General features: G+C 44.2%; 1 protein-coding gene across 3 annotated transcripts; it reads right to left on the reverse strand.

Annotated features, from left to right (window-relative positions):
- Positions 1 to 50,304: 50,304 nt before the first annotated feature.
- On the reverse strand, positions 50,305 to 232,653 carry LOC145356074 (uncharacterized). 3 transcript variants are annotated; one of them, XM_080208681.1, is made up of 4 exons: positions 232,431 to 232,653; positions 161,348 to 161,463; positions 157,463 to 157,562; positions 50,305 to 50,606 (listed from the first exon to the last, which is right to left on the reverse strand). In XM_080208681.1, the coding sequence occupies exons 2-4, from the start codon at positions 161,406 to 161,408 to the stop codon at positions 50,456 to 50,458; spliced, it is 312 nt and encodes a 103-aa protein (XP_080064807.1). In that variant the 5' UTR covers positions 161,409 to 161,463; positions 232,431 to 232,653; the 3' UTR covers positions 50,305 to 50,455. The 3 variants fall into 3 exon arrangements, 1 of the variants encoding a protein (XP_080064807.1); XR_013889061.1 differs by lacking the exons at positions 50,305 to 50,606; positions 161,348 to 161,463 and adding an exon at positions 67,873 to 68,027; XR_013889062.1 differs by lacking the exons at positions 50,305 to 50,606; positions 161,348 to 161,463; positions 232,431 to 232,653 and adding exons at positions 67,873 to 68,027; positions 230,675 to 230,770.
- Positions 232,654 to 288,358: the final 55,705 nt, after the last annotated feature.

The following is a 288,358-nucleotide window of genomic DNA, read 5'->3' on the forward strand; positions in this document are numbered from 1 at the left end:
ATGTAACATACTCTGTCAGCAAGTTGGTACAGACCCAATGGCCAAATGGCCTCCTTCTACAATGTTGGGATTGTTTGATTCTAAATTTGGACCTCCAATCCTAGCAATTGAAAATAACAGATCAGGGAGCAGGTAAGTGTCTGAGGTAAATGTATGAGATTTGGAGACTGGGGGATTGGACATTGGAGGGGGCATCGGACATTATGGTAGCGGATATGGATGGAAAGACAGACTTGGGGGCGGTGGAGGAACAGATGTTGGTGAAGGGGTGGGGAGTCGAACATCAGGTCATGCTTGGGGGCCTGGTCAAGTCTGAAGGGGACAGCTAGGTCAGATTTGGTTCTGGAGATTTGGGAGGAGAGGGTAGGGATGGGGGGAATGTGGTTGGTAGAGGGGGGTGGGGTTCTGTGTTGAATCCGGAGCTGGAGGGTGTGGAAGTTGAGTTGTATCTGGGGATGTGGGGGTTGTGTGGGTTCAGGTATGGTCTGCGGGGGGCAGGGATGGGGGATCGGTTGGATGTGCCCATCTGGGTTGGTTTGGGGGAGGGTCAGGTCAACAGATTGGGTTTGGAATCCCATGCAGGTGGGGGAATCGGGGGTGGGAAATACCATGAGGGGGAAGGGGTGATGGTTGTAGGGGTGTCCACTGGGGGTTTGGGAGTTTGGAGTTGCCTCATATGGGTTCGGTCTGAGTGTTTCAAGGAGTTACTCTGGAGTTAGAACTGCTTTTATTTCTTCTAACTCTTTCAGAACAACTATTAGTGCAGGACTAGGAGAACAATCCAGACTTAGTGTTTTAAATTGCTTTGTCAGATCGTGCGCAGCGCAATTGTTCAGGGGAAGTTAGTGCTTCTGGGTGATTGCTGCAGAAACCCTTACCGGGGAACTTCACAAAGTAATTCCCCAGTGCGTTATTGGGGTATCCCCCAAATGTGATGCTGGGGAGCCAGGATGTTATGGATATGTAACCAGTCGGAATGCACTCTGCTAGGGGCAGAGTCCTCTTCATCCTTCCCATCGGTCTGACCTGGGCTTGGCACCAGATTCCGGAGGCTCAAGAACAATGCGTTATCTGCACCACTCTATCCTCCTTTTGATCCCAATTGAGATGGTTTGAAGGAGGAAATATTGATACACCCACATGCTGGGAGGCACACTGCTGGGACTGCATGAGTTGTTTTGCTGCGAGTAAGCGCTCTCTGAACTGTGCACACAGCAAGATGCCAGAGAAAGATCTTTGTGCCTGAAAAAAAAAGAAGGCATTTCTCCAGCTGGCTATCAACTGCATGCACGTCGCTTCCAGCCACTCTCTCTGTTAAAGAAAATGCTACAAGGAAAATATAACATTTGTACAAATCTGATTGTCTTCTCCCAACAGATCTTTCCCTGTTAATGTTACACTCCTTGGATCATTTCATTTTCCTGTGTTCGAGAGAAATGTTTCAGTGTTTATATCTTTCTTCACTGGTAAGATTTGAAGACTCCTTTCAGGGTCTGCCTCCTTCTCCTTGAGCTGCTTAGAAGGCTTTGTTTACATTCTAATGCTCAGAGCTCATTTCCATGTTGCAGTTTCCAGTGTCGCCTTGTTTTCTTTGTTGGAAGAAATTGTAGAATATTAATGAGTCTCCTTGCTCAGCCAACAGTCGTGCAGCCAGGAGGCAATGCACACATACACGTAGAATATATATGCGAAAACTCCCTCTCCATTAGGAGATTGGAAATTTCCCGGAACGCAGTTTGATCTCCCACTCTCTCACCTCAGATAATCTTAAGGAGCGCAGGTATGTTTTACACTGTGCTGTCTAGGGTCATGCTGGGATCATTATCGCAGTCAGGATAATGTTAAGACCACAGGTGGGTTTACACAGTTTCACATGGGATAATCCCATGTGTCTGTCATTCTAGATAACATTTGGCCCATGTAATCTCCTGGACTGGTTTCAATCACCAAAGGAGTTTGGAGAGGAATTTTCCAGAGTATTATTTTCCTTTATTGGCCCTGGTTTTCTTTCCTCCATTTCTTGGGTCTCCCAGGAGGTCATGTGACGGGCATTGTTTAGTCATGATGCTCTGGCCATCGTGGCATGGGGCAAATTCGACGGAGCAGTTGGCTTTTTGCCAGTCTGTTCTATCTGTATGTTTTAGTGTTCCACCAGAACAATTTCTGGGATGCATCTCTTTAATGGTTTGTCCACAGCAACAATGATAAAAATAGTGATGAGGACAACAACAATACATAGTTGAATTTTATTTATTTATTAATTTCACAAGTAGGCTTACATTAACACTGCAATGAAGTTGCAGTTGAAATCTGCAAGTCACCACACTCCGGCACCTGTTCGGGTACACTAAGCGAGAATTTAGCATGGCCAATGCACCTAACCAGCACGTCTTTGGGATTGTGGGAGGAAACCAGAGCACCCGGAGGAAACTCACGCAGGCACGGGAAGAACTTGCAGATTCCGCACAGACAGTGACCCAAGTCAGAAATCGAACCCGGGTCATTGGCACTGTGAGGCAGCAGTTCTAACCACCGTGTTGCCAAGCCGCATTTATAAACTCTTTGAGTCAAGGTGATTTTGTGGGACATGGATTCATGCTTTCTATCTCAGGCAGACAACTATCAGATTATGAAAACAGAAAATGCAGGAAAATCTCAGCAGATTTGACAGCATCTGTTGGGATGACATGATTTGAAATGTTCTCTCTATTCTCTCTCCACAGATACTGTCAGACCTGTTGAGATTTTTCACCATTTCCTGTTCAGATGCCAGAATCCACAGTATCAGATTATTACTGTTAACTTGAGGTAGTTCATTAAAAATAATAGGAAGAATCTTCCCAGCCAGTGGAGAATAATGGGAGTGAACCTTATCACCATCTGATTAGATCATTTATTTTGTCCACTGTGGAAATGTCTCCATGACAATTGCGATCACAGTTGTGTTTAATGCAAATGTGCAGAATCACATACTTTCAGCAACATTCAGTGAAAACTTTACTATCTCCCCGAGCTCAGAAGTGCTGGCAGGGCATTTGAAGTTGCTGTGCCAAAGGTCACAATTCCAATTCATAATGCCAAAGTTTGGCCAACTTAGAGCAGGCCAATGATGGAACGGTGTCTTAAGTACTCTGTATGGTTCAGTGCCAAGTGGGGTGCTGTATTTGGCAATTGTAACATTTGGTGAGTTCTCCGTATTATTTCGCCTTATTCTGAGGGAGTGATGTTTTTTAAAAATAATTTTTATTGGTTCTCGGGAGATGGGCGAGAAAGGAAAGGCCATTGTTATTGTTTATCTATAGCTGTTGTAAGAAGCTGACCCCTGTAATATTCGACTCAGTCCTCTCTGTCAGGACATTACCCTCCCTGCTTTCAAAGTCCTTTCGTTTTTAACGGTGTCATTTCCTCTCCATTAGGTTTTTTTTTCCCTTTTCCCTATGCTTGTTACCAGCCACATCCCTTTCCCTTGTGAATGTGCATGAAAGCTTTCTGCTGCTACACCATTACATCTGGCGTTGCCCAATTATTCATTCCTGTCTCTCTTTCTTTCTCATTTGCATGCTGCTGATAGGTGACTTCACCGAAGTCAAAGTCAGCTTCCACGTAAACACTGTACGCATCCCACTCAGCCTTCTCTTCACCTCTGTCACTCTCTCCAGCGCTTTTGTGCTGCCAGACTTCTTGTCTTGTCATCCAGTCCAGGGATGAATCACAATTTATAAACATTTTTAAACATTGCCAAACCGAAACCCTCACCTTCAGCCCCTGCAACAAATTTTGCACTCCTCTCCCCTCCCAAACATCACCTCTGATTGAATCAGACTTTTCACAGCCTCAGCATCCTATTTGACCCAAGTTGAAACCCCAACCTCATTTTCTTCCCACCACAAAACCTACCTACTTCCGCCTCCTTAGCTTTGGCTATATCACCCCTGCCTCTGCTCTGTCAACTACAGAAGCAGAATGTATTCAAGAGGCGACTTGGTATAGCACTTGGGGAGAATGGGATCAAAGGTTATGGGGAGAAAGCAGGATTAGGCTATTGAGTTGGATGATCAGCCATGATCACAACGAATGGCAGAGCAGGCTCGAAGGCCAAATGGCCTCCTCCTGCTCCTATCTTCTATGTTTCTATGAAATCATAATTTACACTCCGTCACCTCCAGATTTGACTTCAATTCTTATGTGGCTGACATCTCATCTATCACTCATCCAAAATTGCTGTCGTACTCTAACGGCACTAAGCACCATTACTCATCACCCTTACTGTGTGGAGTTTGCACTTTCTCCCCAGTGTCTTTTCTCTGGATGCTCCAGTTTCCTCCCACAGTCCAAAGGTGTGCTGATTAGATGGATTGGCCATGCTAAATTGCCTCATAGAGTCCAAAGTTGTGTAGATTAGATGGTTGACCATGGTAAATGTCAAGGGTTACAGTGAAAGGGTGGGGGTTTGAGTCCGGGTAAGATACTCTTTCGGAGAGTTGGTGCAGACTCAATGGGCAGAATGGCCTCTTTCTGCACTTTTGGGATTCTATGGTTCTATGGATTCTGTGGTTCTATCTATGTTGCCTCCCAGTTATCCATTGTCTCAAATTTAACGTCCTCATACCCAGATTTATTTCACTTTATGGCCTTGCCCCTCCAATCTGTCTCACAATTACAGTTCTACCAACCTATAAGGACATGGTACTCATCCAAGTCTATCCCTGTGTAGCCTGACTCCCTTCACCTCATCATTGGTAACTTGCATGGTCTAGTCTTACCCTCTGTAATCTCACCCCTAAATCTCTCCCCTTTCCAAGACTCTCCTAAAAACCCACAGCTTTAACCAAGTTTTCACATCTAGGAGCTTTTTCTTTGGTTTGACATCAGTTTTTGCCTATGTTTCTGTCAAGCACTTGGGATATTTTTCTACATTGAAAGTATAAATGTAAGTTATTATTGTATGCTGGCATACTTGGTCTAGGAAGAGATAACAGAAGCCTCTTCTCCTGTTGCCCACTTTGCGGTAATACAATAGCATGTGCAAATGCTCATCTTCCTAGCTCAGAAATAATCCCTTACTCCCTGGCGAATTATGCTGTGTTATGATTGAATTAAACCTGTAAATTACAGATTGGATTGTTTCCCTGAGCAGCCTCCATTTTTCTCCATTCTTCCACTTTCACCCTGCTAGAAATCCCAGACAAAACCTACTGCTTTCATTGATTACATGGAGTTCAGTGTGCCAGAAAACTTTAGATTCGGGCAGGGGAGAGCAACCTATTCCACAACCTTTCCACAATGGCCTTTGTTCTATTTTGTTCAGGGGATTTGGGCAGCACTTATGGCCCATCCCTAATTACCTTTGAACTGAGTGTTAGGTCATTTCAGATGGTATTTAAGAGTCAACAACATTGCTGTGGGTCAGGAGTCACATGTAGGTCAGACCAAGTAAGGACCCCAAAAGAGAAAATGCTGGAAAATCTCAGCAGGTCTGGCAGCATCTGTGTAGAGAGAAAAGAGCTGATGTTTTGAGTCCTGATGACCTTTTGTCAAAGCTAGGAAAGAACATAAGAACATAAGAACATAAGAAATAGGAGCAGGAGTAGGCCATCTGGCCCTTCGAGCCTGCCCCGCCATTCAATAAGATCATGGCTGATCTGTCGTGGCTCAGTTCCACTTTCCCGCCCTCTCCCCATAACCCTTAATCCCCTCTCTTATCAAAAACCCATCAACCCGCTTCTTAAAAATATTTAGCGAGGCAGCCTCCACCACTTCAACGGGCAGAGAATTCCAGAGATTCACCACCCTTTGAGTGAAGAAGTTCCTCCTCAACTCCGTTCTGAACCGCCCCCCCTTTATCTTGAGGCTGTGCCCCCTAGTCCTACTGTCTTTTTTGAGCGGGAAGAGTCTTTCCACCTCTATCCTATCCATCCCATTCATCATCTTATACGTCTCAATGAGATCTCCCCTCATTCTTCTCAACTCTAACGAGTACAAGCCTAGTTTATTCAGCCTCTCCTCATAGCTCAACCCCCTCAACTCCGGTATCAGCCTAGTAAACCTCCTCTGCACTCCCTCCAAGGCCAAAATATCCTTGCGCAGGTGCGGCGCCCAAAACTGCACACAGTACTCCAGCTGCGGCCTCACCAATGCCCTATACAGCTGCAGCAAGACCTCCCTACTTTTATATTCAATCCCCCTTCCTTCCCTAAAGGGTATTAGAGAGCCAGGTGGGCTTTTCTGACAATTAACCTTGTTTGGTCATCACTAGACTTGTGTTGAAATCAAATTTCACCATCTGCCATGGTGGGATTTGAATTCGGGTCCCTGGAACATTACTCTGAATTCTGGATTATTAGTCCAGTGGCAATACCGATACACCACCAACTCTCCCTGCTGTTAGAGCATGTGGCACAATGTAGAGGAGAAGGGGACATGGGTGTATATGTCCCTCATGCCATGATGTAGTGCCAGAAATGGAGAAACAAAGTTTAGCAAAGCAAACTCCTCGACTCAGTTTGAGATGAACGCACGTTAGAAATATTATTTCTCTGAGTCTAAGTGACATTTTTAACTGACATCAGGGACAGAACTTCTTGCTGCATCTAGCATATCTATTTGATGGAGTGCTCCATGATGATATTGGTTTACAAAAGTGGAATATTTTTGCCTTTTAGTTGTGCACAATAATACAACATTAGAACAGAATCATGGAATCCCTACAGTGCAGAAAGAGGCCATTTGACCCATTAAGCCTGTATTAACAACAATCCCACTCAGGCCCTATCCCTTTAACCCCATGTATTTACCCTGCTAATCCCCTGACACTAGATCAATCAACCTAATCTGCACATTTTTGGACTGCGGGAGGAAAGTGGATCACCCGGAGGAAACCCATGCAGACACAGGGAGAATGTGCAACCTCCACAGAGACACAGACCCGAGGCTGGAACTGAATCTGGGTGCCTGGTGATGTCAGGCAGCAGTGTCAATCACTGGGCTGCTGTGCAGCCCTCAGGATATTTCTCTATTTCACTCCAAAAATGGTTCTTTTTTTTTCTGATGGCGTTTAACCAAGCCACTGGTGTAAATGAGTGAACACTACTGGTGAACAGGCACACACGCAGTGAGTGGTTTCATCCAGCACACGTTTTAAAAGTGGCAATGGCACAAAAAAGCTAACCAATCACAACTTCCCTTCAACAATGTTGAATTTTGCAATTCCAAGGAAACCAAGTTGGCTTGTAGTCAACAGAAACATGGAATGGATCTTTCATCCAGCTGCGTAGCGTGTGACATTAAGTTGAAATGGCTCAGTGAAAATTTCGCAAAGCATATCTCACAGGCTAGGACATTACGTTCCCATTGGACAGCATGATTGGAATGTGTGGTGCCCAGAATGCACTCAACATAAACAGGAATTGGCTACCACAATGGTCTGAGCTGTCAGCCAAGCCCACAGAAATAAATAAATGCACTTATAATTGAGAAGTTAACTCTAATTGAAGGCAATTCTGAACAGGTAGTAAGTGCTGGCCTTGCCAGTGATGCTCACATCCCATTAGAATCATCGAAAAATCATAGAATCCCGACAGTGCAGAAGGAGGCCGTTCAGCCCATTGAGCCTGCACTGACAACAATACTACCCAGGCTCTTTCCACTCAACCACAGGTATTTTACTCTGCTAGTCCTCCTGACACTAAGGGGCAATTTAGCATGGCCAATCAACCTAACATGCACATCTTTGGACTGTGGGAGTAAGCTGGATCACCCGTAGGGAACCCACGCCGACACAGGGAAAACATGCAGACTCCACACAGACAGTGACCCACGCCAGAAATTGAACCCTGGCGCTGTGAGGCAGCAGCGCTCACAATTGTGCTACCGTGCAGCTGTTAATAAAGTTAATTTCAGTATGGTGAGGATGGACATGCGCAAGCAATTAGGTTATGAGCTGTCATTTATTCAGTGTGAATTTGCTTTATGGCATTGTTAGCATTGAAACTAAATCCAAGCAGGACTTTTGATTTGATTTATTATTGTAAGATATGTACGTATAAAGAGAAAAATATTGTTTCTTGCGCACTATACAGACAAAGCACACAGCTCATAGAGAAGGAAAGGAGAGAGTGCAGAATGTAGTGTTACAGTCATAACTAGGGTGGAGAGAAAGATCAACTTAGTGCGAGATTGACCCATTCAGAAGTCTGATGGCAACAGGGAAGAAGCCCTTCTTGAGGACTTGGATCGGCTCAGATCAGACGTGGTCAGGCCTGCCAGTGGGAATTGGGCGTGATTACTGTAGGGTTGTCAGCATTTTCAGGGATTCTGGGGGTGGAGTCAGATCATTTGAGGATTCCCTCTGAGAGTCAGGTTAGCTTGCCAGCACAGGGCTTCCAGCAGGAGTTGTGGTAATGGAAAGGTACAACTGTAACCACTCCTAACTTCAACATAGTACCCAAACCTTGAGCTTCTCTTGCATGATTAACCCTCGTTCAAATTTGTACTTTTGAGTTTTGTTTCTAATTTTCCCCTTTCATACTGTATAATGCATCGTGGAGTGGCACAGTGGCAAAGTGGTTAGTACTGCTGCCTCACAGCGCCGAGGCCTGGGTTTGATTCCCAGCTTGGGTCACTGTCTGTATGGAGTCTGCACATTCTCCCTGCATCTGCGCGGGTTTCCTCTGGGTGCTCCAGTTTCCTCCCACAGTCCAAAGGTGTGCAGATTAGGTAAATTGGCCATATAAATTCTCCCTCAGTGCATCTGAACAGGTGTTGGAGTGTGGCGACTAGGTGATTTTCACAGTAACTTCATTGCAGTGTGAATGTAAGCATACTTGTGACTAATAAATAAACTTTTGATTGATCCTTCATTAAGGCCCTTATTTCCTATAACAAGCTTGAGCAGACGTGTAATCTGTTTTCTAAATCGGCTTTTGGCCCTTTAATCATGAAAGGCATAGAATAGCTGGAGAAAGGGATTTTGGAGTTGTTTCCATTTACATGTCTTGCTCACCTGTTTAGACACATCTATTTTCTTGTTTTACTTTACCCCGAAGGGAGAAAAAATATTTGCAGCTGTTTGCCTACATATTATTAGCTGTTAAATTGTTGAGACATCTATAGATTGGGGTCAACTCTCAACCACTTTATTCAACCTCGTGTTCGCTCCATACCCAATTTATATAGTCAGCTCTTAGGCATGCTGCTGCTTACAGAATTTGTGCGTACTGCAGATTGCACCCTGTCTGCTTGTTTGTATGGGTGTGTGGCAGTGCAGTCTGCACGGGTGTGTGGTTCCTTTGCTGGATGTTTGCTGTATATGCTATGGGTGTGTATGTTTATTGGGTGTGTGTGTGTGTATGTGAGCGTTGTGTGTGTGCCTGTTCATGCTGATACACTGCGTGGATAGCTGCCCAAAATTTGCTCTTTGAGACTGACTTTCCAAGCACTGTCACTGGTGGCTTGAAAGCGAGCAGGCATTTAGATAGAGGGTGGGAAATCAGGCAGAGATCCCTTCATGAGCTATTGTCCAAAATAGCAAAGCGGCTGAATTTTAATGGGTTTCAGTACAGCACAAATCTGTGATTTTATGGTGGAAAATACATGGTATGATTAGACTGGCTGAATAACACGGGCAATCAGGGTCAGCACACTCTGCGCAAGGAAGCTGCTGATTAAGGGTGGAGTATTTAATTTGGAGTGCATGTGGAAGCAGATCTAAGTTTATGCAAAAGTTGTATTATCACTTTTTTTTGCTGCCATTTCTTTTCAAATCAGCTAATTTGATGAATCCAGATGCCGGTCTATTTCCATCCTTATTATACACTCACAAAGGAAAACTATCGATGTACAATTCAAATAAAATAATATCAAATTTAATTCCCCAGCAGTGAATCGTGTTGATACTTGGCTCACTTTCAATCTCGTGTTTCTCTTGCGGCGGGGACAAGTGAGGCTGCTGGGATTTGGCGGGAGACATTTGCGGTGAAGATGACATTCTATCTCCGTACATGCAAATGGGGGCGGCACAGCGGTTAGCACAACTACCTCACAACGCCTGGGACACGGATTCGTTTCCAGCCTTGAGTGACTGTCTGCATAGAGTCTGCACGTTCTCCCCATGCCTGCGTGGGTTTCCTCCAGGTGCCCTGGTTTCGTCCCAAAGTCCGAAGACATGCAGGTTATGTGGATTGGCCATGCCCCTCGGTGTCCCAAACTGTGTAGGTTAGGAATATTGGCGAGGTGCATGCGTAGGGTTGAGGAGATTGGGGGGGGGGGGTGGTGGGGAATGGGTCTCTGTTGGATTGTCTTTTGGAGCAGATGGGCTGAGTGGCCTCTTTCTGCACTGTAGGGGCTCTATGGTTCTAATGACAAATGAAGGCAATAAAAGGCACAAGCATCTAACAAACTGGGCATATTTCCACCAACAAACACTGCTCACCCACCCTCCATCAATGCCTTTTATTAGGATAAGCAAAAAAATACAGAGGAGAAAGTTGTGGCCAATTCAGGAAAAACTTGGAGAAATTCCTTTCTGACTCCCCAAAGGCAGTCAAATGAGCTCCAGGAGATGGCAGTACTCCATGACTCCGCAAAAGCTAACTAGTGGCTTTCCATGTGTAACTGGAAGTGTTCTTTGCACATTTTTCAAACTCCCTTTCACAGGGCTGTACCAAGCCCCAAACAACCCAGCCTGTTTTCAAGAGTCAGTTCCAGATGTGTAAAGAAATACTCCTGGCATACTCAAATCTCATTCCCTATGGATTTTACATGGATGATCTCCATCTCACACCATCCCTGTTCCTCTCAAATAATCTAACTCACTGGACTGAGACCAGTCCCTTTAGTACTTTTCAAATATCAATGATCGCCGCTAAGTGCCTGAATTTCACTCAAGTAAATAATCAGAGCTCTAGGAGCCTGTCCTCATACCTAAGAGTACTGATTAGGTGTTGTTCTGTTTGCACCCTCCCCGCGCCCCCTCCCATACCACTTCAGAACATGGTTGTCTCTCATCATGTGTTGGGTCATGAGATGAATCTGAAACTGGTAGCATCTGTCTAATAATCACAAGATCATCGAATGATTATAGGCAAGAAAGACCATTTAGCCCATCTTAACTTATCCATCCAGACTCATTCTTACATCATTTCATTTTACCAGTCGACTGTCTCCATTACACCATAGAATCATGGAACTATAGTGCAGAAGGAGGCCATTCAGAGTCTACACCAACTATAGAATAGAAGCCCCATAATGCAGAAAGAGGCCATTCAGCCCATCAAGCCTGCATCGACAACAATCCCAATCAGGCCCTATTCTCGTAATCCTGTATTCACCCTGTTAATTTACCCTGACATTCATGGGCAATTTGGCCTGACCAATCAACAAAACTTGCACATCTTTGGACTGTGGGAAGAAACCCATACAGACATGGGGAGAATGTGTAAACTCCACACAGTCACCCAAGCACGTCTTTTAGAGGTTTACAACATAGAAACAGGCCCTTCAGCCCAATGTGTCCCTGCCGCCCTTTTTTTTAAAGCACTAAGCTAATCCCAATTGCCCACATTTGGCCCATATCCCTCTATACCCATCTTACCCATGTAACTGTCTAAATGCTTTTTAAAAGACAAAATTGTATCCGCCTCTAATACTATCTGTGCAGCTTGTTCCAGACATTCACCACCCTCTGTGTGAAAAAATTGCTCCTCTGGACACTTTTGTATCTCTCCCCTCTCACCTTAAACCTATGCCCTCTAGTTTTAGACTCCCCTACCTTTGAGAAAAAATATTGACTATCCAGCTGATCTATGCCCCTCATTATTTTATAAACCCCTGTCAGATCACACCTCAGTTTTCTATGCTCCAGAGGAAAAGAAGTCCCAGTCTATCCAGCCTCTCCTTATAACTCAAACCATCAAGTCCTGGTAGCATTTTAGTAAATCTTTTTTGCACTCTTTCTAGTTTAATAATATCCTTCCTGTAATAGGGTGATCAGAATTGTACACAGTTCGGACTGTGGGAGGAAACCGGAGCACCCGGAGGAAACCCACACAGGCATGTGGAGAACATTCAGACTCCGCACAGACAGTGATCCAAGTTGGCAATCAAGCCCAGGTCCCTGGCGCTGTGAGGCAGCAGTGCTAACCCACTGTGCCACCTTATGTGCTGTTAGGTGCATTGGCCATGCCAAATTCTCCCTCGGTGCACCCAAACTGGCACTTGAGTGTGGCGACTGGGGGACTTTCACAGTAACTCCAACGCAGTGTTAATGTAAGTCTATTTGTGACAGGAATAAAACAAACTTTTAAACATCACCAAACAGACCATCTGACCATTATCACAACCCTGTTGATGGGAGTTTACTGTGTGAGAAATAGCTGCTGCATTCCCTATATTACAACATTAACTGGACTTCAAACACAAAGCACTTTATTGGCTGTAAAGCACTTTGAGATGTCTACTGGTTGTGAAAAGCACTACATATCAAAGCATTATTTTCTTTTTGAAATGTTTCAGACCTCTTCTGCTAAATTTGTTTTTGATGGGTTCGTTCCCCTCTGGATTCTTCATCGTGACTTAAATGGTGATTGTCACCACGCGTTAAGTTTAAATAACTGACCTGCAGGAATCTCACATTATTGGCTCCACCTCAATTAGGGTGGCTGATACGTCTTCCTGTGACTGAACAGGCTGATGTTAGACCTACGGGTGTTTGGGCATATGGGGAAGGGCAACCCAGGAGGTAGAGCAATCTGGAACAAAGGGTTTGTTTCTTTTTCATTCTTCCTCTGCCAACACTCTGTTTCAACATCCAGATGTGGTGATTCGAAGTCTGATGCAGCTTAGTGGGCAAGTTGTCCCCATTCTGAACAATTGATAACAAACTTCTTCAAGCTCATGGAATCCCTACAGCGCAGAAGGAATCCAATCTGCACAGGCCTTTTAAAGAGAGCTCCACCCAGGTTCACTTCTGTGCCCTATACCCGTAACCCCACACATTTTACCACGTTTAATCCACCTAACCTGCACATTTTTGAACACTATAAGGCAAAGCGTCCAGACAAGCAAGTTTTTCACACAATGGGTGATGAGTGTCTGGAATAAGACGTCAGAGGTAGTAGTGGAGGTGGGCACAATTTTGTCTTTTAAAAAGCATTTAGACAATTACATAGGTGAGTATAGAGGGATCTGGACCAAACATGGGCAATTGGGACTAGCTTAGTGGTTATAAAAAAAGGACAGCACAGACAAGTTGGGCCAAAAGGCCTGTTTCCATGCTATAAACCTCTATGACTCTATGGCCAATCCACCTAACCTATACATCTTTGGAATATGGGAAGAAATCAAAACACCTGGAGGAAACCCACACAGACATGGGGAGAACATACAAACTCCACGCAGACAATCACACAAGGCCGGAATCGAACCCGGGTCCCAGGCACTGTGAGGCAGCTGTGTTAACCACTGTGCCAGGAAGTCATTCAGGTCAATACTGCCATGCTTCAAGGAGAGTTTTAGGATGTCCATGAAGGTTTTCTGGAGAGTATTGCCATGTGGATTCATGGTTGAAGAGCTGTTTCAGTGGCTCTTCTCTCCAGCACCAATGGATAACATCGTCATTCTTCAGAAGGAAAGAACCATCCTGGGATTGAAGGGGATATTATCCATTCGACTGAAGTCTATTGATGGCCTGGTGACTTCAAAAAAAGTTGGCACATCATTATGGCCAGTGGAATGTTAGGTCTCTCCAGTTTACTCTTCCACTACAAGTCCCTTTTCCTCCTGCAGTTGTATTTTGGATTCCCTCTGACTCAACACTGCACACAACTGAACCACTCAATCCAATGCCAACCATCGTTTCTGCTAACCTCCTCCCAGAATTTATCTCAAGGTGGCTGCAGGTGGGGTAAGTGACCTTAAACTCATCAACTTAAAGACAGGTGACCGACCTGTGGAGGTGTCTCAGGTACTGTCGGCTTAACCAAATGATGTCAGTGGTGTTCGCGGTACAATTTTAGGCTGCCTCTAGACTTTCAGGTTAGGCCCTAGTCAAACACCCATGAAACAGACTGCCTTTACTGTTCACTGTTTTGGTAACTTCAGCCTCACCCTCTGCTATTCAAGGAACCATTTATAAACTCTTGCTCAGTCTTATCTTTCGAGCTGCAATGCTTTGTCTACATGACATTTCATCTGTTATTGATCTGTCTACTTACATACCTATTCTGCGATTTCAGAACTGCTGCTTCTGGCTCCATTTTTCTTCCTCATTTGACACCATGTGCAAAGGTATACATTTTGCAGTGAGTTTCTGAATCAGGGTCACTCCTGTCAATTGGAAACAGTAGTAGTACTCACACCAGACACTCCCACACCCGGTCCTTCACTTCATTGCAATGTAACTTCGTAAGCACTCATTGTTTCATCAAATGCAATCACTTCCTCAACCAGTGCCAAGGTTTTCCCTGAACATTCAAAGTTCTGACATTAGCTGATAGCTTCTTCGTCCGAATTCCCGGCATGTTAAAATTGCAAAGGATCGTAAAAAATTTGTAAAATTGTGACAATGGTTAGCGCTACTGCATCACAGCACCAGGGGCCCGGGTTCAATTCTGGCACCGGGTGACTACCTGTGTGGACTTTGCGTGTTCTCCCCCTGTCTGCGTGGGTTTCCTCAGGATGCTCCGGTTTCCTCCCACACTCCAAAGATGTGCGGGTTAGGTGGATTGGCCATTCTAAATTAACCCTTAGTGTCAGGGGGATCAGCAAGGTAAATACGTGGGGTTACAGGAATAGGGCTTGGGAGGGATTGTTGTTGGTGCAAGCTCGATTGTCTGAATGGCCTCATTCTGCACCACAGGGATTCTATGATTCTATGATTGGAATCCAAGTGCTCAGCTGTAGCAGCCTGAACATTCACAAGCAAGACTTTCAGCTTATAACCTTGGTGCTTGGGGATCAGTTATAATTGGCGCTGGTATTGCCACAAGCTCAACGCAGTTCAGTTAGACAGTCAGACATGACTGCATAGGCTAGGCACTGGACTCATTCACAGTTGCCATCAAAGAATGGAGGCTTCATAGCCTGCCCTATATTAATTGTAAGCAATACCCAGAAAGTAATTTCAATGGAGGTTCCTTCAAGACCCAAATATCTTTGCCTAGCAGCTGGAGAAGGTTATTCAATTGTCAGATTCCTGCTCTTGTTGCCTCACCATCCTCTACTCCCTGGTGCACTGCCCACAAACTGACCACCTGATTCTCACAGGGAAGGATGTAGCTTAGTGTGTTTGCAGTGGAAAGAATGAATGACACAGGATGCTTGCGGTCTCTGACTTTCTGCAGAAGCAGAAGAAGGACAAACCTTAGAATGCTGGCTACATAACAGCCTTACAACCTCTGGGTAGTGTGGGAGAATGTGTCTGACTGATTAAGACAGTGATCCGATGAAGAATAATGGGAGAATGGTGCCAGCCTGAACTTTAGGAAAACCTCCAGCTACAGAATCCCAGCTATCATTTTAGGTTTTAAGGTGTTGAGTGTAGCCTTTGAAAACTGAAAATCAGGAGGTACTCCTCCTGTGTTTGCTTCCACCTTTTATCCACTACTTTTTCCTAGTAGCTGAAAAGTAGTGCTGAGATATTAGAAGTGTTGAGATATTAGAATTACAAGCCCTCCCATTAGACCAGATAAGTGCTGGTTCCACCCAATTCCCTTAAATCATAGAATCCTTACAGTGCAGAAGAAGGCTACTCGACCTATCGAGCCTGCACTGACAACAATCCCACCCAGGCCCTAACCCCATAACCCTACATATTTACCCTGCTAATCTTCCTGACACTAAGGGGCAATTTAGCATGGCCAATCAACCTGACCTACACATCTTTGGAGTGTGGGAGGAAGCCGGGCACCCAGAGGAAACCCACACAGAAACAGGGAGAATGTGCAACTCCATGCAGATAGTGACCCGAGGCTGGAATTGAACCTGGTTCCCTGGCGCTGTGAGGCAGCAGTGCTAACCACTGTGCCATCACCCTTGATTTGTTGGCCATTTAAATGATCGCCTCCAATAAGTTTACACAGGTAGCTGGGAAGGGATCACCAGTGAGATCTGGACCCTCCACTTTTGGTTCCAACCTCAGAGAATCTTCACAAGTGGCAAGACTCTGCCCTCGGTCCCCTTGTCATGCGCACCCTCACTGTCGATTTTTGTCTCTGCACCTACACTTTAGAGAAGATTTCTTCAAACGAAAAGTAAAATGGGAAGGTTTGGCCATTCAGTCTGCCACCATGAGTTCCAGTGAAGCAATGACTGGAACGGACAAGGCATCCTTTAATCAACCTTAGCACAGCATGGGAAAACCCACCATCAGCTAAACGGTTAAATGTAAGAGGTTGAGGGAAAACATTTCTATTTTCTTTCTATAAAGCTGAATCCGCCTTCTTTGAGTCAGAGTAGAGATAGGAGAACCCGGCAGACGGAGTCAGATTAGCACAGGGGGAAAGGGTGGAAAGCGAGTCTGGCCCTTCCTCCCCCTCCCTAGGTCAGTGGCTGCAAACTGGTGAAGGCTTTTTTTTCTCTCTCTCTCTGAGAGCAAAGGGAAAAATACAGAAACGCTTGCCAAAGAAAACAATGGGCCCTTCCAGTGCTGGCCGAGTCCAGACAGTCTGGGCCTCAATCCAACTTTCAAGCACATCTCCAGCCCCTGAAAATGCTGGAATAAGCAGAGGCACAGCCTGGGCTGAGAGCAATCCCGACAGAAGGCAGAGTAGGTGCAGTAAAGGCTAATCAAACAGCCCAACATCAATGACATTTAGTAAAAGAAAGTAGGGAACCTTCCGTCTCGTGAAAGACTTATTGGGTTCGCCTGAGGGTTGAGCTTCCTGCAGGCCCCAAAGAATGATTTTCAAATGTTAAGAGACAGAATCTGATAGGCAGCTCTTTGCACAGCGAATTCTTTTGTTTGCTTTCTTGATCTTAGATACTTTAAAAATTTTAATTATTAGTTTAATGTTAGCTTTGAGGGAGAAGTGAACATTTAGTAATATAAAAAATCATTTTTTACTGCGCAGACCATTTAATGAATAGGAATTTAATTTTCTCTGTTAGTACACAGCTTGATATATTTATATAAAGTTGTTTTTAACCCATTTAAAATAGTTATCAAACCCCACATTGCAGAAGGAGGCCATTCAGCTCATCAAACCTACACATCTTGGGATATGGGAGGAAACCAGAGCACCCGGATTGTTGTCGGTAACAATCCCACCCAGGCCCTATCCCCATAACCCCACATATTTAGCCTGCTAATCCCTCTAACCTATGCATCCTGGGAAACTAACGTGCAATTTAGCATGGCCAGTGCAGCTAACACGCATATTTTTGGACTGTGGGAGGAAACCGGAGCACCTGGAGGAAACCCATGCAGTCAAGGGGAGAACATGCAAACTCCACACAGACAGTGACCCAAGCCAGGAATCAAATGTAGATCTCTGGAGCTATGAGGCAGCAGTGCTAATCACTGTGCCATCGTGCCACCTTAGAGTTTGATTCTTCCCGTGTCAGCGTGGGTTTCCTCCGGGTGCTCTGGTTTCCTCCCACGGTCCAAAGATGTGCAGGTTAGGTGGATTGGCCATGCTACATTGCCCATTAGTGTCAGGAGGATTAGCTAAGGTAAATGTGTGAGTTATGGGGATAGGACCTGGGTGGGATTGTAGTCGGGGCAGACTTGATGGCCTGAATGGCCTCCTTCTGCACGATAGGATTCTGGAGTGCCATAGAGCAAAAGGAATGAAATGAGGGTGTATCAGCTTTCCACTTTCCCTTCACTCTCTCCTTATGAAAACGCACACTCAGATTCTGTCTGATTATATCTGGAGGGGTTGTAAAGTATTTATGATAGAGTAAGTTGTACATGATCTATGGAAGAAGTACATTCACAGAGTCAAGTGTCCTATTTGTGTTTCCTTCTTTGCGACCTTTCTGTGATTTTGTTACTTGCAACTGCAGAAATTGGACCATTTGTGCTGAGTTTTTCATATTTTCTCGGTGCGCTGGTTAACATGCATCAAATTCCCATTTTTAGTACACTGGTTAATGTATCTGTGCACCAATAAAAGTAACGGTACACAGCGAAGTTTCAACCTCAGTCAGAAGGTTGATCGTAGTCTTGAGGAGGGAGAAATACAGGGAAAATGGGAAACTTAAGGAAGTTTCTCCAGCTCCAGAAGCTAATGGACTGAAAGTTCTGGATACCGGTTTACGTTCAAATAACCCTGAAATCTGCAAAACATTTGAATATACATCAAATATTTCTCAGTAGTTGAATGAGTGTTGATGCTACTCAGTTTTGACCCTTTGCTAATACTCCACTGACTGAAGCCAGTGCTGTGTAATCTTTGACACTTGCCCTTGTAGCCTGGAGTCCTGCGCACCGCCACCTCTTTATTTGAGTTTATTCCCCTTCTTCCTGTTTCTAACTCAAGTTCAATCAGGTCAACTGCAGTCAACAAAAGCACAAAGCAGATTTGAACCTATTTTACTGATGTTTAACTCAGCTACGCACTCGAGAGACTGACTGGTCCACTGAAGCGATTTCAGCATTAGAACAACACGTCTTAATCACCTTTGTTGGAAGTCATTTTCACAAATTCACCACTCTGCCACAAAAATACGTTTCTCCCAATTCTTGTTTTCCGCAAGGATTGTTGATCTTTCCTTCCAGCTTTGTGGCTCACTGTTTGTCTGAGTTAACCCATTTCTGTCTCCATTACCTCCTCCCCTCAGCATTTACAGACTTGGACTAAGCCTCCAAACAAAGAAGAGCAAGTATATTTGCATATGTTGTGTGTTGGTTTGGTGGAATCAAAGGGATTTCCAGCAACAATGTCACCTTGTTAGCTTGACCTCACGACTTGAAGGTCCGAAGAAGCTCTGTCTCTCTCCGCTTGGAAATTTGATAGGAAGGTGGTCCCTAAACTGAAAGTCAGTCTCCACGATCCCAGATACCTGTTGGATGAATCAGCGACTGCTGCCTCTCAGATGCTGTATCTCTTCCTTTATGCTCTGTGACGTAATGGAGGTGATCTTTAAGTGTTGGGATAGGCAGGTGACCGATGGACAGGAAGTATGTTCTGCCTATCCAACTTCACAGTGGAGCTGCATTTTAAATTCAGGATGAGTTTCTGTTTGACTAAAGGCAGGCTAATTCTCTGAAAGCAGACATTGGAACTGATATTTCAGAGAAAATAACTACAAATCCCCTAAATATGATGAATTTGTCATGGATGTTCCTATAAACAGGTCAGTAGCTAGGCTCCTGAAGTGCCATTTTCTGGGCGCTCTGGCAAACAGCACAGTACCAGTGGGGGGAAATGTCAATGTCCCAAGCATTGGCCCATGGACATGGCAGAAAAAAATTCAATGACTCACCAGAGCCATTAAGGTAACAGTTCCCTTCGTATCTCTCTACTGTCCCTGTGCTGTCCTACCAATCTTTCCACCCTTCATTCTGGTGTCTGTGCTAATCACAGGATACTTCACTGCATCTTCTCATGTTCCACTTCCACACTCAGGACCTGCAGCCATCCTCATAATGACTTTGCCTTCCTCCCCACAGCGACGTTTATCACCCCCTCCCTCTCTCAGCAAGCGCAATATGTCAGGCCTTCAACAGGGCCGATGCTAACACAGGCAGGTCCACTCTTCTTGCTGGGAAAGGAAGTCTCAACAATGTGGAGATGCCTGGATCAGGGAGCAGACTGGCAGCAGTGTAAGTGCTGAGGCTAATGGAGGAGGCCACCATGAGCAGAGGCAGGACACACTGGCGAGGCTGGAAGACTTGCATAGCAGGCTGGTGGCCCATCTATTTCCTATTTTGCCTGACAATGAAATCTCTCCCTTACACATTCAGGGTGACAATTTGGATGGAGCACTGTATCGCCATTCAATAGTCCTTGTTTAGCTTTTGGCAGGGCTCACAACTTCTTAACGTCTTCCACACCCTGGATCAACACATGTGATGGACCTGAAAAGACAGATGTGCAACCCCTGTTTCTATTCTGCCTTCTCAGGTCCATCTCATGCCTTGAACTAGGATGCAGCAGATGTTCAGAAGGAGCAAGCCTTTCCCAAGTGTAAAGCATTACTTCCTCTCACCCTTATATTTAGTTTTGAGTCAACACCCCACGTATAGTAAGTAGTGAGTAAAAGGGGCACTGGGAAAATATCTGAACCCAGGACAGCAGCAGCACATGAGTGAGCAGAGATAACAGCAGGAGGAAAGGATGAATAGCAAATGTAGCTTCCCAGTAGGTAATGTCATGTCTGAGAGAGGAATATGTTCAGAATGTAATTTTTAAACAGGGGAAGTTTGATGTACATGACCACTTTCTCCCTGTAAAGGAGATTCACGTTAGGAGGTGTGGAAGAATCAACCATTATTTTGTGTGGGGTTTGTTGGGTGACATTGATATTTCGTCGTCATCAATGAAATGTGCGCTCACTTCATTGACTATTGCAGCCGCAGCCTCCACACAGGGGATTACGGCAACAGCAGTGGCATCTCTCAGGGATGTTCGTAGAGGCACCATGCAGATCCCTGACCCAGCTTTTGACAGTCAGAGAGGATACACGGATAGAGGCATTATGGGCCTCCTGCAGTCTACCATGCCACAGGTCTATTAGAATGACAGTGGCATAACGGGCATTGCTTAGCTTACCTTGATCAGGCTGTGCGCTCCCTCAAACATTGTCCACCTACAATCCAGATGAATGGTTGGGAATGAAGATTTGTGCAGTTTGAAAGCATCATGATAGCTAACAGGATCAGAAATCCATGCAGCTGTTCCTTTTTTCAAACTTTGGAGCAGCAAGTGTTTCATTTCAACTTGAAAAACATCAGAATTGCTCCAAAAAGCCACTGCATTAAGGCCGGGACTACGATTGGTTCTTGTTCAACATTTCCACACTGCTGTGGTCCCAGCTCCGACTCACCTATGGTCCTCAGACAACCTACCATCCACTAAATGTTAGCCCGTTTGTTTAGCTTCTCTTTGCAAGACCATGTCTTTGTCCCAGCGCCTTCTCCCTTACATTCTCAAACTCGGTGGATTCCTACCCCACGCCCTCAGACTCAGTGACTCCTCTGTTTCCAATTATTTGATGCTCTCATTACCTCACAAGTGTTGCGAAAAGAAAACATTCCGCAAACTCATGACTCTCATGGAAACTCATGGAAATAAATTGAAACATTTCAAAATGAATTAATGTTGCTATAGTGGCATTCGGCTTGAGGCAGTCACTCTGCTGTTGATGCCCTGTTTCTGAGAGAAATTAACTTTGTACGATAAAAATTTCACTCAATTAACGTGTATAGGCCTTTTGATGGTCAATGGGTATGATCACCCGAGGAAGGAGCATCGCTCCGAAAGCTTGTGATTCCAAATAAATCTATTGGACTTTACCCTGGTGTTAAAAGAACAAAGAATATTATAGCACAGGAACAGACCTTTTGGCCCTCCAAGCTGCTCCAACAATGCTGCCCGACTTAACTAAAACCCCCTAACCTTCTGGGGACCATATCCCTCTATTCCCATCCTATTCATGTACTTGTCAAGATGCCCCTTAAAAGTCACTACAGCATCTACTTCTACTATCTCCCCTGGCAATGAGTTCCAGGTACCCACTACTCTCTATGTAAAAAATCTGCCTCATACATCTCCTTTAAACCTTGCCCCTCGCACCTTAAACCTGTGCCCCCTAGTCATTGACTCTTCCACCCTGGGAAAAAGCTTCTGACTACCCACTCTGTCCATGCCTCTCATAATCTTGTAGACTTCTATCAGGCCTCCCTTCAACCCCTGTCACTCCAGTTAGAACAAATCAAGTTTCTCCAATCTCTCCTTATAGCTAATGCCCTCTATACTAGGCAACATCCTGGTAAATCTTTTCTGTACCCTCTCCAAAGTCTCCACATCCTTCTGGTGTGTGGTGACCAGAATTGAACATTATATTCCAAGAGCGGCCCAACTAAGGTTCTATAAAGCTGCATCATGACTTGCCAATTTTTAAACTCAATATCCCAGCCAATGAAGGCAAGCATGCCATATGCCTTCTTGACTACCTTCTCCATCTGCACTGCCACTTCCAGTGATCTGTGTACCTGTACACCCAGATCCCTTTGCCTATTGATACTCTTAAGGGTTCTGCCATTTATTGTTTATTTCCTATCTGTATTAGAACTTTCAAAATGCATTACCTCACATTTGTCCGGATTAAACTCCATCTGTCATCTCTCCATTCAAGTCTCCAACTGATCTATATCCTGCTGTATCCTCTGACGGTCCTCATCTCTATCAGCAAATCCACCAATCTTTGTGCTGTCCGCAAACTTACTAATCAATCCAATTACATTTTCCTCCAAATCTTTTATATATATTACAAACAGCAAAGGTCCCAGCACTGATCCCTGAGGAACACTACTTGTCACAGCCCTCCATTCAGAAATGTACCCTTCGACTGCTACCCTCTGTCTTCTTTGGTAATGATGTAGAGATGCCAGTGTTGGACTGGGGTAAACACAGTAAGAAGTCTCACAACACCAGGTTAAAGTCCAACAGGTTTATTTGGTAGCACAAGCCACAAGCTTTCAGAGCTTTCCTTTGAGTGCCCCTTAAGGGACAGCACTCCAAAAGCTTATGGCTTGTGCTACCAAATAAACCTGTGGGACTTTAACCTGTTCTTTGATCGAGCCAGTTTTGTATCCACCTTGCCAGCTCACCTCTGATCCCATGCAACTTCATTTTCTGCACCAGTCTGCCATGAGGGATCTTGTCAAAGAGCTTACTGAAGTCCATGTAGACAACATCCACTGCCCTACCCTCATCGATCATCTTCGTCACTTCCTCGAAAAACTTGATCAAGGTCGTGAGACACAACTTCTCCTTCACAAAACCATGTTGCCTCTCACTAATGCATCCTCTTACTTCCAAGTGGGAATAAATCCTGTCTCGAAGAATCCTCTCCAATAATTTCCCTACCACTGATGTAAGTCTCACCAGCCTGTAATTGTATTATGAGACTTCTTACTGCGCCCACCCGAGTCCAATGCCAGCATCTCCACATCATGGGTATGATCAAAGCTACACATTTTCGCCATCACAGGTTTCTCACTGCCATGATGGTAGGTGTGGTGACACAGTGGTTAGCTCTGCTGCCTCATAGCACCAGGGACCCAGGTTTGAATCCCAGCTTGGATCACTGTCTGTGTAGAGTTTGCATGCTTTTCCCATGCCTGCATGGGTTTCCTCTGGGTGCTCCAGTTTCCTCCCACACTCCTAAGATGTGCGGGTTTGGTGGATTGGCCGTGTTGAATTGCCCCTTAGCGTCAGGGAGTTAGCAGGGTAAATAAGTAGGGTTATAGGGATAGGGCCTGGGTGAGATTGTGGTTGGTGCAGAATTGGTGGGCCAAATGGCCTCCTTCTGCACCATAGGGATTCTATGATTCAAAATATAAGTCCCCAAATTTTCACTGATGGCTCAGCAAGAACTGATGAACAGGTATATTCAAAACACTTCAGTTTTTGTTGAGAGGAGCTTTTCAATTTCAATCGGTACATTTTGACCTTTGGTGCAAAATAGACAACCCTGAATTGGCAGCCAATTTCAAATTCCTCCTGAGAGTTACTTCCCTTGACTTCAATGGAGGTAAAAATCATCGAGATACAAAATGCATGGCTGATTTCCAATCACCAGCCATCACTAGCCGAGTCATCTCCCCGCTAATAAACTTGGTCCGATATTTGCTTGAATAGTCAACTGAACTTGATCATCAGTAACAATGAAAAATTGCTCAAGATGAAAAAGGAAGGCGATGGCCTTGTGCTATTATCATTAGACTATTAATCCAGAAACTCAGCTAATGTTCTGAGGACTTGGGTTTGAATCCCCCCTTGGCAGATGGTAGAATTTGAATTGAATAAAAATATCTGGAACTAAGAATCTACTGATCACAATGAAACCATTGTCGGAAAAACCAGCGGGTTCACTGATGTTCTTAGGGGAAGGAAATCTGCCATCCTTACCCGTTCCGGCCTGCATGTGACTCCAGAACTACAGCAATGTGTTTGATTCTCAACTGCCCTCTGAAATGGCCTAGCAAGCCATTCAGTTCTATCAATCGCTTGCTCACCACTACCTTCTCTAGGGTGACTAGGGATGGGCAATAAATGCAGGCCAGCCAGTGATGCCCATGTCCGATGAATTAATAAAAAACACCTTGTGGAACATTTCACATTTCCACAGAATGTACACCTCATCAGATGGCACCCGTTTCCGTGGAATCCCACCTTCCCGCAAACTATGGTATACGGAGCAGCAATCTTGCCAGCCATACAGATGCCCTTGTTCTCGAAGATCTACTTGGAATTAAAGTGTGGATGCTCTCTGGAGATTACAGCCTGCACATACCAGGGCAATGAGATCAGCTCTCAGATTGCAACGGTGCGAAATCTGCAGAACAGTAAAAATCAGCTTCTCGAGTGATGGAGTTTTAAATCGCCCAGGAGCTGTCTAGGAAACTGAGTTAACTTATGGTACTGTAATGTTCTGTAGTGTAAACATAGGGCCGAGGCTGCCTACCTCCTGGGACAGGACTGGAATGCTGAACACTGTGAGTCCTAATGGTTTGCATGTGTCTCAATTGCAGTTGTAAACTTACCCTAGCTGGCTGAAGCTTTCTTTCCTCATTGTGCTCCAGGTTTCCTTGTAGTTTTGTGGAATTAAGGCAAAGACAAATCTTGAAATTTCCTTGCGCACCACTGCCTCCCAGTGAGACACTTCACCAACATCTGAGGCTTATAAGTTAGGGAGTACAGTGTTGGGGAAGGTTGGAAGAAGGTGGTCTAGATCAGGACTAGATAGTTTTTGGTCAAAGGGTACGAGTTCTGAATAAGCGAAAGATAATAATTCCTGATGAAACCAAGATCAAGAAGACCATTTCAGATTCAACTGATGCTGCTTATGGAAGGTTGATGTGGTGAACTGATGCTTCTTCAGAGCTGGACCGATTGAACAATGTTTTAATTAAAGTGCTTTGGGGCAACTCCTTAATTTGTAGTAGAGAATTTAAACTCAGGCTTATAGATGCAATTGCAATCTATTGAACTGTAATATAGACTTGTATTGTAGCCTGACACTCCAATGCAGTGCTGAGGCAACACTCCATTGCTGGAGATATCACTTTTTGGATGAGACACCAAACAGAGGCCCAATTTGCAGATTCCAGTGTGGATCCCAGAACTTGTCCACTGATCACGATGCAGTGAAGGTTATTGAGTTTGGCTTCTTCCAACTGGTCGTTGGTTTCATTAAGTGATATGGGGAAGAGCTAAACAATTCTCACTGGGATTTCCAAGTCTTTTAACCCCATCAGCTACCTCTTTTGTGAAATGAGTAGATTGGAGTTCTTGATGAGTAACTTTCTGACTCTGGGCTTTTGATGGGAGGCCCTATCTGTCAGAAGCATAGCCTGCTATTGAAGGAGGGAAAGATGTGTTTGGGATTGTGGGCTTGAAAGTGGGCCCCATTACACGGAGGGGCTGATGGAGGTTTGCAGGGGACTTGGAGTGTGGGTGTTGATGGGTGGAGGGCCTGGCATTGCTCCCCCTCTGAAACATGCCCTGCTGGATTCTCCATATGCGTGGTGCAGGCTGTGTCTGGGGACATGCTTGTAGCGCTGCTATTTCCTTTAATAATTGTGAATAATATCACATGACTGGGGATCCAGTGCATGTAGTCTTATTCTGCTAGCCTTGCTCTGATGTATTCTTCAGCAGAAGACTGTTCCCCTGTTTGGGCAGAAAGCAGCCACATAAAATGCTGAGCCATTGTCCTCAATACATCAAGATGTTGAATTATTGTCCAAGCCCACAATGCCACGGTTGGTGTACTGGAACCAATACCTGTACATTGGCTCCAAGTCCTGTCTAATATCCTACCTCCTGATGTGTACTAGAAAACAAGAATGCTGAAAGAGTTTGTTTGCATTGAAACCAATTCAGAATTTCCAATCAATGAAGCCCTCAGAACCGACTGACTAATCGACTCAAATCAGGCAAACTTCCCTGGAGCTCTGTGAATGCTTCGAGTGATGTGGATAAATGCCACAACAAGCTGATACCAATATCGCCAACAAAGGCCTGGTTGGTGATCCAACAGTAGAGCCTCCAAGACTGAAAACAATTGTCGACACTCAACAGATCCACACTCTCCCTGCAAGGACACCATACCTCCTCTACAAATGGAATTTCAAGGCGTGCTCAACCTGTGACTGTGCTCACCCAAATCCCCACAGTATGGAGTGGTCTGTAAAAATTTGCCACTGGGTTCAATACCCACCTGTCAACACAATGTTGTGACTTGATTGTCCAACTTGAACTTAGACTTGTGAAGTATGCAAGATGTCGCATGCAAGACGAAGACCCACCTTAACCACAGAGACAGGCATCTTATACCTTGTGTTAGCATCTCAACCAAACAGCAACGTCTCCAACAATGTAGCACAGACTCAATGCTGATAATAAATGTTTACCTGCTCTGTGAGAATTTGGTGCACTCTGCACTGAGTTCATTAACCTTGGCTCAGCAGGGAATCAAATGGCATTACATAACTGCCCTCAGCAATGCAGTGGGAGTTTGGCTGAATTTGATTCCCTGCCCCCCCTCCCCCGACCAATAACAACAACTTATGGCACCATCCGAGTCAATTGCAGTTGGCCCAAAAGTGACTTGATCATACAATTCAACACCAACTAGGAAGGCTGTCACTGTTACTTTGTGAGGCAATGTATTACAGCTAATGGAGTGAGTTTTTTGAAAAGTTTGTTTATTAGTGTCACAAGTAGACTCACATTAACACTGCAATGAGGTTACTGTGAAAATTCCCGATCTGCCACACTCCTGTGCCTGATTGGGTACGCTGAGGGAGAATTTAGCATGGCCAACACACCTAACCAGCATGTCGCTCGGACTGTGGGAGAAAAACGCAGCATTTGGAGGAAACTCACGCAGACACGGGAGAACGTGCACGATCACCCAAACTGGGAATCGAATCTGGGCCCCTGGCGCTGTGAGAAAGCAGTGCTAACCACTGTGCCACCATATTCATGTCAACATTTTTGTTTCCTGACATCCATTTCTTTCACCATTGGTGTTGTTCACTCACCTCGGTTGCTGAGTGCTGTGTGATAAAGCTTCCATACTGGACAAGAATAAGTTGCCAATGTGCCTTTGTCAACATCAGGAAGATCCTATTGGCCAAGCAGCTTGGTCTATATCCTGCCTGTGCATTGGCATTGCCCTGAATGCTTGACCTTCTGAGGGAAAGGCCTGGAGTAAAGAGACTTCCTGCCAACATAACAGTTGAGAGCTGCAAGAAAAGTAAATAAAGAAGCAATTATGTTTAGGTTAAAAGCTGTAGAGGCTTCGTTTTTTTTTTGCTTTACTCTCTTAACATGTTGTTTATTCTGCATTGTTAGGAATTATGGAATCTTAGACAGGAAAAGAAAGGAAATCTAAAAATTACAGTAAAATTTCCCTCTAACTCTGTGAGCATATGCAATCCCTGATGTGGCACTGAACCACTAATACTTCGTAGATTCCAGGGTTCAAACCTCACATGTGCGGCGAGTTAGCTGATTTCAGCTGAGGGATGGCAGGAGCAATGCAATTGGGCTCATTGTCCCTGAGCTGGGGAAATGGGAAATCAGCCAGTGTTTCTCGCAGTTAATAGAAATGAAGTCTGCAACAATTATGCATTCAATTTAACGGCAATGATGGATTCTGAAGACAGGCTTTCTGCCTGCGACCAAAAAAGTGATCTAAGTGCAGGAGGAGGCAGCGATGATATAATTGTAATAGCAAACTGCTGCACGTGCTGGGAATCTGAAATAAAAACACAACTTGCTGCAAATAGCCAACCGCTCTGGCAGTATCTGTGGAGAGAGAGACAGATGCAGATTCAATGGACTGGATTTTAAAGATCCCAACATCAGGTTAATTCACAGGTACTGACCCCTCATGGCATTGTGGTGACTTGCACGCTCTGATTTTTGAATGAAAGTCCAATTAAGTGGCTGGGGGCGGTGGGGGTGGGGGGGGCGCTTCTGCTTACTTTCCACTTAATGATGACTGGCAGTTTCTGAGAGCCGGAGGCTAACAGGAGGCCCACTGGCACTGAAGGAGCTGCAACCTGAAAGCTCCTCGAAGTGCAGGTGTCCTCTGAGTGCGTTTTACAAATTAAAAGAATTGTCCCCGGGAGTTGAACCAACAGTATTGGGGTGTGAGAACCCCTCCGCAGGGCAGCCTGTGGCCAGGTAGCTATGGCAGTTGTGAGAGGAATGACATTCTCAAATTGATCATGGAGTGCTCTGGGTTGCTGTCTCCAGGTAATTGCCTCGCTCCTGATTCCACAGAGGGCTCACGGCCTCTCTGACCATTGGCCTGAAGCAGCCTTTTAATTATCCTAACAAGCTAACTGCTACTTGCAGGTGTGTAACTGTCATCCCACCTTCTTCAAAATGGCCTGGAGGCAGGAAGATGCCAGCAAACTGAAAGTTTCCAGGCCTGTGCGTCTCCACGTGGCAGCACGGTGGCACAGTGATTAGCACTGCTGTCTCACAGTGCCAGGGACCCGGGTTCAATTCCCAGCTTTTGCATCAAGATAATCTTTCTCTACACCTTAGCTATGACAGCAACACTACATATTGCACTCTCTCATTTCCTCCTCTGTGAACGGTATGCATTGTCTGTACAACGTGCAAGAAACAATACTTTTCACTGTATATTAATACAAGTAACAATAATAAATCAAATAAAATCAAATCAGCTTGGGTCACTGTCTGCACATTCTCCCTGTGTCAGTGTGGGTTTCCTTTGGGTGCTCCGGTTTCCTCCCATAGTCCAAAAGATGTGCTGGTTAGGTGCATTGGCCATGCTAAATTCTGCCTCAGTGTACCCAAACAGGCGCTGGAGTGTGGCAACTAGGGGATTTTCACAGTAACTTCATTGCAGTGTTGTGTAAGCCTACTTGTGGCACTAATGAATAAACTTAAACTTAAACGTTCCCATGGGGAGGTCTTGGCCTAGTAGTATTATCGCTAGACAATTAATCCAAAAACTCAGCTAATGTTCTGGGGATCTGAGTTCAAATCCCATCATGACAGATGGTGAAATTTAAATTCAATAAAAATACTTGGAAGTAAGAATCCACTGATGACCATGAAACCAATGTCAATTGTCAGAAAAAATAATCTGGTTCATTAATGTCCTTTAGGGAGGGAAATCTGCCATCTTTACCTGGTCTGGCCTACATGTGGCTGCAGAGTCGCAGCAACTTGGTTGACTCTCAACTGCCCTCCATGAGCAAATAGGGATGGGCAATAAATGTTGGCCAGTCAGTGACCTCCATGTCCCACGAATGAATGAAAAAATTTCATGTCTCTGACATGCTTCTAAAATCTTTGCAATCTGACAAGGTTAAGCAACAACACAGGTTAGAAAATAAGATTGTGGGGAGAAGTACTCCTTTTATTCATTCGTAGACACAGGCGATGCTGGCTGGCCAGCATTTATTGCCGACCCTGAGTTGCCCTTGTGAAGGTGGTGGTGAGCTGCCTTCTTGAATCACAGTAAGAATTCTCACAACACCAGGCTACCCCAATCCAACGCTGGCATCTCTACTTCTTGAATCGCTGCAGTCCATGTTCTGTGGGTTGACCCACAGTGCTGTTAGGGAGGGAATGGAAGGCAGGAGAGATTGTCAGACAAAAGAGATAATTGTGTAATACAAAAGGAGGTGACAAAGATGTGTTTGGAGGAGGGGTATATAGGAAAATGTAGGACTATCAACAGACACACTCCAAAACAAAATGGATACAGATTGTGTTCTGAAATTGTTGAACTCAATGCTGGATCTGGAAAGCTGAGTGTAAAGTGACAGATCAAAGGTGAGATCCTTGACCATCATCAGAGCAAGGAATTTGAGGAAAGAGTAGAGTGGGGCGCAGAATTAAAATGAAACTCATTGTCACTTCTTGGACTTTTGGTTAAGATCAGGCACCAGATCAAACTCAAGATGTGGCGTAATACCTTATCTTGTCAGCTTGGATCTAGTTTGTCTCTCTTGTGGGATCTTGAATTGGATTCAATTGGATTTTGAATTTGTTTTTTGGAGCAAGCAAGGAATAGATTTGGGTTTACCTGGTCCACTCTGAGCATTGGTTCTGTAACTTTCAGGATGGAGTAAATTTTTAAAAACAAAATGAAGGTCAGTGTTACATTTGCAAACTGAATAGTGGTGTTCTGCAAACCGATCACTCAAACTTCATTCAGCCTCTACAATGTAAAGGAGATCACACGAGGAGCAGCCAGACAGAATGCTGAGCAAATTATTGTTTCCTCTGGAAGGAGAGTTTGGGGCATTGGACTGTGTGACAGGAGGAGATAAGAAGACGGTGTTATATCTCCTGTGCTTGAATAGGAAGATGCATGGGAAGGGGACGGGATGTTCGGGGTGAATGAGGAGTAGAGAAAGATATCACAGACAGAACAGTCCCTTCCAAATACTGACAGTGGAAGGGAAGATGCATTTGGTAGCGGCATCACACTGAAGGTAGTGGAAATAATGGAGGAGGATTGTTGAATGTGAAGGCTGAGGTGGAAGGTGATGATAATTGGAACCCTATCATAGTTCTTAGAGCAGCAATTTAGGAAAAGGGCCAGGTATGATTGAGGGCTCTGTCAACCATGGTGTGGAGGGGGGGAGGGGACAAGGGGCAGGGTGTGGGGAAATTGTGGGGGGGGTGGTGAGATGAGGTAGGGGTGAATTGTGGGGGTTGAGGAATATAAAGCATTGGCATGAAAGGCAACATCATGAGAACAGAGATGGAGAAACTGGGAGAATGGAATTGAGACTTCCCAGCGAGTGGGGTGTGAGAAAGGTGGCTGCAGGAATTAATGGGCTTAGAGTGAATATTCACTGATAGCCTGTCCCCAGAGACAGAGACGGAAAATTTGAGGAAGGAATGGAAAGAGTTGGAGATGGATTACGTGAAGGTGAGGGAAAGGTGGAAATTGAAAGTTGATGCAAGTTTCCAGTTCAGGGTAAGAGCCGGGGAAAAGCACCGATGGGGGAGGGGAGCTGAGTAGAACTGGAACAAGGAATGTTCCACATATCTCACAAAAGACCGACATAGCCAGGGCCTGTTTGCAATGGAAACTCCTTTTACGGAGAGGAAATTGATGGATCACCCAGGTGATTGCTAGGGTTAGGAAACTAGGGCTGCACAGTGGCACAGTGGTTAACACTGCTGCCTCATAGTGCCAAGGACCCAGGTTTGCTTCTTAGCTTGTCCGCACTGTCTGTGTGGGGTTTGTACGTTCTCCCTGTGTCTGTGTGGGGTTCCTCCCACACAGACACGGGGAGGTGCTGCGGTTTTCTCCCACTGTCCGAAAGATGCGTTGGTGTGTTGGCCATGCTAAATTCTCCCTCAGTGCACCCGAACAGCTCCCAGAGTGTAGCAATTAGGAGATTTTCACAATAACTTCATTGCAGTGTTAATGTGAGCCTACTTGTGGCACTAATAGGCTTTAAACTTTAGAAGCTGTCAATGCGGCAGAGGGCACGCAAAGATGTAGGTGATAATAGTCTGAACACAGGGAGGGTGAAAAAGTAGAAGTGTTCTGTGGAACAGGAATGGGCTAGAACAATGGATCTAGCATGGGTAGTCCTGTCTATGGGCCTTTGGAAAGACATGGAAGTGGGCTGTTCAGGGCTGGGTATCTAAGAGGTTGAGATCATGGACGGAAGACCTCCAGAGGTCAGCCACAGTCTGGAAAATAATAGCTTGAAGTTTGATGGTGGAGTGATGGCCCAAGGGGAAGTGGGAAGTATGTCTCAGGGAGTTGGCGTTCTGCCTCTGCCAGGTAGAGTTGACTTGCGGAGCACCAACCGTGTGCACCCTTGTCAAGGGACTCAATAATAATGTTCTTATTGAACCTGAGAAAGGAGTGCCGCATGTTCAGAGGGATGTAAGTTAGAATAAGTGAGGAGAGCAGAGAAATTATGGAGGCCAATGTCACGCCAATTCTTAATGAAAATGATACCATTCTGCTTTGTTTCCTCATTATCACTTGAAGTAAATTATGCATCAAATTTGAGATCACTTTACGGGAAGAACGGATGGTCTCTGGTCTCTTTGAGTAAAGGCCACAGAATGTGCCCCTGGTCCATCAGAAGTCGATTGCGGCTGTTATTTTTAGCACAAAAAGACCACAAGTAAATAAAAAAAAATGAAAGATGGGAGTCGAGTAGTTCATTACCAGGAGAGGCTGTGTGTTCCCAGCACTGCAAAACAAGGCAGATAGTTGTTAGAGGAGAATATTGATCCCGCCCTGTGAGATTGATTGATAAGAGGCAGGTTTATGGAGTGCTGTGAGCTGATAACATTTCGCAGGGTCTAAGGTACCATTCCAGTTACTGTAATAGCACAGCGCGCTTGCAGGCTTTTATATATGACCCTTTTTATGGAGTGTTTTTTACTGCCTCTGGCAACTCAGAGCATGGGTCTCTAATATTAAGGTTTTCAGCTATTAGTGGTGCAGCTGATATAAAGCTGCAGGAGCAGCAGGTCTCCTGGCGTTTAATATAACTCCGTCAGAGTGTGTGTTAGTTATAATCAAAGGTTACGGCAGGCAGGTACACTGGAGCTCACATGAAATAGTTATGTAATTTATCCTAATAAATATTTGGCATTGAGCAGAATTGGCAACTTAGTTTGACCACCCTTCTGGTTTCGGACCAGCACATCCGCTCCCAGAGCTGGTGATCTGGGTGAATTCTCAGACTCGCAGGGGCTGGTGGGGGAGGTGCAAAAAAACACACAAGTGTCTTTAATTTCCATGCGTACACCTGTTTGCATGTTTGGAATAAATTTGTGCTGATACTCCTTTAATGCACAAACTCAGGAACAAAGGGAGCAAACGCAATTCTTGGCTTTGCAATGCGGATAAGGCATCGGTTATCAAGGTTAGTAAGGTTATTGATAAATTTTCAGTGTAGCAAAGCAAACATAAGGCCCCACTCCCTGCCCTGCCTCTATCCTGCCCTTTCTCTGGGTTTTGGACTTGGCAAAACAGTTGGTAACCTGATCTTCAGATAGCTGAATTAGAGTTTTTTCTTTTGTACAGGGTTATTTTCCTCCTGCTCTACTTCCTTGTTGAACTGATAAGTGTGTTTCCAGTGTAGCACTGATTTTGTGAGGCTCTACTGGCAACCCATCCTCCCAGTACCAGTGAACCTGGGTAGGGAAAGCCAGGCTATTTGCTTTGGGCCATATTTTATGTTGAATAAATTGGGCAGGCATAAGGGGACTGTAATGGCCTCCAGCAAGAGCCCTGAAAGAGGCCCAAAGAGGAAGTTCTTAAAAATTATCTGAAAAAATGACAACATGGTAGAGAGATAGAGAGGTGTGTTCCTGCAGAAGAAACGCTTCAAATATAGACAATAAAAATATAACAAAACTTATCCCAGCTGACAAATCAAAGAAAGGGTTTAATGAAGAAACTTCTTTACTGCAAACTTGGGGCCTGCCTTGGGCCAATCCAAGTCCCCCACAATTCCCAACTTGTTCTTATTGAGAGTGAATCAGCTGACCACCATATCATGGTTTACTGGGTCACCTGACCCTTTCTGCTTGTTACCATTGGTCACATTACATCCAATACAAAGTTGTCACTGGTTACATTTTAACAAGGCACAGAGTAAGGGAATTTCAGACTTTGTGGCATAGGCACCTAAAGGTACGACTACCAATGGTGATGAATTTAGGATTGGGAATCCTCAAGAAGTCGGAATTAGAGTAGTGCAAAAAACTCACTGGGCTGAATGAGATTACGGCGCTAGGGTGAGGAAAGGTCACAGCGGGATTTGAAAATAAGGATGACAATTTTAAAATCAAGATGTCGCTTGACCTTGAGGCATTGTAGCCACAGTGAGCACAGGGGTGATAGGGGAGCAGGACCTGCTGTGAGTTAAGATAAGAGCAACGACATGTTATCTTCTCAAGAACCCTAGATGCATTTTGCTTCCCGCAGTACTTTCTGCTGCTGTGGAAGATTTGTATTCTAAGGATTTTATTTCTCATTATTATGTGCAGTGTTCTTGCTTGCAGCTGTAATTGGATTTCAGCAAAGTACTGAGGATGGGAGGTCCTTTGGGTGTTCCTCTAATATTACACATGAAAGGTAAGTTAATCAGGGTGCAGTGAGGCCCTGGGACCTGCACTTAGGGACCCACGCAGTTGTACATGGGCATATGCTTGGCGACCTGCCTTCATAAAGCTGCCACTTGCAGGCAAATCCCTATCTGTCAGCAGCATTACCTTTCTGCCTGCTCAGTCAGTTTGCTGTCCATAGATGCACCAAGCCAGTGACAGATTTAGCAGCAATATTGCTTTCTCTGTGTGAAGAAATCATCATCGGAACAGGATACAGGAGACTTAGTCAGTTTTCACCTTTTAAAAAGTACAGGGTATTGTAGTTGGGACCCATTTTTTTCTCGCAGACAACACACTCTGATTCCTTTAGTCAACAATAGGACTTCTAGTAATTTTCAGAAGGTGTTAAGTGGAATTAATGTCATTCCATGAACTTTCAGCCATTTTGGTTGCTCACTCTGAAGATGTTTTCTTGAATCTTTCTATCTTGTTTCTTTGCAAAGTCTTCTCACAACCTATCTCTTGCTTCCTGACTCCAGTTTTGAATCCTTTTCCCTCCATTTTCATCATTCCACCCATTTCCCTTCATGTGAAGCAGAATGGAATGTTTCACATGCAAATGAAAGCTGTTGTTGTTATCCTGGGAGTGCCGATAATAGTTTAAGTATGCAACCGTCCAATGTACCTGCATGATGTGCATATCCAGACAGACTGGATTGATTACTGCTTGGAGATGAGTCAGCTGATGCCATGAGTGCTGACTCCAGTGAAAATCCCTGGTATAGTGTTGGAAAGTACAGCGTAACAAAGTACATGCCTCCACCTAAAATTATATCTGGACTTGCTCACTCTATCCACGTGTTTCCATGCATCTGTCTTTGAAGGTGCCACATGCTACATGCTAAGTTGCAGCTGCGCAAATACATTGCGTATTACAGCAGAAAGGTCAGAGGTGCAATATCTCAAAAGGTACCGTGAAGACATTTAACTACAAGTTCAACTGGCAAACTGGTAGCATAACAATCCCTGGCCCACACTGTCAAGGAACAGCCTGAGTTAGGAGCCTGGCTAACTGCTTCCCTTCTGGCCACATTTATCACTCCTCACTCATGAAAGAAAATTCACGTGATGCTCCCTCCTCCAACTCAAGGTGCTAATGTCGCAGAAAGATTGGATCTGTGCTGCTGCTTACATTGGGTGAAATGTGTAATGTGGTCTGCTGCGAGATGTTTGAATTTTGGTTGCTGCAAGCTGATGATAAAGACTTTCTCTGAGGAAGACTCCACGTAAAGTGAAAAGGAAGATACATTACTATAGTATCAGCCTGTAATGCCTCTTACAAAAGAAAATAAAGTTGCATCTGTCCAGCACCTTTTTCCTTATATAGAATCCTAGAACCCCTACAGTGCCCTTGCCCTTTGAGCCTGCACCCACAATAATTGCACCCAGGTCCTGTCTTTGCAACCCCACGTATTTACCCTGCTAATACCCCTGACATCAAGGGACAATTTAGCATGGCCAATCAACTTAATCTGCACATCTTTGGAGTGTGGGAGGAAAGCAGAGCACCTGGCAGAAACCCACGCAGGCACAGGGACGATGTGCCAACTCCGCACAGACAATCAGCCAAGGTTGGAATTGAACCCAGGTCCTAAGCATTGTGAGGCAGCAGTGCTAAGCACTGTTGATTAAAGAAAGGAAAATCAGGAAGGTTCCTTTATAGGGGTTTGCTCCAACGCACCTCCAAATGGGATGGGAATGGGAGTTGTGAGGAGGATACAGGTGGGTGTCAAGAGGATTTGGACAGGCTAAGTGAATGGGTTAGAACATGGAAGATGGAATATAATGTAAATAAGTGTGAAGTTATCCACTTTGTCAAAAAAAACAGGAAGGTGGAATATTTCTTAAGTGGTGAGCGTTTGGGGAGTTCAGGTATTCTAAAGGGACCAGGATGTCCTTATTTATGAATCATTATGAACTAACATGAAGGTGCAGAAAGCAATTAGGAAAAATGTGATATGTTGGTCTACATCATAAAGGGATTTAAGTACAGGATGAAGGATGTATTGCTGCAGTTATAGAACCTTGGTGACATCTTACTTGGCATATTGTGCACAGTTTTTGTGCCTTTATCTGATGAAGGATATATTTGCCACTGAGAGAGCAACAGAGATTTACCAGATTAATTCCTGTGATGGAAAGACTGTTGTAAGCGGACAGATTGTGGAATCTGGACCTGTATTCGCCAGAGTTAGGAAGTATGTAGGATGACCTCATTGGAACTTACAAAATTCTTACAGGGTGTGACTGGGTGGATGTAGATGAGATATTCCCCCTGGCTGGTGAGTCTAAATCCAGAAGACATCATCTCATAATGAGGGGAAGACTATTTAAGGTAGAGATGAGGAGGAATTTCTTTGCTCAGAGGGTGGTAACTCTTTGGAATTCTCCGCCCAGAGGGCTGTGGAAACTCAGTTGTTGATCATGTTAAAGACAGAAATCTATAGATCTCTGGAGGCTAACAGCAGCAAGGGATATAGAGGTAACGTGGAAATGTGGCACTGAGATTCATAATCTCACTGAATGATGAAGAAAGTTCAGTGAGCCTTTTCCTGTTCCCATGTTTCTGTGCCCAATGTTGACTATGTGTGATGATCCAGTACCAGGTTTGGGTAAGCCTCCGCTATACTGTACGTGATATAATACATATATTACAAACTATTAAAAGTCTCCAAATTTGCTTCCATGCGCTTGGATTGAAGACTGGAAGCTGCCAATTCCTTGAATAGGGACAACTCCTTCAAATGTGTGGCTTCCTGAAAATATACGCAGCTCTTTACTTGAAGCTTATCCAGATTTTTGAAATTGCCAGTTATCCTTAGACAACTTATAGAACTCCTTGCATGTGTCTGTCGAGGGACAGGTGTTTTAGGGAGGTGTCTGCTCCACCAGTGGGGGTCTCACACTCAGTCAGCACAGTTGGAAAATGCGTGAGGTCCTGTTAGTGCCATGCAGCCTTACAAAAATCAAGCCTGTGGTTTCTGGTGGCAGTGTTGGTTCTGAGCACTGCTCTTTCTCTCCACCCTAGCTACAACTACAACACAACATTCTACACTCTCCCCTTTTCTTCCCTTTGAATGATACGCTTTGCCTGTATAGCATGCAAGAAACAATACTTTTCACTATATACTAATCCATGCGATAATAATAAATCAAATCAAATCAAATCTCAACATTGACATGTCACAGTACAAGCTCTTTGTACACTCCAAGTAAAGGGCTCAACAGCTGATCTTGTCAAAAAAATAGGAGGGATATGCCTCATGTGTTTAGTTGCTTCTTTCGTGCTATGTCTAAGGTGTGTAGTCACTCTTGCAAATCCACGTTTATCATCCAACCTCTTTAACATTTGTCCCTGGATTCAACTGCATTCAGTCTTTAGGCTATTCAGTTTCTGCAATGGAAATATAGCTTTAAGTGGAGCAAAAAATTGAGGATAACCACCTGATTCTTTCGCTGGATTCCTGTGTCCCTGCCCTGGCCAATTCTGCTGTTGGCTTAGATCCCTCCACTTATTTTTCAAGTGCTGGAAGTGTATCAAAAGTAAAATTGGGGATTGAGTATTGCAATATCTGGTGAGGTCAGCCCCTGCCACCACTGGCCAAGTCAGCTTCTGCTACTGATGGGCACCATCCCCAAATTTGCTTTCATTACATAATTATAGCTCTCCTTCACAACAGGGGTGCCATTTTGAGCTGATTTACATAGAAACATAGAAAATAGAAGCAGGAGTAGGCCATTCGACCTTTTGAGCCTGCTCTGCCATTAATTTTGATCACAACTGATCATCGAAATCAATATCCTGATCCCTCCTTCCCCCCAATCTCTTGAGCCCCAAGAACTATATCTAATTTTTTCTCGAAATCAGACAACGTTTTGGCCTCAACTACTTTCTGTGGTAGTGAGTTCCACACATTCACCACTGTCTGGATGAAGAAATTTCTCCTCACTTCAGTTCTAAAAGATTTACTCCTTATCCTTAAACTATAACCCCTAGTTCTGGACTCCCCCACACTGGGAACATTCTTTCTGAATCTATCCTGTCTAACCTTGTTGGAATTTTATAAGTTTCTATGAGGTCCCCTCTCACTCTCCTAAATTCTCGTGAACATAATCCTAACGACTTAGTCTCTGCTCATGTGACATTTGCTTGTTGCTGGTTTGTTTCAGGAATCATACACTGGATTTTGATTGTCAATCCACACTGGAGCATCTTCTTCAGTGCTGCTGTTGACGGGCGCTGCAAGTCAGGAACTTTCACTCAGCCTTCACTGTTTAGGTCATCCACCGGTATTGTCTTTTTCTGTGTCAACTGGGAAGTAACAGAGTGCACCCTCGTAAAGGCAAAAATACTGCCTTTATTTTGGAATCTGAAATAAAAACAGAAAATACTGCAATATCTCAACAGGTCCGACAGCATCTGTGGAGAGAGAATAGAGTCAGTGAGGCTCAATTCTCTCTTCACAGATATTATCAAACCTGCTGAGATTTTCCAGCATTTCTATCTTTGCACCCTGGTTCAGCTGAGATTAAATTATAGATTATTTGCTAAAGATTAAACGGTATTATGTGTTAAGAACAAAGAATAACAAAAAACATGGGAATAGGAACAGGCTCATTGAACTTTCTCCAAGCCTGCACTGACCATGCTGCCCATCTGAACGGAACCCCCTACTCTTCCAGGGACTGTATCCCTCTATTCCCATCCTTTTTTGATTTGATGTGATTTGATTTATTATTATCACATGTATTAACATACAGTGAAAAGTATTGTTTCTTACATGCTATACAGTCAAAACATACCGTTCACAGAGAAGGAAATGAGAGAGTGCAGAATGTAGTGTCATTGTCATAGCTAGGGTTAGAGAAAGATTAACTTAATACAAGGTAAATCCGTTCAAAAGTCTGACAGCAGCAGGGAAGAAACTGTTCTTGAGTCGGTTGGTATGTGACCTTCGACTTTCGTATCTTTCTGCTGAAGGAAGAAGGTGGAAGAGAGAATGTCTGGAGTGTGTGGGATCCTTAATTATGCTAGTTGCTTTGCCGAGAGAGCAAGAAGTGTAGACAGAGTCAATGGATGGGAGGCTGGTTTGAGTGATGAATTAGGTTATGTTCACGACCTTTTGTAATTCCTTGTGGTCTTGGGCAGAACAGGAGCCATACCAAGTTCCAGAACTTGATACAACCAGAAAGAATGCTTTCTATGGTGCATCTGTAAAAGTTGGTGAGAGTTGTAGCTGTCATGCCAGATTTCCTATTCATGTATTTGTTTAGATATCCCTTAAAAGTCACTGTTGTATCTGCTTCCACTACTTCCGCTGGCAGTGAGTTCCAGGCACCCACCACCCTCTGTGTAAAAAACTATGATTTGTAACATTTTAATCCAAGAAAGTCTTCAGATTATCAGACAATACTCATGATTCTCAGTGAACCATCGCTTCGCCAGTCTTTGGGCGGATTGGGGTCTAGGCAACGTGATGCAGGAAAACCTGGGCAACATCTCAGTAATACCGACATAGTTTAGCTTGGAATGGTGCTTGAAAAGACTGGAGCATAAAATACTGCTGCTGCACACAACATTGCCCTCTCTGAAAGCAATGAATCACACATCGCCCCTGGAAAAACTGGAGTCGGCAGCCCCATTACTTCTCGGGCCTGTATTGTCACCAGCAGTGAGTCATGGTAATGGCTGGGTCTAACTTTGCATGACAGAATCATTTCCAGGTTTGGCAGTTTGAATCTTAGGAGATGAATGTTTATTTACTTAGGGGATTGCACTGACACAGCTGAGGCCTTGGGTCGTGATGGCTGTGGATGGGTTGTGGATGAACAAGGAGGACTAATGGACACAACAGCCTGGGATGTCCTGAACCCACATGTCAGTAACATGTCAGCCTCATTTTGCATTTATTGCTGATTGTCAACGGTTCAGTGTTTGATGGTATTAAATCACTCTCCAGATACTAGAACTGTGTTTACTTTGGTATCAACAAGGGAATTATCTCAACCCTCTATCCTTCTCGGTTTAATGAATGATTGATCCTCATCCAGTGGTACATAATGTGTGTGCGTGTGTGTTGTATGTGTGTGTGTGCGCGCCTGTGTGTGTGTATATGTCCTTCCATTTCTTTCGCGTGCAAGGGCAGCAGGTCCAGTATACACCACAAATAAGGCAATGATCCACACCAACTGATGCTCAGATGCATCTCAGTGAAAATAACTGTACATGTGCAGGACCTATAAAGCAAAAATGAACAAAAGTGAACTGTAGCATAGGCAAGGAGGTAACATTGATATAAAATTCATCAGTGAAACTAGAGGGAAAATGGAACGAACACACAGACAATCTCAAATCTAAATAGTTATACACTTTCATCAGTGCCCCGAGGCTCATTTTAAAATTGCTCCATTGCAAACACTACAATTTCTAAATTAGTAAACTACGATAGTCCTCAGAATGGTGCCTCCTAAAATATTCTCAAAACTTCTGGGCTACCACTAACCTTTGTAGCAAAGTAGGATTATGCTCACTGGCCCAGAGTAATTTACCAATTGGCTGTAGGGTTTGCCTACAACCTTTTCTTTCAATTTAATACCATCCTTCTTTAGCTACGAATGGTGTGTCCTTCTCACAGTGTCTTCCTTATTGAATGGAATCTATCTGTGTTGAGATTAATGAAAGGTCTCCTTCAATGACTGTCACTGCTTCTCTACCATCTCTACTGTTTCATCATGGAACCTACCTTCCCATATTCTGTCTTTATATCCTTGTCATTGCCTTTATTTAATTGCTGCCCTGGGCTGAGTATCAGCTCAGCTCTGTAGTTGAACCCTGAGTTAGGAAGGAAGGAAGAAGGAAAGGACTTGTATTTAAATCACCCTATTATGGAAAGGATATTATTAAACTAGGAAGAGTGCAGAAGAGACTTACCAGGGTGCTACTGGGACTTGATGGATTGAGTTATAAGGAGAGGCTGAATAGATTGGGACTTTTTTCTCTGGACCGTAGAAGGCTGAGGGGTGATTTTCTAGAGGTCTATAAAATAATGAGGGGCACAGATCAGCTAGATAGTCAATACTTTTTCCAGAGGTAGGGGAATGTAATGGTGAGAGGAGAGAGATACAAAAGTGTCCAGAGGCATTTTTTCACAGAGACTGTGATGTCTGGAACAAGTTGCCAGAGGTAGTAGTAGAGGCAGGTTCAAATCTTGTCTTTTAGAAAGCATTTAGACAGTTACATGTAAAATGGGTATAGAAGGATATGGGCCAAATGTGAGCAATTAGGACTAGCTTAGGGGTTTAAAAAATAGGGTGGTATAGACAAATTAGGCTGAAGGGCCTGTTTCCATGCTGTAAATCTCTATGACTCTATGACTCTAGATAGCATCTTCTATAGAATCAGAACATCTCAATGCAGCTAGTGAAGTACTTTTGAGGCATAACCACTGTTGTAATGCTGAGGGCCACTACAGACCTAAAATTTATAATCTGGACTCAGTGGAGTGTGCCATTGTCGGAGGTACTGTTATTTTTGATTCAGTGTTGAATCGAAGTCCTGTCGACTTTTTCAAGTGGACATAAAAAATATAGTGGGAATAAGGGCGGGTTATCCTGAATACCATTCTCAACCGCTATTAAAACAGATTAATGAACTTGCTCAACTCTGAACAAAATAGTTGCGTCAGGATTATGCTCACAACCTTCTAAAGTATTGCCACTGAGTAATTTACCTACAAAAAAGCAGTGATTAATGCTTCAAAAGAAACTAATTGTCTATGAAACACTTTGGGTGATTCTTTAGCCGACGGTCACACTTTCTATCAATCTGCTACTATCAAGAATAGTGAAACACACACATCAGGTGTGAGTGACTCGTTGCACATCTCTGTCTTGTTTCTGTGAATTTGGATTGGAAGTTTGCAAATGCTGTTTGGATAAAGGGAAGAGAGTTGCGAATGCAAGCTTTCAGCTGGTACCAATTGAAAAGAAACAGTAATTTGTGTAGGTGGGAATGGGGAGTTATAAGGGGACATGGACTGTACTGATTGACTTGATCATCTGTGTCTGCACCTCACTGTGAAATGAAGCAGCTTATTGATTTGCACGCAGCCTCGTCTGATGGAAAACTCAGCCCTACTTCAGACAGATTGAAGAAGCATAAATGCCAAAGATAGAATTACGCAGGCATCCATATGAAGGCGTACATATGTTTAAATAAAGACTCTGCCAGTTTTGGGTGGGCGTCCATGCCACCTGTTCAGTGGCGCAGGACAGAACAGCGGCGCCTCAGCTTGCTGAGACTCCAGGTTGGGCAAGATGGAGTGATTTTAACTTCCCATCTTCCTCAGGTTCCTTTAGGTAGGTGAAGTTAGAATCACCCCTGATCATCTCTGTCAGTCAAATTGACCTTGATCCCTTGTGTTAAAATATAGGGCGGAATTTTTCCATCCTGTCCGTCAGGGGAATTGTAGTGGGTGGGGGCTGTGGACAACGCAAAGATCCGCTTGACCTCAGGCGGGATTTTCTGGACCTGCTCGCCCCCAAAACTGGAAAATCCCGCCTGTAAACTTTTGAATCATTAATTTGGTTAGATGGGTGAATGGGGGTAGGAGTGAGTGGTGCTGGGGTGGGAGCGGGTCTTGTTAGAATTTGATGGAGCTAATTGAGGAGCATGCTCTCCTCAGTGGCTCCTGTTGCTAAACGCCTTGATACCTGCGCATCTGGAAACCCCTTCCAGCCCCGAAAGATGTTGCTGCCGGTTGCCAATGGGTTAATGCTGCCGAAATCTTTCATTTTTTTTAATATATGTAACTGCTGTTTAGAAATATTTGGATTTGTTGTAGCAACCAAGCTCCTTTACATAGTTGGAAACCCTTTATTTAAACAAACACGGATGCAGTGCCCAGTCTAAATGTGTCATTTATTAAAACCTTGGCAAGGCACTGCTTCTCCTCAAAGAAAAATGAAATCTCTCTCCCAGATTTGGTTAAAGAGACAAAAATCACCCTTTTTCCTTCTGCCTGTCTAGACTCCATTTCAGAGCTGTCACAAATAAAGATTTTCGCAAAAAAATCAAATTTTCTTAACACAGCTTTCCAACAACCTCACTTCAGAGCAAGTAAAAATTTCATTTATTTTTATTAAGCTGTCTCGCTGCATTTTCCCGCTGCCTCCCACCCCCTCCATTCTCCCCTAAATCATAGCCACCTACTCCTTCATTGAGCCGAGCCGTACATTTCTTCCTTGCCCTCCAATGTCTCTGAGCGTAACAATCTATTTCAGACTAGGTGAACAATGGATTATACGGTTGAAAAATGATCCTTGGCAAAGCTGGACCTGATAGCTGGTGCACCAGGTGGTTGGGCACATAATAATGCCACAGTTTCCCAATCTTAATGATCCCTTTTCCAGACAATCCCTTTGCTCGTTAATTGCTCAAAATGAAATATTCACTGGCCAATTCTGCAGTTGCGAAAGGACGCAGTGAAGGGATCTATGTGACCTGGCAATAAACGAGTTAAAAGGTTCAATGAAGGTTGGAAGCAGTGTGTTAGGTGTTAATCAGGACTGTAAACAGGTAACACGTTGTAAATAAGGTAAATTGTGCAACCCCACACAACTTGTGTCATCTAGACTATTGGAAAAGTGTGCAGAATATCATGTAGTGAGCATTGTAATACAAGTGTATGTTGAGCTATAAACTAGACTACCCATGTGTAAAGTAAATAGTAACCACTGTGAATTGTTTGTGTTTGGGACTGGAGATAGGGTCAAATAGGTATTGTACTCTGTAAACACTAAAGGGTAATCAGACCTGTAGATTTTAAACCCAGTAATTTTTTTTTATTTATTGGTGTCACAAGTAGGCTTACGTTAACATTGCAGTGAAATTTCTGTGAAAATCCTCTAGTTGCCACATTCAGGCGCTTGTTTGGGTACACTGAGGGAGAATTTCCTAACCAGCACATCTTTCAGACTGTGGGAGAAAGCTGGAGCACCTGGAGGAAAACCCACGCAGACACGGGGTGAATGTGCAAACTCCACACAGACAGTGACCCAAGCCAGGAACCGAACCCAGGTCCCTGGTGCCGTGAGACTGCTGTGCTAACCACTGTTCCACCATAATCTGGCTTCAAACAGATTTACAATTGTGTGACTTCTTATTCATCCCTAGTTATCATTGCTCCACAGCTGCCTTAGTGTTTAACTCCCTTCCTAAACCTCTCCGCCTCCCTAACTCTCTTTCCTTTAAGACACTCCTTAAAACCTACTTCTTTGACCACATTTTTGGTCACCTGTCCGAGTGTCTGCATACCAAGCTCACTGCCACATTTTGTTTGATAATATTGCGGTGAAGTACCTTGGCACATTTTATTTGGTTAAAGATGCTATAAAAATGTAAGTTGTTGCTGTAGGTCACAAGTAGTGTGTGTAATATGCACTTACAATAGAGTAATGTGTATGAAATGTAAATTTGAAATAGGACATATGTGTCCAGAAAAAACAGCTTATTTGCCAGGAGAATCAGACCCGGATTTTTGTGGGTACTGACCTTAATTCAAGTGGTTGATATTTTGAATTCTTATCACTCATGGCTCTCTGCATCGCTCAGCTACTGAGTCAGATCTGGGTGCAGTTGAGTGCGTGTTGTTGGAAGACCTAATGCTTGTTAGCTATATAAATGCCATGGAGTGTTTAGATATATCATTGTGAAAGAATAAGCACCTGGGATAAGAAGAGTTTCAAGAGCGGCTCAGGTGGGATTTGGGACAGTGTGGCACAAGGCAAATAAGGCTCAAGCTTACGCTTGTTTCTATGGCTGTCACCAGCCTGTCATTAGATTATAGCTTGAGAGTACCACGAGTAAGCATGGCTGACCAGGAGACCCACTCTTACTGTCTGCCAGAGGCATATTGGAAGGGTTTACATTACGATTTATGCTATAAATGCATACTCTGTTTTCATCAAATCCTGGAGTGGAACATGCACCCACAGCTCGTACCTCAGAGGCAGGGTTTGTTAATACTAACTAAAAGTATATGATGGAGAAATAATACACCAGTTTGCCTTTTACCTTCAGCAAGCTTATTTTGCATCCAACTCAGCAGAGATACAAACCCTGTGCGAGTATGCCACTGTTTCAGCTTTTGGAGGTACTTTTATTCCAACTAAAAAACCCAATTCTAATTAAATCCAATTCATGGTCCCCATGTGAGGGACAAACAAGATCCAAGCTGACAAGATGAGACATTACACCCAATCCTGGGCTTGATCTGATGCTTTATCTTAGCCAAAAGAAATTGCATCAGGTAAAGCCTCGGTTTAACCTCATTGGCTACTCTGGTCCTTTACTCTACCCTAGGCTGGGCAAATCACTATTACAGATATCAGCACATCCCAAATGCAATGGGCTAGCCTTGTCACCTGCTTGATCATTGACTCTCTCCTACCAATGCCTGTCTTTAATAAAAGAATGAGGTTAACAATGTAATTGTCACAGCATTCACTTGCTGATACATTGACACATTGACAGGGTTAGCCTGCTGCACCCAGAACAAGACTGTACAAGGAGCGGGACAAGGCAACCTTATTATATCTGAACTCTACCCACGCACAATTATTGGGTATTTATCTGATTTTCTGTTCATGAGAGTTTGCTGTGACTGGGAATGATGGCAGAGTGGTTATGTTTCAGGATTAGTAACTTGAAACCTCCACTAAAGGTCAGAAAACAAATGTCCAAATCCTACGATGGCAGGTGGTAAATTTCAGTTCAATTTATTAAGTAAGTGTGGAATAAAACCTAAACCAAAAAGAGTGCAAGTTTGCTGTGTGCAAATTGGCTGCTGTGTTTACCTATATAACAGTGATTACCCTTCATGCTTAATTGGCTGTTAAATTCTTTGGAACAGCCTGATAAATACTATGGCTACAAGAGCAGGTCAGAGGCTGGGAATTCTGCACTCCTCAAAGCCTGTTCACCACTGAAAAAGGCACAAGTCAAGGATCTGATGAAATACTCTCCATTTGCCTCGTCAAATGCCCCTCCAACACTCTCAACAAGCTCAACATCATCCAGCACAAATCATTCTACTTGCTTGGCATCACATTCACCAGCTTAGACACTCTATCCCTCCATTACTGAAACATTGTAGCAGCACTGTGTACCATTTACTATACGCATTGCAGCAACTCACTAAGGCTCCTTTGACAGCACCTTCCAAACCCATAACCTCTGCCATCTAGAAGGACTAGTGGAACACCACCACCTGCAAGTTCCCCTCCAAGCCACTCACCATCCTGATTTGGAAATATATTGACATTCCTTCACTGTTGCTGGATCAAAATCCTTTCAAGTAGTACTGAGGGTGTACCTACATACGGATGGCCGTCATTCAAGAAAGCAGCTTACCATCACAAGGGCAATAAGGGATAGGCAACAAATGTTGCCCTTGTCAGTGATGTCCCCATCCTGTGAAAAGATTTTAGATGTATGCTAAATGAATGTAAGTTCATTCATTCTTTTGTCATAAAAAAAAGAATGAGTTTAAGGGCAAGGAGTATTAGCCCCAGCCCCATGCCAGTTCTCAAATTCGCTTGAATTCTTTCAAGTTTTGTTAATTTCACAGTTCTTGTTGAGAATCAAGTCAGGCTCCTTTATTGCCCCACCAGGAATCTTTCCTGTTTTTATGCCTGAATCCCAACAATTTAGTGACTGGACGTGACACTTCGCAAGCAACTTTGTATGACAGAGCTATTCCCAGCAGGCGCCGGACTGAATCTAGCCAAACTTATTGTTTCTTGTGTGAGGTGAGGAGATCACCATCCCATTCACATGGACTGCATTCAGATAAAAAGACAATATACATTCAGCTGCAACACCCATTCTCTTGGAACCTCCTCCTTTTCCTCTATCACAAGCAATTGAATTCAATCTGCTTTCCACAACCATTCCCCGATTGACTCACCCATTGTCTGTTTTCTGTCAGTTTTTACAGATGCACCAGAGAAAGCATCCTTTATGGCTGTATCACAGCTCGGTATGGCTCTTGCTCTGCCCAAGACCGCAAGAAACTCCCATCCATTGGCTCTGTCTACATTTCCCACTGTCTTGGAAAAGGAGCCAGCACAATCAGGGACCCCATGAACCCCAGACTTACTCTCTTCCAGCTTCTTCCATCGGGAAAAATATATAAAAGTCTGAGAACATATACCTTCTGACTCAAGAACAGCTTCTTCCACGCTGCCATCAGACTTTTGAACAGACCTACCTTCTATTAAGCTGATCTTTCATGATACACTATCTGTACCTGCAACATTATATTCTGCGCCCTCTCCTTTCCTTCTCCCTTATGTGCTCTACGAACAGTATGTTTTGTCTGTATAACATGCAAGAAACAATACTTTTCACTGTATCCCAATATATGTGACAATAATAGATCAAATCAAATCAAATCTTCCAAAGTTCATCCAGCTGGAGAGAGCAGGAAACAATATGTTAATTAAGGTTTTAATCTTTCTTCATTTTGTCTGAATCTTAAGCTCCATGCTGAAGTGTAGTGCATCCAACATTGTGTCCATAGAATCCCTACATAGCAAAAGGAGGCCATTCGGCTCATCAAATCTACACCACCTCTCTGAAAGAGCATCCCACCCAGGCCCTTCACTATCTCCATAACCCTGAACATAATCACCATAATTGTCACAACAGGTCTACAGCAGATGCCATCTCTCTGACCCTGCATTAACCCTGGAACACCTGGATAACAAAGTCACCTATGTCAGATTCCTATTTATCGACTACAGCTCAACCTTCTACACCATTATTCTTAGAAAACTGACCTCTAAACTCCATGGCCTGGGGCTTGGCTCCTCCTCCTGTGAAAGGACTTCCTAACACACAAATCACAATTAGCAAGGATAGGCAATAACATCTCCTCTACAATCATCCTTAACACTGGTGTCCCACAAGGCTGTGTTCTCAGCCCCTACGATATCCCTTATACGCCTATGGCTGTGTGACCAAATTCGCCTCCGACTCGATTCTCAAGTTGGCTGATGACACCACCATAGTGGGTTGGATCTCAAACAATGGCGAGACAGAGCACAGGAAAGAGATAGAGAAACTGATGAACTGGTGCGACAACAGTAATCTCTCCCTCAATGTCAACAAAATGAAGGAGATAGTCATCGACTTTGGGAAGCACAGTGGAGGACACATCTACATCAATGGGGACGAAGTAGAAATAGTCAAGAGCTTCAAGTTTTCTAGGTATCCAGATCACCAACAACCTGTCCTAGTCTCTCCATGCCAACACTACAGTTGATTTTCTAAGACGATCTTTCTCTACACCCCAGCTATGACTGTAACACTACATTCTGCACCCTCTCCTTTCCTTTTCTATGTACAGTATGCTTTGGCTGTACTTTTCACTGTATACTAATATATGTGACAATAATAAATCAAATCAAGCCAAATCAAATCGAGATTTTACCATCCTAATCCACACAAACTACAAACCCTTGTATACCAAAGGACAACCGATCATGGCCAATTGACATGTATCAGTTATATACGGGCTGTGCTTTGAACAAAAAATGTCAATACTAAAGAACAACTCCTTTGAAAATGTGTTGGAGATTGTAAGGTCAGTATAGACTGAGGTGATGAAATATTCCATTGGACATCACCTTTTATATGCTGCGAAAGGCTGGAGAATTCATCAGGCTGGAATGAACTGGTGGGGGGGCTAGACTACTTGAAGATTCTGGGGCTGACAACGTGACATTCACCAACAAAGAATGTCCATTTCCCAGGAGCAAAGGTCAAGAAAGAAGGAGCAGATCCTTGTTGCACCAAATCACCCTGCTCTTTGTGTTGGCCTCGGATTTCTGGGGATCTCCAGGAGGAAAACTAATGATGCAGGAGCGGGCATTACTGATCTCCTGGCTCTTTCACTTGTTGTTCTGCTAACAGGGCACCCAGATGCTGAGATACCCAACAATGTCAGATTACGTTTCATTCCAGGAACCTTTCTGACATCAGAGAGTCTGAACACAACTGACAGCAAAGTGAAAGGGACTTAGAAGGCATGGTGAGTAATTTTGTCCATTTGCCCCTTAGGCTTGCTGGAACTTGGTGCTGTTCTGTTGGCACACGGCCATGCCCAGGGTTCTTGTAACATCAGTTGACCAACTAACAGGAAGAAGTGCTAGCACCTTCTGAGTCTCAGTGCACACCAGGCCTACTGCTCCTTTGCACTGCCAGGGCAGAGAGGTCTGAGGAAATTGGCTGTCTTGTCATTTTGCCTGGTCACTTTTGATGGTTTGGGAGTATTTATACAGAACTTTCCTTTGGGTGATTAGATGTTTGGGCTCGAAGGCAACATAGGATATGTATGTGTTTTATGGAAGAGACAGGTTCAACATGTTTTTCTCTGGTTCCTTAATTATACCTTTATCTGAACCGAAAGGGAGCGACAGTCTTTGGAAGCTGAAAATTATTGCTCCTTCAAAGGTTTAACATGTTTGATAATTTGGTGAAAACAGGCTATTTAAAAAAACACAGACTATTCTTCTTTACCCAAAGAGTGATGAGAACATGGAACTCGCTGCCACAGAGAGTGGTTGAAGTGAATGGTACAGATGCACTTTAAAGGGAAGATAGAAAAAAGTATGAAGAAGAATGAGAAAAGATGGGAAGAGGTTTCAGTGAAGCATAAACAATGGCCCAGACCGGTTGGGCCAAATGGACTGTTTCTGTGCTTTATTTCCTTTGTCTTCAACGGAATGTAAAGCTTTTTTGCAGCTAAGTTCCTGCTTCATAGAATCATAGAATTCCTACAGTGCAGAAGGAGGCCATTCAGCCCATCAAACGTGCACCTATCACAGTCCAACCCAGGCCCTATCCCTGTAACCACACGTATTTACCCTGCTAGTCCCCCTGACACTAAAGGGCAATTTAGCATGGCCAATCAATCTAACCCACACATCTTTGGAGTGACTTTTTCAGCAGGGGCAGGTCTCTTTTCTTAATCATGCAGCAACATATTGATCGGATAGTTGGATCTTCAGGTCAGATATTTTAAGACCTTTTATTACTTCAGTTGACGAACTTGAGTCTCTTTTCAGGACTCCTGTCCAATGTGTTCCTGTTGCGATTCAGTATCAGCTATTACCCAATGTTGCTGTTTTGGGATGTCCTGAGATTGACAGCCCACAGTCCTGGAGGCGAGGTCCCCATTCGACACCAATGGTTCCTCCTTCAGAATCGTGTACCTATAAGAAGAGCCAGAGGAGATATTTTTGTTTGTTTATGTCTCTCTTTCTGACAATGCAACATGCCCGATGCAAAGTGGCCATCACTGAAATGAACTAGTTTTGGTTGACACCTTACAACTCGTATGTAGCGAGAATTTCTCTTGCTTATTGGTTCTGCGTCTGGAGCTTATAGTGTGGGACACAACACCGGTGTATCAACGATGATATTGCACCCAGGGATTTAAGAATGAAATAGATTTCAACAGTGTACAGGTTACATACTATGCAGTTTTATGGAATTTCTGTTTGTTTAAAAGGATAACAGTTATTCACTGTGCAACTACAGAGGCCTTCTGTTTATTGAACAGGGCAAGGATTACTCACTGTGTAGCAACTGGATTGCTGGGACCAATTTTCCTGGGATCAACGCCTGAGAAATGCCTGGAATAGATGAAGGCCAAACATTCCCACCCCTTCCATCTCATTTTCCTATAGTTTTGCCAGAAGAAACAAGCTTTATAATCTTGGCTCCAACCCCCTTATGGTTGGAGGTAGGTTCCTTGTTTTGATTTTAGAGACAGAGAGCCAGGGTTCGGCAAGAGGCCTTTGGCAGCCGATCTCCAATAGCAGTCAGAAGATCTCTGACCATGGCAGCCAATATCCCTCTTGCAGACTTCAAAGGCCTGCAGAAAAGATCAGTGTTCCTGGCTCACATTCTGGTGCACGGGCACTGTTCAGGGAAAGGCCTACTCTGTGGGGTTTAACTGGGCCATGTTAATAACCTGGCCAACCAGATTTGGGATGGCACAGTGGGACAGTGGTTAGCAATGCTGCCTCACAGCTCCAGGGGCCTGGGTTCGATTCTCAGCTTGGATCACTGTATGTGTGGGGTTTGCATGTTCTCCCCATGTCTGTGTGGGTTTCCTCCAGGTGCCCTGGTTTCCTCCCACAATCCAAACGTGTGCAGGTTAGGGGCACTAACCATGTTAAATTGCCCCTTAGTATCCTGAGATGCGTAGGTGTACTAACTCTACAGAGGCGAAAGTCCTGACACCAAGTTACTTTATTTACACCATATATCTGTACACGGCCAGCTCTCCAGTTGCTGCCTGCTGAATGCAGGCTGGGAGTCTGACACACCTGCTTTAAATAGGGAGCATGAAACTCCCTGATTTAACCATCAACTAATACTCTTCAGGTAGTTCATACTCTAGCAAGCCAACCTCATTAGCCTGGCTGAAGTCATCTCAGTAGATTAGAGAGATTAGTGGGCTAAATATGCGGAGCTGTGGGGATAGGGCCTAGGTAGGATTGTTATCAGTGCAGACTCGATGAGCCAAATGGCCTCCTTCTGCAGTATAGGATTTCTATGATCCTTTGTGTTGGATGTTCATAGACCTGGACTACACTGCACTTTGGATGCATTGCATTCAACTAGTGTCTGAGGTCAAAGCTTCCAGTAATATCAGGTGCTCTATATATTCAGCAGGACAGGGTTAAAACTGAATTAAAATTTGGGAATTCAGCCATAGTGTGTTAGCCAATGACCTGAGGATAATGCATTTGGTGTCCAGTTTTAAAGTTGATATTCACCGACTTTTATTAGATTCCTTCTTTAGATCCTGCTCCAAATTCTGTCCATGAGCAAGAATGATTAGATTAGGGGTTAGAAAGGACAGGGATTGAGGCAAGAATAAATCACTTCTCCCCTTTCACATTTTACTCCCTTCAATTTGCCATTGGGCAGCTTCATGGAAACTTGCCATCCTCCCACACCTTATTTAAGTGATCGCTTTCTTTTTGTGTGAGTCAAGATCCATCTTGTCCAACAGGATTTTGATGGTTGTGAAATTATTCGAGATCAGGTCACCATTTTTTAACCACACAAGTCAAAACATTCGCAATATCAGCAAATCAGTTGGGCAATCTCTGAAAGTAATGTTTAAAGTTTATTTATCAGTATGCTTACATTTACACTGCAGTGAAGTTACTGTGAAAATTCCCTAGTTGCCACACCCCAGTGCCTGTTTGGGTACACTAAGGGAGAATTTAGCATGGCCAATGCACCTAACCAGCACAGTCTTTTGGACTGTAGGAGGAAATTGGAACATCTGGAGGAAACACATGCAGACATGGGGAGAACATGCAGATTCCGCACAGACAGTGACCCAAGCTGGGAATTGAATCTGGATCCCTGGCGCTGTGAAGCACCAGAGTTAACCATTGTGCCACCATGCCACCCCTTAAATAGATTTGAGGTTTTCAACCATCATCAATTAAGATCAATACATTCACTGCCAGAGCCAGGAGACCAGCTTCAAAAGGATTTACAATCCAGCTGAGCCACAAATTGAGCTTGCACTATTTACTCTCAAGTGGTGGTGACAATCTGTTAACGGAAGTGTTCTGTTTGTGACTGTGTGTTCCAGTTTATTTAAAATAAAGCACATTTCTTCAATCGGAATTAATATATTATGAAACACAGTGGAGGGAAATAACCAACAGATCTCTACATATTGATTTTTGCGCTCACTCTTGCTTTGCCTTCACTCCTTGACCTGCCATTTCTGAACAACATCGGGACATTTAACAGATCTTTGGCTCATAGTCCACATCTTGTAATCTCTCTTTTTACACCAATTATACCCCATTCCTTTTGATCATTAATTTCAACTGACCTATTAATCTGAAAGCCAAACACACTTAAATGTCGCTGCGTCATCCCAGCTTGTTAAAATTGAACATTTCACCCCTCGTTGGTAAACATGCAGCACTGTCCACTGCTCATGCAACTCAACTGTTTTGCAAAAATGAGAACAAAACTACCAATTGACCACTCACAAAACAGCCAAATTCTTTGGTCATCGTCCCCTGTATCACTCGATTTCCCAAGAAAATTTCAAGAGCAATCAAACCACTGCCCTTCTGAAGGTTCAGTAAGAAGTCTCACAACAGCAGGTTCAAATCCAACAGGTTTATTTGGAATCATGAGCTTTCAGAGCGCTATCCCCTTCACCAGGTGAGTGGAGCAGTGCTCCAAAAGTTAATGTTTCCAAATAAATCTGTTGGACCGTAATCTGATGTTGTGAGACTTCTTACTGCGCCCACCCCAGTCCAACGCCGGCATCTCCACATCATGACTTCTGAAGGTTGGCACTGCTTTCACGTTGTCTCATAGGATTGTCCCACAGATCTAAAGATCTTGTCATTGAAGGTGCTCAGGGAGAACAGGGGAGGAGGAGGTAACAAACATCAGACTATTTTCTTCTTTCATTGAGCAAGTGGCCCTTCAGCTTCCAGGTCTCTAGAAACCATCAACTAAACTATATTCTGAGTGTCTGACTGATGCCTGAATCCTGTCTAACAGCAACCTGACTGATTTCCCCTTGCTTAATTAGAGATGGATGACAAATAGTGATTTAGGAGTGACAGCCATCCTCATACCCACTCCTGCAACTTCAATGCAACTTAACATTGTGTAGCTGTAAAAAGGAACCATGTCAATTTGTCATGTATCTGTGGCTGATTTGCCACACGAAATGGTGAATGTATTGGACAGCACTATGTTGAATGTTGACCAGGTTGTATATTGTAGCCTTAGTCTGAGCTGCACTGATTTTCTTTGACACATAATTTTTCATTGATGGGACATGGGCATCGCTGGCTGGCCTGCATTTCTTGCCCATATAGGAGTGGGCCCTTGAACTGAGTGGCTTGCTAGGCCATTTCAGATGCAGTTGACAGTCAGCTACATGATTCTGGAGTCACATGTAGGCCAGACCAGGTAAGGATGGCAGATTTTCTTCCCTTAAGGATATTAATGAATGAGATGGGTTTTTCCGACAATTGAAAATGGTGTCATGATCATCAGTAGATTCTTTATTCCAGATTTTTTAAAAATTAAATTCAAATTCCACCATCTGCTGTGGCAGGACTTGAACCCAGGTACCCAGACACAAGCTGAGTTTCTGGATTGCTAAACTAGTGATAATATCACTTGACCATTACCACCTCTGTTAAACACAGTTGATTCCCAAAGTGTATTGAGATAAGTATTCAATGAGCGTTGGTTATTACATGCATCGGAATGCAAGAGCACGAGAAAAGTTGATGAAAAAATATACTAATGGCAAAGATGAGTTTGTTGAGAGAAATACTGGGAGTATCCAAGATGCAAAGAATTAGGAATTAGATAATAACTGCACTCAAGAAAGAAACTATGATGTTTGCAAGAATTAAAACACTGGAGTACCTATTGGCCCTCCATATTGAGGTACATAAAACACAAAGAGTGAGGAAGCATTGAATAAACAATGTCAACAGTAATAATCTTACAGAAAGAGATTGAAATTATTAACAATAGCTGGAGGTACTTATTCTGGGGGAGGCAAGTGGACAATTTTCACCTTGCTGGTATTGATTGAGAGGCCAATCCTTTTGCGTGTGGAGTTGAAAAGGTTGAGGGTGGTCTGGATGTCACCTGCAATGTGGTAGTGCAATTGGCATTTTAAAAGTCATGGATATGCTGGAGGGTCACTCTAGTCTTTACTGTCAGCGTACTGAGGTTGAAAAGCCCATCAAATCAAAACTCAATCATAACCTCTTGTCATGAATGAGTTCTCTGACCAGACTGGGAGAGATAATAAAGAGAGTTTTCTCAATCAAGTTGCCTTGCTTGATGCTGTCTGGATACAAAAGCGCTTGACCTCCAATCCATGGCCAAGGATGGTTGTTAAATATAAGAATAAAACATAAGAATGCGGAGCAGGAGTGGCTATTTGGATCGGCAAGCCAGCTCTGCCATTCAAAGCGACAATGGTTGACTTGACTGTGGTCTTAGCTCCACTTTACTGTCAGCCCCTCATAACCCTTGGCCCCTTTGTTCGACAACAACCTGTAGAAATCAGTTTTGAATATATTCTATTACCCAGGCACCACTGTGGAAGAAAATTCCAAAGAATAAAGATCGTCTGAGAGAAGAAATTTCTCCTCATCTCAGTCCTAAGTGGGAGACCCATTATTTTTAAACTATGTCCATAATTCCAGATTCCCCCATGAGAAGAAACATTGGCTGGAATGTTACCGTCCCACCTGCCACGGGAAGCAGAGCGGGTAAAGGGCGGACCACGGGCAGGTCCGTTGACCTCGTGGGGGATTTTACAGTCTTGGGATGAGCGAGGCTAGAAAAACTCGACCAAAAAAAAAGACTTTTTAAGGACATTTTGAAGGTGATATTGAAAAAGGGACAGATTGGCATCGATACTTGCTGCAAACTGTGCTATGTGGCTGTGCCTCGTGCAAGCCACAACAGTCAGCAACTGACTGCATGAGAAGTGACAAAAGCTGATGGAGAGATAAACCTTGGCTCGAAAAATTCCCTGCTTTCTCAGGGCAACTCTTGCCCCTCACTGTCCAAAGAACTGGGACCCCAGTTTTGGTCAGGTACATCACCTAAGGGCACACAAAATAGGATTATGGCAGATACCAACATTATTCTGAGGGAATGGTGGCAATGCTGACAGATGTTTGAAGTGATTGGCTAGTTTGAACCAATAGCAATGAAATGAATTTACATTGGCCTATCGTTACTGCTGATTTTTCAAGTGGGGATTTGGGTTAGCAGTTTGAAGCTGATCATAGCAATTCTATTTCTGTTGTCGCTGGTATCAGCTAATGCAATAGAACATTGATATTGAAGTTTCTAAAGTTTGTTTATTGAGTATCACAAGTAGGCTTACATTAATACTGCAATGAAGTTAGTGAAAACCACCTAATCATCTGGCGCCTATTCGGGTACACTGAGAGAGAATTTAACATGGTTAATGCTTCCTGACCAGCATGCCTTTCAGACTGTGGGAGGAAACCGGAGCAGCTGGAGGAAAGCCACGCAGACGCGGTGAGAACCTGCAGACTCCACACAGACAGTGAGCCAAGCCAGGAATCGAACCCATATCCCTGGTGTTGAGAGGCAGCAATGCTAACCACTATGCCACTGTGAAAGGGAGACTTTGTTTGTCTGTATTGTTCCTACAGCTGAAAGTTCTTTCACTGTTTAAATTCACATTTGGTCTTTCTAAAGGCTGCCTCATTAGTCCTGCGATTTCTAAGGTGGCAGCCTGTTGCATTCTTTGACTCGCAAAAGCTCCTAGCAAGAAGTGCTCCTGAGAGACTCTTCACTCCCCACCCACCATCCCCACTTCCCTACAAATCTGGGGAGGGGGGGGTACTATGTCATCGAGAATAGAATGATCCCAAGCTTAATTTCCTGGCCTCTGTTAATGGCCTGAATCTAGGCAGCAATAATGATGCTACCATTGGCTGCAAGACTCACAGATCAGATAGATGAAATAAATCAGACTTTCTGTATCTCCTATGGGAATGTGTGCAACATCAATTTAGGATTGAATGAAATGACGGGATAGTTGGATAGCCTACTGCTGATATACTCTGCCACACAGAATAGTAGCTGTGTAGAACACACTGCCAAGGCTGGTGGTGCAGATAGGAGTGTTTAAGGGGCTCTTAGATAAATATGCAAGGATTAGATGGATATGGGCCAACAGCAGGCAGAAGGGATTAGTTTAATTTGGTGTCATGTTCGCCACTAAATCGTGGGCCAAAGGGCCTGTTTTTGTGCTATACTGTTCTATGTTCTATATCACAAACATTTAGATTTATTTATTATTGTCACAAGTAGGCTTACATTAACACTTCAATGAAGTTACGATGAAAATCCCCTAGTCGCTACACTCCGCTGTCTGTTCAGGTACACTGTAGGAGAATTTATCATGGCTATGCACCTAACCAGCACATCTTTCAGACTGTGGGAGGAAACCGGAGCACCTGGAGGAAACCCCCGCAAACATGTGGAGAATATGCAGACTTCTATCAGACAGTGATTCAAGCTGGGATTTGAATCTGGATCCCTGGTGCTGTGAGGCAGCAGTGATAACTGCTATGCCACAGTGCCGCCTAATATATGGAGAATTAGACGCATTGGTGGGGTGTCAGGGGGCCTTCTGTATCAGTAGAACCAATTTCCAACATGAATAATGCCTTTAAAAGGGGAGGGGAAGAAAATCAGGAGTTAGAATGCCTTACAAACCGCCATGTGTTTCCGCAAACACAGGAGCACCTCAGAAAGGCAAGTGTAAGAGACAGCAGATCCACAGATTAGTTCAAAAAGACATTGGTAGTCTGATAGCTGGGAGCAAAGCAGTACTGGATAGGGTTAATGGCTCCAAGTGGTCAATAGACAAATGCGCATTTTATATAATACAAAAAAAGGCAGTGGTTGCTATGGGAACTGGAGGCAGTAGATCTCATTACTGGGGTAGGTTGCATTATCCTCTCTAAGGACTTTCTCTTTTCCATTATTTTTTACCAAAGGTCAGATGTCCTTCGAGGGGGCTGGATAAGTCTGGAAAAGGTGAAACATATTCATGAATGAATTCCCCGGGTGAAGTCGGGAATAAGTCTTCATTTATTTTTCTTTCCTTTGCACCAGTGCGTCTAGAAATAAAAAAAAATCTTCAACCAAATCAACGCTTCGGAAATGGATTCATTTAGCTCAAAGTAGCAGAGAGCTGCTAAATGCAAAAACTGCGTTCAAAAAAAAAATCCTGCTCCCCCTCCCTCTATCCCCACCTCCCCAACCCACATCTTCGCCTGACCCTGGAAATGTGTGCTGTATTTAAATGGGATGGAAATGATTGAATCCATGGAGTCTTGGTTCAGTCGTGGAGGGATCAGTATTGCTGGCTTTAAGCCTGGTTTTTTCCCCTTTTGCTCTGTTTCTTGTTTCTAGACAGAGCGTCACCACGGATACACATCAACTCTGTCAGCACTATTCATTCTCCGAGCAAGGCAGCACACTTATTTCTCACAAGAGTCACAAGTGTGAATTGTCAAGGAAGCAGTTTTCCTGTGAGCAATTGAAAAGCATAGTCAGTATAGTGTGGTATTTGTCTAGGAATATGAGTATTGATGGGCTGGAAAGGTGACATGAACAGCCAAGAATGAAGAGTTGTGTAGTACATCAGAATATTATTGTAAATAGTATGAGATACTCCAGTATTACAGACAGGGGTGCAAGGTATACAGAGAGTGTTGCTGTGAAAATGTCAGATACTCCAATGTTACAGCCATGGATGCGGGGTATATCAGAGAGTGTTACTGTGAAAATGTTCGATATTCCAGTATTACAAACAGGGATGCAGGGTACATCAGAGGGTGTTACTGTGAAAATGTTCGATATTTCAGTGTTACAGGTTTGGGTGCGGGGTATATCAGAGAGTACAACTGTGAAAATGTCAGATACTCCAGTGTTACAGATAGGGGTGTGTTGAATATCTGAGAGTATTACTGTAAAAATGTCAAATACTCCAATGTTACAGCCATGGGTGTGGGGTATATCCGAGAGTATTACTGTGAAAATGTCAGATACTCCAGTATTACAGAGAAGGGTGCGAGGTATATCAGACAGCGTAACTGAAAATGTCAGATACTCCAATGTTACAGCCATTGGTGTGGGGTATATCTGAGTGAGCCACAGTGTGGGTGAGGGGTATATCAGAGAATATTTTAGCGGGGGTTGTATGCTAGGTAGGGCAGTGTTGCCATGAGGATGTGCAGTCATTAGTATTATAGTAAGTGATTCAGGGTATGTCAGCATTACAACATGGGATATACTGAGGATGTTACGATCAGAGATGTTAGGTAGTCAGATAAATTTACAGTGACAGATATGAGTTATATCTGAGCGTGCTACAATGTGGGGCATGAGGCATATCTGAGAGTGTTATTGTGGGATTATATTGAAGTGAAGGAAGAGCAAAGTAGTGAAGATGTTGGGCAGCTGAAAAGGCTTTAAATGCAGGGCAGGTCTGGCAGCACCTATAGAGAAAGGGGCAGAGAGGCAGGGCTTCACTGCCCTGGGTGGCAGACTGGCAAATCAGCTGGTGCAGGGAATCGGAAAAATAATGTTGTTTTGGATTCTGGTGCAGTGTAGGGAAGTTTTCCAATGGCAGGACTGGACACGGAAGTGTATGGAAGCAGGCAGCAAACATAAATAATTTCACGTGAAAGGCAATTTTTGGAGCACTTTGCTGGTAGTGTTGTAGGAGCTCCCTCCCACTGCCTGGGGAGGCCACTAGCCTCCAGAGGCAACCTCCCTCTGGCTCTGGTTGGGGCAGTCATCCCCAAAGAGGGGGCTCAAGGCAGGGGACACCACCGCTCCACCCCACCCAATTGCCCCCATGGGCTGTCTGGATGGATCTGCCTGTCCGTTTGTCTGATTTTTAATTTTTAATTTACCCATTCAAGGGCACCTCAAAACTGACATGCCTCAGCAGCACCTATCTCACCCGATAGGGCTGCTGATAATTCAGAGTTGCCCACCCTCTGATTGAGTAATCAGCACAATCAGCACTTGGGTGGCATGGTGGCACAGTGGTTAGCATTGCTGCCTTGCAGCGCCAGGGACCTGGGCTCGATTCCCAGCTTGGATCACTGTCCATGTGGAATTTGCAAGTTGTCTGCGTGTGCTTCCTCCAGGTGCTCCGGTTTCTTCCCAAACTCAAAAGACATGCTGGTTAGCTGCATTGGCCATGCCAAGTTCTACCTCAGTGTACCCGAAAAGGTGCTGGAGTGTGATGACTAGAGGACTTTCACAATAACTTAATTGCAGTGTTAATATAAGCCTACTTGCGACACTAATAAATAAACTTTAATTACCTCGCCCATGGTGCTGAATAGAACAGTGAGGCTGGAGGAAACATTGATATAGAATCCCTGTAGTGCAGAAGGAGGCCATTTGGCCATCAAATCTGCACTGATCACAATCCCATTCAGGCTCTACTCCTGTAACCCACGTATTTACGCTGCTAATCCCCTGATGCTAGGGTCAACTTAGCATGTCTGATCCACTTAACCTGCACATTTTTACAATGCAGGAGGAAACTGGAGCACCTGGAGGAAACCCACGCAGACACGGGGAGAATGTGCAAACACCACTCAGACAGGTGACCCAAGGCCCGAATTGAACCTGGGTCCCTGGTGCTGTGAAGCAGCAGTGTTAATCACTGTGCCACCGTGCTGCCTCTGAGAACATTGCTGAGCTGTCCCACTGCTGGCCAGTGCAGGCTTGTCTGCCAGTGCAGATCCCTATTTAGTCCTGACACTGGGTTCCCAAAGCCCGTGGTAAAACTCAGCCCAATATTTTAGTTTGACGGCCCACCTGACAGAAGCTGCTGTCAGACATGCTGAGTATTTCCAGCCTTTGCTGTTTTTGTTTTACATTAAACAGAGGTGTGAAGTGAATCAGAGAAACGGTTACAATGTAGCATATTTCAGCAAGTTATTATAGTGAAGATCTCGGAATACATCAGAGAATGCTTTAAATTCCTGGGGGTGCTTTTTTTCAGAATGTCTTTATTCTTGGTGTTGATTAACACAGCACTTTTTGTGTGAGATCAGCTGACTTTTTACAGGGAGAAATATTTACCCACTTTACCATTGATGTTAGCACCAGCGATCTGGCTGATCCTTCCATTTTCATCTCTGATTAATTCAGTTTCACACTTCTGATGGAGCTTAACACCCTCTTAACTGTTAAAAGTAGCGACTTCAGACGTTAATTCTGCTGCGAAATAAATTACTTGAGAGCATTATGGATAAAAATATCGGGGCTAAGATGTCACATGGGTGCATCTCCATTTTGTTAGTCAGAATGAGACGCATCTATGTTGGGGCTACACCATGTTTGCATTGCGTTGAAACCTCCATCCATTTCCTACATCAGCACACACCTTCACCAATGCATACATACAATTGAGTTTTATATTTATTCAGTAGTGTCAAAAGTAGCTTTGATGGGGTGAGACGGTAGCACAGTGGTTAGCAGTGCTGCCTCACAGTGCCAGGGACCTGGGTTTGATTCCTGGCTTGGGTCACTGTCTGTGCTGAGTCTGCACATTCTCCCCATGTCTGCGTGTGTTTCCTCTGGACGCTCCAGTTTCCTCCCATAGTCCAAAGCTGTGCAGGTTAGGTGCATTAGCCATGCTAAATTCTCCCTCAATGTATCCAAACAGGTACTGGAGTGTGGCGACTAGGGGATTTTCACAGTAACTTCATTGCAGTGTTAATGTAAGCCCACTTGTGACTAATAAGTCAAATAAACTTTAAATAAAGATGAACACTGCAATGCAGTTACTGTGAAAATCTCCTAGTCACCATACTCTGCCACCTGCTCAGGTACACTGAGGGACAATTTAGCCAATTGGTCAATGCACATAACCAACACATCTTTTGGACTGTGAGAGGAAACTAGAGCACCCGGAGAAGACCCACATAGACATGTGGAGAACATGCAGACTCAGCACAGATAGTGACCCAAGCTGGGAATCGAATCCAGTCCCTGGCGCTCTGAGGCAACAGAGTAACAATTGTCCTAAATGAAACTGATAGCATAAAGTGTCACTTCAGGTTTTAGACATCGTTATTTTGGATGTCCATCATGGGGCAAATAAAAGAATTGTAACTTGTCAGAACCAGAGCCAACAGAGGGAAGAAATCCAGTTTAAGGACCATAATGCCTGGACATATCTCATGAGCCATGCTGCCTTTACTCACATCTCAACTTTGCCTGCGTACTGCAAGACTGTTATGTTGTTTTTTTTCTGTTGAATTGTGGAGTAACTGAACTGCGCTTTAAACAAAGTGAGGGAGAGAGTGGTCATGAGCGAGTCATTCTTGTGAAAATGTTCTAATGATTATATGTTTCTTCCTCCTCATTTTGATGGTTTAACCTTCCTCTTTCCTCTTGTACTTTGATCAATACCTGGAAGTAAATAAGGAAAGTACTGTACAGGTGTGTGGCACCCAGCAAAGTGGACTAGATTGAGGCAGTTCATTGGCAGCTTGTTTCTGTAATATGTGTTAGAAATGTAGGTCTGGCTTTTTACCTGCTCACCTGCAGATGACACTTGTCCACTGTAGAGTAAAGGGTTAAAAGCTGCTGAGCATGTGGAAAAAGAGCTATATCAGAATAATGTGAACAGAACTCCCACCCACCTCATGAAGGGGCAGCGCTCTGAAAGTTTGTGGCTTGCTCTACCAAATAAACATATTGGACTTTATCCTGGTGTTGTGAGATTTCTTACTGTGCTTACCCCAATCCACCCTGGCATCCTCACATCAGAATAATGTCACTCAGAAAGAGATGAGTGTGGGGAAGCTGAGAGAGGAGCAGTAACTCTATCCTGATGTTCTTCAATCTTGTATAGTTAGTTCTGCAAATAAAAGAAAGATCTCTGCCTAAGGCTGAATGTCTTACTAGACTAAAACACCCAGGGCAGAATTTTTCCATCCTGCTGGCTATGAGAATCATAGTGGGTGCAGGCAGACCATGCAAAACTCTGTTGAACTTGGGTGGGAACTTCTGGCCTTGGGGTGAGGGTGGCCAAAGAGCCCCGTCCCCAATGTCTTCTGAGCGAATCTAACAATAACAGATCAACAACCTCTCAAGAGTTCTCATCTCTATTACCATATGAACACCTCAATAATCCACAAGCTCCCTTAAGGGGCAGCATATTGGCACAGTGGTTAGCACTGCTGCCTCACAGTGTCAGGGACCCAGGTTCGGTTTCCATCTTGGGTCACTGTTTGTGTGTTCTCCCCATTTTTGCGTGCGTTTCCTCTGGGTGCTCCAGTTTCCTCCCACCGTCCAAAAGACGTAGTGGTTAGGTGCGTTGGCTTTGCTAAATACCCCCTCAGTGTACCCAAACAGGCACCGGAGTCTGGCGACTAGAGGATTTTCACAGTAACTTTATTGCAGTGTCAATGTAAGCCTACTTGTGACATTAATAAATGAACTTATATCCAGGGACCCATTAACCCCTTGGCTATTGTGTACTATCTCCTGTTGTCAGAATCAGACAAAAGGAAGGATGCTTTCCAAGTATCAGCAGGTAGCTGACAACATAGGAATGGTCATTACAATTATGGAATGGTTTGATAGAGTAAATAGATGCAGAGAAAGTTTGGAGGAGATTCCTAACATTAGGGGCCACATATGTAAGATACTCATCTGTAAATCAATGAAGAATTTAGGGTTAATTTATTTATCCAGAGAGCGATTTGAATCTGGGACTTGCTACCACATGGAATAGTGAACCTAATACATAGATGGATTTAAGGGGAAGCTGAATACAAGAGGGAGAAAGGAATAGGTGGATCTACTGATAGGGTTCAATGAAAGAGGGTGGGAGGAGTATAAAATGTATCATAGAGCAGCTGAATTGATTGACCTGTTTCTGTAATTCCTATGTAACTTTATGGAGCATGAAGGACAAATCCCCAAGTACAGTGTAACATGTGAGGTTAGAATTGTAACAGGACTGTTTGCAAGGAGGGTTTGTAATGGCATTTCCTAACTCTAGTTCCAGCTTGTATATATGGATTGAACTGATGATATGACAGATCTTGACTATGAGACAATGAGATAATCTATGTCTATCTGTGCGGAGTCTGCACGTTCTGCTCATGTCTGCATGGGTTTCCTCCAGGTGCTCTGGTTTCCTCCAAAGATGTGTGGATTAAGTGCATTGGCCTTGCTAGGACAGTATGGTGGCAGAGTGGTTAGCACTGCTGCCTCACAGCACCTGGGACCTGGGTTCAATTCTGGCCTTGGGTCACTGTCTGCGTGATGTTTGCACATTTTCCCCCCGTCTGCGTGGGTTTCTTCCTGGTGCTCTGGCTTCCTCCCACAGTCCAAAGATGTGTATGTTAGGTGGATTGGCCAGGCTAAACTGCCCCTTAGTGTCATGGGGACTAGATAGGGTAAATGCATGGGGTGATGGATATACGACCTGGGTGTGATTATGGTTGGTTTGTGATCGATGAGCTGAATGGCCTCCTTCTGCACTGTATGATTCTATGACTACAGTTAGCCTGTTATACCATGAGAATGTACAGAAAGCATGTTATATCCAATTGAATTACCACAGTTGAATTTGGTAGCTTGACTTTTTGTGGGAGCATAAGGCTTAAGAGAATTGAAGACAGGAGGGAAAAACCTGAACAATTCACTCATTATGGAGTGTGTATGGGCTGCATTCCCAAGATAGGATATAGGCAAAGTGACCAAAAGCCTGTAATTAAAAGAAGTCAGGTATGAGATCTGTCCTCATTACAAACATTACAATGATACAAGTACCTAAGGATTATCAAAACACTGGCAGGAAGAATCTAATTAAGGAGATCTTGGAACTCTCTGTTTTCATGGTTATCATTCCAGTTACAGGAGTGGGAAGTTTGAACCAGTGTGAAGCATTTACCTTGGTAATGCTTATCAAACATGAGGAACATTGGATCCTTTTGGGAACCTTGTAACAATCAAAAAAAGGAATTTTGAAACAGCTCACAGGGATTCAACATCATCTTTAACTACGCACTGTCTTTTACACAGAAGGTGGTGGGTCTGGGACTCGCTGCTGGGGGAAGTAGTAGAAGCAGAAATGATAGTGACTTTTAAGGAGCCCCTGAACAAGTACATGAATAGGATGGGAAAAGAGATAGGGTTGCTGGAAGGGAGGGGGTTTTAGTTCAGTTGGGCAGCATGGTCAATACAGACATGGAAGGCCAAAGGGCCTCTTCCTGTGCTGTACTTTTCTTTGTTCTTTGTTCAGAACTGACCAAACAGGGAGTAACCTATCTCCAATTGCCACATGTTCCGAATACATGTACAGAGTGGTATAAGAAAGGCATACCTCCCTTTGTTCCTTGATATACATAGCATATGTTGACCAATAGGGCATGGTGGCACAGCAGCTAGCACTGCTGTCTTATAGCGCCAGGGACCCGGGTTCGATTTCCGGCTTGGATCACTGTCTGTGCAGAGTCTGCACGTTCTCCCCATGTCTGCATGGGTTCCTCCTGGTGCTCCGGTTTCCTCCCATGGTCTGAAAGATGTGCTGGTTAGGTGCATCAGCCATGCTAAATTCTCTCTCAGTGTACTGGAGTCTGGCAACTAAGGGATTTTCACAGTAACATCATTGCAGTGTTAATGGAAACCAACTTGTGACTAATAAATAAACTTGAACATGTCAGAATTACATCTCTATGTATCTAACCAGTGCTCCAGGTGTAAACAGAAAGTAGAAAAGACCAGCTAGACTAGGAAAGAGGAAAGCTTGTGATTATCATTCAAGAAATATGCAACCCAACAGTCCCCTGGTTGAGTTAAGGCTGGAGGGGAAGTGTTAGTTTTCTATAATTGAGTAATGGACTGAATGCCTCGGTGAAAGAGACCAGTTTTTCCATGGGTTCAAATGAAAAGATTTAAGGACAAGACTGGGACTGTATGGAATATTCAGATCTATGGATATCATGCAGATTATTAGGTGTGTAAACCTTAAATCTCATTGTTTAACATTAAGTAAGCCAGTTGTCCTGTGGATTGGGAGGCTTCAGCTTCTGCGGGGCATTTATATCATGAGGACACAACTGTGCTGAAAGAGATCAGTTTATGAATTTTGTTTGTCATTAATGATGTCCTGCATGGTGTTTTCCACCTGTCCATCAGCTATCAGTGTGCTGCTATCCATATCGCTGTGGTTGTTGTGGTCGCATAATTCAATAAAGTTACATAGAGAATTTTGTAATCCTGTGCCTTTTGCCAGTGTCATTTTTTTATTCTACTTGAGTCTAAACCCTGGTAAAATGGTAAAGCCAACATTTGACCATAGGCTGCTCTTCTCTTTGAGGGGGAGAGCTGGCTGGTGGTGATTTAACCTGAGGATCACCACAACTCAGGCGAGGGGCAAGATGGAGAAGGCGGGGAATAATCTTAGCTGGTACAGGCATTGAACCTGCACTGTTTGTGTTGCCCTGCATCACAACTCAGCCATCGAGCCAATTTGCTCAGTGGTGTCTGGTGATGTAGAGATTGCAGGAAAGTCCTGACTGGGGAAGGTTAAACCTGAATTTTCACCGGGCTCAAATGTTAGCAGATCTGTTTTTCCAGCCAGTAACTGGTCTGTATGTCTCTTCCAGATGTCATCTGAGGTCTGGACAATATAAGAGAGAGAGTCCAGTTTGCACAAGGACCGTTAAAGGAGCCTATTTCTCCCCTGTGGAATAATTCTGAGCCAAGACTCCTCGTCACTGCTGAAAGGCCTGTGTTTTGCCTTGCTTTCACTCCATTCCACTTGTGCTTGTTTTTGTTGCCGCGCTTGATTTTTGGAGATTTTAGAAGTACAAATGCAGAATGCATCTGCCTTTCCACCATGAGTAATGAAAGAAAGGTCTTGGTCATGGCATGTGTGATGTTCCAATAGTGAAGAATTTGTTGAGTGTTGGGTGAGCAGACCTTGTTCTTTTCATTGCTTTCTAAAGCACGTTTGGGGAAAGCGTTCCGCTAATCTATTAGTGGCAGGTTGATATGACATGGATGTCATGTGTTGAATGCCATTTTCTTGCAGGAAGTTCTCGAATTCCGTGAGAAAAACTGAGGCCCATTGTCACTCATGAACTGTTCTGGAAATCTACTTCTCCCAGCTTCTCAATGGTCTTCTCAGGAGAGGTAGATCTCATCACAGCAACTTGATAGTTACAAAAAAAAGTATCCTTCAAAAGATCATGCAAAATCCACATGCACACATTGCCAAATCAGGCCGCTACCATGGACACAGGGTTGCTAAGTCTGGCAGGTTTCTTACCCGAGCAAACAAATAACATGTTGTAGCTTTTTCTTTGATATCAGCATCAAGTCCTGGCCAGCAGAAATAACTTCTTGCTGTTTCCTTCATGTGTATGACTCTGCTTTGTCCCTCATGTAGCTTCTCTAGCACCTGTTTCCTCAATGGTGCCTTCATCTATTCTGTTCATCAGCACAAAATGATCAAAATGTTCAGTATAAGAGCTTCACTGCTCCACATTCTCATCAAAAGCTCCAACGATGGTGAAAACTCCTGTTATTCAAGTTTCCCATATGTGTATATCATAAACATCTTTCCAGCAGCTTCAGTCTGTCATTCGCTACAGTCAGCTCCAGAATCTTTTTTAGAGTAAAAGATACTCTATCTTTTACCGATGTCCACACTTGCCAAATAATTTTCCCTGTAGGTATCAATACGCACCTGAAAAGTTTCCCTTCGTCTGACTTTGCTTTAACTTCTCCTTCCAAGTGGTTTAGCAAGTGCATGTCTGTTATCCTCATCGCCAGTTGTGCTATGTGTTTGGAGAATGACGCTCAAGAAGACTCAATAAATGAAAGTAACTTTATTGTGATGCGTTCTCTGTCGTATCTGCTGCTTCTCTGTTTCCCACTCTAGATCGCATTGCATCGTTTCCTATCAATCATCACCACAGTAGGGCTCTACCGCGAGCCAAAAGGGACAAATATGTAACGGTCACTGAAATTGACCATTCCGACAAAGGCTGGAAAAGAAACATAATAAGCTGCAAGTTATTAAATGCTGCAACAATCCATTGCTCCAGCCTGCAATAATTCACTCCTAAGTTAAAAACAGTTTTGCTTCTGGCCTACCACTCAATGTAGTCATGAACAGATGCTAAAAGGCGGCACAATAGCACAGTGATTGGCACTGCTGCCTCACAGCACCAGGGACCCGGGTTCGATTCCTGCTTGGGTCACTGTCTGTGTCAATTTTGCACATTCTCCTCATGTCTGTGTGGGTTTTCTTCAGGTGCTGTGGTCTCCTCCCACAGTCCAAAGATGGGTGGGTTAGGTGGATTGGCCATGCTGTGTCAGGGAGACTAGTTAGGGTAAATGCATGGGGTTCTGTTAGGACATGGATGAGTTTGTGGTTGGTGCAGGCTTCATGAGCCAAATGGCCTCCTTTTACACTGTAAGATTCTATGATTCTAACAATGGAGCTAGCAGTGCAATTTACTGATGAGCAAAATGTCCTTCCTCTCAGCATTGTTGAAATGTTCAATGAATTTGTGGAACATTAGCACTAGTCTCGTCAAAACTATTTCATAAGTTTCTTGGGAGCCAGATTGAGCCTTTCAGATCTGCAGAGGTCACCAGCACCAAAACCCAGCAGTATTCCTAACAAACTGTAGTCCTCAGCACGATATTCAAATGATTGCGAAGGTCCGGTAACGTTAATAATTAGAGGCAGAATAAAGAAAGATTCGGGATCTGGCAAGCTACTTGTAAGTGTCCTGTTATCAATTCAACATCTTCTGTTTGTTTGTAAATGATTTACTTTTAGTAAAGTCCTCTCCTCATGATAAAATGACTTGATAAATTTGAGTTCTGCAGTCTCAGACACTTAAGAAAAGACCAAGTAAAGTAGTTAAATATCTAAACCGACAGATACGGGAAACACATCTGATTTTAAACTGTTTCAAAGGTACTCTTCCAGTGAAAGCATGCAGTGGAAACAGGTTTGCCCCGTGAAATCTATACACAGGGCTTTGGGATGGTGGCAGCCTTCAGAGATAGAGTCAGGATAAAATTCTGATATATCAGCCAATCACAAAATGGATTTAGGCAAAAAAGATTGTTCAGTCCACGAATCTCACCTTTCCACCAGGTCAATGTCCCAATTACAATGTCCTGAAATAAGTCCAGTGCCAGCTGCTCTTCCTGGCCCGACTGTCTTTCCCGAGAATGTCTTCTGATTGCTGATCATTGTCTGCACCAAGAAATATTTCTTTGGGCCTGTTCAAGACTTGCCCTTTACGATCTTGGAATAGTGGTGTCTTGTCCTGTTGCAATGAATAAGCCGCAAGTTTATTTATTAGTGTCACAAGTAGGTTTACATTAACACTGCAATGAAGTAACTTGGAAAATCCCCTAGTCGCCACACTCGAGCACCTGTTCAGGTACACTGAGGGAGAATTTAGCATGGTCAATGCACCTAACCAGCGCATCTTTGAGAAAAAAATAAAAACCAGAGCAAACCCATGTAGACACAGGGAGAATGTGCATTCTCCACATAGACAGTGATCCAAGCCAGGAATTGAACCTGAGTCCCTGGTGCTGTGAGGCAGCAGCACTAACCACTATGCCATAGTGCCCCCCCTACCCAGCAAGAACTTAAAAACAAATATGTTTTTAAGTTCACTTTCTCTATCCATTTAAATATCTCACTACTTCTCTTGGTCTTTTCTTAAGTGTCTGAGACTGCAGAACTCAAATTTATTAAGTCGTTTCATAATAGAAAGTAGAAACCCTACAGTGCATTCGGTCCATCAAGTTTGTACTGACCATAATCCCACCCAGGCCCTACTCATTTTACCCGCCAATCCCTCTAACCTATGTATCCCAGGCCACTAAGGAGCAGTTGTTTTTAGCATGGCCAATCAACCTAACCCGCACATCTTTGGACTGTGGGAGAAAACCGGAGTACCCAGAGGAAACCCACGCAGACACAAGGAGAATGTGCAAACTCCACACAGACAGTGACCCAAGCTGGGAATCGAACCCAGGTCCCTGGAGCTGTGAAGCAGCAGTGCTAACCACTGTGCTACCGTGCCGCCCCAGTAATGCTCTTTTGATGCCAGGGTTCAGTTTTGTTTCTCTCTTCTGCATTGCCTCAAGGGTTTGGGTGACCTCTTTATTTTGCAATGACCAGAACGGAACATAACACTCTATGTGCAGCTCACCAGAACGCCAGCCTGAGTGAGGTTTTGTATTCCATTAATATGAAAATGTAACAAAATATCCCATTTGTTTTGTTTATTGTTTATTATCTTTGTTTATTTATCCTCTCACGCTGTTGGTCATGGTGAGTGATGAGTCAACCAACAGCCCTTGATCTCTCAACATATCCGTGGGCATGCATGCATGATTTTTACTTGGAGTGTGCTATTGCCCATATTAATTCACCTAAATAGTTAGCTTCATTGATTTTCCATGTTTGAAATATTGCATGTGAATGGCCTACTCTCTCTGTGATATGACAAAAGAGCATGATCAGTCCTACAAACTTCGCTTGCCATGCATATGACATAATGGTGGTGTGGTACCTTACTTTATTAACATTGCTTTGTGCAGCTTGCAGCTTCACTTTCTGTTTGATCTCCGACTGGCCTATGTTATTGGCACCAGGCCATTGGTACTAGACCAAGGAGAAATGGACCTGCTGAAATGTAAGTGTGAGGGAAGGGATGTGCTGGTTGAGTTGTGATGCCCATCACAACATAGAAAGACAACAGAAGCTTACGAAGTACTTAACTCCTACTTTGTATAAATTGTGCTTCAATTTTCCATTGTAATTCCATTTTCATTGTATTTCTCCATCTCCATTATCTTAGACATCATACATGAAGTCTCAATGTTACATGTGTTTTTCTCAGATGTAGCAAGCAATAGATTAAAGTTCATTTATTAATCACAAGTAGACAATGAAGTTACTGTGAAAATCCCAGATTCCGGCACCTGTTCAGGTACATTGAAGAAGAACTTAGCATGGCCAATGCACCCAACCAGCATGTCTTTTGGATTGGGGAAGGAAACCCACACAGACATGAGGAGAATGTGCAACTCCACACAGACAGTGACCCAAGCTTGGAATTGAACCCAGGTTCCTGGCACTGTGAGGTTGCAATGCTAACCACTGTGCCACCATGCCACCCAGCTTGTTCTGCTATCATGGTTTTCTCTTCAATTGTTCAGCAATATTCATTGTATCGATTAACATGTGCAAATGGAATCATTGTCTGAAAAAAAATTGATAATGCTAGGTTGGGGGAATAGCATGTGGATAAAGCATGACCAGTGGGAATTCAGATCATCTAAGCGTATATTCCCTTCCCCCTCCACCAAATGAAAAGATGTGAATGTGCCTGTTCTGGTAGCTTTTACTGGAGAGTGAATGACATGGGTTGCTGTGAGATTCTGCAGACAGGGAAAATGTTACCCCTTCATTTTCCTTCCTACATTTTCTTTCCTACATTGACTCTGTCTACACTTCTCACTGCCTTGGAAAATCAGCCAGCATAATTAAGGATCCCACGCACCTCGGATATTCTGTCTTCCATCTTCTGTTGGGAAAAAGGTACAAAAATCTGAGGTCACGTACCAATCGAATACCTTGTTCCCTGCTGCCATCAGACTTTTGAATGGACCTATCTCGCATTAACTTGATCTTTCTCTACACCTTAGCTATAACTGTAACACTACATTCTGCACTCTCTCGCTTCCTTCTTTATGAATGGTATGCTTTGTCTGTATTGCACGCAAGGAACAGTTCTTTTCACTGTATGTTAATACATGTGACAATAATAAATCAAATCAAAGCAAATCGAACAAACATCTTTAAGATCAGAATAATAGCAACTCTTCTAAAGGACATTACACAATAAACCTTTGTAAGTTATGAACCTGCAGTGCAGTGCTTGTTGGTCCTCACTTGCTAGATTTATGTGGGACATCAGAAGCATATTTCTGTGGCAAAGATAAAGTGGACTCTGCAGCAATATGGAAAAGTATGTTTATATGTATGAAGGTATGTTTATATGTATGAAGGTATGTTTATATGTATGAAAATCTGCCTTTGCATGTTGCCTCTGTGTTTATTTATGTTTGTGAAAGGCTGCCTTTGCCTGTTACCTCAATAAAGCAGTGGCAAAGTGATGCCAGACACTGAAAGTAGGGAAAATGTGGACATTCTTACCTTGGCAATTTTCCTGAGACCAGAAGACTCCTTTCTCTATTTTTCCACATACTATGGATGTGGAGAATTCCTGTGCTATTTGGAAATTTTTCCACTGAACCTACAACCCAACTTTCTTCTGTTTGGGCTTGTATTTGTTTTCTAATGATTCAATCTGTGAAAATGTAGTCAGTGTTATCACTGGGGAGCCAGTTTGTGGTAGTATCACAGTACTACCAATACAGGCGCCCAGGATCTGGAGATATGGCTTCAAATCTGGTGGGATTATTAATTAGTTAATTTTATTATTCTTATTATTTTCTGGAATTAAGATGGTGTCAATAGTGGTGGACATGAAACGATCATTGATTGTTGCAAAAACCCATTCTGGTTCACCAATGTCCTCTCGACAAGGAAATCAGCCATCCTTACCTGGTCTGACCCACATGTGACTCCAGATAAGCAGCAATGTGGTTGCTTTCCTGTCCTCTGAACCAGCCTGGCAAATAACTGAGTGCAAGGACAAATAGGGATGGGGAATAAATGCTGACCTTGCCAGTGATATTCCATGAAAGAAAAAAGAAAAAGATTGATGCTGACAGTCATATGGACTCAAAACATGAACTTTATTTTCTCTCTCCACAGATGCTGTCAGACCTGCTGAGTCTTTCTAGCATTTTCTGCTTTTGTTTCAGATTACAGCATCTGCAGTATTTTAATTCAGAACAATTATTGTGTCTGAGTATTTCCCAGGTTTAACTCAACAGATTTATTTTAAATATGTGGCCTATTCCTGACGAATATTATTGAAGAGTGATGTAGATGTGATTAAAATTTGATTGTGTTTATCACTAACACAGCAAATAAAAAAAAATTATTGCACCATCCATCTGTAGAGCGACAAGTGGAAAAGGCAAATAGTTTAGAACACAGTCACGGCAATCAGATATTGAATTATCAGATAAAAAGATGGCTGCATCTATCGTAGCAAGTTGGTGAACATCCGAAATGGAAAGAACGTTCATTGGAAGCATGAGTTCTGTGTCTGACGGACATAGAATCCCTACAGTGCAGAAGGGGGCCATTCAGCCCGTCGAGTCTACACTGACCATAATACCACCCAGCCCCTATCTCTGTAACCCCATGTATTTATCATGCTAGTCTGCCTGACACTAAGTGGCAGTTTAGCATGACCAATCAACCTAATCCGCACACCTTTGGCCTGTAGGAGGAAACCGGAGCACCCGGAGGAAACCCACGCGGGCACAAGGAGAATGTGCAAACTCCACACAGATCTAAGCCAGGAATTGAACCCCTGTCCCTGGCGCTGTGAGGCAGCAGTGCTAACTACTATGCCACGCATGCCACCCTATAAATTAGATCATTTCAGCTGGGGCTAAACTACTGGGACTACACATGAATCCAGCACCCTTAAGTAAACAATAGGGAAGAATCAACCAAGATTCCTGATAATCATCCAGTAATTCCTGATGGGAAGTGACATTGTATGTGTGACTGCTAAACAATGATGCACCCCATGAGCGAATGATTCGCTATCACCAACTGTCGAAGGGCACAGCAAAGGCTTAGTCACTTGGCAGAAGTATTGATGAGATCCCGACATTCAAGAAACTGCCCCACTAGGAGTCAGGAAATTATAGAAGAGAGTGCAAAGAGCGACAAAGTTTCTGTTAGTTAGAGTTCTTGTATAACGTGAAGGCTGTGTGAAAAGCTGTGTTCAATTTGCGCAGAGTGAGGGGGTGGGCTGTCACCCAGCTTCCTGACATTCATACAGAACATTTTGACAGACAGGTTTGTCACTGGATTATGCAGAAGGCAAACATGGCAAATGTGCTGCCTCCGTGGAACTTCTTATTCTGTGTAACCACATCAGAACTGTCTGGCTAGCACAGTACACTTCCACAGCCCCGACTTGGTGTTCTGATGGGCTGCTGACATAAATCACATCATCTGGGGCTTGGTGACTAACAGTGTCGGCTTTTTGTTTGCTCGAGCTGCCTCAGAATGACACGACTGAGGTGTGTCATCTTTGGGCGCCAAAGGCTGTCCGAGGGGCACAGATGTTTCACTTCTCTGCCACCCCCAATCTCTGTACACAGGATGGCTCACAGAAAGCTATTTGACAGCCATCAAGGCAAGGGATGCAAGTACAGAAGAATAGGGCATTTTTCTATTTTGAATTCCATGCGTCAACAGAAGTAGATCTGGTAAAGTGTGCCAACTGAACAGGAACACTCCCACCTCATGCAAACAATGAACTACAGTCAAATATCCTTCATCTGCACATCCAAATACCAAACGCTTGCTTGAACGGCCATGCACTTAATTTGTATGTTAATAAAGCAATGTAGTGTTACATTGTAGGTGTAATAGATAAGAAGTAGGGTGTGTGAGAGTTGGCAAGCGCAGAAACAATCATGTTTGTAGACAAAAGCTAACCTAGGTTTAGGCTATTATAATCTAAGTAGACCTCGGCCTACTGAATGCAGAGTAGCGATATCATATCCAAAAACCAGAATATCTAAACAGCAAAATGCAGTCAGCCCCAAAGTTTTCAGATAAAGAACCTATAGAAACAAATGAAAGTCAAGTCTTCCGTGAATCACAGAATTATTACACGCAGAAGGAGGCCAACTGACTCATTGTGTCTGCACCAGCCCTCCAAATGAGGATCCTGACTTAGTTCCCTTGTCCTTTCCTCGTATCCCTGCATATTGTTTCTATTCAAGTAATCATCTAATGCCCTCTTGAATGCCTCGAATGAACCTCTCCCTCACTTCCAGACAGTGCATTTCAGACCTGAATTATTCGCTGTTGTGAGAATGTTTTTCTTCTCACATCACATTTGCTTTTATTGCAAATCACTTTCAATTTGTGCCCTCTCGTTCTTGATCATTTTATAAGTGGGAACAGTTTTCCCTATCTACTCTGTTTATCTCCCTCATGATCGCTATCAAATCTCCTCTTCGCCTTCTTCTCTCCAAGAAGAGTCCCAACTCTCCAATCTATCCTCATACTGAAGTTTCTCATCCTTGGAGCCATTCTTGTAAACCTCTTCTGCACTCTCTCCAACGTGTTCACATCTTTCCTATAGTGTGGTGGCCAGAACTGTACACAGTATTCCCACAGAGGTCTAACTAGTGCCTTGTATAAATTCAGCATAACCTCCTTGCTCTTGCACTCTATGCCCCTATTAATAAAGCCCAGGATACCATATGTTTATTAACTGCTCTCTTCACCTGTTCCACCCCTTTCCATTTATTTATGCACATATATGCCCAGGTGCCTGCACCTCTTTAGGAATTTTACTTCTGATTTTATGTTGCCTCTCCATGTTCTTCCAACCAAAATGCATCAGGTAACATCTCAAAGTGTGAGGTGTAGCACCCCATGTTCACTTACTAAATGTGGCAGATGCAGAATAAATTCCTTTGTACCCCAAAGCATGAACTTGTACAAATTTAATGAAGAACCACCAACTCCACCAGCATGACACTTTCTCATTTTTGAACATCTATTATCCCTATGGTCTCTAAGTAAGGTAGAATTTATCACAGGTTTAAGGACAATTAATGGGAGGTTTTGTACTTTTGCTTTATGTTTAATAGAGACCGGTAGGTCATCTTCAAAAACATTCACCCAAGACTCTTACAGCTGTACAAGCTAAAATGGGACTGCTGCCCCAGAGGGGAAAGGGCAGTGCAAAGCTCATTTCATTGGCCAGTTCGCTCCGAGTATCTCATAATGGTATGGGTTGAGAAAGATGCAAAGAATTTAGCAATTCAGTATAATACCATAATTGATGAAAGAATGCACTGAGGTAATGCTTCAATACTTGATAGAGCCATCTTCTCAGTCTCATGCTTGCATTGAAAAGCTTGTTAAATTCTCAAGTTAATTGAAGGCAAACTGGGTGCTAAAATCAGCTAACTGAGCCAAAAGAGTGGATGGTTTTCGCCTCCATTACGTTATTAATGAGAGGTCTTATGGTGCTGTACATAGAAGAAAGAATAAAGAATATTACAGCACAGGAACAGACCCTCCAAGCCCGCACTGACCATGCTGCCAGTCTGAATTAAAACCCCCTACCCTTTCAGGGACCATATCCCTCTATTCCCATTCTATTCATGTATTTGTCCAGATGCCACTTAAAAGTCATGGCATCTTTTTCTCTGGATCAGAAGCACCAATCTCAAAGACTTGATGGCGAGGCAGGTTTATTAATACTGTAGCCAAACAGGGTAATTATTGTAATAATTCTTGTTCACCAGTTAAGGAAAATAACAATAACAGGTTTATTTACAGGTAAAGGCAATATAAAAGCTTGCAGACTCATGGCTGCAGCTGGCTCCCAAGAAGGTTCTAGAAGAGAAAGCCCTGCATCCCAGGGTGATCCTCCACCCTTCTCTCCAATTGGTTCCCCAGTTCATGTGATCTTTACTCTGCAGATTGATTCTTAAAGGGACAATCACCACAATTATCAATCTGCAAATCCTTCAAACACACATACACCAATGGCAGGTGGTAAGCATGGAAGAGATTCCTGGTCAGCCGTGTGATGGAAGGAATGTTGGAGCCTCTATCATCATTATCCATAGCTTCAGACCACAACATGCATGTAAAAATGGTTGTAATCTCTGAGCAATTAGTAACATTGACCATAACAACCTGGTGGTTACCAGTTGGAGACAGCTCTGTGCTTTGACCATTGACAGGCCAGGTGAGATGGGAGACTGCATGGGAATAAAGGGTTGAGTTGATCTCTGCAAACTCTGCCAACCCATCAAAGGAATATGAAATCAGTCAATCACTAATTATTTCCTAAGGCGCATTGTTCTGAAAGTGAATTGTTCGATTGGACCCCATGCAATATAAATTTGATTTAAATCAGGAGTGGGACCCACAGCCAGTTTAGAAAGTGGTTGAATATGTAGATATAACATTGGGAAGAATGCCATCCTGCTGGGTTAGATCTACGATGGACAGATTCTTCTATCTGGAAATTTCCAATGTATAACCCGGATACCAAGGTGGGAATTTTTAATCTCTCCCGGGTGGGAAAATGGCTAACCTGTCCCAGACTTACAGCTGAGTCTCACTGAAAACAATAGGACTACTGTGTCAAAATGGGAGCGAATGGAAAATGAGACAGCCCGCAGGCTGCCTGTTGGGGCTAAATCTGGGGCTGGGTGAGAAGGGGTTTCAGGATAATCAGTGGTTTGCTCAGACAAGGAGAGACTACACGTTCCTTCTGGGCTTTTTATATAATAGGACCTGCATTTACTCCCATGTGTGAGGCAGTGTGTGAAAAATCAAGCATTTTGGAAATGAAATGGATGGGGAACAGAGTTGATCCCATTTCTTTTTAACTGACCAGATTTCGCCAGGTGGGTAAGTTACAATTTCCCTCACAATTCTTACTTTTTAGATGAAAGGCTGTTTTCTACACTTACTACTCTGTCTCACAATTTAGCATGTGCTAGTTGCTGGAAGTATTTAATATTACCAACAGCAAAAAAAATCAGTACTATCCCTACCCTGTTTAGGATTGAAAAGAATATTATATATTCACTCATAGGATGTGGGCATCAGTGGCTGGTTGTCCAGCCCTGAATTTCCCTTGAACTGAGTGATTTGCTAGGCCTTTGGAGACTCAACCACATTGCTCTGGGTCTGGAGTCATATGTAGGGCAGGCAAGGCAAGAATGTCAGATTTCCTTCCCAAAAGGATGTCAGTGAGCCAGATGAGTTTTTACGACAATCTTTTCATGGTCATCATTAGATGATCCTGATTTTTTAAAAATTGAATTCAAATTTAACCATCTGCTATAGTGGGATTTGAACGTAGGTCTCCAGAGCATTACCCTTGATCTCTACATTGCTGTAGAATAAATCTTGGGGCAACGTGCCTTTAAGGGGTGGCAGAACGACATCAGTCAAAGAAAAGTTATTGGCCGGATTCTTACCACCATTCACACTGGTGGGATTTTTACATCCTGCTGCAGTAAACGGAGTTTTGGCTGGGTGCCAATTTCTCCGACCTCACTGCAGCAGGAGCGTGGTGTGAATGGTAGGTAAGATCGTGTCCGTGGTCTTAGTTTCACTTTTGCTTTTGAGCAGAGCACACTGCACACTTAGCTCTGCTGGTTTCCTCAAGCTGTCTATCACTGTATATCTGTTTTCATGTGCCTGGTTTAAATAAATGAACCCACAATGTGTTTACGAGTGACTGGTGATTTTATATGATTATAAAAACATAACATGGTGTTTGGCGGTGCATGGCAGCAAGATTAAGTACAGTGATGATATGGTAAGCAGCCTTAGATTGTGCTAGATGCCATGGAATGAGACTGACCGTTTTGGTTAGAAAATTACAAAGCCACAGCATGGGAGAGTATTGTAAACTCAGCGTGCTGACTGTATGGAAAAGCTTTGAAATGCAGTGAGCCAGCGCTTAAATAAAAAGCTTTTTTTATTCATTCATGGGACATGGGCTGGCCAGCATTTATTGCCCATCCCTAGTTGCCCGAGGGCAGTTCAGAGTCAACCACATTGCTGTGGCCCTAGAGTCACATGTAGGCCAGACAAGGTAAGGACAGCAGATTTCCTTCCCTAAAGGACATTAATGAACCACTTGTGTTTTTCTGATAACCAACAATGGTTTCTTAGACATCAGTAGGTTCTTAGTTCCAGATATTTGTTTTTTATTGAATTCAAATTCCACCATCTGCTGTGGCAGGATTTGAACCTGGATCCCCAGAATATTAGTTAAGTTCCTCGATTAATAGTCTAGCAATAATGCCATGAAGCAATTGCCTCCCCATGCTGGTGAGCAGATGGATCCCTCATGGCGAGACTACACAAGTGCGTAGACTGTTAGTTCTGTGAGTGGGACAGCGCATCGAGAGGATCAGCATTACCTTAACTCAATTGGGAAGGGCAAATGCAAGTGCAGCACTACAGCTTGGACAACAATTTTGTATTCAAGATCCCACAGGAGGTATTTAATAACCAGCCAAGGTGACAAGAATCTATTTGGAACCAAGCTCCTATGCAGCCATTATACACAACTATACAATGGTTAGGCGTAACTGAGGAAAAATCAGATCTATTCCAGCTTTTCAGCCAGCATGCAATCCTATCACATTAAGGGATATATCCCAAAAGCAATCAGGAATAACATCCAGGAATGGCAATACTGTAGATAACTGTGAGCAATTAAAGACACCTCTTGACAATATTGCCATGGCAAGATTTGGGCTTACCAGCAGATTGTCTTTACACCTCACAGATTAAACAATTCTGTACATTTATATAATGGTAACTAAACATGAATATGTACTGTAAATTGTTATCTTTCTTTAGAAGAGGGGAAATATATTTCAAAAGAATATGTGAAGTTGCAATGTGCTTAAATGGGTAACAGCAGAACGTTACAAGAAGGGAAGTATGTCATGCTATCTAGTCTGAATTTCACTTCTGGTTTTGAGCAGTGTGACACACATGTACACATGTGCACATACACACCATTCTCTGCATGTGTATCTTTCATATCCTCTCACAGTGCAGAAGAAGGTCATTCAACCCATCAGGTCTGTATTGACAACAATCCCACCCAGGCCCTATCCCCACAATGCCATGTATTTACCCAGTCAATCCTCTTGACACTAAGGAACAATTAGCATGGTTAATCCACCTAATCTGCACATCTTTGAACGGTGAGAGGGAACCAGAACACTGGGAGGAAGCCCAGAGAGACACGGGGAGAACGTGTCAAATCCACACAGACTGAGGCCGGAACTGAACCTGGGTACCTGATGCTGTGAGGCAGCAGTGCTAGCCACTGTGCCACCGTGCCGCATATCTGTTCTTATGTGACTAGTTTAAATGAATGAACCCACACGTGTTTATCCAATCCCTTATGAGTAATTGGTGCTTTATGTCATCGAATACCACATCAAAGCTCGTGAAATCCTTTGTTTTCTGTGATCCCATTTTTGAACTGGAATGAAAACGGAATGCAATCGCGTTGTTTTGAAGAGATAAACCCGTATCCTGAAACCATCTGGGATAGAATCAGTTTTACTCTGTGGCACATAATATGTTGAAGTAAAAACTGATTTATCAATCTGTGCAATCGATTGACGTGCCCAGGGATTGAGTGGGATACTTCAGTGACAGTGAGACTAACCGTTCACACTTGTGAGGAGGTGCGTACACGGGACAGTGACAGCTCAGGGAGAATAATTGAGTCAGTTGCCTGCATGGAGATGAAAATGGCTTTTAACAGGAGCATGGTCGAAGTAGAATGGGACTTTAAACAACCAAAGAAAAGTGTTCTGCTCTATTCTCACCTTGTTGCAACTATGAGCTATTGCTCCCAGTGCTGTCAGTAATCGGCAGAGCACCCTGGTGATGCGGTATTTTATGGCCTCTGTTACACAGCAGGCTTGTCATCGATGTGGCACAATAAAGAAGAGATTGAAAGGCCCCACAACTTCTGTAGATTTGTGTGGGGCGCACGTATAATGGACTGTAATATTGTAGCCCATTCTGTGATCAGTGCTCAAGTCTAGTGAGCCTCCACTCTGACAGCAGAGCCTTGCAATTCCTTGTGTTGGTGCCAGCAGCAATATTACTTGGAAAAAATGATCTCATACTGTTAGCGCTATGCACTTGTATGCAGCTGACTTCATATGTGAGTCCAGACAGAGTCTTCACGAGCTTTCAAACACAGCGGCACCACAAGTAAGCACTTTTCTTTATTGGCCCGCAAAACACAAGCACTCTCCAGTAGGAGGCATTGGCTGGTCTTCACAGTCTTCCTCAACAATGACAATCTAAGTGCAGCGAGTCACTTTGATATAACATCAACAACTTGTGCCTTTAAAAGAGTAAAACATTGCAAAATCACACAATGGGAGCATTATCAAACAAAGCTTGGCACAGCCCCAAAAGAACCAAAAAAAACTTGGTCAAAGAAGTAGGTTTTAAGGGGTACTTTAGATGAGAAGAGAACAATAGAGAGTTGGAGACGTTTAGAGAGAAAATTCCAGAGATTAGGGCCCAGGCAGCTGAAGATATGGCCACCTATCGTGGAGTGATTAAAATCAGGAATGCGCAAAAGACCAGAATTGGAGGAACCCAAGGAGTGTAAGTTTGAAAGGGAGATAGAGAGAGACAAGGTCATGGGGGCTTTCAAAAGGGATGAGAATTTTAAAACTGAGATGTTGCCAGACTGGGAGCTAAGTCAGTGAGGAACGGGACAATGTGTGAATGACACTTGGTGCAAAGCTAGGATCATGGCAACAGATTTTTGGATGAAGTCTAATATATGCAACGTAGAAGAGGGGAAGTCAGTCAAGAGAGCATTGGAATTGTCCATTAAGGGTATAACAAAGATGTTGAAATTGAGGCAAAGATGATGTGTGTGGTACACATACGTGGTCTTGGTACTGAAGCAGATGTGTGCTCGGAAGCTCACCTCAGGGTCAAATACAAAATTAAGATCACAAATAGCTGGTTCAGCCTGATGCATTACTGGGGAGAGTTGAGTTTAGTTTCAAAGTTCATTTCATTATTGTCACAAGTAGGCTTCCATCAACACTGCAGTGAGGTTACAGTGAAAATCCCCTCGGGGCCTGTTCGGACACACTGAGGGAGAATTTAGCAATTAGAACCAATGCACCTAACCAGTACATTTTTCAGACCTTGAGAGGAAACCAGAACACCCAGTGGAAATCCATGCAGATATGGAGAGAACATGCACCCTCCACGCAGAAAGTGACCCAAGCTAGGAATTGAACCCGGTCCCTGGGTCTGTGAGACACCAGTACTAACCACGGTGCCACTGATCCTTGAGAGGGATGGTGAGAGTGACAAGGGAACTGAGTTTATTTAGGGACAAATGGCAATGGTTTTGCAATCCCCAATGTTTAGTTGGAGGAGCTTTCTTCTCGTCCAGTATTGGATGTTGTACAAGAATCATAGAATCCCTACAGTGCAGAAGGAGGCCATTCGGTCCATTGAGTCTGCACTGACAACAATCCCAGCCAGGCCATATCCTTATAACCCCATATAATCTCCCAGACACCAAGGGGCAATCCCACCCAGTCCTGTTCCCTGTAGCCTCAAGTATTTACCTCGCTAACACCAACTAACCTATACATCTTGGTACACTAAGGGGCAATTTAGCATGGCCAATTCACCCAACCTCCACCTCTTTGGACTGTGGGAGGAAACTCGAGCACCCAGAGGAAACACACGCTGTCATGGGGAGAATGTGCAAACCCAACATAGACAGTTGCCTAAGGTCGGAATTGAACTCGGGTCCCTGGCACTGTGAGGCAGCAGTGCTAACCATTGTGCAACTCCAAAGTAATTGTCACAAGTAATGTGACAATTCAGAGACAGAAGGGGGTCGAAAAAGTTGACATGCGATAGAGATGGGGAGACGCTGGGGAGACACAATGAAAACTGAGGAAGTATTAGTTGAATAGGAATATTTGTGTGATTGTTCCAGAAGGTAACAAAACATATCAGAATTACAGACCCATCAGCCAAAATAATAGTTCAAAATAGCAACAATCGAGTAAATAACAGCCATGGTAGATTCAAGAGAGGAAGACTTTCCCTGGCCAACATTCTTGAAGTCTGAGGACCTCATATTACAGAATGATTGTAGAATAGCTAAAAATGAAATGTAATAACACATGCAAAAGTAATTTGATGAAGTTTTCCATCAGCTTATTAGCAATGAATATCATGATAAAACCTGGAAATGGGTAAGACATTTTCTGAAAGGGAGGAAGTATTTGTTTGAGAAGTGGTGGTAGGGTTGAATGGTGAAAGTGTTGAATGAGGTGCCGCTGGGATCAGTATAAGGATCCCAACTGTTTCTATTTTATACTTATGACTTAGGTTCAGAAGAATGATGAAAACAGTTCCAAGACAATACCCAAATTATTGTGAGGCGTTAACAAAGGAAATCCAAAAGGAATTACACAATTGACTAAAAATTTTCAGACTATTGACCTGATGTTAAGTGCTGGGATCTGCCCATCAGGAGACTTGCTGCTGACTTTGTCAGAGTATCTATCGTTGGGCACTTTATTTGATTTGATTTGATTGATTTGATTTTCTTATTGTCACATGTATTGGAATACAGTGAAAAGTATTGTTTCTTGTGGACTATATAGACAAAGCATACTGTTCACAGAGAAGTAAAGGAGAGGATGCAGAATGTAGAATCACAGAATCATACAGTGCAAAAGAGGCCCTTCGGCCCATTGAGTCTGCACTGACACATTAGAAACACCTGAACTCACACCTAATCCCATCTGCCAGCACTAGGTCCATAGCCCTGAATGTTGTGATATGCCAAGTGCTCATCCAGGTACTTTTTAAAGGATGTGAGGCAACCCGTCTCTACCATCCTCCCAGGCAGCATGTTCCAGACTATCACCGCCCTCTGGGTAAAAAAGATTTTCCTCATATCCCCCTCTAAACCTCCAGCCCCTCACCTTGAAGCTATGCCCCCTCTTGACTGACCCTTCAACTGAGCTGCTCCTTATCCATTCTGTCCATGCCTCTCATAATCTTGTACACCTCGATCAGGTACTCCTCAGTCTTCTCTGTTCCAGTGAAAACAACCTAAGCCTATGCAACCTCTTTTCATATCTTAAATGTTCCATCCCAGGCAACGTCCTCGTGACTTTCCTCTGCACTCTGTCCAGTGCAATCACATCCTTCCAAAAATGTGGCGACCAGAACTGCACACAATACTTTAGCTGTGGCCTCACCAAAGTTCTATATAACTCCCACATGACTTCCCTGTTTTACTAATCTATGCCTTGAATGATGTGTCCCATATGCCTTTTTCAACACCCCACTTACATTCCTTTCTGCTTTCAGAGATCTGTGGAGAAACACGCCAAGGTCCCTTTATTCCACAGAACTTCTCTGTGCCCTACATTCACTGAGTTCTTTCTTGTCACATTACTCCCTCTGAAGTGTATCAACTCACACTTCTCAGAGTTAAATTTCATCTGCCACTTATCTGCCCATTTGATCATTCCATCCATAATTTCTTGTAGCCCAAGACACTCTGCCTCACTGTTAACCACTTGTCCAATCTTTATGTCATCTGCAAACTTACTAATCCTATCCCCCACATCATCATCAATGTCATTTATATAAATGACAAACAATACAGGGCCTGACACAGAACCCTGTGTAACATCATTGGACACTGGCTTCCAGTCACTTCTGTCATCACCCTCTGTCTCCTGCAACTGAGTCCATTTTGAATCCACTTTATCAGATTGCCCCGTATCCCATGTGAATTTATCTTCTTTACAAATCTCCATGTGGGACCTTGTCAAAGGCTTTGCTGAAATCCATATAAACCACTTCGACTGCACTCCCCTCGTCTATGCACCTGGTCACCTCCTCAAAAAATTCAATCAAATTTGTTTGGCATAACCTCCCTCTGATGAAGCCACGCTGACTATTCCTGATCAAGCTCTGCCTTTCTGAGTGGAGATAGATGCGCTCATTCAGAAGGTTCTCGAATCGTTTCTCTGCCACTGACGTGAGACTCACTGGCCTGTAGTTCCCTGGTTTATCTCTACAATCCTTTTTAAATAGGGGAACCACATTAGCTGTTCTACAGTTGCCTGGCACCTCCCCTGTGTAAGAAATCTCACAACACCAGGTTAAAGTCCAACCAATTTATTTGGTAGTAATTTATTTGACAGTAATGGGTTTACTATCAAATAATGGTTGAACTTTAACCTGGTGTTGTGAAACTTCTTACTGTGTTTACCCCAGTCCAATGCCGGCATCTCCACATCATGACCTCCCCTGTGGCTAGAGAGGAATTGAAAATTTGGGTGAGAGCCCCTGCAATCTCCTCCCTTGCCTCCCACAGCAGCCTAGGGCACAATTCATCCAGACCTGGAGATTTATTCACTTTTAAGGCTGCCAAAACCACCAATACCTTGTCTTTCCCTATTCAATTCATTCAAGACCGTCACAGCCTCCCTCCCTGAATTTCATACCATTGTCCTTATTCTCTTGGATGAAGAGAGGTGTGAAGTATTCATTCAACACTCTACCAATCCTGTTGTTGTACTTGTCGAATATCTTGGGATCTCCCCTACTTTAACCAGCCAGAGCTTTCTCATATCCCCTCTTTGCATTCCTAATTGCTTTCCTAAGCTCCGCCCTGTACTTGCTATACCTCACTAATGCCTCCATTGATTTGCTCCCCTTGTACTTTTCAAAAAACTTTCTTTTCCTTTTCATTGCATCCTGAATATCTTTGGTGATCCATGGATCTCTGGGCTTGTTAATTCTACATATCACCCCAGAGGGAACATGCTGAGCTTGCACCCTCCCCATTTCCTTTTTGAATGCTCCCCACTGCTCTTCTGTAGATTTTCCCAATAGTAGCTATTCCCAGTTTACGATGGCCAGATCCTGTCTTATTTTACTAAAATCCACTCTCCCTGAATCCAAAACTTTTTTCTTCCAGCTTGTCTATTTTCCTGTCCATAATAGGCTTAAATTTTACTATGCCGTGATTGCTATAACCAAAATGCTCCCGCACCACCACCTCAACAATTTCCAGCTTCATTCCCCAGAATCAGGTCCAGCACTGCTCCCTCCCTTGTTTAACCCTCCATATATTGGTTTTAAAAATTCTCCTGTATACATTTCAAGTGTTAAAGCCACAGCTAGGGTATAATTAGAGCATTGTTTCAGACTTCAAGAGTTAGAATAGAATTTTAGAAGCATGGAATGAGAGTAAAGGATAGAATTAGAGGGTATGCTGGGCACAGCTTGCAATAAGTAGCCTTGCTCTGGTAACATCTTGGGAGTTAAATAATCCAGGGCAGCATTGTGCCTCTATGGATGCCCACCAAAACTGGGGGTAGATATGCTGTGAAGTGGTTCAGCTTGCCCCAGTAGCTTTGACCTCTGGGCAAATTTTCAAAGAGCTTTTCAAGTCTCTATGTGAACCTTGTCACTTATGCATGCCTAGAACTAGTATGTCTTCTTTTTCCTATTGTACAGTTGCTCAGTCGAACCCAGGCCGGGGCTGAGGAAACACCCAATTTGGGAGGTTCCTCCTGCTGGCTATGCTCCATGTGATATAGTGGAATGAGATGAATGAATGCCGTGCCCCATACAGACTAATCAAAAACCCATTAATACACACTGTGAATTGCATGCCTAGAACTAGATGGCACGGTGGCATAATGGTTAGCACCACTGCCTCTTAGGACCAGGGACTGGGGTTCCATTCCTGGTTTGAGTCATTGTCTGTGCGGAATCTGTACATTCTCCCCATGCCTGTGTGGATTTCTTCCCACAGTCAGAAAGATGTGCTGGTTAGGTGCTTTGGCCACGATAACTTCTCCCTCGGTGTACCCAAACAGGCACCAGAGTGTGTCGCCTGCAGCATTTTCACTATAACATCATTGCAGTGTAAATTTAAACTTACTTATGACACTAACAAATAAACTTTTGATCCTGACCTAACTAGCCATGCTGAACCAGAAAACCTGCAGATTTTCTTGGCTGAATTACAAGTATTCAGGCCAATGGTGGGTGAAACTTGGCACAGGGAAGTGTTACGGATAGGAGAGAGAGGGAAGAGTAAACTCTTTCATTTTCTTACTGCCTGCCAATGAGCAGAGGTGCTTGAATATTTTGAATAGACTGTGTTTCCCCAAACTCTTTGCTTGTGATAAGTTTGAAAGTGAGTCACAGCAGATTCTCTTTCTATCAGAATTACAGTTAATTCACACATTCAAAGCCAGGAAATGGTCATAACTTTATCCACACTTACACGCAATAAGATGATAGACAAGAGGAGTTTTTACAATTGTGAATAACTCAGAAGGACATAAATAAGAACATCAGCTCCCGTGATTACCAGAGTCCAGAAAGTCAGAGACTAGTGAGAGTTCCTTTATAGATGGGTTCGGCTAGCTGAACCAGGAGTTTGCAGAATTCCTTTAACGTTGGTGGTGAGAGAGTGAGATGAGTCGATATATCGAGATTTGGTCTGCTCAGTAGGCTTCAAGGTTGTAGAGCCTTAGTGCACATTGTAGGTCAGCCAGGTGTCCCTATGCTGGAGGCTAAATATCTGACTGGGGGGTAGACAGCTGAATGAGTCTAGAAATGTAAGATTGAAACTTTCTAGAGGGCAGAAGCTTAGGCCATGTGATGTTGCCCATTAATGTGTCAAGTGCAGGCTATCAAGCAGTTTCTAAGGGCAGTATGGTGGCACAGTGGCTAGCACTGCTGCCTCACAGCACAAGAGACCCAGATTCAATTCTGGCCTCAGGTATGTGGAGTTTGCAAGTTCTTTCTGGGTGGGATTTTATGACCTTGCTCATCCCAAAACCATAAAATCCCACCCGAAGTCAATTAACCCCTCTATGGTTGGCCCTGATTCCCATGGAGGGTGGGACAATAAAATTCTGGCCCTTGTGTCTGTTTGGGTTTCCTCCATGTGCTCTGGTTTCCTCCCACCGTCTGAAGATGTGGGGGTTAGGTTGGTTGGCCATGTTAAATTGACCTTTATTATCGGGGGATTTGCAGGGTAAATACTTGTGGTTATGGGGATAGGACGGGGTGTTGTCAGTGCAGGGTCAATTGGCTGAATGGTCTCCTTCTGCAATGTAGGGATTCTATGATATGCCTCTGATGAAAATACATTGTTCACCTTAGGAGATAAATGATGACCATTAGCAGCTGCACGGATATGATGAGTTTCAGTTGCTATACCTTTGTTACAGGGCCAGCAAAGGGAGATAGATCATCTGCTGGTCCCTCATTTTATTGATTCTACTTTGTCCTCATAATGAGAGGTGAGAAGGTTCAGAATCATGGCACTTTGAGATCCTGACAAGCTCTCATCATTGAGAAAACAGTAAAATCCAAAGGCATTTTGGAGAAGGCCCAGAAGATGATTGGGGCATGGATGCCAGCATAGACTAGTTGGACTGAATGGCCTGTTTCTGTGCTGTATGTTCCATGCAAGTTTGAGGTGTGAAGGGAGATCAGAAATTCTTGAGATTGTTGGTCTTGAAAAAAATTGCCTGTAAGGTGAAGCTATGGAGGTGTACAATATAACACAGAAAAGGTGACTCTACAACACTACCTGAAGCTAAGGTATAATTGTAGCACAACAAGCCACGAGTACTAAGCTGAAGGAGGATGGAAGGTGACAACTCAGCAAATGAAGACTGAATGGAGTTTCTCCTGATGGGCTGAGTGAGATTTGCTGGTTTGGACTTTCTGTTGACAATCACTTGCCTTTTGATGCAAAATTGAACTTCTGGAAATGTAAAAGATTTGTCTTATTTTTAAACAAAAACAGCTCTATCACTGTTGGAGAAATCTATAAACGGAAAGAAAAATGACGTGAGTTGGAACTCCCTGAGCAGAAGTTGTTCTCTGATGTACATGCAGAAGTGTTGCTAGGAGGCAAACTGTTCCAGGAATGTAGTACTCGCGGGGTTCAGAGAGAGCAGGAGGATGATTGGAGGAAGAGGCAGGAGTTGTTGGAAATGCAGTGAAAGGCCTTGATGACAAACCCCCTCAGGCACCCAGCTGACAACACGAAGAAGAGAGAAGTCTGGAAGATGGTCCATGAGGAGTTACAGAGCAGCACTCCAATACTGCTGTAAGGCTCCAGTGAGTGACCCTAGCAGGCTTTATGGCAGCAAGCAGAAAAAATATAACACAGATGTTTCTATTTAATGAAAACTGGTGGACTGTCAGCCTGACTAAATCCAATGATAGAGTTCAGTCACTCTACAACTTATGCAGGGCTTCAACACTTCCCATAATTACAGAACAGATTAATGATTGTTTGAAAATATATCTTTTCTCTGTGCACTAACTTTTTGGACAATATCGATTCAGGTCAACTTGGAAGCAAGTCTGACAGAAAGTCCAAGTCTAGTTAGGTGTCAATCTATATTAAGCATTCAGGGTCTATATTATGCGTGTGGGCGGCATGGTGATACAATGGTTAACACTGTTGCCTCACAGTGCCAGAGTCCTGGTTTCAATTCCAGCCCAGAACATTGTCTGTGTGGAGTTTGCATGATCTCCCTGTGTCTATACGTGTTTTCTCTGGGTGTTCCAGTTCCCTCCCACAGTCCAAAGATGTGCGGGTTGGATTGATTGGACATGCTAAATTTCCCCTTAGTGTCACGTGGATTAGCATGGTAAATATGTGGGGCTGCAGGGTGAGGGCCTGGGTGGGATTGTTTTCAGTGTAGGCTTGCTGGGCTGAATGGCCTCCAGTAGGGATTCTATGATTCTGGAGGTGGGGCCCAATCTTTCTGAATCAAAAACACAGTGGTAGTGTACAATACTCTAGGAACAGCTACTTTGGTCACTGAGGGACCTGAAATGGTTTCATTCCTCAATCCCAGCCAAGTAATGTGGATGGAATTTCCATGGGCGTCAATTTTTGTGAAATTATTATGCTGCACAAGCTTCTTGCCTGGATTTCTCTGACCCCATTCACAGAAAGCTACGAGGAGATCACGCATTGACACAGTCCCCGCAGCATGGGCCATGAAAAATATAACAAAACTCTCTTCAAGAATAACAAAACATCCCTTTATTTGCAATTTGCCTCACGTTCTCTCCCTTAACAATCTATTTAACATCAGATCAAAGTTTATCCATTTGGATAAACACCCCAGTAATCTTTTCAGTGTTCCTACTAGAATTCTTAATACATGCAGGAGCTTGTGGCTAAATTTGGGTCTTCTTTATCTGAATTCTGCCAACAATGACACACGCCACAACTGGACCTGTAAACATTGTGGAATGTTCATTTGGTGCTACATCAGTTTAGCTCCTTGGAATGTGGTGGAATCATTTGTATAGATTTACAAGCGGATCTTTATTGTTTGCTACTGATAATGGAATTCATATTTGCTCATGACAAAATTGTGCATATCTTTGATTTGATCTGACTTATTATTGTCACATGTATTAGTATACAGTGAAAAGTGTTGTTTCTTGCACACTATATGGCACAGTGGCATAGTGAGCACAGTGCTGGGCTGCATGGTGGCACAGTGGTTAGCACTGCTGCCTCACAGTGCCAGGGACCTGAGCTCAATTCTCGGCTTGGGTCACGATCTGCATGTTCTCCCCATGTCTGCATGGGTTTCCTCCGGGTACTCTGGTTTCCTCCCAAAATCCAAAGATGTGCTGGTTAGGTGCATTGGCCATGCTAAATTCTCCCCCAGTGTACCTGAATAGGTGCCAGAGTGGAGCGATGAGGGTATTTTCACAGTAACTTCATTGTAGCGTTAATGTAAGCCTACTTGCAACAAATAAATAAACTTTTAATTTTAACTATACAAAGCATACAGTTTGTGGAGAAGGAAAGGGGAGAGTGCAGAATGTAGTGTTACAGTCATAGCTAGGGTGTACAGAAAGATCAACTTAATGAAAGGATTAAATTAAAACATTGTTAGAGGGTTTAAAAGAGTTGGAATGAAGTTTTAGAAGCACAAAACAAGAGTAAAAGATAGAATTAGAAGGTATGCAAGAAGTCACTTCTTGTCTGCCTCTTGTGAAAAGGAAACATCTTGAATGTACACTGAAAATAGTCATTGTGTCTGTCCTAGAATTCAACCTTGTCAACACAGACAGTCATAGGACTTTCAGAACTGCAATTATGTGAAATTACCTGTTAATTGTAAAGAATTTATTTCTCATGCATTTCTAGTTTACGTACATTCCCTATGTTGTGAGGAGAATTTATTTCCCCCAGTTCTTTTCTTTTTTTCCTATTCCTCCTCTAAAGCTTTTGATTATAAAGCTGCTTTTTACCTTTCTTTCGAGCCCATTCTCGAGATTGACGGCAACTAGGGGGTTGTGGGGGAGAAACTGAACTGTAGTACTTGGTACTAAACCTGCCACCCTTATCCTGTCTGAGTTATGTGTGACTCCAGCCCCATGCCAATGCGCTTGTATCTGTTAATTTCATCACATTCTGAGGGTAATGGTTGACTGGCAACAAGTTCCACATTGAGGGGGAATTTGGAAGAAGTGGTTTGTCTAAGGATCCATGGTGCTCATGATGAGGTTAGCTGTAAAGACTCACATTCTAATCAGTATTCTGTAAACTGTGTGAGACTTTATTTGCCCTTCCCTGATCAGAACCTTCCACACACCTGATGAAGGAACAGTGTTTCCGAAAGCTTATGGGTTTACTATCAAATGAACTGGTTGGACTTTAACCTGGTGTTGTGAGACTTCTCACTGGATCTATGGTGCACCACTGTGTGGGGATAAATGGGGAAGGGGTGTGTCTGAGTGTCTGGTGCTCTGATAGATGGGGAGGTGAGGGAAAGGGGTGTGTCTGAATGTCTGCAGGTCTGATAGGTGGGGAAGTGAGGGGAAGGCATGAATCAGAGGGGGGGAGTTTTCCCATCCTGTCCACAATGGGAATAACAGTGGGCGGGGGGTGGTGGGGGGGGGGGGGGGGGGGGGGGCGAACTATGCAAATGTCCATTGACCTTAGGCGGGATTTTCTGACACTGAGGCGAGTGCAGCTGCAAAATCCCACCCTGAGTGTCAGACTCTCCAGTAGTGGAGATGTGAGGGAGGAAGGGGTGTGTCTATGAATCTGGTACCATGGTGATGGGTTGTGTTGGGGGGTGGTGAAGGGAATGCCTGGGTTTCGGAATGGGCTGTGTCCAGGGTCTGCCTGTATCCATTGTATTTGGAGCAAATCTCAATCACACTGACCCCAACCCCAGAGTCTACCTTCCATGGTCAGAATTTTACTACCCCACCTGCCACGGGAATAGAGCGGACGAGGGGCAGATAATAGAAGGGTCCGTTGACCTCGGGTCGGAGTTCACTGTTTCAGGATGAGCGACACTGTAAAATCCCATCTGTATCTCTGGATTTTACCCCTGTGTGCTTCAGACGATGCTATGTCCAAATCGGAGTTGTTATACACAGTAATATTACCATCTGTTAGACAGCTCTTCATTAAGTCTGCAGAAATCCCTTATCCTTCCATTTGAGAACAATTAATTGTGATATCTACAGAAATTCAGATGCCAATTCTCTTTGCTATTTTGGCAAAGAGTGGGCGGCACAGTAGCACAATGATGAGCACTGCTGCTTCACAGCTCCAGGGACCTGGGTTCGATTCCCAGCTTGGGTCACTGTCTGTGTGGAGTTTATACATTCTCCTTGTATCTGCAGGCGTCCCCTCCATGGGGTCTGGTTTCCTCCCACAGTCCAAAGATGTGTGGGTTAGGTTGATTGGCCATGCTAAAAAATTGCCCCTTAGTGTCTTGAGATGAGCAGATTAGTGGGTAGATATGGGGATAGGGGCCTGGGTGGGATTGTGATTGGTGCAGACTTGATGGGCTGAATGGCCTCTTTCTGTACTGTAGGGTTTCTTTGATTTCACTCCCTCTCCTTGCTGGGGTAAAATTTTATACATTCCAAGTAGATTATAAGACATAGGAGCAGAATTAGGTCACTCGGCACATCAGGTCTGCTCAGCCATTCAATTGTGGCTGATATTTTTCTCATCCCCATTCTCCTGCCTTTTCCCCATATCCCCTGATTCCATTATTAATCAAGAACCTATCATTCTCTGTCTTAAAGACACTCAACGACCAGGCCTTCACAGCCTTCCCCGGCAAAGAGTTCCACAGGTTCACCGCTCTCTGTCTGAAGAAATTCCTCCTCACCTCTGTTTTAAAGGATCGTCCCTTTCTTCTGAGTTTGTGCCCTCTGAGTACATTTACAGCCCTTGTTAGTATGTCAATTCTTCGTAAGTGAGCTGAAATATTGAGTGCTATGGTTCCGTTCCATTTTGATGCTCACCCAATTCCCCACTGGCATCAACTTCCCAGCTGAAGTAGAGATCTGTCTGTTGTTTCCCTTCTTGCTAAGAGTCATGATAACTGCAGTTACCCTCCTGCTGCACTGGCTCAGACTATTTAGATTGGCCATTGACTCTGAGACTGCCCTGGCTGCCCTGCTTCAAAGGAAAAGCTTCGGAGCGGTAAACATGGACGGACAAGTGGTTAAGGCAGTAACCCCATGGCTCCTGAGCCGTTGCCTCAATCCCTGCCACCGCTGCTGTTGTCGCTCACCTGAATCTGATTTGTTCCTCTCAGACTGGATTCCCAGGGAAAGCAGATTGAATGACCCGGCACTTGGCATAACGGAGAGGCCTAAATATTTATCCTACCCACCTGTCTGTTTTATCGCAAAATTAAAAAGGATGATGTCTAAACCTTTCCAAGTGGAGCTGCGGCACAGGCGCACTTTGAGAACCAGGTGGTGGTGGGGGTGGGGGTCAGAGGGGGTGGGGGTGGTCTCACTGCTCCTGGCCAGTTTGCTTTCAGTTATGTCAGGACCTGCTGGGGCTGGTTCCATGCGAGCCTGCCAGAATAATTGTTGGCGATCTCGCAAACCTTGTTGTGACAAGGGCCAGGAGCTGCTGGTACGATGTGTAAACCAGATGTTTCATGAGGGAGATGAGAGAGGGGGAGAGAGGAAGAGGTCTGTTGGTGATTATTGCTAATTTTCAGTCAGGACTTCGAGGTGGGAACGTCAACTTGAAAGAAGGATCAAGAGAAAGAAAAGGGACAAATGCAGAGCTTGCCGTATGAAAGTCAGTGACATGTTCTATGTATTAAAATAACACATGGAAGTACTTTGGGTGCATTTTGATGTTTAGCGAATCCTTTGAGCTTTTTTTTTCCAGTTGATTTACAGAAGTCTCATGAGCGGGTCTAAGTGCTGCCAATGATGCAAGGGATTGATCAGCAGACATGGGGAAAGTGTTTATTGCCATCCCAGGGTCAGTGGCACTTTTACATTTTTGCAGTTGGAATCAGCAGGTGATTGGCACAGCTCTCTACAAGGCACAGGCTGGAGGTGTTGTGTTCACGGCTCTGATAAAGATTCTTGCACATTTTCAGAGGCAGATTTCGTATAAGCTGCAGTTTTGTATCTAGTTGAACTCTGCAGCTGCCAGAGTTGCCACACCACCACACGCCTGCAGTTTGTTTAACAACGCACCTCCCCCTTCCATCCCAAGATTGCATCGAATCCAAGAAGGGCCTTAATAGGATGTGCTTCAGCCTCATTTGATTTCATTCTTCCAGAAAAGCAGGCCCATCAATCCTCCCTTCTACTGCTGCTTCTTAAAGAAATCCTGAACAACTGATACTTGTCCCAGCAACTGTTCCAGCTGCTGATCCCTCCATACAAAGAAATATGGGGTGTGACATAGCTCAGTGGCAGCGCGTGTGCTTTGGCAGCATGAGGACCCATGTTCAAATCCCAGTCCCACCCAAACATCTTTTGTTTTCTTTGTCCTTTGCCAGGGAGGCAGTAGAAGCAGATACAATAGTAACTTTTAAGAGACATCTTGACAAATACATGAATAGGATGGGAAGAGAGGGATATGGCTCCCGGAAGATTTTAATTCAGTCGGGCAGCATAGTTGGTGTAGGCTTGGAGGGCTGAAGGGCCTGTTGCTGTGCTGTAATTTTCTTTGTTCTTTGCTCTTTGACATCTGTCTTAAACCTCCTTTCGCCAGCCTGAACTGGTGCTCACTTGTCGCTCTGACACATCTCAGCTTATTGATTTGGCTTACTTTCTTCATCTGCTTGGTATCAGCAAAAGCACCTGACACCACCTCCCCCCCGCCCCATCAAATCCCCAGTCCCCCCCATCTCTACTCCCTGCAAACCCTGAATTATGGGCAAAATGGCCACACAATTCAATTGAATTGAAAACAGGCCTATTAAGGCTTACATTAACACTACAATGAAGTCACTGTGAAATTCCCCTAGTCACCACAGTCTGGTGCCTTTTTGGGTCAGCACGTCTTTCAGAATGTGGGAGGAAATTGGAACACCCAGCGGAAACCCACACAGATATGGGGAGAAAAGGCAAACTCCACAGAGACAGTGACCCAAGCTAGGAATCAAACCTAGTCCCTGGCGCTGTGAGGCAGCAGTGCGAACCACCGTGCCACCGTGTCGCCCCATGGTAGCAAAGTAATAAACCATCAGATGTATAATGACTCTGCAATTGGACTAAAACTGCCAGGACCAATCTTTCAGGAAAGTTTCAAGTGGAATCAAAGATTTAATTTGATTTCACCTTGTTTCTGTTCACTGTTTTGTTTGTGGTAGGTCTTTACCTCTCCTTTCACCTGTTTCTTCCTCTCTGTCCAAATAATTCACTTGATTACAATATCAAGAAAGAGAGAAAGAAAGAAAGTTTAGGGAGATGTGCACAAAGAAGGTGCAATATCTAGTTTCTTAATATACCTTCTCTGCACATCTCCCTAAACTTTCTTTCTTTCTCTCTTTCTGCCTGTTTGTAAACCCAACTCCCACTCACCTGATGAAGGAGCAGCACTCTGAAAGTTCACATTCTCAAATAAACCCATTGGACTTTAACCTGGTGTTGTGAGACTTCTTACTGTGCTTACCCCAGTCCAATGCTGGCATCTCAACATCATTTCCCTCTTTCTTTCTCTCTCTTAGTCTCTTTCTTTCTCTGAAACACTCTTTCTTATTTTCTCTCTCTCTCCAGCAATCTCTCTATGCACATCTCTGCCATTTGCTACATGCTTCTGTCCATTCATCTCTCCCTGCACTTCTCTCTCTCTCTTGCTGTCTGTACATATCTGTCTCTATGCACATCTCTCTCTCGCTATCCCTGGTTGCATTATTCTGCCTGTCCCTCCTGGCCAATTCCCTTTCTGGCACACATTCCTCTCTACATTTTCTATCTCCCTTTCTTGGCTGGATTTGAAACTGAGATCCTTGAAGGTGAACAAACACAATGTGATAATGTACTTTCCCCTTTTATTAAGGCATCCCGGTGGGAAACCAAAGATTAACCTTAATCCTAGTTTAATGTTGACTTGCCTCTGAAAACTCCCAGATGTGCGTTTAAAGGGTTAATCATCCCCTGCAGTTCCAATAATGTCTATTATATGAAAGGCTGTAACTGAGTCATTATATCCAATTTTTACACATGTGGTCTGTAATACAGTTGATTCCTCTTAAATCTATAACCTATTAACCACGGAATTCTAGACTGATTCAAAACATACTCTTGTGTCCATTCTGCAGACTGTGTCTGTCCTACAGCATTTTGAAATGCTGCATTAAACTCTACTGGGTATTATTGCACACAGGAGTGCAGTCAACTCTGCTACAAGTATATCTTGCTTTTAGCCAGAGTAAATCCACCGGTCTTGCAGAAGAGTGAAGTCTCATTTTTTGCTCGGCTAAGGGACGTAGGTGAGGAGTCAAAGCCTTTAATACTCACTCCCGACAGGCTTATGAGGAGTGGTGGAGGAATCGAAGTGTAAATTGAGAAGTAGTGAGGAGATGAATGGGGAAAAGTTGTGAATGTAAAAAAAGGATCTGCTATTCATATTGAGATGTTGGGATATCAACAATATCTAAGTGACATAGTAGCATTAGGCTCTCCTGTCTCCTGCTGAAGTGTATGTTATTAACCTTCTGCTACTGGGTGAAATTCCAGTCTCCTAGAAAAGCTCGTACTTACTCCCGTAAGAAAATTTCCTTCTCCATGGTAGATAGAGAGTTCTCTCCCTCCTATTGGACTGGGTTTCGTATTATCAGATAAGCTTCCCATATGCTGCTCTATGAAGTACCTACCTTCTCCTTTTAGAGGCCGAATCCTCTAATCCCCTGATGGGACATGGATCTTTTTCCCAGAGGTGAATTGTCTAATACTGGGGGATGTGCACTTCGGGGGAGAGGGGGAAAGTTCTAAGGACATGTGAGGGGCAAGTTTTTTTACACAGAGTGGCAGGTGTCTGGTACACCTCCCCAGGGTGGTGGTGCAGACAGATATTATAGAAGTGTTCTTTTAGAGACTTTTAGATAAACACATGAATGTGCAAGGATAGAGAGGTATGGACTCCAAGGATAGACAGATTGTCATGTTCGACACAAATCGTGGGCTAAAGGCCTATTCCTGTGCTATGTTCTATGTCCTACGAATGCCATCCTCTGATTCTTGATCAAGACTGTTTCATCCCTCCTCCAGTTTGAGTGAAATACTTAGCAGATGAGGCAGTGTCTATGGAGAGAGGGACAGAGTTAATGTTTCTTTTATTAGAGTTGGGATAGGGACATTGATTGGAAATTTATGCTGGAATTTACCAGTACGCTTTCCCCAGGATCAGGGAGGGTGGGGCTCGCGGAACGGCATTCTCCGCTGGCCTCGGGTGAAATCCTCGGGCAGGCGAGGTGGTAAAATTCCGGAAATAAACTCAATTTTTCAGTCCACAGATGGAGCAGGAGCTATACCAAGCTGTGACTCATCCGGAAAAGATGCTTTCTATGGTGCATCTGTAAAAGTTGGTGAGAGTCGTAATGGACATGCCAAATTTTCTATAGTTCTAACATTTCTAAAAGCATGAACAGAAAGAAGGTCATTTTAAATGTAGCTCTTTTATAGATGGATGCAATCTAACTACATATCGAACCACCAAAGATTGCAAAGGGGAATACTGATACTGACACTCACTTACCTCATCCTTCCTGGATACTTACAATCCCCTGCTCATATCATTTAGCTGCCTTCGGAGACTCTAGGGTAGACCTTGACTTTGTGTCATTGCAACACAGGTAATAATTAACCTGCATTTTTTTTTTATTCTTTCATGGGATGTGGCTGCCATTTTAAAAACAGCATTTGTTACCTGTTCCTAATTGCCACTTGAGCTAATTGGCTTCAGGGCCATTTCACAGGGTAGCTAAGAGTCAGCTACATTGCTATGGATCTGGAATCACATATATTGGCCTAGAGCAGGTAAAGGGAGCAGGTTTCCTTTTTCTGAAGTGAACCAGATCGGCCTTTTTTTTAAATGACATTCAATGATAGTTTCATGGCCACCATTACCAAGGCTAATCTTCAATTCCAAATTTATTAATTGATTTGAAATTCCACCAGCTATTAGGGTGGGTTAATTTTTATCCCATTACACTTAGTCCAAACTTTCCAATAGCCAGGTACACAAACTCAGAAGCCATTCTAAGGATAACGATGAATACCTTATAGGGAACAGACAAAAAAAACATAATTCAGATTACAAGAGGCTTATTCCTGTGTCCCCAGAACATTAGGCTGGAATCTGGATTACTAGTTTAGTGACACCAGCGGTATGCCACTTTCCACCGTCTACAATGATACATCAGGAGAGATGTGGAACTGTATACCTACCAGCTTTACCTATTTTACACAGTCGCACAAAATCAATATCTACTCTTTTTGTGAAAAATGCTTTTGAAATTAAACCTGAAAATTACCCTTAACCAATTTGTACCCAATCCCCCATGCTGTAATTATGGTTTGACCTGAAGCAGTGCTCAAAACTCAACTTTTCTCTTCCACCTAATAACTTATGCACATCTATGAGGCTTCTTTAGAAAGTACATTCTTTATGAACACCAAAGGAAACTAAGCAAAATTCTCAGATATTCCTCTGTAGTCATAGTTTCTATATTCAACCTGACTTCCTGTCCCCTGCAGATGCTTTGCATCCTGGCTCCAGCAGATGGGCCGGGGATTTCCTTCATTAATCTTAGAATCACTAGAGTGCAGAAGGAGGCCAATTGACCCATCGAGTCTGCACTAACACTCCAAGGAGTATATTATCCCAGTCCACTCCCCCACCTTATCCCTATAACTCTGTTCATGTTACCTTGGCTAACATGTTGCCAACATATCTTTGGACAATAAGGAACAATTTAGCATGGCCAATCCACCTGATTTGCACATCTTTGGACTGTGGGAGGAAACTGGAGCACCCAGAAGAAACCCACACAGACATGGGGAGAAGGTGTAAACTCTGCACAGACAGTCACCCAAGGCTGGAATTGAACCCAGCATTGTGGGGTAGCAGTGCTAATCACTGTGTCATCTAATCACCTTAGTCATGGGTCAAGAGTGGAGGAGGAAAAACACATTGTTAAGATGGCGGCGCGGGCTCGTTGGGCCGAAGGGCCTGTTTCCCATGCTGTGTTGTTCTTCTTTGTTTTACATCGATCCTCAAAAACTCCAGTTCAATTACCAACTGGAAGTTTATCCAGCTCCTTTTTAAAATAGTGATTAGTTCAGGGTTAATTATGCTCTGGGTTTATTTCACATTATTTTATATTCAATGAATGCTTCTTCTAGATCTACGAGTGACATTACTATACATATGCTTAATATATTTATCGAGTATTTATTTCCTGTTGTAACTGAATGTAATCAAATCTCCAGCCTTGCTTGAGGCTCATCAATTCTGTGCTCGCAAGTTACATCAAATATCCTACTTACATATAACTACATTGTAATAGAAACAGGATATTTGGTTCAACCAGCTTGGGTTGGTGTCTATCTTCCAATGAGCAGTAATCCTTGCCCCGTAAGACAATCTTGTCCACAAATTATGTTCCTTACCTTCCATGATCTAACTTAAGGGTTACTTTAATCATTAACTCTGGCAATGCATTCCACTGTCTCCTCAATCCTCAATGTAAAAATGCTTCTCCTGCTCCATGTCCTAAGCATCTTGCATTTAATGCTCTGTTTCAATCCTCCTATTTCAAACTGCTCAATCACAGTCAGTTTCTAACCATTCTGTCCTATGCCGTTTGCAAATCTAAACATTTCCATTAAATCACCCAGTAATCTTCACTTTCCAAATGAAAACAACCTCAATTTCATAGGTCTTTCTTGTATGGTCTGGTATCTATTTCCTCATATTCACTAACATCTCAGTGAATCTGCACCATACTTTCTCCATTGTTTCAACAGTCTTCCTGGTGCAAGCCTCAAACTAATAATACTCCAACTGTACTTTTTACTTGGGGAGGATATTTACAGTTTCAGGACAATGTGTATATTCTATATACCTCTTGTAAGTATTCCATCATTTCTACCTCCCTGTAGCTTAAGGACATGGAACATTCCTGTCTTAACTTTTAGAACAAAACAGCTATAACATTTTCATTGATTTAGCTCTCTGCTCATTAGGACCATCCTTCCTGCCCTTCTTGAATCTTTTTGAAATAAACTTTTGAAGTAGATTTGATGAACATCAGCTCAACAGTGACTTAAGTGCAACAATTCACTGAATGGTAATAGGGGGTTTATCAGTATACCAGCCTCACTCACACCATCTTCTCTTACTCCACCCTCACTTGCCCTGGTCTCACTCTCCTTGGCATCACTTGTCTTGGCCTCACTTGCCTCACCATCATTTACACCAGCCTCTCTTGCCCTGCTCTCACTTGCCCTTGACTCACTCAGCTTGGCAACACTTGCCTTAGCCTTTCTTACCCAACCCTCATATGCCCCAGTCTCACCCTCCTTGGCAACACTGGCATTGGCCTGACTGACCCCCACTCGCCTCAGTCTTTCTCAGCTCATCCTCATCCCACCAGCCTCATTAACAGCTCCAGTCTCCCACACATGTCAACCTTACCCAAATCGAGCTTTCTCTACACACCACTTTCCCTTCTTATCACTCCTGTTTATCTTCTCTCCATGGTTGTTTATTCCTTATAGAAGAACATTGGAATAGGTGTAGGCCATTCATAAGTTCATAAGGTATAGGAACAAAGTTAGGCCATTTGGCCCATCAAGTCTACTCCGCCATTCAATCATGGCTGATATGCCTGTCATCCCCATTTTCCTGCCTTCTCCCCATAACCCTTCAACCCATTACCAATTAAAAATCTGTCTAATATTTTTTAAATTTACTCACTGTCCCAGCATACACTGTACTTTGGGGTAGCGAATTCCACAGATTCACAACCCTTTGGGAGAAGTAGTTTCTGCTTAACACTGTTTTAAATTTGTTACCCCTTATCCTAAGACTATGAGACCTCACCCTAGAATGCCCCACAAGAGGAAGCATCTGCTCCACTTCTACTCTGTCCATACCTTTCATCATCTTTTGTACTTCAATTTGATCCCCCCTCATTCTTCTAAATTCCAGACAGTAGAGGCATAAATTGTTCAATCTCTCTTTGTATAAAAAACATCTCTGGAATCAATCCAGTGAACTAAAATTCACAAATCCTTACGAACTCCTAAATTCAGTGCCTTTCATCTGTTCTGCACCATTCAATGAAATCATGGTTGATCTCAGATCCAACTCCAAGTAACTGCCTTTGCCCCACACCCCTTAACACCATTAGCTATCAAAAATCTATCAATCTAAATTAAAAATAATAATTGATCCACCATCAGTTGCATTTTGTGCAAGAGAGTCCCAAACTTTACTCACCCTTTGTGTGAAGAAGTGTTTCCTAATCTTACTCTTGAAATGTTTAGATCTAACTTTTAATCAATGCCTTTGTTGTAATTTGCTTTTAAGAAATTGCAGTTTGACATCGCTGCAAAGGAAGTGTGTCGTGTGATCCAGTCTTAGTTTCACTTTTGATTTTCAGCAGAGCACACACAGACATCTCTGCTGCTGATGTGCCTTTAAGCTTTATATCTGTGCATCGCTGCTTTCATGTGCCTATAAGTAAACCCATAATGTGTTTACCCAGCCCCTTACAAGTGATTGGTGGCTTTTGGTCATTATAAAAACCACAACAGCCTCCCACTCCCTGACTCTTCAACCAGTGGAAATAGTTTAATAGGATGTATAAGAACATAAGAAATAGGAGCAGGAGTAGGCCATCCAGACCCCTGAGCCCGCCCCGCCATTCAACAAGACCATGGCTGATCTGTCGTGGCCCAGTTCCACATTCCCACCCTCTCCCCATAACCCTTAATCCCCTTGCCTATCAAAAACCTATCAACCCGCGTCTTAAAAATATTGAGCGAGGCAGCCTCCACCACTTCAACAGGCAGAGAATTCCAGAGGTTCATCACCCTTTGAGTGAAGAAGTTCCTCCTCAACTCCGTTCTAAACTGCCCCCCCCTTTATCTTGAGGCTGTGCCCTCTAGTCCTACTGTCCTTTCTGAGCGGGAAGAGCCTCTCCACCTCTATCCTATCCATCCCATTCAACATCTTATACGTCTCAATGAGATCTCCCCTCATTTTTTTAAACTCCAACGAGTACAAGCCTAGTTTATTCAGCCTCTCCTCATAGCTCAACCCCCTCAACTCCGGCATCAGCCTAGTAAACCTCCTCTGCATTCCCTCCAAGGCCAAAATATCCTTGCGTAAGTGCGGTGACCAAAACTGCACACAGTACTCCAGCTGTGGCCTCACCAGTGCCCTATACAGCTGCAGCAAGACCTCCCTACTTTTATATTCAATCCCCCTTGTTATGAAGGCCAGCATCCCATTTGCCTTCCTGACCACCTGCTGCACCTGTAGGCTGGGTTTTTGTGACTCATGCACAAGGACCCCGGGGTCCCTCTGCACCGTCGCCTGCTGCAGATTTTCGCCACGTAAGTAATAGTCCTTCCTACCATTATTCCTACCAAAGTGGACAACCTCGCACTTTCCAACATTAAATTCCATTTGCCAGTTCCTGGCCCATTTGCCCAGCCTATCTAGATCCTTCTGCAGACTCTCCACACCCTCCGCACAATTTGCCGTTCCACCAATCTTGGTGTCATCAGCAAATTTCGACACCATACACTTGGTTCCCTCCTCCAGATCATCTATATAAATGGTAAATAGCTGAGGCCCCAGCACCGACCCCTGGGGCACTCCACTAGTCACCAACCGCCAATCCGAATAGCACCCATTGACCCCCACTCTCTGCCTCCTATTTGACAGCCAATCCTCTATCCATGCTAACACCCTACCCCCAACTCCATGCCCCCTGACATTCTGTAATAACCCCTTGTGAGGCACCTTGTCAATCGCCTTCTGAAAATCAAGAAACACCATATCCACCGGCTCTCCTCTACCCATTGCCCTAGACACATCCTCATAGAACTCCAATAAATTCGTCAGACACGACTTCCCCTTAACGAAACCGTGCTGCGTCTGCTCTACCAAACAATTCTCCTCAAGATGTCTCGCAATTTTCTCCTTGATCACGGATTCTAACATTTTTCCTACAACAGACGTTAAACTAACCAGCCTATAATTCCCTGCCTTTTGCCTGCCACCTTTCTTAAACAACGACGTAACATAAGCCGTTTTCCAATCTCCCGGCACTTCCCCGGAATCCAGCAACATTTGGAAAATAATCACCAAGGCATCCACTATCACCTCCGCCATTTCTTTCAGAACACTTGGATGCATTCCATCTGGTCCTGGGGACTTGTCCACAATCAGTCCCTCTAGTCTGTTGAGCACCGCCTCTCTAGTAACATATATCCATTTAATCCCCTTTATACTTTGAACTATACCCTGATAAGAATCCAAGGAATACAATCCTATATTTGTGTAATCTCTTCTCATTTTTAATCTTTGGGGCGAGATTTTCCAGCCACACTTGCCCCAAGACCCGGAAAATCCCACATAAGGTCAACAGATATTTGCATGATCCCATCCCACCCGCTACAATTCCCATAGTAAGCCGGATAGGAAAATCCCACCTGCGGAATCCAGGTATCCTTATGTTAAACATCAGACATAGTTCCCCCAAGGCCAATATATTTTTCCTAGGATGAAATGCCCCAGAGCTGCTGATTGTACTTCAGGTGTCATCTGACCAGGGCTTGGTATAATTAGCTTAACGTCTAGCCTTTTGTACTCTTTGCCTCCTGTTATAAAGATCAGCGTTCCATGAAATATTTTAATTTTTTTTGTACCTGATCATGACATCTTAATGACATAATTACTTGACCTTCCCCTCCCCCGCATTTCAAGTCTCCTTGGAGCTCCAATGTTTCCAGCTGTTCACCATTTAGAAATTACCTTATTTTTGGGGGTTCAAAGTGAAAAACCTCAGTTTGCCCGCACTAAAATCCAATTATACCTGCTCTGTCTATTAACTTAATCTATCAATATTGCTTTATAATTTAATGCTTCCTCTACCTTTTCTTGCACTTTTGATATTCTCCTTTCTCCTCTTTCTAACCCAATTCTCCTTTTTGTCTCCGTAACAGTGATCTGGATCTGAAGGGCTGTTCTGTCTGGCTTCCTTAGGCTCAATTCATATTTTCGACATTCTATAACCGGACATTCAGAGCTCTCTGCAGGGATTGTTCCTCTCCCACCTCCGTGGCTTCCTGCATCACCACTGCACAGTGTTGAAGTCTCTGAGACTCGGGAATCTGCACTTTATTTCCTTCACGCGGGGCTCTCAAAAGCATTATTTCCTGCTGTGTTCCTGTACCAAATCTGCTTTTGTTGCATTAGCTTTCTATGCCTCTCTACTGCACGGATTCTGGCATTTCTCCCCACACTCTCTCTTAGCTGTTATATTTATCTCATTGTGTTGTATTCATTTTCCTGTGTTGGCTTTCCCACTCTTAATTTCCTGTGCTCCACTGACTGACAACTATTTCCACTCAGCCTGGCTGATTCTTGGACTTCTCTCTCCACCTGAATTCACAAAGGTTCTTTCCTTCTTGTTCTGGCTTTTCCCTGCACTGAAAGACATTGGTGGCTACTTGCAAGCAATGTTAGAGTTGGAAGGGTGCACTGTCTCACTTTAATTCTGTGATGAATACTTCTCAGATGTTTCCGACTAGCCTGAATGGTGGATATGCCAATGGACAGTAATCTGTTAGGCGAAGATTTCCATCGTCTGCTTGGATCGCTACAAGTGTGTTTACAATTTTGCTATACTTGCTGCACAAGTATTTGTAATCTTCCTTTATTTTAGAAGAACTCCTTTTACTCAGTTAAATAAGAAATAAATCATCTTACTTGATTGGCTTTGTTGCCAACAATTCCTGCTGGCTGGTGCAAGTGGTAACTTTGACTCTATTTCTGTGATGCGTGATATAATTACCTCTAATGCTTTCTAATCCCACGACCCTCTCATTCTCCTGATTCCTGTTGTTCCGGAGTTGCAGTCAGATTGAATTTCACCAGTTAAAGGAAAACAAATTGTACTTACATAGCACTTTTCACATATTGCCAAATACTTCACAACCGTAAAGGATTTTTAACACATTCTAGACATTGTTTATTACACCAAGGTACAGAGAATGCAGCAGGATATAGATAAACTGGAAAATTGGGAGGAGAAATGGCAGATGGAACTTAATCCAGACAAATGCGAGGTGATGTATCTTGGTAGATCCAATTCAGGTGGGAGCTATAAAATAAATGGCAGGACCATCAGGAGCATAGATACACAGAGAGATCTGGGAGTACAGGTCCACAGATCCTTAAAAGTGACAGCACAGGTGGAAAAGGTGGTGAAGAAAGCATATGGCATGCTTGCCTTCATCGGACAGGGCATCGTGTATAAAAGTTGGCAAATTGCGTTGCAGTTATATAAAGCGTCGGTAAGGAATACTGTGTCCAATTCTGGTCATCACACTACCAGAAGGACGTGGAGGCTTTAAAGAGAGTGCAGAAAAGGTTTACCAGAATGTTGTCTGGTAATGGAGGGTATTAGCTATGAGGAGAGATTGAATAAACTGGGATTGTTCTCTGTGGAAAAACAGAGGCTGAGGGGCAACCTGATAGAAGTTTATGAAATTATGGAGGTATAGATAGGGTGAACAGTTGGAAGCTTTTTCCCAGGGCAGAGATTACAAGAGGGCACAATTTCAAGATAAGAGGGGAAATGTTCAGTGGAGATGTGTGGGGGAAGTTCTTTGCACAGAGGGTAGTGGGGACCTGGAATGCACTGCCAAGTGAGGTGGTTGAGGCAGTTACGTTAGCCACGTTTAATACTTATCTTGATAGGCATATGAACAAATGGGGAGTAGAGTGATATAAGCAGTTGGTTAGGTAGGTAAACATGACTGGCACAAGTTTGGAGGGCTGAAGGATCTGTCCCTGTGCTGTACTGTTCTTTGTTCTTTGTACAACAACCAGTTTCTTCACTGAGTCCTAAAAAAAAGTGAAGCGAATGATTATAATTTCCATTTTAGTTGACACATTTTTGGAACGTGGGATGAAAATTGCCCAGGATAGCTGGAGAAATCCATGCTTATATTCAAAATGTATGGTCAAGTATTTAAAATGTTTGCGGGATGATAACAGAGAGAATCGTAACTGTATGAGAGAAAGATAACTGTTGTATTTCTAAGTTTGCTTAATATAAATTTACCAATCTCACAAAGGACTGGTAAACTAAACAAAGATTTGGTTTGTTGGAAATTATAGTTCAGGATTGTTCAGCAGAAAGATTTACTATAAAGATTCAACAGCTACTGTTAATAGGAAAGTGCAACTGCAATTCCTTTACACCACATGGTGCGAGCTAAATGGACAGCAACTCTGAGCAATACCTGTTGCTCACATAGATTGTTACTTACTCGTTAGCATATTCTCTCTCAAAGTGTTATTACAATAATAACCTCTTATCAAAACAGGGCACCTTAAAAGTTAAGTGTTAGCCTAGCAGATGTCCATAATTTTTAGAGTAAGATTTGAACCATCAACCTTTTGATTTAGGGGCAGGAGAGATAACATTAAGCCACACTGGTCAACACTTCAACCTGTTATCAAACCATTGAATACATGAGTGAAGAAGCATTACATCTACATGTGTTCAACATCAATTATAAAGAAATCTGTGAAGTAAAATTAAATTATCCTGTGGTGTCTTTTAATAGAGAGGCTATGTTGGATTTATATAGCCCTGAACTTCCTGAGTTGCTGTCATTCAGCAAACAGTTGAGGTCTTGCCCTGAGCACTAGAAGATTCAAAAAGAATCCTTCAAGTTAGAAAAACCAGGCAGTCTACTAGAAAAACTTAATTGACGTTGAATAAATATCAACTCCGTAAAATCATAAATGCTGATCCAGAAGGAGATATACAGGCAAAAATTGTGTTGGAACTTAACTGAACTGGAAATATGCAGATCATTTACTGGGTTTTTGCATCCAGCCTTCAAGTGTATTTTGTCAATAGTCTTGCACTTTCTCCTGCCTTGGTCTTACAACAGATTCAACAGTTGCTTAGTGCAAGACCTCAACTGTTTGCTGAATGACCACCACCTGGTGCAGCAGCTCAGGTTCCTCATAGTAACTCTCCTCCTCCCCTCCACCCACTTCATGCACAGGTGAAACAAAGACAAAAATGGACAATTTCTGAGGTAAAATTATTCCAGAAAGGGAGTTATAGAGATGAGGACCAAATCAGCTGAATAAGATTTCAGAGGAAAATTCATGTCACAACTGCAATGAAGTTACTGTGAAAATCCCTGAGTGGCCACACTCTGGTGTCTGTTTGGGTCAATACACCTAACCAGCATGTCGTTTAGATTGTGGGAGGAAACCAGGGCATCTGGAGGAAAGCCACACAGACACGGGGGGAATGTGCAAACTTCATACAGCCACCTGAGGCTGGAATTGAACCCAGTATGAGACAGCAGTGCTAACCACTGTGCCACCATAGGCTACATAAATGCCATGGAGGGATTTGTAAATGAGGATTTGGAGGACAAAAAAAAGTGGAATTAGGACAAAGTAATGGGTTACAGGACTTAAGGAGAGACAGGTGTAAAGTGTTAACACCAGGAGCACTTGATATGTGATGTAAGCATGATGCAATGTCCTATAATTAAATGACTGACATCTGGAGGGAAGCAGATGTACCAGTTTATGTTGAGAACTGAGATGTACATAGATCCGTAAATAAATAGGATTGATTGTTCCAAATACCAGACCACAGTACAGTTATTATGGTTACAGGCATGCGCTGAAGTAACCGTATGTAGACCCCGGATCCAAGACAAAACAAGATGGCAGCTGGTGACTTGTGTCAACTTCTAGCAGCTTTTGTGGACTGTGCATAACAGTGTGGCAGCAGACAGAGCCAAAAGACCCAGAAGAACTGCAAGAGAAGATGCAAACCTCGGAATCCTTGAAAAAGTATTTGGGGAAAGACTCACTTGAGAATGAAATATTGTGAAAGATATATTGTGCAGATTGATAGACACCACATAGAATTCAAGTGGGATATTTGGGCAGGTATTTCAGTATTAAAGTCGATGAAGTTATCTGGCTTAAATAGAAATAGAAATATCACATTCCAGCCAACTTCCTCCAGTTGCAATATCCAGGAGGGACTACACTAAAAGTAATAGGCCAAAACTTGGCAAGATTAAGAGACAAGGATAGAGAAATGATGGAACCATTGTGTGTGCTAAAGAAGCAGCAGTCATCATCACTGAGCAGAAAATTATGCTTGCAGCTGAGGCTCATTTACAAGGTTGATGAAATTGCTGACAAGCAGTCCAGTAATGTATTCAGGAATGAATTTTGATCCCTACTTCCAAGCTCAGGCAACTGAAAACACAATATCACATAACCCTCAGGGCAGATGCTAAGCCTATTCGTCTCTTTGCAGTGAGGAGGGTCCCTCACCCACTCGAAGACAAAATCAAGAGTGAGAATGAAGATGTGTTACAACAAGGAATCACTGCTCCAGTAACTATGCCGACATTTGGCATTCTGGAATGGTCACAGTATCAAACTCTAATAGCTCAAATAAAATCTGTGTGGACTTGACTCAACTAACCAAGTCAGTAGAGATTGTGACCATCCAATGGCATGTGGCTAAAAGCCTCAGCAAATTAGTAAAAAGTAATCTTTTCACCAAAGTCAATGCTAACAGCTGTTTTTGATAGTTGCCTCTGGATAAAGAACAAAAATTTCTAGCTACTTTTCTTATTGCATTTGGTCATTTCTGTTTTAAATAAATTGCATCTGCACCTTAGATATCCCAAAGAATGGGGTCTCAGACCATAGAAGGTATTCAAGGAGTAATATGCCCTTGCGTCTGTGTGGGTTTCCTCTAGATGCTCCAGTTTTCTCCCGCAGTCTGAAAGACATGCTGGCTAGGTGTATTGACACAAATAGGCACTGGAGTGTGGCAACTAGCACACTGTCACAGTAATTTCATTATAGTGTTAATGTAAGCCTTACTTGTGACTAATAAATAATAAATAAACTTTACTTTTACGGATGACATTCTCCTTCATGGTTCATCAAGGGAAGAACATGATTGTTGGGTGACAGCGTTTGAAGAAGCAGGCTTGACATAAAGTGAGAAATGTAAATTTGCAAAGCCTATGATAACATTCTTAGGCCCCGTTGTGCAAGCTTTGGGAATTAGGGTGACACAGTGGCATAGTAGTTAGTACTGCCGCCTCACAGCACCAGGTACCTAGGTTCGATTCTCGGCTTGGGTCATTGTCTGTGTGGAATCTGCAACTTCTGCCTGCATCCATGTGGCTTTCTTGCGAGTTCCTCCCACAGTCCAAAAGATGAGCTGGTTAGGTGGATTGGCCATGCTAAATTCTCTCTCAGTGTACCTGAACAGGCTCTGGACTGTGGTGGCTAGGGATTGTCACAGTAACTTCATTGAAATGTTAATATAAGCGTACCATGACACTAATAAATAAACTTATGGCTGATCTGCGGAAAACCAAGGTCATTAGACAGTTCCCACCACTTAAAAACATCACAGAATTAGAAGGATTCCTTGGGATGGTCAAGAAAGGTCCTATCACACTTGATGAAAATCAATGAGCCATTATGGCAATTGTTTAGGTAAGGTTAACAGTGGTGCCAGAATGTTGACTTGCAAGATGTTTTTGATAAGACCAAAAAAACTTCTAATTTCACCAGAAATTCTAGCGCACTACCATCCAGAGTTGCCAACAATTTTAGCAGCGAATTCATCATCTACAGGCTTGGGGTACATTGTTGATTCAAGTCTAAAAAGATGAACAAAGAAGAGCAGTTTATTATGCTTCAAGATCTCTCATCGACACACAAAAGAGATATGCAACCATTGAGAAAGAAACATTTTTAGCCACATGGGTCTTTGAGAAGTCATTTGATAATGTCATGGCATTAACATTTAGAACTAAATGCAACCGCAAACATTAAGTATATTCAAGACAAAGATTTATAGATTTCTGCAGTTAAAGATATCAAGGGTTGTTGGTATACAGAAACAATTGTTAAAGTGGAAGATCTAATTGAATGATGGAGCAGGCTTGAGGGGCTGAGTGGCTTACTCCTGCTCCTATGATCCCAAATTTTCTATTACTCTTCATGACCTAAAAGAAATTGCAAACATTCCACATGGAGTTCAACATTTTCACCTGAGGCTCATGAGATACAATTCAGTCACTGTGTACACTCAAGGGAAGTACAAGGTGACCATGGATGCATTACCATGGATTCCAGAGAAAGGAGTCCCACTGGAAGATATATAATTTATTGAAGACATGAAAGCAGTCATTACTAAACACTTACCAGCCACTGAGAAGAGATTACTAGAGATTAATTAAGCGCAAAAGCAGGATGATGAGCACATGAAAATGAAAGAATATTACCAGAATGGATGGCTGGGGTATACACCAAACAGCCCAGTAATTTGGCAATACATAAACCAGAGAAAACAGCTCACAATCATCAATGATTTCTTAGTTTTCCTTAAGAAAATCCATCAAGGAAATAGTGAAATGTCGAAACAAGAGCCCAGCTGTCAGTCTGATTCCATTCCATTCAAGAGTTAGTAATGGATTACTTTATGTGTGTAGTGAATAGTCATAGGAGAGTGAACGAATGACCCGCGTTCCCCCACCACCCCCATTCCTTTGAGGCCATGGTAGTCCCTGGGAATGGATTTATTTAAGTTATGATTTGCAGGTAACATCAGGTGAAATTCAAGGGATCAGTGAAAAAGCCAAGATAGGACAGAAGTCAAGAAATGGTATGAATAAGGGTCTCAACAGTGAAGATGAGGTTGATGCAGATTGTCTTATGGAAGTACAAGTAAGCAGCCCTAATGCTAGGTAGAAAGTGAGATTTGAAGCTTAGCTCAGAAGCTCAGAGTTGAACAGGACACAAGTTCCACACTGCCAAAAGCGGCCTAAGTGAGTATCTAAGGAGGAGCATGGATACAAAGGTTTGGCAAGAGCTGAGGATAAAATTTTGCTAATATTTACTTTGTATGATTACATAGTTAATAATCTGTAACCTGCTGAATATATGGGAAATCTGTGGTGATTGACACAACTACACCAGCCCAGCTTTATCAGGGCTGGTTCCTCCTCAGCAGACGAAAGCCAGATAGAAACATCGTAGTGAATGTCCATCTGGGCTATTCCTTTCTGAGATATTGGATGTATTTCTTAGACAACAGAAACTACCAACACAAGAGGAGATTATTCTGCATGTTATGACTGGGAGTCGGCTCTTTGCTAAAGCAATCAAACATGTTTTAGGATCTCCCGAGACCTTAGTATCTCTATTTCAATGTTTTATCCACTTTTCCCTTAAAGGATGCAACAGCATATACTCTAATTATCTCCTGCAGTAAACCAATAGCTATGGTAAATGCACGGGTTATGGGGAGCTTGTAGGGATAGGGCATGGGAACGGCGGGAGGAAGGGGGGGCGGTGGGTAGGCCTGGGTAAAATGCTCTTTCGAAGAGTTGGTGTGAACTCAATGGGCCGAACGACCCCCTTTTGCACTGCAGGGTATCGATGATTACAAGCTCTAAGCAGAGATACGTGGTAAAGTGAATTCATGGACAGAATTGGATCAAAAGTCAGGGATTTTGTAAGATCAAAGTGCAGCTTAATTCATGGTCACAAACTACTTTTTATAAATGGCGTTAACGTTTAAAGGAGAGATAGTTGACGAAAACTGCACCTTTCTTCTTACGAATCCCAGTACCAGTCACCCCTCCAGAGAAACTTACACTTGCTGGAACAACATCTTGAACATAATCAAGATGTGTCCAAAATAGTCTCTTTCTGAAACATAACGCCAACAGCATTGTGCATCTATATGGCATGTCAAATACAGTAAATGCCCCAAGGTGCTTCGTTGACAGGAATGTTGTCAAAAAAAATGACACATGAGAAGCATGAGGAAATATTTGGGAAGGCAGTGAAAAGTTTGGTCAAAGATATAAGTTTTCCGGAGTGTCTCAAAGGTAGAGAGAGAGGTGCGGCGAGGTCTGGGGGGAGAATTCTTTGGAGCCTGGAAGCTTAAGGCGCTGCCTCTAATGGTAACCAAAATCAGGAATGCTTAAAAGTCTAGCATTAAGAAACTGCAGCCACTTCAAAGGGTTGGAGGATCAGAGGAGATCGCAGAGAAAGGCAGAGATTTGAAGACAAGGATGAGAATTTTAAAACTGACTGGGGAACTAACATAGGTTCAGTGAACACAGGGATGATAAGTTAGGACATGGGCAGAAGAGTTTCAGATGACTTCAAATTTATGGAGGTTAGAACATGGGAAGCTGGCCACCAATATGTAGGAAAAGCCAGGGTTGGAGGTACTAAAGACATGGATCAGGGTTTTGGCAGCAAATGAATGCAAGTCAGTGTGAATTTGGCTCACCATTCAAGCTTGACTCCAGCACTTAAATATACAATCAAGGTTAACTCTGGGGAAACACTAAAGAATATTGTACTGTCAGAGTGCAACCTTTGGATGAGATATTAAACTGAAGCCCTGTCTACTTTTCCAGTGAGAATGAAAGATACCATTGCTCTATTCGAGGCAACTCGCTGTAAATATCTTGATGTTGTGATCTAAACTAACACCAGCAAAAACAAATTAACTGATTACTCTGTTTATGAGATCTTGCTGGAAGTTAAGTGGCTGCTGTATTTGCATTTCAGAGTAGCGCACTGCACACAAAGAGCTTGGAGGTGTTTCAGCGATGCGATGCAATTGCGTGTTGCTCTTACACTTGAGGTTTAATCAGCTGAGATTCGATAAGATGTTTTCTAAATATTGATAGTGTTGTGAAATATTGCGGTAGCTCCAGTTTTCCTTTCCCTCAATGGGAAGTGGACTGAGTGCCAGTGCCTAGTTCACTAATCTCTGGCCAGACTGCTGTGCCTAGCAGGCACTGGCTGTTCGACGTAGGCCACATTCTTCAGCAGCATACGGTTTCCGTTTTTACTTGGGTTTCATGCTGACTTTGAGAAGCAAAGAAAACAGTCTGTAATGCCATCCAGGCAACGCTGGCGTATTTATTTCACCTGGTCGGAGTCTTGTGGTAATTCCCTCACTGAAAGTGAATCCAGACCAGACTAGGCCAGGAATTGTGACATAAATATGTTTCATATTATACAATAAAGTGGTATTAAAACACAGGCCCTCCTGTCTTGCTCCATAAACACTTCAATAACACATTTCTGTGCGTATTCTGCCCTCCCCCTCCACTCAGGCAGATCCATACGCACAATAGCAGCTACTGAATCACCAGTCAAAATAAAAGGAATGTTTTGTTAACGTTGCACAGCATTCTAATCTCAGCACCCCAAACTCTCCCCGTGCCTCAGAATTGTCTACTGCAAAGCTTAGCAAGGAAGAGTTTACAGTCAATCGCTGGTCTGTGTTATGTCAGCTAATCTTAGTTGGGCACAACAACATTACGTCTCACACAACGGACTGGAGGTTTTTGCGAGTGTTGCACTTGTCTTAACATCGTTTAGATAGTGGAAGCTTAAGCACAAGTCATGCCAAAGATAAAGGGAGTTTTTGTGACCTTTGGCACTGGTTTAAAGACAATGCTGCCCCAAAGCTAGCCCCACACGCTAAACGGTCCATATGGGACACCAGAATAATCAACATGGCTAGTTTCCACTAATTGTGCCTGTTTATAGATGTACAGGAGAGTCTTCAGATTGAACTAATTTCGTCGGCCACACGGGCACTAATCGGCATATTTGAAAAGGATTTACTTATTAAAGAATAATTAACTTACTAAAATAAAAATCCGACCAATGAAACTACTCAATGGTTTGGCGTAATTTCTTTCCAGTCAATTTCGTAATTTAAAATCATGGGCGGTGGCGTAAATACTCAGATTAAAAATGCTTATCTTTAGTGATAAACCCATTATCAACTCTGTTAGTAAAACTGTATCAGGTTATCTACTTTAAATATACTTATGAATTTGTGCAGTGCAAAGTCAAATTAACCATTACTTTCTGTGTTGTTGATTTATTGCGCTGGATCATGGGAGATTTTATGTTTGTGATTATGCAAATGACTTTAGTGGAACATTGAATCAAACTAGTGCAATTTCAAGTGCAATTTGCGTCCAATATCCCGATTGCTCCTCTGAATAGTCCTGACTAGCTTCCCAATTCTGATCTCTCTTCATTGCTTCTGCGTGGCTGTCAGTGCAGACAAAGTCAGCAGATTCTCTCATACTCATGTGGTGCAGCAGCCAATTAATATACAATGTCTTGGTCCACACATAAAGGTACTTAGGCATGGTATTAGTGAGTAGTCATCATTAATAAAGCTTAAAGTAAAGTTTAAGTTTATTTATTAGTCACAAGTAGGCTTACATTCACACTATAAGTTACTGCGAAAATCTACTAGTCGCCACACTCTGGCACCTGTTTGGGTACACTGAGGGAGAATTTAGCATGGCCAATGCACCTAACCTATACATCTTTGAACTGTGAGAGGAAACCAGAGCACCCCGACACAGGGAGAACATGCAAACTCCACACAGACACTTACCCAAGATGGGAATCGAACCTGGGTCCCTACTGCCTTGAGTCAGCAGTGCTAACCATTGTGCCACAGTGCTGTCCAAATGGGAAGCTACCAACATTGTCAGGAAGGGAGGAAATGTTACAGATAAAGGGGAAACACGGTTCACAGTTTGAGAATACCCTAAATGATGTTGAAGATTTTCCTTTTCAGGGCAATTTTGTACCTTACAATACCTTCCAGTTCCAGCTCTGTAGCTTCCTCCACCTCTACCAACTTTTAAGATATTTTCTCCAAAACTAATCTCTGACACATGCTGATTTTTAATTGCTCCACCATGCCTTCAGCTACCAAGGCCCAGGGCTCTGGGGTTTCCTCTCCAAACTTCTCCGTCTTTCTACCTCTCTTTCCTCTTTAAGGCGTTCCCTAAACCGACCTTGTTCACAAAGCTTTTGCTCACCTGCTCTCATTTCTCCCTCTGTATCTTGGTTGTCAAATTTTTTTGATAATGCTCCAGTGAACCACCTCATCGTAAAATCACAAAAGGAGCAATATAAATACTCGTTATTGTTATGCCAAGGACCTAGAAATTTTCAACGACAGCTAACACCTCTATCTGGATCCAATTCTACCTGTTTAATTTCATGGTTACAACAAAAGATACTCAAACATATCATGGGGATTATAGTAGCGTAAAGATAGAAGTTTGCAATGGATGGCAAAAAGTAAAGACAGAGCATGGAAAATACATGATGACTAAGAATTGGGCAGAGACATGGAAAGGGGCAATCTTTGGCAGTGGCAGTGGGGCGTAAACAGCTGGAGACCTCCGGTCATGTATTTTGGAGCTTGGCTTGACTCTGCTGGGTGGTGAGTTTGTAACTACCCATTGAATGTAGGTGTTAGGTTTCATAAAACATAAGGCTTGATAAGCGGAAGTACTCCTTATTCTATGATGCTGGGGTTCGAGGGAAATAGTGTAACTACCTTGTTAGTGTTGAAGGTGACCTGGGAGAGGACTCTCCACAGGTCAATCACATTATGGCCAGAGAAACTTGTGAGAGATGCTATAATGCAATTTTCATTGGGGGTAACCCCTTTTTGGATTCTCCCCACCCCGGCCAATGACACAATCTAATTCACGCCCAGTGAACTATCTTTGCCAGCAAGTAGTGGTGGCGGGGTCCATTGGGTAGTCAGGAGGTCAAGAACTCCTCCGAGGAGCTGGTTGTGCCAGAATCCCATATATCTCTTTCCCAGTGGAGTCAAGCCAAGCTCCAAAATAAATGACCGGAGGCCTCTGGCTGTTTACCGCCCCACCACCACTGCCAGTAAAAACAGAGAATTAGGCTCTCAGTCAAATCTATGCTCACCGCAGCAAGACAGAAGAAACCAAGCCATGAGTGAGGTCAGAGAATCCGGCCCAGTAGATCATAGAACCCTACAGTGCAGAAAGTGGCCCTTCGGCCCATCGAGTCTGCACTGACCACAATCCCACCCAGGCCCTATCCCCATATCCTATACCCACTAATCCCTCTAACCTATGCATCCCTGGACTTGAAGGGGCAATTTTTTAGCATGGCCAATCAACCTATCCCGCACATTTTGGACTGTGGGAGGAAACCAGTGCACCCGGAGGAAACCCACGCAGAGAGGGGGAGAATGTGCAAACTCCACACAGACAGCGACCCGAGCCGGGAATCGAACCCAGGGCCCTGGAGCTGTGAAGCAGCAGTGCTAACCACTGTGCTACTGTGCTGCCCAAAGGTGTCTAAGGTGGTTAGATTGGAATCTGGATTGTGTGAATCCACCAGACTGGAATCACGCTGCTTTTTCCACCAGGAACAACACTTAGAAATTTGTTGGGAGAATTGTGCCCTCGTTCTCTGATTTTTTTGTGAAGGATTTGTTCACTTTGGGGTTCCAAGTAACGTAATTACAACTAAAGGTAGGAAATAAAATCTTTGCCTCACTGAATAGAGAATGCTGTGGCTCCTGCTACAATTCCTAAGTATGTATCCCAAAATTACATTATTAATCAGAGAGCTTTATGGCCACATAAGCAGCCAGCTCACACTGACAGAGAGTTTGCTGAGCCATTCAAGTTAAATACTGGAGTACGGCAGGGTTATGTTCTCACCTTCAACCTTAACTGTGCGACATGATGGCACTGTGGTTGGCACTGTTGCGTCACAGTGCCAGAAACTTGGAGTTGATTCTCGGTTTGGGTCACTGTCTATGCGGAGTCTTCCCATGTCTGCGTGGGTTTCCTCCGGGTGCTCCAGTTTCCTCCCACAGACAAAGATGCGTGGGTTAGGTGGATTGGCCATGCTAAGTTACCCCTTAGCATTGAGGGGGAACTAGCTAGGGTAAATGCATGGGGTTATGGGCATAGGGTCTGGATGGGATTGTGGTCGATCCAGACTCGATGGGCTGAATGGCCTCCTTCTGCACTGTAGGATTCTATAATTCTAACTTTACCTGATGTTGATTACACCAGGAAATGAATAATGTGATTGTGGGACCAGGTGAGAGATTGCTGAAAATGTACAGATCCGGATTTGGCTCACAACACAATGAACTTGGCTCAAACTGTGGGCAGCACAGTGATTAACATTGCTGCCTTACAGTGCCAGAGACCGGGGTTCAAAACCTGGCTTGTGACACTGTCTGTGTGGGGTTTGCACGTTCATACCATGTCTGCGTGGGTTTCCTCCAGATGCTCCGGTTTCCTCCCACAGTCTGAAAGATGTGCTGATTAGGTGCATTGGTCATGCTAAGTCCTCCTTCAGTGTACCCAAACAGGTGCTGGATTGTGGCGACTAGGGAATTTTTATGGTAACTTCATTGCAGTGTTAATATAAGTCTACCTGCGACATTATTGATAAAAAATAAAAATAAAACTGCAGACATCCTCATGGAAGACCTATGCATTTTTGACCAAGAAACTCCCTTGAGCTTCATGACAGCTGGCATGAGACAATAGAGCACTCACTTGAACTGAATATCATAATTGTTGACATTCCAAAATGATAAGAATTATTGATTTAGTATCATAATTCCTTCCAATGAGGGCACTTTTCTGCACTATCACAAATGCATGGCAATAAATTCTGTATCCAACCTATGGGATGGAACTTATGGCAGCAGAGGGTGGAGCCTGAAAATACAGTGTGCCATTCAGAAGTCCATTGACTTTGGCAGTTCTGGAAAATTGCAATGGAGAGAGGTAACATAAAATTCCCGTTGTGGGAGTCAAAGATTAATCACAATCTCGGAGTTTTTACTTGGTGAATTTTGTGACAATAACTGGAACATCAGGAGAATCAGTTCATTAATGTTGTGCTGCTTCTCTGTGAGATTATCATCATATCGACACAGGAACTGGACAATGACATGCAAGTAAAACTTGTGCAATGGTTCACAGAATCTCTACAGTGCAGTAGGAGGCTATTCAGCCCATCAAACTTGCACTGACAACAAACCCAGGCAGGCCCTATTCCCGTAACCCCACATATTTACTCTGCTAATCCCCTGACACAAGGGTCAACTTACATGGGCAGTCAACCTCACACCTGCACATCTTTGGACTGTGGGAGGAAATCAGAGCACCCGGAGGAAACCCTCGCAGACATGGGGAGAAAGTGCAAACTCCACACAGACAAGGACCTGAGGCCAGAATTGAACCTGCGCCCCTGACACTGTGGGGCAGCAGTGCTAACCATTGTGGAAAGTGTTCCCATCTGCTAGTGTGGGAACAAATGTCCTGTTTCTTGTTTAGATTTTCAGCAACTGCAGCCTCACTCTCACCTAAGTCTATCCTTGTCTGATAAATCAAGTGGGGGGGGGGGTTGAGGAAAGAGTTAATATTCCTCCTGGCTTTGTGGTAGACTACAGAGGAAGCAGACAAAATGAGACAAATGAACAGGAAGGGGAGAAAGTGAATCAAAATGAGAAAAAGGGGAGGCATGACTCCAGGGTGAAAAGACAAGGATAAATTAATGGAAAGGTGAAAGTTACTCAAAGAGATGGGGCAGGAAACAGCTAGTTTTCAAAAGGTCAGCAAATTTTTTTTGCAGATAAATCCATATGAGTGAGGTAAACTGTATATTGATGGCTTAGAGTTTTACTATACAACTGTAATGCAATACAAGATTGTTTGCAAATGAAGTTTCCATGCAGAAGTGGATCAGGAGGTAAGAGGAAAAGAAGGGTAAGGCACTCACTCAGGCAGGAATGGAAAGCAGAAGGTAAAATATAGACACCGGGTTGGAAATGAAAGAGAAGCGAGCGCATCAAGCAATGGTGACAAAGGGAAAGGTAAGAGTAAGAGAAGCAAATTAAGGAAACAAGAAGGAGATGTTGAGAAGAACTAAACATCAAAGGTCAGAAGAATGAGTTTCAGAGGCATGCATTAGTAAAAGAATCGGGGCACATAGATATATGATTAACAGTAAAAGGGGTTGGGAAGTGGCAAACTCGGAATATCAGCATGAAAGACCAGTAGCTACTCCCCAGATAGACTGGATGCTGAGCCATCTGAAATCTGAGCTAGACTGTTCAAGAATGAGATTGATAGATTTTCATTAGGAAAGCCCATTATGGGATATTGAATAAAGGAAGGCAAATAGTGTTGAGGCACAGATCAGTGGTAATACAATTTAATGGCAAAACAAGCTACAGGGACTGAATGGCTATGATCTAAGTAACATAGAAGATAGGAGCAGGAGGAGGTCATTTGGCCCTTCGAGCCTGCTCCACCATTCATTACAATCATAGCTGATCATCCAACTCGATAGGCCAATCCTGTTTCTTCCCCATAACATTTGATCCCATTTGCCCCCGGGTGCTATATCCAGCCACCTCTTGAATATGTGACCTGCAAATATAACTGATTTCAATACAAATGATTCATATGTTAGTTGCTATTTAAAATTTGGAGTGGCACTGTCTCAGCCAGACCTTGTAATGAAGCAGCCCATGTTTCCTATCCAAAATTCTTCAGGTAGAATTTCATGGAAGTGATGTATATGAGTTGATTTGTATGAGCTGCATGGTAAGTACACTCACCAGAGGTCCAGGCTCATGGAGAAACCCAGGCCAAAGGAGGGGCTTCACAGAGAAGGGTCTCGGGTTGTGGCATAGGGTCAGCAGCAAGGATGGGGACATGGCTCTCAGTGGGCTCTCCCTTCACGGTGCTGAGTACTTTGATCAGGTACTGAGTGCCTTTGAATGAACGACCACCTTGCGTCCCTCTCTCTAACCCCAGAGATCACAAGCAATCCACACGGATTTGCTTTATCATGCAGATGTTTGGTGACAAGCAGCCTGCCTCTGGGTTAATGCCTCAAGAATTAAGAAGTCCTTAACTGGGCGTTATTGCCCTAAATTGGGGGTCCAGTGAGACCACCATCCACAGGCCTTCCTGCAATGAACTTAATCAGAGTGAGGACTAGAAGGCGATTGAGTCACCACCCACATCCTGTCATTATTTCACTATTCCACATTAAGCTACATCCATTGACTGTTTGCCCATTCTGCCAATTTGTTGGTATCCTCCTGAAATCTTCTATTGTTCCTTCTGTTGTTTGACAAGTTCTGTACTTTTATCAATAGTACATACCAATATCACCCTACCCATGGACAAGTATAGAGTGTGTGTTAACCCCTGTTACATCATCAAATGTGACTCTTCTTCTGCATATCCATGTTGGCTGTTTTTGAGTATTAATGTTGGCTATTCCTGATGATCTCCAGAATCTCCAAATCCCACTAATTCAATCCCAAATAATTTGTTCCAAATTCTTTTTTTTTACTTATTTGTGGGTCATGGGTGTTGCTGGCTGGCCAGCATTTATTGTCCATCCCTAGTTGCCTTGGGAGGGTTGTTGAGAGTCAACCACATTGCTGTGGCTCTGGCATCATTTTAGACCTGACCAGGTAAGGACAGCAGATTTCCTTCCCTAAAGGACCTTAGTGAACCAGATAGGTTTTTCCAACAATCAACAACGGCTTCATGGTCATCTGTAGATTCTTAATTCCAAATAATTTTTATTGAATGCAAATTCCACCATCTGCCGTGATGAGATTCGAACCCGGGTCCCCAGAACATTAGCTGAGTTTCTGAATTAATAGTCTAGCGGTAATACTACTACGCCAACACTTCCCACAATGACCTACACCTGATGTTAAATTTACAGGTCTGCCTATCTCACCCTTTTTGAACCGGAGTGTCACATTGTCTTCCTTCTGGTCCAATAGTGCAGTTTATATATCTTAATAGCATTACATGATCGTGGTCTGAATTTCTGCCATTTCCTCTCTGATTTACTTCAACTGCCTAGAGTACACCTTATCAGGATTAGGTGACTTATCCAAATTCTGCTCTACCACTCGCACTCATGTAGTTCTTTAATATTATTAACCTTGTTTCACCATAAACCTCAATTTATTTTCACTGTTATCTGCTGAACCGTGAATTCAATACATTTGCAGTACATCTTGTTATCTTTGTGGAATTATATTTATTTTGTATTCAATCCATTTCATAGTTGAAGATTTTCCACTGCTGGCCCATATACAATTTGCTAACTTTATTGTCCAGTTATTTTGCATCACATTCTTTCTTATCACATTGAACTTTGTCTTTTTGTTTCAAATTCCACACCATTATCTTTGATTCTCCAGTATCATTTCCTATTTTCTTATGGAGCTTAATTCTGTCAATTACTTTGTTTCTCAGAATTATACTTCTTTATTCCTTCATGGGACGTGGACATTGTTGGCTGGGCCAACATTTGTTGCCCATCCTTAATTGCCCTTGAATTTAGTGGATTGCTAGACCATTTCATCGGACAGTTAAGAGTCAATCACATTATTGTGGTCTGGAATCATGTCTAGACCAGACCGGGTAAGGGTGGCGAATTTCCTCCCCTAAAGTACGTCAGTGAACCAGATGGTTTTTACAACAAATGATGATCATTTCACGCTTGCTATGACAGGGAGGATTTTTCAATGCCTTTTGTGATGGGATTTGAGACCATGTCCCTGGAGCACGTATAGGGCTTTTGGATTACCAGCCCAGTCACATTGCCACGAGCCCACTATCTCCCCAAAATGGTGGGGTAGATGGAATCATCTGAAATTTGTCAGCACTAGAATCCAAATCCCCACCTTGACATAGAATTGTGGAATCCTACGATGCAGGAGGCGGCCACTGGCCCTGACCACAATCCCACACAAGCCCTATCCCCATTACCCCAAGACCCTACCAGTCCCCCTGACATGAAGGGGCAATTTAGCATGGCCAATTCATCTAACCTGCGTACATGTCGACAGAGACTAGAACGAAAATCTAGTGCTTTAGCCCGTTCAGCCACACTATTGTAGATGTCAATTAGTGCTTCTTCTTTTGTTGGATTAGAAAGATTCTAATCCAGGAAGCACATTTGCGTACATTTGAAAGAGCATTCTCACCTTAGCCACAAATAGTACCATTATAGTCATCCATCTTAAGATGGTTAAAATCACACAATATATTGCCTTTTTATCTCGTTGTTTGAACCACATAACATCTTTACCTCTATCTCGTCTCTATCGTTCTTTCTGCTGCTTCAGACTTTCCTGTATTTTGCCCATTGGATACTGGATTTCTCATAACAGTGAATAAATGAACATTGAGTGGGGAGGATATACACCTATTAGAGTGCTTAAGAATGCTCTACTATCCATTATGGCTAACATTCATGTTCCTCAATTGTTCCTGCATTAGTTCCTCCTCACTCACAGGTGTCACCCAGTGCTTACTGTTCAACCTTGCATTCTTCATTTGAATCTCTGGCGTAGGTATTTGCTACGGTTGGGGAGAGTGCTGCTGTGTGCTATAGAATCATAAAATAGAATCCCTACAGTGCAGAAAGAGGCCATTTGTCCCATTGTGTCTCCATTGACTCAGCATCTTACCCAGGCCCACCTGCCCTAGCCCCAGAATCCCATGTACTTGCACCAATAATACCCCTAACCTGCATTTCTGTGGATATTAAAAGATAATCTTGCATGGTCAATTCACCTAATCTGCACATCTTTGGAGTGTGGAAGGAAACCAGAGCACCCAGAGGAAACCCATGCATACACGGGAAGAATGTTCCACACACACAGTCACACAAGGTTGGAATTGAACTAAGTCCCTGGTGCTGTGAGGCAGCAGTGCTAACCACTGTACTATTGTGCTGCCCTTGTAGAGTCCTGTTAGATACTTCCATTGTTGCCTCAATCAGCCACAACTTGGTAGTGGATACATGATGATGAGTGAAGGAATAAAAGGTTATGGGGATCAGGTGATAAATGTAGTTGAGGATTATCATATCATATCAATCATGATCTCATTGAATGACGGAGCAGACCACAAGCCTACTTCAGCTCCTTCGGCTTATGATCCTGAGAGAATGCAGATGCCACACAGTCATCCGAGGCCGTTGTTGAACCCAGGTCCCTGGGCGCTATGAGGCAGCAGTGCTAACAACTGTGCCGCTGTGCCACCAGAGTACATGCTCCAAATACCGGGGCACTGAAACTTGATGCTCCTTGGCTAAACCTGTAGGAAAATAATAGGTTCCAATATTTATTGATATCAGCATTGTTTTCCTATGACATATTTCAAATAGGCCCCTTGTAACATATTTCAAGTGTACTTCTTGCAGCCATTTCACTGTAAAAAATTTCACCAGCCATTACATAACGTCCTGCTAATATGTGTTGCTGCCTGGTAAGATATGTTTTCATGGCCAGAAGACAAAGAGACAATGATGGTTCATAGCCTGGAGATGTGAGCTGTAGGCAACTGCTTAACTCTCATTATTTGTTCCTTTGGAGCCCCCAATGTTTGTTTGCCCGGTAGGTTAACAACTTTAGGTTATGGGCATCACTGTCATTTGATAACCTCTCCCCCATTCGGTATGGGCTTCCTTTTACTGCAAAGCTAAAGGTTGGTGAAGTGCTGACTGTTTCGAAAACTTTGCTATTGCTATGAAACAAAACCGGAATGCAGGAGACTTCTGTGACTCCACTCCCAGATGGGGGAGAAAAAACAATAAGATGAGGAAATAAGAATACAGGTCTGAATTAGTCTTGTATACTTTAAAATGGAACAACAGTAAAACAGGAAAATAAGAAGAGTGGTCTGAACTGCTTTTTCTTTCCTTCTGGGATGACCATAGCTGAAGCGTTTAGTTGGAACTTGGATGATGCTATGGTTGGTCCACTCTGCACAGGGAGAATGCGAGATGTGCTCGGACAATTCTAGGAGATCCTGACCTGGTGCTGCCAGCCTAGATCACACCCCCCTTGTTGAAATCTCCCTCACTAACATAAAGCATTGTCTTTGCAGCATTCCCCTGTTGTAATGGTTTTGTAGCAGTCCCAGAGATGGTTTCACATAGCCACTAAGGCTGTATATGTTACAACAGAGCTTTAAAGGAATTAATTGGTCATCCCTTCCTTTTTTATATGGAGTTTCTTATTTGCATTGGGCGCCACTGTACAGTTAGACAAATGTTGGCTCCAACCTCAACTTTATGATCCAGAAGTTCTTGCTTGTAGTTATCATGTTGTAAAATTATTGCAACTATTTTGTTATCATGGTTTACTTTGGCAACAGAGAACAGTTCACATTCCAGTACTCTGAGTTTGTTTTTCTTGTTCTAGGTGGGTAATATTTAAGCAAATAAAAGTGGTTTGAACTAATAAGGCTGAGCTGTTTAAAATTTCCCATTGCAAGCTGGTATGAGGATTACATCATCAGCCTGTTTAAAGGGCCCTTGCTCCTGTTCTTAATTCATGTAAAAATATTGATACTGCAGTGCGCCTGTTAACCCTGCAAGGACCAAAACTTTGCCTTTCTAACAAAGTACAAAACTTGTGAAATGTGGCGCTACTAAACAGACTTGCCTGGATTTTTATCCTTAGGTAGAAAATGGTTTCAATAATTTTAATCAAGCACTGCAGAGATTATTAGAAGATCCTTATTCTGGGTAGAGATTAGCTTCATTTTTCCAGCTCATTAATCACAGCATCATATAAGGGAATGCCTTCCATTTAATCCTGTCAAAGAATGGCTGTTGGTAATGTGTCGTAAGTAGCAACGTCTAAATTATTTTTAAAATCTCCTTTCATCAATTTAGAGCTCATCGAGGTGTGAGCGCAATTCCCATTTCAGGAATGTGAGGTCGATAAAATGTTTTCCTTCAGATCATCACAGAATCATATAATCCCTACAGTGCAGTGGGAGGCCATTTGGCCAATAGAGCCTGCAGCTACAACAATCCCACTCAGGCCCTATCCCTATAACCCCATGTATTTACTCTGCCACTCCCCCTGATACTAAGGGACAATTTGCCATGGACAATCAACTGAACCCGTACACCTTTGGAGCGTGAGAGAAGAACCGGAGGATACACAGAGGATGTGAAAACTCCACACAGCCAGTCACCCAAGGCCAGGATTGATGCCAGGTCCCTGGTGTGCCCTGTAGAGCCCTGTTAGATATTTCCATTGTTGCTTCAATCTGCTGCAACTTGGTCGTGGATACATGATGATAAGTGGGGGAATCAAGGGTTATGGGGATCAGGCAACAAAGCGAAGTCGAGGACTATCATATCGTATCAATCATGATCTCATTGAATGACGGAATAGGCCCAATGAGTTGAATGGCCTGCTTCTGTTCCTTCGGTTTATGGTCAGATAATCTTATACTCTTATGGTTTTATGGTGAATTGGCAACCCTTTGGTTTCTTTCACACAGTTGCCATGTCATTCATTTTTATGTTTTGCACATCGTCAAGGTTTCCAAGGTTGCCTTACAATGGCTTGTTCAGTTTTCAGATGAATAGAGGCCCACCAACAATTCCTTTCAAGATGTATGCTCCTTGGCTCATACTTTTGGTAGATGGTGGCTATTCACTTTCGGAGTCAGGACTAGCTGAGCTTGCAGCACTTTACGAACCAGTAAATGCTCAAAGGGAAAAGAAGTCCATAATATAAATGTAATAAGTCTTTGGAAGCAGAAGTCCCTTCACCAGAATCCCTTTATTTACAATTTCAATTTATAGAGCCATTTGAGAGCTTTCAAAACACCCTGTAAAGTATGGAGGAACACAGTAAGAAGTCTCACAACACCAGGTTAAAATCCAACAGGTTTATTTGGTAGCAAAAAACCACTAGCCTTCAGAGCGCTCGCTGCTTCTTTGTCAGGTGAGTGGGATTTCAGTTCACCAAGAGGGCATATAAAGGCACAAACTCAATTTACAAAATAATGGTTGGAATGCGAGTCTCCACAGGTAATCAAGTCTTAAAATTACAGACAATGTAAGTGGAGAGAGGGTTAAGCACAGGTTAAAGAGATGTGTATTGTCTCCAGCTGGGACAGAGATTTTGCAAGCCCAGGCAAGTCATGATAGTGTGACATGGCTATCAGCCAAGTTCCGCACACATGAAGGCGGCCTCAATCTTGGGTTCATGTCACACAATCTGTAACTTGACGAACGAGCAGCGAGCACTCCGAAAGCTGGTGGCTCTTGCTACCAAATAAACCTGTTGGACTTTAACCTGGTGTTGTGAGACTTCTCACTGTGTTTACTCCAGTCCAATGCCGGCACCTCCACATCAAATATGGAGGGCGACATGGTGGCGCAGTGATTAGCACTGCTGCCTCATAGTGCCATGGACCTGGATTCAATTCTGATCTTGGGTGCCTGTATGAAATTTGCATATTCTGCCATGTCTATTGGGTTTCCTCTGGTGCTCCAATTTCCTCCCACATGCCAAACATGCACAGGTTAGGTGCATTGGCCTTGCGAAGTTGCCCCTGAACATCCCAGGATGTCCTGTGGGATTACAGGGATAGGGTGGAGGAGAGGACCTGAGTGACATACTCTCTCGGAGAGTCAGTGTAGGCTCGATGGGCTGAATGGTCTCTTCTGCACTATAGGGACTCTGTGATTCTACTGTATGATTATTTGGGCAGTATTTTATCAGCACATTGTACGATCCCATCCGAAGCTAATGAAGAATGCGGTACTCTGAGTTTCACCCACCCCTGGAATTAGGGCGGGTGTGTCAGTAAGATTCTGGCCTATGAGTCCACTAACTGTACCTGTGCGGTGTCTTTTGACACCTTTACTGAGGAGCAGTCCACCCTGGAACACAGATCATCTCCATGACAACCTGCAACACAGGTCCCCTCACCAGTCCAGAGTTCTTGCAGCAATTTGACCCTGCGGATATATTGTACTCCAATATCCATTAGTTAGCCGTGCCTGGATTCACCCTGCTGAGAAACCTTCTGGAAAGCGCCTTGCTGCAGGACTGCAGTGATGTGCTTTCAGGCCTGCAATCTGCTTTGAGGTTTTTGGAAACCTGAACTCTACCACCTCATCTGCCCCGGGCAAAGATCCCGCCTGAGGCCAATGGGGATTTCCGTTGTGGGATCCTCGCCTGCCCTGGAATCAGAGCAGGTGAGGGTCCCACAACAGAAATCCCCGTTGGTCTTGGGCGAGATCTTACTGTGTCACCTGAGCGAGGCTGTAGAATCCAGTACGAGATAATAAATCTAGATTTCAAAATGTTCAGGCTGCAGGAAGGACAAACATGTCAGTACAGCCTCCCCTAATACACCCTTCATTGGTTTGGTGTCACTTTGTGCCTGGTTTCTGTTCTTTGATGCAGCTTAGGACATCTGTCGATACTAAAGGCACTATTTAAACACAAGTTACTGTTATTTTTACTTAAAGATTAGAAAAGAGGGCAGAATGTTCAGAAGTCCATTAAACATTGTAATGGCACCATAACAGAATGGCATCAAGATTTATATGCTGGGGAACAGTAGGACTATAGCCATTTTACACATATCTCTGTGCCCAAATGATCTGAATGATATTAGCTGGGAGCTAAATGAATTGTTTAAAGTTTAAGTTTACTTATTAGTGTCAAAAGTAGGCTTACATTAACACTGCAATGAAGTTACTCTGAAAATCTCCAAGTCGCTGCACTCCCGCACCTGTGCAGGTACTCTCACCTGATGAAGGAGCAGGACTCCAAAAGGTCGTGTTACCAAATAAACCAGTTGGACTTCAACCTGGTGTTGTGAGACTACATACAGTTCAGGTAGACTGAGGGAGAATTTAGCATGGCCAATGCATCTAACCAGCATGTCTTTCAGATTGTGGGAGGAAACCGGAGCACCTGGAGGAAACCCACACAGACACAGGAAGAACGCGTAGACTCCACACAGACAGTGACCCAAGCTGGGAATCAAACCCGGATCTCTGGCGCTGTGAAGCAGCAGTGCTAACCACTGTGCCACTGAGCTGCCCCATTGCGATTAAACTGGCAAGATTGGTGTTGGTTCTGATGATTTTTAGGATACTCTTGATTCAAACTGCAACAAGGGAGTTTGTACGGTAAGGAGACAAGTGGAGTAGACAAGCAACAAATGAATTCACAACATGCCAAGCATTGGTAGTTACTTGGCGATTTAGCCAGTTTTCTCTTCTGGCTAATGATCAGCTTACTATTAATATAAATAGAATAGAATCACTACAGTACAGGGGGAGGCCATTCAGCCCATTGAGTCTGCACCAACAACAATTCCACCCAGCCCCTATCCCTGCAACTCCACATACTTACCCTGCTAATCCCCCAACCCTCAATGGCAATTTAATATGAATATCATCCTAAACTGTACATCTTTGGACTGTGGGAGGAAACCAGAGCACCCGAAGAAAACCCATGCAGACACAAAGTGAATGTGCAAACTCCACACAGTTACCCAAGCTGGGAATTGAACCCAGGTCCTTGGTGCTGTGAGGCAGCAGTGCTAACCACGGTGCCACTGTGCCAAACTGCAAACAAAAAGAAAGATTTTGCATTTATACAGTCCCTTTTATGTCCTCAGGCTGTCCCAAAGTGCTTCACTGCCACTCAAATATACTTGAAGTGTGCTCATTGCAGTTATGTAGGCAAGCATGGTAGTAAATTTCTACTCTGAACACTCCGACAAGCAGCAGTGAGGGAAATAACCAGTTAACAATCGATATTGGTGGCGTTGGTTATGGGTTGAACATTGGTCAGGTGATTGGTAGAATCCTCCTGCTTTGTTTTTGAATTGCATCATGGGACCCTTTGCATCCCACCCCTTTTCCCCCCACCCCTGGTCAGGCTGACAGAGCCTTGTTTTAACCTTGTTTTAAGCACCTGTGATGATGCACCGCTCCTTCAGTGCTCCACTCTCAAGTGTCAGCCTAGATTATGGGCTCAAGTCCTGCAATTGTACCTAAGCCCTTGGCCTTCCAACTCAGAACATTACTACCAAGCAAAAGTAACATTAAGCCGCAAAGCCCCTGGTGACTATTAGGGCCCATAGGTGGGGAAAACAGATTCTTTCCCTCCCTCTCCCTTCGACTGCAGCAGGACATCACAGGGAAAGTGATTGCGTCCTCAGCTCAACTTCTCCTCGCAAGTGTCTCTGGATCATCATCAGGGAGCCAAATTCTGATCAAATTTTCTTTTCTCCAGCTGAGGGAAGCTGAGGTCAGCCATACTAATTGTATCCCTGCCCCGTTTGGAGATCAGCTTGCACATGACAGACTAGTCTGCATGACTCAGCAACATTGCCCAATGAAGAGGACTCATTATGGTTCATAATCATTTATAAATTACTTGTATCTAGAGTGTAAAATTCCTAGATTATCTGTGCCTGCCCAGCTATTGCGGTCTGGGTGTGTTAGTGCGAGAGATAGCTTTGCCTAGATACAAGAAGGATATCAATATTTGCAGTGTGATTGCTGGGGAGGTCCAATTAGCCTGTACTATGGCCTCGGGAAATGATGGAATTATTCCATGATGGTGAAGACACTTCACCAGCCCACAAGTCCTGGCCTGCGGCTCAAATATTGGTTAATGGGGCAGAATGCAACTAATCGCCTCCTGGAAATGACCAAGAATTACCAGATACAAGAAACCTCAACTCGGTACAATTAGAGAGTGAGTAACCCTTACCCTGCCAAATAAACACCAACTCTGTACAGCTACACTGTGAACAAACCCTTACCCTGTCAAAGAAACACAAACTCTTTACAGTTACACTGAGTGACCCTTACCCTGTTAAATAAACATGAACTCTATACAGTTACACAGTGAACAATCCTTACCCTGTTGAATAAACAACTTTGCACAGATGCACAGTGAACAATCCTTACCCTGCTGAATAAACAACTCTGTACAGATACACAGTGAACAATTCTTACCCTGCTGAATAAACAACTCTGTACAGATACACAGTGAACAATTCTTACCCTGCTGAATAAACAACTCTGTACGGATACACAGTGAACAATCCTTACCCTGCTGGATAAAGTGTAGTTACACAGTGAACAATCCTTACCCTGCTGGATAAACTGTACAGTTACACAGTGAACAATCCTTACCCTGCTGAATAAACAACTCTGGACAAATACACAGCGAACAACCCTTACCCTGCTAGATAAATAAATCTGTACAGATACACAGTGAACAATCCTTACCCTGTTGAATAAACAACTGTGCACAGGTACAGAGTTGAGCAATCTTTACCCTGCTGAACCGTTACAATCAGAATTATAGACTCCCTAGAGTACAGAAGGAGGCCATTAGGTTTATCGATTCTGCACCGATCACAATGCCACCCAGGCTCTATTCTCATAACCCTCACATTTTGACCCTGCTAATACCCTGACTCTAGTGCTAATTTAACTTAATTCACACACCTTTGGACTGTGGGGGGAAACCGGGGCACCCGGAAGAAACCTCCTCTGGCACGTGGAGAAGGTGCAAGCTCCACACAGACAGTAACCCAAGGCCGGAATTGAACCCAGGTCCTTGTGAGGCAGCAGTGCAAACCACTGTGCCATCGTGCCGCCCCTAAAGAGCAAATATCAGCAATCCTTACTCTGTTAAATAAGCAAGTTTGTACATTTTGTAGAAAGTAAGAAATACCCTGTGAGTAAAGAATTCTATACAGTTATGGTTCATAATCCTGACCGTGCTGAATAATTAGCAACACTGTACAATTCTAAAATGAGTAACCCTAACTCTGTTCAGTGGCCAGCAGTTCATGATAACCACTTTAATTAATGCTTAACTTGCCCCAGGATCAAATATATTTCTCTTTAAGAGGTTAGGATTTGCTTTCCCCTTGCCCCATTATGCAGGCTGAGGTGTCCATCTATTGCCTCAGAACACTTGCCTTTCCTATTTTGAAAACAAATTAGGAAATCTCATAATCAGTGGGACAATGGCCAATTTCAGCACAATATTGAATTGTGCTTCTCAAATGACTGAGAGGAGTGGTGCCGTGCAAAATTACCAAGCTAGGAAAATCAGCTGGTTCTTTCAGAGAATGGCATTGCTGCCCCAGGGGTTGACCTGACTCTGACTCTTTCAACGCACTGCAAGTTGAGAGGTATGGGAGGAATTCATCTGAAGGGCAAAGGTTGATGCAAGTAATTGTCTCTGTGTGAATGAGATTTCTTTACATGGGCAGTAACCGAAGAAACATAGAGGCTTTAGATTTCTATATGGTTAAGCACGAGGGAAAATGTATTTCACAATGTACATTATTATCCAGTACTATTCTCACTCCTTGTTATGTATGTTTGTGGCATTCCCTTTGTAACATCACTCTTCTTGTCACATGCAGACTTGTGGAGACGTTACCCATATTGCTAATTGGCAGATAACACAAAACTGGGAAGGACTGCTGATCCGGATGAAGCAGCCAAGGAAAAATGAGTGGCAGACCAAGTACAGTAAAATAATCACATCTTGCTCTAGCATTCTGATACTGTCTCCTGGCTTATAGCACTGCACCTTGTCGCCTTGCTCCGAAAATCTTTGTTCCTACTGTAAGCCCACCCAGAATTTCAGCTCACGATAACCCCACTTGTTTCCTTCTTCAGCATCTGCACCCCGTGATTGCTCATCCTTGATGACTTCAATCTTCATCTCAATTCATCTTGCGCTTTTTCATTTGATATCGTGAAACTCTCACTTCATATAAACTCCTTCATGGTGGCTATTCCCTTCAATTTGCCATCTCATACTTTACTGGTGCCATTGGACTTCATCCGAGACATGGTCATCGCTGTGCGTCTCCATCACATAAACCCTGTCAGCCCTCTTTCTCACTGTGTATGCCTTTAAACTCTCACTTATAACTGCATGTTCAATCTCTCAGTTGCCTACCCTTTCGGGCGCCATGGCACTTATCTAGCTGTTGATCCATTCAACTATTCCCTCACTTTCATCTTGGTGTCCTGGTTCCCAGTTGAAACTCTTACTGTTTCTGTTCCCAGTTGACCTTCCTGATACAGCTCCCATTTTCATATCTTTAAATACCAGTGGCACAGACTTCAATAATTTGGTGCTTCACTTGTTTAGCCACTCATCATCGAATCTAGTTAGACCACATTGTACCTCAATCTCCTACTCCACAACCAACCCATATTCCAAAAGCTTGATGGAACGCAAATATTACCTCTACTTTCACTAATACTAGAGAGCTCTTCCAATCTTTGTCTTCTCTCTCCAACTTTTCCTCCAATAACTTGTCAAATAACTTTTTGACACAGATACCATCTGCTTCCCCACCCATTTAGAATGTCAACATTCAAACTAATCCAGGGTTTAGCTTCTGTTCTGTATAATCTCCGTGACCTAATGATGATATAGCATCCCCGCCTCCACCACTGTTGCAATCAATTTGTTACTGAAACACTTATCCATGTCTAAAATGCTTTCCTGGCCCTTCTCTCATCCTCTAAATTCTGCAAATTTCAGCTCATGAGAACACTGCTGTCTGTATCTTATTCCACACTAAGGGTGCACTATCAACTATCAACGTTTCTTTGCTGGCTTATTGCCTCCAATCTGAAATCTTCACCCTTGCATTAAGTTCCTTCATTGTTTTGCCCTACTCTATCACTGTAATCTCCTCCAGCTCTACAACCCCTCCAACTCTGACCTCTGAAAGATTCCCCATCCATTCAACCTACCATTGGTAGCCACACCTTCAGCCAGTTAGACCTCATGCTGTAAAATACTCTGTTAAACACTCCTACCTTTCCGCTTCCATCTCATTTCTTAAAGAACTTTTAGTTACCTTACTTTTAGTCACTTTTTTTTTGTCTTGGTACCCATCTCTGATTATAGCTCTGCGAAAAACTTGCGATTTTTATCTATAGTGAAGTAAACTTTATCTACAGTGAAGGTGCTATATAAAAGCAATTTGTTGTTTTATTTCTGACTATTCAGTTCAACATTGATTACCAGGATATAAAAGAAACAGCCAAGTCTTGGAGACAGCACAGGGAAGATTCAGGAAACACTAGCATCTGCGTTATGAGGTAAGATTTGCTGTTTATCTTTGGAAGGTGAAATTTGACAGTGGACTTTAATTAACTGGACAGTGGAATTAAACAAAATATTAAAACCAAAGGTAAAGTAATTTTGGAGCACTACTTCAAAGGATGTCAAGTTAATAGTATAAGGAAACCAATGCAGAAAATAAAGAAATAAATGGCTGGGATAAGCCAAGAAAAGTAATTTTATCACACAGAGTAATCAAAGCTCTGAACTGGCTTCTGAATAAAGGAGGTAACACCTTGCGAGTCATTAAAGAGGCAGAACAAATGATGGGAAATTTAAGGGCGTGATCTTACGACCTCACCCCGCCTGACTTTCGCAGAGGTGAGGCGGTAGGATTGGGCAGGAGGCGAGAAATGAGCAATACGTCTAGTTTCTCACCTCTCCCCATCGTTTTGCTGGTGAAATTGGCAAAGCCAATTTCAATATTAATGACATACTTAGCGTGTCATTAAGAAGTCCCAGGTGCTCTTGTCGAGGCTCACTTGTCTCAACTACCTCGCCAGTCGGGGTTCGCCCTGGTGAGAATCAAGGATGGTCTCCACCGACAGAACCAGACCTGATGACTTCACCGGGGGAATATTTTTTCTGTCCTTCTAATGATTCTTAAGTTGTCAAGACTCTAGAAACTCAAAGCATACCATTCATAGGGAAGAAAAGAAGAGAGTGCAGAATGTAGTGTTGCAGTCATTGCTAGGATATTGAGAAAGATCAACTTAATGCGAGGTAGGTCCATTCAAAAGTCTGGTGGTAGCAGGGAAAAAACTGTTCTTGAGTTGGTTGGTACATGGTCTTAGACTTTTGTATCGTTTTCCTGACAGAAGAAGGTGGAAGAGAGAATGTCCAGGGCATGTGGGGTTCTTGATTATGCTGGCTGCTTTTCTGAGGCAGCAGAAGTGTAGATGGTGTCAATGGATGGGAGGCTGGTTTGAGTGATGGACTGGGCTTCATTCACGACTCTTTATAGTTTCTTGTGATCTCGGACAGAGCAGGAGGCATACCAAGCTGTATTACAACCAGAAACAATGCCTTCTAGGATGCATCTGTACTGAGATTTGTAACAGACATGCCAAATTTTCTTAGTCTCCTGAGAAAGTAGAAGCATTGGTGGGCTTTCTTAATGATAGTGTTTCACTCAAGTCTTTTATTTTGGATATGTGAAGTGAAGCCGACAAAATAATCTTTGTTATCTCTTTCTAATGAACAATCTTGTTAATTGTGGCATTTAATGCACAGAATCAGAAGTTGGGAGGCGGACATCAGGGAGCAGCCCTGACATATGTTGTGAATTCCAGAAAATCAATTCATACCTGTCCAACATAATGGTGGTGACTGACTTATTTTGTGCATTGTCCATCCACTTTCTGGATGAAGAAATTTCTCCTGAATTCCCTATTGGATTTATTCTGGGTTGCCTTATATCTTTGGCACCATCTCCCTCACAGATGGAGCCAACTACCGCCCCCCACCTCCCCCCCCCCCTCCACCCACTAGTGAGATCATGGTGGGTAGGGCAGGCAGTCTTGTGAGAACTACAAAATCAGTTTGATGCCAGGAACTTGCGACCTCGACTATCATGGTGGGAATAATGGCAGGTTGCCATTCCCTCCAGAGGCCATCAGGAAATCCTTCTGAACATCAAGTGAAATTTTCCCCCACCATCCAATAGTCCCCCTTGTTGGCACGATTTCACACTGGTCCAGAGCATGTGCAGATCAATGTGGCATACTTATATCAGGACTGAATAAAGACCTGGGGCAGCTTGCAAAGAGTGAAGGAGATGGAGTGACCATGGCCCCTGGAAAGTCATGTGCAACACTAAGGGGATATTGCACATATATCATCACACAGATTCTCGAGTTACAGTTGTCTGAGAGCCTTTTAAATATGGCAGCCAGATATGACAGCAGGACATGTCACATTTTTGTGTAAAACATTGAGAAATTCCTGAGTGCACAGTTAATGAGCCCAGGACTGTATGATTTGGTGTGATTTCCTGTTGTGTTCTGCAGTAGCAAATACTCTCGCTTGCTGCTCCCGCCATGGGACTTAGACCCGAAGTGGAATGTCACAGCCTACATGTCTACCATAACAAACCCTTTCATAAATTGAAAGACCTCTGCAAGGCTTTGTGTTCTCTTTTCCAGAGAAAAGATCTCCAGTTTGTTTATGTTTTCCTGATAGTCTTAAGCTCTTCATTATATCATCCAAATAAATATTTTTTGTTCCTTGTCCAGTGCTTCTTTGTTTTTCATAATATGGAGACCAGAAGCGTTTATAGCACTTAAAATGTGGAGTAAACAAACTTTGATCTAATTTCAACATAACTCTTCCGATTTTCAATTCTATCCCTCTAGAAATGAATTTGAGTGCTTTGTTTGCTTTTTATTGATGTTTTTAACTTTTGTTGTTACTTTTACCAAATTATGATTCAGTAACACTTGATCGCCATACTCCAGCATTAACTCGTTAACCCAACAATATGGAGCCTCCTTCCTTTATTTCAAAAGTTTTCACCTCACACTTACCAATATTGTAGTCCATTTGCCTATTGTGTGTCCATTCTGCAACTATTATTGTCTTCCTATACTTGTTTGCATTCTCTTTTTTAACTGCAGTACACAAATTGGTGTCATCCAGAAGTTATCCCATTGATTGTACAAATTGCTTGCATAAATGGTTGTGGAGCACCACTTCCCACCTTTTGTCAGAATTAATAATATCTCAGTTGCACATATATCCTTCCCATACAACAAACTGCTTTTAATGCGGAGCATACTGTTAAAGGTCAGATTTCACAAAATGCACTGAAGTGAATGCGTGGCACAGTGATTAACACTGCTGCCTCACAGCCCCAAGGACCCAAGTTCAATCCCGGTCTGTGTGGATTTACACATTCGCCCCATGTCTGTGTGGATTTCCTTTGGGTGCCCCAGTTTCCTCCCACAGTCCAAAGATGTCCAGGCTAAGTGGATTGATCATGCTAAATTGCCCCTTAGTGTCCCAAGATGTGTACGTTAGAGGGATTAGCTGTGATAAATGTATGGGGTTATGAGGATAAGGTGGGGAAGAGAACCTGGGTAAAATACTTTGTCAGAGAGTCAGTGCAGACTCGATGGGCTTTTTCTGCACTGTAGAGATTCTATGACTCTATGAATGAGCAGTAAACCTTGTTTTAGGGCATTGTCTGGCAAGTTCATCTTTAAATTGTCTCATGAAATCTGCAAAATTCCTCTGAATGAACAGGACAGGTGACAGAACCTTACAGCTCCAGAAAAGGAAGCTTTGATATCTGAATCATAGAATCCCTATAGTACAGAAGAAAGCCATTTGGCCCATTGAGATTGTACTGATCATGATCCCACCCTATTCCCGCAACCCCACACACTTACCCTGCTAATCCCCCTGACACAAGGGTCAATTTAACCAATCAGCCTAACCTGCATATCTTTGGACTGTGGGAGGAAACTGGAGCACCCTGAAAAAACCACACAGACATGGGGAGAATATGTAAACTACATACCGACAGTGACCCCGAGGCCGAATTGGAACTCAGCTCCCTGACGATGTGAGGTGGCAGTGCTAACCACTGTGCCACCGCACCGCCCAACGAGCTCTCCCTCCATAAAGCAAAATTTCAGAGGCAAGTAAGTGGAAGCTGCAACCTTCTGCCCAAGAGGCCAGACTGTGAGCCAGACCGTCCCAGTAGTATCATGATTCTAGAACCTGCACTGGATTTTTACTGACTCGTGCAGGTTGTATGAATCTGAAATGCGCCAGGATGCTTCAGAAAATGAGCTGCTGCTGACGTATGAGAATATTGATGCTCTGCTTAACGAGGTTGGAAGTGTATATTCTCCTGGTTACAGTTTGGTGCCATTAACATACAGTGCAGTAATATTGAGCTGTTTTGCAATTGGGGATGGAGAGATTTGACTTGTCAAATGTTCAGCAAGTTCATGTAAGAATGGTCAGTGTTTAACCCTGAGCACTCTATTTAAATTCTTTAATACCGTACCACTTAAAACACAAATTAAGCAGCCTTATGGCTTGGGAAAGTGATTTTTACAGATGGCCTGTGTCAGAATTAACCGCAGCTTTGCCTGAAATGGCCCCAGTGTGGCTAGTTAGTGAAGATGAGGAATGTCTCTTGGTGACTCCACTTCTGCTAATTAAATTGAATACATGCAACTCGGGCGAGGAGCTGAACAGCATTTCATTTTGTGTTTGTGTCCCACACACTGTCATGCAGCCTTCTGAACCCCGTGCCGTCTCGAGCCATGGTCTTTGTGCAGCTTGTAAAAATAAACAAACAACCGCGGCTTGAAGGACATTCTCAATGGGGTGGAGAGGTTCAGCTGACGTGAAGCTCTGGGGTGGTGAAACTATCTGTTTGTAGTTCAGGCACATTACTGCCAGCTGTCAACTAGGTTTGTTTTATTTATTTTTCAAAGGGCTAATTTTACTTCTCTGTAAGCTTTGCTCATTCTTTATCTTCTCTCTCTCTTTATCGCATTCACTCTCTGTTGTGCAAAGCCAAAAAATGCACTCTGGCAACTCATCTAACTAAGAAGTTTTAAAGCTTATTTACTAGTATCACAAATAGGCATACATTAACACTGCAATGAGGTTACTGGGAAAATCCCCTAGTCACCAGACTCCGGCGCCTGTTCTGATACACTGAGGGAGAATTTAGCACGGCCACTGCACCTATCAGCACGTCTTTTGGACTGTGGGAGGAAACCCACGCAGACACATAAAGAATGCGCAAATTCCACACAGACAGTGACCCAAGCTGGGAATCGAACCCGGGTCCCTGGCGCTGTGAGGCAGTAGTGCTAACCACTGTGCCACCATGCCACCCCTTTCACTTGGAAAGAGCATTTGAGAGTCCCTGCAAAAAGAAAGATCACATCAGTGAATCTGTTAATGGTGTTTGTAGAGGGATTTGGGGACTGCCAGCAAGCAGATACTCAAGAAAAAAATACTGATTCTTAATCAGTAACATAATCGAGGATTATGGGGAGAAGGCAGGCAAATGGAGTTGAGGATTGTCATATCAGATCAGGCATTGAATGGCGGAAGAGTCGATGGGCTGAATGGCCTAATCCTGCTCCGATGTCTTATGGTAATTTATGTGATGGTTGTCCCTCCAATTTTCCTACTTCACCCTGCATGGCAATTCCACCTCACACATCCTGAGGATGGACAACAGATGCAAACCAAAGACAATTCAGCATTGATTGTTGTTTCCCCAATATCAATGGTCGTGTCCACCCTGCATGTTATTTTTTAAGATCACAAAAAGCTAATGTATTTCCTTCAAATTGCTAAAGTGGTAAAGAATATCGAAAGCTGTACAATCATGGGAAAGGCTAAGCTTCAAACTGGGGAGGGATTTCCTTCAGGTGGTTAATTGGGTGGGATATGGGCCGCAATAGAGTGGTTTATATATACAGTCCATGAATGGAGCTTAGTGAGCTGAATAGTCCTTCCCTTATCTGAGATTTGCTATGTGCTTAAATAAGCACTAATGCTGCTGACAAGTTCTGAAAGTCAATGTGGCTACAGGACTAAGAGTTGAGTGCAATGGGCTGTAGGAAACATTCATGTGGCCTACTGGAAACATCACCAATTGCCTCTTGAGAAGAGTTGGAAAAGTGGTGATAATCAGTTTATTCTCCTCCCCAAACACATTTTCCAAGCAACAATGCTAAGAATAATTATTGATCACTCTGGCATGCCTCAACCTGGCTAACAGAGATAATGACTACAGATACCAGCTTTTCAAAGAAAACGTGAAAATAAAGTTCAATGCTTTGAAGATCTCACTCCTGTGAAGCGCAGTTGCAATCTTTCGAAGCCAGGATCTGTTTGAACCTGTTTTTACTCTGTCCTTAATGCTTTGGAGCCTTGTTATATTGAAAGTTCCTATGTTTGGAGCTCTCAGCCTAGACTCTGACTGGTCCTGAGTGTTTCGTCCGGAGTCAACAGCCATTCCACAAGGACAGGCAATTAAGCGGCTGTCCAACTGGTAGTGTTGCGTATTGATTGCAACTATTAGCACAGGTTTGTGGGCAGGAGCCAGTGGGAATAGCTATTGGCCAAGTGGACTTGCCGTGGGAAACGTGAACAAACTTTTAATTTCTTATGAGCCTTTTTTCTTCAAAACTTTCTTTGTGGACTGCACCTCATGGACCACCTTCCGGTTTATTCCTGCACTTTGAAGAGTTTGCCCCAATTTTACTTGTGAGGGGGAGAAAACCCATTTCTGTGCTTGAAGAATCTGCCAAGTCCTTTGTTGGCATTTTTCCAAGCCAGGAGTCTGAAGGCAAAACACTGTTATATTTCACTTAAATGTTGTTACAATATTTTCCTCACCAGAGTTTTAATTTCTTTTTGAAACAGAGAATGCACGTTCACATGAATAATTTATTGCAGCTCTTAGACAGTTAATAAATTATGCAAATTTTAGTTCTATTGATTTCCTTGATGAGTGGGGTCACTGATGTTTGGATTGAATTAGCTTTATGGATTAACTTGGCTCAAAGACAATCTCCACAAAGCCTCTCTGAATGCACTGCAGATTTGTCGGAGTGTGTGGTTTTAGGTGGGAGATGGGAGGGTTGCCATGGTTCACGGCTTGCATTGTCCGGGGGGGTTGGCTGTGGCCAATCACTAAATCAGCCAGTGCTTAATCGATGCTGTTGCTCATCTGAGATTAAGGAGGAATGTTTGTTTTCAAAGTTGACCCCTTTTGTTTTTATTTAGATAGAATTCAGAGCCTTTCCTTTAAAACATCAAAAGAGAGAGGGGAGTGAGTGAAGGAGCGTGTAGGGTTACCACTTTTTCTGGCCTCTGCGACAGGTGTTCAAATATCTCTCCCAAGTGCAGCACACGTACAAGAACACGAGATAAAGCAAAGTGGACGTAAGCTGTATGGCCCATCAAGTCTGCTCTTTTATTCAAAACAACCAGGACCGATTTTTCTCACCTGCTCCCCATAACCCCTTAGTTCATAGAATCGTAGAAGGCCTACAGTGCAGAAAGAGGCACTGACTCTCCGACAGAGTATCATACCCAGACTCTATGTCAGCAACCGTACGTATTTACCCCGCTAATCCCCCTAAATTACACATTTTGGGACACTAAGGGGTAATTTAGCATGGCCAATCCAGCTAACTTGAATATATTTGGACTGTGGGAGCAAATCAGAGCACCCGAGTCTGTAAAATTACCCAAGGCCAGAATTGAACCCCGGTATCTCGTGCTGTGAGGCAGCAGCGCTAACCGCTGTGCCACCATGCCACACAATTCCTGAGAGACCACAAATCTCTGTATCCAGCCTTATCTGTAATTAGTGATGGAGCTTCCATAGCTCTCTGAGTTGGAAATCGGAGTATCGAGTGTAAAAGTTGGAGTGTTATAGTAAGGTTATATAAGGCCGAATTTAGAGTATTGTGTACAGTTTTGGTCACCTAGTTGCAGGAAGGATGTAAATAAGGTTGAAAGAGTGAAGACAAAGTTCACAAGGATGTTGCTGGAGCTTGAGAAGCTGAGTTACAGAGAGAGATTGAATAGGTTAGGACTTTATTCCCTGGAGCATAGAAGAATGAGGGGAGATTTGATAGAGGTGTACAAGATTTTGATGGGTATAGATAGAGTGAATGCAAGCAGGCTTTTTCCATCGAGGCTAGGGGAGAAAAAAACCAGAGGGCATGGGTTAAGGGTGAAAGGAGAAAAGTTTAAAGGGAATATTAGGGGGGGCTCTCTTCATGCAGAGAGTGGTGGGAGTGTGGAATGAGCTGCCGGATAAAGTGGTACATGCGGGGTCACTTTTAACATTCAAGAAAAACTTGGACGGGTTCATGGATGAGAGGGATGTGGAGGGATATGGTTCAAGTGCAGGTCAGTGGGAGTAGGCAAAAAATGGTTTGGCACAGACAAGAAGGGCCTAAAGGCCTATTTCTGAGCTGTAATTTTCTATCGTTCTATGGAGAATTCTAATGTTTCACAATCCTTTGAAGAAATTTCTCCTCATCTCAGCCCTAACTGATCAGCCCCTTACCCTGAGACTATGCCTCTGCACATCTGGCACTTTTGAGTATGAAGTTCATCTTGTGAAATTGTTATGGGTGAATGTACGAACTATTATGCTTCGAGCTATTCTATCAGTGTTGGAACATTCTCCAACTGAAACGTTCTACTTTAGATCAACCAGTGGTTACATTGTCTATGTAGGGTAAAGGAATACCTCATACTGATGTAACTGATGATGATTAAGAGGCTGACGTCTTTTGGGAAACACACATATAACCTGCCGTAGAGTACTGACATGTTCATTATCCTGTAAATAAGCAAGAGGTTTTTTTTACAAATAATAGTCTGCAGTTGCATTCTTAGGGTAATAGGCAAAACCCTAAAGAAACCCTATTTAAATCTCCAGGGGGAGCTTTAGTCACCTGGACACTGGCAGGTTTTAGTTAGACCTGCTACACTGTGGACTGTTTGAGGGAGAATCGAGGGTTCACCAAGTAAAGTATTTCATTTTCAACTCTCAATGGTAGTATTCTGCTTGCAGGTGATTATGAACAGGTTTCCTGTGATTTCCTTGGCCCAGAGATCCCAAACCAAGCCAAAGAATGGATGATTCCATTTCAAACTCTTCCTGTGGCTGTGAGGAGTACTTGGAACAGGAAGTAATTGGCTTACTATATATCTGGCTCAGTGAAGCTTCCTCTTGCTTTCCTGGAATAACCCAGCTTTCCACTCTGCCTCACAATGGTCCAGGAAAGGTTCGAATTTATCATTGGATTTCATAGAATCATAGATTCCCTACAGCACAGAAGGAGGCCATTTGGTCCATCAAGTCTGCACCGACCACAATCCACCCATGTCCTATTCCTGTAACCCCACATATTTACCCTGCTAATCCCCTGACACTAGGGTCAAGTTAGCATAGCCAATCCACCTAATCTGCACATCTTTGGACTGTGGGAGGAAACCAGAGCACCCGAAGGAAACCCACACAGACACGGGGAGAACATGCAAACTCCACACAGACAGTGACCAAGGCTGGAATCGAACCTGGGTCCCCTCACCAGCAGTGAGGCAGCAGTGCTAACCACTATGCCACCGTGCCGTCCCAAGGATTTCTTAAAGCAAATAACTCAATCATAAATTAGCAGCCACACTTGCTGCTTTACTGAAAGGCTCAGATTCATTCCTACAAAATACAAACATTTAAAAATCCCAAAATACAGCATTTACAAAATTTGCAGTTGGCTTCATTTTTTTCTGGCCGTGACTTTAATATTATTCTGGTGGTGTATCTATTGCACCCACCACCCCAGCACTATTCGATGACACTGTTTTATAAATGAGAGATGCTAACTTGCAATTCCCACAGAAAATGACCCCAAGCCTGTGCTGATCTGGCCACGGGACAGTGGGAGTTCCACAATTAATCTCTAGCTAGAAAAGCCAGGATTATTGCTTCTGCCCGCTATCTCAGGACCCCTGGAGTAAAGTGAGCATGTGTGGGTGTGATGGGAGGCAGGAGTGACCTAAGTTGCAATGACGTCCTTGACCAAACAACCTGCCAATGCTTACCATCTAGGTACACACACATGGGCATGATACAATGGGTGGCGGATATCTGTAGCACCTTGCCTCAGTTAAATTTCAGAGAAGTGCTGTTAATCAATTTTTTTAAATTTTGCATGCTGTAAGAGTGGTCAGTAATTGAATAGAAAGATATCATTCCTTAAACCCTTTTCTACACCATCTTCCCTAACCTCCTTATTCTTGGATCCTTATCCATTCTTTCCAGGTTTTCCCCTCTGAACGTAAAATAAAGTTTATTAATTAGGCAGAATTAACACTGCAATGGAGTTACAGTGAAGTTCTTCCTGCACGTGGGACTTTAGTTCCCTTATTGTGCTTGGCAAAGGCTTTGCTATGTTATCTATGAGACGTTTGGAAGGGTAAGTTTTATAAGTTCCTTGTTCCACTATCATTCAGTGAAGCAGAACTCAATGATTGTGCACTGATTGACTTGAGTGACATTTGACAAATATCTTCATCAGAGTTAATTTACCACCGAGGCAGCTGAAATTTGTTCTACAATCATAAATTTAGGCCATTTATGATTGCAAAATCATATCACTGTTCATGCCAAGGGGATTTTCCCATTCTGCTGCAGTAAAGGGAGATTTGGCTGGCCGCCAAATTCTCTGACCTCACTGTAGTAGGAGCATGACATGAGCAAGGGATAAGATGGTGCCCTATATTGTAAAACTCATCTATTGCTGATGAGAAATTAGTTTTGAAGTTGTTACCTTGTTACCTCATGATGCTGATGAGAGAATTACCAGAAGAGACATATCAAAGACCTTGGACTGCAAAATAAGCGTGAGTTTCTTCTGGGTGCTCCAGTTTGTTCCCACAATACAAAGATATCCAGGTTAGTTGGATTCGCCATGCTAACTTGCCCCTTCATGTCCCAGAATGTGTAGGTTAGGTGGATTAATAGGGAAAATACTTAAATCTATCCTCAAGGAAGAAATAGCGAGACACCTGGATCTAAATTGTTCCATTGGTAAGACACAGCATAGGTTCATGAAGGGAAGGTCATGTTTGACTAATTTGGTGGAATTCTTTTAGAACATTATGAGTGCAGTGGACAATGGGGAACCTATGGATGTGGTGTATCTGGATTTCCAGAAGGCATTTGACAAGGTGCAGCACCAAAGACTGCTACATAAAATAAAGGTGTACGGTATTACGGGTAATATATTAGCATGAATAGACGACTGGTTAACTAATAGAAAGCAAAGAGTGGAGGTAAATAGATGTTTTTCTGCTTGGCAATCAGTGACTAGTGGTGTTCCTCAGGGATCAGTGTTGGGACCGCAATTGTTCACGATTTATATAAATGATTTGGCGTTGGGGACTGAGTGTAGTGTGTCAAAATTCGCAGATGACGCTAAGATGGGTGACAGAGCAAAGTGTGCAAGGACGCTGAAAATCTGCAAAGGGGTATAGATAGTTTAAGTAACAGGGCGAGGGTCTGGCAGATGGAGTACAATGTTAGTAAATGTGAGGTCATCCATTTTGATAGGAATAACAGCAAAATGGACTATTTAAATGATTAAAAATTGCAGTATGCTACTGTGCAGAGGGACCTGGGTGTCCTTGTGCAGGAATCTCAAGAAGTTGGTTTGCAGGTGCAGCAGGTAATTGAGAAGACAAATGGAATTTTGTCCTTTACTGCGGGAGGAATGGAGTTTAAAAACAGCAAAATTATGTTGCAGCTGTATAAGGTGCTGGTGAGGCCACACCTGGAGTACTGTGTACAGTTTTGGTCTCCTTACTTGAGAAAGGATATACTGGCACTGGAGAGGGTGCAGATGAGATTCACTAGGTTGATTCTGGAGTTGAGAGGTTTGGCTTATAAGGGAGAGACTGAATAGACTGAGGCTATACTCACTGGAATTCAGAAGAATGACGGAAGATCTTATAGAAACATAAAAAATTATGAAGGAAATAGAGAAGATAGAAGCAGGGAAGTTCTTTCCACTGGCAGGTGAAACTAGAACCAGGGGGCATAGCCTCAAAATAAGGGGAAGCAGATTTAGGACTGAGTTGAGGAGGAACATCTTCACACAACGGGTTGTGAATCTGTGGAATTCCCTGCCCAGTGAAATGGTTGAGGCTACCTCATTGAATATTGTTAAGGTTTAGATACATGAATTTTTCAACAGTAAAGGAATTAAGGGTTATTGTGAGCAGGCGGGTAAGTGGAGCTGAGTCCACAAAAAGATCAGCCATGATCTTATTGAATGGCAGAGCAGGTTCAAGGGGCCAGATGGCCTACTCCTGCTCGTAGTTCTTACGTTTCTTATTAGTCATGGCAAATGTGCAGGGTTACAGGGATAAAGCGGAAGAAAGGGCCTGGGTAAGATGTTCTGTCTGAGAGTTGGTGCAGACTCAAAAGACCACATGGCCCCCTTCTGCACTGTAGGGATTCTGTGATTTTATAAATGATGTTCTCTGCGGGCTTTTTAATGGTTGTACATTTGAAATACCTTTACACATACATCGAAGCCATTCAATAAAGTAGCAATAAAAGAGAAAACGCTAGGTAAACTCAACAGGTCTGGCAGCATCTGTGGAGATAAACGTTTTGGAACTAAGTGATTTTTTTACAAAACTGGCTAACTTATGGTTGGGATTTTATGGCCTCACTTGTTCTGAAACCGTAAAATCCCACCCAAGATCAACAGGCCTTTCCATGGTCCGCCTCTTGCCTGCTCCGATTCCTGTGGCAGGTGGGACGGTGAAATTCTGGTCATGATGCTTGGAATATTTTTTTCTCAAATGTTTTCTTTCCTTCTCTTGCACTGTCACTGAGCCCTCCCTCAGGTTCAGTTCTGTGGGTACCTGCCACCCAAATGGCCATTCTGAATGAACACGTCAATATTGGTGGTGAGACTTTCAGCTTTTGTGCTCTCCAGGAAATGTCATCGAAATGAACTCTTCCCGGGTCAGATGCGATCAACAGACTCAGAACACACCAGAGATGGAGGGAACACAAAGAATGCACTAACCAGCAAGACTCCGTCTATTTGGCATTCGGAAGACCAGAAGCTTACTTTAATGTGATAGTGGCAGTCATATTTTATAAGGCATCAGTGATTTTTATAGATTGGTTGAAAGGTTAATGAAGGTTTTGTCGAAAAATCCAATCAGGAAACAACCAGGAGTGGAGGTGAAACCTTCTTTGTTGGATCAGCTCACGCAGAGAATTCCTTCAAATGATGCTTTATGAACTCTGCAGTCACCAATTACTGAATTCGCTACCAGTGGCTTTAGACTGCAAACTCCAGTGTCTGTTACTTTCCTCTAGTTTTTTGCCCCCAGCTCTTCTGAAGGAACCAACAGATTGACTTGGCGAGGGTTTCACTGGCATCCAACCACTGCTGTAGTTCATTCCTGCAGTGATATTCTATGTGTGATTCAAGGCAGTGAGCAAGATGTTCAATGCTTATGAAATAGAATAAGTTAGACTTTGACTGTGGGCCTGGGTGCGGGGGGAGGGGGGGCAGTGTTGTCCATAATGGTGGATGGGGAGTACTGGTGAATGGAAGAATGGAGGGGTTTGGGAGTAAGTGACCAAACCTTACAACACATCTGATGGAGTCACAACGTTATCATCTCTCTCTGGGGGCTGACTTGTTGAGTTGCCTCACTCAAATCACTCCAACTGAAAGTCTTGGGCTCTGTCACCCACAAGTTCTCTTAGAAACATGGGGCAAAATGGGTCCCTTAAAGGACATGGAGCAAACAGTCAAAACAAGGGACAGTTCACCCTGATGGTGAGTGACCTAAAAGAACACCCCCACCCCAGTGGTGAGTGATTACCGCCAAACCTGATCGTGTCCTCTCCTGACAGATTGACACACACACACACACACACACACACACACACACACACACACACACACACACACACACACACACACACACAGATACACATATACAGACAAACACACACGCATACACAAAAACACACATATAGATACAGACACACACACACACACACACACACACACACACACACATAGATACACATATACAGACAAACACACGCGTACACAAAAACACACATATAGATAGACACACACACACAACACACACATACACATAGACAGACAGATACACATACACATATACACATACACTTAGAGACACATACACACACATGTATATCTACACACTGACATACCCACACACTAACATGCACACATACACTTGCACACACACACCCATATTCACACACAGACACGTGCACACACACAAGCTTGTACAGTAAGGTTCAAGGAGTCTACAGAACAGTTGAGAAGTTTGTCACTGAGGTAGTCTACCAAGGAGACACACTGGCTCATTAATTTAATCTCCCACAACCAGCAACATTGCAGTCAGTTGCACCTCCAAACTATTTCCACAACTGACCTCAGCAAACCCACCAGAGAGCAAGAAAGGACACCTGGGATCAGTGGGTCTGTTTGGCCTCAGTATCAGAACAGGTGGTGATCCATCCCAGTGATCAATGCTGGGTCCTTGAGAAGTGTGTCTAAGATCTAGCCACACCATGAGCCAGAAAAACATCAGCCTCACTCGATACGCACATCTGACCTTGTTTCACTGCACACTTAAAACTATTTGGTGAGATTCAGACTGATCTATGCCATATCGTTTGTCCTGTTTGTAATAATTCAGTCTCTTGTCATCAATAGTGATTTAATTTTCCCCTGTCCTTATTCTCCAAACCATTTTATTTCACTTGTTTATGGGTTGCAATACAACAATTTTTCTCCTCTGTTCAAAGGTGACTTAAAACTCGTTAATATTTAGCCATGAATCTTTTTGTCATGGAATTCAATAATCCAGGAGTAATTTGTTTCAAGTGTTATCAAGCTTAAGTAGTAAGGTCCCAGATTTAATTATTGTCACATGTATTGTAAACAGTGAAGAGTATTGTTTCTTGCGTGCTAAACAGACAAAGCATACTTTTCATAGAGAAGGAAAGGAGAAACTGCAGCATGTAGTGTTACAGTCATAGCTAGAGTGTAGAGAAAGATCAAAAGTCTGATGGTGATAGGGGAGATTGAGTCCTCAGATTTCTGTATCTTTTTCCTGACAGAAGAAGGTGGAGAGAGAATGTGCAGGGTGCTGGGGGTCCTTAATTAAGCTGGTGCTTTTCCGTGGCAGTGGGAAGTGTAGACAGAGTCTGTGGATGGACCGTTGATTTGAGTGATGGGCTGGAATTTGTTCACGACACTTTGCAGTTTCTTGCGGTCTTGGACAAAGCAGGAGCCGTACCAAACTGTGATACAACCAGAAAGAATGCTTTCCATGGTGCACCTGTAAGTTGGTGAGAGTTGGTGAAAACTGGGCAGCCACATATTCACCCAGCTAACAAAAAGACATGGGTAGTAGATTGAGGGAGAGGGCTAAGATTACAGTGGAGAGGTACTGTACAAATTTTCTTTATTTGTACATGGGATGCGGGCATCACTGGCTGGGGCCAGTCCCTGAGGGCATTTAATAGTCAACTACATTGACGTAACTCTGGAGTCACATGTAGGCTAAACTGGGTAAGGAAACCAGATTTCCTTCCCTGAAGGACATTAGTGAACTACAAGGGTTTTTATGACAATTGACAATGGTTTCATGGTCATCTTTAGACTTTTAATTCCAGATTTTTATTGAATTCAAATTTCACTATCTGCCATGGGGGAACTCATATCCCCAGAGCACTAACCCTGGGACTCTGGATTACTAGTCCATGACAATATCACTACACCACTGCCTCCCCTTGAATAACATATATTGTTCTTGTGGAGTCCAGGGGAGCACTGGTCACCCTGGCCCTGGCCTCGCAAAAATATTTCTGGATGTGCCTTATTGGGGTCTCTTCTTCTTGAAGAGAGAAAGCTTTTTCTCCTATTTGTGGCACCAGCTGCATCCAGTAGATCCAAAACATTTCACTGAGTTCTTTTCTCTGTCACAGGACTCTGATATAGACAGATAAGTGAGCCGCATTCCTGGGGTCATCCAGCAAAAGGCATGAGTTAGGGTTAAAGCCGGTGTTAAAATGGTGGGCAAGTGGGGACTGCACAGCGGGTCAACCACCTTGATTTAGTCACACATTTCTTCATGTTGCAGGAATTAACATTGTCCCCTTGCCCCAGGAACGACCAGAAAAGCTTTGGTGCACGGCTGACATTGCCATTTTAAGAAATGCAATGAGCGAACAGATGCAGGGTGCCTCGGCTTGTTTGCAGGAAAGTGCTGGTGTAATGTGAGAGGGCACACACGTACAGTGTTGTAATACAATGTCATGTCAGGAGTTTATGTATTGTAAGCTGGAGCAAGCCCAGGCTGGTGTGGGCCCAGGAGAGAGACTGAGAGTTAAGGGGGAGAGAGAGAGAGAGAGAGAGCGTGGACAGCACCAGGGCAGCTGAAGCGACGCTGGTGTTCACAGACCCTGCTGAAATGTTTGTTTATAAGTCCCACGGTCTGGTGCACGGCTTGCCAATCACAACACTTAAAGGGTTTTCCAACTGGCTAGAAACATTCCTTTTCAAAGTCTGACTTTTCTTGTGGAGGGGGCCAGGGCTATCTGATACCTGCTAGTCGACAAAATTAGTTTCCTAAACAGAGTGCTCTCTGTTTCCCATGATTCTGTACTTTACTCCCATGCAGAGTTGACGGAAACCACTGATTAATGATTTTGACATGCTTTCTAGTTCCCTAATTCAATTATTACATTCATCAAGTACTGTTTAACAAGTTTGCCCACAGTTTAAAGGCGTCGGTTTCTAATTTCAGGAGGGTTTCTTTTGCGCGTTCTTTCACATGTGGAATAGCTATTTTCTTCTTTGGCAAAAAATTGATTTCCAGCAGAATTTATTTTCTGACTCGCAATCATTGTATATGATTCCTATAGTCATAATCAGTCTCCTCGGTTTACCAAGTGGAAGGTCCCTATGTGTGAGATTCACTAGCGAGTGACTGTGGAGGACACTACAACTAAACCCAAAACTGCCCTCAACTGACTTTGTAATTAATGTACACTCTGCATAGGGGGCAACTAGATAGCAAGTAGGACCAATGCCAGAACTGGTTTCTCATACACCTTTCTCTATCCAAAATTAGGGGATAATAAAAAGTCTCCGTATCCTAGCCTTCCAGATGTGGCACATTCATACCTTTCCATGTGAATGAAGACAACTGCAGTGATATGAACTTAATCTTTCTTGGACTGTAAAGTTCATTTGTCAGACAGGAAGGGATTGCAAGTCAATCTTTACCATTTCAGTGTGAGGCACTGTCCAGGGAAAATCTTGGTGGATGTTGAGAAACTCAGATAAGCGAGTTTCAGTGCATTGACATCCTTACATCGAAGAGACATGGTGGACACACAACAAACAGTACATTTTGATGGGGTGTCTATGTACAGTGCATCTTTGCTAGATAGCTGTGAAGTTAAGTCCTAGACATCTAGATTCCGCCACACAAAGCTGCCACGTGACATTGTGGGTTGTTATTTTTTGCCGTTGGCGCCTGTTGCCAAATTGCTGTAGGCATTGTGGGCATGCATGTCAGCTCACAGGAGGTGACAGTCTACAGTGAGTTCTGGTAGATTTCAAAATAAAAATCAGGTGTCATAAACTGCATAAAATGCCCAGTCCTACACTTTCACTCAGTGGGCGCCATTGGAGGCTGAACAGAAATAAGTGTCTGACTGATCTTTCCCTTTCTTTATCCCTGCGACCAAACACACAATTGCTGCCCTGGCTAAGGACTGAATTCTACTCCCTTCCTCGGGCAGAATCTTCCCATCCCGCCTGCCACGTGAATCATAGTGGGCTGGGATGGACCACGCGATGGTCTGTTGACCTAGGGCAGGATTTTCCAGTTTTGGGGTAAGCATGGCTGGAAATTCTTCCCCTCATCTCCACAGCTGAGTATGTTGGATGTTGCAGTTTGGCACTGAGCCAGAAGGGGCACCATCAGCCGACAACTCAATCCTACATTATTTCTTTGGGACTTCCTTTAGCTCTGCAAATACAATAAAGATTTGGCTAATATCCTTTTTTTATGATGACAATGTCCATTAAACAGCTTCGTTGGCACTTTCAAAAATGTCTTTATTATTTAAATGATATGGCACTTGTACTAATCTGTCATTTTTATAATTTATCCTCCATTTATGGGCATGCATTTCAATATCAATCCCTGTGCTTGGTGGATTAGTGGTAAATGATTGAAAAGAGCACTATTGATAATGGGATTGGATCTGGAGTACACAAATAACATGTCGCAGGTATTTCTCCTTAATGGGACTAAATGGACTGTGGAACCAACAATGTTTCAGTCCAAGTGTGTAAATTCAGAGGGAATATTGTCCTCCCAAAAATGGGTAACATCGACATGACCAGCTTCTTCTCTCTGGCAAAATTTTTCTCTGGGAAACTTGATGACTCTTCACCTTGACTAGTCCCCAGAGAATTCTCAACAACACACTGAAAACAATGTTTCAGGAATTCTCTGAGAATAAACTTGTTTTTGTTTCTTCCCCAAACCCCTAAAAAGAATAAAATGCATGGGAGCTATTCCTACATTTTCTGGTCAAGGGGATAAGTGGGTGATCTGTTCCCTTTGACTGCTGCATGTTCATCGACATGAGACAGGAGACAATTATTTACCTGAACATTTACACTTACCAGAGCCCTCCCTACCACTGGAATCTCCTCCAACTTCGCAACCCTCTGAGATATCTGCAATCCTCTAAATCTGGCCTCTTAAGCATCCCCGATTTTAATCACTTCACCACTAGTAATCACAACTTTGTTCCCCTCATTCCTGAGCTCTGGAATTCCTTCCTCTCCACCTCTCTATCTTCCTTTTAGCCACATCTTAAATCTTTGACTTTTGGTCATATGGTCTAATAACTGCTTATGTGACTTGGTATTACATTTTGTTCTATAATGCTCCTATGAAAGGTTCTGGGGAGTTTTATTTCATGAAAAGGCACTTTATCAGTGCAGGTGGATGTTGTTGCTCATAGAAACATAGAATCCCCACAGTGAAGAAGGAGACCATTCAGCCCATCAAGACAACAATCCCAACCCTGGAATCCCATCTATTTACCCTGCTAGTCTGCCTGACCTTAAGGGGTAATTTAACTTGGCCAGTCAGCCTAACCCACACATCTTTGGACTGTGAGAGGAAACCAGGGCACCCAGAGGAAACCCATGTAGATACAGGGAGAACGTGCAAACTCCACAGTGACCCAAGACCAGAATCAAACCTGAATTCCTGGTGCCGTGAAGCAGCAGTGCTAACCACTGCACCACCATACCTACTGCCTGTTCATCAAAGCTGACACTTCGGTGTAATACTGAAGTTAACCTGAGATGAAAACTAGGGCCATACATTGTGGTTCAGGAATATATTAAAGGCTTGAGTGGTCCTTTTCTGGTGTCCTGGCCAACATTCATCCCTCAATCAAAAACAAATAGATAGCTCATTTACCTTAGTGCTGTCATTAATGTCTATAATGACAGTCACTGAAGATCAGAGTAATTATTTGTATGTGAAACTCCTAGAGAAATTTATTTTTCTTCTCCTGACCGCTTCCTGTTGGGAAGGGCTATGTTTCCACTGATCTCATGCTCTTCTGAGCTGAGATCAGGACCTCATTGCCTACCTGTGACACAACATAGAAATGATAAGCACCAGTGAACTCATCATTCCTTTTACTTTGTAGCTTTTTTCCCCTTCTCCTAAAGGCGCTAAGTCTTAGTCTGGATTAGTTCTATGAGTGCCAGTTGTCCCAGGAACATGCAGCTGTTTTTCATGCCTGTACCTTGATAGTGAATGCAGACAGCCTATTTGACTGTGGAGAGCTTCACTGATGAATTCAGTGATACCCACCCACAATTTTTTTGTGTGTGGGCAGCATTAAATTCATCAATGATAGGAGTGGAAACCCAGACAGATTTTTAAAATATTATTCTTTCATGAGATATGGGCATCGCAGGGGAGGCCAGCATTTGTTGCCCAGCCCTAATTGCTCTTGAACTGAATGACTTACTAGGAATTATTGAAAAGAAGTTAAGAGTCAACCACATCATGGTGAGTCTGCATTTACATGTAGTCTAGACCAGGTAAGGATGGCAGATTTATTTCGTTAAAGGGTATTAGTGAACCAGATGGGTTTTTACAGCAATCAATAATAGTTACATGGTCATTATTACTGAGACCAACATTCAAGGCCAGATTGGAACCTACGTATCCAGAGCTTATAGTGGGACCTCTGGATTAGTAGCCCAGAGATATTATCACTACACCACTGTCTCCCCCAATTTGACCCCCCACTGCTCCAGTTAAGAGTAACTAACTGATGGATATGAGATTCTGCACTGCTCTGGTAGTCACGGTGATGCTCTGGTTCCTCCAGTTAATCTTTTTGACAATGGTGACTCCCCCCGCATTTCCCATCCCTGCACCGCTCCCCCGCCGTCCCGACTCCACCTCCCCCACCACTACCCCCTCCACCCTCCCCCACCACACCTCCCCAATATTGAACATAGGACGTGGGGGAATCAATGAGTATAGTGCCATTGCGGATAAAGGGGAGGGGCTTGAGCCTTTTCTTGCTGGCAATGTTCACTTACCTGACAAAGACATGGAACAAATTCCAGCAACAAAAAACATTATGAGGAATGGTCATGGACCCGAAATGTTAACTCTTTTTCTCTCTCCACAGATGCTGCCAGACCTGCTGAGCGTATCCAGCATTTTCTGTCTTTTATGCCTACAGCAATGATTAGTCTCCAAATACCACAGCAACTGTCTTTCGTGGCAGGTATGATTGTGTCCACTGGAATGTTAGGATACACCGCACCAAACCAAAGAGGCAGCGGATTCAAATCCCACCATATGCAAGCGGTGAAACTATAGTCAACAAATTTGGGAACGAATGGGCTGACATCAGCTAAAATGATCATACTATCGAGAGATTAGTTGGTTCACTAATGTCCTTCAGATCTGAACAGTTCAGTGTGTTCTTGACATCGTACACCATTTGAAGGGACCATTCAAGCCAGTATGTTGGAACAACACTGAAGTCCTCAAGCGCAATTTGACCACATTGGACGAATTGAAGAAAGTGTATAAAGGGCAGTTGAACTGCTACTGTCTGTTTGCAGCCCTTCCTAATTCAATTTCACCCCTTTCATTATCTAAGCTTCTGGCTTTAAAAAACCCAGGATTCCATTTGCGTTTTAATTGCTTCAGTGTCAGCCCAGATAACTCTTTTGCTATTCCATATCTCTTTCCAAGTCTTTCGGTGCTCATTAAATTTAACTGAATTCATTTCAACTCGATTAAAACCTCAACCAACCCATCAACAGTAAAAGATAATGGTCATTTATCTCATTGCTGCTTGTGGGATCTTGCACTGTGCAAATTGGTTACCTTTCCCATATTATATTGTCATAGAATCATTGAATCATGGAATCCCTACTGTGTATAAAGAGGCCATACAGCCCATTGAGCCTGCACAGACAAAAATCCCACCCAGGTCCTATCCTGTAACCCCATGTATTTACCCTGCTATGCCTCCTGATGCAAAGGGGAAATTTAACACAGCTAATTAACCTAAAACTCACGTCTTTGGAGTGTGGGAGGAATCTTGATCACCCGGAAGAAATAGACCCAGACATGGGGAGAATGTGCAAACTCCACACAAGCAATCACCCGAGACTAGAATCGAATCTGGGTCCCTGGCGCTGTGAGGCAGCAGTGCTAACCACCTTGACTATACTTCCAAAGTATTTAATAATCCTTAGCTGTAAATTAATTTGGGACATCAGGATGTCAAGAAAACATCATATAAATACGAATTTCCTTTTTTATACTGGGTGTGAAACTTTTGTCAGTGTCAAACTTAATCTGTCATTGAATGTCCAATTCTATAACCAGTCTAAATCATTGTGCAAGTCTTTTCCTGCACCCACTGTCTAGTACTATCCATCTTTCAATGTTGTCAGCACATTTAACGAGTTGCATTTGGCTATGCCATGTAGATCACTTATGTAGTTTAGAAATAACAGAGATGTGAGTACCGAGCCTTTCAGTACTTCTCTCAACACTTCGTCCTAGCTTCACAAATACTTTCTGAACCCACCACTTTCTTATTCTGTTCCATATTGTGGTTTCTGGATTCCAGCTGTTTTAGCAGCATCAAAATACTTGCATGTGTGTTAGGATATGAGATCAGAAACTCCAAGGTACGTTATGAAATTAGACTATTCCCCAACTATTTGCTATTTTTGGCATTGATGTGAGGATATGATGGTTCATGCCAGGCATTATTCTAGGAAGTTTTTATTAAAACAGCTTCAATTAAGAATAGAGTTTAACTGTAACAAATGAATTAGCTTAACATTACCAACTGAACAATACTGAAAGATGACAAGATATAGTTCATAACTGCTAATCTATCCCTATGAGTTCCAATTCAAGCACTTTTCCTCTTACAGACTTGTAACTCCTCCTCAAAATCAATTAGCAAACCCTAGGCTTACATGTTTGTATTTGTTAACAATCCTAGAACTTCTTGAACACCATTGGAGAGAGAGAGAGAAAAACAGAGAGATACTGATCTTCTGACACCTTTAATGGTAGCCTCCAGAGAGAGAGAGACAGATAGACACCTCTTGCTTCTTTCAGGATTCAGGACCAGGCAGGAAATGGACTGTTTCAAAAATAAAGGAAAAACTATGTATCTTCGATACAAACTTCACTACTCCCATTCACACATGACTCTGTCTCTTGTCAATCAATCAAATCAAAGCCCTACACTGAAACCCCAAGGGTTAATTAACACAAATGCATCAACTCTGTTTAAACAAACATATCCCGAGCAAAAATTAGTCATTACCTTACATTTCAACATTTGAGCTGCCTGTTGCCAAAACAAATCAGCACCCTGTAAAACAGAACTGAATTTTAAACTTACCCCTTAAAAAAAATGATAAAAATACATTCCTTAAAGGCATGGTATTGTCATGTGTCAATTTGTTAAAGGAATTCTGTGGCACAGTGGCAAGGATATGAGATCAGAAACCCAAGGTTTCTGCTTCATAGTGCCAGAGACCTGGGTTCAATTCCCGGCTTGAGTCTTTGTCTTTGCAGAGTTTGCACATTCTCCCCATGTCTGGATGGGTTTCCTCTGGTGCTCCAGTTTCCTCCTGCAGTCTGAAAACTGTGCGGGTTAGGTGCATTAGCCATGCCAAATTCTCCCTCAGTGTACCCGAACAGGAGCCAGAGTATGGCGACTAAGGGATCTTCACAGTAACTTCATTGCAGTGTTAATGTGACACTGTGACACTAATAAATGAAAAAAACATATATCAGGAACTCCCGTCTCCACTTTGTGAAATACTCCTAAAGTTAAGGAGATTCCTGAGCAGAACTTTCCCCTTAAAAATTCACATTGACTGTTTCTCATCAAGTTAATGCTATACAAGTAGTCCTCCAGCTTGCAACCGCAGATCAGATTTGTATTTTTTTACCCTTGATAATGATAGCTGAATAGGTCTAGATCCAATTTGTAGCCTTTGTGCTCCTTAACGGATAGTATAAATAAAGGGTAAATAAGGAGAAACTGTTTTCCTAGCAAGAGGACAATAGGCTGTGGATGGGAGAAATTATTCACACAGAGGGTTGCCAAGATCTAGAATTAAAAAATGGTGATACCAGGTTGTTAATTAACTTCCAAGAAGAAACTGGATATGTACATGGAAAGAAAACATTTTCAGGGCTATGAGGGAAGATTAATGGAATCGGACAAGTTTGATAGCACTTTCAAAGAGCCGGAACAGGCATGATAGGCTGATTGGCCTCTTTCTGAACCATAAAGTTACAATAAGCTATGGGTTTATTGGTAAAATCTTTATGTTGTGGCCATCGGGTTTTGATTATCTCTCTAAGATTATGCCAGACCCTGGTCAGATTTTAATCTTTCGAGCTTGTCTGATCTTTAAGATCTTCAAGGTGTTGAATGAAGCCATGGAACAGTCGGATTCTGTTACCCTGTAGGAGGGTACAGTCAGTAACTTGCCTGTCATGAGCAGCCAAAGGGATGTGTTGTTTGATATGATCACCAATCTTTAAGATGTATGGTCTACATACCTGGCAATCCACCAGCACTGAAATCCATATACCACATTATTCAATTCAGTAATAGACAGAATGTTGTTTTGGCTTTCTGACATAAGACAAAGTGCCTTAAAGCCCAGCAACAGTGATCCGATTTGTGCAAAGTCCACACTAAGCCCCTATCGCCCCCACCCCCCCACTTCCCTCTCCCAAGCGCCAGATCCTTTGTAGAGCAAGCACACCTTAATAATGGAGTCCGCAAAGCCCTGTGGGAGGCAAAACCCCCATTCTGCCAGGACCCAACACCCAGTTCCTAAGAATGACTGGGCTGGTTCCCCCTACATCCTCTCAGCTGCCCCTCTCCATTGAACCCCTGGTGGGTAGTGGCGAACTGTGTGCTCACGTTTGATGTCTCTTCAAATGTAGGGTCTCCAGGGTCACATTTTCGTAGAGCTCTTGTAGATCGCGCTGGCATGACATCACACCGATGTAGTTTGCATATTCTATGAAGGGAGAAGAGGAATAGGAAAGGTCACTAACGATATTATAATTCATTAAAATACAATTCCCAACCTTTCTGGGTGGGAACCTCGTTACATCATGGGCAAGGGGCAATGGGCGTGGAAAATTGGGGAACAAGTTCTTGCTGGCGAGAATCTTGTTCCCAACTTTTGCGAGAGTTAAATGATTTCAAGAAGAAAATAGATGAAGTTCTGATAAGAAATGGGTTAAAGGGGTAAGGGGAATAGTGGGGAGGTGGACTTGTGACCAGGGAGAGATCAGGGAAAGGTCAGCCATGATCTGATTAAATGGTGGAGCAGGCTCGAAGGGCTGAACTGCCTACCTCTGCATCTAATTCCTATGCTCCTATGTCCCATGTTTCTATCAGATTTTAGGCCCAAGTCGCCAATTACACTAATGGCTAAAATGTGCTCAAAATTCCCTCCCATGGTCTCTGTAATATGCTGTTTGACTCTACAAGACTGCTGCGCTGCTCTTATCTCTATGGCTGGAGAATCTGCAGGAGGGGAAAGGCAGAATGACTTGCAGTTATATCAATCTGATGAAAGGTCAACTAGTCTTGAAGTGTTGGCTCTATTTTCTCTCCACAGATGCTGTCAGACCTGCTGAGATTTTTCAGCATTTTTCTGTTTTTGTTTCAGATTCCACAGCATTTATCTACGTTTATATTGTGCCTTTCACACTCCCAAAGCACTCAACAGCCAATGTCTTTTATGTGCAGTCACTGTTATAACGTAGAAAAAGTGGAAAACAGTGTATTCACGACAAACTCCCATGACAGTAATGGTAATAAGTATTAGATCATCTGTTTTCAGTATTAGTTGAGGGATGAATATTTTTGGAGAAGCTGGGGCATTGGCCTAGAGTGGATTGGAGATGGTTGACCTTACCACTCCCATTGTACTCTTCTTATTTCACAGAAACAAACTGAAAACAGGCAGCAAACAGAATGAAGGTCCAATTCAGTGTCCACAATTAACATAGGTCATGCACTGATTCCTAAAAAAAAATGTGTTATACATAAAGCTGCCATGGCAACCGGCTAGGGGCTAAACCCTGTGCCAATTCACTGTAACAAAACCACAAATGGAATCCTTTTAGTTTATAAACAATAAGGTATTACATTACTGTGCTTATTCTTAAAGCTACATGGCTTTCTGAATTACTCTGATCAGGAAATGTTCTCTGAGTTTATGAGTCTCTAAAGCTTAATCTGTTGAACATTCTTTTTTTGGGGGGCAGAAAGAAATCTATTGAACTTTTAACTGTAAATATTTTACCAAGTCTGGCAACAAAACCCAGTTGTTAAATACCCCAAGGGTCAAATTCCAGGTGGAGTGAAGGCATCTAATTCTAATGTTACCTACATTCCTAGGGTAACTGAATCCAGTTCTCATCTCTGTTGTTCTTTCACCAGTGTTTACAGTATTAATTTTAGGAAGTCCCCCGAGGTATAGCCTTTGCTTGCTGTTGCTGGATTGAGAGTTGAGCATTATGGTTAGGAGGCAGTATTAATGACGAGAGTAGGTGGAGCTGGGATTGGCAGTTACAAGAGGTAGATGGATTACAGCATCTAATAGATGGGCTAGAATCTTTGCTTAAACTCAAGGGGTCTGGAGTCATACAGTTACTACAGTGCAGAAGAGGCCCCTCAGCCCATCGAGTCTGCATTGACATTAACTACCACGAAAGTTGCACTCATCCCATTTTCTTGCACTTGTCCCGTATCCTTGAATGTCATGATATTTCAAGTGCTTATGCAAATATTTCTTTAAAGGTGGTTAGGTTTCCAGCCTCCATTACCTTCCCAGGCAGTGCATTCCAGATTCCCACCACTTTCTAGGTGAAAATAATTTTTCTCAAATCTCCTCCGAATCTCCTGCCCCTCTCCCTAAAACTCTGCCCCCTCATGATTGACCCCTCAACCAAGGGGAACAGCTGCTCCCTCATAATCTTACGTACCTTAATCATATGCCCATCAGCCTTCTCGACTCCAAAGAAAATAATCCAAGCCTAACCAGCCTCACTTTATAGCTCAAATGCTCCATCCTAGGCAACATCCTGGTGAACCTTCTCTGTACCTGCTCTAGTGCAATCACATCCTTCTGGGATCATTGAGTAGGTTTGCGGTTGCATTGCTTAGTGGAATCAATAATTAGGCTAGGTGAGGCTGGTGTCATTAATTAGACTCGGAGGATTGCAGTTACTGATGAGGTTAGATGGTGCAGTGATCATTAATTGGACAGTATGGGCAAAATTAGATGACTCTGAAAACCATCATGAAATTTGCAATGCATAATCAGAAACCCTTCTGATGCAGGCAGCACTCAAACCTTATGCTGTTTGCTGAACTACCATGACTGCGGCCCATGCCAAGCACACTGTGGATTGATCGCCTGCCTCGGCAGAGGGTCCAAGTACAAATAAGGCTGGGACCGCTTAAAACTGCCCAATGTCAAGCCAAACTGGACCTCTTAAAGGGAGATGCATTCTGGCTGTAGCAGATACTGGGAGTGACTGGGAATAAAGATCTGAGCAGGGAGAACATTGAATAACGACACAACAAAAGAGAGCACATACTCCAGGGTTCCCTAGTGGAACACTGGAGACCTTGGTGCAGGAAGTGAATAAGAGAAGAGAAATTCTCTATCCACAGTGGATCAAGAGGCTCTCAGACAGATACTGCAGAGGCAGATAGCCATCAGTGAGAATGGTACAGCCCTGAGAACCTGGATGAAGTACTGCAAGAAATGTAACAGCTTCACACAAGTGGTCAAAGTCAGTAAATTCATCTTCAAACACAACTGAACCATTGTGGTCTCGCACACTAATCACTTTTCCATTCCCCCTTTCACTCATATACCAACAATCTCTATCAACCACCACTTGGGGCAGCACAGTAGCACAGTGGTTAGCATTACTGTCTCATAGTGCCAGGGATCCAGCTTCGATTCCCGGCAAGGGTCACTGTCTGTGTGGAGTCTGTACATTCTCCCCGTGCCTATGTGGATTTCCTCTGGGTTCTCTGGTTTCCTCGCACAGCGCAAAAGACGTGCAGGTTAGGTGCATTGGCTATGCTAAATTCTCCCTCTGTACATCCGAACAGGTGCCCGAGAGTGACAACTAGGGGATTTTCACAGTAACTTCATTTCAGTGTTAATGTAAGCCTACTTGTGGCCCTATTAAATAAACTTCATATTAACATTCACACATTCACCACAGTCTCACATAATTAGTACTGTTGCAAGCCTCACACTCACAGCTTACATATATTCCAGAGTTTTTTATATATATTCATCCATGGGATATGGGAGTCTCTGGCTGGCCAGCATTTATTGCCCAACCCTCGTTGTCCGAGGGCAGTTAAATGTCCACCAAACTGCTGTGGCTCTGGAGTGACATGTAGGCCAGATTAAGTAAGGATGTTAGATTTCCTTCCCTCAAGGACATTAATGGACCGGATGGGTTTTTCTGACAATCCACAATTGTTTCATGGTTATTAGAAGATTCTTCTTTTTTTTATTGAATTCAAATTCCAGTATTTGCCGTGGCAGAATTCGAACGGGTTTCCAGAACGTTAGCTGGTTTCTGGATTAATAGTCTAGTGATAATACCAATAGGTCATCGCCTCCCCTGTGAAAGCTGAGTCATTCAAATACATCGCCCTACCCTACACTAATAGACTTCCCTCTCCCTTGAAGAATAAAATCAACCACAAGCAGTATCTCCAAACCAATGGGGAACAGACATGGCTGTAAGTCCTTACCTTGATGGGAGGAAATGGTGTACACCATCATTGGAGGAGCCATGATGGAGACCAAGACCATGCTGAATCCATCAAAGACATCTGTAAGCTCCTTTCTAATCCACCTTCTCACATGCCTGTAACCAAGTATATGGTGAGCAGTTGAGTAGGAAGGGGAGGAGGAGGAGGAGGAGGAGAAAGGGAGGATCTATTTTCTGACCAGGATGTCCCTGATTGACTTATCCAACTGTATCCCAGTGACTGCAGTTCCAATTCATCATTTAACAACAGTCCACACCTTACCTTCCCTGTTATTAACCATCATGGTGTCCACTTGGCCACATCACTGAAGGGGGGCACAGGCACAATGGGCTGAATGGTCTCCATCTCTGCTGCATGAACCATGTTTGATGATCGTATGGTTCTAGTACATCATTGATTTGAGTCGGTGAGGCAGCTGGAGCAAGGATTTGATTGCTTGAGCAAGGATTTTATATATTGGTCGTCTCTCACTTTCTATTGAAAGTTTGCTGCTCTCTTTGACAGCTCTTGTGGCCCATTTTATATATAACAACACACTTACAGCACGACTGCAAGTAGGTTCTATTTGCCAATGTGTTCAGCGTCTGCTGTACCTCCGCCCCCACCCACACTCTTGGTGGATTGGACAAGTCTCCTTGACAAAGTGCTGAAGGTTTGACTTGATCTAGAGAACAGTGAGACAACTGTTGGGTTTGTTATTGCATCTGGATTGCTTTCACAATGAAAACAGTTCTATTTTAGTCCCCTTGCAAATGCCAATGGCTTTAAGTGAGAGTTGGTCTGAGCAGAGTTGATATCAGTCATGTTGAAGATGCACACAGAAGTTTAACTTGTCTGTGCTGGGCCTCTGTTGCCAAAGTTTTTTCTAGGAACTGAAGCACATTTTTCTTGGAGATGGTGAGACGGGGTGGGAATGGTGGGCTTGGGGGGCAATGGGGAGTGAGGGGTGGATTACAAAACTAAACATTTATTTGGAAAAATGTCTCAGCTGGTCTCTGAAGATTTTGTCAATGGAGAGCTCAGAGTTTGGCTGCACACCAGTACAATGAGTGCAGGGTAATGATAAAATTCTGATGGACAGTCTTTACTGAGTTTTCCAGTTTGAGATAGAAGCAGGTGCTCAGGAAAAATGGCCCTGCTGGGGCCTAGTTCCCAAAACCCTGGCAACACCTGCCTAATTGACTTTCCTTCATATGGATGTAGACAGTGAGTGTCACTATGACCGAGGAGCAATCTCACAACCCAAACCAATTTGCCCGGCACCCGTAAACAGAGTTCACTCAGTAATTGGTGGCTGATTTTTATCCCGCCCTCCCTAACTCAGGGATTCTAAGGCTAATTGTAGCTGACCTGGTTGAACTCAGCAAGGAACAATGATTGAACCCGATGTGTTTGACTAAGTATCACAGCAACTGTACATTTACAATGAATCCCCTTTGGGCCCTCGCAGCAGCTAGGTTTGCAATAGACCAGGCCCTTCATTGGCAATCAACACCATAATTCGTAAACCAGATTTTGGGTGTCATCATTTTTTGGTTTTATTGGACAATTTTGGTCCTAATTATGCTAAGTAGTAAATTAGCACTAGGAGATACAACGGGTTGTATTCGGGACAAAGAGGACGATCTATGCTGAGATGTACAGGGCAAGCCTAGAATACTTAATAAGTACTTTGTATCAGTAGTGAATGAAGCTGACAAAATGTTAGTAGAAGCCAAGGTGATAGATGTAATGGATAGGGTGAAAATTGAGAGGTAGGAAGTACTGAAAAGGTTGGCTGTGCATATATCACCTGGTCCAGATGGCTTGCATCCCAGGTTGGTAAAGAAAGTGGAGGCGGTGATAGCAGGAAGGCTTGCTATAATCTTTCAATCTTCCTTAGATACAGGACAGGTGCCAGAGGAATGAAGAGTGGCAAATGTGACACCCTTATTCAAGAAAGGGTGCGAAAATATTCCTGGTAACTACGGGCCAGGTACTTTGTCATCAGCAGTGGTAAGGTCTCCGAAACAATAATTAGGGCCAAAAAGCAATAGCAGTTGGAGAGGTTTAAATTAATTCAGGAGAACCAAGCATTGGTTTGTGAAAAACAGATCCGACTTTACTAATAAGGGAGTTTGATGAAGGAAATACCATGGAGGTTGTCGATATGGATGTTAAGAAAACATTTACCAAAGTACCAGATAAATGGCTCGCGAACAAAATTGAAGTTTAAGGAATAGAAAAGTTCAGTGTCAGCATAGATTTAAAAAAATTGGCTTGTAGACAGAAAACAGTGAGTCAGAGCAAATGGTTATTTTTAAGACTGGGGAATGGAAGACGGTGATCTTCCGCAAGGGTTAGTTCCAGGATCACTGCTTTCTTTGATATATGTAAGTGACTTACATATTGGAACGCAAAGTTAAATGTCAAAATTTGCTGATGATCGCAAACTTGGAAGAGGGGTAGACGATGAGGATGACACAAATGGACTGCAGCAGAGTACAGATAGGCTATCAGGCAAGTGACAGATGGAATTTATTACAGAGAAGTGTGAGGTGATGCATTTTGGAAGAAGGGTTCGGAACAGGCTATATAGACACTTTTCTGGGACCTGCGAAGTTCTTGTGCGTAGATCTTTGAAATTGGCAGGATATATTGAGAGGGTGGTTAGCCAAGCTTATGGATCATGGGTTTCATAAATAGAGGTATTGAGGACAAAAAGCGGCAAAGTTATGCTGAACATTTATAAAGCTGTAGTTAGGCCACATCTAGAGTATTGCACCCAGTTTTGGTTGCCATACATTAGGAAGGATGTGAAGTTCCTTGGGGTGCAGAGGAGGGAATTGTTCCAGAGAAGGAGAGATCTTAACTACAGTGCTGGGTTGTTCTTTTTGGAACAGAGGAGACTGAGGGGAGATTTGATCGAGGTGGACAAGATTATGGCAGGTTTAGATGAAGTAGACAATAGCTGATGGGACAGGGACAGAGATTCAAGGTTTTGTACAAGAAATGTAAGGGAAATATAAAGAATGTTTTCACACAGTGACTTGGTAGTGGCTTGGAGTTTGTTCACAATGAGAAGCAATGGTGGTCAATGAATTTTAAAGGAGATTGGATTGGCACTTGAAGGAAATAATCTTGCTGGGCTACACACATGCGCGCGCGCACACACAAACACACACACAAGCGTGCGCACACACAAAAACATATGCATACACACACGTGCCAACACATACCCCATTAAAGGGCAGCAGTGAGCATGCTCAGAATCTCCACCCTGCCCAGCCACAGGCTGAATTTTACAGATATTAAAAATCAATTTCATACAACAGCTCCCTGCACCCTGTTACTTTACAAACTTCTGTGCAGTATACTTAACCAAAAAAGATTGAATTATCCTGTTTCTAAGTGATTAGCTACACTTCTGGAAAGTGAATGTTTAGTTATTTCTGATGTGCAGAATTACATGTCTTTGACTGGCATATGAGATGATGCCATTGATAGAACTCATTTCATTCAGCAGCCAAACTGTGTTTGGATGAAAGTGTGAGTTCCCCACTCGGTTTGCTCTGTCTTATCCTTCTAACCCCTGAACACCAGCTAAAGCTAATCATCATTTTGTTTTAAATGACAACCCCCACGATGAAATGGCTCATTACAAGCTGTCGGTATCTTAAATGTCTAGGCTGGGTCAATCTAAAATAATGAGAGACTGGAGGGGGATAAAATGTCCATTTGACCAAGTAGCTGAGGACTGATTTTCTGATTCCTACATGAATGTTCATTGCTTGTGAGGACTGGTTCTGAATTTGGTTCAGTTGTATATTGGAAAACCTATATGTCTATATCTACTATTCAAGTTATGCAGTGTAAATTTAGGATGGCACGGTGGCACAGTGGTTAGCACTGCTGCCTCATAGCTCCAGGGACGCAGGTTCAATCCTGACCTTGGGTGACTGTCTGTATGGCGTCTGTACATTCTCCCCATGTCTGCTTGGGTTTCCTCTGGGCACTCTAGTTTCCTCCCACAATCCAAAGATGTGCAGGTTAGGAGGATTGGCCAAGCTAAATTGCCCCTTAGTGTCCCCAGATGTGTAGGTTAGACGGATAGGAAATACATGGGATTACAGGAATAGGGTGGGAAGAGGACCCCAGTACAGCACTCTGTCAGTGAGTCTGCCCAGACTCAATGGGCTGAATGGCCTCTTCTACACTGTAGTGAATCCATGATCCTATTGACTCGAAATGCCTTTTGAAAATAACTTAATCTTTCTTTTCTTTTGGGGGTGTGGTGTGGTGGTGTCAGGCATCGATCCCTTCACCTGACTCTGGCAGTGAGGTATTCCTGGAACGATTGGGTAATCATGGGCCAAGTGGTGAAGTGGAGGAGGGTGGACAGAGTTCGACAATGCCCTGCTGCATTATGCCTGCTTACCTTTTTCAGAGACCTCTAATGATTTCCTTATGGACTATTGGTTATGTCTCACAAGGCTGGAACAATTGGGCAAAGCAAGCAGGACATTCACTTTGCCCACTTGCAGACCGATTTCAATCAGTTGGTATTAAGGTTACCGATTTGCATCAGCGAGATGCCGACTGTCTGTTTCAGGCGAGTCCCCTGTACTCCTCAAAGTTGTCAGCCTCCGATTTGGCAGCTAGAACACCTTTTGTCCTCTGCAGCAGAACCTGAGAGCTGCCCCAAGGCCCAAACCTCTCCCTCCCACTGCTAATTTACCACCACCTTTTGGGCGCAACAGTGCTGAACGTTTCCCCGGCTGAGCTTGAACTTCCTCTTCAGCCATGATTTGAGGATTTAAATTTGTGAGGATTATTAGCTCTTTGGCTTTAATTTCACCCATTCACGGATCACCGGGAAACAGGCTGCTGAAGCAGTGCTATGGCTCCCCCATTGTGCCAAATGTGTATTTGCATATCATTGCACCTTTTCTGCAACATGAGAAAGCAGTCAGTTTGGTTCACTCCGACTTTGTGCTGGAGTTTGAATCCAGGCCAATAACTGTGCCCATTGCTGAGGTGATGCAGTTATAGAGCTATGTTATTTCTAACTCATGCGATACCAGGACAAAGGGCCAAGTTTAAATATTGTCAGAGCAAGTCAGAGCGAGCTCATGTTGGCATCTGAATGGTGTCATATGCTGACTTGGCCATGGTTGCAGCTGTTATTTGATCCATTGTTGGGGGAAAAAAAAATTGCATTCTTAATCATTGCCATTCCTGCCCTTGAGTACTACAAACCTACTAACATTCCACTTGAGGACTAGTTATATCTTCGAAAACCAGTTTGTCTACAGTAAGACCATCCTTTTTTTCATTTTCTCATGGAATATGGACATTGTTGGCCAGACCAGTATATATTATCCATTCACAATTGCATTAGAGAAAGTAGTGGTGAGCCACCTTCTTGACAGCAAAGATACTAAGGGATATGGGCCAAAGACAGATTATGGAGTTAGGCCATAGATCAGCCACGATCCTATTGAATGACGGGACAGGATCGATGGACTGAACAGCCTACTCCTGTTCCTCCATCCCAACTTCAGAGAAGGCATGGACCACATCACTAGTGGCAGCAAATGTGACACTGGCCATAATCATTGATGGGTCTGGCTCCTTCCAGGCAGAGGTTGGAAGTGTTTGCAGTATTTCATAGTTTGCTGTGCAGTATTGCATGAGGAAACACCCTCTGTTAACTCATAGCCAACCAGATTTCATTCCCTTTTATTACAGAGAAGCCGGTGGAGTGAGAACAAGGCATCGTACAGAGTGCAAGTGACCACATACATGTTGCTTTGAGAGTACCGCGTGCCAATTCTGCCCTAGGTTGCAACTAGAAGGATTTGACACTCTCAGCATCCAGATAGTATGAGGACATAAGCAGAGAATCAAACTGGTCCATGCCCAATGTCCTGACACCTTCACTCGGCGGCAGTCTGCTGTGCTATTCCCTATCTGTATTTGAACCCAAGGGGTTGTCGCTGGAGGATATCTGTTGACAATATGGCTGAGGACATGGGTGTGCAGTGGCATATGTGCAGCAATGGACCTGCCAAGAACGACCAGCACTCTGTCCTTGATGGGGGGGTTGCACCTGTACCTCTCTGGTTAGCTCCTGCTGCCTCCTGTCATTAGCTGCCTTGTCCTGAAAGAGAGGGGGGAGGTTTTCAGTGAGTGTCATGTAATCCATTCGTCTAACGTGACTGTCATGGTTGAATAGCTGTCAATGTATTTAAGCTGTACGATGTTGATGTGAGGCATGCAGCAGTGCCTTGTGTAAGGGTACAACAGAGTATATGTGGAGCCAGGAATGAGTCCTGACTGATAGAAATTGTTAGCAGATGAGTGATGGCAACATAGGTAATTGAAGAATGGCTGAAGCTTGTGGTATGACCACATAACTGTAAGACGTAAGAGCAAAATTAGGCCATTCGGCTCACTGAGTCTTCACCCCTACTCAATGAGATCATGACTGATGTGATATAATCCTCAACTCCACTTTCTCACCTTATCCCCATATTACTTGATTCCCTTACTGATTAAAAATCTGTCTATCTTTGTCTTGAATTTACTTAATGACCCAGCCACTACAGTCCTCTGCAGTAAAGAATTCCACAGAATTGCTACTCTCTGCAATAAGAAATTCCTCTTCATCTCTGTCTTAAATGAGTGATCCCTTGCTCTAAAAATATCCCCTCTGGTCCTAGACGATTTCACAAGTGGAAACAACCTCTCAGCATTGATCCTGTGAAGCCCTCCTTCTTCTAAACTCTGGTAAGTACAGGCCCAATCTACTCAACCTCTCCTCATAAGGAAATCCCTCCATTCTCCGGATCAACCTAGTGAACCTACTCTGGAATGTCTTCATTGCTAGTATATCTTCCCTTAGATAAGGGAATTGAAACTGTTCACAGTATTCCAGTTATGTTCTAACTAGAGACTTGTATAGTTTTAGCAAAGCTTCCCTATTTTATACTCCATTCCCTTTACAATAATGACCAACATTCCATTTGCAATCATCAGTGAACATCTCCACCTCTGATCTTATATTGGAGGGAAGATCACTGATGATGCAGCTGAAGATGGTTGGGCCTAGGACACTACTCTGAAGAATTCCTGCAGGAAGTCCTCGAAATGAGATCATTGAACTCCAACAATGATAACCATCTTCCTTTGTGCCAGGTATAACTCTAACCAGTGGAGAGTTTCTCCCTGAATCCCATTGACTCCAGTTTGTCAAGGGTTACTTGATGCCATACTTAATCAAATGCTGTCTTGGTGTCAAGAGCAGTCACTTGGAGCTTGCCTCTTGAGTTCAGCTCTTTTGTTCTTGTTTGGACCAAGAGCTGAGTGGCTCTGGCAGAACCCAAAGTGGGTGTCTGTGAGCAGGTCATTGCTGAGTAAGTGCTGGATAGCACTATTGATGTCCCCTTCCACCACTTTGCTGATGATTGACACGACTATACTAAAGACTCATAGTGATTTTCAACAATGATCCAGGTGTGAACTTACATTAGCTCCAATCTGATCTGCAACAAACACTTCCAGGCTGAAAGATGGTCAGTCAAGCCATGACCCAATGTACACCAATGTGATTCCATTTTGACAGAGACTAACATTCTTGGTAATACAAGAAAATTAGCAGTAATTTCCAGCGGGGTGATTATCAAAGTGTGACTGCACTTTGTACCGTACTTAAGCAATTACAGTGCCATCAAACATTGAATTGCGACATCCCTATAATTAAATTTGCAGCTCTTCCCATTGGCATCTTATCTCACCTTCCTCTGTATCTGTGCATTCCTTGTGTAGAGGCTGATTGATGTCTATTGGAGGCAATAAACCCATCACAAAGCTCTGAACAGAGCAGCCAAGCAGTGTGAAAATCTCTTCTCTCTGATGGCTATTATAGTGAGCAGGTTGATACAGAGGGGAATGTACCTATCAGGGATATACCAATCTGAGGGTAACATTATGAGGACAAGTTGCATAAAATTGTCTTGTAATCCATTGAGTATGCAAGAGGAGTGATCTGATCGAGGAGTTCAAAATGTTAAAAAAAATACATTTATTAGGATAGATACAGAAAAACTAGTTCTTCTGGAGGGGGAATCAAGAACATATAATCTCAAAATTAGATCTAGACTATTCAAGAGCAAAATCAGGAAACATGCCTTCACAAATTGTCTGAAAGAAATGTAGAACTCACTCCCAAAAAGGCAATGAATGCTGGGATAGTAATTAATTTCCAGGCTGAGATTTATAGATTTTTTTTGTTATGTAGAGGAGTTTAAATGGAATTGAGCTGCTAATCAAATATTGGAGCAGAAACGAGGGGATGAATGGCCTACTCCTTGTCAAAATGTTCCTACATTCCTACATATGCATCCAGGAATGATATTGGATAAGACAGGCAAACGGGAAATGCATGTTGGTTAAGTGTTTGTAAGAAACTTGCATATTCCTTACTGAGATAATGAGAAAAATTGCAAACGGAGCAAACAGCTTAACACAAAAGTCCATCAGCATGTTAAAATCAGTTTAAAATTTCTGTCGAGATTCTTCAACAGAGTAGGCCCATTCAGGCTGAAGAAGTCCCATGATAGGAGTGGCCGAAACAAAGAAAGGAGGGGGTTAAAATGGAGAGGGATCAAGCGGATGCAACAACGAAGTAGGAAAACTTCCACTAAAATAGCGGACACTGGATTTTCACACAAACATACTAAGTGCTCTCAGGAAATCTGTTCATCGGCAACGTTAATGGAAATGCTAACTTATTCATAGGGGGGAGTGCAACGAAGGTTTACAAGGTTCATTCCTGGGATGATAGTTCTGTCACAGAGGAGAGATTAAGTTGGTTAGGATTGTAGATTCATTGGAATTCAGAAGAATGAGAGGAGATTTCATAGAAACGTATAAAATTGAAACAGTTTTATACAGGGTAGATTCAGTAAGAATGTTCCGATGGAGGGGAGTCCAGAACTAGGGGTCATAGTTTGAAGATAAGGGGTAAAGTGATTAGGACTGAGATGAGGAGAAATGTCTTCACTCAGAGTGGTGAACGTGTGGAATTCACTACCACAGAAAGTAATTGAGACCAAAACTTTGTGTGATTTCAAGAAGAAATTAGATATAGCTCTTGGGGCTAAAGAGATCTAGGGATGTTGGGGGGAAGGTGGGAATCAGGATATTGCTCAGCCATGATCAAAATGAATGGCAGAGCAGGCACAAAGGACTGAATGGCCTTCTCCTACATGTTTCTGTATATGAATTCAAACATCCTAATTTTATATATCAAACTATTAGTATTTTTGAACCTTTGACCTCTACCTACAGCAATTTCATTGATTTCCTTTGGTCAATGCTATGTTCTGTGCACATAAATCACAGCTGAATTCTCCAGTCTTATCAGCCCTGCCAGCAAGAATGTAGAATTTGGCACATAGCCAAAACTCCATTCACTGCAGCGGGACTGGAGAATCCCAAGCCACAGGCGAGGTCAGAGAATTCCAACCCACAAATCGGTTCCTCTGAATCTACTGGACAGCAAAATGACTGAGTACCTCTACCAACCTTTGAAACACTGGTATTTGCTCGGTCTAACTTCTTTCTACCTTGTTGTCTGGGATAGCTGTAGAATTCTCCAAGAGGGGGAAAGAGTTAAAATGAACATGAATCCAGGTATTGTGATTTGCGAAAATCTCATGTCCCTTCTTTACTCCTGGGTACCTAAACTATGAGGTCAGAAAAGGGCTAGATTGATGTGGACTGTCAACGGTTATCCAGCTGGACTGATGAGAAGTTTCCAATAGCTGCCAGCTTCCCCTGATGTGCACTGTGAATCTCACCAGTCTTTACTGACAGGCACTGCCAACTGTGACCAACTAATGTTGATGGCTACTCTCAGCCTTTGCCAGCCTAGAGCAACAAGCTCTACAAGTAAAAGCCAGCCTGGACTGATGTGCAATGATTCCCTGCCAGTCTGGACTGGTCTGCGCTGTGATGGGCTGCCAGGACACTGAAAACAGCTACCGGTCCCGACTTTGGGAATGACTGCCGATGCGAAAGAGTGGCCAATGCCAACAACATGCCTCCCGCACTGGACATTATCAGCAGCCACTGACTTTTACATTTGGCATTCACTGCGAGTCTCTGGCATCCTTCGCATGATAGGTACTGAATGGCTGCCAGTCTGGAAATGAATGCCAGTTTGGGCTTAAGGGACTGCCAGCGGCCACCACCCTTTATTGATGGGCAATGGCTTCATGCCAGCCCAAACTAATGTGCACCGCAAATATTTGTTGCTATGGGCGGAAGGACCTGGGAAGGGATTGACACTGCGAAGAGCTACCTGTATCCAAAGATGGACACAAGCAGTATCTGGCAGATCGGACTGGTTGGCACAGGCAGCACCTGCAGTCCAAACTTATGGGCACCTTATACTGCTAGTTGTCTGAAACATTGGGCTCTGTGGACAGTTGTCAGTCTATTTAGCTGGCCACTGATAACTGCAGCAGAATACAATGCCTATCTGTGATTAGCGAAAGGAATTAAAACCCCAGTTTCGCTCGTTCATTCTGAAAAGAGACCACAGGAAGGGCGGTAAATCTACTGATCACCTGAGGTGAAGCTTCCACATGTCGAAAGGCACTGTTGCTTTTGTAATGGGGTGAGCGGAGGGACTCCTTGCTGACTTTGTCATACACATTACCGTGTTCGTTTTAGTATGTGTTTCACAATGTAAGTACACCTTGTGTACAAAAGAAAGCCATAAATATGATGTGCTTTTGTGTTTTTGAGAACAGCTGAAAAGGACCTGTCTATGTTTTATCTAAAAGGGGACACGCATCACAAGCCCGGAACAAATGCTTTTTGTGGCTGTTTTCTTCCCTTCCTTTCTTTGTAGCCACTGATTCCTCAGGTGCTTCTTTATTCCCTGGACAGAACTCATTGTGTTCACTGCTTGTTGCAATATCGAATTTTCTCAGGATGAAGGACAAACGAGGCCAACCTGCAAGACTTGGAGCAGAATCTTCCTCTTTGTAACAATGGTGACAGAGACCTCTGCCCACCCCTTGCCTGCTTCCTGATCCCTGCCAATTTCCTAGGCTCAGGCTCTCCATCACAACAGAGTCAGGCACCCAGAGATTGCAGTAGCAGTGTTGCTGCACTACACGTTGGCCATCAATACTAATCCAAGAACTAAAGTTTAAAAGAAAACAGCTCCCTTTGAATTTGCTGTTTTGACTGAGTCAATCATATTGTAATTGGCAAGGCAGCCTTTGCAAATTTAATAGCCCCTGAGCTCATGGCCCATTGCAACAGTGATCGTTAGAAATGCACCGATGTTCCGAATGGCCAGTGTTGTGAAGCTGAAAGTGACAGCAGAATACAATATATTTTCTCATCATTTTTATTTTATTCTGAGATCACCGCCCACCCCACCTGGTCTGCAGACTTCATCCCTTGCTAGTCAACACCTCCATAGAGCACCTACCCTGTCAATCAGCCCCTGTGCAGAGCTCCCCGCCTTGCTTCTCCATCTTGCAGAGCTCTCCAACCCCCCCATCCCTGCAGAGCTCTCTTTGACCATCCCCTCATCATTGTCCCAACACCACTCAGGCCCCACCCCCTTCAGGCTCCACCCTCCCTTGGCACAGCCCTGGCACAGAGTGCCTGGTGGACAGTGCCAGGCTGACACTGCCTCACGGACACCGTCCAGCCATGCCTGTGACCACCCAGGGACTTCAATGTCCTAAGACTCCCTCTCCCCCACCACTGGCAAGGGGAGGGGGGGTTCGCAGGGTGGTGGTGGTGGCGGGTGGGGGTTTGGGGGGGCGGTGTGGAGAGCTCTGCAAGGTGGAGAGGCTGGTCCCCATGGATGGGATATCTGGGAGGCAGGAAGCGGTATTTCATTGATATTTAAATTGGATTCACGCCTGGCGCAAAAGTCTTGTGTGCAATCTTCCGAGTCCACTGCACCAATCAACTGCACAGCGGACCGAATGATCACGCCCATTGTATGCCTGATGTGAAATCTCAAAAGTGACCTCAGAGACGGAGAGCTGATGGTATGATTCCCTGCACAGTTCCCCTCTTCTGCAATAATGGAGCCAGTGAGGCTATTCAGTCGCTCAGTTCCTGAGATGACACTCATTTGAAGAAAATAATTTAAGCCGGGAGGGGAGGGGCTTTGAGGTTGTAGTTGGCGAACCAGAGCTTCTTACCTCCACGCTCTGGACCCAGAGACATAAAATTAAAAGAAACATCCCTGATTCCTGGCTGCAGTATTGCGTTATGAATTGAGTTTTATAAATCAACCTAATTTACAGTGACTATAGATCAAAAGCAATCTCTAATTTAGTGTGAATTAGCGATCAATTGGGAAATTGGCACATCGTTTCTGAGGCCCTTTTGAGATTGGAATAGAATTGAAGACACTTTGTGAACTGAATATGTCAACTGTGGCTGCATTCTCACCTCTTGGGTCAGAAGGCTTTGGGTTCAAACTCCACTCCTGAGCGTTGGCATATGATACTGGCATGGCAGTGCAGAACTGAGGGTGTGCTACATTGCCTAAAATACTTCATCTTTTAGAAAAGATATTAGTCCAGGTCTCAGATGTCCACCCAGTTGGGCATAAATGATCACAATGCACTAATTGGAGAAGAGCAGAGGAGCTTCTCTTGTGCCAGTATCAGATGATTTGGTCTTTTATTTCATTGCTTGTAGCGGGAGTATGCTGTGTGCAAATTAGCTGCCACATTTCCAACACTTCAAAAATACTGCATTGGTCACAAAGCACCTTGGGACATCTAAGATGTTATAAGTGCAAGGCTTTCTTTCTGCTTTGCTCTGTATCTGATTATCCAGTGCTTTAACGAGGAGTGATTGATGCAGAAGTTTCACTTTGCAGCTAATCGTGTGTGATAGGTGAAATACTGTGCTTGAAATGTTCACTTTTTTTATTGTTTTGACATTCATTCGGTGACATTTTCTGAGTCACTGGGTGTGGCAAACAAGAGAAAAACAATAACAGCAGTAAAAGGTTTAATTTAAAGAAGGTGCATCCTGGAAAGACTGTCAGATTATTCCAGTAAGAAGAGTTTCCACATAAAAGTGCTGATATTTAGACAACAACAGAAGGCTCTTTAGTAAAACAAAGTGTGATCACTACTTTTGTTCATGGAATCTTAGAACCCTGACAGTGCAAAAGAGGCCATTCAGCCCATTGAGTCTGCACCGACAGTCTGACAGGGTATCTTACACAGACCTTACCACCGTAACTCGGCACAATTCCCATGGCTAATCCACCTAACCTGCACATCTTTGGATTGCTTGGTATTGTTTTGTAGCAGTTTTTCTTGAAACCGTGTACTTTGTATCTTAGTTGCTGTAGGAAGCAATAAAGTAATTTTAACACAATTTATTTAATTTCTATGACATTTGGTCTGATGAAAAATGGTATTTTCTGACAGTTCACTTATTCACTAACAATGATGTTGTCCTGGTCCCTGCTGACATCATTTGTGTGGTAAATAAATGTTATTTTCGACTGCCCCTGGCCATACCTAACAGGGAGGGAGGGAGAAAGACAGAGAACATGTCAGTGTGCTGAAAATAAAAGGAAACACACCTTTCTTGTCTTAGCCTTCACCCTGTAATCTTGTTACAACTGCTAACACTGGAACAGGACTGGCCCTTGGTCCTGAATGGAAAATATTCCGTTCTCTAACACCCCCACACAAAAGGTAAAAATAAAGTTCTGAGATTCGCCAGTCATGATGTTGAGGCAGATTCACGATCTGAGGGGACCTGCAGAATTTCCTGTCCACTATGACCCAGATAGGCCTCAGCAGAACCTGGATTGAGAGTTGGTAAGGCCTGTAAAAGGACAATGGCCTTTACTAGAGAGGAGGGGACACTGGCCAGAAATGTAATACCCTGCCTGCCACAGGGGTGGGGGAGGTGGGGTGAGGGACAGACCATGGAAAGGTCTTGCTCATTCCAAAACCGTAAAATCCCACCCATTGGTCTACTCTGAGGAGACGCAAGGACTGAGTTGGGTGTCAACCTTTTTCTGATTGTTTTATTCATGCTGATATCTGTGGACAATTGGACAGTTTGTCTGCGCCTGCTTTGCTTTGAGACTAAATTATGTTGCAAGGCACTACATCCCTCAACTGCCGAGGCAAATTTCCGCATCCCCCAGATATGAAATAGGGTATCTGAGACATTGGGCAAAGTTGGTAAAGTTCTTCTCCACCACACTGTCAGTAATTTTGAAGCTGTTAGTAGGTAAATGATGTAATTATAAGGTAGGTGGCCTGAAGTAATGAGCTCAGAGTGCTTTGGGCACAGCCATAAAACACGGCAGAAAAACGTCACCAACAATTAAATGGAGCAAAAGGAAATGATATATGACACCCAGTGGTGCCGCTGCATGGTAGATTGAGTTAAAGTGTAACATCCATGATTTATCTACAGGATTACACACGAGCAGTTTAATAATCAATTAATGATATGTAAACAGTAAATTTGTACCAAGTGAGTCTGGTCGCCACATTACAGGAAGGATGTGGAGGCTTTGGAGAGGGTGCAGAAGAGGTTTATCCAAATGCTGCCTAGATTAGAGGGTATGAGCTATAAGGAAAGGCTAGAGAAACTAGGGTTGTTTTCTCTGGAATGGCTGAGGGGAGACCTGATCGAAGTCTATAAAATTATGAGAGGCATACATAGAGTTCCCAAAGTTGAAATGTCTAACACTAGCGGCCATGCACTTAGGATTTGGGGTGGCATGGTGGCTTAATGGTTAGCACTGCTGCCTCACAGTGCCAGGGACCTGGGTTCAATTCCAGCCTTGGGTCACTGTCTGTGTGGAGTTTGCACATTCTCCCGTGTCTGCGTGGGTTTCCTCTGGGTGCTCTAGTTTCTTCCCACAGTCCAAAGATGTACACGTTAGGTTTATTGGCCATGCTAAATTAACCCTAGTGTCAGGGGGATTAATAGGGTAAATGTGTGGGGTGACAGGAATAGGGCCTGAGTGGGATCATGGTCGGTGCAGACTCAATGGGCTGAATGGCCTCCTTCTGCACTATTGGGATTCTAAGATGAGAGAAAGAATGTTTAGAGTGGTAGGTGTCTGCAACACAGTGCTAGGGGTGGTGTTGCAGGCAGATATGATAGGGCTGTTGAAGAGGAATATGGACCAGGGGCAGGCTGAAGGGATTAGTTTAGTTTGGCATTTGCACAACATTGTGGGCTGAAGGGCCTGTTCCTGTGCTGTATTTTTTCAATGTTCTATAACAGTATTTTAAAATTAACACTGATATAAAAAAAGACAGAGAAATTGTATCAGTCGTGGCTCAGTTGTAGCAGTCTTTGTTTGAGAAGGGTAGCAAGGAAAAGCATGGGAACTACAGGCTGGTAAGCCTCATATGGTGGGTAAGTTGTTAGAAGGTATTTTGAGGTACAGGATCTACAGGCATTTAGAGATGCAAGGACTGATTAGGGGCAGTCAGCATAGCTTTGTGAGTGGAAAATCATGTCTCACAAATTTGATTGAGTTATTTCAAGGAGTAACCAAAAAAGTAGATGAGGACAGTGCAGTTAATGTTGAGTCAGAAGATTGTGGGTTAAGTCCTGCTCCAGAGATTTTGCACAAAGTCTAGGCTGACACTTTAGTGTAGTGCTGAGGGAGTGCTGCATGTTGGGAGACAACCTCTTTCAGGTGAGGCACCATCTACTTTCTCAGATGATGTAAAAGATCCCATGACACTATTTGAAAGAAGAGGTGGGACGTTCTCCCTGGTCTCTTGGCTAATATTTACCCTTCGTCCAACATCTGAAAACAGCATTGCTAATTGGACGATTGTGCTTTGTGTAAATTGGATGCTGCATTTCCTGCACTAACAATTGTGACTGTTCTTCAGAGACAGTTCCTCATTAGTTGTAAAGCACTGTAGGATGTCCCAGGGATCATGAAAGGTACTATGTAAATACAATCCTTTCTGTTACTCGGGATTGATCCATTTAAATTAGGTTTAAGGTGAGAGGGGAGAGATATAAAAAGTCTAGAGGGGTGAGTGTCTGGAACAAGTTGTCAGAGGTAGTAGTTGAGGCAGGTACAATTTTGTCTTTTAAAAAGCGTTTAGACTGTTACATGGGTAACATGGATATAGAATGAAAGAGTTCCCTCTCTGGACCTTTTTGTATCTCTCCCTTCTCACCTTAAATCTATGCCCTCTAGTTTTAGACTCCCCCTACATTTGGGAAAAGGTATTGACTATCTAGCAGACCTATGCCCCTCATTATTTTATAGACCTCGGTAAGATCACCCCCAAGCCTCCTTCACTCCAGAGAAAAAAGTCCCAGTCTATCCAACCTCTCCTTATAATTCAAACCATCAAGTCTGAGTAGTATCCTAGTAAATCTTTTCTGCGTTCTTTCTAGTTAAATAATATCCTTTCTATAATAGGGTGCCCAGAACTGTATTCATAGAATCATAGAAACCCTACAGTGCAGAAAGAGGCCATTTGGCCCATCGAGTCTCCACTGACCACAATCCCACCCAGGCCCTACCCCCGTATCCCTACATATTTACCCACTAACCTACGCATCTCAGGACACTAAGGAGCGATTTAGCATGGCCAATCAATCTAACCTGCACATCTCTGGACTGTGGGAGGAAACTGCAGCACCCGGACGAAATCCACGCAAACATAAGAAGAATGTGCAAACTCCATACGGACAGTGGCCCAAGCCAAGAATCAAACCTAGGACCCTAGAGCTTGAAGCAGCAATGCTAACCACTGTGCTACCATACCACCCAAGTGTGGCCTTACCAATGTCTTGTACAACTTCAACAAGACATTCCAACTCCTGTATTCAATGCTCTGACCAATGAAACCAAGCATGCAGAATGACTTCTTCACACTCTGTCCACCTGTGACTCCACGTTCAAGGAGTTATGAACCTGTACTCCTAGATCTCTTTGTTCTATAACTGTCCCCACTTCCCTACCATTAATCGACCAAAATGCATCACCTTGCATTTATTTAAATTAAACTCCATCTGCCATTCATCAACCCACTGCCCCAATTGATCAAGATCCTAGATAACCAGCTTCACTGTCCACTATGGCCTAAAATCTTGGTGTTATCTGCAAACTTACTAACTATGCCGACTAAATTTGCAAGCAAATCATTAATATAAATGACAAATAACAGTGGACCCAGCCCCAATCCCTGAGGTACACCACTGATCACAGGCCTCCAGTTTGAAAACAACTTCTATAGCTGCCGTCTTTCTTCTGTCTTCAAGCCAATTTTGTATCCATTTGGCTACCTCACCCTGGATCCCATGAGATTTAACCTTATGCAACAACTTACCATGTGGTACCTTGTCAAAGGCCTTGCTAAAGTCCATGTAGGCAACATTAACTGCACTGTCCTCATCTACCTTTTTGGTTACTCCTTGAAAAAACTCAATCAAATTTGTGAGACATGATTTTCTGCTCACAAAGCCATGCTGACTGCCCCTAATCAGTCCTTGCATCTCTAAAGGCCTGTAGATCCTGTATCTCAAAATACCTTCTAACAACTTACCCACTATAGATGTGAGGCTTACCAGCCTGTAGTTCTCACGCTTTTCCTTGCAGCCCTTCTCAAACAAAGCCACCCTCCAACCTTCAGGCACTTCACCTGTGACTATTGATGACTCAAGTATCTCTGTTAGGGGACCCTCAATTTCGTCCCTAGCCTCCCACAGTGTCCTAGGATATACTTCATCGAGTCCCAGGGATTTATTTACTTTGATGCACTTTAAGACTACTGGCATCTCTTTCTCTGTTATATGTACACTCCTCAACACATCACTATTTTTTCCCCAAGTTCCCTAACATTCATGATTTTCTCAACAGTGAATACTGATGAGAAATATTCATTTAGGATCTCACCCATCTCTTGTAGATCCGCACATAGATGACCTTGTTGATCCTTAAGAGGTCCTACTCTCTCCCTACTTACTCTTTTGCCCTTTATATATTTGCAGAAGTTCTTTGGATTCTCCTTTGCCTTATCTGCCAAAACAATCTCCTGTCCCCTTTTTGCCCTCCTTTTTTCTCTCTTAACTCTACTCCCACACCCTCTATACTCTTCAAGGGATCCACTTGATCCCAGCTGCCTATATACGTCATATGCCTCCTTCTCTTCCAGACTAGGGCCTCAGTATCCTGAGTCATCCAGGGTTCCTTACTTCTATCAGCCTTGCCCTTCATTCATTCTAAGAGTAATGTGCTTACCCTGAACCCTGGTTAACACATTTTTAAGAACGTCCTACTTACCAGACATCCCTTTGCCCTCCCACAGGTTCCCCCAATTAATTGCTGAAAGTTCCTGCCTGATACCATTAAAATTGGCCTTGCCCCAATTTAGAATTTTAACTTTTGGGCCAGACCTATCATTCTCCAAAGCTATCTTAAACCTAATAAAATTATGGTCACTGGTTCCAAAGTGATTTCTCACTAGCATTTCTGTCACCTGCCCTTGCTTATTTTGCAAGAGGAGGTCAAGTTTTGCCCCCACTCTAGTCGGCCAATCCACATACTGAATGAGAAATTCCTCCTGAATACACTCAACAAATTTCTCCCCGTCCAACCTTCTAATACTATGGCTGTCCCAGTCAATGTTGGGAAAGTTAAAATCCCCTACTACTACCATCCTATTTTTCTTGGAGCAATCTGTAATCTCCTTATATATTTGCTTGTCAATTTTCCGCTGTCTGTTTGGGGGCCTATAGTGCAACCCTATCAAAGTGATTTCCCCCTTTTTATCTCTCAGTTCTACCTATATAGACTCAATGGGCGAACCCTCGGATATATCTCCTCTCAGTACTGCCGTGATATTTTCCTTAATCAAAAGTGCAATTCCCCCTCCTCTCTTACCTCTTCTTCTATCTTTCTTATAGCACCTGTACCCTGGAACGTTGAGCTACCAGTCCTGTACTTTCCTTAGCCATGTTTCAGTAATTGATATAATATCCCAGTCCCACACAGCCACCCATGCCCAGAATTCATCTGCCTTGCCCCTCAGTCCTCTTGCATTGAAATAAATGCAGATTAATTTGGACTTCCCTTCCTATCTGTCTTGCTTTTGCCTGATCTGTCTAGTACTTGGATTACTGACACTGCCTTTACTATTTAATTTGCTCTCTTTAACTTCTGTGCTGTCCTCATCTTTCTCTTCTGTCTCCCTACTGCTTTGGGTCCCACTCCCCCACCTTGCCAAACGAGTTTAAACCCTCGTATACTAAACTGCCCCTCAGTGTACCTAAACAAGTGCACTGGAGTGCGGCGACTTGGGGATTTTCACAGCAGCTTCATTGCAGTGTTAACGTAAGCCTACCTATGACACTAGAGTAGGTGCCAGAGAGGTCCCAGTACCCATGGACCATATCCTAGTAATAGGCAGTGCCCCCATGTGAGAGAATTGAAGGGGAAAAAGTTGACTTGTTTCAGGGAGGATTTAACCATTAGGGGAGTATTCCAGCCATGCACTGTGCAAGAATGTTTTAGCGCAAGATGAGATTGGCGTCTGGAAATGGAAATCAGAGCCAGCCCGTTGACTGAAGCAGATTTCCAAATGGAATGAAGGTGATGAAATTGATAGCCCTGGTTCCAGCAGGCCCCATCAAAGAGCTGTTTACTGGCTGCCATGATGTTTTTATTTCATGTTTGAAAACAGATTTCCCCTGATTTCTTTGCAATTGGATGTGGTGCTTGTTCACATTAACCCTTTGATCGAAGACTTAGCTTCCTCAGAGCAAATGGAACAGGTTTTTTCATTTTAGCTTTGTTGCTGGCTGCTGCACTTTTATTACTGAATAATTCGTAACCCAATCCTCGGCAGGCCTGTGGGGTTTGGAGGGGTGGAGGTCGAGGTGGGGTGGGGGGTGCGCAGGTGGTTGGTAGCGGAGAAGTCAAAGTGGCAGGGTACGTTGTTGGGGGGAAGGTGGAGGGAGAGTTGAAAGTTGCCCTCTGTGATTTTGAACACTGAGAAACAGGCAGCGCAGACATTCTTGCCGTGTGACAGACATTTGTGTTCAACAGCTGGAAGTGATTCAGTTTAACTCTACGGAGAAAAGTGAATTGAAAGGTGCTGGAGGGATCAATAAGGGCAGGAGGTTCTTTCCAAGGATGGAAAAGAAAGACAGACATTGGAGTTTTCAAATGAGATAATGGAAAGTAACAGGTTGCCAACTTCAGTTTGGCTTTTGCAGAATTGGAGGGGGTGCAGGGTGGGGTGGTGCTGGGTCAGGGAGATTTCTTTTTAAGCTTTAATGCCTTTCGTACTCCAGATATTTCAACCACAGTGTTTTAGATTAACCTCATGGATAAGTCTTAGCTACTTCCAAGGATCTCTGTGGTGCTAATATCTAGGTACGTTTCTGGGATCAACAAAATGGAGCATGGTGCTTCTTCCTGATTGCTTGCATTCCTGTTTTCCTATGAATTGAACATTTGTCCCTGAGTTGTCATAGTGGCAGTGCTCCCACCAAAAAGCAGCAGAAGTTCAGAAGTTAAGCATAGGTCCAAATATCAAGAAAATTTATGAAACAAAAATTGAACAGTTGAATGTAAGACGGCAATACTGTTCATATGTTTATTCATGGCCCACATATGAAGTACCACATCAAATGAAAACTTTGCAATCTGTGCGCTTATCTCTTATGTACAATTTTTCGTTGGTGATCTCTTGATTTCCCACTGCAACTTCAGGTGATGATCCCAAGATATTCATAGATATGGAAGGTCACTAGTCCCATGTATCCAAATGGAATGACCCCCTTTGTCGCATCTAATTGTCCTTGGTACCCACTAACTGCTCCGTTACTCTGTACGTTATATATCCATAAAGTTTTTCAAAGTATGAAGTTTATTTATTAATGTCACAAGTAGGCATACATTAACACTGCAATGAAGTTACTATGAAAATCCCTGAGTCACCACGCTCTAGTGCCTGCTCTGGTACACTGAGGGAGAATTTAGCGTGGCAAATGCACCTAACCAGCACGTCTTTCAGACTGTGGGAGGAAACTGGGCCGTCCAGAGGAAACCCCGCAGGCACAGGGAAAACATGTAGACTCTACACAGACAGTGACCCAAGATGGGAATCGAACCCGGGTCCCTGGTGCTGTTAGGCAGCTAACAACTGTGCCCCTGTGACACCCCAAAGTCACCACTCCTCTCATCTTATTCTCACTTTTAATTTAAAGTAATATTTCAGATTAATATTTCCCAAACCATTTACTATCTTAAATTACATCTATAAGATTATCAAATAAGTTGCACATTTCCTAGACTGAAAAGTTTGAAAGTCTTTCTTTATCATTCAGAACCCCTGAGAGTTGACGTCAGTCTTGCAATTTTTCTCAATACTGCCTTCAGCTGTCAAGAGTCTCCTGGGTGCAGGAAAGAGGGTTAACTTGACCTGCCGTTGAAGTTAGAAGCAGATGCTGGGTTGGATGGCTTCTCAAGGAAAACTTAGGCCTTCCCTTGGTGTGGAACGCTTCACTGCTTGCCGCCTTCACTTTCTTGATTACAAGAATCCAGCAAGACCCCATTCGAGCCCAGTCCCAACATTTATCTCCTCTCTGCCGGCCACCTCTCAACAGGAGTCATCCAGTGGGAAATATGTGAGGACTGGCTGTTATGGTCAACTGTGCCTCATCCTGCCATGAGCAAATGGGAAATGAACTTGCCAACGTGGTTTCTTGAAGATTATTTACAGAACGGTTGGGAAGTTGGCAGAATTAGATGGGGGTAAGTACGTCATCCTTTTTCACTGCCACGTGTAATCCCCACTTCAGCCAGGCGGCAAGGGAGTTAAAATTGAGGCCATTGTGTCAATTAATGTTGTTCCGATGCTTATTTATTTGTTTTAATTCACTGGCTTTAATCATGAAATGAAAGTTTTCTGGCAAGTTTGAGACAATTAGACTTGACGTTTAAAAGTGGAACAAATCAACTTGGCCACCTCTGAATTCTGAGAGTTGATTTATCATCGGGGTCTGCTGTATTTAATCAGATAGGGAAACAATGGAGTGGAGATTAGTCAGCTTCACTTTTTGTTGTCTTAAATATGTTTGGTCGCTAGGGCAAAGCCAATAGACATTTGGCTCCAGTTGTGAACTGTTTGCCATAATTGGAGCCTGAAAACATACCCTTCAGTGCCTTCCTCGCTCGACGTCTGCTGTACACTTGGTGTAGCAAGCAAAACACAGGAAAACATAGGAAAACAGTCCCTGAGTCCAAGCTGTGGTGTTTTGACTGGAAAATCTGAGTGGAAGCAGAGTTTGGATCTTTAGCTCAGGTAACTAGGGCTAGCTTCCAATGGCTGCTGGCCTGTACACATGTACATAAACTTGCACACAAGCGCACACATGCGCGCGCACACACATTTTTGAACACGCTCGTGTATTCTCGTGGCCAAACGCGAAATGCACACACAAAAATACACACTCAGGCACACTCAGAAAAAGAAACGCACTCTGTTCTGTATTCAGAACTGGGACGCTAGGTAATAGGTCAGACTCGTGAGTCAACAAACAGACTTGACAGCTCAGCTTAAAAATTGGCTCCCAACTTAATTCTTAAGGGAACAGAAAGCCAAGTGAAATTTAAAGGGGCATTTTCTTCACACGGAAAGAAACAGGAACATCTCTTTCATACAGAAAGGTGATTCTCAATGCATTATCAATCCGTGTTGATCAAGATGCTTGAAGTGCACAGCGGGTCTGGCAAACAGGTAAATGAGATAGATGAATTAGTGTTTTGGTGGACATCCTTCATCTGAATGTTATTACGGGGGTCATTTGGGCAGCAGACTCAGAAGGGCCTTGCATTTTTGCTGCAATGTTGAAGGTCAGGCTCTTGTGAGAAACACTTATGCGAGTGAATTGCTGGATAATGGAGCCCCCCCGTTCCCCCCCACCCCCACCCCCACCCCCACCCAACCACCCCCTCCATGGAACTGCCCTGTATCAGAAAGCTACACCTTCAGGAAGGGAGAAGATTTGTGGAGGTGGGGGGAGGGGAAGAGAAACCCAAAAGAAAGTGGAAATTATAAATCCCACGCTATGGCCTGAGTGCATACGAATCTTTTTGTGTTGTTTGCTTAATCCCCATGAAACACGTCGTGCCAGCCTATTTAATCAGTATCCCTGATCTTATTTGAAAACTTTCTTTTTACCACCCTCTTATGGGACCCTTAATCTGCGTTAATTATGAATTAAGATGTAATTAGTGTTTCTATCACCAGTATTTCTATCTTGCATAAACCACTTACAGCAAGACTGTTTGATCTAGCCATGTTAAAGGGTCAGTGTCATCATCATCAACTAAATCTTAGGAAAGGGAATGGCTGGGGTTTACAGTGGTTGGCATAAAAGGCCAGTATGTTAATGGCTAGTGCGCCTGTCAGTGATTGGAGTATTGAAGCAGTACTGGCAGACAAGCTAAAATTTATGGAATGGCAATGTCCACGTCGTATTATCGCTAGACTATTCATCTAGAAACTCAGCTAGTGTTCTGAAGACCCGGGTTCGAATCCTACCAAGGCAGATGGTGGAATTTGAATTCAATAAAAAATATCTGGAAAGAAGAATCTGCTGATGACCATCGTCGATTTGTCAGGAAAACCCATCTAGTTCACTCATGCCTTTGCGGAGTCTGCATGTTCTCCCCATGTCTGCATAGATTTCCCCTGGGTGCTCCAGTTCCCTTCCAACGATGCGCTGGTTAGATGCATTGGCCAAGCTAAATTCTCCCTCAATGTACCCAAACAGGTGCCGGAGTGTGGACAGTGGGGGATTTTCACAGTCACTTCTTTGCAGTGTTAATGTAAGCCTACTTGTGACAATAATAAATAAACAATATTAATGTTCTTTTGGGAAGGGAATCTGCCATCCTTACCAGTTCTGGCCTACATGTGACTCCAGAGCCACAGTAATGTGGTTGACTCTCAATTGCCCTCGGGCAACCAGTGATGGGCAATAAATGCCGGCCAGCCAGTGATGCCCATGTCTCACGAATGAATTAAAAAAACTTTCAAAATCTGCCCAGCTGAGACAAGCTTCTGGGTCCACAACGCCAAAGACACCATCCATCCTGATGTATATCTCAAAAGGAATTCTCATGAGCTTGACATTGGGCCAAATTTTCTGGGTAACTCAAAATCTGGTGAGGAAGGCCAGGAAGACTATTGTGCACCTCAGTCCTCCAATAACAAATTAACACTCAATATTGCTGGAAACTAATTGAAATATCCATGGAAAGTATACTTGGGTGCAGCCAACAACTTCTGTAAGGGGACGGAGACTGTGTTCCCCAACTGTTCATTATTGGAGACCATTGCTACGCAAGAGGATGATCTCCCCACCCATTAATAAACAAAACTGCTACTTTGTATGTTTGGGAGAGACTGTAAAATCTTAAAGACACTGTGGATCGGCAATAAATGCTGTTCTAGCCAGTGACGCCTACATCCCATAAATGAATTATTACAAGTTCATATGATACTCCATGCAGGTATAAATGATAACAAATACAATTTTTTATATACACAGGTTCCAGAGCATTCCCTCTTCTTGCATGCATGACATCAAACCAAAGTTGGGACTTCATTTGGTCGATTTCAATAGAATTTACAACAAAAAAACATATGCAGCAATCAGAAAATTCAATCCATAACAAATGATACAAGATAAACTGCAAAGTCAATACAATCATCCCAGGTAAACAAGCTTACAAGTAGGAGCTTAGTCCAAACTAAACTGCATGTCGACATCAGAACCATATTCCAGTGCATGTAGCTCTACTACAACAAAGTTAGCAAGCATTGGATCAAAACTAATATATTCTTTTTGTTATTTTGGAATGGTAATAACCAAGGAAATTGTAGTCTCCAAGGCTGTGCAAATACTCAGAAATCATCCATGGTGGATGCCTATTTGCAATGCCAATTACTTTCTTTAATTTTAATTTTGATTTTGATTTAACTTGATTTATTATTGTCACATGTATTAGTATACAGTGAAAAGTATCGTTTCGTGCATGCTTTTCAGACAAAGCATACCATCCATGGAAAAGGAAAGGAGAGAGTGGCAGGATGTTATGTTACAGTTATAGCTAGGGCGTAGAGAAAGATCAACTTAATGCAAGGTAGGCTCATTCAAAAGTCTGATGGCCACAGGGAAGAAGCTGTGTTCGAGTTGGTTGGTTGGTGACCTCACACGTTTGTATCTTTTTCCCGATGGAAGGAGATGGAAGGGAGAATGTTTGGGGTGCGTGGGACCCTCAATTATGCTGGCTGCTTTTCCGAGGCCGCAGGAAATGTAGACATTATCATTCAGAAAGGTTCATGTTAATATAACGGGGCCTCCAACAACAAGTGATGATGGTGGGGGAGAGGACCCAGCTCGGGAATTGGTCAGCCACTGCTGGCTCCTTCCTGCATGGAGCAGTGATTTTGACATCCTGGGGGGCAGACCAGAGTTGAGGGAGAAGGCAGCATGGACAAGGCTTGGATTTGTATATTGTAGACTGGCAGGTGCCAAGGGCAGTTGAAGCCCCTGGCGTTGGTTAAGGAGCTTGGAGGGAAGGTAGTTACTTAGTCAGACTTGGACCTCTGAGTCTGAATGGTCTCATGGGGAGAGAGATGGAGGGAAGCGGGACTGCAGCCAAAAGATGAGCAGCAGAACAAGACCAGTGAGTCACTGCGTTGAGGAATCAAGGCCCCGATTAGGATAAAGACCTGGAGCAGTAACGGTGCATATTGTCTGTATATAGTTTATTCCTTGATGTTATACTTTTCTTTTGAAGTCTGTACAATTTGGAATAAATTAACCTTGTTTTATAACCGCTGTGCAGTCCATGTGCTTAAATCATACATTGCATTAAACATACTTAAGTTTTTAATAGGTATCTCCATATTTTTCACAGATGTAAGATTCCTATTGTTATAGCAAATACTTTCGACCCAACAACCTCATACTTTAATAGCCCTGGTACAGCAACATTCACAGTGAAATTAAATCAGCAAAGGACCTCACTTTTGATTTTGATTATGAGCAAAACTATTACAACTAGGGATGTCCTCCTGTTTCCCAAAGGGAAACTGCAAAGTAGCCCAATAGGCACAGGGAATTATGGAGTAGTTTAAATAATGATTACTGTCATTGGCTAACATCACCCACTCTGACCAAACCTCATCTCATCGGTTGCTGAAACTCTCATCCATACTTCGGCTAGTTCTAGATTTGACAGTTCCAGTTCCTGGCTGACCTCGCCATCTCCACCCTCAATAAGCTCATCCTGTAGGCCAACATATCCTAACACACCAGTTCCCAGTTGCCCATCAGCCCCGTACTAACTGACTTACTCCCAGTCCAGCATTGTCTTGAGCATACAGAAAAGATTTACCAGGATGTTGCCTGGTATGGAGGGTATTAGCTATGAGAAGAGGTTGGAGAAACTTGGTTTGTTCTCACTGGAACAACGGAGGTTGAGGGGTGACCTGATAGAAGTCTACAAGATTATGAGGGGCGTAGGCAGAGTGGATAGTCAGAAGCTTTTTCCCAGGGTGGAAGAGTCAATTATCGGGGGCATAGATTTAAGGTGCAGGGTTTGAAGGAGATGTGACAGGCAAGTTTTTTTTTACACAGACGGTGGTGGGTGCCTGGAACTCGCTGCCAGGGGAGGTAGTGGAAGCAGATATGATCATAAGTTTTAAGGGGCTTCTGGACAAATACATGAATAGGATGGGAATAGAGGGATATGGTCCCCAGAAGGGTAGCGGGTTTTAGTTCAGTCGGGCAGCATGGTTGTTGCAGACATGGAGGGGCTAAAGAATCTTTCCCTGTGTTGTAATTTTCTTCATTCTTTGTTCTTTGTCTTGATTATAAACTTCTGATCCTTGTTTTCAAATTCCACCTCTCCCTTCTTTGTGTCTGTAATCTTCTCCAGCTCTCCAAGCCACCGAAATGCCTGCACTCCTTCAATTCTGATCTCTTGCATATCCTTTTGTTTTAACATTGCATTATTGGCAGCCCTGCCTTCAGCTGCCTGGGCCCTAAACTATGCAGTACTCTCCCTTAACCTCTCCACCTCTGTATCTCACTTTCCTTCTTTAAGATGCTCTTAAAGACATCTCTCTTTGCCATGCTTTGGATCTCTAGCCTGAGATTCCTTTTCATGTCTAGGCATCAAATTCATTTTGATAACCTTCCTATGAAACACCAAAGATGTTTTAGTGTGTTAAAAATGACATAAATATATCACATCATGTGGACTACAGCCACATCTCCAAAGACATGCTCTGTGGTGAGCTTACTATCGGCTCCAGGCTAACAGATTGTCCACTTCTGTGATACAAGAAAGTCTACAAGTTGACTGGGATCAGAATTAATGCATGGGGTGTCCTTGTTGCTGACTGGAGATCCTGGAGACAAAAAGCAGAACTTTCCATGGGAATTGTAGCGGGCAGGACACAGACCTTTAAATGTCTGTTGACCTTGGATGGGATTTTCTGGCTATGGGATGTGCGGAGTCAGAAAATCCCATCCAAACAGTTTGGAAGGGCGTGGGAAAAGCAGAGGACAAAATAAATGAATCAATGGCGAAACAGAGAGCCTAAGAGAAGAAAAAATATCATTTGTCCTTGGGCCAACACCATTCAACTGTGCCAGCTGTGGAAGAGACTGCCACTCATGAATCAGCCTCTATGGCCACAACAGACAATGTTCAACACAGTAATAACATTTAGCCTATGTGCAGTCCACCCAACTCCTGGTGTGGATTGATGCTATCATGAATGCAAATTATTGTTGTTACTTACATTACAAACTCTTGCTTTTTTTTGGACTCTCTATTGAGGTTTGCGCCGTAGATGCGCCACCATTACAATGGTGCAGACCCCCAGGAAATCCTAGGCCACTCTCTTTCACCCCTCCCACAATTTTCTTCCTTCTTCCCTTGAAGATGTGGTCCTCTGAATTTTACTCTAGTACAGTCCCTGCAAAACTCGCTGCAACCTTACCTAATCAGTGATTCTGTACTTACGACCTCAGGCAGAATCAGTAGGACAGCTGGGGGAAGAGTTGAAGGGTGGGAAGAATGAGTGGTGCTACAGCAAAGTCTGCCCCGTCCTTGCCTGATGTCTAGATGGATTGACTCTCCAGCAGATACACTGCATCACACTTGTTGTAATTTGCTTTTAAGGGAATACAGCATGACATCACTAGAAAGAATCATGCAATCCAGTTTTTATTTCACTTTTACTCAGCAGAGCACACAGCTTTCCATGTGTTTATGTTTGAATGTGCCTTGAATTAATAAATGAAGCCACAACATATTTGTGAAATGGCTTATGTGAAATGGGTGCCTTTTTTCATCACAAAACACACAACATGGTGCACCATAGTGGTTCCTTCTAAACAACGTACTGCTCAGCCTGACAGCATGATTCAGTGCAGGCATGACATGGTGAAGAGTATTAGATCATGCTGGAGCCCATAATAAGCTCACCAGAGAGCACATCTTTGGAGATGTGGCTGTAGTCCATCCAGCTCACATGATGTGATATATTTATAACATCCTTAACACACTAAAACATCCCTGGTGTTTCACAGGAAGGTTATCAAAACAAATTTGATGCCTAGATATGAAAAGGAATCTCAGGGTAGAGATCCAAAACATGGCAAAGATAGGTGTCTTAAAGAGCATCTTAAAGAAAGAAAGTGAGGTACAGAAGTGGAGAGGTTGAGAGAGAGTACTGCACAGTTTAGGGTCCAGGCGGCTGAAGGCAGGGCTGCCAATAGTACAATGTTAAAATTGTTGCACCACAACAAAGTCAGAGCATTAGAGAGTTTGAGACTGCAGTGTCAATGATAGCACAGAAAGGCTTTGAGGACACAACAGCTAACACAGCAATATCTGCTGGACAAGCCCAAAATGTAAAACATCGAAGAGCTGCCCAAGGATGGATGTAAGTACGAAGTGATCATCACAGGCTGATGAAGTTTAAGGTCCTAAGATAAACCCCAATTGTTGACACACTCAACAGAATACCCAAACCCCGACTACATGGAATAAAGTGCTGGCAAGAAGACCAATTCCTTGTTGTGACTTTGCAGCACACAATTTACCAATTTGATAAGTGGGACAGCACATTGAGAGGACTAGCAGTGAGTTTGATCAGATCAGGAAAGGCGGGGAGACCAGAGTGTGGGCTGCACTGATTGCGAGTGAGGGAGGGCCAAACAAAAAGAACCTCATAAAAATTGGGCCAGAGAAGATTACAATTGTAACAGATGGATCTTCAGCAAAACACACAGAATTGGCTACAGCAATATTCATCCCAGGAAATATAGGGGAAGGTCAAAGGGATATTGTCAAAATGTCCACAGAAGTTCCCAGTCTGAACTGGGATGCAACTGACTGACTATCTGAATGCAAAATGTTTAAATAGTACACAGTCCAATGGTGAGCTGGAACCAGAAATGCATGGTCAATTGCCTAACGATGGAAATGAAGGTTATAAATAGATTTGAATGCTTCATAATTAACAGCAGAAGAGCTAAAGGATCTGCAAAAGTCATGGACTACATTGGAAGATCGGTTCAGAATCAAGTTAAATTTCTATATTAATAAACTGGAGCAGATAGAGTCATAGAGGTTTACAGCATGGAAACAGGCCCTTTGGCCCAACTTGACCATGCCGCTCTTTTTTTAAACTCCTAAGCTTATCCCAATTGCCTGCATTTGACCCATATCCCTCTATATCCATCTTACCCCATTTAACTGACTAAATGCTTTTCAAAAGAAAAATTGTACCCGCTACAACTTGTCCCAGACATTCACCATCCCCTGTGTGAAAAAAAAATCGCCCCTCTGGACACTTTTGTATCTCTCCCCTCTCATCTTAAACTATGCCCTCTAGTTTTAAACTCCCCTACCTTTGGGAAAAGGTATTGTCTATCCAGCTGATCGCTGCCCCTCATTATTTTATAGACCACTATAAGATCACTCCTCAGCCTTTGACACTCCAGAGAAAAAAGTCCCAATCTATCCAGCCTCTCCTTACAACTCAAATCATCAAATCACGGTAGCATCTTAATAAATCTTTTCTGCACTCTTTCTAGTTAAATAATATCTTTTCTATAATAGGGTGACCAGAACTGTACATAGCATTCCAAGGGTGGCTTTATCAATGCCTTGTATAACTTCAGCAAGACATCCCAACTCCAGTATTCAATGTTCGCACCGATGAAACCAAGCACGCTGAATGCCTCCTTCACCACTCTGTCCACCGTGACACCACTTCCAAGGAGCTATGGACATGTACGCCTAGATCTCTTTGTTCTGTAACTCCCCCCAATGCTCTACCATTAACTGAGTAAATCCTGCCTTAGTTCAATCTACCAAAAAGCATCACCTCGCATTTATCTAAATTTAACTCCATCTGCCATTCGTCAGCCCTATTGATCAAGATCCCGTTACAACCGGAGATAACTTTCTTCACTGTCCATTATGCCACCAATGTGTGTCATCTACAAACTTACTAACCATGCTTCCCTTATTCTCATCCAAATCATTAATATAAATGACAAATAGCAGTGGACCCAGCACTGATCCTTGAGGCACACCGCTGGTCACAGGCCTCCAGTTTGAAAAACAACCCTCTACAACCACACTCTGTCTTGGCAGAACTTTAGAGCAGCAACCAATGCAGCTACAAAGAGCTATGCACTGATCCAAACAGACCATAGACAAACGGGTACCTTCAAGCAATAAGCATGATCATCCAGTATCCCATCAGAAACACATACACATGATAACTGACAAACTAGAAAGTGATGATCATGTGCACAATGAGATGGAGACTAGTGAACACATGTTCACACTGTCAATCTCATGGAATAGATTAATGCTGTCACATTGCCTGAAGTATTCGCCAAGATCCCAATTATCCGCCTTATGAAGGTTGGCACCTAACTCATTAAGGGTCAAAATTATCGAGGGGTAAGTGTCAGTAAACCACCTCAGTGAATTCTAAAAGGCGGACAGAATTCTCCCCAAAAGAGTTCCAAGTGTCGAACTTGTGTGAAAACTGTTCATGCTGTTTTGTTCAGTGGGAGTTCAGAGAAGAACCTCCCACTCGGTGCACTGCAGAGGCCACCAGCATGAATATCATTAAATTCCCACTGGACAGTCTGAAATCAGCACACTGAGCGGATTATTGCACATCCGCTAATCTGTTAGTGCCCAGAGCAGTGCATGCGCACTGGTCCCGCTCTGACAGCTTCCTAATTGCTTGTCAGCTTGATCGCTGGCCAGACCCATGACCCCCACATTGCCGACCCTCTTCCTCACACCCACCGCACCCCCCCCCCCCCCCCCATGGCCCATTCATTGACCTCCTGACCATTCCCAGACCCAGCCCCAACCCTGTTCCCCTCCTGGCTCGCCGCAATCTCCAGACCCCCCTCATTTCCAATCACCCTCACCAGTAACCGAGCCATCCCCCCCCCACCCCCCGCCACACTCTCCTGACCCACCTCCCACAGTGCTGACCCCCCCCCCCACCCCCCAGCAGGCTGATCCCTACCCACCCCACCCCGGCTGATTATTTAAATAATTTCTGTGTCTCCCCACCAATTTCCGGCATGGAGCAGAGGCCACTGGCACTAGGAGATACAAGTGGTGTGTCAATGGGTGCTATTCGGATTGGCGGTTGGTGACTAGTGGGGTGCCCCAGGGGTCGGTGCTGGGGCCTCAGCTATTTACCATTTATATAGATGATCTGGAGGAGGGAACCGAGTGCAGGGTGTCGAAATTTGCTGATGACACCAAGATTGGGGGAACGGCAAATTGTGCGGAGGGTGTGGAGAGTCTGCAGAAGGACCTAGATAGGCTGGGAGAATGGGCCAGGAAATGGCAAATGGAATTTAATGTTGGCAAGTGTGAGGTGGTCCACTTTGGTAGGAAGAATGGTAGGAAGGACTATTACTTACGTGGCGAAAAACTGCAGCAGGCGACGGTGCAGAGGGACCTCGGGGTCCTTGTGCATGAGTCGCAAAAACCCAGCTTGCAGGTGCAGCAGGTGGTCAGGAAGGTGAATGGGATGCTGGCCTTCATAGCGAGGGGGATTGAATATAAAAGTAGGGAGGTCTTGCTGCAGCTGTATAGGGCATTGGTGAGGCCGCAGCTGGAGTACTGTGTGCAGTTTTGGGCGCCGCACCTGCGCAAGGATATTTTGGCCCTGGAGGGAGTGCAGAGGAGGTTTACTAGGCTGATACCGGAGTTGAGGGGATTGAGCTATGAGGAGAGGCTGAATAAACTAGGCTTGTACTCGTTAGAGTTTAGAAGAATGAGGGGAGATCTCATTGAGACGTATAAGATGATGAATGGGATGGATAGGATAGAGGTGGAGAGACTCTTCCCGCTCAAAAAAGACAGTAAGACTAGGGGGCACAGCCTCAAGATAAAGGGGGGGTGGTTTAGAACGGAGTTGAGGAGGAATTTCTTCACTCAAAGGGTGGTGAATCTCTGGAATTCTCTGCCCGTTGAAGTGGTGGAGGCTGCCTCGCTAAATATTTTTAAGAAGCGGGTTGATGGGTTCTTGATAAGAGAGGGGATTAAGGGTTATGGGGAGAGGGCGGGAAAGTGGAACTGAGCCACAACAGATCAGCCATGATCTTATTGAATGGCGGGGCAGGCTCGAAGGGCTAGATGGCCTACTCCTGCTCCTATTTCTTATGTTCTTATAACACTCGTGCAAGCCCCCGTGAATTGGATGTTGTGGGATTCTCCCAACCCGTTGCGCTAAAAGATTAGTGCAGCAGGATGGGAGAATCGCAGCCGACAGGCATAAAGGTCAATGGTGAAACCTATCATTGTGAAACGGTTCATTAATTCCACGTGCAGATCAATAGTGCTGGAATACAAGTACAATCAATCCTCTTGGGTATCATCATGGATTCTACATCATGGAAACTAAAGACCCAGTGATCGTATGTGTGCCATGATCTCACAATGGTACCAATTCATGGATTTAACCGGACCTCATACAACAGATAAACCTCTGAATAATCTCGGTTCATAACCTAATCTCCAGATAGCCACAGTGTTTCAACAAATAAAACTGACTTTCTAATTCCAAATCCAGGATCACTGAGCAGAGACCAATTGTAGCGTAGCCTATTCATGAATTCAGCACAAACTCCAGACCTGCCATTCCTTTTGGCAAATCAAATAAACTAAATCAAATAGTCTGAGGGACAAGTTAAAAGGGGCAGCCCCCAAAAGGGAGGGAACTGTCTGAAACAAAAGGCAAAGCAGAAAGGAAACTTAAAACATAAAATCAGAATGTGGTTAAAGGGGTCAATAATACACGCCAAGCCCTGCGGTGCCCAGTGAACATGGAAGGCCTTGATAGTGCCTTCGGATACGGTATGTGCCCTCTCCAGGGACAGCCGGTTGTGAATGTAGCCACAATAGAGGGACAGACAGTCGGGCTTAATGACCCCTCTCGGTTGCCCACTGCCTGAACCTGTTAATGGCTGCTCAGCAATATGCTCTTTGACCCCTTCCTTGAAGGTCTGAGGTGATACCTTCTTTTAGACAGAAAGCGCATTTTAATATCTGGATCCTTGTAATAAGATGGTGCGTCACAACATTTGCTGCAGTTTAGCGAGTCAGACTCTGTTTTCACCCACTAACTGACCAAATGAGCTGAGGATAACTGGCAGGGAGTTTCTCTCCTCAGTACTGTTTCACAAACTGTGCCTTGCAGTAAAACTCGTACAGATATGATCCCAGTGCTATTTACATGAACCGCAACTGAATGCAACATTCATTTTTAAACCCTTGCATTTCCAAGCTTGTCACAGTAATCCCACGGAAATACACTTTCTGGGAAAAATTGTGACCGCGATCAAAGAAAAAATTATTGAACTGCGGGCTCTCACACTGGGTTCACCACCGTGCTACGGGTCAAATCTTTGGACGGAGTTTGCAGTTTGCTTACTATCTGGTAAATTAATTGCCAGAAAGACCCTTAAAGGTAGAACTGTCAGGTTCTTAATTCAATTGAGTTCGGCATCTGCTGATGCTTCAACACTCCTCCACACCCCCCAGCCGCCACCCCACCTCCGAGAAGGACTTGGACAGTGAAGAGGTGGGGGAGGGCTGTCAGGCAAGCTCGGCAGGAAGGATGAGCTAATCTAAAATCCATCAGACTTTTCCTGCTATTGCGTTCCATCCCTCATTTCACCTCAGCCAGAATTGGATGAGCGCTGCATTACTGGCTGGCTGGCTCGCAGTATAAATTGCACTGCCTTGCGCTGCTAAAGGTCAAGTCCGGGTACTTGATGAAGTAGATTGACCTATTGAATAGCGCTCCACTTCACTTAGTCTTGGCCAATAGCACGGTGTCGGGGATTGAAAGCACTGCTCGTGAAACTGCTGCACGGGATTAAATGTTCCGTTTGCTGTGAGAGAAAGGCTGAGAAGGGAGCGAGAGAGAGAGAGAGAGAGCAGTTAGAGAAGGGATTCAATGCTCTGACTGTGGAAGCCTGATCGGAACAATATTAATCCACCACTCTTCCGAAATTGCTACCTTCTGATCTGGTGCCATTTTCACCCAACTATCCTGTTTCCGTATCATGAGTTAGATGGTATATGCTGACATTTGACATGGGGAGGCATTTTCACTGGATCAGTCATCCAGAGACCCAGGGGAATGCTCTGGGGACCCGGGTTTGACCCCCAACCACAGCAAGTCGTGAACTTAGAATTCAGTAAAGAATCTGGAATTAGTGGTCGAAATATGATCATGAAATCATTGCCAGTCATTGCAAAAACCCATCTGACTCACTAATGTCCTTTAGGGAAGAAAACCTGTCATCTTTATCTGCTGGCCAACATGTAACTCCAGAGCCACAGATATGTGGTTGACTCTCAACTGCCCTCAGGTATGGGTGATAAATGCCAGCCAGCCAGAGACACCCACATCCCATGAACAAATAAAAACAAGTAAATCTTGATCATGTCCTCAACCGATATAAACACACACTTACAAAAAAATTATTTCATGGATGTTGCTGTCTGGGCCAGTGTGTGTTGCCCATCCCCAATTACCCTTCAGAAGGTGGTGGTGAGCCACCACTTTAAAGTGCTACAATCCTTGTGGATTAGGTACACATACACTGTTATTAGGAATGAATTCCCAGGATTTTGACCCAGTGACAAAGTGAAGGAACAGTGATATGGTTCCAAGTCAGCATAATGTGTGCCTTCGAGGAAAACTTGCAGGTTGTTGTGCTTCCATGTGTTTACTGTCCTTGTTCTTCTAGGTGGTCGAGATTGTAGGTTTAAAATGCACTGTCAAAGCAGCCTTGGTCAGTTGCTAATGTACATCTTGTAGATGATACACACTGCTGCCACTGTGCATTGGTGGTGGAGGAGGGAGTGAATGTTTAAGCTGGAGGTTGGGGGTGAAGATCAAGCAGTCTGTTTGTCCTGGATGGTGTCGAGCTTCTTGAATGTTGTTGGAGCTGCAACCTTCCAGGCAAATGGAGAGTATTCCATCACACTCCTGACTTGTGCCTTGTCGATGGCTTTCCTGTGGCATGAAGTGAGTTACTCTCCACAGAATGCCCAGCCTCCGACCTGCTCTTATAGCCACAGTTATTATATGGCTGGTGCAGTTCAGTTTCTGGCTAACAATAACCCCTGGATATTACTGTGGGAGATTGAGTAAGGGGAATGATATTGAATATCAAGGGGAATGTCATGGATTCTCTCTTATTGGAAATGGTCATTGTCTGCTACTTGTGTGATGTGAATGTTGCTTGTCATTTAGAACATAAGAACATAAGAAATAGGAGCAGGAGTAGGCCATCTAGCCCTTCGAGCCTGCCCCGCCATTCAATAAGATCATGGCTGATCTGTCGTGGCTCAGTTCCACATTCCCGCCCTCTCCCCATAACCCTTAATCCCCTCTCTTATCAAAAACCCATCAACCCGCGTCTTAAAAATATTTAGCGAGGTAGCCTCCACCACTTCAACGGGCAGAGAATTCCAGAGATTCACCACCCTTTGAGTGAAGAAGTTCCTCCTCAACTCCGTTCTAAACCGCACCCCCTTTATCTTGAGGCTGTGCCCCCTAGTCCTACTATCCTTTCTGAGCGGGAAGAGTCTCTCCACCTCTATCCTATCCATCCCATTCATCATCTTATACGTCTCAATGAGATCTCCCCTCATTCTTCTAAACTCTAACGAGTACAAGCCTAGTTTATTCAGCCTCTCCTCATAGCTCAACCCCCTCAACTCCGGTATCAGCCTAGTAAACCTCCTCTGCACTCCCTCCAAGGCCAAAATATCCTTGCGTAAGTACGGCGCCCAAAACTGCACACAGTACTCCAGCTGCGGCCTCACCAATGCCCTATACAGCCGTAGCAAGACCTCCCTACTTTTATATTCAATCCCCCTCGCTATGAAGGCCAGCATCCCATTCGCCTTCCTGACCACCTGCTGCACCTGCAAGCTGGGTTTTTACGACTCATGCACAAGGACCCCAAGGTCCCTCTGCACCGTCGCCTGCTGCAGTTTTTCGCCACGTAAATAATAATCCTTCCTACCATTATTCCTACCAAAGTAGACCACCTTGCACTTGCCAACATTAAATTCCATTTGCCATTTCCTGGCCCATTCGCCCAGCCTATCTAGATCCTTCTGTAGACTCTCCACACCCTCCGCACAATTTGCCGTTCCACCAATCTTGGTGTCATCAGCAAATTTCGACACCCACACTCGGTTTCCTCCTCCAGATCATCTATATAAATGGTAAATAGCTGAGGCCCCAGCACCGACCCCTGGGGCACTCCACTAGTCACCATCCGCCAATCCGAATAGCACCCATTGACCCCCACTCTCTGCCTCCTATTTGACAACCAATCCTCTATCCACGCTAACACCCTACCCCCAACTCCATGTCCCCTGACCTTCTGCAATAACCTCTTGTGAGGCACCTTGTCAAACGCCTTCTGAAAATCAAGAAAGACCACATCCACCGGCTCTCCTCTATCCACCGCCCGAGGCACATTCTCATAGAACTCCAGTAAATTTGTCAGACACGATTTCCCTTTAATGAAACCGTGCTGTGTCCGCTCTATCAAGCAATTCCTCTCAAGATGCCTCGCTATTTCCTCCTTGATGATGGATTCTAACATTTTACCTACAACAGACGTTAAACTAACCGGCCTATAATTCCCTGCCTTTTTCCTGGCACCCTTCTTAAACAACGGCGTAACATTAGCTGCTTTCCAATCTTCCGGCACTTCCCCGGAATCCAGCGACGTCTGGAAAATAACCACCAAGGCATCCACTATCACCTCCGCCATTTCTTTCAGAATTCAGATTCTTTCAGAATCATTTATCAGTGCAAGCCTGAATTTTTGGCTAGGTTTTACTGCCTATGGACATGGACTGCTTCAGTATCTGAGGAAGCACAAATGGTGCTGAACATCAGTGAACATCTTTGGAGGGAAAGTCAATGATGAAGCTGAAGATGGTTCGTTCTACAACACTATGCTGAGGGACTCCTGCAGTGAGGTCCTGGATCTGAGATGAACAATCACAACCATCTTCCTTTGTGCCAAGTGTGACTCTAACCAGCAGAAAGTTTTTCTCCTGATTCCCATTTACTTCAGTTTTGCTTGGGGTTCCTTGATGCCACACTCATCCATGTGCTGCCTTGATGTCAAGGGCAGTCACTCTCACCTCACCTCTGAAGTTCAGCTCTTTTGTCCATGTTTGGATCAAGATGATAATGGGGTCAAGACTATGCCAGAACCCAAGCTTAATGTCAATAAACAAGTCATTGTTGAGTAAATACTGTTTTAAAGTACAGTAGATGACCTCTACCATCACTTTACTGACAATGGGGTTGTACTGTGTTGGGTTGGAGTGGTCCTTATTTTTGTGGACAAGACATAACCTCGGTAATTTTCCTGCAAGGGTGGGAGTGTTGGAGATGAGATGGCCACTGGATAGCATTCAGGACCATGAACCCCAGTGGCACTTGGATTAAGTGCTTGCACCAGATCAGATCTGATAACTCAGCAGAGACCAGGAATTGAGACAGGGAACCTTTTGATATGATTCAGTGTCATGGCAGAAAACCCTCACATCTTAAGCCACCAGGAGGATGATATTATACATTGAAGAGGTGAGTGGCCCTCGTCAGTAGTTCCATATTTGTAAATGATTACCTTCTCATTGAGCCAGGTACTCTCTCATGTGGAGAATCTCAAACTATCCATTCCATTAAGGCACGTTTTGAAGCATTTAACTGGAAAAGATCATAAACTACTTTTCTTTCTGTGAAAGTGTTTGCTCAGCGGAGTTGGAAGGAACCCAATCAAATATTAAGAGTGTAAGATGTGGATATGGATGGGGTGGAAAACCAGAGGTCCATGGTCACACCATTAAAACTTGGTCATCAAACCAAATAGCAGATTAGGGGTGAACTGGGAGCTGTGAAGAGGCTTAAAATAGGAACACAGCAATCCTTAATGATCACAGTGGTATCAAATGCCACAAGCTCCATCATACAGCTCTACGTCACAGGGAATTATCTGCTTTGTAAGAGATCCAACACGCAAACCAGCCTCCCATCCACTGACTCTGTCTACACATTGGAAAAGCAGCCAGCATTATTAACAACCCCATGCACCCTGGACATTCTCTCTTCCACCTTCTTCCGTCAGGAAAAAGATACAAAAGTCTGAGGACATGTACCAACCAACTCAAGAACAGATTCTTCCCTGCTGCCATCAGGCTTTTGAATGGACCTATCTCGCACTAAGCTGATCTTTCTCTACACCCTATTTATGACTGTAACACTATATTCTGCACTCTCTCCGTTCCTTTTCTATGAACAGTATGCTTTGTTTGTATAGCTCTGCAAGAAACAATACTTCTCACAAAAATGAATCCAATCAGATTAAATCAAATCAAAAGACATTTTTGGTCCCCTATTAGTTACACCCTGCTCTTGTGGACCACCTTGTCCTGTGAGGCAGAGAGCAGAATGTCAGTGATTGTATAACTCTGTGCTTCACTAATGTGCCTGTCACAGCTGAATAGCTGGAGATACGTAGAAATGTCAAGATGGAGGTTTGAGGCTGCTGGCATCATTGTGGGGTGCTTGAAGGGAAAGATGAAGTACCAGGAAGGTAACTATGAGTCCTGAGCACAGAGGTGCTGATGGATGAGTGATGGGGGCCTATTGAGCAGCCTGAGAGGTTGATGGTGTGGTGGAAAGGAGATATCCCAAGAAAACCCATTCCTTGACTTTTTCCGTGCTTCTTCTTGCACTGCTGTCAGGTTATCAAATGCCAGAAGCATGGAATTGGCCTCACTAGCCACTTGCTCCCATTCCCTTCTGTGGGTGTTCCTTGAGGATATCAGCTCTACCCCACCCTCCTGCAAAATCATGACCTCTTATCTCCTGACAACTCCAAAGCTCAGGTCTGTGGTGTCACATCCATAAACAAGGTCTGAGGTGAGGAGAAGTTTCTTCACTCACAGACAGTGGTGAATCTGTAGAATTCATGACCTTAGAAAGTAGTTGAGGCCAAAACACTGTGTGATTTCAAGAAGCAATTAGAAATCACTCTGGGGCTAAAGGGATCAAGGGGGTAGGCGGGATCAGGATATTGAATTTGATGATCAGCCATGAACAATATGAATGGTGGAACAGGCTCGAAGGGCTGAATGGCCTACTCCTGTTTCTATTTATTTTGTTCCTCTTCTGCCATTTTGTTCTATTTCCCTCGTTTAGAATTGCAGCAATAGAAATCAGCAGCAGTCTCCTGTAATTCTGCTTAGCTTCCCTTTAAAAGGAACAGACTGCCTTTAAGAGGAGCAGGCTGGCTGCACCATGTGCTGTTCACACCCTAAGTTTCAAAATTGGCAGCCAATGGACTGGGAGAAATCCTCTGAAAATTAAAACTGTAATTTGAGTGCAGAATGGTTAGCTCCTATGAATGCGCCAGGTCTATTGTTTAGCTATCTCGAGTTGGATCAATTGCTCCAATCTGTCAGCCGGGAATATCCAGTATAATTCTGCCTGACAAGCCAAAAAAAAGTGACATTTGATGCAACATCTCAAAACAAGGATTTCATGCTATAATTGAGTGAAGGTTGTGCAATAAAAATTATTCACCCTCCCAGTGGCCGAACTGGTATATGTTACCTTCCACACTCCTCGTTCTCAGTATTGGTCTGCGCTCATTCAACCAATTGGAGCCAGGGTGGCAGTACACACGTTGTGGCTAGTTTCGGTCTCCCTGGATGAGAGAGGAGGAAAAGTTATCGGCCAACTTTTCTGCTTCTGATCACTGCCCGACGATCCTTGGAAGAATTCCTCGGGGGAAAATGTGCCGGTGTGAGTGCCAGATGGGGAGAGGATGGCACTCCGTGGTGACGGCCAGGGGAGGAATATTCTGTCGTTGCTTCTTGGACGTGAAGGATGGTCAGTTGAATTAGGTGATGAGGGTTGCCAAAATCTGCAGCATTTCTCTTCAGTAAAGACTTCAACATTTAAAAAGCATTTGGATAAGTACGTGCATGGGAAATAATTAGAGGGTTGTGGACCAAATGCAGGCAATTGGGACGAGCTGTGGGTGAAGGACCATGGTCGACATGGACTGGTTAGGCCGAAGGGCCTGTTTCCATGCTGTATTGCTCTATAACTCTATGACTCAACGATCCAAGCTCTAAGGGAATGTTGAGGCAAAGAAATGGGGAGAAAGGAAATTTAAGGTATCCAATGGCCCTCAACCATTCTGCATTGAATACTTGATACCATGGATTATATGAGAAGGTGGCAGAGATGCTCTGCACTGCTAGTACTATCAGCACATCAGAAAAAAAGGAGCTTAAGTGGCCCCTATTAATAACTGTCCACAAATGGCGAGCCTTAATTGGTGAAGTAACGATTAGCTAATTAATGGGCCAGGAATTGACCGTTGTTATGCACTGATGCTGCTGATTACAATTTAATGGCTCACAGATAGTTCAACTTCTTTGTTCCTGTTTCAGTTTATATCGCTTCATTGGAACAATTCGCTGTTATTGTGAAAATAATGGCGGAACCAGTATTCTTCATATTTTTTCCCCCTCTTTCCTGCCTAAATTAGTCCCATTACCTGTGCAAGGATTTCTGGTTAACAAATCAGAAATGTTAAATGGCACCAAAGAATAGAGCTGTGACTAAGGGAGTAATTTGCCTCTTAAAATCTCTTTGAAGGCACCAGCAGATCTTCAGACACTGGCAGGTCTTCAGGCACTGGCAGCATCATCAGTCACGCTTCCAGTAATGTTATCATAAGACTACAATCTGGACAATCTTTCCTCAACTTCTCCAGATCCACTTAGGGTGATGGGTTAGTCTACTGTTTTCAACCTCTTCCATGCTTAAACTGGTGGTTGATGTCCTACTTTCAGCATCTCCCATTAATGGTGTTGTTGTTGCCCTAATCCTAGTTTCCCCTAATCTTTAGTCAGGCCCCAAGAAGCAATTCAGCAAGCTGTTATTTTGCCTTGCGTTGGGATTTGGACTTACATGGATATACAAAGGAAAATCCACTTAGTCATCTAAATGGGAATTGTTATATGTTCTTTTGCCATGTCCAGATACAATTATATTAATTCTCTCTCTGATGTTCTCCATAAAATTCAATATGTCCAAAACTGTGTTGATGTATCCTATCTCACACTAAATTCTGCTTCCACACCATCCCTGTGCTCCTGATTCCGAATGTGTTAAAATCAAAGTCCTTGTCCTAACCTTTCAATCTCTAGATGGACTCAATCTACCCACTCTCTGCAATCTCTTCCAGGTCTGTATTTCCTCTGAAATGCAGTATTTGCCATTATTTTGTTTTCCTCCCACCTCCCCCTGACACTACCCCCCCACTCTGCCACACCGCCACCTTCCCACACCGCCACCTCCCCTCACCACCAACTCTCCTCACTGCCACCTCCCCACACTGCCATCTCCCCTCACCGCCACCTCCCCTCACCACCAACTCTCCTCACTGCCATCTCCCCTCACCGCCACCTTCCCACACCGCCACCTCCCCTCACCACCAACTCTCCTCACTGCCACCTCCCCACACTGCCATCTCCCCTCACCGCCACCTCCCCTCAACGCCACCTCCCCACACTGCCATCTCCCCTCACCGCCACCTCCCCTCAACGCCACATCCCCACACTGCCATCTCCCCACACTGCCACCTCCCTACACCGCCACCTTCCCACACCGCCACCTCCCCACACCGCCACCTTCCCACACTGCCACCTCCCCTCACCACCAACTCTCCTCACTGCCATCTCCCCTCACCGCCACCTCCCCACACTGCCACCTCCCCTCACCACCAACTCTCCTCACTGCCATCTCCCCTCACCGCCACCTTCCATCACCTCCACCTTCCCTCACTGCCATCTCCCCTCACCGCCACCTCCCCACACTGCCACCTCCCCTCACCACCAACTCTCCTCACTGCCATCTCCCCTCACCGCCACCTTCCATCACCTCCACCTTCCCTCACTGCCATCTCCCCACACCGCCACCTCCCCACACCGCCACCTCCCCTCACCACCAACTCTCCTCACTGCCATCTCCCCACACCGCCACCTTCCATCACCTCCACCTTCCCTCACCGCCACCTTCCATCACCTCCACCTTCCCTCACTGCCACCTTCCATCACCTCCACCTTCCCTCACTGCCACCTCCCCACACCGCCACCTTCCCACACCGCCACCTCCCCTCAACGCCACCTCCCCACACTGCCACCTCCCCACACCGCCACCTCCCCTCAACGCCACCTCCCCACACTGCCACCTCCCCACACCGCCACGTCCCCACACTGCCACCTCCCTTCACCACCATCTCCCCTCACTGCACCCCTCACCGCCAGCTTCCCTCACTGCCACCTCCCCTCACCACCACTTCCCCTCACCTCCACCTGTCCTCACCGCAGCTCCCCTCACTGCCACCTCCCCTCACTGCCACCTCCCCTCACTGCCACTTCCCCTCACTGCCACCTCCCCTCACTGCCACTTCCCCACACCGCCACCTCCCCTCAACGCCACCTCCCCACACTGCCACCTCCCCACACCGCCACCTCCCCTCAACGCCACCTCCCCACACCGCCACCTCCCCACACCGCCACCTCCCCTCAACGCCACCTCCCCTCAACGCCACCTCCCCACACTGCCACCTCCCCACACTGCCACCTCCCCTCAATGCCACATCCCCACACTGCTACCTCCCCACACTGCCACCTCCCCACACCGCCACGTCCCCACACTGCCACCTCCCCACACCGCCACGTCCCCACACTGCCACCTCCCCACACTGCCACCTCCCCACACCGCCATGTCCCCACACTGCCACCTCCCTTCACCACCATCTCCCCTCACTGCACCCCTCACCACCAGCTTCCCTCACTGCCACCTCCCCTCACCACCACTTCCCCTCACCTCCACCTGTCCTCACCGCAGCTCCCCTCACTGCCACCTCCCCTCACTGCCACCTCCCCTCACTGCCACCTCCCCTCACTGCCACCTCCCCACACTGCCACCTCCCCACACTGCCACCTCCCCACACTGCTTCACCCAAACACAAACAGAATCTTCAATTATCAAGAACCATCATGGAGAATCTTACCAAAAAAATGATATTGTTTCTGACGAGAAAACCAAAGTGTTTCCACCTGAGGCAGGTTCATGATTTTAAAATTTATTGAGATATGTATATGTATAAAGCAGCTGCACATTGATGATGTGACTGGCGAGGGGTGGGGAAGATCCGGAATTGCTATCTTGTTGGTGAAATCTGCGACTTCCAGATCTTGAGTTTCCCCAGCATTGGCATGGATGGCGAGAATCGGCTCAAGGTCGGCCCCTTATTCTTTGGAACTCTCTCCGCGAACTCCCAGTCTCTCTCCTCCTTTCAGAACCTCTTCAAAATCCATTACTTTGACCAACCGTTTGGTCTCCCCGACTAATCATTATCTCCCTGGCTCAGCATCAAATTTCCTTATGCCGTTCTGTACTGTAAAGCACTTTGGGAGTTGTTTTCGCATTACACGCACTATATAAATGCAAGTTATTGCTGCTGTTGAGCACTCAGTCAGCGTGTGTTACTGTTTAAGTTGCCCCTGTGGAGTGATTTCAATAAGATGACCAGGCTGAAGAGGAAAATACAGAGGGAAACTCCGCAACAGAGGTTTTTGCAGGTTTGAAAATCGCTGTCTGCAGTTACCATAAACTCTGATATATAAACCAACCTTGAAGCAGGGTGGATGGGAGCTGAGATTTACACGAGGAGAAAGGAACACTTGACTGCTAACAGCCACTGATGCTCGAGTCCAGGCTGAAGTGGCCATTCTTTGTGTGAAATAACCTGCCAGCAGGTTATTGCCAGTGAGAAGTATCATAAGCTGAACTTGAACCTGTTTTCTCCACTAACGTCCACATTGGTTTGAGAGTTGGGGGTGGGGTGGAGGCGGGGGGGGCATGGTAGGTGGTGGAAGGGTGGGTGGTGAGATGGTGTGGGAGGTAGGGGGTGGGGGGAGGTTGTCAATGGACTTATCTCCAAAGACAAGTTATGTCAAAACCATCTCTTAACACCACCTGGAGCAGATCAGTACAAAGAGACCGTTGAATTTGTAATCCTTGGCTCACTTGTTGGTGCATCAATCTATTGAGCCTCCCCCCCCAAACCCACCCCCAGAAGAGGTCCTATAATATTAAAATTAAAACAAAATGCTGGAAACACTATTATAGTTCAGTTTACCATAGAATTAGACAAGGTAGATTCAGAAAGAACGTTCCCAATAGTGGGGAGTCCAGAACCAGAGATCATTGTTTGAGGATAAGGGGTAAACTTTTAGGGCTGAGGTGAGGAGGGTGGTAAATGTGTGGAATTCAGTACCACAGAAGATCGTTGAAGCCAAAATGTCATGTGATTTCAAGAAGAAATTAGATATATCTCTCAGGGCTAAAGGGATCAAGGGATATGGATAGAAGGAGGAGTGTCAGGATTTTGAAATTCGATGATCAGCCATGATCGGAATGAATGGCAGAGCAGGTTCGAAGGGCCCAATGGCCTACTCCTGCTTCTGGTTTCTATGTTTCTATAAGGTTCCAAAACAAACGGCAATGAAAACTTCAAGATCAAGTTGCCTTTAATATCCTTTCTTCCCTCTTGCCCCAAATCCATGTTGATTAGGTTTTAATTCCTTCTGATCTGCATCCTGCAGTCAACTAACAATGAGGATCGGGGGTGGAGAAGCTGCGTGGGGTGGAGGGGATAAGAAGCTGATTCGAGATTTTAAAAGGAGGCTGGTGGAGAAGATGCCTTCAGGGTCACCTCTGTTTGCGGAGAGTTATCTGCCCCGTTTTGGTTTACGTACAGAGAAGAGGAAAGAAGGCGATGCTAAGTTGAGCTCATTTGGGGTGGGGGTTATTGTGTGGGTCGAGCAGGCTCGTCCACGGGGGCCTAAATATGATGTAAGGGGGCTTTTAGGTCTATTAGGAATTGCCTGACCGAGGATGGCAGCCAAATGATGATGATGAAATTAAAATTCAGTCCCAGCAGAAGGTTGGAGTGATTCAGCTAGCACCGCTCTGCATCGATCTGTTCCAGCATTTGACTTTCAACCATGACAAAACTGTGGGTAAATTAATTGTTCTTCAGGATATTAGGCATCAGACTCCATTAATCCTCTTTGCAGTGTGATACTACATGAATACTAATCAGCACTAAGAGCTGCTGGCTCCACTCACTCTCCCCCTCAGTCCTCCTGTCTGCTCCAAGCCCTGTGTTGGTCTATTTTTCAAGGAGGCATTTTAAGAGCAGAAACAAGATATTTTCAAAAGGCAATCTTAAGGCCGTGAGTTATTTACAACGCTGCATTGGATTTATTTTGTTCCGAAATCATCCTCATTCCGCCGCGGCAACAGGGAAAGTCCACCCTGACTGCAGAGAGAGATTATCGATCAATACATAGCCTCGGAGTGGCTCACGAAACGAACCAACTCGGATCAAACGTTTCAAAGCAACTTGGCCCTGTCACATTTACACAGGCTCTTTTCCGGGCACAGCTGCCCCTCCAAACTATCCCCCCCGCCACCCCTCATGGCTCTGCAAAGCTTGGCCGGCGCGTGGCATTGCACGGGCTGTCCTCGCCACACGAAGCTGTGGAGTAGGAGACAGGTTCACCTCCGGCCTCCCCCCCCCCCCCCCTCCCCCCCCGTACCCTCCCCCATACTGAGCAGCGCTTCTGCCGTTGGTGGCATCACTGGCCCCACGCAGACTGTGCCGCCCCGAGATAAATGTTCTTATTTTGCAGGCGCACAAAGCGGAGACAAGGCCGGGAGACAGCAGTCTACACAAACACTGTAAAAATACCAACTTGACATCCGACGTACTTAGTTTAATTGGTTAAAAAAAAAAGCAAATTGTCTCCCTAACAATCCTCCTTCCCCCCTAATGACACCAGCCATTGTATAACTTGAGCAAATTAAAAAGCCGCAAACATCTAGGCTGCACCAATGAGGGGAAGAATTCAAAAGAAAAATAGCCTTAAACCACATGTTATGCAGCGACTCAGGTTGTGTATAATGCCCATCAGAGCATTGTGCATGTGTGATAATGTAATATGAATTAAACCTGCGATTTGTGTATTTAATCCCACTGCAGGTGGCCATGGCAGCAGAGTGTTTAGACATCGATATTTGGCATGAACTTGGGCTTTACAGGAGTCTGTCGGTTCAACCCTGCCAAGGGCGGTTTGTTGTAAAATTAAAGTAAATAGGCACATTTGATTCAGTTCGAGTTGATGTAATCTGGTCAACTACACTAAGCACCAGATATAGCCCTCCTGGAAAGATGTGTTTTAGCATATTCAGGAGAAGCTTTGTCATGCTTTCCCTCCCAGTCGATACTCATGCTCCCCTCTCCCCTCCCATCCCACCACTCAAACCCCTCTTTCACAAATACTTCTTCCCCGTCTCTTCCGAAGGCACTGCCTCCTTGCTGGGATATACTTCCACACGTTTTGGTGACCCCCTCATTCTTCATGAGCTTAGACGCTGAGTGTGTGCCGTCTATTCTATCACTGAGGATTTCACAGCAGGAGCTCGGTCTTCTCCTCCCATTTACACACATGCCGACCTTCGAGCTGGATGGTAATCAGGATTAAGGAATCTTGCCGATTTTCCCTTGTGCAGGACCGCCGTTGCATGTTGTAGCATCACAAATCCCTCCACAATGAAGATCAGCTAACTCAAATCAGGGCTGAAACCTCAGAGGCCAGTGACACGGGGTCATCCAGACTCAAAATGTTGGGCTGTATTCTTCACAGATGCTGTCAGATCTGCTGAGACTTTTCTGCACTTTTTGTTTCAGATTCTAGCTTCCGCAATATTTTGCCTTTATCGTAGAACGTGGAATCCTGACAATGAAACAGGAGGTCATTTGGCCCATCAAACCTGCATTGACAACAATCCCTCCCAGGCCTGATCCCTGTAACCCCTTGTATTTACCTTGCTAGTCCCCCGGCACTAAGGGACAATTTACCATGATCAATCAACCTAACCCGCACAGCTTTTTGGATTGTGGGAGGAAACCGGAGCATCTGGAGGAAACCCATGCAGATGCGAGGCGAACATGCAAACTCCACACAGAAAGTGAATTGAACCCAGGTCCCTGGCGTTGTGAGACAGCAATGCTAACCATTGTGCCACCGGACCAGTAGTTCACTGGCCGGGAGGCCATTAGTTCACTGAGTAAGCCAACTCATGGACAGTGTACATCGTAAATCAGAATCATGTCATTCAGTGGGACAGCTAGTGACTATTATAACTTCCATTGGAACACAAACATTGGAATCTGAAACATCACAAATTGACACAGTGCTCGCAACTGTGCCAGACCCAGAATTTCACATTCAAAGGAAGAATTTTAAAAAAATAATAATTGCTAGGTTCTTTTTTTTCGAGCGCTTCCCCTGTTTCCTTGTCTGCTTTCAAACTAGGTTGTGCTGTTGAGCTGGGTATTTGGAATCTGAAAGAACCTCTTTGCAGGGGAGGAGCTGCAGTAAATGGAGTGATTATTTATTCCCATTTCCGAGTCGCATGCACTTCCACCTGATTTCGGGCTAAATGTGCTGTTAGTTAATTAATGTCTGTGTAACAGAGAGAAAACAACAAACAGAAAATCTTTAAGATCTCCTGGTGCCTTGGATTAACATAATCCCAATATCCTTCACTCTATGAAAAGACAGTTAGCTTTGTGTTAACACCTTCCTCCCCACCCCCAACCCCTCTCTGCACCCTCGCTGTTGAAATTGAGACTCATTGCAGATCCCCGATCTGAAAGCTATCGATCTCCTTCCAACCCTCAGTTGTTCCTGTCCGTTACAATTGACAGGCTTTTAAAATCCAAGACAGGTGTCAGCTGATTGCTATGACCTGATTTAATTAATCCTGCTAACCTTTTTGACCTCTGTTCACCTGGATTTTTATTTTTTAAAAAATGGATGTGTCCAGGCATCAGCCTTGTTAACTCGAGAGGGCTAACTCCAATTCTGATGAGAAGTGGTCGGGAGGAATTCTCCCACTTTGAGACCCGGTCCCGTGACGGGGTTAGGAATGTGGAGGTGTTTCCAGCCGCACTGCATTTCCTTATGCACCCCTTTGTTTCACGCCGTAGTCGGTGTCGGGGCAGGCTTGGATGTCTCCAGATCCGCCGCCATATTGAAAAGGCATCCAACAACACCACTGACCTATTACTGAAGAAAGAAATTGGACCCCCTGAGAAGAAGATGGATCTCCAGGGACGTTCTGAGCCTAGAAGATGGACTCCATCCAGGACACAGAATCTGGAAAATCCACCTGCAGATTCCATCACTCCTCCCCTCCCCTCCCCCGCCCTTCCACCCTCCATCCCCACCATGCTGTGGTTTTCCAGGGCCCAGAGTTGTGGGCAGCTCCCATCCTGAACTCTGGAGGCAGCCCCAGGCACTGCTTGGATGTGTCCCAATATTCACATACCATAAACGGCAAGTTGGGCCAAAGAGCCTCTTTCCATGCTGTATGATTCTAATGTGCTTCTCACGCTGGCATCGCAGAAAACCTGGTATGGGCAATGGTGGGTGTGTGGGGGGGGGCACTGTGGTAGGTACCAATGGAAGATCCCATTGTAAATTCACACTGGCATAAAATTGATGTCTGGGCTCCGTGGCATATTCTCTAACCATGTCTGCCATCAAACCCACCAGTGGATGCTTGGGAGAACTCTGCCCATTGACCTGAAACTCAGGATTCCCAGAGGCTTTTTCCCAGGGCTGAAATGGTCGCTACGAGAGGACACAGGTTTAAGGTGCTGGGGAGCAGATACAGAGGAGATGTCAGGGGTAAGTTTTTCACTCAGAGGGTGGTGGAATCAGCTGCCGTCGGTGGTGGTAGAGGCAAATTTGATAGGGTCTTTTAAGAGACTTTTGGATGAGTACATGGGACTTAATAAGATTGAGGATTATAGGTAAGCCTAGTAGGTAGTGATATGATCGGCACAACTTGTGGGCTGAAGTGCCTGTTTGTGCTGTAGTTTTTCTATGTTCTATGTTCTAAACTCAACACTCTTTGGGTGGAATTTTCCCATCCCACCTGCCACAGGAATCATCATGGGCGGGACAGGACAATGCAAAGGTCCATTGACATCGGGCAGGATTTTCTGGTCATGGAGTGAACATGGCTGCAAAATCTTGCCCTTTATCTCTCTCTCTCTCCAGCCTCCTATCCATTGACTCTGTCTACACTTCCCACTGCCTGGGCAAAGCATCAGCATAACTAAGGACCGTACACCCTCTAGGCATTCTCTTTTCCACCTTCTTCCATTGGGAAAAATATATAAAAGTCTGAGGTCACGTACACCAACTGACTCAAGAACAGCTTCTTCCCTGCTGCCATCAGACTTTTGAATGGACTTACCTCTTTCTCTACACCCTAGCTCTGACTGTAACACTACATTTTGCACTCTTTCATTTTCTTCTCTATGAAAAGTATGTTTTGTCTGTAGAGCGTGCAAGAAACCATATTTTTCACTGTATATTAGTACACGTGACAATAATAAATCGAATCAAATCAAATCAAATCCCTTCCCCGCTCACTTAGATGCTGCCTGACCTGCTGAGTATTTACAGCATTTTCTGTTTTTATTTCAGGTTTCCAGCATCCACCGTATTTTCCTTTTATTAACTCATGCTCCTAACAGTAAGATGCTCACACAGGGAGTGGAATCAGAGACAGGCTGACAATACAGTTGCTCTGATTCTCGAACCCCTGCATCTGTGAGTGGGTGATTATGGAATTATCTCGTAGATGTGCAATTGGAATTATGAATAATGTTACTTCATCTCTCGCTGCAGTGCAGTTGGTTTCTTACAACCCAGTGACAGACTGAAGAAGGATAAAATATATTTTGTTTGGAATTACTGAGCTAGTTGAGTGAGTAACTGAATCTACCAATGTCATGCTGGCTCCAGCTTCCCAGCTTCAATCCCATTCAGCGCTGATTCAGCCAGAACAGCAGTAGAACGATTAAACAACTGGTATAATAGCCCAGGGCTAAGAAGTGGGAAAGGTATCAGCCAAAGTTGCGCTCTAGGCTATTATCCAGTGATTGCATGGAAAAAGGGTTGGATTGAATTGTGACAATATCTACAGTTGAATACATTGCCAGTACTCAGTGTCTGAGCTAAGTGTAAGTTTATTTTATTGGTGTCACACATAAGTTTACATTAACGTTGCAATGAAGTTACTGTGAAAATCCCCTAGTTGTCACACTCCAGCGCCTGTTCAGGTACACTGAGGGAGAATTTAGCACCTAACCAGCACATGTGATATTCATACATAAATTTTGACAGCTTGATTAAGGTGGTGTAGCATCTATTTCACTGTCTCCCCAGAAAATAACTATTGCCTTCAGAAAAGAGGTAGAGAAATTTGTGGGAAAGGTATAGATTTGTTTGTGATGTTAGTCGAGAGAACAGCCACAATGGGAAATGTCTTCACACCTATTTTGAAAGGTTTGAGCAGTACAGCTTGATGGACAAATGTCACAATTTTACTGGAGACTTTGAAATGATAATTTAGCATCTTGATGTGACATTACCCTTCACTAACATTGCCACCAAGCCAGGGGATCAACACCGGTTTAATGAAGAGTGCAGGAGGGCATGCCAGGAACAGCACCAGTCAAACTTAGCAATGAGGTGTCAATTTCATGAAGCTACAACACATGACTACTTGCAAACAATGGCATAAACAGAGGTAAGCGGCCAGACAATATATGGATCACAGCTAAGATCTGCAGTCCTGCCAAAACCAATCATAAATAGTGCTGGATAATTAAAGAACTAACTGGAGGAGGCTCCACAAATATCCCACCTTCAATGATAGGAGTGGATTGAATGCTGCATCAAGAGGCCTGAGCAAAATTGGAGTCAATGAGAATTAGGGAGAAAGCTCCCCATTGGTTTGACTCATACCTAACACAATGAAAGTCAACCATCTCAGTCCTAGGACATCCCTGCAGAAGTTTCTCAGTGTCGTGTCCAAGGACCAACTGCTTCATCAATGATTTTCCCTCCAGCACAAGGTCAAAGGATATTTGCTGATGATTGCACAATGTTCAGCACCATTCACAACTCCCCAGAAACTGAAGCAGTTTATGTACAAATGCAGCAAATCTGGACAATATTCAGGCTTGGACCGATAAATGTCAGTGACAAAAGTGCCAGGTAATGACCATCTCCAACAAGAGATGAAAGAAAGAGAGAATCCAATGATATCCATGCAACATTCAATGGCATAAATCGATAAATAATCTACTATCTACATCCTGGAGGCTACCATTGACCAGAAACTGGACTGCACTATCCATATAAATACTGTGGCTACAAAATCAGGTCAGAACTTGGGAATTTTGTGCTGACAAATTCATCTCCTAGCTCCCCAAATTCAGTCCACTATCTGTCAGGCACAATTCAGGAGAGTAATGGAATACTCCCCACTTGGCTGGATGAGTGCAGCTTCAACAACACACAAGAAGCTCAACACCATCCAGGGCAAAGCAGTCCACTTGTTTGACACCCCATTCATCACCTTCAACATTTGCTCCCTTCATCACCGATGTACAGTGATAGCAATGTTGTCTACAAAACTGCAGTACTTCACTAAGGTTCATTTACCATCACCTTCCAAACCTGCAATCTCTCCCAACTAGATGGACAAGGGCAGCAGCTGCACAGAAACACGATCACCAATGAGTTCCCTCCCAAACTACTCATCGTCCTGACTTGGAAATATATCACCATTCCTTCACCACTGTTGGGTCACAATCCTGGAATTCTCTCTCTAACAGAACTCTGGGTATACCTACACTTCAGGAATTGCAATGGTTCAAGAAGGCAGCTCGCCATCACCCTCTCAAGGACATTTAGGGATGGAGAGTAAATGCTGATCTAACCAGAGACACCCACATCCTGGGAAAGAATATTTTTTTAAAAATCCACACACCTTTGAAATCTCCAAAAATTCGACATCTGGCCAAAGCTGCAGTGGGAAGAAAAGTGGAACATCTGATCATGATGAGGGGACAAGACAAGCATTAAGAGTTGGACCTGTCATCAGTAGAATAGGACAGGGGGTATTGGGTGCCTGACAGATCCTTCCAACCCCTACAGATATTGTCAGGCAGTAGAATTGCATTCATAAGGTTGGATTTTTATCATTGAGGCAGGAAAATCAAGTTGGGAAATTTTCAAACTCAGAAGACTCATCTCCTTTAAAAGGACCCTCATCTGCTGTATATTTGTTCCACAGGAGGGTCAGGGGTGGGGGTGGAATGGTGTTTGGACCACCACCTCTGGTGACAGCTGGGATGCAGCCATGGAGGAGAGGAAATGTTGAGGTGGGCTGATTAATAGGTCTACCTTCTTGATCTCAGTGTCTTGATCTCCCAGTTGCTTTAAAAGGCTGCTTGGTCACCTGGCCCAAATCCCTCATAACCTCTCATCCCAATGCATTCACTCACAGCACAGTGGCACAGTCGTTAGCACTGCTACCTTACAGCACCAGGGGCCTGGGTTCAATTCCCGGCTTGAGTGACTGCCTGTGTGAAGTTTGCACATTTTTCCTCTGTATGTGTGTGTTTCCTCCTGCAGTCCAAAGGTGTGCAGTTTAGGTGAATTGGCCATGCCAAATTCTCCCTCAGTGTATCTGAACAGATACCTGAGTGTGGCAACTAGGAGATTTTCACAGTAACTTTATAGCAGTGTTAATGTGAGACTACTTGAGACTAATAAATAAACTTTGGTAAACCTTGCTTTTACTTTGCTAGTCCCATGCCATTCCTACATCTTCCATGCTCCATGTCATCCCCATACTCCTTCCATGCTCCTTCCATGGTCCCCACTGCATCACCTGCTCACCCAGTCTGCATAATACAATATATGAGCCAGCTGCGAATTGTAATAACAGAAGCAGATGGCCATACATCTGTTTCGCCAGGTGGCCTTATTATTAATACTTGGCTGAGCTTCAAATTTCATTGGATAGGCAGGGGGTGTCTATGAGCATAGATGGAAGGGAAGTGTGTTTTTTGATTGATTGACATCTCTAGGAGGTGATAATAAGTTATTTCTTTGACCATTTTCTTTCAACGTATCTATGTTAATTTGGGCAAGATTAAGAGGTATGAAAGTGAGATAAAACTTTGTCATCAAAATTATAATGGCTGTTTGACTGATACTTTTATAAGGTGTAAGAGGAGCAGTTTTTGTCAAAGCATATTTTTGAATGGGTGTTTTTAATGCATTTCAAGATTTGTAATTGTTAGTGCATGGTTCATTACTTGTATAGTGCACACTGGGTGAGTGGGTATGGAAGATGCTGGGGCTGGAGGGCAGTGCATCAGGGTATGGGTAAAATCTTTTCAACATGACCTAAATCCAACCTAGATTTCATAAATCTTCTGAAGGGCCATGAACTGCGAGTCCTGAAGAAACTAGTCTGAGTCCACGAAAATTGAGTGCAGTATGAAATGCCTATCCTTGCAATGAAACAGGTCAGGTGGGAAGTGCAGGGTGTGGACTTAGTACCCACATCCTGCACCAGTGTAAATTGCTAGGGTTGGGATTGGGGCAGAAATCTCAGAATTGGCAATATCTCCATTTTTAAAGGCCTCTAGTGTCAGTATAATTCTGTGAAAATCTGGCCCATAGTCAGAGTACTAAGAAGGTGGCTAAGAGGGGACCTTATTGAAACATATAAGATGATTAGAGGTTTAGATAGGGTGGACAGTGATAGCTTTTTTCCTCGGATGGAGAAAGCTAGCACGAGGGGGCATAGCTTTAAATTAAGGGGTGGTAGTTATAGGACGGATGTCAGGGGTAGGTTCTTTACCCAGAGGGTGGTGAGGGATTGGAATGCCCTGCCTGCTGCAGTTGTAAATGCGCCTAGTTTGGGGGCGTTTAAGAGATCCGTGGATAGGTTTATGGATGGAAAGGGTTTGGTTTAGGTTAGAGGGTCATTGCTTTTTAACTGGTCGGCGCAACATCGTGGGCCGAAGGGCCTGTTCTGCACTGTAATGTTCTATGTTCTATGTTCTAATGTCAGTGGGAGATGTCCTTTGTGACTCTGAGAGAACTCCTACAACCAGTGAGGGACTGTGATAGGGAGACCTTGATAGGAAGCATACCTACTGCAGGCAGTAAGAGTGACAGGTTTTTAAAAGTTTAAAGTTTAATTATTAGTGTCCCAAGTAAGTTTATATCAACACTACAATGAAATTACTGTGAGAAAGGGTGATCATGTGCAATGAGCGAAGGATGTATGAGGATGGGGAAGGTCTGTCTTCTACTGAGAATTCATTGCTTATAAGTTGTGAGGAATGTGTAAGATCCATCTCACACTGACAGAAGCTCTTTACAGTCGTGAAGTGAAGCAAAGCAAGCAATGGGTTAGATTCTACTTGAGAATGTCCAATACAACAATTTGTGAAACAGTGTGGAGGAAGTATGGGGTTACGATCATGCTGAAACTACCCTGCTGTCCACTGTTAAATTGGTCATGGGGGAGATTTGACTCATGCTGGAAGAACTTCTAACTGATACACTTTCTCTTGTTTATAATCACCTTCCCTTTATCTCCTTTTCCTCTTTCTCTCCACTGTTGCAATGAGCCTCTTCTTGTAGCACAACTTAATTTTTCTCCATACTTCTCTTCTTTCTCACTTACTTTCTCCCTATTCTCCTCATTCTCTTTCTGCTTACCATTTTTTTTCTATTTCTTCCACTACACAGAATCACAGAATATGACACTGCAGAAAAGGCCCTTTGGCCCATCGAGTCTGCATGAAAGGCCCTGACCTGCCCACCTAATCCCACTTGCTAGCACTTGGCCCATAGCCTTGAATGTTATGGTGTGCTGAGTACTCATCCAGGTACCTTTTAAAGGATGTGAGGCCTGCTGTCGCCACCACCCTCCCAGGCAGTGCATTCCAGATCATCACCACCCTCGGGTAAAAAGATGTTTCCTCAAATCCCCCTGAAACCTCCCACATCTCGTTCTCCCCTTCCCATTCCTCCACTTCATTTTCCTCATTGTGCTCTCGATCTTCCCATTTTTCCTTTTCTCCTGGCACTCGCTGTGAGGAGAGGTAGTGGAAGCAGATATAAGAGTGAGTTTTAAGGGGCGTCTAGACAAATACATGAATAGGATGGAAATGGAAGGATATGGTCCCCGGGAGGGTAGGGGGTTTTAACTCAGTCGAGAACCATAGTCGGTGCAGGCTTGGAGAGCCAAAAGGCCTGTTCCTGCGCTGTCATTTTCTTTGTTCTTTGTCCTTTGAACTCCCTCTCAGGCAGTTTGTTCTTTTCTTTCTCCAGATTTTTCCATTCTGCTTTCTGCTCTCCCCCTCTTTCTCTCTGCTTCTTTCTACTCCTTTTAAATGCACGGCAGCGCAAGTGGTTAGCCCTGCTGCTTCAGAACGCCAGGCACCCGGGTTCGATTCCTGGTTTGGGTCATTGTCTGTGTGGAGTTTGCACTTTCTCCCTGTATCTGCGTGGGTTTCCTCCGGGTGCTCCGGTATCCTTCCACAGTCTGAAAGACGTGGTGGTTAGGTGCATTGACCCGAACAGGCACCAGACTCTGACGACTAGGGGATTTTCACTGTAACTTCATTGCAGTGTTAATGTAAGCTTTACTTGTGTCTAATAAATAAATAAATTTTTATAAATAAATCCTCTCAAATTGTAACATTCCACAGGTCGGGCTGCTTCAGTGTTCTCGTCACTCACAACTCGATCAAAGCAGTCATTGTTATGGCCTCATCCTGAGGCACGAGAGGGTTTCAGTCCTTAATATAGCTTGTCCATCAGGCCACTGTGTTACACTAAGCTAGGATGGGGTAGCAATGGTGTTTACTGTCTTCTGTCATCAGTACCAATACAAATCCAGACAATGTGCACAAATAACTGTATTTTTCTCACAAGATACAAGGGGAGTAAGGAACGGGAGAACAAAACCAACAAGGATTTTTTAAAAAAATATTGCACAGTTACTGGGATGTTTCATCTAAAAAGATGTGTGCGGGTTCATGCAAATTGGCATATAAAAATAATCTTAACACTTTGCCCTCACAAAATGCAATGCTTTGATGGAATTAAATGGGTTTTTAATGAAGACTGGCCCCTGGTGAAACGAGGCTAATAACCAAGTAACTAATGTGTTAACCAGCAAGAATGAGAGTGACAGGTAATTGCAGAGAAAGAATTCTGATTAGCCTGCATCCCAGAATGCTGCAATAAACCTTTAAAGAGCCCTGCTGCTCTCCCAGTGTCTCACTGACGATAAGTGCCCCCCCTCCCAATCCCCCCCTCCTCCTCCTCCATGACTGATGTTTTGTTTTTGGTAGAGATAAGAATATCTCCTTCAAAAAAAAGCCCATCAGGTTCTTTCACTTGACAAGGTGGAGAGGAGAAGAAGATGGGGAAAAGATTTCTCCGGGATGCTGTTCCTGCAGAGATTGTGGTCCAGTTATCACCTGGTCACAGCCCCATTGGATCCAATGTCGAAATGAAGGGAAGCAGGATTTAACAACAGGGCACTCTGCTCCAGTATTTTGCCAGCATCCAACACACTAACCATCCCCCATTCACCAGCATGTCAAAACAAAAGTTTCATCTTCTATCTGTGCTGAGTTGCCTAATCTCAGTTGTCGTGGCTACTGGTCAGTTAAAATCAGTGGGTAAGAACAAGGAAAATTATTCAGTGCTGACCACTGGTGTCTGGCCTCGAAAAGTCCATAGACAAGATTAAGCTTGATCCTACTTTTAAGTGAATAGTTTTACGAGTAAAGAACCATCAGTTGAGGGAATGGAAAGTGACCAGTGTGTGTGAAACAGCTGTGTAACCATGTTCAGGGCAGAGAGTAAAGTTGCACGGTGGCACAGTGGTTAGCACTGCTGCCAGGGACCCGAGTTCAATCCCAGCCTCAGGTCACTGTGTGAAGTTTGCACATTCCCCCGTGTCAGCATGAGTTTCCTTCAAGTGTTCCGGTTTCCTTCCACAGTCCAAGATGTGCAGGTTAGGTGGATTGGCCATGCTAAATTGCCCCTTAGTGTCGGGGGACTAGCTAGGGTAAATGGATGGGCTTATGGGGTTAGAGCCTGGGTGGGATTGATGTCAGTGTCAGGCTTGATGGGCTGAAAGGTCTCCTTCTGCACAGTAGGGATTCTACGAATAAGCAGATTGATGAACAAAAGGAACCAGAAGAATGGACAATTGGCCGCTCACTTAAAAGACAAATGCAAGAGAAAGGGTTAATTATTCTTGTTCAGTGAATGCTGTTTAAAGTTGCCTTTGCTTCCCGCTGACCACAGTGAATTGATTGGTAGGTGGATGATTATTAATAATAATCAGATTACACTTTTCTTAAATTAGAAGATGTAATTTGATATGATTGCAACAATATTTATTTTTAAATCCAAGGCCAAAATTCTTCAGTGGTTTTATAACATGAAAAATCATTAACTTTCGCAATAAATTAGCCGGACTATCGGGAATCTCCAGCGTGAGTGCTATTTTTTTCAGCATGTATAAAATGCATGTTGGTTATAACAAACACCAACTCAAAAAGGGAGGACTTAGGTTGTGTGCTCAATTTTGCTCCCTAATGCTGATAGCCCCTGCCTTGCTCCTCAGTGCCTATAGCTCAAGGGAAACGCGGTAGTCTTCTGAGAATTGACCATCAGCCAGAAGGGCACTTGTTCTTTTTACTGATCAAACTTTCTTTTGCGAGGTGCAAAGGGGGCGAGAGAAACATGGAGGAGAGAGAGAAAGGAAAAAGGTGTTCTCATTAACCCAAGGTGAGATCATGTGTTTTAATTGGCTGAAGGATGTCGGCTGTAGACTGAGGACAGGAAATGCCGGGGGGAATTGGAGAGCAGCGAGAGAAGCTTGTGTGATTCATCTCCAGGGCGGGGGGAAGGAAAGCGGTCAAACAGCTTGTAGCGAGAGAAGGTCCAACGTTTGAAATTTGCAGCATGGAAAGATCTTCCTCGTTCGCCCTCCTCTCTCTCTCTCTCTCTTTGTGCACTCAGTGGCTGACCCATTGATATTTTATTGGGGGTTTTCTGCCTGCCTCTGCCTCCACCCTCCTCCTGACAAACACGTCTCAATGGCCAGCTGATTGACAATTAAATAAAAGTGTAAGAATTCAGGCAGAGTCGCTCATCCTGACAAGTCTGCTCACTTTCTCTGCAGCAATTCCCCGGAGCACCATCATTGAAAAGCATTAGACAAATAACATTCAATTTCCTTTCTACATAAATCAAACAAAAATAAAATTTTGCACGCTGTAATTTGTGTGTCTTTCTGTGAGGCGACCAATTATCACAAAGAGAGAGAGGCAGTGGGGGCGGGGGTGGGGGGTGAACGCTCAGGATTGAGAGATTTCCAGGGTTAAGGCTCTGATCTCCGAATGCATTCGAGAGATTGGGAGTTATAAGGTTCAAACTTCAGAACATTAACACCTTGATTGTCTGCTGTCGTGGAGCAGTTGTCAAGTGACTGTTTCAGAGCTGCCGAGGGTCTTGCTGTGACAGCAGGCATTAAAGGAGCTCGGAAACCCTGCCCAGACACTGTACCGAATGTACACCACTTTTATTATGTTGGAGGCAAAGAAAATGATTCAGACCCCTGATGTCTCTTTTTTAGCCGGAATGGTTTGCCTGTGTGGTGTGAGAGCTTCTTTTGAAATTCAAGTTGTGCTTTTCTACACCCATTAAACTGAAAGAGCGTGAACCCTGTTTATATTGGGCCTCAGTGTCAGCAGCAAGCACTCTCAGGTCAGGTGGAGTCTGGGTCAGCTGAAGAATAAAGCGTAAACCCAACAGTATGCCTCATCCCCCGGAGAACGTTCCTACTTGTCCAGGGTGACATTTGCTTTGACTCACAACCAGCTGCTGTGTTCCCTTTGAGCAACGTTGTGCAATAATGTGTCTTTGTCCATTATAGATTGTAAGAAGTCTCACAACACCAGGTTAAAGACTGACAGATTTATTTGGAATCACGAGCTTTCGGAGTGCTGCTCCTTCATCAGGGGAGTCAGCTATAGACTGAGTAAAGACAGCCTAAACTTTATTGGACCCTTAGCGGACAGACTGTGAGTCATAGAGATACACAGCATGGAAACAGGCCCTTTGATCCAACTCGTCAATGCTGACCAAGTTTCCTGAATTGAACTAATCCCATTTGCCTGTGTTTGGCCCATATCCCTCTAAACCTTTCCCATTCACGTACCTGTTTTCTTCAAGGTTCCTGTGAGGCCAGATGCACTGACCCTCATGCAGCTCATCCCATAATGTGGAGAACCATCTCCTCTACAGGATTGAGGACATATCCATGTCCCTGCCATTCTTCTCTGCTCCTTTCCACTGTCCTTGCGAAGAGAGCAGAGCTGTTTGTCAGCCACTGGGTAGCACTGTGTTTGGATGATGTGCCTGCCATTGACAAATGTATGAGGAGGCAGTGAGAGGCTGGGTGTGCAGTGGTGATATGACCTGAATGGATCATAAATGAGGACTTACATCCCATCATTTGAACCCAGGTTCCACAGCTTAAAGGTCACTTTTTTTTTCTCTGTACCATCCTTCAATGTTAGGTCTCTTATTTTTGGGTTTGATTCACAAATTACGAAATCAAAAATCAGCAACTTGAACAATCCCACTGGGGAAATGTCAATAACATGTTCCAACTCATCTTCTTCAGTGAATGGGCTTTGCTGACTTCTGATAGTTAGGCTCCATTCTTTACTTGGAGGCAGACGTAGGTGTGCGCAGTCTTACATTTAGGGGCACCCCCCAGTAGCAATGTAACATAGTGGTTGGCCAGTTTCCCAGTGACTGTCTGTGTGGAGTTTGCACATTCTCCTCATGTCTGCGTGGGTTTCCTCCGGGTGCTCCAGTTTCCTCCCACAGTCTGAAACATCTGCTGACTAGGTGCATTGACCATGCTAAATTCTCCCTCAGTGCACCCAAACAGATGGCAGAGTGTGGCGACTCGGGGTTTTTCACAGTAACTTCATTGCAGTGTTGATGTGAGCCGACTTGTGACACTAATAAATAAACTAAACTAAAAAGAAGAGGTTCCCTCAGGCCCTGCTAAATTTTCGGGGAGGACTTGTTTAAAATGTTTTCTGTCTGCTTTGCAGCCACAGTCAGCCAGATAGAGGGGTTGGGTGGTAGTAGGGCGAGGAGGCCTTTGGCACCAGGCCCCACCACGGAGAGGAGGAAGGGAGGGAGAAATCAAAAAGGCTGGGGTGTGAGGAATATCAGAGAGCTGAGGCAGAAGCGGAGGGAGGGGGGTGAAGGAACTGAATCAAATGGGCCTTTGGGAGAACAGAAGGAGTTTGGTGAGGGAATGGAAAAATGGGGAAGATCTGAGGGAACGAGGGACAGGGAAGATTATGGGATGGCTAGGGAGATAAGTTAGCCCATGCAACAGATCTCTCATTCAATCGTACTCAGTGCCTGATTGATGGACCCAGCATCTGAAAGTGGGAGCTGGTGAGAGCCACTCTCCTACCCTTGCTGCTTCCTACCTCTTCCTCTCCCCTGAAATTCCAGCCTGTGAACCACAATGCACCCCCACCCCTCCCCATGCATTATCATTCCTGTGTGTCTGGATTTGTCCTCCATCCAAGTTCTCGGGGAGTGGGCGTAGAGGCACCAGCCTCTCTGGTTACAATGAAGTGCAGCCAGCTGTAGATTGGCCAGCAGCTTTTGGCAGGGAGGGCCCCTAGCCCCACCACCCCTGCACCACCCCCCACCGCCCCCCACCCCACCCCCGTCGAAGCTCTTGATCACAGGGAAGGCCCACTGCTGACCAGTGAAGTGCTCGATTGGCACTGAATTCGATAAGCCTTCCTGAGAAAAGGCGACACGGGGCCCTTGTGAGCTCTCCAACCATCACCTCCATGGCCTTTCGTGTTGCTGGTTGTTAAATCCCGGCTGGATTGGGAAAGTCCGAAGATTTAAAGTTCAGCGTTTAAAGATAAGGATCCATTTTCAATCCTGCTTCTGTGCCTCACAATGAAAAATCACTGGGGAATTAATGGAGGCTTTTCTTTTCTTCCCTTTGGCAATGATGCAGAATTGAAGATATCAGTTGGGCCATGCATTATCCACCCCACACAATTCTCCATTCCATTGATGCCTGTGAGCAGTGGAATGGCACCTGGCTGACTCCCCAAGGGATACAATGCATTATGAAGATGGCTGGGAGTATAGTACTGAGAGCAGACATACCTGCCTCCAGCTGCCAGTTACACATCCTCATACTGACCTCAGATGAGCCCCTGAAACTGTGCATCTCACCTCCGAGACAGAATGGGGTCATTTAAGCTTTGCACAACAGTGTTCAGAGGACGATAGCAAATAGGCAGCGAGTCTGAATCTCTCCCATCCCTGATTCACTTGCCACCAGTATTATTGCACCAAATCAAAATGATCCCCAGTGCTGCAGAAAGGTAGAGAAAAAGAACTGACGATGCTGGAAATTTACCAATCTGTGGATACGTCGATACCTGATCATTAAGCCAATCACCGGCCTAATTAGCCCACAGCAATATAAATATCAGCCCATGCATGAACTTCCATTTCAAAGAATTTCATTATATCACAGAATCATTGAATCCCTACAGTGTAGAAGGAGGCCATTCAGCCCATCAAGTCTGCACCAACTCTCTGACGGAACATCCCATCCTATCTCCGTAATCCCACGCATTTACCATGGCTAATTATTCTAATCTACTCGGGATACTAAGGGGCAATTTAGCATGGGCAATCCACCTAACCTGCACATCTTTGGACTGTGGGGGGAAATTGGAGCACCGGGAGGAAACCCATATAGACATGGGGAGAATGTGCAAACTTCAGATAGTCACCCAAGGCCGGAATTGAATCCTGTTCCCTGGAGATGTGAGCCATCAGTGCTAGTCACTGTGCCATCGTGCCGCCCATTTGAATAAAGCGGCATGATTTTGGGAGGAGAGATATTGTGCATGAAATGTTTATCAGTGTAAGGGGCTACAGAATATGCTGGAAATGCCCAGCAGGTCAGGCAGCAAGCATGGAGAGAGAAGCAAGAATGAGCGGAGCAGTATAGATGTCCATTTGACAATCAGCCTGATTAATAGGCTAAGGGACCACATTGGAGGCTGTAGCTTCAAGCGTGGTTATGGGGAGCCTGCAGTTGTGTTGGTGCAGTGGGTGCGAGCCAGATTCTTGGAGCAGGTGAGTGTTCAATATTTAATGCTGGGTGTAGAGTTATGGATTGGGGCTCAGGGATGAAGGAGGTGTCTAATGGGGGCAGGCACTCCTTCTTCTGGGCCAGAAGCAAGACTGTAAAGGCATTTAGTCTTTTCATGAAGCAGTCCTTAACTCCATTCTCTGCTAGCCTTTCCAAGATGTGGAGATGCCGGCGTTGGATTGGGGTAAGCACAGTAAGAAGTCTCACAACACCAGGTTAAAGTCCAACAGGTTTATTTGGTAGCAAAAGCCACTAGCTTTCGGAGCGCTTAAGGAGAAGCAAGTACTCCGAAAGCTAATGGCTTTTGCTACCAAATAAAACTGTTGGACTTTAACCTCATTTTGTGAGACTTCTTACTGAGCCTTCCCAATGCACAGATCAGTTTTCAACTTGGAAGACAGACTCACAGTCTCATTATAATATTTAAATAGCAAATTGCATGCAATTTGACTGTCCAGCTCCTGTCTTGTTTCCAGATGGGTTGGGATGGTTTGAAGATTTTAAACAATTTTACATCTCCCCAATCCACCCACTTTCAAGGGTTAAAGTTATCCTTAATGTTTCAGGTCCAAGAACTTCTATCATAAGAGATTTGTTACAATCCCCACAGAGTCTGATAACTTTTTGAAAAGAAAGAAACCTCCATGGCACGACCAGAAAGCAAATTGCTGGACAGGAGTTCATTTCTTTTCGAACTTTTACTGTAACAAACCATCTAAAATCAACATAATTCAAACATCAATTAACAAACAAAGGATATTTTGACAGAGGTAGATTTCAACTTAAAGAGTTGACATAACTAAGATATGCCTCATATGGTTATAAGCACTAACCTTACTTGTGCACAAATGGGATATCATGTGTAATCTGTGTAGAGTGCAGCCCCGTTATAACGCGATGGTTGGGGTCCATAAAATGTTATTTGCAAAAAGTGGGGTTGCGCTATATCGGGGTGTTTTAGTTACATTAAGGATGTTCTCAGCATCCATCAGAGCTCTGTTTGTCTGTACAATCACTACATGCTTCATTAACTTTTACAAACCTTTTGATTGGCAGGTCCAGGCTAGTTTAAAACAGGCAGTGGGGATGTTTATTTACACAAACACTTTCATGGTCCATCAACTGTGAAGTACTTCCTCTTTTGAACAACAGTCTAATGTAGTTTTTTTCTAAGTGAGAACCCCTTTTATCTGAACTGGGCAAGGGGGGAAGCAAATGTTTTCTGTCCACAATTGCTTTCTAAGGCAGATTATTTTCACTTTAGAAATAGATTGCAGTAACCAAAAACTTTTCACTTCCCTGGAAAGAACAAAAAAAGGGTCCAATGATTCATTGCTTTATATCCGAATTCGCGCTAAATTGGGGCACGTAAAATCGGGGTTTCACTGTATTTCCAACTTAGTTTCCACTTACACAGAAAAAGGAAATCTAACATGTCTGCTATGACTCTCACCAACTTTTACAGATACATAGAGAGCGTTCCTTCTGGCTGTATCACAGCTTGGTATGGCTCCTGCTCTGTCCAAGACCACTAGAAACTACAAAGGGTCATGAGTGAAGCACAATCCATCATGCAAACCAGCCTCCCAATCATTGACACTATCTATACTCCCTCTTGCCACAGAAAAGCGGCAGCCAGCATAATCAAGGACCCCATACATTCTGGACATACTCTCTTCCGCCTTCTTCCGTTGGGAAAAAGATACAGAAGTCTGAGGTCACGTAGCAACCAATTCAAGAATACTTCTTCCCTGCTGCCAATAGACATTTAAAGGTAACTACCTCGATTTAAATTGATCCTTCATTACACCCTAGCTATGATTAACACCGCATTCTGCACTCTCTTCTTTCCTTCTTGATGTATGGCATGCTTTGTATAGCCCACAAGAAACAATACTTTTCACTGTATACTAATGCATGTGACAATAATAAATCAAATCAAATCAAATCGCTGACTTCCAAGCGAATCACTTCATCCCTTGGTTCATACTCACCGGCAACTGTATTCCATCCAAAGTCCCTGAACACAGTTACCACCAACAAAGTACATGTCCACAAATCCTCTTTCAATTGGGTCAGGACAGTTCTGATGGTACAGAATCTCCAGAGGCTCCTTCTCCCTTAACTGGTGGGTTCTGGCAACAGTCAAGCAGCAATAATAGGCCTTGTTAAATTCACAAGCTCCTGCCCTTCCTGTCTTCAGCTGTCTGCTCTTTCCACCTGCGTAATACACAATAATGCATACTCTGCTCTATTCTCAGAGAAATGCTTCAACATCTTGATCTGTTGGAGGATTTCTAAACACAAATTATCTGTGTGTTTTGAAATGCCAAACAGGAAACATTAGAAACACAGAAATTAGGTGCAGGAGTAGGCCATTCGGCCCTTCAAGTCTGCACGATCATTCAATATGATCATGGCTGATCATTCACTTATAGTATCCCACTCCTCTTTCTCTCCATACCCCCTTGATCCCTTTAGCCGCAAGGGCCATGTCCAGCTCTGTCTTGAACATATCAAAGAACTGACCCCAACAGCTTTCTGTGGTAGAGAATTCCATCAGTTCACAACTCTCTGAGTGAAGAAGTTTTTCCTCATCTCAGTTTTGAATGGTTTACCCCTTATTCTCAGACTGTGACCCCTAGCTCTGGAGTTCTCAAATGTCGGGAACATTCTTCCCTCATCTAGCCCGCCCAGTTCCGTCAGGATTTTATATGTTTCTATGAGATCCCTTCTCATTCTTCTAAATTCCAGTGAGTACAAACCCAGTCAATCCAATCTTCCTTCACATGCCAGTCCTGCCATTCTGGGAATCAGCCTGGTGAACATTGACCCTACTGAACTGAAATTAGCTTTCTATTTACCTGTTGCCTCTAAGCTGTTAGTTACCTCATGACAACCTCAGGTCATGTTGGCATTTCTTGGAACCTCCTTGGAGCCTCCTTATGCACCGTAGGGATTCTATGATTCTTTGATAAATCGGTAACTGAATCTCTCTGACCATGTTCTCTCAGAAAGACAGGAGTTTGTTCTCATGCATGGTTACAATTTTGGTGCACCTTCCTAAATCAAATAGGAAGAGATATTTGCTGACTATCCTGCCACAATAAGAAGTCTCACAATACCAGGTTAAAGTCCAACAGGTTTATTTGGTAGCAAACACCACTAGCTTTCGGGGCTTTTCCCCTTCGTTAGGTGAGTGGGGAGTTCTGATCACAAACAGAGTTCTGCCACAAACCAGTGTCCTGTGAAGACTCTGAATCCTTGGACACAAGTCAAGTTGATCTAGCACATGCACATCCTGTGAGATTCCAAATAACCTGTCTGACTTCCACATGCAAAGCTAATATCTTACAATATTCAGGCCTTCCTTGAGACCAAGTCAAGCATTCACATCAGTAATCCTGATTAAGGGAGAGGAATAGTCATTCTTAACAAGCATGACTACGCCAACAAAGTGCATGCCATTCTTAACGATGCATACAAATCCATATCCACTGGGCCAGCTGCTCAATGTAACTAGACTGCCTTTCTTGAAAGCTAAAATAAATGCTTGGTGGACTTGTGTGAGAGTGATGAGCTGCTGTATGGTTTATATGACAGGATTCATCCTCACAGGTTGTTGCATCCGTGTATGTACGGGCTGTCCAAGACACTCTAAAGTGATGATGCTTTATGCCCCATTTATCTATGACTGATTCTGCACAACATGAATTGACCAAATGGTTGGGCAAATTGTCACAAGCAGCTTTAACCACATTTTCCACATAGATGGTGAGGGATTCCTTCAGTGCCCTGATGAGTCCAAGATGAAAAGCTTTGGCATGTCTCTTTTTTCCAATAATACTCAAGTTTGTTCCTACCAAAAACCTATTTTGAAGTAGATTTGTACAAAACAATACATCAGAATTCCTGGTTCCTCGTGTAGAGATTATCTTCTGAAAAGGATTCAAATTGGGCCTTGCTGACTGAAATGTATCTATGAAAAAGGCTGATATGGCAAAGTGCCCTGTTTAATAAAAATATTCTTGGGGTGTGGGTATCACTGGCAAGGCTGGCCTTTATTGCCTATACCTTGTTTCTGAGGTTTGATAAAACTGAATGACTTACTAGGCAACTTCATTAGGCAAGCAAGGATAAATCACACCGGTTTGGAATTGGAGTCATTATGGAAAGATCTTTCATCTCTCTCTTTAACTGGGTCAAGATTCGATTCCCTCACTTTGAATTCAGGTTTCATCATGCAATCCAGCCTCCCGTCCATTGATCCTGTCTATGCTTCCCGCTGCCTCAGAAGAACAGCCAGCATAATCAAGGACCCCACGCACCCCAGACATGCCCTCTTCCACGTTCTTCTGAGGTCATGTACCAACTGACTCAAGAAGAGCTTCTTCCCTGCTGCCATCAGACTTTTGAATGGACCAATCATAGATAAAGTTGACCTTTTTCTACACACTATCTATGACTGTAACTCTAACGCACGCATGAAAAAATACTTCTCACTGTATATTAATACATATTTGATTTAATTTGATTTATTATTGGCACATGTATTAGCATACTATATTGATACATATTGTTTCTTGCGCGCTATACAGGCAAAGCATACTATTCATAGAGAAGGAAATGAGAGAGTGCAGAATGTAGTGTTATAGTCATAGCTAGGGTGTAGAGAAAGATCAACTTAATGCATATGACAATAATAAATTAAATCAAGTCAAGTTTGCGGAGTTGAAAGAACAAGTCCCTCATCCATCCTTGGCACTGCTGATCCTCCACCTGTCCTTCTGATTTAATCATTCGCCAGCCAGGTACTGCCAGCTCCGTGAATGCCAGCTAAGAACTGTTGCTACTTCTATCAAAGCAAAATATCGCAGATACTAGAAGACAGGAAGTGCTCTAAATTCTCAGCAGATCTGACCACATCGGTGCAAAGTTAACATTTCGAGTTGAATGTGACTCATTTTTAGAACTTTTTATTCTTTGGCTAATGACATTAAGCACATTCGGCTTTCGACATTGAAACCTTAACACTCCTGAACTGCAGGGGATCTTGCCACAGCCACATTGAAGTGTGATCTCAGCTTCAACTAATGCAGATGCCATTCTTTGGCACTACACTCACTAGCTTCTATTTTAGGAGCCGATGCAACCGTTTGTTATTAGGTTATTTCAATATTTATTTTGAGCGCTTGTTGTATCTTGAAACCAAATTGCTGGAACATTTAGAGGCCTTGCTTGGAGTTGCCTGGAAAAGCAGCAATGAAAAGATTATCAGCTTGAGTGAGTTGGGAAACGGAATACCTCAGAGTCCTGAGCCCTATTTAAAAAATGCTCAGTAACTCTAATTATGGAATAGAATCTGATGAACACCATGGCAAAAGGACAATTTTTAAGGAGGAAAGGAATAGATTGGGGATTTTGTTTCTGAATTGGAAAAGGTTTTGTCCTATGGAATTCAAGTAATGTTACAACTGCTCTAGCTTCCACTTTACCGACCTCAGAAACACTGTCTTCATATTCTGAATTCTGTGGGTATACTGTACAGATACACGCCAGCTAGACTTTCCTGTTTGACCCCCAGCTCCAAGTTCAGCTGGATTGTGACAGAAAATGTGGGGGAAATAACTGATGAGGCCCACCCTTGCATCACCCTGATCCCAAAATGTAACCCTTTTGTTCTGCTTGGGTATGCTGTCCCTCCACTGCCCACTGGAGGTAAATGCTGACTGGGGTGATCCCTGGCACGCTGTCCAACTTCCCTGCTTAACGTCTCTGTCTCTATTGACTCCAGTGATACCTGGATAAGGACCAGGTACCCGGGATTGATTCCCGGCTTAGGTTACTGTCTGTGTGAAGTCTGCACGTTCTCCCCATGACTGCGAGGGTTTCCTCCTGGTGCTCCGGTTTCCTCCCACAGTCCAAAGATGGATTAGCCATGCTAAATTGTCCCTTAGTGTCAGGGGAACTAGCTAGGGTAAATGCATGGCGTTAGAGCCTGGATGGGATTGTGGCCAGTTCAGGCTCAATGGGCTGAATGGCCTCCTTCTGTACTTTAGGAATTCTATGACTCTCTGAATGATGGTGGAAGCCACTGGGCTAGCAATACAAACCCCTTATAGAGGAATGGAGGGAGAAGTTTAGGCCTTTTCCCTTTTTGCACATGCCTCAACCATTGACCGTATAGGCGTCATCTGTGTTCGAGGCATATTCTTCACTCTCAGAGCTTCACAGCCCCTTTTAGATGGATTCCATCTATTCTTACACAGCAGTGCCAGTCATTCTACAGCACTACCTGAATTTACTGCCCTTATCCATCTGTGCACTTAATAACCTTGATCCAGGGAAGAAGACAAGTTTATGACAGAAGCCGTCCCATCATGAGGCAACAAATGATCAGCACACAGCATCCAAGTTGGATAGCGATGAGGAAATTGGATGGTGATATTTAAAGCTGTGATTCGCATTAAGGAGTTTTAAATAACAATATTTAAGCTTGATGAGACCATAATAGGGACAGGAGTTGATCAGTATCTGTGCGCGCTGTTGAGTCTGTCTAATGAAAGAAAGATTGAGAGAAAGAGATGCACTAAGCTGGAGGTTGCATTTCCTGATTTCCTCCCTCTCTGAGCTATGCTGAACTTCTATTCCAAGAGAATTGACTTCCCTCTGCTATCCCACCCATCAGTGAAGAATGAAAAGGCCATTCTTCACTGTCTATTCAACTTCTACCATGGTGTCATGGTGGGATTTGAACCTGTGTTTCTGAGGCATTAATCTGAGTCTCTGGATTACCAGGTCAGTGACAATACCACTAGGCCACCAACCCTCCAGTGGACATTAAAGTCAAGTTCAACTTCATCTGATGGCTGCACATGTTCACTTTGCAGCACAAGTCAGAAGGTAGTAAAGAGAAGTCAGAAAGGCCTCCCCTGAGCCCTCCATTGTTCTGCAGATCAGGGATCGAAACTGGAGCCTTCTGGCATGTATTAGTTGTTTATGAAATGAGACAGACACAAACTCACACAATACACACACACGCATGCCCGCGTGCACATACACAAACGCATGTTCACACTCATGCATGCACACATATAAGCACATACATGCATGCACACATACAAACATACACACACATGCACACACACACATGCACACACATATGTAAAGGTGCACATACTAAAGTTCATATAAACTTAAACACATGCGCACACAAAATGAAAAACATATTACTAAGACTTGTTATCACTATTGGCCTGAACTGGTTAATATGCTTGCTAATTGGCTGAGGAAGTTACCGTACAATATTATGTATGGAAAAGGCATCCAGTTCCAGCAAGGTAAGTTTAATGGAATATCTGTAGCCACTGTACGTATTTTGCTTTGGGAAGCAATGCCTTGTAAAATAAAGAGAGTGAGTTACAAAGAGGTTGAAGCAGAGGTCTCTGGGCCTCTTTCCCTGTTTGCGTAGATCACAGATAATTTCTATGTTATTCTTGAAGTGCAGTTTACAGCCTCTGGGAAAACGTTCCGATATATAGTATTACGTTTTGTTGTCAATGAGATTGCCAACATTTTGTTCACTTTGCTGCAGCATTGGTGAAAACCCTCAAGGTAGCGTCTACTTGGGGTGGAATGGCGCTCAGGCAGCTGGTCTTTGCGAGATCTCTCTGCAGCCTAGTGTGCTGGTGAGTTGGGATCTCATGGGCACAATGCTATATGGGGACAGCTTTAACTTCTGAAGAGATCTTTTGAAAATAGCAGGCTTGGGGCCCAGCTGTGTAAATGTTTTCACTTTCACTGGTGTGGCCTAGTTTTGGATGGCTGCCAAGGCAAGCCTTGCTGCAGTTGATTTTGGCACATCCCCGGTGCTGAGGAATGTCAGCTTGAATTGTCAAAGTACACTGGCTTCAGCAGAGTGCCTGAGACACAGCTCTCAGTACATTCCGTGATTCCAGCTCCTTCATTAAAGAAGGAACCTGGAACATTGGCGATCAAATGTTTAATAACTAAGTGCATGTGATGATAATGAAAAAAAAAATCAAGGTTACCTGATTATTTACGCTTAGTGATGGCCAGCACAGTCAACGTCAGTCAAACGTCCTCACTGCTCAATCCCAAATGATGCTGCTTTTCTGATTTATGATGTTATTACAATTTGGCTGTTGCTCTGCTTTCGTTTAATCACCTGATGTTGACAGGAGATGGCAATCAATGACAGATAACTCCCGACTCCTCACCCTTTCTCTCCAGCGTCTTTCACCATAGCGACCAACCCCCCCCCCCACCCCCCACCGACCCTCCCGCAGCACTTTGACAGATCGCATGCCTTTTACTCATCCCTTACTTCCTGTTTACACAGGAAGTACCCTTTACAACCATGGCTCAAATCCTGTTGTTAATTGGTGTTACGATGTGACACTGTTGCCCCCCCCCGCCCCCAATCCCCCGCCATCGTCCTCGCCTTTCCTTTCCTGTCGACACTTGACTGTCAAACTATCTCCAGGACACCCCCCCCCCCCCCCCCACTGAACACACTGATCACCTGCTGTATCAGGTCTGAGCTCCACAGTTGATTTATTGTCGGAAAGGCACCTTTTGACCTGAGGCCAAGGCTGGGATATTTTTAATCTTGAAGTGTGCCACTGGTTTCCAATAGGTTATTACTGATCCTGTCTTTGAGGAAGGTCAGAGGTTGATTGTCCTTGTTTACTGGGAAGCCAGTGACCTTGAAAGGTTTTCAAACTTGAGAGGGTGCCATTTTTAAAAAAAATGTATTCATCATTTCGAATGATAGTCTCCATTCCCTTTTCACGACTTCCAACAATTAAAGTCATTTGCCATGAGCCGATATGGTGGGGCACACAATATCTGCGCCCCATAAATGCGGGCATTTCGTTGTAATTTAATGGGGACAGTGAGCGCCTTCAGGAGAAAAGGCAGTCGCTGTGAGGTAATTACAGCCCCTCACTACAGCAGCGCGGAGCTGCCCTCCTCCCCCCACCACCACCCCCCCCCCCCCCCCCACCTCCTCCAGGCCTCCCTGCTGACTGTGGAAGCCTGCTCATTTTTCTTGTAAAAGTTATTTCCATTTCATTGCAGTCATTTGTTTACTGACAGGCTTGCGTCTCAGTCTGGGTGATTACTTGAAGATTGGGATTTTCAAGACGTGAAATTGACCTGGAATTGACGAGTGGATTGCCTGGGTTTAACGCCAGCTTTACAGTTCCCTCACTGCACAGCCCTCAGCTGCAGCATCGAGCAGTTGCTCACAAGCTGCGAGCAGACACATTCCTCCACTATACAAACACTGCAGTCTGCTTTTTTTTTACAAAAAAATACAACGTTTATAGATCTTTATTGCGCCTTCGGCTGCCGAGGCCCCAAACTCTGGAATTCCCTCCTTAAACCTCCCCGCCCACCCCCCTGCCCCTCTTCTTCTTTTAAGACTCTCCCTAAAACCTACCACTTTACCAAGTCTTGGAATCATAGAGGTTTACAACATGGAAACAGGCTCTTCAGCCTAACTTGTCCATGCCCTACCATTTTACAAGTCATAGTGGTTTATAGCATGGAAACAGGCCCTTCGGCCCAACTTGCTCATGCCGACTTTTTTTTAATGACTAAGCTAATCCCAGTTGCCCGCACCTGGCCCATATCCCTCGATAGTTATTTTACTCATGTAGTATAATCCGACAATCCCCTTCTCTGGCTCGGTGGGCAAGGCAGAGGCATAGTGGAATTGTCACTGGACTATTAATCCGGAGACCCAGGGCTAGATCTGGGGATCCTGGTTTGAATCCCAGGGTGAAATTTGATTTCAATAAATATCTGGAATTAAAAGTCTAACGATGACCATTGTCGATTGTTGTAAAAACCCATTTCGTTCTCTAATGTCCTTTAGGGAAGGAAATCTGCCATCCTTACCCAGTCTGGCCTACATGTGATTTCAGAACAACAGCAATGTGGCTGAGTCTCAAATGCCCTCTGAAATGGAGAGCAGTTAGGGACAGATAATAAATGCTGGTCCAGTCAGCAATGTTCCCATCCTGTAAATAAATAAATGCTATTTAAAGTTAAAGTTTATTTATTAGGCACAAGTAAGCTTACAGTAAAACTGCAATGAAATTACTGTGAAAACTCCCTAGCTGCCACACTCCAGCACCTGTTCAGGTACACTGAGGGAAAATTTAGCATGGCCAATGCACCTAGCCTGCACGTCTTTGGATTGTGGGAGGAAACCCACGCAAACACAGGGAGAGTGTGCGGACTCCACACAGACAGTGACTCAAACTGAAAATTGAACCGAGGTCCCTAGCACTGTGAGGCAGCAGTGCTAACCACTGTGCCACCATGCTGCCCTTTGGGGCTGCTACTGGACATTTTACTATGCTGCAGATGCTATATAAATGCGGGTTTTGCACCCTGTCCTTAGACACTGGAACCTGCTGTGAGGCACAGCCTTTGAACCTGCTCTTGTATTTCATCCACGCATGTGAGTGCAGACAGTGTTTGGTCGCTGGGGAATTTCACTGTGATCCTGTCTGCGCACTTTCGAACTGGCGTCCAGAGGATCAAGTGAGAATCCCCTCAGTGCCTTGTCTCCTCACCAACCCAAGGACACCTCTGCTGATTTAGTGCAGGCTGGGATTGAACCTGGGCTATTCTGTTTGATATGGTTCCGTACCTTAAGGAGAGATTGCGCTTAGCCAGTGAGGAGACAGAGGAACTCTTGAAGTTGTGGAGGGGATGGGGATGCCTTGGGAAAAGCAGCCAGCATAATCAAGGATCCCACGTACCCCTGACGTGGTCTCTGCCAGCCTTCTTCCACTGGGAAAAAGATACAAATGTCTGAGGCCATGTACCAACTGACTCAAGAGCAGCTTCTTCCCTGCTGCCATCAGACTTCTGAATGGATCTACCTCGCATTAAATGGATCTTTCTCTACATCCTAGCTATGACTGTAACACTACATTCTGCACCGTCTCCTTTCCTTCTCTATGAACGATATGCTTTGTCTGTATACTGCGCAAGAAACAATACTTTTCACTGTTTACTAATACTTGTTTCAATAATAAATCAGATCAAATCAAATCAGATGTTTCCAAGAGCTCAGTCAGCCCCGGATCCATCCCCATCAAAATCACTTTTGCATAGCTCCCAAGAGGCAATTCTCAGGATGGACCCTGACAAAGGGTCTAGCTAAATAGAAAGGGAAATCTTGTGTGTGTGTGCGCGTGTGTGTGTATGTGTGTGTGTGTGCGCGTGTGTGTGTGGACAGTTTCAGCTTCTGATAATGGAGCTATCATCATTGAATAGCTAATTGGTATCCACCATCTTTTATTTTATTTAAATCTTAGTGTCGCAAATAGGCTTATATTAATATAATTAATTATGTTAATATAACACTGCAATGAAGTTACTGTGAAAATCCCCTAGTCATCACACTCCTGCGCCTGTTCAGGTACACTGGGGGAGAATTTAGCATGCCCAATGCATCTAACCAGCGTGTTTTTCAGACTGTGGGAAGAAACCGGAGCACCTGGAGGAAACACACACAGATATGGGAAAAACGTGCAGACCTCACAGACATTGACCCAAGCTGGGAATCGAACCCGGGTCCCTGATGCTGTGAGGCACTGTGAGGCTAGTACTAGCCACTGTGCCTCCATGCCGCCCATGTTGGTGCATATGAGAATCATGGTCAATGAGATGAAGATTGCTGACATCCATAAACACGTGCCCCAGCAAGAATTAGCGGGTGGAGAGAATTGGAAAGAAAACCGCTCCAGATAACATCCCTAATGCCATCCAAACTTTGTCCCCTTGCTACTCCTTTCACCTGTTCGCATTTCCATTCTCCTTTTATATCCCTCATCATAATTCTCCTACTTATTGATAAGCTCAATGCTTAAATAAGATGAATCTGAACACTTCATTTAGCTGGCTGCCAAAATCTTGGCTAATTGATACTGAGGTTGTTGAAGAAATGTTCTTCGCTAAATCAGCATAAACTCTTCGGCTAAGTACTGTACACACAGCTGCACAGTCTGAGCTGTGGAAATGTTTTGTGCAACAGTGCAGCTCTGTCACTCTCTGACTGATTTGACCCCAGAAGTAGCTGTGTTACTGACTGGCCACACAACAGTACAGCCCTGTCACTATGTGACTGACACCTAACAACAGCGTAGCCTGTCACTGTGGTACTGACCGACCTTGTTATTCGATGGTATGTCTAGCTGACCTTCTGAGAGTGTGGCCTTGCCACTGTGTGACTGACAACCAATCAATAGCATAGCCTGTCACTGTGTGAGTGACTACCACAATGGTCTATTGCTGTGTGACTGAACAACACCACACAATACAGCCTCCACTCTGCCATTTGTTACCTCTTGCCTGGTTTAATTTTTGCTTGATGGCTTTGCTACAGTAATGGGTTTACTCTTTGGAATTTTCTCCATCCCAGGAAATATTTATTGCGATGCATTTTGCTTTGAACATTCTGCATTGTGTGGCCTTCCAGTAACAGAGCTTCAGTACTGATGAATATGCCTTGTTCAACATTACTCATTGAGAAAATCTGCAGCGAGGCACAGGTTGTAACTGGCATGGAGTCCATCGGTAGGTATGCCCATGCCTGACAGAATTGCAAAACACATAACATAGACATTAGGAGGAAATGAAAGATGTGTTGGCATGGAGCCAGTGTACAAAGACACCTATCTCTGTGTGCTGCACGTGAACTGGGCATAATAAATGAATTGGACTGGCCCCCGTCCATTGAAAGCTCTGACTGGGGTTACCATTTGCTCTCTCTCAATCTATAGCAAGAACTGCCCTCTGTAGCTGTTGATCTCTCTGCATCATTCAGTAAAGCACATGGACAGTGCTTGCAACCACCGAGTCACAAAGGGCCAGCCAGACAACTAGTTTCTGTGAAAACCGCAGCTTAGTAGATAACAGCTGGGTTCACTCCTCTTCCCATCTCTTCTGAGATGTGAAGGAATCCCTTTGAAATCAGAATGGTTCTGGGTGTCCCTGCAAAATCCCAGAAAATTTTTTCTACCTTGTGAAAAGCAGACCATAAAGTTGAAACATAACTCACAGTCTTGTCAGCGGCATGCAAGCATATTAATGTATCTTGTCTGAAGAAGAACAAGCAGTTCCTCCTCTGTCTCCAGCTCTATTTCTCCCGTAACCAATCTCTAATGACAGAAAGCTGCTCATGGATTCCAATCCTATCTGTGGGGTCTTGCTGTGTAATCCAACTTAACACACTGCAATGCAGAAGCTCCTTCACGGTATAGATGCTGGGGAAGGGAACAATACAGGATTTTCAGTGAGGTGCTGAAGGAAATGGTTTGGCTAGTTATCCTTCACCTTTTGAAGTTTATTTTATTATTGTCACAAGTAGGCTTACATTAACACTGCTAACTAAATTACTGTGAAAATCCCCAAGTCGCTACGCTCTGGTGTCTGTTCAGGTACACTGAGGGAGAATTTAGCATGACCAACGTACCTGACCAGCACATCTTTCGGACAGTGGGAGGAAACCCGAGCACCCAGAGGAAACCCATTCAGACACAGGGAGAACTTGCAAACTCCATACAAACAGTGACCGAAGCCAGGAATTGAACCGGGGTCCCTGGCGCTGTGAGGCAGCAGTGCTAACCACTGTGCCATCGTGCTGCCTTGTGTTCAAGTGGCTTCATTTACTCTATGAGTGATTTTAAAGTGGTCAGTATTTAATTTTTCTCAAAACTATTTATTTTGAGCTGTGTCCATCCGAGGCATCGTGTTAAGTACATTATTCCAAGGACAACAGACTGTTCTACCTCCTTGCTCCCTTGGAGCCTCTTGGTCTTCTGACCCTGATGTTATGCTTACATCACCATTAACGTCATTGTCTAATTAAGAAAATTCTGAATCCTTTACTCTGCAGCAGATATAATTCGTGGCGCAAAAGAAAACTCAGAGAGGCCCTGTTCCTTTCACCAGTTTCTCTTGCAAACTACCAAGTAACTTGTTTTGGCCGAAAGAATGAACAATGTCATTGAAAAACATGCTGTATAAGGAAGACATGGACGGCACAGAGGCGCAGCTGCCTCACAGTGCCAGAGACCCAAATTCAATTCTGGCCTTTGATCACTGCGTGGAGTTTGTACTTTCACCCTGTGTCTGTGTGATTTTCCTCTGGGTTTCTTCTCAATGTCCACAGATGTGTAGGTCAGGTTGACTGGCCATGGTAAATTGCCCCATAATGTTGAGGGATTAGCGGGATAAATATTTGGGGATAGGGCCTGGGTGGGATTGTTGTCAGCATAGGTTTGATGGGCTGAATGGCCTCCTTCTGCACTGCAGGGATTCAATGGTTCTCTGATTCTAACAGTGCTCTCTTCAGTTTGGTGACCATTGTGCCACATCCCCTACCTTTAGCTTTGGAGGGTTTGGTGGGAGCCATCCCATCACGTACCTGGGCACCCCACTTCCTCCCGCACCACCTGTGGGCGAGGGATGGGATTGCCTGTTGTGTAAACTCAGCCATGTGCCTACAAAAGGAAAAATTCACCTCTGGCATGGTGGTGCACTCTCATCTGCATATTCAGGCTTTAATTCGTGCAGGATATGCAAATATATGCAAACATCAGTCCGTAAGAGTCAAAAATAGAATAAAGTGCTTCAAATCACTCTGTGTTGGATGCTGTTGTGTGGGGGAGGGACTGCGCAAGGGTTGCACACAACAGCCAAGTCAGCATTAAGCAATAGATGCAGCACCATCTCCCGTCCAGATATTAAACCTCTTGCTGCCCATTATTATGCATTCCTCCCCAAATGATATGTGAGCACAAGGGGGCAACTTGAAAGGGTGGGGGAGGGAGGTGGGGGGGAAATCGGCATTAAACAGGCAGCTTTTATAGTTTATCAGAGACTGAACGATCTCACAGCCAATTAGACCCTGCTGAAGGATGGTACCAAAGCACACAATGCTGTTTGAAAAAAAGGTTAATAAGAGTGTGAAAGACACTGAAATAAATATGCATTGCTTAGATAATGGCAAGTTTGAGTTTTAAAAGAGAATCATAGAACCCCTACTGCGCAGAAGGAGGCCATTCGGCCCATCAAGTCTGCACTGACCACAATCCCACCCAGCCCCTATCCCTGAGGCCCACATATTTATCCTGCTAGTCCCCCTGAAACTAAGTGGCAATTTAGCATGGCCAATCAACCTGACCCGCACATTTTTCGGAGTGTGGGAGGAAACCCAAGCAGCCACAGGGAGAATGGGCAGACTCGGGGAGAATGGGCAGACTCGGGGACAATGGACAGACTCGGGGGAGAATGGGCAGGCTCGGGGAGAATGGGCAGACTCGGGGGGGGAATGGGCAGACACAGGGAGAATGGGCAGACTCGGGGAGAATGGGCAGACTCAGGGACAATGGACAGACTCGGGGGAGAATGGGCAGGCTCGGGGGGGAATGGGCAGACTCAGGGAGAATGGGCAGACTCGGGGGGGGAATGGGCAGACTCAGGGAGAATGGGCAGACTCGGGGGGGGATGGGCAGACACAGGGAGAATGGGCAGACTCGGGGAGAATGGGCAGACTCGGGCGGGAATGGGCAGACTCGGGGACAATGGACAGACTCGGGGGAGAATGGGCAGGCTCGGGGGGGAATGGGCAGACTCAGGGAGAATGGGCAGACTCGGGGGGGGAATGGGCAGACTCAGGGAGAATGGGCAGGCTCGGGGGGGAATGGGCAGACTCAGGGAGAATGGGCAGACTCGGAGGGGAATGTAAGAGTGTGTGGTTTGTGGAAGGAAAGGAGGTGGTCAAGACCTGGCTAAAAAGTTATTTATAAAGGGAGATGGCAATCATTGTTTCAACATTATAAGGACAAGGACTGTTTCAGGATGAAGCAGAGGTTTGAGGCTGGAAATCAGACAGCAAACATTTTAAGGTATCCTTTCCAAGTGTGAGACAGTGTCAGGTTTGGATGTTCACTGTACTGGAGCCCAGCCCCACAGGTCTACAGCTTAAGTCTCAGGGCCAGCGATCCCCTGAAGGCTGTCAAAACCCACTCCTGCTTTCCTGACTTCCACATGGAGCTTGGACAATAAATGTAGCTCCATGGCTTGTTCAAGTGAGCCGAACTGCAGGTCCAGAGTTTGGGCTGCATTTTAAAAGGCAGAGGGAGTGAAGGAAACTAATGACATTTCAGCCCTGCCCTTTCCCACCACTAGATTGTCCACGTGGCTGGTGTGGCGGTTACTTTGTTGGGTCCTCCCTCCTCTGCTGAATTGCAAGATGATCAGGCTTGTCACTGACAGAAGGAAGTGGAGCAGACATTGCTACCCTTTATCACCCCACCCTCCACCCTGACAACCTTTGCTTTGCATTATCATCATTTCACAGAATAGGACAGTGCCGGAGGAGACCATTCAGCCCATCAAATTGGCAACAGCACTTTAAAATTAGTTTCACTCTCCTGCTCTCTCCCCATTATCCCTGAATTATTTTTCTCCTTCCAAGTTTTCATCCAATTCCTTTTTGAAAGCTTCTATTGAATGTGTGTCCACTCTGGGGCAGCGCATTCCAAATCCTAACCACACATTGGGTAAAAAACAGTTTTTTACATGTTTTTCTGGTTCTTTTGCCAGTCTATTCTGACTTAATATTCCAATGCTCCTGCATTGTTGAATGACAGAAGTTGACACTAAACCACGCAGAGAAAGAAAGTTCTCCCAAACGGGCAGCCATAGACCCACTCTGAAATTCTGGACCCTCTGCCTTGCAGGCATGTTCTGGAGGGTGCCCTCTTCTCTCTGCCATTGATTGCGTCCGCAGCGGGCAAAGGTTCTTCCCCACTACCCCCTCCCATCCCGAAAACTCTGAGGGGGGGTATTTGTCAGCTTTGATCTTTGTAGCCTGCACCGATCAATGGTTCTCAGCCAGGCCATCAGCAGGGGAACCACAACCCAATATCAGCAGGCCCCAGAATAGAGAGAGGGAAGAAAATGACCCTCTCCCAGTTGTTATCCAGTGATGCTGGCTGAGTGAAGTCAGGATCCAGCTTGAATTTAATGCCCCCCACATTTGAATAGCCCATTCTAGCACTGTATAGGCATATCAGGAATGGTTTCTTGGGTGAGGTCAATGTACATGGCCAATATCTGCCAGACTAGAACATACTCCCCCTCCCCCCTCCACCTCTCTAGAGCTAGCGTCAGTAAAAAGGGGAGGGGAAAAGAGAACTCTGGGGGGAATGGGGGTGGGGGGTGCAGTGTTGGTAGTAGGTGGGGAAGCATTTTACATTCATCCACAAATATCTTTATTCTGAATTATGTCACTTATTTAATCAGCACCCACAAAACTGAGCCCTGGGCAGGTACTAATCAGCCACCCTGGTCTAACAGACACGAGACATCTGCAATCTAATTGGGTTTATTTTTACAGAATGGTTCAGTTGCGAACGTCTGTTTCTGCAGACCCTGCATCGCTCAGCAATCACCTTGAGGTCAGGCTGTCTCTGAATTCACAGCAGCACCTACTGCGACATGGCATGAGAACAGCACTGAGGCATCACACTACCCCAACCTGCGTCGCTCAGTTCAAAAATGTTTCTTTATGCAATCATAGGCTACTTCTCTCCTGCATCCCACCATCCCCCACCTCTCACACCTGTAACGACTATTAAAAAATATTGGATTAGATCTAATTAGATCAGCGTGACTCTGGTTATGATCAGGATATATTACACCTTGCTATAGCTCCTGCTCTGACCAAGACCGCAAGAAACTACAAAATATTGTGAACATAGCCCAGTCCATCACACAAACCAGCCTGCCATCCATTGACTGGGGCAGCATGATGGCACAGTGGTTAGCCAGGGACCCAGGTTCAATTCCGGCTTTAGCTGACTGTGTGGAGTTTGCACATTCTCTCCGTGTTTGTGTGTGTTTCCTCTGAGTGCTCCGGTTTCCTCCCACTATCCAAAGATATGCAGTTAGGAGGATTGGCCATACTAAATTGATCCTTAGTGTCAGGGGGATTACCAGGGTGAATACGTGGGATTACGGAAATAGGGCCTGGGTGGGATTGTTATCAGTGCAGGCTCGATGGGCCAAATGGCCTCTTTCTACACTGTAGGGACTCCATGGTTCCCTGACTCCATCTACACTTCCGGCTACCTCGGAAAAGCAGCCAGCATAATCAAGGACACCATGCACCCCGGACATACTCTCTTCCACCTTTTTCTATCAGGATAAAGATACAAAAGTCTGAGGTTATGTACTAAGTGACTCAAAACAGCTTCTTCCCTGCTGCCATCAAACTTTTGAATGGACTTAACTCATTTTAATTTGATCTTTCTCTATACCCTAGTTATGACTGTAACATCACATTCTGCACTCTCTCCTTTCCTTCTCCGCTTTGTACTCTATGAACGGGATGCTTTATCTCTATTGCTTGCAAAAAACAACACTTTTCAGTGTGTCCCATACATATGACAACAATAAATCAAATCAAATCAAATCCTCCATTTCATTGTAAAAAGAGGTGTTCTCAGCTCTCAGGAATTAGGAATCTGTCCGGATATATTCCTTTAGATTTTCATTGTGGCATGCTTTCTGATATGACAGGCTTGTTTTATCTGGGGAGTATTTGTATTTGCATTCTATGTGAAGGGAACCGCCACAACGTCTGATCAAGAGGGGGCTCCTGTAGGTGAGTGCTAGCAAAGGCTTCACAGAAGACTGGCATTGTTGGTATGTAACTGTTATGGTTTAAAGCAGCCAGTAATAGTTGACATGTGTAGGAGGGGCATCGGGGGCAGGGAGAAGGGGCTGAGTGCGGGATGGGGAGGAAGGGGGCTGGGTGTTGTGGGGGAGGTAGTGGGCGGTGGGGGGGGGATGCTGTTGCTGCTTTGGAGCTGAACCTTTAACAAAATGAGCACAGAGCTATGAGGGAAGAGAATGCAGAGCAATGTAAAGGTCCCGAGGGATTCGAAGGGCAGGCGTATGAGATTACAGCATGCTTCAGCTATGTGCTTGTCCCAGACAGTTTGTATATTTTTGGGAAAACTTCCAACTTTTCCACAGACGATCCTCTTCACGATTGGCTGACTGCATTGTGGCTTGAGTTAAGCCATGTTGGGTCAAGTAAGAATCTTTGTTTTTTTTAGAAAAGCAGGAGCAATGTTTTTCTTTAAAAAAGCAAAAAGAATGCTTTGGCGCTGTCCCCTTCCCTTCCCCTCTCCCATCAACTCTGCCCCCCAACCCCCAAACACCCCCTCCCCCCAAACCCCACTCCCCGAGATCTGAAGGGGTCTCCGCTCAGTCTGTGGAGAAGGCTCAATTCTGCAGGTACAGGATAGGATCTCTCTCTGTGTAAGTGTGGCGGAGGTGGGGGGTGGGGGGAGAGATGGGAGAGGTGGGAGGAAGCTGTGGGGTGCAGGGTGCTGGAGGGGTGGGCAAGGGGTGTCTGTTCTGTGAGGAGGAACCCCAGTGACTGAAATGGAAAATAAAGGCGCGCTGCTGTCAGTGTGGAAAGCGAGCAGCCGCTGGTGAGGATTATTTGACCTGACCAATATAATCAGGGAAAAAATGGACAGATCGAGAGATCAATGGGACGGACAAGGGGGTGGTGGAATTTACACTGACCACAGGCCTAGCTTTTCAGCCAGAACCTGCTGCTGTTTATTTAAGGCTATTGGCTGCCTCTTTGACCTTGGTGAACCAACACATTCCTTCTAATTGTGATTGACAGGTCATGCAAATGAGACCCCATGACTGACAGTCCAAGGCCCCTTTTGTCTCCCTCCACAATGCGGAGAGTTTCCTCCCCATCGATAGACACAAAGTTGGCAAGTTTGCTGGGATGAATGGTGACCTTTCCCCTTCTTTTCTTGCTTGGCAGCAACCATCTTGCTTCATTCTTTTCAGACATCCCTTGGAATGCCTCCATTGAAGGGGCTGACTAAAGGGAGCTCTCTCTCTCTCCCTTTCTGTTCCTCAGGTTGGGGGGTAGGACTGCATCTTTTGTCTTGGGACGTAACAAAACCTGATCTCGTAAGAAGCAATTCAGCTTTCGCTTTCAAAAACAAACACAAAAAAGTCAATAAACTGGGACTCAAGCAACAAAAGGGGGAAAAAAAATTCACTGGGGAAAAGGCATCCCCAGTCAGCAATGACTGCCTGTGAGATTTAGCCCTCATGTCATTCCTTGCTGTTTGTCTGATTAAAACATGACAAAGGGAACTGGCTAAATTGTTCTTATCGAGAGCCAGCAGGAACACAATGGGCAGAAGGGCCACCTTCTGTGTTGTAACCATTCTTTAGTTCTCTGAGTCCAAGCCAGGGCAAGTGTTCTGATGTAACTGTTGTCACGTTTTTCTGGAATTTTATAAACCTGTATTGAAAGTGTCATGTTTTGATGGGTAAATTTGACACGAGGAGTGAAATTAGAGTCTGTGTTGTTCCATAATCAGACTTGCTTTCTCCTCTTCTCCCTTGAATACCATTTCTGGGTTGCAGACAAGGGCAGCTACACGTTTCATTCCCATTTCTCAACCAGCACCTTGAACATAGGGTGGGATTTTGCAGCCCCACTCGAGCGAGACCGGAAACTCCCGCCTGAGGTCAACGGAGATTGCTGTTGTCAAACCCTCACCCGCTCCAATTCTGTGGCCAGCGAGGTGGGAGAATTCCAGCCATAGCCCCTTTCACTTTCTTCTGTCAGGAAAAAGATACAAAAGTCTGAAAACAAGTACCAACAGACTCAAGAACAACTTCTTCCCTGCTGTCATCAGACTTTTGAACAGTCCCATCAGGTGTGAAGCTGATCTTTCACTTCACCCTACCTGTAGCTGTAGCACTATATTCTGTCCTTTCCTTCTCCCCCATGTACTCTGTGAGCAGTATGTTTTGACCATATAGAACACAAGAAACAAGACTTTTTACTGTGTCCCAATTGATGGGACAATAATACATCAAATCAGATGGTGGATGTCCATTCAATGTTGTGATGAAGTGGGTTCAAGATCTTTGACCCTGTGATGGTGATATATTTCCAAGTCAGGATGGCGTGTGGCTTGGAAGGGATTATTCAGGTGACGGATGTTCCCATGAATCTGCTGACCTTCTGTGAGATAGATGCAGTGGGTTTTGGTTTTGAAAGAGTTTTGGTGAATTTTGTGCATTATATATACATATACATCATATATATATACATGCTACCGTTATGCATCAGTGACAAAGGCAGTGAGTGTCGAAGGATAGGTGGCCAATAAGCGGTCTGCTTTGTCCTGGATGGTGATGAGCTTCTGGAGTGTTGTTCATCCAGGCAAGTGGACATTATTCTTTCACACAGATAGCCAGCTGGCAGTCATTACTTAGGTGGTCATTTGAGAATCTGAGTGAGGTATTGAAAGGTGGTCAGCATATCAGGAGCTGTACCTCACTGTCACTGAGAAGAGAAAACAGGGTGGGGATTGCTTGGGAAGTGACATCGGGCACCAGGATAAGCAAAACTATATGCATTCTTTCTGGTTGTATCAGAGCTTGGTATGGCCCCTGCTGTGCCCAAGACCACAAGAAACTACGAAAGGCCGTGAATGTAGCTCAACCCATCATGCAAACCAGTCTCCCATCCGTTGACTCTGTCTACACTTCCCGCTGCCTCAGCAAAGCAGCCAACATAACTAAGGACCCCATGCACCCTGGGCATTCTCTCTTCCACTTTCTTCCTTTGGGAAAAAGGTACAATAGTCTGAGGTCACATAACAACTGACTCAAGAACAACTTCTTTGCTGCTGTCAGACTTTTATATGGACCTACCTTGCATTAATTTGATCTTTTTCTACAGCCTAGCTATCACTGTAACTGCACTCTCTCGTTTCCTTCTCTATGAGCAGTATGCTTTGTTTGTATAACGCGCAAGAAACAATATTTTTCACTGTAAATTGATACACGTGACAATAATAAATTAAATCAAAAATATGATTGAATAGAAAAGGCCTTGCTAACTGCTACCACCAGTTCTGGAGAGAGAAAAACACCTATTATTTATCAGGCAAAATGTTAAAACACTGTTGTAAACAGTGTTGTTTTACAAACACTCATCGGACCTGACTCACTATATGTTTTGCTACTCGTCTCTTTCTCTCAGCTCCTTTCATTTGGATTTCCTCCTTTAAAGTTGTTGTCCGTCGTTCAGGTTGTCCTTGTTTGGAAACAGCGTCATTATTTTCAGTGCCAGCCCTTCCACCCTGCAACATTGCTGCAGTAATCTGTTTACTGCCGGGCCCCACTTTCAAATCACAGCCTGCTCACCGCTTGGGTAATTCCGAATCTGTGAAATTGACTTGAAATTGACAAGTGCTGTATGTCACTGGGTGAGAGATTCTGTGGATTAGGAGAGCCACTGTTAAAGGGGCAGTCTCAAGCACTAACACTGCCATCACTGTATGTTCCCCTTTCAGATATCATTCTACTCTTGCTAGACAATGGCATCATGAACACAATGTGTCAGGACGTATCAGCCTTGATAACCCTCCCATTTTACTCAACCACTGAAAGAAACTACATTTATTGAGTGTCTTTCACATCCATGAAACGCCGCAGTGTGGCTGACAGGATGAATGATGGACATTGAAGCAGGAAAAAACAGGGAGAAAGATAAGAGGCGGTGGCTGAAGAAATTTTCTTAAAAGTTTATTTATTGTGTAACAGGTAGGCTTAAATTAACATTGCAATGAAGTTACTGTAAAAATCCCCTACTTGCCACACTCCGGCACCTGTTCGGGTAGACCGAGGGAGGATTTAGCATGGCCAGTGCACCTAACCAGCACGGCTTTCGGACTGTGGGAGGAAACTGGAGCAAACCCATGCAGACACGGGGAGAACGTGCAGACTCCAAGCTGGGAATCGAACCCAGGTCCCTGTGAGGCAGCTGTGCTAACCACTGTGCCACTGTGCCACCCCGACATAGATTTTCAGGAGGTTTTGGACTATGGAAAGGTGAGAAGCAAGGGGAAAGTGTTAAGAGAGAGGGTCAAGTGTGAGACTGTGGTGGCCGGAAAGGTTCTGTCATTGATCGTTATTTTGGACACTGTCCTACCTCCAGCTCGTCCAAGTGGCAGGTTTAACAATAAAAGTAGGGGAGTGTATACTTATATATCAATACAAGTGCAGAGTCATTTGCAGACTCTGGTGAGTGACGTATATCCTGCAGTATTGACTCACCATTCTAGAGACTGTTGAGCATTATTCATTTCGACTCCCGTAAGGATCCTGTTGAGTTGGCTGTATAGTGGTTCATTTATTCAAGTTCTCATGAGCCCACTGATTGACAAAGATCCAGAACATGCTTTGTGAAGCTGATGAGGAATATTCTGGAATAATAATAAGTCTGTTTAAGAGTCTGTTTGATATTTTACCTGTTATACTTTATCTGAATCATAACTATTTCCCAGATCCTGATGTATATCCTTGACTACCTTAATGGACTCTGTTGTTTTTTCTTTAGTTTGGTATCGACTGTCATTTTACATCATGCTTCTGAAACCAGGATTCATTGCTGGGGCACTCAGGACTTTTCTAGCCTGCGCCGGCTGCATTTTCTCTTCATCTTGTCCACCTCCAGCTTTTATGTCATGTTCCTACCACATTGAGTCTGTCTTGAAACCCCTCATGTAGAACTTTGTCAAAAACTTCCTGGTGGTTTAGGTGTATTATAACATAGCATTTAATAACTTACACTTTTTTTATCCATTTGTGGGACCTGGGCATCGCTAGCTGACCAGCATTTATTGACTATCGCTAGTTGCCCTTGGAGGGCAGTTGAGAATCAACCACATTGTTGTGGCTCTGGAGTCATATTTAGACCTGGAAGGGTAAGGATGGCAGATTTCCTTCCCTAAAGAACATTAGTGAACCAGCTGGGTTTTTACAACAACCAACAATGGTTTCATGGTCATCAATAGATTCTTAATTACAGATATTTTTTATTGAATGCAAATTCCACCATTGGCCCTGGTGGAATTTGATCCCGAGTCCCCAGAACATTAGTTGAGTTTCTAGATTAATAGTCCAGCGATAATACCATGAGGCCATCGTCTCCCCGATTGACCTGTTGACTGTCAACTTTTCAAGAATGACAATGATCCTGGTCAGACAGGACCTGCTCCTTCTGTCCATTGCACATAAACATTCCTCACATTTATTTCGAATGTCCAACTCTTTCACTTTGTCAGCTACTGATTTATTTCTTATGTTTTTCGTCCGACATATTCTGTTTGCAATCCAAAGGTCCCTCTGTTAATTGACTTGGGGTGGGGGGGATGATTTTTCCCATCCTTCCCGCCATGGGAATTATAGCAAATGGGGTGCAGACCATGCAATAGTCTGTTGACCTCAGGCAGGATTTTCCGGTTTTGAGGAAAGCCTGAGACCGGAAAACTCCGCCCTCAGTTTAATGACTGTCAGTATTTTGTACATTTTGACTCAAGTTTTACTTTGCACATTTACATTGAGACTGTGTCGAATTGTTTTTTAGGAATGCATTGGTATAACCCTATTTGAAATATCCATGCATGTGATGGCAAAATCACTTAAGTATATTTATATAACTCTCTATGATAACTGGCATATTAAATCTAGCTGCTCCGGTTTCGTCCCAAAGTCCAAAGGTGTGAGGGTTAGGTTGATTGGCCAAGCTAAGTTGACCCTAGTGTCAGGGGCACTAGCAGGGTAAATGTGTGGGGTTATAGGAATAGGGCCTGGGTGGGATTGTGGTCAGTATAGACCTGATGGGCTGAATGACCTCCTTCTATACTGTAGGGATTCTATGATATTAATAATTTCTTCTCTTATGAGTATTTCCAGACCAGGAAACTTTCAGATTCAATCCCAAATCTGTTAGCTACCTTCAGTGAGGGCAACACCAGAGGGATGACAAGTGTCCTTGGCTCAGTGGATATAAGGCATCAATTATTGTTCCCAATCCTTACTGTCATCCAATGACCTTACTGAAAAGAAAGTGCTTAGAGTCATAGAACCCTACAGTGCAGAGAGAGACCCAATGATGCACTGGGGAATCCCTCTTGGAAGTTTCCACACAAGAGATTATCCAGCAATTGTTCAGAAACACTAACCTCCCCTGAACAACTGAGCTGGGCATGGGCTGGGAACCATCTGACTAAGGAACTTGAGATGGTTGCTTGAGATGGTTTTGCCAGTTTTATTCTCATAGTTACCCTGAAAGAGTTAGAAGAAAAAAATAGCACTTCTAACTTCAGAGACACCATTTTAAACGGCCAGACTGAATCCCACATGGTACAGCTCCCAAGGAGAACTCCCACACCACCCCTATCCCCTGACTCCCAGAGCATCCCCCATAGCCCCTTCCCCAAACAAGTATCCCACCTGACCTGAATGATTCCAATTATCTACCAATGTCTAAACGCCTAGCTCCGCATCTGGTTCATTTACCTTTGAAACTTACCTTCTCCCTTTCAATGGTCCCTTCAAATTCATCTGCTTTATAGCAGCTAGTGCTGTAAATGGGAGGCATGTCCTCCTTCGCTGCGCCCCTTTTGCACCTCACCACTGGAACCGAGGGCCCAGCCTCACCCGATCTGGGTCAGGGATGCCGGGCAAGACAGGGACCTTTGCAATTCCCGCACGGGTAAGTTGCTGCGGATCCACCCCTGCGATTGCTGCTCGGAGGAAGCCGTGGCCTTTACCCTCTGACTCGCCTCAATCTTTTGGTCCATGCCATCTGTCCGCCAGGCAATAAAGCATCTTCGTTTGCCCACAGGCATTTGACACTCAAGTGGGCTCTCAACCTACCATGGGCCGAGTGGCCTCATTCTGTGCTGCAAGCCTTTCAGGTTTCGATAGTGAGTCAGCACCTTCAAGGCAGAAGGGAAGAAAAGTGGCGAAAAAAGTGAAGATGTGGCATCCTGAGGATCTCCTTTGGGGGCGGTCATATGGCAAAATGAGGCGAAAATGGGGTGGGGGGGCGCGAATGAAAGAAAATATAGCTTTTACGCTCTTTTGAGGTTTGATGTCGATACCAGAATAATGAAAGGGGGCTGATGTCATCTGAATTTACAATCTTGTCAAATGGCCAGCAGTGAATAAAGGTCCCCCTTTGTGGCATCAGTGGGTGGTCACATTGACAGCCTTCATGTTATCACTGGCTGCCCAACAACAGCTGGAATCCTGCGTTATTATCAATTCAGCTCAGCTCAGAAGTGTTTACTCTTAATTTATTTGTGGCCTTCCAAAAAAGGAGATCAAACACACTCCAATTACTACATAATTAGTGCTTAACTGCTTAATTTATTTATTGTCGGAGCTACCTTCACTGTTGAGCATCGACTTTGTGAATTAAAAGGTACGTCTGAGAATCTTCAGCTCAGGAGTAAGTCCTGCTCTCCTGGGGAAGGCTGTTCTGATCTTTAACTGTCCGTAAAACCGAGGAAAACTAAATCTAAAGCTGTTTACTCAGATATGAGGCCTACTAAATTGGAATTGATGTCCCCTAGTGACTCTTTCACATTTACAAGGTAATCGGGAATGAGAGAGAGCTCAACATTTTCATGAAACCCCTTCTAAAGGCAGCCACAATTACATGTTGTTCTGTCCTTCGAAACTCATAAACTCCTCTCAGAAACCTATTAATTTCTGCTCATCCAAGTGAGAGCCATACTGTGTGTGCTCGGGTCCTTGTGACTTGCCAGGGCATTGAACTTAGCTGCTCATTTACTCCATGAAATGACAATCAACTGACGGCAATAGGAAGCCTCAGTGGCTGGGTAAGTACTTGAAGGGGAGAAAATTACAATGCTGTGACGCAAAGTGCAGGGGTTTGGGATTAATTGGATAGCACAGCAACGATAGGCCAAATAGCCTCTTTATGTGGTGTAAGATTCTACGATTCTAAATCATTGTGCAAGGTTATGATAGGTTATGAAATTCAAGATATTATGCCCCACTGTTGTCCTGGTTGAAAATGGCTTGTACAAGCTCAGACTGGTTTCAGCCCTCAGTACTACCCTGGTTTTGCCTTCTCGGGCACTGGATCCTGCACTGATCACTCAGTCACTTGTGAGGTCTTGTACTCCAACATTAATCAATGATTTAAAGGGAAAACCCAGCTGATGGAAGGAGGGTACAAACCAGAGGGACTTATTCTTCGATGATCACAACTCAGTCCTATTAGTTTCTAGGTGGTCCAAGTTGTTTTTTTCCCTCTAGGGAAACTGCCTGCATGTGATCAATTATATATATATACACACACACACACACACACACACATACGTGCACGCACACACACTGAAGCACATGTGCACATGTGTGTGCATGTATGCACAAGTGCATGCATGTGCACACAAGCAGACACGCGCAAACACGTGCACACATGCACAGAATGCACTGCACATAGGAACACACAGACAGAAAGACACAAACACGCACAGAAATACACAAACAGGAACACACACACAGAGATACACACAAATGCATACATACAAACAGGAACACATACACAAATTGAAACACACATACACATACAAGCAGAAACACACACACACACACACACACACATACACACACGCAGAAATGCACACACACAGACACATGCACACATGTGTGCACACAGACACATGCACAAACATGCATTCACACATATGCATGCATACAGACCCACGCATGCACACAAATGCACTGCACAAATAGAAATATACACACTCATACAGGAGCACACACACACATATGCACAAACACACAAATGCACACTCACGTATACATGCACCCCACACACAGAAACACACACGCTATATAAAACTGCTGTCAGTTAGAATGGAATCTTAATGCAGAAAGGAGTCCATTCAGCCCATTTTCCAGAGTAAATTTCCAAGCTCCTGCCCCACTTTCCATGCCTCAGAACCTGCCAGCGCAGGGGGCAGGGGAGGGTCAAATTCTGCCCCTGGGACATTAGATAGATGCTTATAGATTTGGATTTGATTTGTTTTGATTCTATTCACGAGTGGTTAAGTTTCTGAGTGGGGTTAACTTGGGCATTTTCCATCCGCACCCAGTTGGGATGAGCAGTTGTCTGCAGTATGAATGACCTTGCTGTGACTTTCCTGATGGGGAAGGGGGCTGGGGGTTTAAAGATCGACATCAGATCAGTTGTGGCAACGCCATATTTTCTTCTTCAGGTTGCACCCTCAATTATTTACAGCTCATGCCATGGTTTTACTACACAGGGGGTTAAGGTGGCAGCCCCCCAAGACTACTTCACCGGAAAGTGGATTGAACCTCACACTGTTGCCGCTATCCTGAACCACACGCTAACTGTCCAGCCAACTGTGCTAACCAGCTTCCCTCGAGAACACTACCACAAGGTATAATTCCAAGTCACTCTTTGCTACTGAGCAGCAGTAAATCACTGGTCTAGAATCATGTCTCTACCTCCTAATTTGCTTTTGAAACCAATGCCATGCTTAGATAACAGTGGGATGGTGAGTATGAATTGTGGTGGTTGAGTTTGGTTCATTAACATCCAGGTTCATTGGTTCATTTGGTTCATTAACATTTTGTTCATTAACACCCAGGCTTGGGTCACTGTCTGTGCGGAGTTTGCACATTCTCCCCGTGTCTGTGTGGGTTTCCTCCGGGCGCTCCAGTTTCCTCCCACAGTCCAAAGATGTGTGGGTTAGCTGCTAAATTACCTCTTGGTGTCAGAGAGGCCAGCTAGGGTAAATGCATGGAGTTATGGGGATAGGGCCTGGGTCAGTACAGGCTCGATAGGCCGACTGGCCTCATTCTGCACTGTAGGATTCTATGATTCTATCAAGGCGGTGAATTAAACGGGGTCAGACTGAAACTTGTGTAAGATGGATGTGGAATTGAGTGGAGTGGTAACACATGGCATCCCAGAGGAAGACCCCAACAGATAACTCATACCTGTCCCCAAGGGTAGTACAGAATAAATCTTGGAAAAGATATTGAAACTGCCATTGCATTGAACGCTGTAAAACAGAAAGAAATCCCACAACACCAGCTTCCAGAACTCCCAGCCACCTGACGAGGGGACAGGCTGTCCTGAAAACTTGCGGCTTTTGCTACAAATAAACCTGTTTAACTTTAAGCTGGTGTTGTGGGATTTCTTTCTGTTTTACCCCAGTCCAACGCCGGCATCTCCGCACCAGGGACAGCATGGTGGCACAGTGGTTAGCGCTGCTGCTTCACAGCACCAGGGATCCAGGTTCATTTGTAGCCTTGGGTGACTGAGTGGAGTTTGCATACTCTTTCTGTGTCTGCATAGGTTCCCCTCCTGGTGCTCCAGTTCCCTCCCACAGTCCAAAGATGTTATTAGGTTGATTGGCTCTTAGTTTCAGGGGGATTAGCAGGGTAAATACGTGGGGTTACGGGGATAGGGCCTGGTGGGATTGTTATTGATCCAGACGAATGGTGTCCTGATCAGAATAACACTTGGAAAAGATATTGAAATTGCCATGCCACTGAACACTGTGACATGGGGCAGAGATAGAAACTGAGTCAGGTTACACAGTGCAGGTCAGGGCCTTTCATGTGTCAGTACAGACTTGATGGGCTGAAGGGCCTCTTCTGCTCTGTAGTATTCTGTGATTGCTGAGTCCAGGAGTATAGGAATGGTGGAAAATCAAAGGGAGGAATGATCCTATCTCCACTTCTAGAGTGTCTTAGTTTCTTACTTCTGTACACACTTCAGTTATTATCATGGATCCTCACAAGACATTTTAAACAAGTCTCCCTACCTCTGCATGCCTCAAGTTGCTGAGCCTAAGAGATGTTCTGCGTTAGGATTTGTCCAGCAGTGAAGTTACAAAATGAAACACAGTTGTTTCCGAGCCTCCAGGCCCACACACTTCAAACAGAAACAATCAACAGACTTAATGGAAGTGCTCAGACTCAGAGTACCTCTGATAGAGTACACACAAAGAAACAGCTCCTACTGCCAGCAGGGTCAGTTACCAACGAACAGATCTTTGGCAAAAGAAACAGAAGATGGTAAGGAGAAACAATTTTGTGCAATGTTCACTGTGATCTGGAGTACACTGCCTGAAATAGTGTTGGGAGCAGATTCAACAATAATGTTTAAAGGAGAATTGTGTAAATACTTGAAGAGGAGGAGCTGTAGGGCAGTGCAGTGAGCAGGAGAGTGAGACTGATTGGAGCTCTTTCAAAGAGCCAGCAATGGTACGATGAGCTCAATGGCCTTCTTCCCTGTTGCCTCAATGAAGCACCTCTGAGTAGGACGTGTCGAGGTAAAGTCACCATGGTCCCAGATGATCAGAGGCTGGCTGGTAGTGATTTAACCTGAAGGTCACCACACCTCAGGTGAGGGGCAAGGTTGAGAAGGTGGGACCTTCAGGAATAGCCTCAGCTAGTACGGGAACTGAACCCGTGCTGTTGGCGTTGTTCTGCATCACTAACCAGCCGTCCAGCCAACTGAGCTAAACCGACCCCCAGTATGATGTGTACTCATCGACTGCACTGAGGGTGTATTTTTTGACAGGTATGATGGATGGAGGAGTGAAGTGGATTGGACAGGACCTGCTAAGTTTATTTCTACAATTCCATTCCTCTCTGGCTCGCCACGACGCTGCATATCGTCCAGCACTCTGCAGTTATCTTGCTGCAAAGGAATAACTCAGCCCCTCAATCCCGAGGCAGCAAACACCCCAATCGCGTTGCTCATCGGATTCTTTTGCCTGTGCAATCAGCCCTGGCATCGAGCAAGTGTGACTGCTTGCTTTATTGGCTGTCAGCAGCGCTCGAACTTTGCCCTCTGCTGCTCAGTCTTTTCACTGCTTCCCAAAACAATGTTTTTTTAAGGGATGAGACAGCTCCACTGGAGGCTGTGTCCCAGGAGGGAAAGAGTGAGAGAGTGAGGAGTTCAGAATGAAAAAAAACATTCCAGCACAAAAAGCAAAACTCCCCTCGCACAAAAAAAAATCCCCGGCAGATTGAAGAATCCAGCAGCTTCCTACCCTACTGAGAGACTCCTGTAAACATTCCCAGGTGTTCCTCTCCCTTGCAAACACAAGCTTGACCCCTCAAACTGCTTCCCACTTTCTTTTCTTGACATCCCCCTGAATGTGAGCGAGCGCTGATGGGGAGGGAAGAAGTTAAGAATTTGAATGTCCTATCTCTCTGATTTCAATTATCGGGGAGTTCCTCTTTGTGCAGCTTTAACATGTGAAGCCAGATCCTTCTCCTGAGATAGTTTCAAACATATACATATTCAGGGATTCACACAGCCACTGCCAGCTGTCCAAAGCCTGCCTTGTAAAGAGACACTAGAATACATAGCTGGAGCTTTCAACAATTGAAAATGTTCAGTCCTCCCTGCGGTGAAGCTGTTGTGAAACGAATCTGCTCTTAAACCAGTCTTAGACTGTGAACACAGTTTTGTTTTATTATTTATTAGTGTCACAAGTAGGCTCACATTAATACTGCAATGAAGCTACTATGAAAATCCCCCAGTCGCCATGCTCCGACGCCTGCTTGAGTACACTGAGGGAGAATTTAGCATAGCCGATGCACCCAACCAGCACGTCTTTTGGACTATGGGAAGAAACCGGAGCACCCAAAGGAAACTCATGCAGACACGGGGAGAATGTGCAAACTCCACACAGACGGTGACCCAAACCAAGAATCGAATCTGGGTCCCTGGCACTGAGAGACAGCAGTGCTAACCACTGTGCCACTGTGCCACCCTTTTGTTCAAATTGTTCACTTAAAAAAAACTATTTTCAGGTTGAACTAGTTTGATTATTGCCCTTTCTCTGCCTCCCTCTGTGGCATCTTTCACCTTTAACCTTGTCCCTCCTCATCTATTTGAAGACACATGTGGTTGTGGATGTTCCTTCAAGTGACTATGGTCATATATCTTACATATATTATATCATTTTAAGGTTGGGATTCATTCAACTACATCATATTATGGACAAATTACAAAATCAATAGTGCTGTCTGGATTTATATGCGTTGCAAGACTGACTGCCTCCTGTGCTGTTCACTGCTCCCACTTCTCTTTTCAATTTTCTCTCCTTTCTTTAGAAGATGATGGTTCTTCCTGATCCAGAAGTACCAGGAACTCACTGATACATTAATGGTAAATTCACCATAGTCCGAGATGACCACAGGCTGCTTTCCCCTTTGAGGGGAGAGTGCTGATTGATGGTGGTTTTGAGACTCATCTTAACTCAGGTGAGGGATAAGGTTGAGGAGGCCCATGAATAACCTTAGCCGGTGCAGGAATTGAACATACAGTGCTAGCGTTGCTCTGTATCATTAACTAGCTGTCCAGCCAACTGAGCTAAACTAACCCCTAGATCTTTAGCCGACAGCTGAAACCCCCATTGCCTCCATAAAATTGCCTGTCCAAACAGACAAAGGAGTGGATTTGCAAGGGGCCGGATGGGATTTGAACCCTGCCGTTGGCATGGCTCTGCATCACAAAGTAGTCACCCAGCCAACTGAGCTAATCGAGACATTATCTCACTGCCCATTCTTTTCTTGTATGAGCCAGTCATCCAGTTTGAAGCTTCTTCCTGTCCTCACACCCCCCCCTTATCCACGCAGATGGGCACCTTCCAGCAGCATTTACTGGCACTGGCTAATTGATCCTTCCATAGGCGCCAAGACCCTACCTGGAGCACTTGGTTTTGAGTGCCGAAGGACGGATATATTTCATAGAGTTTCATAGAATCCTATAGTGCAGAAGGACACCACTTGACCCATCGAGTCTACACCAATCACAATCCCACCCAGGCCACTTCCCCTGTAACCCCATGCATTTACCCTAGCTCGTCGCCCTGACGGTAAGGGGCAACTTAGCATGGACAATCCACCTAACCCGCATAATCTTTGAACTGTGTGAGGAAACTGGAACACCCGGAGTAAACCCACGCAGACACAGGGAGAATGTGCAAATTCTGCACAGACAATGACCCAGGCCAGGAATTGAACCTGAATCCCTGGTGCTGTGAGGCAGCAGTGCTAACCATTGTTCGACCATGCCACCCTATTGTCAGGGAGCAAAGAGTTAACTGATAGGGACAGACTGCATAAAGGTGTCTTACATTCCCCAGACCTTTGGAGATTATGGGGTGATCTGAGCAAGGGTTTTTAAAATGTTGTAAGGATTTGACAGGAAAGATAGAGAAGTCATGGAGATCCACAGGCACATCAACTTACTTCGAGCTAGGCCATTCTGGAGCAAAGTCAGGAAGCACTTTTTTGTTGAAAGGATAATAGAAATCTCTTTCCCAGTGAAGTTGGGTCAATTGGAACTTCCAACATAGAGATAAATAGCTTTCTGTTGGGCGAGAATAGCAAAGGATATGGAGCAAAGGTGATTAAATGATAACCCTAATTGAATTGTTCTTCTCTGCTTTATAATTCAGGAAGCCCATCAAGCCTCTACTTTCTCAGGAGGCGAAGGAAATTCAGTACGTCCACCAGGATTCTCACCAATTTTTACAGATGCACCAAAGCAGGCATCCTTTCTGGTTATATCACAGCTTGGTATGGCTCCTGCTCTGCGCAAGACCGCAAAAAACAGCAAAGATTTGTGAATGAAGCTCAGTCCATCACATAAACCAACTCCCATCCATTGATTCTGTCTATACTTCTGGCTGCCTCGGCAAAACAGCCAGCATAATTAAGGACCCCACGCACACTGGACATTCTCTCTTCCACCTTCTTCCGTTGGGAAAAAGATGCAAAAGTCAGAGGTCACGTATCAACTGATATAAGAACACCTTCTTCCCTGCTGCTGTCAGACTTTTGAATGGACTTACGAGCAGAAATTCTCCCAAAAAGAGTTCTAAGTGTTGAATTCATGTGAAAACTGGAGTAATTCATTTTTTTTTCCGTGGGAGTTCAAGGAAGAATCTCCCACACTCTGTGCACTGCAGAGGTCGCAACTGTCAATATCATTAAATTCCAAGGGGGGTGGTGCTATTCTGCAGTCTCAATGACCACCCCCCCCAACCCAGCCTGCCCCAATTGCTGGCCTCCTCCTTCCCCCATTGATCCCTATGCAGAGTGCCAGCAGGAACCCCCACCCCCACCATTTGCCCTAAGTCCTTGCTCCCATCAGCCGTGCCTCCTAGGCCCTGCTGCCCCATATTCCCCACCCCATTGGCACTGTCCCCATGCCTGATGGTCAGTGCCAAGGTTGGCACATTGTCCCTTGGGCAGTACTAGGGGGCACAGGCTGACAGTGCCAGAGTACCAACACTCAGGGAGTATCCACCCCGCTGCCCGACCCTCTAGGGGTCCCGATTACCCCCCCCGCCCCCCCCACTTCATTCCAGCAGGGTCGGGCCATCAGTATCCCATTATTGGGGACCGACTGTAATCCCCGGTGGAGTGAACCACTCTGGTGGTGGACGGGGGTGGGGAGTGAGCGCGGGGGGAGGAAGATGCTAGCGGACTCGAAGACTTCAGTTCTGGGTCTGCTAATTGTATTTAAAATATATTGAAATTGACATTCAAATCATTTCCGCACCTCCCTGTCGATTCCCAGCACGGAGCAAATGCCACCAGAAATCTGGTGTTGGGAGATGCTATCATGGCGGGAATGCATGCGCGAAGCCCACATATCGTCCACTGTGATATTCTCCTGGCCCACTGCACTAGAAAATCAGCGCAGTGTGTATCATATATTAAGTTGCTCTTTCTCTACACCCATTACATTCTGCACTGACTCATTTCCTTCTCTATGAACGGAATGCTTTGTCTGTATAGCGCGCAAGAAACAATACTTTTCGCTGCCTGATAATACATGTGACAATAATAAATCAAATCAAATCATATATGCAAGCGCTCCAATGGCTGTTTCAGGTGAGCTCCCAGGGAACAAATATGGACTCAGTGATTATGCCACTCAAAATTTGTGATTTTTTGTCTCCTGTTTTAGGCCTCAGAAATCATAGAATCCCAACAGTGCCGGAAGAGGCCTTTCAGCCCATCAGCTCTGCACCAACTCTCCCACGGACTATCTTACCCAGGCCCTCTCTCTTGCCTTTTCTTCATGATCTCGAGCCCATCAGCTCTGCACCAACTCTCCCACGGTCTATCTTACCCAGGCCCTCTCTCTTGCCTTTTCTTCATGATCTCGAGCCCATCAACTCTGCACCAACTCTCCCATGGACTATCTTACCCAGGCCCTCTCTCTTGCCTTTTCTTCATGATCTCGAGCATTTACCATGAGTAATCCATCCAACCTACACATTTTGGGACACTGAGGGGCAATTTAACATTGCCAATGCACATAAGCTGCACATCTTTGGACTATGGGAGGAGTGTGGGAGGAAATCAGAGCACACGGAGGAAACCCACGCAGACACGGGGAGAATGTGCAAACTCCATAAAGACAGGCACCCAGGGCTGGAATTGCACCCCAGGTTTCTGACACTGAGAGGCAGCAGTACTAACCATTGTGCCACCGAGCCGTTTCAGATGACACGGGGACCAGAATCTTGTGTGAACATTAAGGGAGCCTAAGATCAGATGCCACCTCACAGCAGAATCACCACCGATGCTATTTACATAGTGACACATGTGAAGCATAGCTGATGAGGTGTTGCACTTGCAGCTGTATATTGGCAGGTGGGAAAGCGATGAGATGGGAAAATGGTAGTGATGAAGAGGTGAAGATAAAATGAAACAGGTCAAATTTGAGAGCGCCAAACTTCTAGTCTTCCTCAAAACAGCGCCATAAAAGCCGCTGCACATTTTGTCCAGGAGCAAGATAGGTTCAGGTAAAGCGTAGTACCACTTTAAGGAATAATGTGGAGCACTGGTTGGTGTTTCTTTGCACTGTTCTGTAGCTCTTGTTCTGGCATCTATAAATATTCAACATTCAGCACAGATTGCTGCCAGACAGTTTTTAATAGAATCGCTTAAAACAATTAATTACCAGAGTTTCCATTCAAGCTGCATTGGAACAGATATGCGTGTAATAAAAAGCATTTATTCCGCGGTTTGTGGAGGCCTTTAGGTTATTAACATGCAAATGAAATCATCACAGCTGCTCCGATTTGAACACGAGGATGTGAAGAAGCCGGGGAGACCTCAGACCAAAACAGATGAGGCTTTTTCTCTCTGCTTTCTTTTTTGTATATCTTTGCTATTCGAGAACCCTCCTTCATTCTATACCTCCCCTTGCTCTTCCCCCACCGACCCCTATCCCCCCAAAACCCGTGTAACTCTGCGGATATGTGAACCCCGGCTACGTGGTTCTTGAGCTACACACCTCAATTTGCTTATATGGTGGGCCTTCTCAGATAGATCTCCGCATCCTTCACAATGGGGGGGGGCGGCATTTTCAATTTTGACAGGGGAAGAAGACTGCTGTTGGAAGATCAGCTGCCTGTTTTATTCACCCAATGGAAAGAGGATTGTGTGAGTTGTGAAACGGCCGATCTGCCTATTGGCGGGTTATTTCCCCCGCCACAGTTGCAGTCGAATCCTAGTTATCTGTTTTCGATGCACGGCTGTCATCTATGGAGGGAAACTTGGAATCATAGAATCCTGACAGTGTAGAAGGAGGCCATTTGGCCCATCAAGCCTGCACCGACAACCGCCCCATCCAGGCCCTATCCGTGTAGCTCCATGTATTTATCCTGCTAATTTATCCTGATAAGAGGCAATTTGGCATGGCCAATCAACCTAATCCACACATCTTTAAGCCTCAGAGTTTTTATGCATCGCCAGGCTTCACGGGCAGTAATCAGGACAGGGAACCGGTCAAATCTGCTTTTAGCGGCCACCATTGCCAGATGAATTTCAGCCAAGACACTAGGAGAAGCCCCCGACTTTTATTGAACAGAACTTCGAATAGGAATCATCAACAGTTAAAACTGGTTCAGGGCCTCATTTTAATCAAAGGATGGATGGGATTTGGGAGGAATTGATTACATCTTGGTGAGTCATGGTGGCACAGTGGTTAGCATTGCTGCCTCACAGCGCCAGGGACCTGAGTTCAATACTTGGGACCTGTGGAGTTTGTACATTCTCCCCGTGTCTGTGTGGGTTTCCTCCAGGTATTCTAGTTTCCTTCCGCACTCCAAAGCTATGCAGGTTAGGTTGATTGGCCATCTTAAATTGCCCCTTAGCGTTAGGGGGATTAGCAAGATAAATACATGGGGTTATGGGGATAGGTCCTGGGTGGAGTTGTCGTTGGTGTAGGCTCGATGGGCCGACTGGTCTCCTTCTGCACTGTAGGGATTCTATATTGTGTATGCTCTGCCCAAAGGCAGTTCTTTGGCTCATCGTCTGTTATATTTACATTTCTCACGAGCTCCTGAAAAGCTTTGGTAGCAAAATCAGAAAGGCAGATTACTAGATAAAAGCAAATTATTGCAGATACTGGAATCTGAAACCCAAAGAGAAAATGCTGCAAAATCTCAGCAGGTCTGGCAGCATCTATAAGGAGAGAAAAGAGCTGACGTTTCGAATCGAGATGAGCTTTGACAAATGGTCATCTGGACTTGAAACGTCAGCTCTTTTCTCTCCTTACAGTTGCTGCCAAACATGCTGAGATTTTGCAGCATTTTCTCTTTGAGTGAAGGCAGATTATTTCTGAATGGCCGTGAATTAAGAGAGGGAAATGTGCAACAGGACCTGAGTGCCCTCATATACCAGTCACTGAAAGTAAGCATGCAGGTGCAGCAGATGGTAAAATAACAAATGATGTGTTGGCCTTCATAGTGAGGAATTCAAATGCAGGAGCAGGGATGTCTAAATGTAATTATACAGGGTCTTGGTGAGGCCACAACTGGAATATTGTGTGCAGTTTTGGTGTCCTTATCTGAGGAAGGACGTTCTTGCTCTTGAGGAAATGCAGAGAACATTTACCAGACTGATTCCTGGGATGACTGGACTGACGTATGAAGATAGATTGAGTCAGTTAGGATTGTATTCGCTGGAGTTCAGAAGAACGAGGGCAGAGCTCATAGAAACCTGTAAAATCCAAACAGGACTTGCCAGGGAAGATGCAAGAAGGATGTTCCCGATGGTGGGGGTGTCCAGAACCAAGAGTCATTGTCTGGGGTAGACTGTTTAGGACAGAGATGAGGAGAAATTTCTTCACCCAGAGTGTGGTCAGCTTGTGGAATTTGCTACCACAGAAAATAGTTGAGGCCAAAAGCAGTTAGATATAGAACTTGCGGTGAAGGGGATCAAAGGAAATGGGGAGAAGATGGGATCAGGCTATTCAGTTGAATGGTCAGCCACGAGCCTCATGAATGGTGGAGCAGGTTAGAAGGGATGAATGGCCTACTCCTGCACTTATTTTCTATGGTTCTCTATTTCTAAAGCAAGGGTAATGCCAGAAGTTCAGATGAATACCTAAAATTCCTTTCAAAAATTTAAAAGTAAAGGCAATTTTCACAGTCACCCACTGATATGGTCCAGCCAACCAAGGTTTATGAAATAAAAGCAAAACACTTGGCGCTGAAATTAGAAACGAAAACAGAAAATGCTAGAAATACGCAGAATCTGCAAGGGGAGAAACAAAGGATGGGACTTGCCACTTCTCCCGCCGTGGGTTTTGGGGTGGCAGCCCGCCATCGGCCAGCGACAGGTTCTTCCGGCCCCACAGACGTCAACAGCATTTTGTGTTGTTCGCCGGCCATAGGCCAGCCATCCCGGCCAGGAGGGATGGGGGCAGTGGAGGGAGGAGGTAGGAGCTTGCCATTAGCCGTGCCGGAAAATTCAGCCCAGAGTTCCCATTTTGAGTCAAGTAAGAATCTTTACCAGAACTGCCCAAACTGAGTATTTCCAGCACTTTCTGGCTGGAATTCTCCAGCTGTTCACACCCTGCTATTACTGCCAGCAGGAATGGAGAATTGGGCACCCAGCCAAATCTCAGCATTCACAGCAGTGGGATTAAAGAATCCCAGCCGTGGGTGAGGGCCGGAGAATTCCGGCCTCTGTTTTTATTATGGATTTATGAAAGTCCTGATTGTGGGTGGGGGAGGGAAGGGTAGGTGGTAGGGGTTAAATGGGGGGCATTAGCATTTCTGTTCCCTTCACAGTTGCCACATGTTTCCAGCATTACCTGTTCTTGTTTTGAGTGTACGCAAGATAGGTCCTACAGAACAAATAGATTGATTTTTCTTTTAAGGATATAATAAAATTGGGGATAATGGTTATAAGGCTTCTACTGGATAACCAGACTTTCAGAAAGGATTTGATAAGATCCCACACAAGAGACATGTGGCTGAAAGTGAAATCTCCTTAGATAAATTAGGATGTTGTAAATTGGTTAGATAATAGGAAACAAAGAGCAGCTTTTAATGGTAATTGTTCTAATTGGATGCCTATAACCAGTGGAGACCACTGGAGTCTTGGGACCATTGCAATTCACAATATTTACAAATGATCTTTCGGAAAGTAATAAGGATAAAAGACTTCACTCTCACATGTGTGGGAAACAGGCTGTTCAGGGAAAAAGGATACAATTCTGAATGATTGAACAATTGCCTAGATGAATCACAAAGGATATTTGATATCAGGCAACAATAAGCAATACACAGCGGGGCTAAACATGGCTAATAGGGATAGAAACTGAAAGGAGCATTGCACAGTGAGGAAAGGGTAACGGTGAAATCAGAAGTTGAAAGTAGAATCACATTCTAGGGCAACAATTGTGAAGATAAATCAGGAATAAATATATATAGATCATGAATATAAGAAGATGGCACTGACATTGATCAAGAAAAGAAGAACTTACATTTATGCAGCACCTTACTACATCACTGAGGATATTACAGAGCACTTTACATTACAGTGAATTATAGTGCTATTTTTCAGCAGATGTGGAGGCTATTTGACAGACTCAGTTCCACAAGTAGCAACAAGGTGAATGAACAGTTGGGCTAGTTTTGGTGAAAACTGGTTGAGGCAGAGGTGGAGGCTGGGACTGCATTACCACAGGGTTTTTACCAGGCAGGAATTTGATTTAACATTTCACCTTACGTTGGAGGACTCTGGCTCTGTACTCGATGGAGTTTAGAAGGATGAGGGGGAATATTATTGAAACTTACAGAATATTGAAAGGCTTGGAAAATGTTTCCATTAGTAGGACAGACTAGGATCCGAGGGCACATCCTGAGAGTAAAAGGGCGACCCTTTAGAACTGAGATGAGGGGAAATTTCTTCAGCCAGAGGGTGGTGAATTTATGGAATTCATTGCCACAGGATGCTGTGGAGACGAGGTCATTGAGTTTATTTAGGTCAGAGATAGATCGCTTCTTGATTGGTAACGGGATCAAAGGTTACAGGGAAAAGGCAGGAGAATGGAGTTGAGAAACAGCCATGATTGAATGGCAGAGCAGACTCGATGGGCTGAATGGCCTAATTCCACTCATATATCTAATGGTCTTAAGGATGGCACCTCTGCCACTTCTTCAGTGGTGTGCCGCCTGAGATTTTATTGCAGTGCTCCCGCAGTAATGCTCGAAACAGTGCGGTTCTGACTTGGAGATCAGAAGTCAGTGAAGCTAATATAGAAACCAAAACAAAAAGGTTTTCAGAAAGGTAACTGACTTGAAATGTTTAACTCTGTTTCTCTTTTCACATATACTGCCTGACCTGCTGACTTTAGTAAGAAGTCTCACAACACCAGATTAAAGTCCAACCAGTTTATTTGATAGTAAACCCACAAGCTTTTGGGATTTGCCCCTTCGTCAGGTGAGTGGAGAGTTCTGGTCTCAAACAGAGCATATAAAAGGCACACACAGTTTACAGAATACTGATTAGAATGAGAGTCTTTACAGCTAACCTGCTATTCAAGTCTTAAAATTGCAGACAATGTGAGTGGAGATAGCATTGGGCATAGGTTAAGGAGATGTGTATTGTCTCCAGACAGGACAGTAAGTGAGATGTTGCAAGTTCAGGCAAGTCATGGGGGTCACAGATAGTGTGACATGAACCCAAGATCCTGGTTGAGACCGTCCTCATGTGTGCGGAACTTGGCTATCAGTCTCTGCTCAGCGACTCTACACTGTCATGTGTCATGAAGGCCGCCTTGGAGAATGCTTACCCGAAGATCAGAGGCCGAATGCCTGTGTCTGCCAAAGTGTTTGCCAACAGGAAGGGATCAGTCTTGCCTGGTGTTTGTCGAGCTATGTTCATTCATCAGTTGTCGTAGCTTCTGCATGGTGACTTTATCCAGCATTTTCTACTTAATTTCAGATTTCCAGCATCCACATTAATTTGCTTCGACATTGGTCAAGCTGTCATTGTCCAAAGTATCAGTGAGAACCACAGGTGCATTATGACCAACCACGGTCACAGTATTAAATAAAAGATCCAGGCCTTTATTTGGGTGGCACAGTGGTTAGCACTGCAGCCTCACAGCGCTAGGGATCCAGGTTCAATTCTGGCTTTGGGTCACTAAATGTGTGGAGTTTACAAATTCTCCCTGTTTCTGCATTGTTTTCCTCCAAGTGCTCTGATTTCCTTCCATAGTCCAAAGATGTGCAGGTTAGGTGGATTGGCCATGTTAAATTGTCCCTTAGTATGAGGGAGATTAACAAGATAAATACATTGGGTTCTGGGGATAGGGCCTGGATGGGATTGTTGTCAGTACAGGCTCGATGTGCGGAATGGCCTCCTTCTGCACATAGGCATTCTATTTTTCTTCATATTTCACACTTTAATAAAACAGTAGGGACACTAGTTTTAAAAATGTTTTATTTGTGAACTTGCCATTTTGCAAATCAGTACCAGCCAATCACAATCCACCTCCAAAAATGATCTTTTACACTCCTTAAGCAGCTAACGAGCCACTTAAACAGCATAAATGTCAAAATGTTGATCCAACTGTGAAATGTACAACATTTGTAGAGAATACTAAATTCAAAATGCCTGCTATTCAGGCCAAATCCAAGTGGTTACAGGGATGTAACTTAAGTATGTTCCAGGTGAGGGTGAACAGCCTCATTTACGCAGAATTATAAAGAACATACAGCAGAGAAACAGGCCATTTAGTCCAGCTAGACTGTGCTGATCCACACGAGTCTCCTCCAACTCTACTTCATCCAACCCGATGTTCTTTATTCCTTTCTTCCCCATGCACTTACCTAGCTTAAAGGCACTTATATCCTTTACCTCAACTACATGAGAGCGGTGAGTACATGTGGCCACATCTACTCAATGCTCTATGGCAAAAGCAATTAAGTGATGTAAAAGGAAGAAATAAGTGTGACAATTTGTCTTGGAAGGAGCCAAGACTGCAATGAAATTACTATGAAATTCCCCTAGTAGTCACAATCTGGCAGCTGTTCAGGTCAGTGCACCGAACCGGACTGTGGGAGGAAAACAGAGCACCCGGAGGAAACCCATGCAGACACAGGGAGAATTTGTAAACTCCACACATTTAGTGACCCAAAGCCAGAATTGAACCTGGAACCTCCACACAAGTTGCGAATCGAACCCAGGTCCTTGGCACTGTGAGGTAGCAGGGCGTCTGGTTTGAAAGGAGTAAAATGCATATGTGTTATTGGAATGTAACAGCTCAGGACATTTATGGAGGGTAAGGAAAAAATCCACTATTTAAATTGTATGCAAAAAGAAACTAACCTACCATGAGAATTTGTTAGCATGTATGGGATTTGGAAGCTGAGTTACACAAATCAAGTTACGCATTGCTACATTGAGACAGACAGTGAATGTGTGAAACCACTCAACCTCAGTCACCGCTGCTCTTATTTTTAATGATAACACTGGCAGATAATCCGTGCGGCAGCAAAGCAACAAGTAGCGAAGCTCTGGAAATGAAACAACTCACTCCTTCTAAGAAAAGATTGTCGGAATTGAGGTGAAAAACTTGACCATTAAAGATTTGGAGAGTGGAGAATGAAGAACTCATAAAAAACACCTTCATTATGGGTGGTACTGCAGCGTCACAACACCAGGGACCCAGCTCGATTCCAGGCTTGGGTCACTGTCTGTGCAGAGTCTGCACATTCTCCTTGTGTCTGTGTGGGTTTCCTCCAGGTGCTCCAGTTTCCTCCCACACTCCAAAGATGTGCGGATTAGGTTTATTAGCTTTGATAAATTGTCCCTTGCTGTCAGGGGGATTAACAGGGTAAATATGTTGGATTACGGGGACATGTTGTTGGTGCAGGCTTGATGGGCCAGATGGCCTTCTTCTGCACAGTAGGGATTCTATGATTACTCAGATGTTCTTTTGTTTGTGATATATGTAGCCTGAAGGTGCACACACATTGTGATTATGCACAAATGTTGTAATTATAATGTGGTACAAAAATGAACGAATGTACTTATTTACTCAAGTGTTCTTATCTTGGATCACAAAGAATGCAGTCAGCCTCTAGAAGAAGCCCATTCACTGCAGTACCACCTATCACCAAGCTAGTGTGAGACACCTTCACAAATGCACACACTTCAGAAACTGGTTGGTGCCAAAGCACAGAGTGAAAGACTGAGTGCTGGGAGAGAGATGTTGGTGGTTGGTGAGAATCCGACTGCAACAGGGTTGAGACTCCAAGTTAGTGGTTAGGGGCTGCATGCCTCTTACTGTAAACCTCAGTGTGCCTGCTTTCATGCAGCAATGGGCACCACAGAGCAGGACCATCTTGCACAGCTGCTTGCCTCCTTGCACACAGCAGTGCAATGTATTAGGGATTAATCTGGAGCAGCCTAACACACATATGCACTACCATCTGTCTCCATGAGTGCTAGTCAGGGACACTGGTTGTCTCCACTTAAGCATCTGGCACCATCAGTGGTATTGGCACTGGTGACCTCAGCAACAGAGGCTGCAAGATACAGTCGGATAATTGTTCATATATCCTCCCAGTGCTGCAATAGGGGCTTGAAGTCTAAACTAATTACTGACATAGCCAACTTCAACTCACCCTGGAGGCAAGTAAGCAAGACAAAGAAGTGCCAAGAGTTCATCAATGCCAGTGTTGTATGGCAGTCAGATTGGTAGACCTCACAAGCAAATACCTTCTGTATTCCCAATTGGCCACGTAGTCTTCTGCCAGTCTTACGTGTTCCAACTAAGTGACCACTTGTTGGAAGCAATATGCACAACCAGTGTTTGACACAGGGGAGATAAGTTCACCAGCAAACACACTATCACCACACTTGGATCCACATTAAGACATTTTGCAGTTTGTAATTGATTTTACAAACTGTGGTTGTACAGAAAAAGCCAAGTCTGTGGGCAGAGTCTTCCAGTCCCGTCAGCAAAGGGGAGCTTGGCAGACGGGGGATCTTAATCTGGCGTGAGGCCAAAGTTCCGTTTTCCAATGGCGGGATGAACTTTACGAATTAAGTTCTTGGGATTTTAAAGGCAGGTTAAAGGCGGGTTGAGCTTCCCAGCGAACGATGTCAGGAAGCCCTTTACCATTTATTTGTATGTCATGCTTGCTCATTAAAAGGCCACCTCACCGGTTCCCCCGCCAGTCAGAAACTAGAGCGTTCATTTGTATGAGTGATGACCAATGCTGTGCACATGCTGAGGTAGACTTGTCCCATGATAAACGGTGAGTTGTTGCTGCATTATCCTCTCTGGGGAATGACTGTAAATGCTAGCCTGTGCTTGAGACCTGGTGGGGGCAGTGCAAGTTGTGTGGAGAATGACAGAGGAAGCGTTAGTGGGGAAGGGTCAGTGGGGAAGGGATGGTGCAGGCTTTCCAGGTGCCCTTTAGATATGGTGACGCACCTTCATTACCCCATGAGGTTGTTGTGGGGAAGGCGGCTTCCTGCCTGTCCCCACAAGAATTGATAAGTTCCTCAGGGATGCATATGTAATAAACTGAATGGCACAAGATTGTGCATGGTCATCCATGTCCCCCCTGCAACCCCCATCTCCCTCCCCCCCGCCCTGCTCCACCCAACCACCCCTACCACCACCATCCACCCTCCCCCCGCCCCCACACACACACACACACACACACACACACCAGATATCACTGCCACTTATATGCCTGTCATTGAATGTAGACATGATGTGGAGATGCCGGTGTTGGGTTGGACTAGGGTAAACCTAATGTTGTGAGACTTCTTAATGAACGTGGACTCCAGAACAGAAGATTTGGCACATGATTCCACTGGTGTCCCCAGTGGCTGACTATGTCTCTTAAGAGTTGTAGGCAGCGATGACCTTCACTGATACTAGTGGCACAATACTGTCCATCCAGACAACTCCTGAAAGCTCAAGCGAATGCTCACCTCAGCAAAATCCCTGCTGAGCACAAGGCTTCACGAGCACTATTTCTCCATTGTACTCAAGCAGCTGAGAGATGCAGCAGATCACCAATCTGGGGGAACGTGTCCAGTGCAAGTCGCCTTGCGCTGCCCTTGCACTCAGCCCAACCTCTCTGCCTCGTCCCCTTTCCCCGTTGTGACCTGCTCATGCTTGAGCCACGCACCCAATGCCTGCTGACAAAATATCCCGTTGTGCTATCTACCGCGGTGGTGACACTTTGAAATTTTCCTCATTAAATACTGTGACAGTTTTGATCTGGAGTAATATGTTCACTTTTCCAGTTGACTGTGCAACTATAGATGGCTGTGCGAGGTCATAATTTATGACCTTTAAAGTGGCTTTTTCTCACATTTACTGCTAATGTTCATTGATTCATTTCTGTGGCGGGGTTGAACCAGCACATTTTAAACTACTTACTTTAGTCCAGCCTTTTGTTTTCATAAAATTCTCAGGAAGTGGATTTAATTTGGAGACAAACAATAAGAATAATTCTACCTTTTAGAATGTTGGCCTCGATTTTTGAACTTCCAGTGCCCGGTGAGGTTGGCGCATGGGAGAGGTTAAGCTTAGGCTGAATATCCCTGAGGCCACCCCATTCAGGTTTAGGTTGGCCTGGGTTCCTGATAAAAGTAGGCAGACACCTGCTTTAGATTTGAAAGTTGGGGCTGATGGCGCTGTATCCTGATTTTAATGATGAGTTCAGAGGAGACTCACCTGACATCAAACGTGGCAGTTGAGCGCTGGTGAGAGGTGCTGACTGCATCAAAAGATGCCAAGACAAGCTTTGCAAAATTGCTTTGTGAGAATTCCCTTCTGGGCCAAGGAAGTAGGAGTGCTGCCCACTGTTCCATTCCACTTTCCTTCCCAGAATCCACAGTGAATCCTTGGGCCTCCCAGCCCAAGGGACTGTAGTTGGCCTTAGCATACAATGGAATATCAACCAGTTTTGCAAAGTTCATCAGCTGTAGCAGTTGAGCCCAGCTTCAGATCGCTCAGGCGCTGTTATACAAGGGCGCCCCAATCTCAGAGTGCATTGAGAGACCTCCATCCCTCATTCCACAGACGTTGGGACCTTACCTCCCTTCATTGAGGCATGTTTCCCACTCCTTCCCTAACATGGGTCCACAGTATCGAGGCAATGGGGCATTGAGATATTGAAGCCCACCCAATGGGCCTTCCTGCCTGACCCCTGACTTGTCCCCCATCAAGGCCGCCTTCACAATCCACCCCTGCAAGACCTCCTCATCATGCCCCTCCTTAAGGCCTCACACCCTCGGCATTGCTTCTGCCATACTGGCGGCACACAACTGGCACTGCCAGGCTGTCCAGTGGCCACTATGGGCAACCCTAGTTTGCTAGATGGGCCCCACCTGTCCAATTGGTATTGCCTAGCCATGCCCCTGACCACTCAGGGTTTCAAAGGCCTCCTAGCCCCCTGACATGACCATTGCGCAAGACCTCCATTAGTGGAAACCAATAGAGAGTCTTGCCATTAGCGCACCGTGCCCGATTGCTGGTAAAGTCTGTGCACCAGGATTTGAAGAGGCTATGCCTTTTTAAATGCTACTTTACATATGCTAATCAGACTCATGTCATTTTTGGGCATGAACCAGTTTGCGCCATTCGGAAGAGGCCGGGAGAATTGCAAACTATTTGGTATTGGATGACAATTGAATTTTTAGGCCTGCGTGCTACCCTCTGGGACTGAGGCGATCTCCTAACATCACGGCGAGGGCGGAGAATCGCCCCAATGCCTTCAGAAAAGGAAAGGAGAGAAGTTGAAGAAGCAAAGGCAATTTGGAGCCAACCTATTCCTCCTTTTCTACAGCAGAGTTGCTGCATAAAGCTCAGAGGCAGAGCCCACTAACTCGAATCGATAAATGAACTGTAACGAGGCGTTTGTGGAGAATTTTTATGAAAACGTTCAATTTATTCAGCAGCTTCATGATTCAATTAATTCTCAGCAAGCAGTTGTAAATACAGTCTCATATGAATAAATAAATGGTTCAGTGGTTCCTGATGTTCCTGCCGCTGTCTTGCTCTCACGGATCTGAATACAGGTATAGTTAATCTTGCACTGGGATGCACCTCCATTGAAGCTGCTTCAGTTTCCAAATTAAAGTAGATTGTTTCTTCCTTTCCTCAGTTTTATTTGACATTCTCTCTCTCTCACGTGTTCTCTCTATCTCTCGCTCTCTCTATTTCTGTCTCTATCTGATGAAGCCAGCTTCTGGTTGTGTCTCCTGGGTGAAGTATAAAGACAGTCTACATGTTATCACCTCTGTCAGACTGGGGTCACTTTCCTTTCTCTGATTATTTTTTTTAACTCTTTCCCTTCTTTTCTCCATTTCATTCAAGTTCCAATTTATTTTAACTCCTGACACTGCATCTGGTTTTCCATTGTTTTTCCTTCATTCCAGATCTTTTAACATTTGCTTTACTCCCAAATTTTTCTGTCACATCTTTGATCCTTAAAATTCTAGTGGCCAATCCATTATTATTTTCTTTCTCTACGTTCGTTTTATCTTGTTCTGGTCCGCTGGATTATTAAGAATCATTTCCAATCAAGACACTTACATTTACAAAAGATCCTTGCTGTCTCAGGTATGATAACTAGCTCATTGTATATAATGAACAGTTATTAGATATCCATGTAATTACTCTGCCCGTACATCGATCTGTCCTAGCAATCCACATTGTAGCTTTAGCTGCTTTAGCACAGCAGTCCACCTCGCCATGTTTGGGTGGCATATTGACACAGTGTTTAGCATCACTGCCTCACAGCACTGGGGGACTTGGATTCAATTCCAGCTTTGACTCACTGTCTGTGTGGAGTTTGTACATTCACCCCATGTCTGCGTTGCTATCATATTCATTCCCACCACCTCTCCGGACAGCATTCCAGATGTTCACCACCCTTGTATAAAAAACTTACCTCACACATATTCTCTAAACTTTTCCCCATGCACCTTAAAGCTATGTCTCCAAGTACTTGACTTTTTTTACCTTAGGAAAGAGCGTATGACTATCCACTCTGTCCATGCCCCTCATAATCTTGTCAATCTCTATCAGGTTCTCTCTCAATCTCTGTCGTTCCAGTGAGAACAAACCGAGTTCATCCAACCTCTCCTCATAGCTAATACCATCTAGGCCAAGCAACACTTCTGCTCCAGGCCTTCTACTTCTGCTCTTTATGGGCTGGATTAGCCAGATTTGGAAATATTTTGGCAGTTGGAACTATTTTCGGTTCCCCACCCCTTTTGCGGCAGCTGCAGCAGCAGGGTAATCCTACGGGATTCGGAATCCGACACAGAAATCTCCGGGATTGCCGTCCAGTTAGAGATGATGAGCAGGTTGTGAAGGAGGAAGAGTGAGCCAGCAGCTGAGACTGCAAAACCAGCTGGCAGCTTTCTCTGTCTTGTGCAATGGGAGTGCATGAGGCCACAAGGGAAGCAAGAGGGTAAAGGACGAAATGAAAGAATAAAATGGCTGGAGGCAATGGCTGTCACTTCCTCGTCACCAACACCATTCCTTACCTCGGTCTTCAGGAGATTAGACAGGATCTGAAACTTCTGCCTGTGAAGGACGACAGGCCTGCTGGTTTGCATCTTAATTTATTTGTCATGGCTCTCTGTTACAGATGCTGAGAGGTGTGGGATCATTTTCATCCTTCCTCATCCTTCAGCTGACCTCAACAAGATGTAGTTTTGGAAAGAGCCATTTAATCTTTTTGAATGCTGTGACTTTAAGGATCAGGTACACAAATTACTTATTGTAAGTTTAAATCGAAAAAAAAGATAAATATCTTTTTCTACAACACTCAAGTTCCCCAAGAGCTTCAGGTTATTGGGTGTCCAGATCACCAACAACGTGTCCTGGTTCCCCCATGCCAACACTATAGTTAAGAAAGCCTACCAATCTCTCTACTTTCTCAGAAGACTAAGGAAATTTGGCATGTCAGCTATGACTCTCACCAATTTTTACAGGAGCACTATAGAAAGCATTCTTTCTGGTTGTATCACAGCTTGATATTGCCTCCTGCTCTGCCCAAGACCACAAGGAACTACAAAAGGTCGTGAATGTAGCCCAATCCATCAGCAAACCAACCTCCCATCCATTAACTTCCCGTTACCTCGGCAAAGCATCCAGCATAATTCAGAGCCCCACGCACCCCGGACATTCTCTCTTCCACCTTCTTCTGTCAGGAAAAAAATACAAAAGTCTAAGGACACATACAAACAGACTTAAGAACAGTTTCTTCCTTGCTGCTGTCAGACTTTTGAGTGGGTTTACCTTGTATTAAGTTGATCTTTCTCTGCACCCTAGCTATGGCTGTAACACTACATTTTGCATTCTCTCATTTCCTTCTCTATGAACAGTATGCTTTGTCTATATAGCGCTCACGGATCATGTTAATACACGTGACAATAATAAATCAAATCAAATCACATAGATGCAAGGAAAGATAATATCTACAAATGTAACATGTATCTAGATAACTAAAAGGATAAGACAAAAACAGATCACTTTTTACGCTGTCTTTAAGGTGATGGTTGACACATTGCAGGCTTAACAGATTCTCTCCTGGTAAAGAACAACAAACAAAGAAAAATTAGGCACAGGAACAGGCCCTTTGGCCCTCCAAGCCTTTGCCAATCATGATGTCCTAACTAAACTAAAGAAAACTACTCTTAATCAGTTCATATCCCTCTATTCTCTCCCTTTTCATGTACCCATCCAGATGCCTCTTAAATGTTGCTAATGTGCCTGCTTCCACCATCTCCTCTGGCAGCGCATTCCAGATACCCACCACTCTCTGCATGAAAAACTTCCCCCGCACATCTCTCTTAAACTCTCCCCCTCTCACCTTGACCCTATGCCCTCTTGTAACTGACACTTCCACCCTGGGAAAAAGCCTCTGACTATCCACTCTGTCGCTACCTCTTATAACTTTGTAGATCTCTATCAGGCCTCTCCTCAGCCTCTGTCTTTCCAGTGAAAACAATCCTAGTTTACTCAACCTCTCCTCGCAGCCCTTGAGACCAGGCAACATCCCGGTGAACCCTCTTTGCACTTTCTTCAGAGCTTCCACATCCTTCGGGTAATGTGATGACCAGAACTGCATGCAATACTCCAAATGCAGCCTAATCAAGGTTTTGTATAGCTGCAACATGATTTCCCAACTCCTGTACTCAATGCCCCTGCTGATGAAGGCAAGCATGCCAAATGCTTTCTTATTCACCTTGGCCATCTGCATTGCCACTTCTGGGAACTATGGACCTCAAGCCCAGATCCCAGATATGTCTAAGGGTTCTGCCATTTACTGTATAACTTACACCAAAATTTGATCCTCCAAAATGCATCACCTTGCATTTGTCTGGATTAAACTCCATCTGCCATTTCTGTGCTGAAGTCTCCAATCTATTTTTTCCTATTGTATTCTTTGATAATCCCCGGCACTATTAACAATTCCACCTATCTTTGTGTGACCCGCAAACTTACTAATCAGGCCACCCAAGTTTTCCTCCAGTTTATTTATATATAAACAACAGAGGTCCGGCACTGATCCCTGCAGAACACCACTACCTACAGATCTCCATTCTGAAAAACACCCTTCTACTGCTACTCAATGTCTTTTATGACCAAGCTAGTTCTGTATCCATCTAGCCAGCCCACAACGAATCCCATGTGATTTTAGCTTTTGTACCTGTCTGCCATGTGGGACATTATCAAACATCTTACTAAAGTGCATATAAACTATATCCACAGACCTTCCCTCATCAATTGTCTTTGCCACCTCTTTAAAAAACTCAATCAAGTTGGTGAGACATGACCTTCCCGGTGCAAAACCGTGCACAGTGTCACCAACTAGTCGATTTTCTTCCAAATGTGTATATATCCTGTCCCTCAGAATCTTCTCCAAAAGTTTCCCTACCACTGACTTCAGGCTCACCAATCTATAATTTCCTGGATTATTCTTGTTTCCTTTCTTAAATAAGGGAACAACATTGGTTATTCTCCAGCTCTCTGGAACCTCGCCTGTAGTCAAAGAGGATATGAAGATATCTGTTAAGACCCCAACTCTTTCTTCCTTGCCTCCTGCAGTAACCTGGGATGGATCCCATGTGGCCCCTGAGACCTGTCTACCTTAATAAAATTTAGGATACTCAACACTTACTCCTTTGATATATTGACATTCTCTGGAGTAGTCACACACCTATGGCTGATCTCAACATCCATCATGTCCCTCTCCTTAGAGATAAATGGAGGTTGGAAATTTCTGGCTTCTTAGTTGAAATTGTGGTTGAGGCTTTGTAATAAAGAAATATAGGGGACAATTCTCCCAAACGCGCTGAATTGTTGGGAAAATTGTTTTAGATCACGACTATTTTTTCAGTGCAGCTTTAGACCTGAATCTCCCCACTCTGTGCAATACAGAGATCCCAGTCATGAATTTCATTAAAAACTCAATGGATCAGGGCCTATTCATGCCAGAGTCTGACAGCTCCGCAACTCTGCGCATGTGTAGTGGCTCCGATCTGTCAGTCTCCGCTTTTGCTAGCTAGCCCAGTCACTGGCCAGCCTGGAACCCACACACTGCTGCCCCTTCACCCCCCCTTGGCCCGCTTGTAGCCCCCACAACAATTCCCAGACTAGCCCTGACCACCCCTGCCCCGGAGTGACCCGATGTCCAGCCCACCACCACCTCCCCAGCAGTGATGACCCCTCCACCCCTCAGCCTGGCAGACACCTCCCCCAAGCACAACAACCCCTCCCCCCCCAACGGCCAGAATCCCCAGAGGCTGATCCCCCCACCTCCCCGGCAGACCACATGCCCCCGCCCCGACTATCCCAGTTCCTGGCCTCCCTCCAGCCCAGGCCAATCCCGATTCAGACTGGCAGCAGGATCTCTCACCCCCGCGGATTGCCCCTAGGCCCCACCTACAATAGGCACCACCCCTTTGGCACTGTCCAATACCTGGTGGGTGGTACCAAGGTGCCCCCAGGCATGGGCACTTTGTCCCTTGGGCAATTCTGGGGCATAGGCTGGCAGTGCCAGGTGCCCATGCTCAGGGTACACTATCCTCTCCCCCTCCCCCCACCCGAACCCCTGCCCCCCCTTTATTCTGGCAGGCAGGGAAATGCTATCTGGCTCAGCAAGTTCTGTGATGGGTCCGATAATCACATGCAAAATATATTTAAACTACGTTAAAAAATGATTCAAATTACTTCCCTCTCTTCCTGCTGGTGTTCTCTGGCTCTGGGAGATGCACGTGCATTCCCGACGCATGCGCAAATCCCATGAAATGGCCGAAATGCGATTCTCCTGACTGGACCCACCAGAAAAGCTGCAGGTCACAATGGGAGAATCAGGTCCGTAATCTTGAGGCCTGATTCTCCCATTGGGGTGATTTTCTTTACAAGGTAGCGTTCTTTCCTTTTGTAGAGATCTCTCTCTCTCTCTGATGTGCCAGGCTGTTGGGATATTACAAAATAAGTCACCTAACTCTGCTGGAATCCACTTTCTGAAGATACACTGTCAGACGTAGAGTCATTGAATCCTCACAGTGTAGAAGGAGGCCATCCGGCCTGTCGAGTCTGCACCAAGTCATCTCAAGATTTTAAATCATTATTTTACAGTCATTATTTTGTAAATTGAGTTTGTAGCTTTATATGCTCCATTTTGTGAACACAACTCCCATTTACCTGATGAGGGAGCAGCGCTCCGAAAGCTAGTGGCTTTTGCTGCCACTGTTGGTATTGTGAGACTTCTTACCAAGTCGTCAACAGAGCATCCAACCCAGGCCTAATCCCCATAGTCCCACATATTTACCTCACTAATTCCCTTAACACACACATCCTGGGACATTAAGGGGCAATTTAGCATGGTCAATCCACCTAACCTGCACATCTTTGGAGCGTGGGAAGAAACTGGAGCACTTGGAGGAAACCCACACAGACTTGGGTAGAACATGCAAACTCCACACAATGCTCCATGTTTCTTTTTTTAAAAGGTGACGTGTCCGCTTCCCAATAAGCATTATGGGCGTATAATGTGACTGTGACAGTTCCCACTCTGCATGTGCCTCCTGCTACCTGAGAAGTGGGGGAGGGGGGGAGGGGTGTGAGCTAGGGTAGTGGGGTGGTCTTGTGCAAAACTGGAAAAATCTCTTTTGCAGTGGAAAGTTGCTGCTAATTAGTTGCTGACGAACCTGAATTAGCATCTTACCACAATTAGGGAATTGCTGTCATTCCATTTAAGCTGTGTGTAGACAGTATGCTTTTGGGAAGCTTTTTCCTTGATTTTCTCAGCCTCCAAACATGCTTCAGTCCCTGGAAAAACTACCTCACCCAACTCCTCCCAATATCTTTCCTTATTCTTTGCACCAAGTATCAATCATACAAGAATGTGAGATTTGGTCTGATTTTAACTGCAAGGGTAGTGGTCACCCTAACCTAAAGAGGAATCGGACTTGTGCCATATGTACTGTGATTGTGTGCAGATTGCCAGATGAGCGCTGAACAATATGCATATGGCTGGGTTTAAAGTCTAAAGTTTATTTATTAGTGTAAGCTTACATTAAAACTGCAATGAAGTTACTGTGAAAATCCTCTAATCACCATACTCCGGTGCCTGTTCGGGTACACAAGGCTGGCACGGTGGCACAGTGGTTAGTATTGCAGCCTCACAGCACCGGGAACCCGGGTTTGATTCCCAGCTTGAGTCACTGTCTGAGCAAAGTCTGCACATTCTCTCCGTGTCTGCATGGGTTTCCTCTAGGTGCTCTGGTTTCCTCCCACACTCTGAAGACCTGCTGGTTAGGTGGATTGGCCACGCTAAATTCTCCCTCAGTGTACCCGAACGGGTGATGAAATGTGACGACTAGGGATTTTCACAGTAACTTCATTGCAGTATGTATATAAGCCTACTTGTTACGAATAAATAAAACTTTAAACTGAGGCAGAATTTATCATGGCCAATGCACCTAACCAGCATGTTTCTTGGACTGTGGGAGGGAACCGGAGCACCTGGAGAAAACCCGTGCAGACATAGGGAGAACACGTAGACTCCACACAGACAGTGACCCAAGTCGAGGATCGAACCCATCCTGGCGCCGTGAGGCATCAGTGCTAAGTAACAAATCTTAAAGTTATTCCACCTCCAGCAGTAAGCAGGGATCCACAAGCTACTCCCAATGGTGGTGAAGGGAGTGTCAGAGGGTGGGGGGAAATGGGGGAATAGATTTGAGTCCAATGGCACTAAAAATCAAGAGAGATGTCAAATGAGCTGTCATCAATTTTGCATGATGGTTCTCAGTGAAGTCCTACCCACATGGAGTCTTTTGTTAAACTGCTTCCCAAGTGGATGAATGGAAAGTTTTTTTTTAAGTCAATTCCAAAACAAAGCAAGATGCTGGAGGTGCAGATCAGGCTGATCGACTTTGGAGGAAAGGAAGGGCAGGTTAATGGGACAGGTTATAGTATTTTCCTCAGGTCTTGAAGCTGGTATAGGCTTAAACAAAACCAGCAGAGGGGAAAGAAAGCCCAGTTTGCTGACTCCTGTCACACGAATGGGCTCTGATGAAGGGACATCAGCCTGAAACACTAACTACTCTTTCTTTCTCTCCACAGCTGTTATCTGACCTGAATATTTTTGGAGGTCATTTCAGGTTTCAATTGTTTTTGTGTTTAGTTAATGAGTTTACTGACTAATGGCAAACAGGTACCATAAACCACTGGAATAAAAACCAATCCTGGTGCTTGTCATCTCAGCAGTGGAAAAGTGGGAGAAGGTACGGAAATAGCCTCATTACTTACTGAAACATTATGGGAGTGATTGATGCCAAATCAACCTCTGGAATGAGGTGGTACAGAGTGGAAAGCGAATTGGAGAAATAGGCATGAAAATGGGGGGACTTAATAAAGGTCTGAAATTGCTGGTTACGGCCCAGACAAGAGGCTTATGGAGAAGGGTAAGACACAGTTCCTTATGGGATTAGTGGAAATAAAGATAGGAAGGGAGAATGGAATGGGAGTGGCAATTAAATTAGAAACTACACCCCCCTATTCTGTTGCATCATTCTCAATGAAGCAATCAGTCACACTACAACTGTTCCTGATGCTATACAGGAGACATCATGGTGAACGGCAGCATGTTTCTCCTGAACTTGTTGTTAATAATTTCTTTCTTTGCCTCTGCAAACCTCCAGGCCTAACTTCCATGGGAAGCCCAGGAATTGAAAATCTGGGCTGTCCAATCATTAGCCACACCTCGTCACGCTCTACTGTGTAATGTTTTTGCATTCACTCTTGCATTGAGTGTTCATGTTAGTGTCCAGTGTTGTACTCACTGCTCTATGGGACATGGTTGAACTTGCAGGCACAGCTGTCCCCCCCTTCTATGCACTGTCTGAGATTACTCTCAGCAAATAATTGAAATATTATAGGTGAACTCAAAGCCATGTCGGGACTCTGCCAGATAACACCCTGAGATGGACACACATTTGGGCAATACTGACATTGCCCTTTAAGCCCCTCATTTTTTCTTACATTGACTGATTATCCTCATCACCATAAAATGTCTCACAACACCAGGTCAAAGTCCAACAGGTTTATCTGGTAGCAAACACCACTACCTGACAGCTTGTTTGACATCTGTCCTGATTTTTATAGTGCCACTGGACTCAAATCTGATCCTCACTTCCTCCCGCCCTCCGATACTCCCCTCACCGTGATTGGGAGGAGCTTGTGGCGAACACATTTGCTACCAAATAAACCTGTTGGCCTTTAACCTGGTGTTGTGAGACTTCTTACTGTGTTTACCCCAGTCCAACGCCAGCATCTCCACATCATGATTATCCTCATCACCCCCAGAATACCAGGTCCTTCCCATTTCACTCCTCCGAGCTCCTGGCCCCATTCCAAACACCTCTCACCACTGACCCACCTTTGCCAGTCCTGAGACTCCAGCAAGCTGTTGTTCTCTTGCTCCCCTCCCTAAAGCTATATTAGAATTCAACAAAGAATATGGTCGACCTTACACACAACTGTACAAACTGTGGACCAGTGCCATGGGATGTGCAGGTGAGCCATTGGCTTTGTCTTGAAGGATGGACTTTATTAAAAACCCCTTCTGGTTAATGAATCTTCCTGGCATTCAAATGTACAGGCCGAAGTAATGCTAAACATACCACAGACTTTATCTGTACATTCCAACCTGTTGTTGCATGCTGCCTAATTAGCTACACCACAGGCTGAAGTTTGTGGCTCTGTAACAGAGTTGGTAGGGCTGGAAAACACAGCAGGCAATTCAAAAGTCCATTGACTTGGGCGGGAGTGGAAAATTCCAACGGTGGAAAATTCCACCTCACGTTTCTCACCCTCGGAGTCCTCATAAAATCTTCCATCCAACTTTAGTCTATTTCTGTTGGTTTAGATTGGAGAGGATATTTTGCTCAGATGAATAAAATGCCAACAGTTCCATCAGATCAGTGAGTGAGGAATTATTGAAAAAGTCAATTAAAAGCCTTTTTGCCCAGTTTGTTTTCTCCCATTATTGATTCGATCTACAAGGTGCTGAGTCCTATTTCGGTGCACATCCTTAGTCGTTGGTCATCCAGTAAATGTTGTTTGTATGAGCATTGCTTATATGGGATACTAGACAGGGAGTGTCACCAGGTTATTTGATCTTCGGTATAGAGAACTGGGCCTAATCCAGTCTGCACTGAGAACAAACACACATGCACAATTTCAATTAATCGTCATTCCTAGATTATTCAATTCATTCTTTGAATGTGGGTGTCACTGGCTAGGCCAATGCTTATCCCTAGTTGCCATTGAGAAGATGCCTTCTTGAACTGCTGCTGTCCATGTGGTGTAGGTATATGCACAGTGCTGTCAGGGAGAGAGTTTCAGGATTTTAACCCAGCGACAGTGAAGAAACAGTGATATAGTTCCAAGTCAGTTCAACGGTATAGTTTCAGCTATTGGTATTGTCACTAGATTATTAACCTAGAAACTCAGCTAATGTTCTGGTGACCTGGGTTCGAATTCCACTTCGGTAGCTAGTGCAAGTTGAATTCAATATAAAATAAATCTAGAATTAAGAATCTACTGTTGACCATTGTCAATTGTCGGAAAAACCCATCTAGTTTACTTACGTCCTTTATGAAAGGAAATCTGCCCTTTTTACGTGGTCTGGCCTTCATGTGACTCCAGAGCCACAGCAATGTGGTTGACTCTCAACTGCCTTTGGGCAACTAGGGATGGGCAATAAATGCTGGCCAGTCGGTGATGCCCATGTCCCATGGATGAATAAAAGAAAATGGCAGGATGCTGTGTGTCTTGGAAGGGAACTTGCAGGTGATGGGGTTCGCATGCATCTGTTGCCCATGTTATTCTAGGTTGGAAAGTTCACAGATTTGGGAGTCATGCCTAAGGAGTCTTGGTGAGTTATTCTGCAGTGCAGCTTGCAGATAGTACACACTGTTGCCACCATGCACCGATGGCAGAGGGAGTTAATGTTAAAGCTGGCACATGAGGTGCCTGTCAAAGGGGCTGTCGTGTCTTGGATGGTGTTGAGCTTCTTGAGTGTTATTGGAGCTGCACTCATCCAAGCAAGTGGAGAATATTCTGTCACGCTCATCACTTGTACCTTGTGGGGATGGGAATGGGAAACTAATGTCAATGAAATCCTCATTAACCCCCCCTTGTCCCAATTAAGCTGAGGGATCAGAAAAACCAATATAACATGGCCCTGAGCCAAGCCTGGGATTCCCCTGGCCTGCATAGCTTACAGCATAATCCTTCAAAATTCCTATCTGTAATGCCTGTGTCTGGATTTACCACTGTTCCTTTCTACTGCTTAATGTTAAATTCTGCTGATTTCCAACTTTTGGTCTGACTGACGTTTTCACTTTTTGACAGATGGAGACGCACTTAGGTGCAGATGTCACTGTGCCCAGCAGGCCTCCACTCCCTCTCCTGCTGTTCCTACCTGTAATGTGGACTCCTCTCAATCAGTGAGGGTGCAGGAAGGAAAGCTGCTGAGAAAAGCATTGATATTTATTTTAAAATATATATATTTCTCTGTGTTGGTGTTAAGTTCATAGATTCACAGAATCCCTACAGGGCAGGAGGCCATTCGGCCCATCGAGACTGCACCGAATATAATCCCACCCTAGGCCTGATCCCCACAAGCCCGAACAGTTTGCCCACTAATCCCTCTAAGCTACACATCCCGGGACACCAAGGGGCAATTTGTCATGGCCAATCCACCTAACCTACACATCTTTGGAGTTTGGGAGGAAGCTGGAGCGCCTAGAGGAATCCCCCACAGACATGTGGAGAATGTGCAGACTCCACCCAGGCAGCACCCAAGCCGAGAATCGAACCTGGGTCCCTGGCGCTGTGAGGCAGCAGTGCTATCCACTGTGCCGCCGTTTAACATGGCCCACAGATGTCAGTGCGCTAAGTGTGATGAGGGAACTGTCAGCCTCCAATTTGATACAGTCTAGAATGAGCCAGGGAAGGAGGAATATTACCATAGGTAATTCCCACCCTAGTGACGTTCACTTCCTAACAAATGGAGGGAGGTTCTACCCTTGCAAATCAGGCCGCAAAATTGAGGAAAGAGTGGGAACCAGAATAATGGGTTTAGAGCCTTGGATTGTCACTGTCTAAATTGGAGTTATGGTGAGGGTCTGCAAGAATCCCTGAAGAAATTTAACGCCAATGAGTTCTATGAGGTGTGCATCCTTTCTTAGATGCAGGATGTAGAACTCCAGCATATGGAATTTGGCAAAAGAAACAAGGCAGAATATTATCAGTGCTGTAAATGTCTTCATTGTTTAACAGTTTATACGGGAGCACAGACAGAAGATAATGGCTTAAGCTCAGGTTGGATCAATAAACGTCTCAAAATGATCAAATTTTAATAAAAGGGAGGGAAACGGATAGAGAAACATGGTTGGAAATAGGTGAGCTGCCCCAATTTGATTTCTTTATCCAGGAGGTTGCTAGAATCCATGGCGGAGCTGCCAGTGTCACTGACGGGATAGAACATAGAACATAGAACATTACAGCGCAGAACAGGCCCTTCGGCCCACGATGTTGCGCTGACCAGTTAAAAAACAATGACCCTCTAACCTAAACCAAACCCTTTCCATCCATAAACCTATCCACGGATCTCTTAAACGCCCCCAAACTAGGCGCATCCACAACTGCAGCAGGCAGGGCATTCCAATCCCTCACCACCCTCTGGGTAAAGAACTTACCCCTGACATCCGTCCTATAACCACCAACCCCCAATTCAAAGCCATGCCCCCCCGTGCTAGCTTTCTCCATCGATAAGCGGGGATAAGCGGGGAACCATCTAAACGACAAACAGAGATTTGCAAAAGTTGTCTCTTCAGAAACGAGAATGTCTGGCTTCACTTAATCTTCGTCCAGCCTCAGAAAATTCTTTTTTGTTTTCAAAATTTAATACACCCAAAAAGAAGAAATCACTGTGAGAGTTTCGTGAAAAGCCTTCTGGTGAGGTCAAAGGGTTAGGGAACAGAAACGAAAAATGTTACAGAATCCCAGATGGAAATTCAGTAATAAAATTCAATGTATGTTTTTTACTGTGGAGCTTATCACAGCGATGTCTGTGAGGATTTGGCTTCAACTCACGCCAAAAGGTTACTGGCACACAGACACGCAAACTCTGGCATTCATAAGTGTCTTAATAAAAATATATTTAAAGAAAAACCTGTCTGCTTTCTCAGTGGATAAGCATACTGCTTTCTGTGGTATGGAGGTGTTTGGAAAAGGAATGTTCCCTCCCCCGTGCTCAAGTCTGTGCTGTAATGGCTGATTTCAAATGTGACAGCAGTTGAATGTACCGAAATCAAAAGCTTCGTGCTTGGGCTAAATGGGAAAAATCGGCCAGTTCTTGATCACTACTCAGTCATTAAGATTAAATGCTCTGATGGGGGTTCAATAAGAAATGGAGGGATGACTCAAAACAGATACCCATTATTGCACACACCCAATGGGAGGTTGGATGAATTTTGTGTCTGAATTTGCCATAAGCGTAAATGGCGACATGGGCACAAAATCCCAACAAGAGTCGGGAACCGAGATTTTTTTCTTGCCAGCGAGATCTCGGGTGGAATTTCCCATCACGGGAATTGTAATGGGTGGGACATGGACTATGCAAAGTCCATTGACCTCCGGCAGGATTTTTGGGTCTTGGGGCAACTGCAGCCAGAAAATCCTGCCGCTAGTTTCCCAGCCTCTTGCTGGCGATGGAACGAGGTTCCTGCCCACAAAGGGCGGGACATGATTTCCATATATTTTAATACATCAGTATGTTATTAAAGGGCTTCCTAGTCACATGAGTACCCCCTCAATAAATATTCATAGTCATGATGCCAAGGTTTACAACAGTGATTTAAGAAAGGGAGTCAGTCAAAGGGAACTTTCCAGATGCACCAAGGTAAGTATAGCCCGCCCCACCACCCCACCCCCTGGGAGCGGGGGGCGAGAACGAAATGCTTGGGCAGTACCTTGGCGCTTCCTCCTGGCACAGATTGACACTGCCATCCTGACGGTGCCAACCTGACAGTACCAACCTCCGTGAGGGGGGCAGTGCCAGGTGGAGGAGGAAGACTGTGAAGTGGCAGGTGGACTGATGTCTGAGAATTGGGGGGGGGCTTAAATTTCTTGAAGGGAAGGTGATGCTTAAGGGGGTGGGGGGAGGGATGGTGAAGGTAGTTAGGGTGGGAGAGTGACCCCACCCCCTCCCGATGTGGGGAGGGTGTGGTTAGTGTAGGGTGCAAGAGAGCTCCCTATACTTGTGCGGTTTATGGGGTGGGAAGAGAGCCCCTGATACTTCTACTGTGGGGGGGCTGGCTCCATGTCCATGGAGGAGGGTGGGGAGAGATTAATTCCAATGCTGCTTTGGGGGCTGTTTAAAGATGGCGCCCTGATCTTTGTGGAACCCGACTTTATCAACTCTCTCCCGCCTGCCAAAGTGATGGTGTAAACCACAGCTCCGGATTCTCTGTGCACCGAGTGCCACAAAATCTAGTTGGAAAACTCGGCTGTGCATCTGGAGAGATAGATGTCAGTTTTCAGTCACAGTCTGACACTCTGAACGGTGGTAAAATTCCACCCAGCATTTGGTTCTATTGAAGTCCGTGAACTTACTATCAAGTGGGGCCCATAATAGTCAACCAATGGATAAGACTTGCTTTGTGGCCTTACACATGTCTGATTTCTCTCCATATGTGTAGATATTGGGCAGGGACACAATGAGCTGTGACAGCCTCTTGGCTGAATACCGACACCCATTGGGCAGGATTTTTCCAGGGGGTTTGGATTCCACTGTCAGGGTCAAATGGAGCTCAGAAGCCCGTACAATGTGTGGAATAGTCAATCAACTGTGATCTTGCCCGCATTTGATTAATTATTGTCACATGTATTGAATACAGTGAAAAGTGCTTTTTCTTGTGCGCTATATAGACAAAGCATACCGTTCGTTGAGTCCATACACAAGAAAGAAAGGAGACGGTGCAGAATGTAGTGTTACAGCCATAGCTAGGGTGTAGAGATAGTTTAATTGGTTGGTTAGTGGCCCGAGGGCAGGTTACTGCCCAATTAAGGCTGCCCTGATGCTGGAGGCCATCCAGCGACTGATGAAGCAACATCCAGCCTTGTCGATTAGGAGAGGGTGAGAAGGTGCTTTGTCATTTTGACATGTCCTCTCTCCACCTTCTCAAGGGGAGTCCTTCACAGCCAAGCCACCTCTTTGGAGAGGCAACTACTGCAGCGGGCGGCCTACAGCTGCAGCTGAGGCCTAATGGGCGAGGAGGGCCCCAAACCCTGTCTGGAATGCCCATCTTCCAGCCTGTAACCCAAAGATTGCCTTCAAGATTAGGCCATTTCCTTTTAACCATTAGGAAAATGGCCGGGCAGTGGCATATTGCTGGGGGCCATCCAAAACAAGGCCCCCAGTGGGGCTTAAAAAATTCAGCCCAGGCAAAGGGCTTGGTTCTGTGTTCAAGGGTAGTCAGTAGGCAGGGCCGCATGGTGGCACAGTGGTTAGCACTGCTGCTTCACAGCGCCAGAGACCTGAGTTCGATTCCTGGCTTGGGTTCACTGTCTTTTTGGAGTTTCCATGTTGTCTGTGTGGGTTTGCTCTGGTTTCCTCCCACATTCTGAAAGACATGCTGGTCACTCAAAGGGTGGTGAATCTCTGGAATTCTCTGCCCGTTGAAGTGGTGGAGGCTGCCTCGCTCAATATTTTTAAGACGCGGGTTGATAGGTTTTTGATAGGCAAGGGGATTAAGGGTTATGCGGAGAGGGCAGGAATGTGGAACTGAGCCATGACAGATCAGCCGTGATCTTATTGAATGGCGGGGCAGGCTCGAGGGGCTAGATGGCCTACTCCTGCTCCTATTTCTTATGTTCTTATGTTCTTATGTTAGGTGTATTGTCCCAAACAGGCACCGGAGTGTGGCAACTAGGGGAATTTCACAGTAACTTCATTGCAGTTTTAGCATAAGCCTTACCTGTGACTAATAAATAAACTTTAAAAAGAAAACTTTTACTTGAGCTGTACACCAAAGGAGGGATGTAAGAATGAGAAATTGGGATAAAAAGGCATCTTCTGCCATCTGACCACTTTGAGAACTCTGAGCTCTGTACTCACGCCTTGTCTAAATGATAAAAAGGAACACGTTCTTTTACTGTCTCTGTTTTTTTGTAAACACCAGCCTTATTATGACATTTTAGTCCCTCACGCAGCTAACAGAAACACTGGTTACAATCCTTAGAAAAAGGCCCATTACTCTGGGGCAAGGAGTCAAACAGATGCCTGCCCCAATACAGAGTTATCACGTTGCTGGATAATAGAATGACCCGTTAGCTGCCCGGAGTGTACGACGATGTAATAGCATAAGCACTGTGAATAAAGTGGTTATTTTTGGAATCCAATTGAAACAGCGGCAAAGAGCTGACAGAATGGGATTGAACAAGAAGCAATGCTCTACTGGAGAGAAAAAAAATAGAATTTAGGAGATTGTCAAGCTTGCCGTGAACTGTGTGAAAGGCAGATGTTAGCCGGGTGAGAGGAATAGAATGGAAGCATTGCATGGGGCCCGTACTCATGTATTTATTCTTTAAATGTTCGAACTAATTCAATTTGCTTTTTTCTCATTACTGCCTCAAACTCTTCATGTGGCTGTTAGACATTGTCATTAATGTTGTAACGTGATCCTTTCATCCTCTGTTTTTGATCCTTTTTCTTACTGATTTTCCCTCTTACTTTACCCCTTCACCTTCAGTTTCTATTGTTCTTTTGTGTTCAGTCATTAATTGTCTTCAGATTGCACCAGTATTACATTTCTTCACTGTTTCTCACCTTCCGACAATCTCAAGACTACCATGTGAAAATGTACACCATTTAATGCCTGCATGTGCTTGGCAGGTGTGAATTTGCTTTGTGTATGTGGGGCAAGCTACGTGTGGCATCTTGTGGAGCATGCGTGAATTTAGTCTTTTGAGGGAATTCTAACTCCCTCCGCTTGCTGGAACCGGATGGAACCAGAGTTAAAATTGTGCATCTAAAGTAAAAGTTATTCGTTACAAGTAGGCTTACATTAACACTGCAATGAA

This window comes from Carcharhinus amblyrhynchos, chromosome 20 (assembly GCF_965287045.1).
Source record: "Carcharhinus amblyrhynchos chromosome 20, sCarAmb.v2.hapA, whole genome shotgun sequence".
In the NCBI taxonomy this organism is placed as follows: domain Eukaryota; kingdom Metazoa; phylum Chordata; class Chondrichthyes; order Carcharhiniformes; family Carcharhinidae; genus Carcharhinus; species Carcharhinus amblyrhynchos.

Bases quoted from the DNA above. Each gene is read 5' to 3' on its own strand.
- LOC145356074 (XM_080208681.1), bottom strand. From the start codon at position 161,408: ATGGTCTTGGTCTCCATCATGGCTCCTCCAATGATGGTGTACACCATT. The intron at 157,563-161,347 runs GTAAGGACTTAC...CTCCCTTCATAG, and splicing joins CACCATTTCCTCCCATCAAG to AATATGCAAACTACATCGGT. The intron at 50,607-157,462 runs GTGAGCACACAG...CTCTTCTTATAG, and splicing joins CATTTGAAGAGACATCAAAC to GTACACGATTCTGAAGGAGG.